The sequence below is a fragment of the Tenebrio molitor genome, chromosome 4, assembly GCF_963966145.1.
Source record: "Tenebrio molitor chromosome 4, icTenMoli1.1, whole genome shotgun sequence".
NCBI lineage: Eukaryota > Metazoa > Arthropoda > Insecta > Coleoptera > Tenebrionidae > Tenebrio > Tenebrio molitor.
The window spans coordinates 21,749,643-22,038,000 of NC_091049.1; the positions used below are offsets into that span (position 1 = coordinate 21,749,643).

At 34.3% G+C, this 288,358-nt stretch overlaps 14 protein-coding genes and 7 long non-coding RNA genes across 25 annotated transcripts in view; 4 read left to right on the plus strand and 17 right to left on the minus strand.

Annotated features, from left to right (window-relative positions):
- Positions 1–730: 730 nt before the first annotated feature.
- On the minus strand, positions 731–9,581 carry LOC138128932 (cytochrome P450 4C1-like). The gene is made up of 7 exons (XM_069045164.1): positions 9,168–9,581; positions 2,889–3,074; positions 2,761–2,827; positions 2,582–2,708; positions 2,140–2,527; positions 1,906–2,085; positions 731–1,851 (listed from the first exon to the last, which is right to left on the minus strand). The coding sequence occupies exons 1-7, from the start codon at positions 9,340–9,342 to the stop codon at positions 1,682–1,684; spliced, it is 1,293 nt and encodes a 430-aa protein (XP_068901265.1). The 5' UTR covers positions 9,343–9,581; the 3' UTR covers positions 731–1,681.
- Positions 9,582–13,068: 3,487 nt separating this feature from the next.
- LOC138129580 (cytochrome P450 4C1-like) lies at positions 13,069–18,661 on the minus strand. Its single transcript, XM_069045885.1, has 5 exons — positions 17,513–18,661; positions 15,216–15,347; positions 15,088–15,154; positions 14,463–15,033; positions 13,069–14,404 (listed from the first exon to the last, which is right to left on the minus strand). The coding sequence occupies exons 4-5, from the start codon at positions 14,773–14,775 to the stop codon at positions 14,217–14,219; spliced, it is 501 nt and encodes a 166-aa protein (XP_068901986.1). The 5' UTR covers positions 14,776–15,033; positions 15,088–15,154; positions 15,216–15,347; positions 17,513–18,661; the 3' UTR covers positions 13,069–14,216.
- LOC138129581 (uncharacterized) lies at positions 18,649–19,978 on the plus strand. The gene is made up of 3 exons (XR_011159263.1): positions 18,649–18,922; positions 18,972–19,065; positions 19,115–19,978. It is a non-coding gene; the product is annotated as an uncharacterized lncRNA (long non-coding RNA).
- Positions 19,979–29,738: 9,760 nt separating this feature from the next.
- Positions 29,739–34,427, minus strand: LOC138128652 (cytochrome P450 3A19-like). 2 transcript variants are annotated; one of them, XM_069044863.1, is made up of 6 exons: positions 32,226–34,427; positions 32,102–32,168; positions 31,923–32,049; positions 31,481–31,871; positions 31,247–31,426; positions 29,739–31,192 (listed from the first exon to the last, which is right to left on the minus strand). In XM_069044863.1, the coding sequence occupies exons 1-6, from the start codon at positions 32,467–32,469 to the stop codon at positions 31,023–31,025; spliced, it is 1,179 nt and encodes a 392-aa protein (XP_068900964.1). In that variant the 5' UTR covers positions 32,470–34,427; the 3' UTR covers positions 29,739–31,022. The 2 variants fall into 2 exon arrangements, with proteins under 2 accessions (XP_068900964.1, XP_068900965.1); XM_069044864.1 differs by lacking the exon at positions 32,226–34,427 and having other exon boundaries at positions 32,102–32,203.
- Positions 34,428–43,457: 9,030 nt separating this feature from the next.
- On the minus strand, positions 43,458–45,956 carry LOC138129989 (uncharacterized). The gene is made up of 3 exons (XR_011159450.1): positions 45,631–45,956; positions 43,819–44,104; positions 43,458–43,768 (listed from the first exon to the last, which is right to left on the minus strand). It is a non-coding gene; the product is annotated as an uncharacterized lncRNA (long non-coding RNA).
- A 1,680-nt stretch (positions 45,957–47,636) lies between these two features.
- Positions 47,637–66,507, minus strand: LOC138129982 (ATP-binding cassette sub-family A member 17-like). Its single transcript, XM_069046336.1, has 27 exons — positions 66,370–66,507; positions 66,253–66,321; positions 64,013–64,089; positions 63,866–63,956; positions 61,819–62,135; positions 61,574–61,765; positions 61,254–61,522; positions 60,966–61,206; positions 60,612–60,785; positions 60,362–60,558; positions 60,079–60,307; positions 59,870–60,024; positions 59,668–59,817; positions 58,393–58,603; positions 58,087–58,336; positions 57,975–58,030; positions 56,358–56,476; positions 55,911–56,148; positions 55,558–55,857; positions 55,278–55,505; positions 52,024–52,368; positions 49,867–50,363; positions 49,664–49,811; positions 48,666–48,909; positions 48,413–48,605; positions 48,170–48,352; positions 47,637–47,790 (listed from the first exon to the last, which is right to left on the minus strand). Exons 5-27 carry the CDS (start codon positions 62,126–62,128, stop codon positions 47,761–47,763), a joined length of 4,959 nt encoding a protein of 1,652 aa, XP_068902437.1. The 5' UTR covers positions 62,129–62,135; positions 63,866–63,956; positions 64,013–64,089; positions 66,253–66,321; positions 66,370–66,507; the 3' UTR covers positions 47,637–47,760.
- On the plus strand, positions 53,194–55,109 carry LOC138129991 (uncharacterized). The gene is made up of 2 exons (XR_011159452.1): positions 53,194–54,266; positions 54,317–55,109. It is a non-coding gene; the product is annotated as an uncharacterized lncRNA (long non-coding RNA).
- Positions 66,508–72,168: 5,661 nt separating the features above from the next.
- LOC138129987 (uncharacterized) lies at positions 72,169–72,978 on the minus strand. Its single transcript, XR_011159448.1, has 2 exons — positions 72,747–72,978; positions 72,169–72,701 (listed from the first exon to the last, which is right to left on the minus strand). It is a non-coding gene; the product is annotated as an uncharacterized lncRNA (long non-coding RNA).
- Positions 72,979–81,746: 8,768 nt separating this feature from the next.
- Positions 81,747–96,950, minus strand: LOC138129986 (cytochrome P450 4C1-like). Its single transcript, XM_069046340.1, has 6 exons — positions 91,165–96,950; positions 84,910–85,095; positions 84,782–84,848; positions 84,603–84,729; positions 83,927–84,548; positions 81,747–83,872 (listed from the first exon to the last, which is right to left on the minus strand). Exons 1-6 carry the CDS (start codon positions 91,337–91,339, stop codon positions 83,703–83,705), a joined length of 1,347 nt encoding a protein of 448 aa, XP_068902441.1. The 5' UTR covers positions 91,340–96,950; the 3' UTR covers positions 81,747–83,702.
- A 120-nt stretch (positions 96,951–97,070) lies between these two features.
- LOC138129983 (cytochrome P450 4C1-like) lies at positions 97,071–128,637 on the minus strand. Of its 2 annotated transcripts, XM_069046337.1 has the most exons (12): positions 128,388–128,637; positions 128,137–128,328; positions 122,286–122,471; positions 122,162–122,228; positions 121,983–122,109; positions 121,541–121,931; positions 99,600–99,785; positions 99,476–99,542; positions 99,297–99,423; positions 98,855–99,245; positions 98,621–98,800; positions 97,071–98,566 (listed from the first exon to the last, which is right to left on the minus strand). In XM_069046337.1, exons 1-12 carry the CDS (start codon positions 128,581–128,583, stop codon positions 98,397–98,399), a joined length of 2,280 nt encoding a protein of 759 aa, XP_068902438.1. In that variant the 5' UTR covers positions 128,584–128,637; the 3' UTR covers positions 97,071–98,396. The 2 variants fall into 2 exon arrangements, with proteins under 2 accessions (XP_068902438.1, XP_068902439.1); XM_069046338.1 differs by lacking the exon at positions 99,600–99,785.
- LOC138129990 (uncharacterized) lies at positions 123,765–125,628 on the plus strand. Its single transcript, XR_011159451.1, has 2 exons — positions 123,765–124,880; positions 125,170–125,628. It is a non-coding gene; the product is annotated as an uncharacterized lncRNA (long non-coding RNA).
- Positions 128,638–133,641: 5,004 nt separating the features above from the next.
- Positions 133,642–139,888, minus strand: LOC138129769 (cytochrome P450 4C1-like). Its single transcript, XM_069046061.1, has 8 exons — positions 139,661–139,888; positions 139,414–139,605; positions 136,745–136,930; positions 136,615–136,681; positions 136,433–136,559; positions 135,393–135,780; positions 135,163–135,342; positions 133,642–135,109 (listed from the first exon to the last, which is right to left on the minus strand). The coding sequence occupies exons 1-8, from the start codon at positions 139,854–139,856 to the stop codon at positions 134,940–134,942; spliced, it is 1,506 nt and encodes a 501-aa protein (XP_068902162.1). The 5' UTR covers positions 139,857–139,888; the 3' UTR covers positions 133,642–134,939.
- A 5,651-nt stretch (positions 139,889–145,539) lies between these two features.
- LOC138129988 (uncharacterized) lies at positions 145,540–150,423 on the minus strand. The gene is made up of 5 exons (XR_011159449.1): positions 147,265–150,423; positions 147,137–147,217; positions 146,566–147,084; positions 146,336–146,515; positions 145,540–146,282 (listed from the first exon to the last, which is right to left on the minus strand). It is a non-coding gene; the product is annotated as an uncharacterized lncRNA (long non-coding RNA).
- A 4,265-nt stretch (positions 150,424–154,688) lies between these two features.
- On the minus strand, positions 154,689–157,216 carry LOC138129540 (uncharacterized). Its single transcript, XM_069045852.1, has 5 exons — positions 156,328–157,216; positions 155,973–156,257; positions 155,713–155,920; positions 155,300–155,658; positions 154,689–155,239 (listed from the first exon to the last, which is right to left on the minus strand). Exons 1-5 carry the CDS (start codon positions 156,439–156,441, stop codon positions 154,751–154,753), a joined length of 1,455 nt encoding a protein of 484 aa, XP_068901953.1. The 5' UTR covers positions 156,442–157,216; the 3' UTR covers positions 154,689–154,750.
- A 9,160-nt stretch (positions 157,217–166,376) lies between these two features.
- LOC138129721 (cytochrome P450 4C1-like) lies at positions 166,377–168,187 on the minus strand. The gene is made up of 3 exons (XM_069046000.1): positions 167,808–168,187; positions 167,574–167,753; positions 166,377–167,520 (listed from the first exon to the last, which is right to left on the minus strand). Exons 1-3 carry the CDS (start codon positions 168,178–168,180, stop codon positions 167,351–167,353), a joined length of 723 nt encoding a protein of 240 aa, XP_068902101.1. The 5' UTR covers positions 168,181–168,187; the 3' UTR covers positions 166,377–167,350.
- A 4,361-nt stretch (positions 168,188–172,548) lies between these two features.
- LOC138129405 (uncharacterized) lies at positions 172,549–173,355 on the plus strand. The gene is made up of 2 exons (XM_069045696.1): positions 172,549–173,241; positions 173,311–173,355. Exons 1-2 carry the CDS (start codon positions 172,549–172,551, stop codon positions 173,353–173,355), a joined length of 738 nt encoding a protein of 245 aa, XP_068901797.1.
- Positions 173,356–183,033: 9,678 nt separating this feature from the next.
- LOC138129984 (cytochrome P450 4C1-like) lies at positions 183,034–195,620 on the minus strand. Its single transcript, XM_069046339.1, has 8 exons — positions 195,350–195,620; positions 195,099–195,290; positions 186,457–186,642; positions 186,333–186,399; positions 186,154–186,280; positions 185,706–186,096; positions 185,476–185,655; positions 183,034–185,422 (listed from the first exon to the last, which is right to left on the minus strand). The coding sequence occupies exons 1-8, from the start codon at positions 195,543–195,545 to the stop codon at positions 185,256–185,258; spliced, it is 1,506 nt and encodes a 501-aa protein (XP_068902440.1). The 5' UTR covers positions 195,546–195,620; the 3' UTR covers positions 183,034–185,255.
- A 17,003-nt stretch (positions 195,621–212,623) lies between these two features.
- Positions 212,624–236,251, minus strand: LOC138129406 (cytochrome P450 4C1-like). Its single transcript, XM_069045698.1, has 14 exons — positions 232,048–236,251; positions 231,801–231,992; positions 230,876–231,061; positions 230,741–230,807; positions 230,562–230,688; positions 230,115–230,509; positions 216,003–216,199; positions 215,756–215,947; positions 214,767–214,952; positions 214,639–214,705; positions 214,460–214,586; positions 214,021–214,408; positions 213,792–213,971; positions 212,624–213,737 (listed from the first exon to the last, which is right to left on the minus strand). Exons 1-14 carry the CDS (start codon positions 232,241–232,243, stop codon positions 213,568–213,570), a joined length of 2,670 nt encoding a protein of 889 aa, XP_068901799.1. The 5' UTR covers positions 232,244–236,251; the 3' UTR covers positions 212,624–213,567.
- A 2,858-nt stretch (positions 236,252–239,109) lies between these two features.
- Positions 239,110–249,806, minus strand: LOC138128055 (cytochrome P450 4C1-like). 3 transcript variants are annotated; one of them, XR_011158509.1, is made up of 9 exons: positions 249,531–249,806; positions 249,284–249,475; positions 245,671–245,856; positions 245,543–245,609; positions 245,364–245,490; positions 244,921–245,311; positions 244,688–244,867; positions 240,500–244,634; positions 239,110–240,445 (listed from the first exon to the last, which is right to left on the minus strand). XR_011158509.1 is itself a non-coding variant. In XM_069044256.1 (8 exons), exons 1-8 carry the CDS (start codon positions 249,724–249,726, stop codon positions 244,468–244,470), a joined length of 1,506 nt encoding a protein of 501 aa, XP_068900357.1. In that variant the 5' UTR covers positions 249,727–249,806; the 3' UTR covers positions 239,110–244,467. The 3 variants fall into 3 exon arrangements, 2 of the variants coding, with proteins under 2 accessions (XP_068900357.1, XP_068900358.1); XM_069044256.1 differs by having other exon boundaries at positions 239,110–244,634; XM_069044257.1 differs by lacking the exons at positions 239,110–240,445; positions 240,500–244,634 and having other exon boundaries at positions 244,730–244,867; positions 244,917–245,311.
- Positions 249,807–278,395: 28,589 nt separating this feature from the next.
- Positions 278,396–282,991, minus strand: LOC138129727 (uncharacterized). The gene is made up of 3 exons (XR_011159361.1): positions 282,744–282,991; positions 282,500–282,691; positions 278,396–278,496 (listed from the first exon to the last, which is right to left on the minus strand). It is a non-coding gene; the product is annotated as an uncharacterized lncRNA (long non-coding RNA).
- Positions 282,992–285,709: 2,718 nt separating this feature from the next.
- The window catches only part of LOC138129582 (cytochrome P450 4C1-like), a 7,996-nt gene continuing 5,347 nt past the window's right edge, over positions 285,710–288,358 (minus strand). The window contains exon 8 of the mRNA XM_069045887.1: positions 285,710–288,358. This exon is cut by the window's right edge and continues 1,697 nt beyond it. The gene's annotated coding sequence lies outside the window, so the exon portion shown is untranslated.

Genomic DNA, 288,358 nt, shown 5'->3' on the forward strand with positions numbered 1-288,358 from the left:
AGTACCGCGCAGAGCCTGCAGAGCTCATTCCGATTCCGATTCGGATTCTCACTCCGCTTCCAGTCCATCTCCCGAACCAACCTCCGACTCCGACTCCGCTTCCGACCTTGCTGACATCCCGCTCTTTTTCTTCCTGGCCCGTTCCTTCCCATTGCGAGGGAACCCCGGCCTTCCCGCTTTCTCCCTCCGTCCTGGCCCGTTCCTTCTCGCTGTGAGGGAACCCCGGCCATCCCGCTTTCCTTCCACCCGTCTCTCTTTCGCCCCGAACAGGAAGAGCCAGCGGCGTCCAGGTCCGACCGGAACAACAGTAAGTACGAGCCGCGCTCCCCTCCGACACCTGCCTGGAACACTCCTCCAGGTCACGGACACCGTCTCCGAAGGGTTCCGGCGCCACCAGGTACCAACACCCCCTTTTTGTACATATTGTAAATAAAGGCCCGCCTGTTGCGACACCTGCTTGTTTTGCTACCCCCTTTCCGCGCCCTGACAGCCGACCCCCGGACACCGTACGCTCCGCGAAGCTACCTCGGCCGTGTGGCGTCCCACCACAGCCGCAAAAAGGGAATGGCGCTCGAGGCATACCGCGACCGACCCGCCCTGCGTCAAATCCCGTGACGTCACTACCGTAAGTGATCGTCACAATATTTGGGGCTAAGCTCTCAAAACCAAAAAAATTCGCATACATTGACTTTGCATTCTATATACGATAGTACGGGGTGATCAAGAAAAACTGTTTAAGTTGGTAACACTGGATCGTATTTGAAATCGTACAACCTATATCAGATATTTGTCAAATAAACCAAAAAAACATATCCAGTTGCAGTGTTATAAATAACCGAATTAAAAAATGTTCTTAATTGTACTGCCAACTTAAACAATCCTTCTTGACCACCCGGTATATTATTATATTATCTGTGGAGTACCTTCAAGGTTGGTAGAACTGACTAATTTGTATAATGGGTTGCCTCGTTGAAAATTGCGGGGCGGGGGGGAAGTAACTCGTGACGTAAAATCAACCCAAAAATTTAGGGTGTTCGAATAGAACCCAAGGTTTATAAGCTCCGTGGGGTTTATTGGGGGGCTTTTTGGGCTTTATTCTAGCGAGGTAATACCTAATGCATGATCGACAGACAGACGTAAAAGTTTAGTATTCTGTGACGTCACGAGTAACTTTTGCGGAGGGAAAAAATTCAAAACTATTGCTTTAAACCTATTATACAAATTAGTCAGTTCTACCAACCTTGAGTACCTTCACATGTGGCGCGATCTCGTGGCGGTACTGGAAATTAAAATTTTAAATTTTAAACTGGGTCACTACAACAGTTGTATTATACTCACGGGACGCATCGCTCGTTAAACATTCATTTAGCCCGCTCGTATAATAAATAACTTTTAAATTTTACAATCGATAAATATGACTTAACTTAAAAATATTGCTGATACGGTTGGCTTCAAAAAAAAAACGGGAACTGTCAGAAAAAGTTCTGTCAGATTTTATTAAATTTTTATAGTTTGAAACGGCCTTTTAGAATTTAGGTTAAAAAACTGCACTTTTGTGTCAGAAATACTACTCTCAAACAAGCACAAATTGACATAAACTGACAAATTAAATTTCCAATTCACATTAGGTCAAATTTCATTTCCCGTTTTTTTTGAAGCCAACTGTACAAAAATCTTCAAATTATTTTTTTCTAGGTTTAAGAGTTACTCCGTAACCATCCTTACTAGCAAGTACTAAATTGATGCGAAGTTTAATACTTTCAACAGATTTGTGTTGAGTTGAAATAATTCGAAAATTTCTTATTATAATTGATAAAGATACTTTCATTGACATCATGGCAAATGACATCCCTGAAAAGATGAAAAAATTTAAAACATGAAAAATTATAATGGAAAATATATTACCAATACAATTTCTCGAAGGAATACTAAAGGGCATAAACGAATAACGAGGTCTTTTTTCAATTTCTTCTGGCAGAAATCTGTCAGGATCAAATTTTAGTGGATCAGGCCAATGTAAGGGATTCCTGTGTATAAAATGTACAGGAATTAATAATTCGCTACCTTGGGGGATGACAATGTCACCTACAACATATTCATTCATTACAGTTCCACAGTTAAAGGCGTTGAAAAACTTACATATTTTAATATCTTTCTGAACCTGTCTCAATAGAATAGGTGTTACTGGAAATAATCTCATGGTTTCTTTGATAACACGTTCCAAATAGTCCATTCGAGTTAAATCATCCAACGTAGGATCTCTGTCGGTATTTTCAAAGATGTCGCACATCTCTTTGTAAAGTTTTTCTTGAATATCTTGGTGCATGGCTAACATTATAGTGGCAAAACTTAATGTGATAGCTGTTGTGTCGCTTCCTGTCATAATCATCGTTTGTATTTCTTTCATCATTTCTTCGTCGGTCCATTTACCCTCTTCTTCAGTAATGTTCATTAAGTTACTTAAATAATTTTTATTATTGCTACTATCGGCGACTTCATCCTTATTACACTTTTTTCTTTCAAGAATCTAAAAGTAATTCATTTACAAATGAATTATCATTGAAGCGTCATTTGTACTCGCCTTTCTGACGTAAGCATAACCCATTGTACAAAGCTGGTCCAATCTTTTCTCATATCCAAACAACCTCCACACAAGATTAATTTGTAATATTGGATTAAAGAAACGTTTCGCTATGTAAGACGCACCTCTAAAAGAATTAAGTTAAAACTCCGTGGACAATTATGGACTCTTTACTTTACTCAATAATCCACGACAAATATTCGTTTTGGTGATTTAGATCGGCCGAATCTACCCCCATACATGTGTCTACAATAATAACACTTTAGAACAAATTCTCTTCTGATATAATTGCACAATGCTAACTAACCACAAATAATTTTAAAAGTAGATTCGTAATATCGTAGAAAGATGTTTGTTTCAGAATTAATGTAGTTCTCTTTTAGGTTAACGATTAATTCATTTGAACGTCCCACAAAAATGTCAAAATATGAATTCAAAATGTTTTGATTAAATGTTTGATTAATTATTTTTCTATGGGTTCTCCATGTTGAAACTGAAACAGAATTAACATTTTGACAAAAATATTAAAATATACATAATGATATACTCGTATTTACCTATATACAGGGTGTATCTGAAATACGTGTTTTGATTTTGAACAGAACTAATCAATTTATGAAACTTTTCTCTATAACGTTCTTACTTAAAATAATTACAAATTGAGTTAAAATTTTGGAATAATTTAGCCATCAAAGAGTAACGGGTGATTTTTTAAATTTGTCGTCGAAGTAGGCGTTGAACTGTCGATTGTGAACACACTATACTTCGACGCCAAATTTAAAAAAAAACATCCTTTATATCCGCCTATGGGTAAGGGCGAAAATTTTCTGTTGCGCGATAGAAATGTAGCCTTGTTAAAAAAGCTACATTGTTATAAAAAAAAATGAAATAATAAAATTAAAATTCTCATGGTTTCAAAAAAAAATAAGACTACTTAATAACACAAGACGACTCGAGTGGTAAAATTTGGGGGACAAAAAAATCTTGTAAAGCTTTTGGGAATTCTGCGAAGTGTAATAGAAGAAAGTCTCATAAATTGGGGAGTTCTTCCACTGGTTAAAAGTAACACACGTATTTCAGATACACCCTGTATACAACCTAATTTTGAAAAGTTCTTGAAAAGTTTGACCCAATAGATCAACTAATTAGGTAAGTATAACTGTTTATTTAAAATCCAAAATTTCTGCAATTATTTTTATATTTTTTTTCTAACACTAATATCTTATAATGTTTCCATGGTGTATTTGAGCTCACTTGTTATTTTCTTTAAAATACGCTTTTCTCTATAAAATACATCGTCAATAGCTACGTATTTTCTATAGCTATTAAGATAACAAGTGTTTTATAGACGATTTAAAAATCGAGGTCGTAGTTTAAATCAGAGCGACCGCAGGGAGCGAGGATTTAATACACCGAGATTTTTAAACTATAAAACACACGTTGTCTTCAAGATTGTTTCTAACACTAACGTTTTATCAGAAATCTTTTTAAATTCAGAAATTATTCGAGGCGCCTCACAATACACAAAATGCGAAGGTGGCCGAGGGCACTAAAGTAATAATATCAACAAATTTGGAAAAAACAATTTTCATTGTTGAAATGTGCCAAATCGTTCCAGAAGAAATAAGAAAAAAGGGGCCATTTGTTACCAATGAAGTCTAAAAGTGCATACGAAAAGGTGTATATTTCGTTTCGAGGCCGAACAATAAAAAAAGTATCACGGAGGTAACGGAAGATGTCATTTTGGCTTTTCTTGATATGGGGTAAGTGTGCATTGGATGAAAAAGCAGAAGTTAAAGAAGAAGATGTTACGAACAAGAGCACGAAGCTAATGTGGCAGTTCCAATTCGATAATTGTACTTTTCACTTTTGTGATAATTACTGTAAAAATGTTACTTGAATAATATGTGTGAGCGTATTTTATGACTCTATAAGATACGTTGCTATTGACGACGTGTCTTATAGAGAAAAGCGTATTTTATGGGAAACATAAGGTGTGAGCTCAAATGCACCGTGGAAACAGTATAAGATATTAGCGTTAGAAAAACATAATAAAATACTGTAACGGTCCGAATACCATTCTCAAATTTGTGGCATATTTGTAATTAAAGGACGAGAATTGCAAATTAGAAACAGAGCGCCTTATCGTGGAAAATAACTAGAATCGTTTGCACTTTTAGTAAGAAAAGTAACAAAGCAACGTAGAAAGGGAGTCGGCAGAAAACAGAGGACCGGGTAACGGTAAAGCCAGGTGGTCGTAGAAATCAGAAGTGTGAGTGAGAGAGAGAGAATGAAAATTACCAATTCATTATTAATTAGAACAATTTTGGGGAATCAAACCAATGTAGAACAATTTTGAGAAGTAGCAGGTCAATGGAATTTAGTTGCATGATATGACACTTACGTAACAGCGTTTCAAGCCCAATTTAGGTTTCAAAATAAGGTTAGTTTGTTTCATTTTAATTCTGTTTGTTCCATTTTAATTCTGTTTGTTTCATTTAAATTCTGTCTAATTCTTGGTGCTGATTTTTATTATTGTATAGAGTCAGTAATTTAGTGTCCTTTTTCAGGCTTCTAATTCAACAACAAATTTGTACATTCGGTCTGGTCCTAACAAAAGTCTAAATTTAAACCACAGACAATTAAACTATAGTAAGACGTCGCATTGCTACCCAATTTTTGGAAACACAATTCCAGCGCTGCTCGAGCACTTGGCCGAACTAATTTTATAAAGCATGCTTGATGGAGCTGTTTAACTTAATAATTTTGTCCTCATTTAATATTAATTTCAACTGTAAAATGTCTTTAAAATGCACAACGTTTTATTAATTATAAGAAAAAATAACAATAAATGAATTAAATTAAAAACTAGACCCAAAACTAAAATTAAATATTCTGAAAATCCCCATTTTCTTCGTAAGTAACATGTCTTGACGATTTTTTTTTAATTCTCTTCTTACGTCCTGCAGTTTTTTTTTTAATAAATGATCAAATTGATTGATGCATCGGACAATTTTGTTTTAATTTCCAGAAAATGGCTTTTACATATAAACTAAGGTCCCAAAAAGTAGAAAATATGATTTTTTTCCTTTCTTTATTGTTTTCTTATTGACAATTTCTCAATACTGAAAACCTTGTCTATTGTAATTACTTTCATTTAATAAATGGCACTAATTCCTACCTTTTTAATTCCTACCTTTTTATTCACAGAAAGTCTGATATCTTTAATAGGTACATTTTTATTTTTTTCAGAAAAATGTTACATTTGACAAATATTTTTTGACTGTTTTAAATACAACGGTAATAATCAAAATTTTACGAATAAATACGAGTGTTTCGGCCAAATGCGTGCGGAGCAGCACCGTCGAAGGTATTCCAACATTATTATATGGGATTGAAGTGTCTTACTATAGTTTAATTGTCTGTGATTTAAACATTTAAAATAATGGTGGAAAAACGGAAACTGTAATTTCAAAAGTTCTAGAAATTTCGAAAGGGTGTCGCGATCGGCTTAAAGTAGAACCGAGCTGATTGGTCACTTTGGTCAAGTAGGGGTTGCGAAATTGGGGTGCGCCAGAAATGATAAAACCGAACGCGGAACGGGAAAAGGGGCTTTTTTGATTCACTCGGGGTTTGATCTCCAAAGTAGCCGGAGGTACGTTCAGTACTTCCAGTAGCCATTTTGTGACCACGTGCTTTACATTTGCAAGGTACATTATTTCTCTAATTCTTGTACATTATTTGTAGTCGTGATTTAATTAGTCGAACAGCATTTAGTTCTTTATCGTTCTAAAGTAAAGAGTATATTATTTTCTTTGATTATCTGATGACCACGTGACTCTTTAGAATCTTGTGTTAATTATAAAATATTTTCATTCATTATGTATGTTTTGGAGTCTCCAGGTCGGGAAGCTACCGCCAGTGTCCGTCGCACTCAATTAGCTGTGGTCCGGCGTAAGAGCACAAAATTAGCCGCGTCACCCCCAAGGGGGCCAGCGACGAAACTAGGCCAGCTGACACGTGAAGAGAGGTACCCTTTGGCCCTATTACAACCTTTTTTCCTTGTATTTTCAACCACCGGAGTAGACCAGGGTGATCTATGAGATTCCAAGGCATCGCGTCGGGTTCAATTTAATTGGGGAAACAAACAAATCTAAATCGGATAGTTCGCATCTCAAACTCGCATACCTAATGCTATTCGCGCCAGAAACTTCTGTATCTGCCCAGCTTAGTCATTTATTCATGAGTCAGATCTCAATTCGTGGGCCGCGAGTCAAATTTCATTGGGTCAAATTTCCACCAACTTCTGTTATTAAATTCACTTATTTATTTCTATAATTTGTTGGGACCAAACACCACCACACTCGATTATTTGTTAAATAAAATTTAAGTGAAGTGTGCTCAATCGTTTTAATTCCATTATTTGGAAAGCCTTCCGAAGGTACGGCCTCTCGTTAGAACCTAATTAAACAAAATGAATATAAAACACAACGTAAATATTTCTTTTCTCATTAAAAATTTCATCCGAGGGAATGCGGCAACCAACTATACACCAAATGAGGGAAGAAAGTTTCATCGAGGAAAAATCAAGGAAGTCGAAATGTTTCAATACGATGATGCATATTATTCAAGTAAAATTTGTTGATAATATTACTATAGTACCCACGAATTGTACCTATGTGTTGATGCGCCTGGAATAATTTATTAAGTACATTTTCTTCTCAATTCATTAAAATTTCTGATGTTAGATGTTAGCGTTAGAAAAACAAGGGTCAGTTTATAAAAAGAGAATTAAATATTCAATTCGAATTAAATTTTAATGCGCGATTAACCCATGAATCCGAAACTTCAATTGGTTCAATCTGATCACGTGTTCAGTTAATCTCGTATTTGATTCCGATTGACTTAATTTCGCTTCTGCAAACTGGTCTATTAAACACTTGTTTGAATGGTTAAATAGTATATTATGCAACAAGATTTATAAACGGCACTTTAGACACGAGTTTTATGTTAGACACGAGCGAAGCGTAGCGGAGAGAGTGTTTAATAAACAAGTGTCTAGAGAAGTTTATAAACGAGTTGAATACTATACTTTTTCTACGACCAAATTAACAAATGGACGAAACAAGCAACTTTTTTATTAAACGTTAATTTAAACATACAAACTAAATGAACATACCAAATAGGACTAGGTACGAGTATATATATTTCTCAGACTACAAATTGTTGGTGGCTTCAGGTCCATATTTGAAAAATACAATGAATTATTCCACTGCAACGACGTTGTTTTCTTTCACGCCGGATGTGAAACTGATAAACGTCAAAATATCAACTTGATCTAGAGCTAAATATGTCCAAAAAATTCAAACCGTGTTTAAAGAAACTTCGAGCGCAGGTATTTAATATGCCGAAAATGCCCGAATGGACATCAATTTGTGACTAATGAGCAATCGTTTTTAAAATGACGTTTTATACACTATTTGTCAGTGAAAATGTGACACTTTAGAGAAGGAAGTAGAAAAAAGATTTTTGTCGAGTTGGAATTAAATATTTTTAAAACATTAGAAATATAAATTTTACTTATGACTGCCGTTATCGTTCATTTTACTAAGTTACATTAGTTTCAAAAACATTATTTAAATAGTATATTATGATACAAGTTTATAAGGAAGCCTTTAAAGCACGCGCGACGAGTTTAAGAGCACGACGCGTAGCGGAGTGCTTTTAACGTCGCAACTGCTTTAAAGGCCCTTATAAACGTGTGTCATACGCTATTTTTTATTATACCTGCACTAAAATCTGAAAATTATAACAAAAAAAGTAATTTGAAATACCTTTTCCGAAGTAATCTATATCGTTGATATAGAAATGGTCAATTGTTGTTGTTTCGTTGCTATCATAAATTGTGTATAAATGTCTATTTATCATTGTTCAAAATGTAGGTGAATTTGTTGTTACCTAAGCAACCCTTAAAGCTTTAGTGTTTTAAAGGCCCTTTTTCGCACGCATTTTAGTGTCAAAAACAGGGATTATGATTCAGGTATAATAAAAAAGTATTTAATAACATTAAAAACTATTTTAAAAGTAAGATCTAGATTGTTCATCATTAAAGAATGAAATAATAAAGTAAATTACATTTACTCATTTTCAAATTCTTTTACAGTAACTTTATACAGGACATTTCAGGACGAAATTGAAAACGCAACCCACAATAGATTTTCAAAATTATTGTGGATCTTTGTTTTTTGATTTAAAAAACATAAAACATAGTTAGCTGTGCACTTTCGTGAATTTTGACACAAACGTCATTCGCTTGGTTAAATGAAATTGTGAAAAAACGAAGAGTTTTTGGCAAAATGTTTATTGTCTGCATTAACGCACAACGGCAGAAGCGTTGTAATTACATTCGCCATAAATCAGGATCATGTCTGTTTTCTCATCGTTCATAATTTCACTTTAAAACAATGTGGTATTTAAAATAGCCACGTTAACTTTGGAAATGTGATGTGGTTTGCATTTTCAATTCCGCCGCCGCCGGGCTCTTTATCACTCGCGAAATACCATGTATTACTAATAAATTACATACTTGGTGCAGTTAGTATTCCATTACCAAATGCCGGTTCAAGAAATCTGTACAATGACCCTTTGGCAAGACAATGCTTCAAAACATATTCTACAACATCTGAATCTGAAACTAAAATGAATAAATAGGGACCCAGCCACATTTTCCCAATTGGTCCATATTTCTCGGCCACTTCCATTGTTTTAGGGTAAAATTCTTACAAGAGAAGTTAGTTAGGTATATATTTTCTAATACTCTCACATTGTTTTACCATCTGGACCTTTGGCGAATAGATGAATGCTTCCCAAAAATGGTAAAGCAAACGGCCCTTTTATCTTTGCAGCATGATAGTACAACTTTCTTCTTTTCCAACAATAATTAATAATAAACAACACTAACACCACTGATGATAAATGAAACAGAACACTACTGACGTTCAAATTATTTTCCTTCATGACGATATTCATTTATTTAAATCAAAGTAAGTGTAGAATCTGTTTTACGTCTGATGTCACTGTTAAATGAAATATTTCTTGAGAAGTAACCACCAATTTATATATTCGTAAAAAGAACAAGAATTAAGTATTTAGTTAGACGACAACAGCGTCCTTGATTCGAATAAATTTTCGGCGTAAACATGCAAAGGAGAAATAGAACAAATCATTAAAAATAATAATAATATAAATTATTCTAGACGGTAATAATAACATACATGATGGCTCAAGGAAATGTATCCACCTGGATTATTTTCAAAACTACAGACTTCGGGGGAAATTTCGAAACAGATTAATTTTGACATGGAAAGGACACATAATAGTGAAAAACTCACCGGCCGCGGCCCAACGTCATCTCCCAGTTAAGCTTTATGACCCTCTTGCAGGATGAAAGCATTTTAAATTCTCTTTACAATAGTATTATAATTTTATTGTTGTTTATGTAGCGTCAGTAAATAGACTGCTGATGATTGAAATATAAATGGTTTTCATCTTTTTCTATTTTTACTGTAAGTAATACACATTGTTAGAAGCGCATCTGAACAAGGATTTTCCTATTGTATGCAGGCAAATGCTTCAGTTTGAAAATTTAATAATGTTACCTAAACATAATATAGAGAAAAACCCAAAATTTTTGGTATTATTGTAAAGAGAGTTTAAATCGCTTTAAAATGATATGTCATTCCATCCCAGTTCTCTATAATACCGGGTGACTTATAATTTTTTTTTAATGATTGAGACAAATTTAGTGAGCTGGCACTCCCGAATAATTGATAAGCCTAGTTCTTTGTCAAAGAGTTGTCTGTTGATTCGCATTCTAAAAATAAATACTGACAATTTGAATTATCTTAATTTTTGAACTGTCATATTTGAATGTGTCAGTCAAGTGTACCAACATAAAATCTTAAATGTGTTGGCAAACTAACAAAAATAATTCAAGTCATTAAAAGTCACCCGGTAGTCAGCGAAATAATGGCCACCTTGCCAAAAGGATGAAGTTGCACTGCTGAATTTATCACTGTCGTGTGTGCCTTAGGATATCAAAATTGACGTATTTCGGTGTTTGTCATGTAAATCTGTAATTTACAAAATAATGCGGCTGGATAATTTTTGTTGGCTCACTCAGTATAACGATTTCAGCAGATTCTTAAAACAAAAATATATGTTTTGAAAGCAATTATAAAAAAAAAAATTAAATTAATTATGTGTTCCAGTTTCTTGCATATTTAATTTTTTTCTTATTCTACCAGTCCTCCAACCAGTAAATAAATATAACTATGCTAAATACGAAATAATTTTGCAACAAACAATTATGGGAGTCCTTCTTGCATACTGCTTTATGAAGAAATTTAATGAACCAATGCGCAATCTCTATTACTCTTATTTCACTGAATTTATGTTATCTGCATCAACAGACAACTAAGGCTTAAAATTTGTTTTAGCAGCGTGGCACGGTACATTTTATAATGCTATGTAGCATAAATCATGGATGTAGTACCAAAGCGCCCCGTACTAACCCTTTCGAAGCGCTACCGTCACAAGCGAGAATCTAATCGCTGGGCCTCTACCATCACATCAGCTGTGGGTTGAATTTATTATTGTGTCAGGCTCATCGTCACTCGTGAAATACCCTGTATAGTTTTATATAATATAAACGATAAAGACACGACAAATATTGTAAGTTTACAGATGAATGTAGGATTTAATACGTATAGGTAAGTACTCCATTCTTTATCTTGGTGAGCGGTCGATGAGATCAAGCAAGCCATGGGTAGCTTTGTAAGTTCTACTCTTTCCACCAAACTTTGTGTGGTGTAAATCAAATACTAACTGTCATCGCTATCATTCAGATTCAGAATCTTCATCAAGCATTCATGTCCAAATCTCGCGATCTTTTGTCGCGAAATGTAATGTATGATTTTCTTTAATCAAATAATGTTTGATATCATTGTTTAATAATTAAACCAACCGTTGCTTGGCAGATTTTTGACAGATCTGTGCCATAAAGGACAATTTATGCCCTCATTTGGGGGGCGTATAAAGACGATTATTGACCAAAATAGAATAAATATTGAAACGGTTCGACTTCCTTCGATGATTTTTTCCTCATTTGGTGTATTGTTGGTTGCCGCATTCCCTCGGATGAAATTTTGCGGAAAAATACGAAACACAAATAATGAGAAAAGAAATATTTATGGATCCTACGTTGTGTTTTATTTTTTCATTTTGTTTAATTAGGATCTAACGAGAGGCCGTACCTTCGGAAGGTTTTTCAAAATTAGAATTAAAACGATTGAGCACACTTCACTTAAATTTTATTTAACAAATAATCGAGTGTGGTGGAGTTTGGTCCCAACAAATGGTAGAAATAAATAAATGAATTGAATGACAGAAATTGGTGGAAATTTGACCCAATGAGATTAGACTCGCGTCCTGCGAATTGAGATCTGACTCATACTGATTAATAACACAATTTTCAGTGGTTCTCAACGAGTTGAGGACTTTTTGATCAGATCAGCATTTTGATACTCTCTTTAAAGTTTGGCAGGACATTTACCTAACACCCTGTATACTGCATATTTTATAATTTAATGATTTCTTTATTTACATTAGAATATAAATCAGCTACACATTTTACAAAGCGCAATCTTGTAATTTCACTTAAATTAAAACGGTATAATGTTGATACGTAACAGTTCTGTACGTTAGTTAAACTTTGAAGTTTTACAGGAGTTTCTTCCCAAGTCTAATACGAAATCTTAGAAAAATCTACTTATCATTATGAAAAAAAAGAAAAATAAAATTATGTTAATCTCCTGTGCGGCGTCCAGTTTAAGGGTAGGATTAAACAGAGTCAGGTAGCCAGCGTCCAATTTATGCCCGTCGTATAAAATATAGAAAACCCTCTTGCACTACCTGTTGCAGTATTGGTAAGTGCAAACAATCCATGTTCGAGGTTGTTTATACATCAAAATATCATCAAAACGTCAAAATCACAAAAATCGTTGATTAATGAAAAATAGTGTATTAATGAGGTCCATTAGTACACTATATTTTAGACAAAATAATTCATTAATATTGAAATTAACAAGTGGTCAACGGAAAAATAAATTAAGTACGAGTTGAATTAGTAAAATGAATTATTTATAATGCAAAAGAAAATTATCCACCTAATTACACGGTGCGATCAACAATTACTTAGATAAAGGCCGGATATGACTTTGACAGTGTCGTATCTTTTCTAACTTTAGCTAATAAACGTCAAACAACTGTCATTATTAATCAAATTTTAACGCAAAATGGTTTTTACTTGAGAACATAAAAGATTCATCATTGAATCGTAATGATGTTTTTGTAATATCTAGTTGTTAAAGGTGGCTTTCCGGACTGTTTGTCACCATGTAAAGAACCTCATAACGGCCGGAGTCCGTTAAGGATGTCCGTTATGAATGACTAAATAACTATAGCAACGTAGATCTAAACTTTATTTTTCTACTTTTTTACAATTGGTACAATAATTAATGTTTAATGTTATGGGACACACCTTGAATTAATTGAAAACCGTATGCCACTAGTAGATGTAGACGAGATCGAAGATGATGCTTCAGAATTTTAACACCAACACAAGCTCTGCGGCCATCCGGACAACGGGAATACCTTGATCGCGATTTTTTATTGATTTCAGTCGTTTATTTTCAGCAGAAAGTAAAGTGTTGAACAAATCTGACAAACAGCAGCAAATGTAGACAAGATCAAAGATGATGCTTCACAATTTTAACACAAGCGCGATTTTGCAGGCAATAACGATGACCTCACTTCCGGGCATCGGGAATATCTTGATTGCGATTTTTTATTGATTTCATTCATTTATTTTCAACGGAAAGTTAAGCGTTGAACAAATCTGACAAACAACATTGAAACATTTTTTTTTTCACAAACAACGATTGACATGACGACGTCCTCCGCACACTTATTCATTCGGTTAATCATTCGGTTTTTTCAATGGCGTTGGAAAAAATGTATTTCAAAAAGATAATTGTGAACGAATCGTAGAGATATTACAAAAACTATTGTACAATACACGTCCGTTAGGGCCTTTACTGCCTCGCCAGTAGAATACTACTCGCTCTGCGAGCTCGTCTCACAAAATCTCTGGCTCGGCCGTAAAGGCTATCCTAACGGACTTCTACTGTAAAATATTATTTTAATAATGAATAGGGGACATACAGCGCTGTTGCCTGTTTGGCCGAGTTTTGACAAAAATTTTCAAATTTAAATTGAAAGAGTTAAATGCAACCATGCATTCCAGAGCATCTGTAGAAGTAAGTCCAAAATCTCAAACCCTTCTTCGATCTAAAGAATTGCTGATTGGACGGTATAAATGTAATAAATTTAAAATTTTACAATCGATTAATATGACTAAACTTAAAAATATTGCTGATACAAAAATCTTCAAATTATTTTTTTCTAGGTTTAATAGTTACTCCGTAACCATCCTTACTAGCAAGTAGTACATTGATACGAAGTTTAATACTTTCAACAGATTTGTGTTGAGTTGAAATAATTCGAAAATTTCTTATTATAGTTGATGTTGATTTCTCGGAGGAATGCTAAAGGGCATAAACGAATAAGGAGGTCTTTTTTCAATTTCTTCTGGCAGAAATCTGTCAGGATCAAATTTTAGTGGATCTGGCCAATGTTTTGGATTCCTATGTATAAAATGTACAGGAATGAATAATTCGCTACCTTGGGGGATAACAATGTCACCTACAACATACTTACATATTCATTACAGTTCCGCAGTTCAAGCCCTTGAAAAACTTACGTATTTTTATATCTTCCTGAACCTGCCTAAGTAAAAGAGGTCCAACTGGAAATAATCTCATGGTTTCTTTAATAACACGTTCCAAATAGTCCATTCGAGTTAAATCATCTAACGTAGGATCTCTGTCGGTATTTCCAAAGATGTCGCACATCTCTTTGTAAAGTTTTTCTTGAATACCTTGGTGCAAGGCTAACATTATAGTGGCAAAACTTAATGTGACAGGTGTTGTGTCGCTGCCTGCTGTGGTCATCGTTTGTATTTCTTCTATAATTTCCTCGTCGGTCCATTTACCCTCTTCTTCAGTAATTTTCATTAAGTTACTTAAATAATTTTTATTATTGCTACTATCGACGATTTCATCCTTATTACACCTTTTTCTTTCAAGAATCTAAAAGTAATTCATTTACAAATAAATTATTATTGAAACGTCATTTTTGTACTCGCCTTTCTGACGTAAGCATAAATCATTACACAAAGGTGATCCACTCTTTTCTTATATCCAAACAACCTCCACACAAGATTAATTTGTAATATAGGATTAAAGAAACGTTTAGTTACGTAAAATCCCCCTCTAGAATGATTAAGTTAAAACTTTGTAGAAAATTATTGTATATATTTAATATACTCGGCAATCCACGACAAATATTCGTTTTGTTGGTTGAGATCGGCCGAATCTACGCCCATACATGTATCTATAATGATAAGACTTTAGAACACAATTTTTTGTAATGTAATTTTAAAATGCTAACTAACCACAAATAATTTTAAATGTAGATTCGCAATATCGTGTAAAGATATTTCCCACAAAAATGTCAAAATATGAATTCAAAATGGTTTGACTAAATGTTTGATTAATTATTTTTCTATGCGTTCTCCATGTTGAAACTGAAACAGAATTAACATTTTGGCAAAAATATTATAATATACATAAAGTCCATTCACGTTGGATTTTCCTCTCAAGGTCAAATAATTTAATTTTGTGGCTCTGTAATTATGTTTTGTAAATAGTGACATGCAGCTAACCAACATAATGCGATTTAGCAATGCTCAATCCAACCTGTACGGTGTTTACCTGCATGTCACTATTTACAAAACATAATTACAGAGCCAAAAAATTTAATTATTTGACCTTGAGAGGAAAATCCAACGTGAATGGACTTTATATGCGTATGTATCTATATACAGGGTGTATCTGAAATACGTGTTTTGATTTTAAACAGTGGAAGAACTCGTCAATTTATGAAACTTTTCCCTGTAACGTTTTTACTTAAAATAATTACAAATTGATTTAAAATTTGGAATAAATTAGCCATCAAAGTGTACACCCGCCAATTGGTAAGGGCGAAAATTTTCTATTGTGATAGAAATGGAGCCTTGTTAAAAAAGTTACATGTTATAGAAAAAATTAAAATTCTCATGGTTTCAAAAAAAATTAAGAATAGTTAATAACACAAAACGACTCGTTTGGTAAAAATTGGGGGACAAAAAATCTTGGAAAACTTTTGGGAATTTTGCAAAGTGTAATAGAGGAATGTTTCATAAATTGGGGAGTTCTTCCACTGGTTAAAAGTAACACACGTATTTGAAACGTTTGAACCAATAAATCAACTAATTAGATATGATATAACTGTTTATATAAAATCCAAAATTTCAGCAATTATTTTTTTTTGTTCGACACTGTCAGAATTTCAGAATTTGCTCCTATGTGAACGGATTTTGATAAATGTCTCCACTTGTCAAAATGAAACGTCAAGCTAATTTTAAAGATTTTAAGCGATTTGGAGCCTTTAAAGGGCTCGTCGAACAAAAAAACGTTGTATTCAACTCGTTCGTGTGTCAATTGGGGTTTTTTTTTTCAAAAAACCCCAATTTACACAAGAACTCGTCAAATAAACTACTATTATATTTTTTTCTAACACTAGTATCTTATACTGTTTCTATGGTGTATTTGAGCTCACTTGGTATTTCCTTAAAATACGCTTTTCTCTATAAAATACATTGTCAATAACTACGTATTTTTTAAAATCATAAAATACGCTGATGCATATTATTCAAATAAAATTTGTTGACAATTTTACTATAGTACCCACGTACGAGTATGTTTTGATGCGCCTTGAATAATTTATTAAGTACATTTTCATTCTCAATTTATTAAAATTTCTGATGCTAGATGTTAGTGTTAGAAAACCAAGTGTTTTAAACCGTTTTCGCGCATCAAGGTTTGTACAATTTTTTTGAAACGAACATTAGGATTTATTTTTACCCAATAGTTTCTAATTTAGTGAATAGATGGCGCTTGCCCAAGTGGCAATCGAATTAATAACGATTTATTTTCATTCTTTCGAAATTTTCAACATCCAAATTGGAGAAATGACGTTTTGCAAACCAAATGTTATTATTATCAAGTGAAATTATTATTTTCAGAATGCGCAAAAAGGCCAATGCTTTTTGGACAATTTTGAAGCACTAGTGCGCGAAATCTACGTTCGCGTTGCAAAATGTCATTTTGAAGTTAGTGAGTTCAAAAAGATTTTTGTCTAGTTAGAATTAAATATTTTAAAAATATGTATTTGAAATATAAATGTTACTACTTATGACTGCCGTTATCATTACATTAATTTCAAAAACACTATTTAAAAAGTATTTCATAACATTAAAAACTATTTTAAAAGTAACATCTAGATTGTTCATTAAAGAATGAAATAATAAAGTAAATTACATTTACTCATTTTCAAATTCTTTTACAGTAGGCATTAAATTTATGTTATGTTTATTGTCGGCATAAACGCGCAACGGGAAAAACGTTTTTATTACATCCGCCATAAATCAGAATCATGTCTGTTTTCTCATCGTTCGAATTTTAATCATCGTATTTGTGACAAATAAAAAATTATTGGAAGCAAAGCCATCATAGATTCATAATTTCACTTTAAATCAATACATTTAAAATAGTCACTTTAATTTTGAAAATGTATTGCGGGTTGCATTTTCAATTCCGCCCGGCTCTTTATCACTCGCGAAATGTCCTGTATTACTAATAAATTACATACTTGGTGCCGTTAGTAATCCACTACCAAATGCCGGTTCAAGAAACCTGAGGAACGACCCTTTGGCAAGACAATGCTTCGTAACATATTCTACAACATCTGAATCGGAAACTATAATGAATAAATAGCAAATAGGGACCCAGCCACATTTTTCCAATTGGTCCATATTTCTCGGCCACTGCCATTGTTTTAGGAAAAAATTCTTACAATAAAAGTTGGTTAGGTACATATATTTTGTAGCATGTCAAAATGCCACTATTCGTTTTGGCCGGGGTAGGAGGCCAAGAGGTCCTACTTCTGCTCGCGGGACTATAAGATCGCTGTTCGAAAATCAGGAACTAGCAAGACAACGCACGGCACATGACGTCGCGACGCGCCCACCCTGCCGTAACCTTTTTCGGGACGCTCATTTCAAGATCGTTCAGTTTTGTTTGTGTCGTCAGTCAATTCATTTTTAGTTTATCGGTTCAGGGTTCATTTTTTGTTTATCGGTTCACTTTCAGTTTTCTTTCAGTTTCACTTTCGGGTTTCGTTTGTTTCTTTCGCGTTTCATTTAGAGTTTTCTTTGTAGAGTCTTTGTGCCAGCCAATTTTGGGGCGGCTGGAACCACACATGTTAGCTCCTAAATTTTAGGCTGAGGTGGCCTCACGCCTCTAGGCTGTCTAGCTGCGGCCTATCTGTTTATCGTTCTCTTTTTTCTTCTTTCTCCTTTCCTTTTCCTTCAATCCCCCTTTTTCTTCTTCTCAGCTCGGGTAACCGTACGGCAAAGTTAGTTCCGATTCCCTTTTGTTCCCGTGACTTGCCGGAAAGTTATCTTCTTCTCTTCTTCTCCCCACTTTCTTCCTTCATCATTGTGTGTTCAAACCCTTTCGAGATCCTGCGGGAAATAGCCGTCAACATCTTTCGTGAATTACGCGCGGACTCACCGACACATTACCGCTTCAACATCTGAATTTTCCGATCGGTGATTTCCAACGTAAACAAACCGGCGCCATGATCGACCATCTGTCATTAAGCGCGCAAGTGTAGTACCGCCGGAAGTAGTCATCAAGATGCGCGGTTCGTACAATTACCGGGACGCCTTATCGCACAACGGAATAAGGTACAGATCTGTCGTGTTGCTATCCTAGATACGAGGGTAACCAAAAAAACCCATCGCGAGCGGAAATTAGAGGACTCGGTCGGCGACCGCCGAGCGGGCGGCTGTGCCGCAAGTCGCGAGCTGCGAATCACGTGCGTGGCGTTCGGGATCCGCAATCATCCCTGAGGGCGGATTGCCGAACGCCATGGCGCTTATCGTCCGGCGCTGCCAGCCTTCGGGGCCGTCGAAGAGCCCGAAAATTACCGTAACCGTACCGCTACCGTTACCGTTTACCGTGGTCGAGAAACCTCTCGTCGTCTAGCGAGATAGAGGTAATTATCCTTCATTAGCGAATTCACTTCACTAATTTTCGTCTATTAGGGGTAGTTCGAGCCAATTACCGTTACCGTACCGTGAAGGAGTACCGGAAAGTCCTCCTTTAATTTACCGCAGAGCAGCCCCTTTCAGCGGAAAGGTAATTACCGAATCGATTGAGTTTCGCAACACTAACGTCAATTCGTTAGGGGTCGTTCTTGAGGGTGGTCGAGAGCCACATCGTTCTTTAGGGTGGTCATCGCCAGACCACACATCATTTTGGAGGGTGGCCGTTTGCCACATCATTCTTTTGGGTCATCGCCAGACCAGTTATCGTTACATAAGGAACATCATTTCGTTTCCGGCCAAGCATTTTTGAAAACGTCAGGTCACGCCGTGACGCTCCCGTTTAAGGAACCGTATCGCAAGCCGAAAGGACGCTCTTCGAGGACGCACAACCAGCCGGCATAAGATAAGTCCCCACACACATTTATTGCGGATAATTTCAAGTTTATGAACGCCTCGAATTTCCCGCTTCTCACGTTAACAAATTCTGCTTTTTCATGAATTTTTTTGTACTTTGCTAATAGTATGAATTTTTTGTCAACACTTTTGCATTCACTTTCATAATGTCAATTTAGAAAATTTAAAAATCAAAATTCAACATTTCGGAACTTTACCGGCTTCACACCTTCCTGTCGGAATCAATTTTAATTTATAGTCCAGGTGACACCCAAGCCTTGACCTTGTGCTTACTTCATTTTCATTTCATTGTTCATACCAGACCAGGAGGAAGTTGAAGGTTCGGAAGGTTTCCTTTCAAGGGTTTAAAATCATTTTATCTCGTCTTAGAATACTATGTTAATTTAAGTTTCGGTCAATTGTAAGAGAAAAGCTTTTCTGGTTGAGACCACATAATTTTAAGACCATCTAAAAGTACTGGTTCCGCATCTTTTTTCATTATTTGGTTACATGCGAACCGTTATCACATTCGTGTGAACCAGTGCTAAAGCTACACAACTGTTTTGTGCGAGATTTCCAAATTGAACCGAATAAACCAACTTTAATTTTAACATTAGAGAGCATTTGTTCAAACTCCCTAGACGGGTAAAATCTGAGCACTTGTCCCGGCAGCTGGACAAGTTCAACCAAGCTCAAAAGCAAGTTGCCTGGCGCCCTTTTTCATTTTTTGAACCCACACCCTATGCCCCGAAAACCCCCTGAGAGCCTGGTGCAGTCACTGGCCACTTTTTGGTCATAATTTTCTAATACTCTCACATTGTTTTACCATCTGGACCTTTGGCGAATAGATGAATGCTTCCCAAAAATGGTAACGCAAAAGGTCCCTTCAACTTTGCAGCATGATAGTACAATTTTCTTCTTTTCCAACAATAATTAATAATAAACAACACTAACACCACTGATGATAAATGAAACAGAACACTACTGACGTTAAAATTATTTTCTTTCATGACGATATTCATTAATTTAAATCAAAGTGCAGAATCTGTTTTATGTCTGATATCACTATCAAATAAAATATTTCTTGAAAAGTAACCACCAATTTATATATTCGTAAAAAGAACAAAAATCAATTATTTAGTTAGAGGACAACAGCGTCCTTGATTCGGAGTGTTTTTCGGTGTAAACATGCCACGGAGAAATAAAACAATATTAAAAATAATAATAATAAAATTTTCTCTAGATGAGTGAGCGGCAAAAGTATGGAATAAATTCATTAAAAATTTAACAAATTTTTTTTCAAAAAAATCTTTGGACAGGTCAATTTTAATTTATAAAAATACATATTTTAATACAAAATAAAATTTCAAGCAGTCATCTGTTTTCGAGTTATGACGTCATCGATAGTTTTTTTAAATGGAAACCTACAATTTTTTTTCTTGATTCTGATAGCCCTTTTAATTGTCTAAACGCTAGTATAAAAATTTTGTTACATTACATAAGGAAATTTTTGAGAAAAAAAATAATAAAGTTGGAAAAAATAAATTTTATAACTAACAAAAACAAGTCAAAAACTGTGTTACTATAGTTATTTGTATCACAAGGCCAGAAACTGCACGTTTGCGAGCATGAGTACGGTTTGCAAATACGAGTCGACAGACGAGTATTGTAAGTACGAATGCTCGCAAAACAGTTTCTGGACGTGTGATACACAAAATTTTTCGTGCCGACTTCTGCGGATTTTTGTTAAATGGAAGTTAAAGCACGTGTTTTAATAATTGGTATTAGGGACTTTTTTTGTGTTGGCAACACTTACATTTAAACATTTAAATTTTAAAATCAACATCGCTTTAGTTAAATATTGCTTCTTTGTAGTTTGTACGTTGTTATAAATAGAAAAACATTTTTAACGAGCCATCCACAGAACAAACATTGACGTTTGATAGAATTCTGATAACAAATGTCAACCGAAACCGATGACAACTCGAAATCCCTACTTTTAGCCGGACTAGGCCGGCAATGCATGTGTTTCTGGACGATTTCGAGATCTGTAATTTACCAAATTCCGGCCGGCGGCACGAAAAATACTTAACATTATGGAATTAAATGTTCGAATTGCCCTCCTTCCGGTTGTTGATAATCAGCAAGTTTATGAAGAAATTCCCCCTGTTTTAGTTTTATCTAGTTTTATCCGCGCACCCAGTCAAATTTAAAATTTCTATACCTTGTGTTTCTGTTAAATGAGTCATTTTCGAAAACGTTTTGTAAAACAAATAACACATACGAATGAAATTCACAGTAACATTTGACTGTTTGATTTACCTACTTGATTTTTTGACTTGTTTTGTTCGTTATAAAATTTATTTTTTCCAACTTTATTTTTTTTTCTCAAAAATATCTTTATGTAAGATAACAAAATTTTTATACTGTCATTTAGACAATTAAAAGGGCTATCAGAATCAAGAAAAAAATAGGGGGTTTCCATTTAAAAAAAGTATCGATGACGTCATCACTCGAAAACAAATGACTGCTTGGAATTTTCTTTGGTACTAAAACATGTATTTTTATAAACTAAAATTGACCTGTCCAAAGATTTTTTTGAAAAAAAATTTGTTTAATTTTTAAGGAATTTATTCCATACTTTTGCCGCTCACTGTATAACTAATATACAGGGTGGCCCAAGGAAAACTATCTACTTGGATTACCTTGAAAACTACAGACTTTGGGGAAAAATTTCGTAACAGGTTAATTTTGATATCGAAATGGACACATAATAGTGATGAACTCAGCGGCCCAACGTCATCTCCTGGTCAAACTTATGACCCTCTTGCAGGATGAACCCGTTTTAAGTTTTCTTAATAGGGATATCAACATTTTTGAGTTTTACCTAATATTACTGGAGAAAATACTATTGGGGACAAAATACTTTGGTCGTCATTCTGCTGTCACTTCAAAACAAATTAATGTAAACCAAGCATTAACGTCAAGTCGATAGTGATGACTAGGGCTCGGATTTTAGGCAATTAAAAAGTCGGAAATAGGTGCCTAAAATAGTCCCTTAAATTACTGCAAATAGTCCCTTAAAAACTGAAAATAAGCCACAATAGGTCCTTAAAATTGTGGTTAATTACATTTAAAAATGGGTTTTTAAAGTTTTAAGTACACCCAACAAGATATTTACTAATTATTGGGTAATTGTTTACTTTAACTACTTCTGGGGAATTTTCGCCTTTTTTCTGGCTAGAGAGCCTCAGGGCGTCCTCCTAGATCATGTCCTACCATTCAAACCTTGTGCAAATGCCTTTTTTTTCTCTCTTGTTGTGTGTCAAGGTCGTGTCAAGGTCGCGCCAAGTCTTAGTATAACTAAAGTGTAAGGAAAATTTTCATTTGCACAAGGTTTGACTGGTGGGAAACGATGTAGGAGGACGTCCTGAGGCTGTCTAGACAGAAAAAACGCGAAGTAGTTAAAGTGAACAATTACCAATTATTCTTTATTACGAGTAATTTAATTAATATATCTACCTACAAGTTTGTTAGTTATATACTCGTATTTACATGGCATACAATATATTGCTCTGAATTTTCTATTTTAAAACATTGTCTGTTATCCACCAAAGTGGACTTAATTTTGAGAAACTTCGTTTTTATAGTAGGGACCAGTGTATAAACGTTAAAGTTTCTAACAATACCTAAGTGTCACAAACCATTAGACTGTGTATACCTGCACCCCTTCGAACAGGGGCAAACAGATAAACTCTGAAATTTATGCCAGACCAGTCTAATGGTTCCTGGTACTTAGGTATTGTCGGAGTATTTACCGCTGACACCATGGTCCCAACCGTAAAAGCGAAAAAGTAATTCCTGTATTGTACTGCACTTTGTACATTTCAATAATTACATCTCCTTAAATTTCAAAATCATAAAGAATTGTAAATTTTATTGAGGTACCACTTTTACATTTTTAATACCGTAAACTTCCCAGAATTCGAATATTGAGAAAAAATCGCGAAAATGAAATTTATTTTTGCTCATTTTAGGCATGTTCAGGCAGTTATAAAGTAAAATAGGTATTTAAAGGGCATTTTAGGCCGAATAGGCAGAATCAAATATAGCTCTAATTACTCAAATTAAGCCAGAAATCATTTATAGACAAGTTTCATACACGTGCCTTAATAAATAAAAATAGTCCATTTTGCCTAAAATCCGGGCCCTAGTGATGACAATTTCAAATTATTGACTTTTCTCTTGTCAAAAATATGGCACCTTCCACCGTTCAAAAATTTAGAATCATCTCCCTTGTTTTTGGGGGATTGTCCATGGGCCAAATTGCCTTGTGGAAACCTTTTCAATTTTTCCTCCTAGGAATATCTCCTTCAGTTGTCCATTTTTCGGTATTTAAGATTTTGCAATGATAAGTTTGACAGTGACAGTGGTTGACAGTAGTAAAAAATAAGGTTAACCGTCCTAATGCTTGCTTTACAACTTTCTGTCAGTCAACTGACTTTGACGACCAAAGTAATTTGTCCCCAATAGTACACTGTGAAGTGTAGTCAAGTGATATATCATTTTAAGTAATTTTAATTCTCTTTACAATACTATCATAAATTTCATTGCTGTTTATGTAGCATCAGTAAATAGAATGCTGATGATTGAAATGCAAATGGTTCAGTTTGAAAATTTAATAATGTTACCTAAACAGTAAATAAATTGTGATATTGTTTTATTTATAGACAATTTAAAATCCCTGAAATTGTTGTATCAGTTCACAATTGTTCCCTGGGCAATTTTTCTAATAATATTAAGATAAACTTAGGTCCGGTTGTATAAAGCTTAGTTAACATCGTGTCAATTAACAACGCGTCAAGTCGGTAATCCGCCCATTTGATTGGCTGATTCAAATAAAATGTTAAATATCCTGCAATCAGATCGCTTCACATTATGTTAACTTTAACAACGACTCGACATCGCTTTATAGAACCGGGCCCCAAAATTTTTAGTATTGTTCTAAAGAGAGTTTAAATCGCTTTAAAATGATATGTCATTCAATCCCTGTTCTCTATAATACCGGGTGACTTTTAATGATTTCGGCGTTTGTCATGTAAATCTGTAGTTTTCAAAATAATGCGGGTGAATAATTTACGTTGGGTCACTCGGTATAATGATTTGAGCAGATTATTAAAATAATTAAAATTAAAAATTTAAAAAAAATTAAAATAATTAATTAAAAAGTAAAAATTTTAATCGAAATAATTATTCCAGTTTCTTGCATATCTAATTTTTTCTTACATTTGTCCTACATCCTCCAACAAGTAAATATAATTATGCTAAATACGAAATAATGTTGCAACAAACAATTAAAAAATGGAAATCCTTGAATACTGTTTTATGAAGGAATTTAATGAACCAGTCTGCAATCCCTATTACTCTTATTTCACTGAATTTATATTATTTGCATCAACAGAGAACTAAGGCTTAATAGTTATTTATGATATAAGTGTTAAAAGTAAGATTTTATTTTGAGAGAAGGGAAGATTTCGGAACGAGCGCAGCGAGTGGAGAAACCCTTCGAACAATTGAAGAGTTTAATCTACAGTTCATTTCAAAATTATAGAGTACACCTAATTTTCTACAGTGTAAAATGCACTTACATTTTTGTCAAAAATAAATGTCAATTTTGACAAACAAAATGCCTAATTTAACCGAATACGCGAAAGTGGTCATTCTTTTCAAATCGGTTGTAAGGAATCACGTAGTGAATATTTATTTAATGCAAAGTTCCAATCAAAATCTACCTTTATCAAAATAATTGGGCATTTGGCAACGAAAAATAGGAGTATAATAGTTATTTATTGTATAAGTGTTTTAGATAGCATTTTATCCACGCAAGAATTTTTAACCGCGAGTGCGAACGCACGAGCGTTTAATATTCTTAAGTGGATAAAATGCGACTAAAACACGAATGCAATATAACGTTTTATCTACAATTACAGTGATTTAAAATCAGAATCGCCAAAATTTCATCTCATGTCATCAAAAAATGATTTGACATTACACTCTGACAGCGGATGTCACCTCAAAAATCATTGAAATTAACTAAAAAACATGGGAGGTGTTGAATAGTCGCTATTTATTTTTGATTGTTTATCGACTCCATTTGTACAAAACGCTGTGCAAGTTGGTGAAAATGGAAGAAAGTGATCCTGTTCCTGAGACAATTCTTGAGGAAGCTGCAGAAGCGACTCGCCAGTTATTGATTTAAGATTGTATTTTTTCATTATTCCACTAGTGGAATAAAGTGATTTCATTATTCCACTAGTAGATAAAGTGTTACTTTATACGGTTCATAAGTGTGGATAAAACTTCAATTATAAGGTAATTGTGGATAAAATAAATTTTTTCCACTACTAGTCTCAGAAGGCTTCGTTATTGACTCTCCAACCGACCCCAGAAGTAGAATTTCTCTCCCAAGGTTAATAATAATTTTCATTATTAACCTAGGTGAAGCTGTCACCTAGCAACGAAAGATTTTCGTTGATTTCATTGGTTAACGTAGACGATTTTTATAGCAACAAATAATTTAATTAATAATTATTATTCGAAAGGGTTTTAACGTATTGTAACGGTCCGAATAGGTTCGATAAATTAAGAATTTTAATTTTAAAATAATTTCAACGAAATATTTTAAATACCGTTCACTTGCGACGGAAATGCTGGTCCGTTGTAAATTTTATTGAAGCCGTGACGGCACCACATTCCTCAAGTGAAATCTGCCAACCTTTCTTTGAAAATGCAGGTACGCGTCCTGTCCGAACACAACACAAAGATAACAGTTTTCATGGGAAAAGAAACATTGCAAAATTTACTCGTTCGACAATTTGGGGAGTCCAGTTAAAATCAGGGGATAATTGAATAAATGAATTTGATGTTAGCAGGTTTCAAATTGAGAGAACCACCAAACCAATGTTCATAAGGTTAATTTACTTTTTTTAGCATTCTCAAATTTGTGGCATATTTGTAATTAAAGGGCGAGAATTGCAAATTAAAAAACAGAGCGCTTTATCGTAGAAAATAACTAGAATCGTTTGCACTTTTACTTTTAGTAACGGTAAAGCCAGGTAGCCGTAGAAATCAGACGTGTGAGTGAGAGAGAGAGGATGAAATTTACGAAGTAATTATTATTAATTAGAACGGTTTTGGGGAATCAAACCAATGTAGAACAATGTTTAGAAGTAGCAGTTCAACGGAATTTAGTTGCATGACATGACAATTACGTAACAGCGTTTCAAGCCCAATTTAAGTTTCAAAATAAGGTTAATTTGTTCTATTTTAATTCTGTTGGTTTCATGTTTATTATGTTTGTTTCATTTTTATTCTGTTTGTTTCATTTTAATTCTGTTTGTTTCATTTTAATTCTGTTTTTATTACTGTATAGAGTCGGTAATTCAGTGTTCCTGTTTAATTCTATTTGTTCCATTTTTAGTTGTGTTTGTTTCTTGATGTTGAGGTTTATTATTGTATAGAGTCAGTAATTTAGTGTTCTTTTTCAGAGTTCTAATTCAACAACAAATTATGCACATTCGGTCTGGTCCTAACAAAAGTCTAAATTTAAACATTTAAATTAATGGTGGAAAACGGAGACTTTAATTTAAAAAGTTCTAGAGATATCGAAAGGGTGTCGCGGTCGGCGTAAAGTAGAACCGAGCTGATTGGTCACGTTGGTCAAGTAGGTGTTGCGAAAGTGGGGTGCGCCAGAAATGATAAAACCGATTGCGGGACGGGAAACAAGGCTTTTTTGATTCACTCGGGGTTTGATCTCAAAAGTAGCCGGAGGTACGTTCAGTACTTCCAGCAGCCATTTTGTGAGCACGTTCTTTACACTCACAAGGTAAATTATTTCTCTAATTCTTGTACATTATTTGTAGTCGCGATTTAATTAGTCAAACAGCATTTAGTTCTTTATCGTTCTAAAGTAAAGATTATATTATTTTCTTTGAGCTTTTGATGACCACGTGACTCTTTAGAATCTTATATTAATTTCTTTATCGCGAAGTATGTGATCTTCTTGCATTTACCGATTGGGGAAACGTGCTCTTGTCAAGGGGAACCAGTATGCAATTATTATAAAACATTTCCATTCGTTATTTATGTCTTGGATTCTCGAGTTCGGGAAGCTACCGCCAGTGTCCGTCGCACTCAATAAGCTGTGGTCCGGCGTAAGAGCACAAAATTAGCCGCGTCACCCCCAAGGGGGCCAGCGACCAAACTAGGCCAGCTGACACGTGAAGAGAGGTACCCCTTGGCCCTGTTAGAACCTTTTTTCCCTTTTATTTTCGACCACCGGAGTAGACCGGGGTGATCTATGAGATTCCAGGGCATCGCGTCGGGTTCAATTTAATTGGGGTAATTTAAATCTACACCGGATCACATAGTTCCCATCTCAAACTTCCATAATGCTGTTCGCGCCAGAAACTTCTGTATTTGCTCAGCTTAGGCATTTATCCATGAGTCAGATCTCAATTCGTGGGCCGCGAGTCAAATTTCATTGGGTCAAATTTCCACCAACTGCTGTTATTAAATTCAGTTATTTATTTCCATAATTTGTTGGGACCAAACACCACCACAATCGATTATTTGTTAAATAAAATTTAAGTGAAGTGGGCTCAATCGTTTTAATTTCATCTTTGAGAACCTTCCAAAGGTACGGCCTCTCGTTAGAGCTTAATTAAACAAAATGAAAAATAAAACACAACGTAGGATCCATAAATATTTCTTTTCTCATTATTTTTGTTTCGTATTTTTCCGCAAAATTTCATCCGAGGGAATGCGGCAACCAACAATACATCAAATGAGGGAGAAAAAAAAATCATCGACGGAAAGTCAAGGAAGTCGAAAAGTTACAGTATCCAGTAGTGGAAAAATAGTATATAAACCACGGTGAAGAAGTCCTTTATAGCCTTCACGCCTTAGAACCCTCGGCACACCTCGGGCTCTAATCTTGGCGCTCTGGCTATAATCATGAACTTCTTCACCTTGGTGTATAATATACTATTTAAACTGTTAGTTGGAATAGTGTAAAAAAAATGAAAATAAAGCAATAAAGTAATAGTACATTCAAAATCACTCAAAAAAATGGAACACCTACAGAAAAGCGATTGTAACCTGATGTTGAATTTTCATTAAGAATTATGATCCCATTTTTAATATAAAAAATAAAATGTGGTTAAAAACATATGTAGTTTTTCTATTTTTTTTAAGAAACTGTTCGGAAGATTTTTTTAAAATTAATTTTATATTAAGCTGGAATTATTTGTAAGCGCTGGTAATTTTTTCAGATTTTTTGAATGTAAGGTAATTTTTTTCTTGACCAACCTTAATAGTTATTTATGATATAAGTGTTAAAAGTAAGATTTTATGAGAGATTTGAGAGAAGGGAAGATTTCGGAACTAGCGCAGCGAGTGGAGAAACCCTTCGAACAAAATAAAATCACTTTTAACACGAACATCATACACAATTTTTTTTACAAACAGTACAAACACCATTAAACACACTTAAAAAATGAGGTTATGTTAAAAATATAATTGAAAGCAGGACGCAGAAGAGCACTGAGTCATGGAGTGTTGCCTATTTTCAACACCGTCCCTCGATTGTAGGTAGCTAGAGCTTATTATTCTGGTATTCATTGGTCTTTCTGTGCTGCTCTCATCATAATCATGTACTTGTACATAATGATGTACTTTTCCCCAAAAATATTTATCACTTCCTCCTACTGCTACTACGAGCCTGCTCTAAAGTAAAGTAAAGATTTTTCTTTACTACTTTTAGTATATTTCTTACCATGCGTTCAAGTAAAAACCTGGGCTGAGTAAGCGTTGAAAAAAGTAAAGCATTTGGAATTGTGAAAAATTTGAATTTCCCGTCGTTTGACACGAATGACATTTGTTTATATTTAATCGGCACACACAAAGGGTGCCCTTAGATATTTGCTTCGAGAATAGGAATCGTTATTTATTCTATCTTTAATGTATTATAAAACATTGCAAAGAAAGAAAAAAACAAAAATATTTTTTTAAATAAATTTTAGGTCTAATTACAATTGTCAATTTACACTTTAAAAAAGCAAAACAAGTGACGGTTTTCAACGCCTTCCCAACCCTGAATTTCATTTGAACGCCCTATATACAACCTGTCTCAGAAATAAGTACATTAATTTTAACCAGTGACAGATCTCGTCAAGAACAACAAAATTGTTAAAATGTACCATTTTTTCGAAATATAATTTTCATTTCAGTATTTTACCTCCCCATAAATTAACGAGCTGTCTATTTTCTAGTTATTTGACCCAATGACAGGAAAGCTAATATGCACATATTTGACAAGTTTAGTCACTGCTCTGAAATGTTAATGATCGTAAAAGGTAGGTAGGACGTACTAATAACTATGATTGCAAAGACTATATACAATACGTTCCAAAAATAAGCACAAAACCTAGAAGGAGTACTTTTTTATTTTACATGTCTTTTATATTACGATTACAATACAGTAAAAATTTGATAAAATAAACTAGGCAAAAATGAATAGGGAATTCCACAATTTTTTTTTGAAAGGAAATGAATTGCCCCAATCCTCCCACGTATTCTTAAATACTCTGTAAATAAATTTGAAATGTTACAGGTACTTGAAACATTACATTTAATGTGCATAATACATATATTTCTAACACATTTCATTACAAATTTTAAACTGTAGATATATACAGGTGTCCCAAAATACTAACTACTTACTACCTTATCGCGGATGTTTAAATATACATGAAAAAAATATGGGAAAAATTTGCAGACAAAAAAATCAATTATTGTTATTAACAGTAATACAATGTATTCATTTTTTCGATTTCCAAAGCTTCCAAATTCTCTATTATGCAGAATTAGATATTGGTAGTGAGTGATCTTGTACTTTGTGAAAATATGTACGATTAGAGGTAGCTGTCAAGACAATTTAATACATATATTTTGAAATTATTGACCTGTTAAGTGCCACTTTCCCCCAAATCAGCAAATAAGTCCAATAGAATTTTTTAAACATTTTTCTGACGTTTTTGAGAATCTCTTCTACGCAGTAGTGCACCCTTAGTACGCCATTTTTGGGACAGCCTGTATAGATTATTTAAACTTTCCCATTTTTTGAAAAGACAGTAAGAAACCGGACAGGCTTCAATGGGCCACCGAGAGGCAGCAGTGCCTAGAAAAATGGTGCAATGTTATTTTCAGTAACGAGCGTAACTTCTGGCAGTGGTAATCTGATGGCGATGGCCATAGGAAGGTAAGAAGGTGAACGTGTCAAAGGCTCCATTCAGGGTTTTTCCAGAGATGACACGTCAGATTAACACAATAGTTGGCGAAATAGGAGTGATTATGTGCAATGATAGCCGATCACATTTGGTATTCATCTATGGTATGGAAACCACGACAAAAACATATTAGCAAATTTAGCTTACTTTTACTTTAACAGCATACACAGATTTTTCTCTATAGCTAAAAACTACTGTACGAGTATGTAGTTGTCATGTTGACACTTTATAAGAAATTCAAGAGAAACTTTACAATCGATTAATATGATTTTATCTTAAAAATTTTGCAGGCGAGATAATCATAAAATTATTTTTTTCTAGGTTTAAGAGTTACTCCGTAGCCATCCACACTACCAAGTACTACATTAATACGAAGTTTAATACTTTCAACAGATTTGTGCTGAGTTGAAATAACTCGGAAATTTCTTATTATATTTGATAAAGATACTTTCATTGACGTCATGGCAAATGACATCCCTGAAAAGATGAAAACATTTAAAACATGAAAAATCATGATGGAAAATATTTTACCAATACAATTTCTCGGAGGAATGCTAAAGGGCATAAACGAATAACGAGGTCTTTTATTAATTTCCTCTGGCAGAAATCTGTCAGGATCAAATTTTAGTGGATCTGGCCAATGTATGGGATTCCTGTGTATAAAATGTACAGGAATGAATAATTCGCTACCTTGGGGTATGACAATGTCACCTGCAACATATTCATACATTAAAGTTCCGCAGTTTAAGCCGTTGAAAAACTTACGTATTTTTATATCTTCCTGAACCTGTCTAAGTAAAAGAGGTCCAACTGGAAATAATCTCATGGTTTCTTTAATAACACGTTCCAAATAGTCCATTCGAGTTAAATAATCTAACGTAGGATCTCTGTCGGTATTTCCAAAGATGTCGCACATCTCTTTGTAAAGTTTTTCTTGGACAACTTGGTGCATGGCTAACATTATAGTGGCAAAACTTAACGTGATAGCTGTTGTGTCGCTGCCTGTTGCAACCATCGTTTGTATTTCTTCCATCATTTCCTTGTCGGTCCATTTACCCTCTTCTTCAGTAAGTTTTATTAAATTACTTAAATAATTTTTATTATTACTACTATCGGCGACTTCATCCTTATTAGACATTTTTTTTCTTTCAAGAATCTAAAACTAATTTATTTAACAAAAAATGATTAGAACATCATTTGTATTTGCCTTTCTGACGTAATCATGACCCATCGCACAAAGCTGCTCTATTCTTTTCTGATATCCCAACAACTTCCACACAAGATTAATTTGTAATATAGGATTACCAAAACGTTTCCCTACATAACACCCCCCTCTAAAACGATTAAATTAAAACTCTGTGGAAATGTATGGTTTATTTAATTTACTCATTCATCCACGACAAACATTCGTTTTGGTGATTGAGATCGGTAGAATCTACCCCCATACATGTGTCTGCAATAATAACATGTTAGAACAAAAATTGTTTGCCATTGTAAAATGTTAATTAACCACAAATAATTTTAAATGTAGATTCGCCATATCGTGTAAAGATGTTTGTTTCACAATGCATGTAGTTCTTTTTTAGGTTAACGATTAATTCATTTGAACGTCTCACAAAAATGTCAAAATACGAATTCAAAATGGTTTGATTAAATGTTTGATTAATAATTTTTCTGTGGGTTCTCCATGTTAAAACTGAAACAGAATTAACATTTTCACAAACATATGAAAATACATATACAGGGTGGACCATCTTATAGCATATTCTCAATAAACCATATTTCTAATCATCCTAGAAATTTGAATTTTGCGGTCCATAATCTAGACTGAAAGTACTACAACATGAATTTTTTATTTTTTCAAACAGACGCTCCAAATGGCGTCAGGACGCTAAAAAATGAAAAAATTAAATTACTTAATTTTTTTTATCGACTCCCTGGATTGAAAATACCACAGAGAACTCATTTCTGATATTAAAAATTAGGAAAGAGTCATTGATTTCAAATTAATTGACATAATAATTTTTGGTACCAAAATGTGAGTAATTTATGACGACGACCCTCGATGGGTCCATTTGACAATGCACCGCAAACAACCAGCTGTAAATCATAACTGGGGGTACGGTCGTGGATTTGTATGGTATTGGAGACCCTTGTAAATCAAACTTTACCACCGTTTGATGATTTCCGTCATTTTAAAATACTACCATAAATATGCTACCAGTTTGTTCGTAGATGTTAAATGTCGATTTATTCAGTTATTATCCTGATTTAAATACCAACTTTTATACAGGGTGATTTACGAGGAATAATGAGCCCGACGGAATAGAAAATGCAACCCACAATACATTGCAACAAAAAGCCGGACATCGAAGCGGTAAATGTCCGGGTTTTTCTCCTGATGAATTGCGGGTTGCATTTTCTATTCCGTCGGGCACATTATTCCTCGTAAATCACCCTGTACATATAATTAAAATCGACATTGTCCTGTGGGTGAGATCGTAAGAAAAAAGTCCGGATTGGTTTATAACTTTGATAATAAAACGCTATGAAAATCAAATTTTACATTTATTTCATATTATAAAAAATGATTCGGCCATTTGGTACATCGCAAATTGAAGATTTTGACAATTAGAAAAGGGTTTTACCGCAGATATGCTACACGATGGTCCACCCTGTATACAGGGTGTATCTAAAATACATGTGTTAATTTTAACCAGTGGAAGAACCCACCAATTTATAGAACTTTTCTCTATATCATTTTAAAATTTGCTAAAGATTTTTTGCCCTCCAATTTTGACCAAACGAGTCGTTTTGTGTGATTAACTAGTCTCAATTTTTTGTAACCATGAGAATTTTAATGTTGACTAATTTATTTAACTTTTTCTATAACAATGTACCTTTGTTGACAAAGCTACGTTTCTATCACAATAAAAAAAATTCGCCCTTACCCATAGGCGGGTATACATTTTGATGGCTAATTTATTTCAACTATTGAATAGGTTATGATGTTTATGACCGTTTTACAATGGAGCATTTTCCATAGCGTCAATGTCATTTCAAAATTTGATTAGATTATCACAAATTAAAAAAATTTCCTGCCTGACTATGTCCCTGTTAACCAAGTGTCAAAAAATGAGAAATAAATGCCAATTAATGTCACAAAACATGATGAGAGGTTATAATATTTACGACCGTTTTACAATGGAGCATTTTTCATTGCGTCAAAGAATGATATGTATTTCAGCCGTCACCTCTTGAAACAATTGAAGAAAAATTGCCAAGCAACATTTTTTACACCCCTTAAAATCTGTCAAAAGTCAAACATTACGTGCAAATCCTAAGTGTTTGTAAGGTTAGAAAGATAAATGTCAAATATGTCACCTGCGTTTGTGCGAAAAGGGGTGACCAAAATTCGGCGATGATGCGCGTTTGTTTCATACGCGTCTACGTTTTTGCATCTGCAGCCACGTTTAACAAAGTTTTTTTCTTTTTTCTTGCAAACCAGACGTCATTCAAAGACGGATTTTGCTAGCGATGTTACCATATTGTTTAATAACAATTTATTTTAAATATTGAAAGTACCTAAAAACAGACAATGCTTCATGCTGGACCCGTATATATTGAGCCCAGTTTTAAATTCACTAAGTTTTGGAATTTTGGAGTTCCATTTGCGCATGCGTCAGATTTGTCGACCTAAACTGTATAATTACCCATATTTCATAGTTTGGTGTTCTAAAAAACCAGTATTTACTGTTTACCTGTGGTGTTTAAATATTCGACGGCTGTATTATTATATTAATACGTACATTTCCCCAATAATGGATGATGGGGCGTTAATTGATTTAGTTAGAGGGTTTACACTACTCTATGACAAAAGAAATTCCGACTACAAAAATAAACTGAAAAAACAGAATGCCTGCAGGATGTTTCGCCAAATGTTGCTCAACAATTGCCAGTAGCGCATTAAATAACGCCGGAGACAACCTTGTATACTTGAAAAACTGTTCCTTATCATTTTGTTTAATAAACTGTACCAAACTGTGATAATGTCCAAAGGTAATTCGTTCACGATTAAGGGGGCGTACGGCCCATCGACGAGGACGTCTTGGTCCCGTAGACTGCACCGCTACCACTGATGCTGCGGATAAAAGCAACATCATTGCAATAGCAGTTATTATTTTTCTTCTTCTTTGTCTTGAAATCTTCATTATTACACGAACTGATTCTGGATAAATAATAACACTCGCGAGTCGAAACTTCGAAGCACGCCCGGTCAAATCGCGCCAAATTTTTTAATGATAAACATGTTCTGCGCAAACGCAGGACGAATTTATTTTCACATTTGGCAGCCTGCATGAACGGCTCTTTTTAGTTTAGTGTAAAAGTAGATTACGTTAAATTAAATTAAATTCATGCTACTGTTAATTCCTTGTGCATGAACCCACCATATAAATCACACAAATTAACAGAGTTAACAACAAACATTTGCGTTCAAAGAATTCAAACGAGGAAACGAGGTTAAACGATCTGACAGAAGAGTCAGAAGACACTACGCAAGCTTACGCGCATGCGATGATAATGGGCGCCGGAAAATGCAATTCAAACATTAAAATAACTACTTACCTAATTCTAGCTGATAGCAACCCTTTGCAAAGTAACGCAACGTGATCAGTACTTGTAATAAAGGGGAAATATCACTATCCCTTGACGAATTCGCTTTGATGTCGTCCTCCACTAACTCCACCACAAATTCCACCGCTTCTTTCGTAAGCCGGTATCTCTTTCGAAATTCACGTGGTGAATATTTTTCGAAAGGATTTTCACGTGTGCGAACAACCCTTTCGGCTATTTCAACCCCATTAATTTCACTTACGGCCGCGATATCTTGTAAATCTCTCACAAAGTCCGCCATGACACCGTGATTAAAAAATTTAAAGACGCTCCTCCCCGTGTTTAAATCTCATCATTAAAAATTGCGGGAATGAGTCGTGATTAGCGCTAAAAATGGGTGTCATGATAGGGTTATGATTAAAGTTGTCTTTAAAATTTTAATCATGCGTGATTAAATTTAATAAAGGTGTCGTGATACGGCCCAAATGTCTTTATTATTTACACCGCCCAAACTAGCACGTATTCTACCCCTTTCTATACTATCTCGTTCAATTTCAGATCTATTTTTTTTTCACATTCTGAACTGTCACTTCACTCGTACGTTTTCTCTCATGCCACGCTCTTGTTCTTTCTGCGCCTGACTTAGGCATATTCACAACAAAATTGTATATTTTAATGAAGAAAATAAATTATAAACAACGATAACACTAAACAATATCGAAATGCGTAACTGATTGTTCATTTTTAAGCCTCCAAATATAAAGAGAGGACATTTTCGATAAATGCCGTGAGTGTGACAAAGACAAAAGTACACACAATTTTAAGGGATGTTTGTATCGTGTCAAACAGATTAACTTACATTTAAGTGAGATGGAAATATTGGCGCAACTGTTGTGCGTGACAGTGTTTACCCCCACGACTTTTCGTCACACAAAAAGGTTGCCGATCAGAATTTCAAAATCCTCCCATAAAAAGTTTCACTTCAAAAACTTTTACTCGGCGCATCCAAATATCTTTAATTTTGTAAATGTTCTTATTACATTTCAGACTAACGTCTAAATAAAAATTAGAAGGGCCAATGTTGAGAAAAAACTCCGATATATTTATTTCGGAGTGTTAAAGCGCAAGTGGTTAAAATAAGATCATTATTTAGTCCTGAACGAGAATTATTATGACCGAGCCCCCGTCGTCACCAACTCACCACTGGTGCACAGTTTACCTGCATTTTAAAGGGCTCTTCAGGTTCCAGACTGTTAAATTGGACAAGTGTGCGCAATTTAAAAAAAAAAAAAGCTAATGCATTATCTCTTGACACGCGAGGTGCGCGTTGGGAGGAGTTTAGCAGGGAGGAGGAGAACTATCGGCAAAGATCGGTTCAGCAAGAATTCAACAACGGCGATTTTTTAGAACGGGTGGGAGCCGTTCGTGACTAGTCGTCTGAATTTGGCCTTCTGCGTAACTTTAACTCGCGTGTCAAGAGATAACGCACCAGCTCTACCATATCCCGATACAACTTACTGTTAACTCGCCGTTTCATAATTTCTATTGAATTTTGAAGTGTCAATTTGACAATTCAAATCAAAGTGTCAGTGGTGTTGCCAATATAATTTTAAAGTCATAGCCTGCTCTAATTATAAATTTAAATGATAATACTCATAATCTCATCTACTCTTAATAAATTTGTGAATTTTTACTTTCAGCATTTCTTGTATATTTTTACCCGTCACAATGTAATGATCATTTGAAGAGTTCTCATGGCAAAGTCAGATATATAATTTCAAAAAGTATTGTCAGAATAGTTTATTTCACCTTTTTAACCACCAAAATAAATGCAAATCAAGTTTTCGGATTTTTTGTTTTGTTTTTTGTTTTCGAGTGTCCCGTTATGAGCGTCAATTTTTAACCTATAAAGGTTTTAGTATATTGTAGGTATTCATTTCATTAAAAAAAAAAATTATGACAATCGGACCTCTTGTTACCGGTTCCGAAATAACGGCGTATTTTTGTCTATCGTTACCATGGCCAACTGTATCAAAACGCTAAGCGCTTATTATGGCCGTCCCACTTGGTTTGAAAAAGTGTTCCCGTCGAGTAGGCCCTGCAGCGTACGTACAGTGGCGCCCCCTAAATTAACATTAGGAACTGATTTGAAAACGAAATTCGTAACAATTCGCTACTGTATTGACAGTAGCTGCGCCTGTCACAATAGTAGGGTTATATCTGGATATGTTTATGTGGTATGTGGAACAAGAGAGAAAAACGGGCATTTGCACAAGGTTTGAGTGGTGGGAAACGATGTAGGAGGACGCCCTAAGGATGTCTGGCCAGAAAAAACGCGAAAATTCGACCGGGAGCTAAAGTGAACAAGTACCTACCTTATTTTCGTTCGTTTATTTCAAATTGATCTCCAATCAGCTGTTCAAGTCTATTAAATTTGTGCTTGCATCTCCGAGGTAGTATCCGAACGCACCTAGTACCTAATCAAAATTTAGAAATAGTGGAAAAAAAAGGTCAACGTTCCGCTGCAAAGATTTTTAAATTAAGCTACATTTGATGCAGATTGTCAGTAACAAGCTAAAGAACAATGAAACCATAATCTGTGAAAATTGTGCCGTTGTTAATGTTGAATGGAAAAAGTACCCTGCAGCAATTGTGTATCTAGTTGATAACCCGTGGATAACATAGCAGAGCATTTTGTTGGCTGTGCAAGGTCTTTCACCAATGGTTTCAGATTTGGTATTATCCAAACCATATACAGTATATATCGTTTATAACGACGTGGAAGGGACCGGCGAAATTCGTATGTCGCTATTTCCAAACACCATTTTAATACTGAAAAATCTTTTTATTTTCATAGAAAAGTGTACATTTAAAGGTAAATAAACGTGTCGATACATTTTTAAAGCTTTTATTACAAATTTAGGATCTCATCCTGTGTGTTCCTCCCGTATGCATTTTCCTTTAAACAGAATGTTTCTTTTTGGTAAACGACTTGTTGGCTCTTGGTAACTTATTTGCTAGCTGGGTCGGCCAATCTTTGTATTTATTAAGTCCATTTGGGTTATCCTCTGCAACCATGAAAATTTTGTTCCATTCTAGGAAATTTAGGTACCATTGTCTTGTTGAATTTTTTTCATAGGTGACAATCTTTTTGATGTGCTCACTTATTCTAATGCTGACACGAGTCACATTATCCAACAACACACAGAAAAATACTAAATTCAAATTAAAACAATTTGAGGTTATGTCTGATATTTTGAAGCAATTGGAGTTCGTTTTTTTATGGTTTTTAAGCTATTGACACAACACCTTACCTATTATATCTTTCTTATTTTACACTTTTACTATTTTTATTATTTTGTTACTGCATGCAATTAACACTTGCAGTTAATTTATTTACTTATAAATATTTAACATGGACATAACCAAGAATAGGACATAACCAGTTACAGAAAAAAAAGACGTTTCTGTCATCCGTTGTCTTTTAATTAAAATAATCGTCACTTGAAGTCTCTACTGTACGTACGATTTTTTTAAATGTCAAGAACAATTTTTCTTACGGAGAAATCATCGAGTGGGACGGCCATAATAAGCGCTTAGCGTTTTTATACAGTTGGCCATGTCGTTACTTCACTATCTCTAGAACGTTTGAAATTACAGTTTCCGTTTTCCACCATTATTTTAAATGTTTTAAATTTAGACTTGTTAGGACCAGACCGAATGTACATAATTTGTTGTTGAATTAGAAATCTGAAAAAGAACATTAAATTACTGACTCTATACAATAATAAACCTCAACATCAAGAAACAAACACAATTAAAAATGGAACAAACAGAATTAAACAGGAACACTGAATTACCGACTCTATACAGGGTTATTCACGAGAGGGGTATTTCTAAATTTTTATTTTGCCGCAACCAACAATACAATGGCAGTGACTACTAAATCAAATGTGTTATTTCTTTTAAATTAGAAATCAAAGTAAGTTGAATAGATTTGTCAGAAATGTCAGATTGGCAGATAACCTGTATTTAATCAAAATTCAACAAAATAAATTAACAAATTAAGTTAATGTAAAAGGTGTTCGAAGTGTCTACCATCGGCTTCGAAACATCCGCAGCGGCGACAGAATTCCTTCCACGCTCTCCATGAATGAGGATCATATCAGTCTTTTCGTCGTTATCGTAAAAACAATTTTTTCGAATTGACAAAGATTTTTTGCTTTAACGTCAAAGAGACAGAGCCGTTGTGGATTCAGTTATAATTATTTTCAAAATTTGAAATCAAGATATTGTTGCAATGTGTATAATGGGTTGCGGCAAAAAGAAATTCAGAAATACCCCTCTCGTGAATAACCCTGTACAATAATAAAAATCAGCACCAAGAATTAAAATGAAACAAATTAACATTATTTTGAAACCTAAATTGGGCTTGAAACGCTGTTACGTAAGTGTCATATCATGCAACTAAATTCCATTGACTTGCTACTTCTAAAAATTGTTCTACATTGGCTTGATTCCCCAAAACTGTTCTAATTAATAATTAATTCGTAATTTTCATTCTCTCTCACTCACACCTCTGCTTTCTACAACTACCTGGCTTTACCGTTACCGTGTTGTCCGTGTTTTCTATAGTGCTTGTTGTCATATTGTGCCTGTCACTCACTAGAGGGTCTCCGACAAATATTTTGAGTACTACGCCAGGTAATTTTTTTTCTCCGAGGCCGGCTAGTGATTGACAGGTACAATATCACAATAAATTTCTTTAAGTAGGGTTTTTGTTCGGTTTATTTATGACTTAAGCCAAAATTCCTTAGGAAGATAACAATACTATACCGACTCCCTTTCTACTTTGCTTTGTTACTTTTCTAACTAAAAGTGCAAAGGATTCTAGTTATTTTGTACGATAAAGCGCTCTGTTTCTAATTTGCAATTCTCGCTCTTTAATTACAAATATGCCACAAATTTGAGAAGGCTAAAAAAAGTAAATTAACCTAATGAACATTAATTTTGTGGTTCTTTCAATTTGAAACCTGCTAACATCAAATTCATTAATTCAATTATCCCCTGATTTTAACTGAACTCCCCAAACTGTCGAACGAGTAAATTTTGCAATGTTTCTTTTCCCATGAAAACTGTTATCTTTTTGTTGTGTTCGGACCGAGCGCGTACCTGCATTTTCAATAAAAGGTTGGCAGATTTCACTTGAGGAATGCCAACAAGATCAATAAAATTTACAACTGACCAGCATTTCCCTCGCAAATGAACGGTATTTAAAACATTTCGTTAAAATTATTTTAAAAACAAATTCTTAATTTATCGAACCTATTCGTACCGTTGCAGCACCTAAATGGAGGTCAATGACATTTTATTTTTTTAAATAAATAATTAATTTGTAATTAAGTAAAAATGATATCATTTTTTTTCGGATTTTTCTGTAGTGGAACGTTTTTTCGAGGCAAGTAAATACTCATTTGATAGATAATTAAAATACGGAAGTCAGTAACATTTTCTTTTTTCGTTTACTGTCGTAGTTTTTTTGATATTTACGAAAAATAAATCCGCAAATAACTAGGCAACCAAACGTACTTACCTCCCTTTGCCGCTCGAACATACACTGACCTCCAAAATTAACGCATCACTTGTATTTTTACGGTTTTTTTGAAAAGTTTTACTTTAAAGCAAAAAATTGTTGTACACACTGAAAATAGAGGAAAACATAGATCATTCTACAAGAGTAAATAAAATTTCCAGCCACTGTGTACAAAAATGAGCAAAAATATCGTTTTTGCTCAATTTTTAAATTTACTCGAAAATAATTTTTTAGTAACAGTTGAAAAATTTAATCAGTATTGACATCAATCTTCATTTACTTTTAACATGGGTGATATTAGGAACAACTTCGCATTTAAAAAGTCCGTGCCAGTGGTTTTGTTAGCCCAAAATTAAGGGAGTCGGAGGACTATAGCATATCACTTTGGTATGAACCAATCTACCGTATCTAAAGTTCTAAGAAGACATCGGGAGACTGGACGGCACACAAGGAGGCGGAAACAAGGCCGAAAACGGATCACAACACGTCACCAGGACCAATACTTATGGTTAATAAGCATTAGAGAAGGGTTTCTCACTGCTCTCCGACTTCAAGATCGCATGTTAGACAATATGTACTCCGCCTGGGTGAAAATACTGTTAGAAAATGACTAAAGGAGGATCAGATACATCCGAGAAGACCAGCCACTGGATCCAAGTTAACTGCAGATCTTCGGAGGGCCCGTTTAAACTTTGCATTAGAACAGAGTTTTGGCCTTCGATAAATCCAGGTTCTGTCTATACAAGTCTGACGGACAGGTAATAGTGTATAGACGACCTGGTGAGTGATATGCGCAGTGTAATTTCGTTACTAAAGAGAGTTTTGGAGGAGGGTCAATAATGGTATGGATAGGAATATCTTTAGACGTAGATACAGAGCTCGTGGTTTTAGTTAGACGCAATTTGAATGCACATCGATATAGCACGAACATCTTGGAACCTGTTGTTGTACCTTATGCCCCATTCGTAGGGCAAGACTTCATTTATATGCACGATAATAGACAGCCACATATTGCAATGGTAATTTCCGACTAATTTAGGACTATTGAAATATCAGTTATGAAGTGGCCAGCACGTAACCCTGACCTCAACTCAATCGAACACTTATGGGATAATATGGAAAAACTGTTACAGGCAATGTAAGGACGTCCAAATGACTTCAGTCAGCTAACAAGAGCACTTCCTGGATATTTGGCAAAATATAGGCTAAATCATAACAGAAACCTCATTTTTAACATGCCACTACGTTACTGAGCTACAATTAACGCCAGAGGGGACAATACAAGATTTCAGGAAAATAATCTTTAAATTTCGATGGTTTTTTTGATTTCTCATTTTTACTCGTGATGTTACCTTTTCGAATTTTTGTATTTTTTTTTAACATTTATGTGCTCTTTTTTGTAAGAAAATGTGTTGAAAATATTTCCCATACTTCAGCTGTTATTGTTGTTGACATATTTTTTTTAATATTTCAAAACTTGCTTTTCTAATTAAAAAAAATCAAAGTGATGCGTTAATTTTGGAGTTCAGTGTATTTTTCCACATGCTGTAGAAAACACCCTTTCGTCGCCCATAGGGAGCTCGTTTATATCTTTGATCCACACCGTAACCAAATTGTTTTTCACTTTCGGCAGCTTAACGTTAGAAAAACTTCAAAACTAGACTTCTTGTTCAGATTATTGTTTTCGAATGAAAGCTTAAATTTTGTAGAAGAACATTTTGTTCATGAATTACGAAATTTTTTCAAAAAATGCCGATACATAAATTGTTTATTGCAGGGTTTGTGTCATTTGCGTGTGGCCGCCAGATGTTGGGGTCCTAAACAGGGTTTTACTTATGATTCAGATTTGCAGCAAGGTGAAAAACACACGTTTGCTTTTTACTAAAACAGATCCCGTGGAAAAAATTTGAAATGTACTAAAATATGCTAGAATATGCATAAAAAATCAACATATGCATTATTTCATCAAATATGCAAAATATGCAAAAATTTATTAACACCAAATGATCACTTTTGGTGCCATTCGTCTGAAACATGAAGGAAAATGCTTAATTATTGAAAATAAGCGATATGCATTTTGCATAAAATCCGTCTCTACTCATACTTTATGGAGAGTGCGGGCGCAATGCACGTGAGGATGCAAGAGAATATGCAATTACGTTTTCCACGACGTTTGCCACATCCAAATTATAACGTATTTCTACGGTTGGTGGATCGTGCTCGAGACACTTGGTCCTTGGTGCCTACGTGACAAGAAATTGGTGGTCCCCCGCGGGAAGTTAGAACGCCAGAGACTGAAGATGCTGTTCTTCAGTCCTTTGATGACGATGGTAGAAGAAGTATATTTGAAGAACTATATTTACCGCGAACCTATCAATATTTTAGAAGAACTGAATGATCAAATTCACGAAGCACTGGCTACTGTTATTCCTAATATGCTTAAACTGGCAAGGGAAAATTTAATAAAACGAGCTCGCCTATTCCTTCAGATGAAAGGTGGTCATTTTGAACACTTGTTATAAATTATTCTTTTTATTTTGCATTTTTCTTATTTCATTTGTTGCATTCTACATCGTTTGGTTATAAAATTTGATCTTAAATTTTTACTAATAATTATGCTAAAATAAATAGGTTAGTTCAATCCAGTTTTGTCTTTTTTCTTTCAGAACTGCCACCTACGTGTAACTCCAGCTTTTTGCAATGCCAAGAATGTTCCTAAAAGTCTTTTATTTCAATTCGACGATGACGCGTCTCCCTCGTGTAGCTGCTCTAATGCGTTGCAGATGTAGAGTGTATGCACAAGAGTCAGGATAAATTTCTTGTGATTCCGATTCACTTCACAGGCCCTGCATATTACACTTTTTACTAAGATTTTTAAGGTAGTGATATTACTCACTTGACGCTACGTCGCCATTTTACCTTCCATCAACAAAGGTTCGATTCATCATATCCTTTCCATGAATTTCCCATAGGTACCCCTCAAAGTTACAATTGTTCTGACAATTTTCACTCATAACAAACCATATTTCATTCATTGCCGGAAGAATAAACTTCTTGCGTTCCCTGATGAAGATTCTATACATTTGTTTGCCTGCCTTTGGCGAAATTATCCTATTTTTGGTTATTTCAAAAGCTGTCACTTTTGACGTCCCTATTATAAGGTTTTTCCAGTGGCGTATTTACTGAAAGTCGAAAAACAGTGGAAATGAAACTGCATCAAATTAATTGTTTATTTGCTAAAATGTAATGATTCCGAATAAAATAGTACAAAAACCTCGGTGGGAATGTGTTTCATTCCTGTCTCGAGCTACGCCTTGGTAAACTATCTTAGCTCTCGACAGGAATGAAACACTTCCCACCTCGGTATGTAATCTACTATTATTATTCATACGAATTACACGTTGCTTGGCAGTTGAGGGAAGGTACTCAATTTTCTCGTAAAGGCTAAATTAGATCGACCTGTATTGGTCAATTTGATTAATTCATAACTAAAAAGCTGTTGCACCCTGAATATTTTTCTAAACATTTTTTACCTTCATTACCATCAACGAAAACGCACTCTAAGTTTGATCCGCGAGTTCTGGGACACCCAGTATGAAAGTTTAATAACTCGTGAGGAGATATATCTTTTTTATAAAACACTTTATTCTATTTTGGTCAATAATCGTCTTTATACGCCCCCAAATGAGGGCATAAATTGGCCTTTATGGCCCAGATTTGTCAAAAATCTGCCAAGCAACGGTTGGTTTAATTATTCAAACAATGGTATCAAACAGTATTTGATTAAAGAAAATCATACATTAAGACCGCCTTGATTATATACATAGTAACCCTAACAATATCAAAATAGCTAACTACATTTGCATGGACACAACTTTTTGGTGATTTCCTTTAAGGAATACTAAATATTTGTTTGAATCTTTTGGAAATTATAAAATAGAATAAAACGTTGTATGTACCACGGGCATAATTGTCGATTATGGCCCTCGGGAATTTATAAACCCTCGTTCCTCGGGCTTTAAACATTCCCTCGTGCCATAATCTCCTGATTATGCCCTTAATACATAAATAACTATTAAAATTTTAAGTTCCTCGAACGGGTCAACACCATCGATATCTTGATAATTTGTATTGCCACAGTTCAATCTGGCCAGAGGGCACAATATTCGGCTAGCAGATTAGCTAGCTCGATCCCAGGGCGCCACTTGCGGCGAAGTCGAGGGTTCTTTTGGCAGCAGGCCCCGCAAGCAGCCTACTGACCTGGTCAGGAAAGATGTTCGAGGTTCGCGAGAAGGTATCATCGAAAGTACGCACAAAGCGGACGTGACTGGGCCTAGGCTTTATTCAGGCGACCGAAAAAAAGGAATGCCAACTAGCGAGCTGAGTGGGTGGTATTGATACGCAATTGAATGTGAAATTTGAATATAATGAATATAATGAAGCAATGATTACAAATATTTGAATTAATGAATGATAAATTATTGAATGTAATGTATGTAACAGATATATTATAAAAAAGAAGGGCGAAATAGCTATTTCCGCGGAGCTTTACAATAAGCGAACCTCGCCGATGTTTACGCGGAAATATTGAAAATGTTAAAACGGAAAATGTAAAACGAATAAGTGGGCTATTCCACTAGCTAGTTATAAATGATGTGATTTTGTTAGGTGGAATAAAAAAAATGTGAAGAATAAATGGTTGGCTTACCGGTCTCCGGTAGCAGTCCGCTCTCAGGGGTCGTTGAGGATCTTGTCCTTGTCCAGTCGTTCGGGGATGAGGTGACGAAGTCCCTTAAGCAGAGCCGATGGCTTTAGAGGCGAGACTGCAGCCACAGAAGACTCGGGTGATCAGCTTGGAAGGCCTCCGGAAGGCACTTCGACAGAGCAAATCATCGAGATGGTTTGAAAGTCGTCGTCGATGATGAACATGACGTAAGGTTCGATCTCGACGTAAGAAAAGATGGTGGTTGAGGTCCAGGTCGAGGTCGATGAGGACTCCCTAAAGGAGTACCACGTGTAGCTAGTTGTCTACATAGCGACTCATCTACCCTCGGGCAACGGAAATGCCTCGGAAATTTCGAAGTGGATCACGTCACGGGCCTTAAGCGTCGGGGCCAAAAGCCATCCTAAGCGGAGTTGGTAGGGTGTGCCCAATTCCACCCGTAGACGATACAGCACACTATCCACTGGATTTCGTCGAATAAAAATCCCAGACACCAGGTAACGAATTGGGTTCACTCGAACGAAACGGTCAGCAAAGGCACGTGGACCGAAAGATTCGAAAAACGCGAGTGAAGATTTTTCTGATAAGATCGAATGTTCAAGAAAGACCCGCGCGCGCAATCATCTTCGCTCCAGCAAAAGAGGGAATTTTGGAGGCCACCAACGTGTGTAGGGCGAGAAACCAAAGGTGACAGTATCTTTATCATTATTCAATTTTAAATTCAAACCTTTACAGTGCTTTAAGATGTTTTCCTCTAACCATTGTTTTAATGCGTTGACATTATGGAAAATTTTAAATATTTCACTGTACTCCTTTAACAAAATTGATCCTTTAATGAGAAATTACAGAGTAGGGTCTGAAACAACAAAAAAAGTTAATTTTAAAATTATCTTTTGTGTTATTAATTGGTTCATCATTCGCCTCATTATCATGATTTGTTTTTTCTTGTTGGAATTTCTGAAAAAACTGGATCTAGTATGTTTGCAATTTCCTTTGCGGAATTAATTACACTTTCAAAATTTTCATCTGACCCATTATCTTTTAATTCTTTTGTAACTTCTTCAACGCATTCTACGAGTATATCTGTTTGAATATTAAATGTGGGATTTTACATCATTTTATCATGCCACTCGTAATGAAATAAGGGGACAAAGAAATTGAAATACATAAACTAATTTTTAAAATACTTTTATTATTATTTAAAATTAGCCTGTGACTATAGTATTGCCGTTATAACTTTTTATCTGCTCCGCTCACTAAAATTGACCAATCAGAATCAAAGCCAGATTCAATCTGTACAACTTTTCATCACATCTGCCACGTAAAAAAGTTAAGGTTAGAATTTTGCTGTCAAGTCCACAATTATTGTTTTAGGTTCTAAAAAATAAAATGTCATTAAGACAATTCGAATCTCAGAAATTTTTACTGTGTAAATCAGATCGTCTTAACAACCTATTTAATTGGTAACTAAGAAAATGAAATGGGCGGGGCAGATAAAATGTTACGTTGTCCTTAGTATAGTATGCGATTTTTTTGCATTTAATGATTGGGGAAATGCGTTTTCGCCAAGGCAACCTTTTCTAAAATAGTTTTCCAAAGATTTTTAATTAATTATTCGTTCCTTGGAGTCCTCGTAGTCAGGGAGGATCTTCCAGTGTCCGTCGTACTCAAATTGCTGTGGTCCGGCGCAGAGCACGAAATGAGGCAACGTCATTCATTAATTGGGAAATTGACCGTTCACAGACATCTGATACGTGGAAAAGCGTTTCTCATAAGTCTGATGGCACTTCCCCTTTTCATTATTCCTGATATTATCCCAAGCTTCACGCCAATTCCCCTGAATATTCGTGAGGAATGAAACTTAACAGGGGATCATAATTGGTATATCAAACTTTTTAAATCCTCTTTCATTTTCATAAATTTATTTATTTAGCATACTCACTCATCTAGTAGTTAAATTTCATTCAGTCAGTAATTAAACTTCCACCAAAACCAAGAAATAATTTATTAAATTCACTCATTTATTAAACATTTTAACATTAGTTGGGACCAAACACCACGAGACACGATTACTTGTTAAATAAAATTTAAATGAACTGTTTTCGGTCATTGCACTTAAATAACTCCTCCAACAGTACGGCCTCTCTGAAACAAAAATAAGAAATACAACACAAGGTAAGAAAATAAATAATCTTTTATCACAATTTTAGTTTCGTATTGTTTCGCTCAAATACAAAGAAAAATGACCAGAATTACATTCGTGCCATGACCAGAATAGCTAAGTCAAAAAGTTATAGTACTGAGGGTCCAATAAATCTCGATCGAGCGAGGCCGTTCAAGATCTAGCCGTGTTTTAGACTTGGAACCTGAAATTCTGCAAGGTGTTGAGCAAACTGCCAGCCAGCCTCAGCACATAAAACTGAATTTTTGCTCCTTATAATTAACTATTACTCTAATTTATTACAACTTTATTTTACCATCGTGTTACTCAGTTATGATCAAATGCAGTTGCATTTTTCTATACCTGCACATGGTTTTCTTCTTCTTTTTCTTCTGCAACAGATAAGAATATTTCCTTTAAGGACATTTCACTTATTATGTAATCTTCAATATTTGTATGATAACTCTTCTTTAGTTCTTCCAATACACCAAATGTCTCACTCAAAGGTTTCTCATCATTATTCTTCAATTGGAATTCTAGAGACTCCTAAAAAATAATTACGTATAAGCAAATTCGCTTTATTTACAACATAAAAGTTTCATTTACTGCATATTCTTGTCGAAGAACGGCATCTAACTTGGATTTTAAGGCATTTTTTATTGGATCTGTACCATCAATACCGTTCTTCAACCGAGTCTTCAACTTAATTATCAGATTATAACCATTTTGATACATGGTTTTTTTTAAGGCGACTATATGTCCCTGATTTTTTATTTCACCATTTTTCATAATTGCAACTCTGTAAATGCGAAATAATTTCATCATGATCAGTTAAGAGTATTTAAAAACAGCCACTTACTTGTCGCACAAACGTTCACATTCTTCCATACTTTGTGAACAAAGCAAAAATGATGTTTGCCGCTTATTCTTAAAATATGAAAATATGTTCCAAAAATTGCTGCGACTGGCTGGATCAACCCCACTGGTCGGTTCATCCAATAAAATAACACTCGGTGATCCCAAAAATGCTAAACAACAGTTAAGTTTTCTCTTGTTGCCGCCGCTGTATTCCAAGCACGGTTTGTCTGCGTACTTGTTTAAATCTAAAATATTTTTTCATAAAATTGTTACATGGTGCTCGTTTAAAATTATAATTTAATATAGTACAAAGTCTCTATGAAAGAACGCATATCAAGAGTCTTGTGAAATAATTTTATTGTGTCGAACTATGGTCAAGCCGTTAAACCCATCAAATCAGTTGTGAGTTCGACGTCTTAGTTGTTTTGCTTGTGATTTTCTTCAGTTTTTCTATATTCTAATTACTTTTCATCTCACAACAGTTTTTATGTAATTAAGTGACTCACAAAAACTCTGTTTTTCTATTTGGTACCACAATATGCTACTGAGCGGGAAACATATATACATATATTCGAATTCCAGAGGACACTTGATATACGTTCCTTTATACATACTTTGTAGAATATGATAAAAAACGGTAAGGAGTGGCTATGAAAAACAAAACTTTTGAAAATGTGTGGATTATTTTCAACGATAGTAACAGCTACGAGTATGATGGAAGAGATTTTGCTGAAACTCCAACACGTAAGATTGTGTATGATAAATTCAGTTATTATTTTCTTGGTTCCGATTTCAAAAGTAAGTTTCTGTTTCTACTTTATGTTCTCGCATGAAAATAATTTTTTATATAAAATTCACGTAAATGTCAAAATTGAAAGTTGACAGCTTATTAAGTTACGCCGCACGTTTGCAGAAATTTTATTTTTCATAAGAACTCCTACTCCTTTTTTTCGTTGGTCATACAAATGTTTTCTATACATTGTTTCTAGAAATATTTACCAAATATGATCAATAAATCTTTAGTGATTTCATCAGCATCTTCGCTAGAATACCCTTTTATGCGTGCGAAGACGTACAACAATTCTCTTCCTGTTAGATAATAATTCAAACAATCCTCTTGGGGACAATAACCGATTTTTTCCGAATACTTAAAAAAAGAATTCTTATTCTGCTCTCAAAGTCATATTTCACGTTTCTCTTACCTGGGCTTTCGAAATCGAGGTTGATTGCGAACCGTCGGATATGGTGATTTGCCCTTTATCAAAAAATAAATATTTCGTTAGCATCCGAAATATTGTCGATTTTCCTGCACCATTTACTCCTAAGAGCCCCAAGCATTTATTTTTCTCCAAGTGGAACTTTAAGTTTTTTACGATTTGTTTTCTTCCAAAAGATTTCGTTAAATTTTGGACGCGTAGTGTTATACTCGTAGGTTCTTCTGAAGTTGTTTGTTTATCCTCTTCAGCACTCGATGTAGAGTTTCCAGCATTTGATGTACGATCGCAACGGGACCTTATAGTTTCTATTCTGTACTTCAGATAATGTAACATTTTTTGGTACGGTTCTGAGTTTAAAAATAGCAACATTATAAAATATAGTGCAAAAGGTGATATCGTCATTTCCAAAAGATCCTCTCTTATTCCAAACTTTTCGTTAGAAAAATAATCTTTATAATTCTCACATTGCTCCGATGGTTCTCCTACAAAAACAACAAATACTGGCATGTATGTATTAACCGTGTCTACCTACTAATATCACAAATTATATCTTAATTTCACGTTTTACGTTGCTTGTTCCTGAAAAACCTTACTTGCTCTGGTCAGCGAGATCAGAACTGTTTTACAGAAAAGAAAAAGGAAAGAGCTGCATGGGGAATAATAACAGGGGTGAAATTAGAGATTGAAGAAAAGCCACAAGAAAAGGAAGAAGAAGAAGGATGCATGGAAAGAAACGTTCATATAGGCAGTGAGTGGTGGAAGATAATAACAATATATAGCAAAGTGATGACGATAACAACAAGACGGGCCGAGGAAACAATGAAGAAGGACAGGGAGGAGAGCGAGGAGAAAGAAATTGATAAGAGGAGAGGGGGAATAGAAAAAGAAAATCCAAAGACAAGGTGGAAAATGCAGAGGGGAAGAAACTGATGGAATGGATCGACGAAAATGGATGGGAAGCATTGACCGGGAACAAACAAGGGGACGAAGAAAGGGAATGGACCTACGTAGGTAGCAGGGGGGAAACAGTTATAGAATACACAATAGTGAACGAAGAAGGATGGGAAAGAGTGGAAAAATTCACAATAGGAGAGAGAGTAGAGACTGACCATCTCCCGCTGGAAATAATTATAGAAGGAACTAATCACGAAGAAATGGGAGGAGCAGAAGAAGCTGACAATAAAAGTGTGTGATGAACGAGGAGTGGAAGAGTACAGGAGGAGAATGGGAAGAGTATTTCAGGAAACTGCTGGGAGAAATGAAGAAGGAAAGGCAGGAACACAATTGAAGGAGAAGTATACGACGCCAGAGGAAACAGAAATCACAGTGGAAGAGGTGGAAAGACACATAAGGAAGCTGAAAAAGAGAAAGGCACCAGAGAGGGAAGGAGTGCAGAATGAAGCGTGGATATATGGGATCGAAAGAATTGTAGAGAGAATGGTAGACTAGAGATAGGGCGTAATCTGCCACATCTATAAAAAAAGAGCGGAAAACTACCAAGGAATAACTCTCCTGAACACGGGGTATAAGTTGTATGCGTCAGTCTTGAGCAAAAGGATGAAGAGAGAGATAGAGGAAAAGGGAATGTTGCCCGATAGCCAACCCGGATTCAGAAAGGGAAGGGGCCATTTGGCAAAAAGCGAACTGAAAAAGAAAGAGGGGAGGATGTGCGCACTACAGGCGCACTACAGGGCGGCCTTCGACAAGGTGGACAAAGAGAAAATACTTGAGTGTAGAGAGAGAGAGAGAGGAATAAGCGAATGACTGGTGCGGAAGATCGAGGAGATATACGTGAGAACAAGAAAGTGCAGGATGTGCCGCGAGGAAAGTGAGACGATCGAGCACATGTGAAGCGGATGCAACGAAATGAGAGAGAGGGACGAAAGGGGCGAGGAGAAATATTGAGCGCAGACGGAACGGAGATAAGATGGATGAAGAGGAGAGAAAGGATCGTGAAACAGAGGGGTGGGGAATAGAAAGAAAAATGTTATTTTTAGATGTGTTTAGTTTTTTGGAATTATAATTTTGTTTAGATAAAGCTGTATGCAGAAATCTGAAAGCCCGTAGGGTGAATAAAGCATTACAACTTTGACATTTTTTGTGCTCGATCGTAGTTTTATAAAAAAATATTGAACTACTCACCACAGCATGGATTTGGATCAGTTTCACAAATATACTTCCTCTTATTTGGATCCATATACTCCCAATTAACGTTTTCAACGTATTTTTGAGAAAACCTGATGCAGATATGACTCAGTCCAAACTGAGGTGATAACGGTAATAAACAATGTTTTAGGACATTTGCAAGTTTCACGTAGTAGTCATCATTAGACAGTTCCATCGTATTAATAATAATAGTTGGTATTAATCCAATAGACATTCCGTACATCAGGAAGGATGTGAATCCACCACTTTTTCTGTAGCTAAATATGTAAACAAGAGGCAACGAACCAATCGCGTAACACAAAAATATTGTGAAAAATGTCCCTGCAATAGTCGCAATTAATTTTCGTTGGCTTACAGTCATTCAGCTAAAGCGCCGAGTAGTAGTTATTTGGATCACTAGTCCAGAAAATGATATTTTGCGAGTGTGAGTGGTATTGCGTAGCCAAGGCGCCTAGCCGAGGCGGAACACGAGCACTCGCCAAACATTTTCTGGACGTGTAATCCACAAAATTTTTCATGCCGACAAATTTAAATCATTTTTAAAAAGTAAAAAATTATTATTAATTAATTCAACCAAAGTAACTTCTATGTCAAACTTTGTTGATATTTAATAATCAATGCTGCCAGCCCATTCTCTAGCGAATTTTTAACCAAGGTCACTTTTGTAAGTACTAGGCCGGAAATTTAACGTTCCCGTCGATAACGGCTGGCGGCATGAAATAGTTATTTTTGTTACAAGGACCTAAAACATTGTTTTTGCGGACGAATCGTTGCTGTTTCCGGACGAGGCGACAGCCGAGCAAAAACGTTTTAGGTACGTGTGACAAACAACATTTTTTGGTAATAGCTCTCCAAACCTTTCACATGACTTTTCATTACGAAATTTCTATTGCGATCGCGGTAAAGTTGTTCAAAAAAGTGCAACCGTAAATAAAAACTTGTAGCTTAGCCATAGCAACAAGTTTGTTTTGTTTATTTATTAATTCTGTCATTAAAAAAATACCAGAAAAGTTTTTAAAATGCTTCAAAATCCTGAAGATATTTCTAAAAAGGCAAATAAAATTGAACTGGGTTTACTTCCAGAAAAATTGCGTGCCAGGTATTATAAAGAATATGATACATTTAACCGCTGGAAAGAAAATAACGGGGTAGTGCTTGTAAACGAAGATGCGTTACTATATTATCTCCATGAAAAAGTAAATAATTTTTAAATACTTTGAGACTAAAACCTTCTTTTCTTGCTCATGTAATAATACAGGGTTATTTACGAGTAATAATGGGCCCGACAGAATTAAAAATCCAACCCACACTACATTTTCGAAAAAAGCTGGCTACTGAAATTAAAATGTCCGGCTTTTTTCAAAAATTTAGCTATTGTAGGTTGCATTTTTTATTCTGTGGGGCTCATTATCACTCGTGAATACCCCTGTATACATACTATTTTATTACAGCCACAAACACTAAAACCATCGACAGTCATGGTCATCGATTGTCATGGCAATTTTTCGGGAATAAATTCGGAAAAGACTCATTTTACGGATTCAAATGAATTCGTAAAATGGCAATTTTGGAGCGCGTGTACCAAAATAGTTATTTGTATAGCAAGGCTGCGAAATCCTACTTTGACGAACCGAGAGAAAAATTGTCGTCAAGGCCGTTTTGCGGCCGAGACAAGACAATCTCGAGGTCGTCAAAGGATTTCGTAGCCAAGGTGTACACAACATTTTGTGTGCAACCCGAAAATTTGTAATTATAAATTGAACAAGTAAAATTTCCTTCACTGTCAATAAAAATAAAGTCGGCTTACATGTCGCTATGGAAACGACATAAATAAAACAATTCATTTTGAGAAAAATTGGAAAAATGTCGCAAGAAAATTACAACGTTTTTGTTCCGTCTACTTCCCCGGAGTTAAAAAATATTTCAGATTGTGCAGTGTCCAATTTAATACCAGAAAAGTCCAAACGGCAGTACGATAAGTGTTACAATGACTTTAAAGAGCGGTGTAATAAAAATAATGTGAAAACGGTGTCGGAGAATGTTGTTTTGGCTTATTTAATGGAAAAATCAAAAACTGTGAAAAGTTCAACTTTATGGAGCACATATTCAATGTTGAAGCTCACGCTGAACATACGGGATGGCATTGGTGTTACGAAGTTGCTGAAATTGGTACCTTTTTTGAATAAAAGTCAGTTGGTTATCAGGCGAAAAAGTCTAAGGTATTGACACGAGACCAGATCAATTTGCTGTATAATATGCCCTTTTTTAGGTCATTTTAATCATGGGAATATTAGGAGTCATGCGAAGAGACGAACTAACCAAAATGTCTATCGATGACATCAATGATGAACATTTTGTATTAATAGTGGCCGTTCCTGACACAAAAACTGGCATAAAATGAACTTTTACTGTGACCAATCCAGAATTTGTAAGATTATACCGCAAATATGCAGCTCTTGTTCCATGTACTCATCCAGAGTTAAAAAAATATTATAAATTGTGCAGTGTCGCATTTGAAACCTGAAAAATCGAAACAGCAATATAAAAAATGTTACAGTGACTTTGAGACTGATGTAACAAGAAGAATGTGAAAACCGTGTCGGATAATGCTGCATTGGCTTATCTATTTACTGGAATTTATTTATTGTGGCACGTAAATGTTAAATTTCCTTTTAGGTTATTTTAATCGTGGAAATATCAGATGCCGTGCGAAGAGACAAATAAACCAAAATGTCTGTTGATGCCATTCAGGATTCAGGATATATTATTAGTTAGTTACTAGATATTTCTCTTTTTGAACGGTGAAAAATTAACCTAATTCATACGTGTCTGTTCTAGATCGATCTTTTTTACCGACTCGTCATTCATGCGGCGACCACTCTATTTGAAATTGGCGGGAACTTCAAACCGGATGAAAATTCTGTACTAATAGCGGCCGTTCCTGACACAAAAACTGGCATAAATCAAACTTTAACTGTACCCAATCCAGATTTTGTAAGATCACACCGCAAATATAGAGATAGATATGTTGTAATTGTGATAATAAATAAATATTGAAATGACTTTTACTTGTACGGCCGTGGTCAAGGCAACGGCTGCGAAATTCAATTTTGCGGCCTGCTCTAGGCACGCGAAGTGCTCATTTCGCGTACGGTTGCACACAAACATATTTACCAACAACTTTCGGCACATTAGTTGGATAACTGCAAATTCTAAATAAATTAACGTACAAATTTCGTCCCTCTTGAAAACCACGGATTCATAAGCTAACACGTCCATTAAACTTATCGATGCAAGCAGTAGTAAAATTATTACAATTGCGAAAGCATAATCATAGATTAAATTAGCCAACCAATAGACATATATTCTTACTCCCGCGAAAATCTGAATATGTATAAAATGGGTTGACGTCTCCAAATTCGGGAATGTAATGAAATTAGTCATGAACAAAAGCATACCTGAAAATTAACATAACATAACCCAGAAATAAACAGTAACGTGTATGTTTACTTAGAGGAATCAGAATAAACCAGGTGCTTGTAACAATTATCACAGACAACTCTGAATGTGAAAATTCTGTATAAAGTGGCTTTAGCGGGGTATTGCTAATAGTAATTGAAAAACTTTCGTTAAATAAAGCCTTTACGATCGCGTTCATTGCGAGGTTGATAGAAATCGGTACCCCATGAAGGGCATTTTGAGAATACATGGAATTAACTAAAATTGTACCACCGCTATCATTAAATTCTGCAGCAGCGATTAAATGTTGCTTATAAAAAGCTATATCATCCGTGCCCGCCCCTATTATCCCTGCAAAACAAAAGCTGAGCGTCCAGCGTGGACATTAAAAATCCTAAACCTACCTTGAGCCACATCCTCCTCAAGAACGGGGTTTCCCCCTTCGCGAAGTACAGCTTCACTGTAAAATTGTCTCATTTTAAGGACCGTCGAATCTGAAGATTCTTTTCCACCATAATACACTATTGGTTTGCCGTAAACGTGCAAACTTAGGTTTAATTGCGGATTTTTTTTCTTGTTGTGAACCTTACTTGCCATGCTTAACCAAATGGCCAACAAGAAAATGGAAATTGTAACAAATATCTGAAATCATATTCATCTATATTAACAGTGTTGTCCCTAATTATTTTTAACAATTTATTTGAATTTCTGGTATATTTGACACACTTTGACAGAGTTTAACCTGAATTACAAAATAAATAAAACCTGCAAAATGTTGCAAATTTTGGACTATGAAGTAGAACACGTGGTCAAGAAAATTATTTTAAAAATTTTAGTGGTAAAATACTGACCGCCGGAATGTACCAGTAAAATTTCCTTTTCATGAAATAAAATCGTTTTTTCATAAGCGACGTAAAAATATTACACCTCGGATGGGAACTTTGAGACTGCGAATTCATTTTCTTCAAGCCTAAAATAGTATATTAAGTATAATGAACTGTAATGACAATGTACCGAACGAAGACAATAGGTCAGTTCCCTATCCCCACCCCTTTTATGACAGAATCAGCTATTAGGATAAACAAACCGGCAAGGTTATGTTGTAAACCTGTGTTCTGAACAATACCGGCCTGATAACAGACGAGATTTCTGAACTTACAGTTATAAAATAGTCAGAACTAATTTTAAGACACAGCCAACAACTCCACAAAACGAAGGCATTACACATGAGAACAAGTGCACAACTCCATATCTCTGGTGTACACACACTAATTACAATTTTTTCGAATATACTTGCTTTTTATTCAGCGAAGCCCGATAGAAACATTAAAACTTTGGCACTTCCCTATTACAACTCACTACAAAACCGGTTTGTTTATCCTAATAGCTGAGAACTGTCATTAATGTGGTGGGGATATGGAAGTCAGCTATTGTTTAGAGGAGGAACGCAGCGACGACTCCAAATATTGTCTGAGATCGGTACATGTCATTAACGTTCGTGATGCTTATGAGATTTTTTGCGCGATTTAATATTTATTACAAATCATTCCTAACTAGAATGCAATGCGATACGACGCCCTTCACATCGTATTGCCACAAGGTCGATTTTTGTATCGCGTTTTTAAGGCAATCTGTAAACAGTTACCGCCATTGCAGTTTTTGTGTGCAAATATCGTCAGTCGTGTTGAAAAAGAAGCAGTAAAATGAGTGATCTTAGTGAGTGCGAAAACTGTAGAAGAAACTTGGAATGTGGGGTGCGTTCAGCCCTGATTTCTGAAAAATCCAGAGAACGTTAGGACTAGGAGTCACTCGTTTCCTCGAAGTTCAGCTACATTGAAGATTCTGTCGAAAACAAGATTCAATTTACAAGAAAAATTCCTCATGGTGTCACAACTAAAGAAATTCTGAAACGGACGACCTCAATGTGTAATCAAGAAGACAAGGAAAATGCGGGGTATGAAAATTTTGACAATGCCAATGTCGCGGCAAGTTTGCTAATGCTATTTCATTGAAGCGGCAAGGAAAGCCGACTACGAGAGCTTTATGAGTTTCCAGAAAGTGCCCTCACAACTTGTCTTCAACTTCTGTCTACATAAAAATTATTATAATAATCGATTAATTTTGAATAAACTTTACTTACCATTCTAGAACACCATAAATTACTTACCGTCGAGTTTATCATTAGGAACGAGTAAACAGAGCTTACCGTCTTGAAAACAGACGTGGTAAACAAGCAAATAGAGTACAATCGCGCAAAAAAATAAAACATTTCTATATTACCAATTCATTCATACAGTTTTCAGAATCTGGATTTATTAATTTAAAAATAAGTACGTCTACGCAACTAAAGGCCTTTCTGCACAATTAGGTATATTTGAATGTTTCATATTTTGTCAGGACTGTTAAGACTAAAAATTTCCGATAACACATACTGACGCGAAATTGCTAATACTATGAAACAGGCTTACCATTTTTGATCATCTCATCTACTGTCTCGTCCTTCTCATGGATTTTATCGTTAGCTCTAAAAATATATATACGATTATAAACATTTGTTTCTAAAGCACTTACTTATTTTACTTTAAAAACACGTCATTAAGAGTTGCTACGTTTAGACGTATCGAAACAATGTTCCATTGGTCCTTACTTTTTTCTAACAATTCAAACACGGCTCTGTACTTTGACTTCTCGCTCAGTGGCAATACATAAACAACGGTATCAATATTTTCTCGCAACACGTGTGCTTCCGGCACTTGTTTCACAATTTCTCTTAATATTTCGTCAACATACTTCTTAGAAGTAAGCATTAATGACAAGTGGTAGCCAGTATCTTAAAATAAATTCATGTATTTTGTTTATACAACAAAAAACCACAAAATCAATCACCATATTTAATTTTTAAGCGCATGGGAGTGTCGTAGCATAGCAAGGAACCGTCAGCCATAATAGCTATGCGATCTCCTAATATATCCGCTTCTTCCATAAAGTGGCTGCTTATTACAATTGTTTTGGTCTTTCTACCTTCTAAAAGCAAGTTCCAAATCTTTCTACGCAATTCAGGATCCATACCCGAAGTAGGTTCATCCAAAATTAGTACCTTAAAATAATTAGCTAAACCTCAAACAACTCGGATCAAAAACTTTTAAAAACATTAAAATAAGACGCTTTTACAAACTACATTACGAAACATATGTACCAATAAAATCTGTTGTATACGAGGGCAACACTGAAAATTTCTAGAATGTCATGTATCTAAAAACGAATGAAATTTGATTTTCTTTGACAGTTACTCTTTAATGTTTTGTAAGTTGATTGCCGTTTAGTTTGTGTGATTTGCTCAAATATTTTTTTTATTATCATAATTTAAAGATTTTGTGTTCACCCAAAAATGAATTTGACTAGAGAACATTTCCGGGCCATGATTTTTTACGATTTCAAATCGTCATTAATGCTTGTGAAGATCGGCTTAGAAATGCATTTTGCGAAAAAGCCCCATCTAAGGTAACAATCTATAATTGGTACAGCGAATTCAAAAGAGATCGGTTTTTTCTTAGAGATGAATTTCGTGAAGGGGGCCCAAGAACTGCAGTTACTGATGAGAATATTGCTGCTGTTAGAGCAATGCTTGAGGAAGTTCGACGGACATCTTATGAATTTATTCGGGCGACATTGGGTATGAGTCAAATCCAAAATATTTTACTTCAACAGTTAGACGTGAAAAAAATTTGTTATCGATGGATTCCACATAAAGTAACCCCGATGAAAAAGAACAACGCATTGAATGGTGCAGCAAAACTCTGAAAAAATTCAAAGCCACACTTCAAATTTGATTTCGAATACCTAGCACCTTGTGATTTCTTTTTCTTTCCAAAAATTAAAAATAAAATGCGTGGAATCACTTTTTCGTCATCAAGTAAAGCAGCGGAACATTATAAAAACCTGGTTTCTGAAGTATCTCAGGAAGAGTGGTATCATTGCTATACGGAGTGGTTTCATGGATTACAAAAATGTATTGATGTTAAAAGGGAACATTTTGACAAACATTAAAATCATTTAACATTTTTTTTAAATTAATGCTTGTTTGATTTTCTAAAAATTTTCAGTGTCGCCCCCGTATTCTTGCAAAGTAAACCACCAAAAACATTCGTTGAGGACACTCACTTTAGAGTCACCGATCAACGCCATTCCCAGACACAACTTCCGCTTCATTTCTCCCGATAAACTACAAGCCATACTATTTGCTTTTTCATTAAGATCTAGCTTTTGCAACATGTCTTTTACTTCACAATCAATGTTGTCTAATCCTTTTAACTGAAAAAATTGAAAATAAGTTCACAAATTTCCTAGTAAAAAGATTTCGTACCATTGCTAAAAACTTCAAATGTTCGCGAACTGTCAAATCCAGAAATAGCAAATTGTGTTGAGGACACAGTCCCGTGTTTTTCCTGACTTCCTCAGTTTCCTTTTTAATGTCTTTCCCATTTATTATGACATTACCTTCAGTGGCGTTAATCATTCCTTTACAATTGAAACATGATTATTTACACGTTTTACACAATATTTATTACGTACCTGTTAAAATTGACATTGTCGTCGTTTTCCCAGCTCCATTATGGCCTAGTAATACCGTTATTTCATTTTCATAAATGTTCATAGTCAAATTGTCGACAGCAACAGTAGTATTATATTTTTTACACAATTTATTAATTTGTATACAAATATTCTTCTCGTTTTCAGTTTCATCATCCATAATCAAATTTATTGATGTCGCATCTGACTCTCCATATATTTTATTGAACCACTGAAATACAAAGTTAACTGTTTCCACGTGGATTTAAATAAAAATGTAACTTACTCTCTCAACATTCGGTAAAAAGAAATTGTAAGGTTTCGCAATTCCGTATTCCCCTGGTTTGACGTTTTCGATGTACAAAGTAAGCAACATGAATATTATAGTATCAAAAGTTAATATTAGAAGTACGTATCCCATTGGTATATCATCTTCTCCACCACTTCTCGATTGAAACATATTGTTCCATTGGATACCACTTTCTAAGCGTTATCAAATAGTTATCACATTATAGAAATTAGAAGAAAAAAATTACCTCTCATCTCGTACACTGATACTGCGGAATACCCATATTGAAGAGCCATATTAGGGAATATTGCAAACATAATTTTATATTTCCATTGTAAGTTATCATATGAGGTTACTAATGCTTGTGGTATAAAGTAAGAAAAAATCCAAAATAACATTCCGACCACAGTTGCTGTTGAGGCTACAGTTAAAATATTATTGGCCTTTATAATGAATGAGACAATTAGACAATTACACAGAACAATCAGTTTGTTACAAAATTTTGAAAACAAATAAACTAATAGGTACTGTTTTAACTCATCTGTTGAAAGGGAGCTATTGAATATTTTAGATTTTTTTTTTTGGGAATGCTTGTACTTACGTTTATTCATAATGGTGGCTATCAAAAAACAGAACGTTATGGCTGCCATACAGTAGAAGAAGAGAAACAAAAATAAGATGACCCCATTAGAAAATTCGATTGGTGGATAAGCGGCACCCCAAAAAGATACCTTCATCAAAATTATTATCACCACAATTGAGAATAAATTCGTTAGCAGAGCATGGATTGACCATCCCACCCATAACATCCACGATTTCATTCCAACCATTTTTAAAAATTCCTTAAATGACAACATAATTAAGGATCAATCCATAAACTAATAATAACCTTTGTTCCCGAACATTTATCTTCTCCTACACATTGAAGTACAGCGGGAAATAAAAATATGAAACTAACGATGGTGCTTAATGGTAGAAAATATATGAATAATTGGTTCAATCCTGAGTCCAACGTATGTGGTGGATCTGGAAATTGTTGAATGGAAAAAATCATATTTTTGTATTTGTTGTCGTTCTCTGATAGATGTATTTCTATAAATGCCTGATCTATGGCAATCTGAAGTGCGGCAAAACCCTTAACAATGTACGTAGACGCTTCTAGAATAAAGATATTTTAATTTATGTAAGACTAACATAAAAAAGACATACTAGCATCATCTTCATTGATCGTGGGCATAAAAAGTTTGTCTGTATTCCATGTGAAGTATTTATCGTACATTCCGATTTCATAATTCAGTTTTGTCGAATCATTTCCGATAAAATTAACTACAGCAATGGTAGCGGTATTATTTTTTCCAAATTCTTTCAAGAGATCCTCCTTTGAAATAAACTCTTTGGTTGCTGTTGGTAAAATTTTTAGTTAGTTAAAACCATAAAGTATTCAATAAAAATACCTTCGCCTGGTATTTGAAACTTCTCTTGAACTGTTTTTATTATGCCCTCGGTGAAGTCGGTGAATGGAGAGTACCACAAACTTATTTCCCCAACCCCCAAACGAGCATAAATCTCGTCGATTTCACTTTTTTTGTGATAAGTAGGGTCTTTCATTTCTATTTTATTCAGTCCACTTGTTCGAGATCTGCCGTAAGCAATTAATGTAAACAATAAAATCGGTATTAAAATTTCTGTCATCGTTAACAGCCAGTGTCTTTTCCGGATAAGTAAATTTTTCCATAATATTAACTTCAACTTTCGCCACATCATGAATCACCTAAAATTAATAAATTCAGAGAACTCGCGCATTTGACGTTCTTTTAACAAGATATGTAAAGTCCATTCAAAAATCAAAAAACCACCAACGTCGCATTTTCCTCGATAATTACTATCGGCAACGCTGTCTGGTGTAAAATTTGGTGAGAATTGTATTTTTGAGGTTAAGTGTTTATTAAGTGTCTTGTTTTTCTGGGCATGTTTAAGTAAAAATAATAACAATTAATACATAATGCTGAGCAATAATTAATCAATTTGAACGAAATTCAAAGCGATTGAATTTTATTTTAAATCAAATAAATGTCATAATTTACATTTACCAACATAGTATGAAAAAATAACTACCCAGGGTTTTTTAAATTTTACCAACCTAAAGCAACAGGTGGTGGTTTTTTGATTTTTGAATGGAGTTTAGTATGTTTTAAGTATTATTCTACACACCAAAAAAAAAAAATTGATTAATTATTATCAAAAATCTAATTTTATATAAGCCAAATGTAAGCTATAAAAGTTTTAGAATTCATGCAAATAAATAAATTACTCATACTTGTCATAACAAAGTATTGTATACTATGTCTAATTACATTAACTGTTACAGTAGGCTTTCAAAATTTTCAAAATTTGAACTTGCGGTCTTTCATTCGTCATTGTTCACGTGAATAGTAACGTTGTTATTATAGCAATGGGACCTTCAGCCATAATGACTACTTTTTTTGAGTGTCGATAACTGGTATGCTGGAAGGTATAGGTAAAAAAAATGAAGTCGGGCAGATACCAAGGAGACTAATGCAATGCATGTACTATCGGCGCCATCGAAATGTGAACGCCAAATTTTCCTAGTGTGTGTTGAAGCATCAATCATAGGCGTGCGTTAATGTGACAGATTTGTGACAATTTTCACAAACATAATTAGTCAACAGATTTAATTTATTTTTTAACAATATACCTGCCACGACACTTGACCGATATGGGAAAAGCGAGGGCTGTTGCCAAACTCGACGAAAATTGTAAAAATTGTAATAGAAAGTTATAGGTAATAGAAATCTTTTCTTAACTTCCATACATATAGTACGCCAGTGAACAAAGTTTTATTTAATGTAGAACAAAACTGAAGACGTTTCTATGGCACCACAAATTCGTTCACATTTCGTTGGCGCCGATAGTACGAATAATATCTGTTGTAAATTCCATAACAAAGAAGTTTGACAGTGACACCACGAAAAATTAAGGCTGCATTTTTTTTATAATTTCAAGAGATTCTTGTTAAAATTACTTTGTTTTGTTTTTTGGGATTCACTATGAATTTGGTTAGAGTTAAATCTAGTTCTACGAATCGAACTTCGATTTTTATATTCTGACTCAATGTATGCACCTATATCAATTACGTGTTCATCATTGGTACATTTCGTACTTTATTATCCCAAATAGTTGAGTTTAATCAAAAAGATCAACGTTATCAATTTGTAATAAATTTTGTCAATATTCTGAGAGTTTAAAAGTAGCTACAGTTCTTCCCACGAAAGAATTTCGTTAAGTCATTGCCTATATTTGGGTTAGTCGACATGGATTTTCAAAAATTTCTTCTTCTAACATTAGGTGATATTAGCGTGGCGCTAGACGTAGCTTAGCAATAAATTTGTGAAGTAACTAACGGAATATTCTTGTGAAATAAATTTACGACGTAATCAGTAGATTAGAAATACTTAAAAGACAAGATATCATTTCAGTTACCTTATCTAGCATCAACGTTTTATTATAAAGTTTCCCTTAATATCTTTAAATCCTGTAACCAGTTGTAAATATCTTTAACGGATTTCCTTGACTGGAAAAAAAAGAGAAAGTAAATACAGTAATAAAAAATGTTGTTATCAGAATTACCACACATTATACAGACATTCTAGTCGGCTTGATGGGAAATTCAAAAAATCATCCGATACTTAATCGTTCAGAACCAGCTACAACATGTTCTTACGTTACACAAAGCAAGTTGATAAATTAGTGGAAAATCTAAACAACAACAGCAAAACTACCCATTCCACCCAAACGTGCTGTTCATTAATTATGTTGTTAAGAATCTTTGACTGGGGGGTAATTTTTAGCACAGATAAGCCGCAAGACAGTAAGACTTGGCAACTGGAACCGAACGTTGCTGTTCGAGATGCACGTGAGGGAGGGCCAGGATAATAATTTATGGCTCCGGAAGTGGTACAAGTCGAAAAACGTAGCCATAAATAAATCGAACAAACACCCTACTTAAAAATAGTATATTATGATACAAGTTTATAAGAAAGCCTTTAAAGTACGCGCGACGAGTTTAAGAGCACGACGCGTAGCGGAGTATCATAGGCTATTTTTTATTATACCTGCACTACAATCTGAAAATTATAACAAAAAAAGTAAATTGAAATACCGAGCGATCATTTAAAAAATAAATCGAGTTTGCTTTGGAGCCTATGCTATAGCATGGGTTGCCATAGGTAACACGCCGACTCGATTTATTTTTTAATTGATCGCATCGTACCTTTTCCCAAGTAATCTGTGTCATTAATCGTTGATATAGAAATGGTCAATTGTTGTTGTTTCGTTGCTATCATAAATTGTGTATAAATGTCTATTTATCATTGTTCAAAATGTAGGTGAATTTGTTGTTATCTTAGTTATTTTAGTGTCAAAAACAAGGATTATAATTCAGGTGTAATAAAAAAATTATTGCAATATTGTGCCTGTCATTCACTAGACGATCTGAGTAATACCCCAGGTAATTTTTTTGTGCGAGACCGCCTAGTGATTGACAGGCACAATATCATTTAATCACCATTTAAGTAGAGTCTTTGTTCGGTTTATTTATGGCTTAAGTCAAAATTCCTTACTATACCTACTTGGGAAACGAATGCCCAGTGAAACTGTGGGAAGTATTGGGGAGAGACCCACTGTAAACGAAGCCGTCGGAGGATTTTTGGTCTTTCTTGCAAGTCGGGTTTCTCATTCTATCTGCACATCTCAAGTATCAAGCTACGTTTTGCAACTTGTACATTGAATAGAGATACAGTTACCGAGTGTAGGTATAGGTAACTGGGCGATAGCAAATTTGGGCAACATGGACTATGAAATCGCTGCCATCAATCCCTAAAACCTCTGGCAGATACCGTGGTATATACCTGAGCACTGCACTAGGTTCGGGTGGGACACCTTTGGCTCACGACACACCGACTACGTCTTTCGGGTTGGTCGGTGGACATGCAACGCAACACCAGAATGTAGCACTCTGAAGACGACGCCCGTGATTTGAGCTCCGCGTTATGATGGATTTAGGGGGGTAAGAAACCTCCTGGTGAGTGATTGTCTTACCCTTGATTCGTGAGTTCGTGACAGATGTGTCACATGTTATCATTTACATATTTGTACCGCCCCAACTGAGAAAACCCTGATACCCGTCTCCGGACCTGTGCTGTCCTGGTTCTGACACAATGAGACGGAGCTGACCCTATTGTAAATTCGTACAACTGTAGCTGAAGTTGTTTAATTTGACGTATACTAGGTGGATAAGGTCCTTGAGTAAAAACGCAAATGCAAAACTTTTTATTTGGTTTCAACAATTTTTGAATTTGTCACTAAACTGTATTTTACGCGTTCCATAATTTGAAATGTAAAAGAAATCGACAAACAAAAGCTGTTATCATTATTCAGCTTTATTGAGGAAATCTAAAGACAGAACGAAAATAATAATGACTATTCAATTCACCTGTCATTTTTCAAATATTAACCAATAAAATAGCAGATATTTACTTTCGTAGCTTAGCAACAGCAAATTCCAGCGAATATTTCACTAGTGAAAATATTAATGCGTATTCCACTAATCGTTGAATATTTTAAATTTTGTTCATTAAATAGTCCCTCGAACACTACTCTTAATCAAAGTTAAGTAGACTATTTTTGTGGTGCCTTCACGAATGTCACCCACGCTTTAATTTGAATATCACGGAGTGCGCAGCACGAGTGGTATTCTCAAGCGTTGCGACATGACATAACTTTGTCTACTCGTGGTATTAAATGTGAAAATTCTTCTACCAGTCAATTTAAAAAAATATTTGTCTTTAAATAAATTCAATTTCACTTACCTCAGTGAACATAATATGCTTCAACAGAACAACTATCTGATGATGATAATAATGAAAATATTATTCGCCCTAAAAAAAGTTATATTAAATTTATATGTATTTATATTAAATAAATACCATAAGACCACATTTAATGTTTTACAGTCACTAATTATTATTTATATCGGATATAATAATCTAGAGCAACAAAGTCAACGCAGGAGAGAAATGACAACCGTTCTGGATTCAGCGTTGATTCACTTTAAAACAAAAAAAAAACAAGGTATTCATGTCTCGGAGAAAATATAATCTTATCAGAACAATAATTATTATTGAAGATATACTTTATAGGAGGGAATTAATAGAAAATAATTTCAGTTCTCCCTCTACAGAAGTTACAAGAATATTTTTATAACTCTATAAGTTTAAGATCAAGAGGTACGTTTGTCATTCCATTCAATAGAACATCCTATGGAGGGAAATCGCCAGTGTTCAGGTTTTCAAAAGGAGGAAACTCCAGGACTTTGGAAAATCTGATGCTTCCACAATCTTAGTTCAAAGTGCTAGCGAGAAATATGTACCTTAAAGACTTTAAGTAAGTGTAAATTAGGAGTTTGTAGTTTAAGCATTTAGAATTTAAGCGGAAAGTGGGTACGGCTACCATATTAATTTTTTTATATCTAATAGGTTTAAGCTGTAGTATCTTCTTTTTTTACATATTCGCGGAAAATAATATTCCCGTCCAACACATGTTCACTGACCACTTCAGGGCCATGACGTTATTTGGCAAACTAAAATACGTAGCTAATCGAGAGGATCTTGCAAAAATGTAACGGAAGACCTAAATTTATAGGAAACTCATTTCAAAAAGTGAAACTTCTTTGACATGATTAGAGTTCCTGAGATGAGCATATGTGAGCTGGTAATCATTAATAAAGTACTAAAATACAAGAAAGCTACCCGGTTCATTTAGATTTAGAAACCAACAATGAAGTTGGTTTCTTTGCAAACGACGAAACAATAGTTATTTACGAAATGAGTGTGAGAAGAAATTTTTCGCGCGTGAGCGCATTATTTGAGGCACGAGCGACGGAGAAGCGAGTGCTTCATTTGAGCGAATGTGCCCTGCATCGAAGTTTGTACAATATTTTTTGAAACGAACATTATGTCTGATATGTCATGTACCCTTTATGAATAGATGGCGCTTGCCAAAGTGTCAATCGAATTAATAGCGATTTATTTTCACTCTTTCGAAATTTTCAAGATCCAAATTGGAGAAATGGTGTTTTGTAAACCAAATCTTATTATTATCAAGTCAAATTATTTTAAAATGCTCAAAAAGGCGAATGCTTTTTGGATGATTTTGAAGCACTAGTACGCGAAATCTATGTTCACGCACCACTATGCGGTCGCGAAATGTCATTTTGAAGGTAGCGAGTTCAAAAAGAAAATTTAGGGTTCCAGAGGAAAAACATCCAAAACATTGCTGAATGCCAAAAATGAAAGTGCGAATGCAGTTGTTCATTTAGTCCATTCGTTTATGACAGCATACAAGTCACAAAACGTAGCTTGATACTTGGGAAATGGACGCGCAGTAAAATTGTGGGAAACAGTGGCAAGAGACACTGTAAAGGAAGCCGTCGGACAATGTTCGGTCTTTCTTGCAAGTTGGATTTCTCATTCTTTATATTCTTTATATGTGCCCATCTCAAGTACCAAGCTACGTTTTGCGACTGGTACTGTCGCGAACAATAAATTTTAGTCGTCAATGTCATTTCAAAATTTGGTTAGATTGTCACAAATTTAAAAAAATTCCCTGCCTGATTATGCCCATGTCATATTAATGTCATACAACATGATGTTAGGTTATGACATTTACGACTGTTTTACGATGGAGCATTTTCGATTGCGTCAAAGAATGACCTTGACGATCAAAATTTATTGCTCGCGACTGTAAGTTGCTAACGCTGCACTACATAGCGTTGGTCACAACGTAACCTAATCTATTGTCGATATAAATTGCAGTGTTAATGCATCTTTATTTTTTAGTAACACGATACTCTTTCTTTTCGTCATAGATACACATTATAAAAGATAACTCATAACTCCCTTCGGATATTTAAAAAATTTTCGCTCTCCCCATTATTATAACCTATATGACTTATAACTCATAAGAACGAAACCATAGTAACCATATATTCACGCAATCTTCTCTGCAAGATGTTTTTAAGAAATTTTTAACTATAGACACTAAAAAATAAAATATTGTATGCACCACGGGAGATATTCATGTTTTTCCCATCGGTTGACTGATAAATAATTATGCAAAAATTAAAATTATGTTTGAAATAAAAGTGTCACCAACTGTCAATAAATTCCCAAAATTAACCAAAATTTGTTTTATTTGTAAGAAACATGTATTTAATATGCAAATTAGAAAAAATACTTGGCATAAAAAACCCGTTTTATAAAATTTAAGATCACTCGTCATTTACAGGTAGTCCTGCCTGCGGCAGTCGTGTTGCAAATCTGACTCGTGTCTTAATGTTAAGTTTTATAAAAGTCATGTTTTAATATACTAATTTCGAAATTGTAGAGATTTATAAGAAGGTCAGCAAATTTCAGTTGAGTAGTAAATCTCATTTCTATTTAAGAAACATTGAAACCTACATTTATCAACAATTCCATCACCAATAAATAACTTTTGATGCTATTTTGTTGAAATTAACCAAAAAATAAACACTTGATTTAGCGGCGAACCTATCCGGAGGATTACAATGTTGATATTAAATATGATGTAATGTAGTACATTTGCAGCAAAATACTTGTGTACTTACACTACATTTTATTTATTTAACATCTTATCTTACTAGAGCTTATAAAAGATTAACGTGTGATTATCGTCAGAGCCGCCGGGTGCTTATTATGAGCAAAGCCTCCTAAATATATCTTTATGAGACTTTGTTATGAGCCGCTTTTGTGCAATTTAAAAAAAATAGAAATCACTGACACTGGTAGTGTAGTAAAACAACAGCAACCTTTGAAAATGCGTCATTTATACAGGATGTCCCAGCCAAGACTTTCACCCCTTATATCTCCTTTATTTATGGACACAAAGTGTTGCGATTTGGCACGAACACATTACAATTACAGAGACATTTTTTGATAGTAGTAAAGAAGCGTTACTTTTAAAAATGCATTTTTAAACAGGTATATTATTAAGTAATTTTTTATTGTATTTAATATTTTTATAAATATGCAATTAAAAAACCACACGCAATGGTAGAGAGTAGTAGGTTTTTCGCTAAAAAATTTTAGCATTAGAGTGCGAATAATTTAACATTTTTATTTCCCGAAATTTAATTAAATGGACCATGCGAACATTTGGTGATTTTTTCCAATTTTGTACAACCTTGAATTATTTTGACATAACATCTGACATGCAAAAATACAAATGTCAGTCAAAGTGGTTAATTCTCTTAAATGACAGAATAATGAAATTGTTTCTTTTTTAAACAAAGAAATTATTAGTTTTCTATGTTTTATGTATCACAATGAAAAATGCGAAGTAAAATAAGGTTGCATTAATGTTTAGACGAATAAAATACAAAATAAAAAATATTAAATTAATGATAAACAATAAACAATAAAGGTTAGTTTTTTTTTTTTTTTTGTTTGACACTGTTAGAATTTGAGAATTTTCTCCTGTGTGAACGGATTTTGATAAATGTCACCACTTGTCAAAACGAAACGTCAAGCTAATTTTAAAGATTTTAAGCGATTTGGAGCCTTTAAAGGGCTCGTCGAACAAAAAAACGTTGTGTTAAACTCGTTCTTGTGTAAATTAGGCTTTTTTGGCACTCGTGGGCCTTTAAAACGCTCGTTTCACTCGCGTTTTAAACTGGTTCACTCGTGCCAAAAAAACCCAATTTACACAAGAACTCGTCAAATAAACTACTATTATAAACGATGTTCAAATATTCCACCTTCTTCTTCCAAGCACAGCTCCAGACGTATACGAAAATCATTAATCACATTTGTTAACATTGCCTGATTTATTGTACCAAATGCATCTCGAATTCTTTGCTGCATGTTCTCTACAGTTGTTGGAGGGGTAGCGTATACTTTCGGTTTAATATACCCCCATAAAAAGTAATCACATAGAGTCAAGTCCGGAGATTTCGGGGGCCATGCTATTGGAGCTCCTCTACCGATCCATCTTTGTCTACAGATATTCGTGATCTCAATATCGACGAACATTTACGGCAAAATGTGGGGGAGCCTTATCTTGCATAAAAAACACGCCGTATAATTTCAAGCGGAATATCATCTAACATGTCTCGAAACTCATTCTGTAGAAAATTGAGATACATTTCTCCATTAAATTTCCATTTAAAAAATGGGGCCCAATTACATGATGTCCAATAATGCCTCCCCAAACATTTATTGACCATACACTTTGGCGATCGACATATCTTACCCAGCGTGGATTTTCGGTACTCCAGTAGTGCATATTGTGGTGATTTACTACACTATTACTCTTAAAATGTCTATTCATCAGAAAAGAGTATAATAAATCGAAAATTTGATTGCTGTTCTAATCTTTGCAGCATGTGACGATAAAAATTTATTCGATTTTCTTTATCTACCTGGGACAGTTCTTGATGAAGTGAAATTGTGTAAGGATGGTATTTTTTAGTTTTTAAAATTCTTTGTATGGAACTCTTGGACACTGAAATTTCTAATTGTCTTGCCAAATTTTAATGCTAATTTCAGGATTTTCAGTAACTGAATTAATAACTGCCGCCACAGGTTCCTCATTTTCGGTAACACTTTTTGTACAGATTCGCTTAGTTTCTCGTACGCTTCCGGTATCCTCAAAGAGATTAACTACCCTTTTAACTTTAAATTTTGAAAAATTTTGATCAGGGAATCTTTCCCTTAAGACATCCAATGTTGCAGAAATATTTCTCTGGCATTCTCCATATGTAAGAATAATCTCTTTTTTATGCAAAAGTGAAATTTGATTCATTTTAAACACTATTAAATAATAATGTCACAATGACAATAATGGGAATGACAATTAGGGGTGTACAAAATATAAAACATAGTTAGCTGTGCAGAACGAAGAATTTTTGGGAAAATGTTTAATGTCTGCATTAACGCTGTAATGATCTGAATACATTACTTCTTTTCGCCAAATATTCGAACCTGCGCAAACTGAAACAAATGTCGTCGTGATCGTCATCGAAGCGGAGGGTCCCTACGTTGTGATTTTCTTTTGGCGGAAAAGGTTCGGAATGCAAACGTTGAGGGTTCCAGTTGGATGAGCGCAGCAAAATAAAACACACATGTGAGGGACGCAAAATACCTTTTATTGAAAAATGCCTGTGATAACTTTGATTCTCGGGCGACCAAATGAAACGAATCCAAAATTAACGGGGACCAAGTATAACAGAGTAAAGTAAATTAACTAGCGGAGGCCATTGCCAGAACAAACAACAATATTAATACAGCAACTTTTAAAACAAACAGAACGGGTACATGACAACAAAAATGACAAGTTAAAGGTTGCAAAAAAAACCCTCTCCAAAACCGTATTATTATTATTATTATTATTATTGTTGACGGCTAACAGGCTTGACGCCCAATTAGAAGCCCTGCCAAAAAGAAAATGATACACAAAACACAATCACAACACAACAACCACTACACAGAGAGCATCCCAACACCCAGGGTACAACTACCGAGCACTCATCTGAGTAGGATCGCCCTAATTCACGAGGAGATGGAGAAGAATTTTTTGATTTGCGAAATGCTGCAACAAAAAATATCGATGTGGGCCTCGACACTCTGGTAATTTCGCAGCATTCGAGTGACGGGTGACTTGAGCCTGATGTCCGTGTGGCGCTGACCAATGTAGAAAACACTCCTTACCCTAGATCCCGACCGGCTAACCCTCAAGCTGATCCTCTCCAGAACGTGAGGACATTCCTGCAGCCCTCTGAACAATTTGAACAAAAAGATCACCGAATGCTCCATGCGTCTATCAAGCAGAGACTGCAGACCAACCTCACCGAGCAGAAGACCTTGTGGACACCCACGAGGCGGATATGCACCATTCAACATGAAGACTACATTCTTCAGGAATCTGCGTTGCACTCGCTCCAGAAGAGAAGAGTGAACATCATATATCGGTGACCACACAAGGGAAGCATACTCGAGCCGGGATCTCACATAGGTGATGTACAGAAGCTTCAGGGTCGCGACATCAGAGAATTCCCTGCCAGCACGCAAAACAAAACCCAGTGCCCTGAAGGCAGTCCCCGCAATGGTCCGAATGTGTTCGCCGAAGGATAGTTTGGAATCGAAGATGACACCCAGATCTCTAATAGACTCACGTCTTGTAAGAATGGAGCCGTTGATTTTATAGTCAAATAAGAGAGGCTTGGTCTTCCTTGTGAATGAGACTATGCTACACTTAAGATGGTTGAGAACAAGGTTATTTAACTTACACCTTCTAGAGATCTCCTCAATACAGCCCTGAAGTCGAAGAGCATCATCAATCGAGTCTATCGTAAGGTAAATCTTCATGTCATCGGCAAACAAGAGGTGCGGTACGTCGAGATCGTCCACCAGATGGTTTATGAAGATATTAAAAAACAGCGGACCCAAAACAGAACCCTGCGGAACGCCAGACTCCTGCTTAAAGGGCTTAGACGCATACCCATTCACTCCCACGTACATAAATCGATCGCTTAAATAAGACCTTATTAGCTCCACAAGATTATCTGAAAAACCGAATGACTCCAATTTGATCAACAAAAGACCATGATCAATCCTGTCGAAGGCCTTCGAGAGATCCGTGTAAACTACAATACCTGTATTCCAGGTATTACTCATATTTGACAATGTTATGACAATTCCAAGTTTAATTAGTAACTACACGGTCGAGGTACGCCGGCAGGAGCTTAGAGCTGGAGGTAACAAACTCTCGGCCGCGAGGGGACTGAATCGTCTTGAAAACAAGCGACATTTATAGGTATTCGGGGTATCGCGGGTCGGACTACTGTTTACCGACCAATTCCGAGTGATATAAGCGTTCGGGGTTGTACGATGAGCTTCTCAGAGTCGCGTAGAGCTAGGCCTGTTCCACCTTCCCCAACCAACCGTTTACCGACAAACCCCGAGGTCCTTATAACTGCGACGGGGGCTTCACGTCAACATCCCAGAGCCGCGTACAGCAGGACTTAGGTTCGCCTACGCTAACACCCCTACATAACTGTCGCCCCCACAGAAATTTGACTAAACAACCGGCCGACCTCCTGAATGTCACCTAGCCCCCATGGGATCGTACTTACAACATTTTAACTTTAACTCATCTGAAATCTATCAGTGCTTAGCAACAACACAAAGAAAACCCGAGTTTAATTCAATAGAACAAAGCGTAATATTAAACAATGATCAAATTCAACAAAACAAAGCGCAAAATTAAATAATGATACACAAATATACTCGTAAGTACCTAAGCAACATAAATAACGAATACGATTCGCTGGCAATGCAAAACGAAAAATGGCGGATCAAGTGCCATTAGAAAATGTTAACGAAAGAAAAACAAAACGGGCACACATGATTCGGTCGACGGCTACTAATTTTTGAAATGAACGGATGCCTGAAATTGACCTCTTCCGCGAGAAACTTAAGGGGTAACGCTTAAAACTAACAAATGGGCACTTCTCAAAAGAAACAGCATGCAACAAAATGAAATCTACAACATACCCTTACCACGTGGTCCTGGTCTAAAAAAGAGATAACGAACGTGGGATAAATTACCCGGGTAGATTGAAAAAAAAAACAGGTTCGTCACGGAGACACAAAATATCTACTCGGGACGGTAGTGTAATTGATTCAGGTATAACTTACAAATTTTGAAATATGGATCGCTCTTCGCACGGTGTGTTCATTTCGAAAAACCAAACAGAAGTGAACCACGCGCGCGAGAGACCGCTTCACCGCCGCTATATTTCCGCTCTCCCCAAGATTGCCAACGCTATCCCTTAGTTCCTAGCTTTCCGGTAGTACCTTCACTTTTGGCGCGCTCTGGTGGCGGTAACGGGAACTTAAATTTAAATTTTAAACTTTGTCACTACAACGCACAACGGCAGAAGCATTTTAATTACATTCGCCATAAATCAAGATCATGTCTGTTTTCTCATCGTTCCAATTTTAATCGTCGTTTTTGTGACAAATAAAATTATTGGAAGCAAAGCCATCATAGATTCATAATTTCACTTTAAAATAATACGGTAGTCACGTTAACTTTGTAAATGGGGCTCTTTATCACTCGCGAAATACCTTCTATTACTAATAAATTACATACTTGGTGCAGTTAGTATTCCATTACCAAATGCCGGTTCAAGCAATCTGTACAACGACCCTTTGGCAAGACAAAGCTTCATAACATATTCTACATCTGAATCGGAAACTATAATGAATAAATAGGGACCCAGCCATATTTTTCCAATTGGTCCAGAATTCTCGGCCACTTCCATTGTTTTAGAATAAAATTCTTACAGGAAAAGTTGGTTAGGTAAATATTTTCTAATATTCTCACATTGTTTTACCATCTGGACCTTTGGCGAATAGATGAATGCTTCCCAAAAATGGTAAAGCAAAAGGCCCTTTTATCTTTGCAGCATGTTAGTACAACTTTCTTCTTTTCCAACAATAATTAATAATAAACAACACTAACACCACTGATGATAAATGAAACAGAACACTACTGACGTTCAAATTATTTTCCTTCATGACGATATTCATTTATTTAAATCAAAGTTCAGAATCTGTTTTACGTGTGATGTCACTGTGAAATGAAATATTTCTTCTGAAATTACCACCGATATACATACAGGGTGACTGACGAAAAACCTTTGATGCTATATCTTGCTTATTTTTTATCCGATTTGAATAAATGGCACATCAAATGAAATAATTTTAAAAACAAAAATATATTGCGTCCAGTTTTTGACAGATGAACATCAGCTTCTTTTTTTCAAATAGCACTGTACATTTTTTTTTTATTCAGTATTGTAGAGATTTGTCTTCTGAATATAAAAATGCAAAGAACTATACCATTTATTAAACAAAAGTCAAGAAATTAAAGAGTAAATGTACAAAATTTAAAAATCAAGTGACCAAAATAAACAAGAGAGAAGTTTGTTCTAAATGCTCTAAATGACTAAGTGAGCTCTGAGTATCCATTTGTCAAAACAGTGTTTAGGCAGAATATAGCCTAAGGGAGTGTGTTTCGGCTCAGGGACGCGAGGGTCGCGGGTTCGATTCCGACCCAGTGCGAAATTAAAAATTAAAAAAAAGGCTATATTCTGTCTCGTGATTCGGAAGCCACGTTAAGCCATTGGTCCCGGTCTATTGAGTTGGTCATCATGCCCCTCATAGATTTGTAAACCAGTCCTAGACTGTGTAACAAGTTTTATTTTTTATTTTATACCGAGCGATCATTTAAAAAATAAATCGAGCTTGCTTTGGAGCCTATGCTATAGCATGGGTTGCCGTAACACGCCGACTCGATTTATTTTTTAATTGATCGCACCGTATTATAATGTTGCTGTGGAAGAAAATTTCCAAAGACGATTTAGCGTTAACCTGTGGTGTGGCATTTTTGGAGATAGAATGGACTAGTGGGTCTTTTATTGATAGCAGTCTCAATCAAACAGGATAAACGCATTTTAAATTTTTACATTTTAAATTGTTGTATCAGTTCAGAATTGTTCCCTGGGTAATTCTTCTAATAATATTGAGAAAAACCCAAAACTTTTGGTATTGTTTTAAAGAGAGTTTAAATCGTTTGAAAATGATATGTCATTCAATCCCTGTTCTCCATAATACCGGGTGACTTTTAAGGATTGACATAAATTTAGTGAGTTGGGACTCTCGAATAATTAGTTCACCTAGTCATTTGTGAAAGAGTTGTCTATTGATTCGTTTTCTAGGTTAAGATTTTAGAAATAAATAATGACATATTTGAATTTGTGAGTCAAGTGTACCAACATAAAATCGTAAATGAGTTGCCAACCGAACAAAAATAATTCCAATCATTAAGTCACCCGGTAGTCTGCGAAACAGGGGCCACCTTGCCAAAAAGATGAAGTTGCACTGCTGAATTTATCACTGGCACGTGTGCCTTAGGATATCAAAATTGACCTATTTCGGCGTTTGTCATGTAAATCTGTAGTTTTCAAAATAATGCGGGTAAATAATTTACGTTGGGCCACTCGGTATAATGATTTAAGCAGATTCTTAAAACAAAAATAAATATTAAAATTTAATTGATTATTCCAGTTTCTTGCATATTTAATTTTTTATTATATTTGTCCTACCAGTCCTTCAACTAGTAAATATAATTATGCTAAATACGAAATAATTTTGCAACGAACAGTTATTCCCTTCTTGAATATTACTTTATGAAGAAATTTAATGAAACAATCCTCAATCTCTATTACTCTTATTTAATTGAATTTATATTATTTGCGTCAACAGAGAACTATGGCTTAAAGTTTGTTTTAGCAGAGCAGCACGGTACATTTTATAATGCTAAAATCATTATTATTCTGTTATTAATTTGTTTGTTTTATTGAAGCGACATGTCATTATTTCTCTGAAATTGTAATGAAGCAATTGTAAAATGAATTATTAATAATGCTAAAGAAAATTATACACGTAATTACATGGTGCCATCAACAATTAAAGTGGGTACAGGTTGCAAAGACACACTTGTCATTTGCAACAGCATTTTTTCAATATGTCTGAACCAAATAAAGGCACAAAGGGACCAGAAAAACGTAGTTTGGATTGAATATTTTCCATATAAATACTGTTTTAAAGTAATTTCAAATGACTAATGTCATAAAAGTGCTGTTGCAAATGACAAGTGTGTCTTTGCTTCCCACTTTACTTAGATAAGGGTCGGATATGAATTTGACAGTTTCGTATTTTTGCTAACTTTAGCTAATAAACGTCAAACAATTGTCATTATTAGTCAAATTTTAACGAAAAATAGTTTTTACTTCAGAACATAAAAGATTCATCATTGAATCGTAATGATGTTTTTAATAGTGGATACAGGACATACAGCGCTGTTGCCTGTTTGGTCGAGTTTTGGCAAAAATTTTCAAATTTTAATTGAAAGAGGTAAATGCAACCAAAAATACTTCCATGCATTCCAGAGCATCTGTAGAAGTAAGTCCAAAATCTCAAATCCTTCTTCGATCTAAAGAATTGCTGATCGGACGGTATAAATTTAATAATTCTAAAATTTTACAATCGATTAATATGACAGCTTAAAAATATTGTTGATACAAAAATCTTGAAATTATTTTTTTCTAGGTTTAAGAGTTACTCCGTAACCATCCTTACTAGCAATTACTACATCAATAAGAAGTTTAATACTTTGAACAGATTTGTGTTGAGTTGAAATAATTCGAAAATTTCTTATTATAGTTGATAAAGATACTTTCATTGACATCATGGCAAATGACATCCCTGAAAAAAAGAAATATTTAAAATATGAAAAATTTTAATGAAACATATTTTACCAATACAAGTTTTCGGAGGAATGCTAAAGGGCATGAACGAATAATGAGGTATTTTTTCAATTTCTTCTGGCAGAAATCTGTCAGGATCAAATTTTAGTGGATCTGGCCAATGTATGGGATTCCTATGTATAAAATGTACAGGAATTAATAATTCGCTACCTTGGGGGATGACAATGTCACCTACAACATATTCATTACAGTTCCGCAGTTCAAGCCGTTGAAAAACTTACATATTTTAATATCTTCCTGAACCTGTCTCAATAGAACAGGTGCTATTGGAAATAATCTCATGGTTTCTTTGATAACACGTTCCAAGGTATGAGCCAAACTGTGATTTTCATGATAATACGATTGGTCACATTGAGTGTCAACATTTTTTTATGTAACTGAGCCTGCGCCCTAACGAGCGAGAGTTTATTTCAAATTCGAAAAGGTTTCTCCTGATTTCTCATTAAATTTGTTTTGAAAATGAATTCACGGAAGAAAGGTACCGGAAGTGAAGCGAACATAACCTTAACCATGATTTGGTGTCAAATTGTTATACAGCTGGTCCATATGTCCAAATTTTAGGGTGGTACAGTATGGTTTTTTTCTTCATTTTGACACTGACAATTGTTTATTAAAAAAATTTCACTATATGTACATTTAATTATTACTTGTTTATTAAATTTTACTACAATTTAATAATATTGATAACCCATTGGAAATTTACAGAGGAGAGGAAAGTGATAAATGTTTTATAAAAAGAATAACTGAACATGCCAGAACAATATACAGGGTGACTGACGAAAAACCTTTGACGCTGTATCTTACTTATTCTTTATCCGATTTGAATAAATGACACATCAAATGAAATAGTTCGAAAAACACTTCATTATTATTCTATTCGATATTTTTTTCGACATCTATTTTTTGACAGACGATAGCCAACTTTTTTTTTCAAATTACACTCTATATATTTTTTTACTCGTTCTTATAAAGAATGTTCTTCTGAATATTAGAACATTAAAATAAGAAACAAAAAATGTATTTTAATTGAAAAAAATTGAAAATCGAAAATCAAGTAATCAAATTTGTAAACAATACAAAATCTATTCCAGTTGCTCAAAATTTCCTCAATGCTGTTGCAGACACTGTCGATACTGTAAGAGACGAGTCTCTTATGAATCTAGGAGGCCGTGGCCAAGACGCAAACCAAGGACACAATTAATGCACCCACTTTGCATTGTATAGTATTTTTTTTTATCTATGCTACCGGGTGATCAAGAAGGACTGTTTAAGTTGGCAGTACAATTGAGAAAATTTTTTAAATTCGGTTATTTATAACACTGCAACTGGATATGTTTTGTTGGTTTATTTGACAAATATCTGATATAGGTATAGCATTAACAACGACAAGCCACCAACAACCGGAAGTTACTCCTGTTATACGATTTAAAATACGGTCCAGTGTTACCAACTTAAACAGTCCTTCTTGATCACCCCATAGTACCTATGAGGTACTCCATAGGAGTACCTCATACACAAAATAAAATATATAGAACGCAAACTCGCTATTAAATTTTTGTTTCTTGAAAAATGCGCCATCTGTTGGCTTGTGGACGGTGCTTCCTTGGCCTGCTTGATTTTAGAATGTACTATTGCGGCCATCCAAAAGTGAACGTTTTTTTTTTATATTTTCATTAATACTATCAAAAAAAATTCTTTTCATTAATTTTTTTTTATTTTCAATCTTTTCTTATACATTTCGACTGCATTTACAAATATTTTGTTTTTATACATTAAAGTTCTCGTGTTCTTACCACTTAAAATTAACTTTATTCCCTTAACAAAAGTATGTAAATATGGTTAATGTTACTATTTTGTCGACTATTTGAGGTTCAATTTCAAATTTTTGTTCACATTCGAAAGAAAACTTTTTTATTATCAATATTTACCGTGGTCAGCATCAAGATCGAATATAGTATTGGTAGAAGAGTTGCACATCGCGTTTTCTTCAACAGCATGTCTTATAGATTTGTTCTAAGATTGGGATCGGGAATAAGCATATCGGGTGTAGAAATTTCTGGAATCTTTGAAAGTTTGTAATTTGTTTAATATGTGTGATATTTACAATTAGGTAGGAGCAAACTAAACAAGTACAGCAGTATTTAGAAGTCTGTTAATTGGTGCCATGCCATAGTCGGATTTTTCACAATGTAATTCACAAACCGTGTAGATATTATACACTTTCATTGGACTGAGCTCCATCAGATAATAATTATTGTCTTCAGTCAGCTTCAGCTACTCTTTAAAGCGGTTTCCGTATTTCATATTTTAATGGATTTGGAAATCTATGGCGCGTAGTGCTAACAGACCTGTAACACTTTTTGATGCTGTAACGCCTTATGGTAAATTCACATTCAACTCAAGTCAATTGACAACTAAATTTATTGACATTTATAATTTTTTGTAATGTTGTTTTTTAAAAACCGGGTACTTTGACAACAACAACTACAGCGCCCTCTTCCGGCCTGTGGACGGTACGCACAAGCCAATACGCAAACCAAGGACACAATTAATGCGCCGACTTTGCGTTCTATATATTGTCACCCAAAATGAGTCAGTGACAGCACCGGGCTCTCAGGGGGTTTTTCGGGGCAAGGGTGTGGGTTCGGATTATGGGCGCCAGGCAACTATTCGGGAGCTGGGATACCTTGTCCAGCTGCCGGGACAAGCGCTCTAGTTTTTCAACACGCCGGAAAACAAAAAAATCAAAATTTGTTGGAATTAAATAATGTGGTTTATTCTCACTGCAGTTTCATTGATATAATAAATAAATCAGTAAGATTCCGCTGGTTTTGTGCGCTGGTTCGCTGAAACAAAAGTGGTTTTTCTGATAGGTTTCTTTGAAAAAAATGGGAAATTATTGAACCAGTTCACATGAAAGATCTTATAATTTAAAACTTATTCTGGTCTTTATGGAAAAGCTTTCCTTTACAGGGACCTTGTAACTTATCCTATGTTTCTGAGTTGAATAAACTTAAATTAAATACATTCTGTTTTCCGTACCTAATTAAAAAACAAGGTTTTACATTTACTTTTCCCAACTGAAATGCAGTATTCTAACTAATGAAATGAAAACTTTAAATGAACTTTAATTCAAGGTAATGGGCACAGACAATTAAACTATCACTGTCACTGTCAAGTGGGATTACATTTTCGGGGACGCGCTAAAGTGTCGGTGAGTCCGCGCGTATTTCACGTTAGATGGTAACAGCTATTTTCCGCAGGATCTTAAAGGTTTGGACACACACGAACAAAGGAAGAAGATTGGGGAAAAGAAAAGAAGAAGATAACGTTCCGGCAAGTCACGAGAATGAAAGGGAAGCGGAACTAACTTTGCCGTACGGTTACCCGAGCTGTGAAGAAGAAGAGAGGAATTGAAGGAAAAGGAAAGGAGAAAGAAGAAAAAAGAGAACGATAGAAAGATAGGCCGCAGCTAGACAGCCTAGAGGCGTGAAGCCACCTCAGCCCTAAATTTAGGGGCCAATGCGTGTTGTTCCAGCTGCCCCGAATGGCTGGCACAGTAACTCAAAATGAAACCGCAAAAGAAAACTCGAAAGTGAACCGATAAAAAAAAACTGAAAGCTGAAACGATAAACAGACAAAACTGAAAAATCTCAAAATGAGCGTCCCGAAAAATGTTACAAAAGGAGGGCGCGTCGCGTCGACATGTGACGTCGTGCTTTTTCTGCTAGCTCCAGGTGTTTGAGCAGCGATGTGATTTTACCGCGAGCAATAGTAGGATCACTTGGGCCTCCTACACCGGCCAAAAGAACAGTGGCATTTTGACATGCTACAATATACTTTATTTTATCTATGGAGTACCTTAAGGTCACTAAATCAACACACTATGTGTTAAGGTAGCGCCATTAGTGATTTTATGTCCGATCGAGCGATTTGTGCCTACTTATGGACTAGTTTTTAGGGAGTAATTCAGTATATTATAGCCCGGGGCAGAAAATTAGCGCGGAAGCCAACTGCCTTAACCGCATCCACCGAATCCGCCCCGGAACCCGTGTTTCTTCCGGCCGACAATACCCGGACTCCGCGCTGAGCCGAGCTCCCCCACCGCCCCAGCCGCGAGTCGCCGGCCGCGCGCAGTCCTACCATGGCGCGGCCGAGGCAACAAAAGTACCGCGCAGAGCCTGCAGAGCTCATTCCGATTCCGATTCGGATTCTCACTCCGCTTCCAGTCCATCTCCCGAACCAACCTCCGACTCCGACTCCGCTTCCGACCTTGCTGACATCCCGCTCTTTTTCTTCCTGGCCCGTTCCTTCCCATTGCGAGGGAACCCCGGCCTTCCCGCTTTCTCCCTCCGTCCTGGCCCGTTCCTTCTCGCTGTGAGGGAACCCCGGCCATCCCGCTTTCCTTCCACCCGTCTCTCTTTCGCCCCGAACAGGAAGAGCCAGCGGCGTCCAGGTCCGACCGGAACAACAGTAAGTACGAGCCGCGCTCCCCTCCGACACCTGCCTGGAACACTCCTCCAGGTCACGGACACCGTCTCCGAAGGGTTCCGGCGCCACCAGGTACCAACACCCCCTTTTTGTACATATTGTAAATAAAGGCCCGCCTGTTGCGACACCTGCTTGTTTTGCTACCCCCTTTCCGCGCCCTGACAGCCGACCCCCGGACACCGTACGCTCCGCGAAGCTACCTCGGCCGTGTGGCGTCCCACCACAGCCGCAAAAAGGGAATGGCGCTCGAGGCATACCGCGACCGACCCGCCCTGCGTCAAATCCCGTGACGTCACTACCGTAAGTGATCGTCACAATATTTGGGGCTAAGCTCTCAAAACCAAAAAAATTCGCATACATTGACTTTGCATTCTATATACGATAGTACGGGGTGATCAAGAAAAACTGTTTAAGTTGGTAACACTGGATCGTATTTGAAATCGTACAACCTATATCAGATATTTGTCAAATAAACCAAAAAAACATATCCAGTTGCAGTGTTATAAATAACCGAATTAAAAAATGTTCTTAATTGTACTGCCAACTTAAACAATCCTTCTTGACCACCCGGTATATTATTATATTATCTGTGGAGTACCTTCAAGGTTGGTAGAACTGACTAATTTGTATAATGGGTTGCCTCGTTGAAAATTGCGGGGCGGGGGGGAAGTAACTCGTGACGTAAAATCAACCCAAAAATTTAGGGTGTTCGAATAGAACCCAAGGTTTATAAGCTCCGTGGGGTTTATTGGGGGGCTTTTTGGGCTTTATTCTAGCGAGGTAATACCTAATGCATGATCGACAGACAGACGTAAAAGTTTAGTATTCTGTGACGTCACGAGTAACTTTTGCGGAGGGAAAAAATTCAAAACTATTGCTTTAAACCTATTATACAAATTAGTCAGTTCTACCAACCTTGAGTACCTTCACATGTGGCGCGATCTCGTGGCGGTACTGGAAATTAAAATTTTAAATTTTAAACTGGGTCACTACAACAGTTGTATTATACTCACGGGACGCATCGCTCGTTAAACATTCATTTAGCCCGCTCGTATAATAAATAACTTTTAAATTTTACAATCGATAAATATGACTTAACTTAAAAATATTGCTGATACGGTTGGCTTCAAAAAAAAAACGGGAACTGTCAGAAAAAGTTCTGTCAGATTTTATTAAATTTTTATAGTTTGAAACGGCCTTTTAGAATTTAGGTTAAAAAACTGCACTTTTGTGTCAGAAATACTACTCTCAAACAAGCACAAATTGACATAAACTGACAAATTAAATTTCCAATTCACATTAGGTCAAATTTCATTTCCCGTTTTTTTTGAAGCCAACTGTACAAAAATCTTCAAATTATTTTTTTCTAGGTTTAAGAGTTACTCCGTAACCATCCTTACTAGCAAGTACTAAATTGATGCGAAGTTTAATACTTTCAACAGATTTGTGTTGAGTTGAAATAATTCGAAAATTTCTTATTATAATTGATAAAGATACTTTCATTGACATCATGGCAAATGACATCCCTGAAAAGATGAAAAAATTTAAAACATGAAAAATTATAATGGAAAATATATTACCAATACAATTTCTCGAAGGAATACTAAAGGGCATAAACGAATAACGAGGTCTTTTTTCAATTTCCTCTGGCAGAAATCTGTCAGGATCAAATTTTAGTGGATCAGGCCAATGTAAGGGATTCCTGTGTATAAAATGTACAGGAATTAATAATTCGCTACCTTGGGGGATGACAATGTCACCTACAACATATTCATTCATTACAGTTCCACAGTTAAAGGCGTTGAAAAACTTACATATTTTAATATCTTTCTGAACCTGTCTCAATAGAATAGGTGTTACTGGAAATAATCTCATGGTTTCTTTGATAACACGTTCCAAATAGTCCATTCGAGTTAAATCATCCAACGTAGGATCTCTGTCGGTATTTTCAAAGATGTCGCACATCTCTTTGTAAAGTTTTTCTTGAATATCTTGGTGCATGGCTAACATTATAGTGGCAAAACTTAATGTGATAGCTGTTGTGTCGCTTCCTGTCATAATCATCGTTTGTATTTCTTTCATCATTTCTTCGTCGGTCCATTTACCCTCTTCTTCAGTAATGTTCATTAAGTTACTTAAATAATTTTTATTATTGCTACTATCGGCGACTTCATCCTTATTACACTTTTTTCTTTCAAGAATCTAAAAGTAATTCATTTACAAATGAATTATCATTGAAGCGTCATTTGTACTCGCCTTTCTGACGTAAGCATAACCCATTGTACAAAGCTGGTCCAATCTTTTCTCATATCCAAACAACCTCCACACAAGATTAATTTGTAATATTGGATTAAAGAAACGTTTCGCTATGTAAGACGCACCTCTAAAAGAATTAAGTTAAAACTCCGTGGACAATTATGGACTCTTTACTTTACTCAATAATCCACGACAAATATTCGTTTTGGTGATTTAGATCGGCCGAATCTACCCCCATACATGTGTCTACAATAATAACACTTTAGAACAAATTCTCTTCTGATATAATTGCACAATGCTAACTAACCACAAATAATTTTAAAAGTAGATTCGTAATATCGTAGAAAGATGTTTGTTTCAGAATTAATGTAGTTCTCTTTTAGGTTAACGATTAATTCATTTGAACGTCCCACAAAAATGTCAAAATATGAATTCAAAATGTTTTGATTAAATGTTTGATTAATTATTTTTCTATGGGTTCTCCATGTTGAAACTGAAACAGAATTAACATTTTGACAAAAATATTAAAATATACATAATGATATACTCGTATTTACCTATATACAGGGTGTATCTGAAATACGTGTTTTGATTTTGAACAGAACTAATCAATTTATGAAACTTTTCTCTATAACGTTCTTACTTAAAATAATTACAAATTGAGTTAAAATTTTGGAATAATTTAGCCATCAAAGAGTAACGGGTGATTTTTTAAATTTGTCGTCGAAGTAGGCGTTGAACTGTCGATTGTGAACACACTATACTTCGACGCCAAATTTAAAAAAAAACATCCTTTATATCCGCCTATGGGTAAGGGCGAAAATTTTCTGTTGCGCGATAGAAATGTAGCCTTGTTAAAAAAGCTACATTGTTATAAAAAAAAATGAAATAATAAAATTAAAATTCTCATGGTTTCAAAAAAAAATAAGACTACTTAATAACACAAGACGACTCGAGTGGTAAAATTTGGGGGACAAAAAAATCTTGTAAAGCTTTTGGGAATTCTGCGAAGTGTAATAGAAGAAAGTCTCATAAATTGGGGAGTTCTTCCACTGGTTAAAAGTAACACACGTATTTCAGATACACCCTGTATACAACCTAATTTTGAAAAGTTCTTGAAAAGTTTGACCCAATAGATCAACTAATTAGGTAAGTATAACTGTTTATTTAAAATCCAAAATTTCTGCAATTATTTTTATATTTTTTTTCTAACACTAATATCTTATAATGTTTCCATGGTGTATTTGAGCTCACTTGTTATTTTCTTTAAAATACGCTTTTCTCTATAAAATACATCGTCAATAGCTACGTATTTTCTATAGCTATTAAGATAACAAGTGTTTTATAGACGATTTAAAAATCGAGGTCGTAGTTTAAATCAGAGCGACCGCAGGGAGCGAGGATTTAATACACCGAGATTTTTAAACTATAAAACACACGTTGTCTTCAAGATTGTTTCTAACACTAACGTTTTATCAGAAATCTTTTTAAATTCAGAAATTATTCGAGGCGCCTCACAATACACAAAATGCGAAGGTGGCCGAGGGCACTAAAGTAATAATATCAACAAATTTGGAAAAAACAATTTTCATTGTTGAAATGTGCCAAATCGTTCCAGAAGAAATAAGAAAAAAGGGGCCATTTGTTACCAATGAAGTCTAAAAGTGCATACGAAAAGGTGTATATTTCGTTTCGAGGCCGAACAATAAAAAAAGTATCACGGAGGTAACGGAAGATGTCATTTTGGCTTTTCTTGATATGGGGTAAGTGTGCATTGGATGAAAAAGCAGAAGTTAAAGAAGAAGATGTTACGAACAAGAGCACGAAGCTAATGTGGCAGTTCCAATTCGATAATTGTACTTTTCACTTTTGTGATAATTACTGTAAAAATGTTACTTGAATAATATGTGTGAGCGTATTTTATGACTCTATAAGATACGTTGCTATTGACGACGTGTCTTATAGAGAAAAGCGTATTTTATGGGAAACATAAGGTGTGAGCTCAAATGCACCGTGGAAACAGTATAAGATATTAGCGTTAGAAAAACATAATAAAATACTGTAACGGTCCGAATACCATTCTCAAATTTGTGGCATATTTGTAATTAAAGGACGAGAATTGCAAATTAGAAACAGAGCGCCTTATCGTGGAAAATAACTAGAATCGTTTGCACTTTTAGTAAGAAAAGTAACAAAGCAACGTAGAAAGGGAGTCGGCAGAAAACAGAGGACCGGGTAACGGTAAAGCCAGGTGGTCGTAGAAATCAGAAGTGTGAGTGAGAGAGAGAGAATGAAAATTACCAATTCATTATTAATTAGAACAATTTTGGGGAATCAAACCAATGTAGAACAATTTTGAGAAGTAGCAGGTCAATGGAATTTAGTTGCATGATATGACACTTACGTAACAGCGTTTCAAGCCCAATTTAGGTTTCAAAATAAGGTTAGTTTGTTTCATTTTAATTCTGTTTGTTCCATTTTAATTCTGTTTGTTTCATTTAAATTCTGTCTAATTCTTGGTGCTGATTTTTATTATTGTATAGAGTCAGTAATTTAGTGTCCTTTTTCAGGCTTCTAATTCAACAACAAATTTGTACATTCGGTCTGGTCCTAACAAAAGTCTAAATTTAAACCACAGACAATTAAACTATAGTAAGACGTCGCATTGCTACCCAATTTTTGGAAACACAATTCCAGCGCTGCTCGAGCACTTGGCCGAACTAATTTTATAAAGCATGCTTGATGGAGCTGTTTAACTTAATAATTTTGTCCTCATTTAATATTAATTTCAACTGTAAAATGTCTTTAAAATGCACAACGTTTTATTAATTATAAGAAAAAATAACAATAAATGAATTAAATTAAAAACTAGACCCAAAACTAAAATTAAATATTCTGAAAATCCCCATTTTCTTCGTAAGTAACATGTCTTGACGATTTTTTTTTAATTCTCTTCTTACGTCCTGCAGTTTTTTTTTTAATAAATGATCAAATTGATTGATGCATCGGACAATTTTGTTTTAATTTCCAGAAAATGGCTTTTACATATAAACTAAGGTCCCAAAAAGTAGAAAATATTATTTTTTTCCTTTCTTTATTACAATTACAATTTCTCAATACTGAAAACCTTGTCTATTGTAATTACTTTCATTTAATAAATGGCACTAATTCCTACCTTTTTATTCACAGAAAGTCTGATATCTTTAATAGGTACATTTTTATTTTTTTCAGAAAAATGTCACATTTGACAAATATTTTTTGACTGTTTTAAATACAACGGTAATAATCAAAATTTTACGAATAAATACGAGTGTTTCGGCCAAATGCGTGCGGAGCAGCACCGTCGAAGGTATTCCAACATTATTATATGGGATTGAAGTGTCTTACTATAGTTTAATTGTCTGTGATTTAAACATTTAAAATAATGGTGGAAAAACGGAAACTGTAATTTCAAAAGTTCTAGAGATTTCGAAAGGGTGTCGCGATCGGCTTAAAGTAGAACCGAGCTGATTGGTCACTTTGGTCAAGTAGGGGTTGCGAAATTGGGGTGCGCCAGAAATGATAAAACCGAACGCGGAACGGGAAAAGGGGCTTTTTTGATTCACTCGGGGTTTGATCTCCAAAGTAGCCGGAGGTACGTTCAGTACTTCCAGTAGCCATTTTGTGACCACGTGCTTTACATTTACAAGGTACATTATTTCTCTAATTCTTATACATTATTTGTAGTCGTGATTTAATTAGTCGAACAGCATTTAGTTCTTTATCGTTCTAAAGTAAAGAGTATATTATTTTCTCTGATTATCTGATGACCACGTGACTCTTTAGAATCTTGTGTTAATTATAAAATATTTTCATTCATTATGTATGTTTTGGAGTCTCCAGGTCGGGAAGCTACCGCCAGTGTCCGTCGCACTCAATTAGCTGTGGTCCGGCGTAAGAGCACAAAATTAGCCGCGTCACCCCCAAGGGGGCCAGCGAAGAAACTAGGCCAGCTGACACGTGAAGAGAGGTACCCTTTGGCCCTATTACCTTTTTTCCTTGTATTTTCAACCACCGAAGTAGACCAGGGTGATCTATGAGATTCCAGGGCATCGCGTCGGGTTCAATTTAATTGGGGAAACAAACAAATCTAAATCGGATAGTTCGCATCTCAAACTCGCATACCTAATGCTATTCGCGCCAGAAACTTCTGTATCTGCCCAGCTTAGTCATTTATTCATGAGTCAGATCTCAATTCGTGGGCCGCGAGTCAAATTTCATTGGGTCAAATTTCCACCAACTTCTGTTATTAAATTCACTTATTTATTTCTATAATTTGTTGGGACCAAACACCACCACACTCGATTATTTGTTAAATAAAATTTAAGTGAAGTGTGCTCAATCGTTTTAATTCCATTATTTGGAAAGCCTTTCGAAGGTACGGCCTCTCGTTAGAACCTAATTAAACAAAATGAATATAAAACACAACGTAAATATTTCTTTTCTCATTAAAAATTTCATCCGAGGGAATGCGGCAACCAACTATACACCAAATGAGGGAAGAAAGTTTCATCGAGGAAAAATCAAGGAAGTCGAAATGTTTCAATACGATGATGCATATTATTCAAGTAAAATTTGTTGATAATATTACTATAGTACCCACGAATTGTACCTATGTGTTGATGCGCCTGGAATAATTTATTAAGTACATTTTCTTCTCAATTCATTAAAATTTCTGATGTTAGATGTTAGCGTTAGAAAAACAAGGGTCAGTTTATAAAAAGAGAATTAAATATTCAATTCGAATTAAATTTTAATGCGCGATTAACCCATGAATCCGAAACTTCAATTGGTTCAATCTGATCACGTGTTCAGTTAATCTCGTATTTGATTCCGATTGACTTAATTTCGCTTCTGCAAACTGGTCTATTAAACACTTGTTTGAATGGTTAAATAGTATATTATGCAACAAGATTTATAAACGGCACTTTAGACACGAGTTTTATGTTAGACACGAGCGAAGCGTAGCGGAGAGAGTGTTTAATAAACAAGTGTCTAGAGAAGTTTATAAACGAGTTGAATACTATACTTTTTCTACGACCAAATTAACAAATGGACGAAACAAGCAACTTTTTTATTAAACGTTAATTTAAACATACAAACTAAATGAACATACCAAATAGGACTAGGTACGAGTATATATATTTCTCAGACTACAAATTGTTGGTGGCTTCAGGTCCATATTTGAAAAATACAATGAATTATTCCACTGCAACGACGTTGTTTTCTTTCACGCCGGATGTGAAACTGATAAACGTCAAAATATCAACTTGATCTAGAGCTAAATATGTCCAAAAAATTCAAACCGTGTTTAAAGAAACTTCGAGCGCAGGTATTTAATATGCCGAAAATGCCCGAATGGACATCAATTTGTGACTAATGAACAATCGTTTTTAAAATGACGTTTTATACACTATTTGTCAGTGAAAATGTGACACTTTAGAGAAGGAAGTAGAAAAAAGATTTTTGTCGAGTTGGAATTAAATATTTTTAAAACATTAGAAATATAAATTTTACTTATGACTGCCGTTATCGTTCATTTTACTAAGTTACATTAGTTTCAAAAACATTATTTAAATAGTATATTATGATACAAGTTTATAAGGAAGCCTTTAAAGCACGCGCGACGAGTTTAAGAGCACGACGCGTAGCGGAGTGCTTTTAACGTCGCAAGTGCTTTAAAGGCCCTTATAAACGTGTGTCATACGCTATTTTTTATTATACCTGCACTAAAATCTGAAAATTATAACAAAAAAAGTAAATTGAAATACCTTTTCCGAAGTAATCTATATCGTTGATATAGAAATGGTCAATTGTTGTTGTTTCGTTGCTATCATAAATTGTGTATAAATGTCTATTTATCATTGTTCAAAATGTAGGTGAATTTGTTGTTACCTAAGCAACCCTTAAAGCTTTAGTGTTTTAAAGGCCCTTTTTCGCACGCATTTTAGTGTCAAAAACAGGGATTATGATTCAGGTATAATAAAAAAGTATTTAATAACATTAAAAACTATTTTAAAAGTAAGATCTAGATTGTTCATCATTAAAGAATGAAATAATAAAGTAAATTACATTTACTCATTTTCAAATTCTTTTACAGTAACTTTATACAGGACATTTCAGAACGAAATTGAAAACGCAACCCACAATAGATTTTCAAAATTATTGTGGATCTTTGTTTTTTGATTTAAAAAACATAAAACATAGTTAGCTGTGCACTTTCGTGAATTTTGACACAAACGTCATTCGCTTGGTTAAATGAAATTGTGAAAAAACGAAGAGTTTTTGGCAAAATGTTTATTGTCTGCATTAACGCACAACGGCAGAAGCGTTGTAATTACATTCGCCATAAATCAGGATCATGTCTGCTTTCTCATCGTTCATAATTTCACTTTAAAACAATATGGTATTTAAAATAGCCACGTTAACTTTGGAAATGTGATGTGGTTTGCATTTTCAATTCCGCCGCCGCCGGGCTCTTTATCACTCGCGAAATACCATGTATTACTAATAAATTACATACTTGGTGCAGTTAGTATTCCATTACCAAATGCCGGTTCAAGAAATCTGTACAATGACCCTTTGGCAAGACAATGCTTCAAAACATATTCTACAACATCTGAATCTGAAACTAAAATGAATAAATAGGGACCCAGCCACATTTTTCCAATTGGTCCATATTTCTCGGCCAGTTCCATTGTTTTAGGATAAAATTCTTACAAGAGAAGTTAGTTAGGTATATATTTTCTAATACTCTCACATTGTCTTACCATCTGGACCTTTGACGAATAGATGAATGCTTCCCAAAAATGGTAAAGCAAACGGCCCTTTTATCTGTGCAGCATGATAGTACAACTTTCTTCTTTTCCAACAATAATTAATAATAAACAACACTAACACCACTGATGATAAATGAAACAGAACACTACTGACGTTAAAATTATTTTCTTTCATGACGATATTCATTAATTTAAATCAAAGTGCAGAATCTGTTTTATGTCTGATGTCACTATCAAATGAAATATTTCTTGAGAAGTAACCACCGATTTATATATTCGTGAAAAGAACAAAAATCTATTATTTAGTTAGAGGACAACAGCGTCCTTGATTCGGAGTGTTTTTCGGTGTAAACATGCCACGGAGAAATAAAACAATATTAAAGATAATAATAATAAAAATTTCTCTAGACTGTAATATGTAACTAATATACAGGGTGGCCCAAGGAAAACTATCTACTTGGATTATCTTGAAAACTACAGACTTTGGGGAAAAATTTCGTAACAGGTTAATTTTGATATCGAAATGGACACATAATAGTGATGAACTCAGCGGCCCAACGTCATCTCCTGGTCAAACTTATGACCCTCTTGCAGGATGAACCCATTTTAAGTTTTCTTGGTAGAGATATCAACATTTTTGAGTTTTACCTGATATTACTGGAGAAAGTACACTGTGAAGTGTAGTCAAGTGATATATCATTTTAAGTAATTTGAATTCTTTTTACAATACTATCATAAATTTCATTGCTGTTTATGTAGCATCAGTAAATAGAATGCTGATAATTGAAATGCAAATGTTTCAGTTTGGAAATTTAATAATCTTACCTAAACAGTAAATAAATTGTGATATTGTTTTATTTATATACAATTTAAAATGATTGAAATTATTGAATCAGTTCAGAATTGTTCCCTGGGCAATTTTTCTAATAATAATATTAAGAGCAACTCAAAATTTTTAGTATTATTCTAAAGAGAGTTTAAATCGCTTTAAAATGATATGTCATTCAATCCCTGTTCTCTATAATACCGGGTGACTTTTAATGATTGAGACAAATTTAGTGAGTTGGCACTCCCGAATAATTGATACGCCTAGTCCTTTGTCCAAGAGTTGTCTGTTGATTCACATTCTGTTAAGATTCTAGAAATAAATAATAACAATTTGATTTATTTTGACTTTGAATGTGTCAGTCAAGTGTACCAACATAAAATCGTAAATGTGTTGCCAACCTAACAAAAATAATTTCAATCTTTAAAGTCACCGGGTAGTCCGCGAAACAGTGGCCCTTGCCAAAAGGATGAAGTTGCACTAGCGAATTTATCACTGTCATGTGTTCCGTAGGATTCAAAATTGAGCAATTTCGGCGTTTGTCATGTAAATCTGTAGCTTTCAAAATAATGCGGGTGAATAATTTACGTTGGGTCACTCGGTATAATGATTTGAGCAGATTCTTAAAATAAAAATAAAAATTTTAATTGAAATAATTATTCCAGTTTCTTGCATATATAATTTTTTCTTATATTTGCCCTACATCCTCCAACTAGTAAATATAATTATGCTAAATACGAAATCATTTCGCAACAAACAATTAAAAAATGGGAATCCTTGAATACTGCTTTATGAAGGAATTTAATGAACCAGTCTGCAATCTCTTTACTCTTATTTCACTGAATTTATATTATTTGCATGAACAGAGAAGTAACGCTTAATAGTTATTTATGACATAAGTGTTAAAAGTAAAATTTTATTTTGAGAGAAGGGAACCCGCTGTACTAGCTTAATAACTGACGTGGTCCAGGATGGTGTCTTTCCGGAAATCGCTCTGCGTACTCTGGACGCTGCAGCTGCATTTTGATAACGTGACATCATTGCCCATACATTAGCAACATATCTGTGAGCTCATTATTTTCGTAATGATAAAGCCATTCCGACTAATTAGATGATTAACGTCATTTGCTCATTTGTCAATTCTAATTTCTAACAAATCAGCGCAAAATTTGAGCAGGACCGGTTTCAAAATTTTCAAAAAAAATAATTTATTGTAATGATCTGAATACATTACTTTTTCCGCCAAATATTCAAACCTGCGCAAAACGGTAACAAATGTGGTCGTGAGCGTCATCGAATCGGAGGAGCCCTACGTTGTGTCTTTCTTTTTTTTCACCGTGAATACTGGTGACTGACGAATTCAGCGAAAGTAAAGATGATAATACGAACAGTGAATAAAATGTATAAAATATTAATTAAAACTTTCTAATGTATTTACTTTTCCTAAATATCCCTTTTTATAATGACTAAATTCTTTTTACAAAATTTTTTTTAACCATGGGATTTCAGTGAAGTGCGCACAAGTTACGCCACTGGTAAGATTCTATTTGTCAGATTCGCATGACTCGGTATCGCGACAAAAGCGCGCCGCAAAAAGAGCGCGCGACAAAAGAGCGTGCGACATAAGAGCGCGGCGACATAAGAGCGCGGCGACATAAAAGCGCGGCGACATAAGAGCGCGACGACATAAGAGCGCGGCGACAAAAGAGCGTGACCACAAAAGAAGGTAAATACAGGTTGCCTTTGCCTTTGCCTTTCTTGAGGCAATAATTAATTTCCATATTGAATGAAAATTTTCCTTACCCTTTAGTTATACTAAGACTTGGCGCGACCTTGACGCGACCTTGAAACACAACAAGAGAGAAAAAAAAGGCATTTGCACAAGGTTTGAATGGTGGGACACGATCTAGGAGGACGCCCTGAGGCTGTCTAGCCAGAAAAAACGCGAAAATTCCAGAAGTAGTTAAAGTGAACAATTACCAAATAATCCTGTACATTTTGTATTGGCGCAAATGCCAATGCTGGCAGGTGGCGCAACATGAGTGCAAATTCAGGATTTACAGCATAAGATGCTTGCAGTCCTGCAGATTGGACATGCCGATAAATTGCCTGCGAAAAATGGAAAAAGCAACCTCCTCCGTAAATACATTGACTGCTGCTTTTTCAAAATCCTGTCTTGTCACAGTGTTTATTTGTCTCACGCTATTTTGTCGCGGCGCTCTTTTGTCGCAGCGCTCTTTTGTCGTGGCGCTCTTTTGTCGCTGCGCTCTTTTGTCGCTGCGCTCATATTGCGGCTCTCTTTAGTCGCGCGCTCATTTGTCGCGCGCTCAAATGTCGTAGATTCGCATGACTCAGTGTGCTACTCTTAGAACGGGGGGACTCTAGTAGTGGAAAAAATAGTATATAAACCACGGTGAAGAAGTCCCTTATAGCCTTCACGCCTTAGAACCCTCGGCACACCTCGGGCTCTAATCTTGGCGCTCTGGCTATAATCATGAACTTCTTCACCTTGGTGTATAATAATACTATTTAAACTGTCAGCTGGAATAGTGTAAAAAATGACAATAAAGCTTGAACTACAACGAATTTTTCAAAACTGATAGAAATTTGATGTCCCACTTTTTTTGCCCGCAATAGTACATTCAAAATCACTCAAAAAAATGGAACACCTACAGAAAAGCTATCGTAATCTGATCTTGGATTTTCATTAAGAATTATCATCCCATTTTTAATATAAAAAATAAAATGTGGTTAAAAACATATGTAGTTTTTCTAATTTTTTTAAGAAACTGTTAGGAAGATTTTTTTAAAATTAATTTTATATTAAGCTTGAATTATTTGTAAGCGCTGGTAATTTTTTCAGATTTTTTGAATGTAGGGTAATTTTTTTCTTGATCATAGTAAGTACAACCTTAATAGTCATTTATGATATAAGTGTTAAAAGTAACATTTTATTTTGAGAGAAGGGAAGATTTCGGAACTAGCGCAGCGAGTGGAGAAACCCTTCGAACAAAATAAAATCACTTTTAACACTATTTTTTTTCTACTTCCTTCTCTAAAGTGTCACATTTTGCACTGACAAATAGTGTATAAAACGTCATTTTAAAAACGATTGTTCATTAGTCACAACTTGGTGTCCATTCGGGCGTTTTCGGGATATTAAACACGCTCGAAGTTTCTTTAAACACGGCTTGAATTTTTTGGACATATTTAGCTCTAGATCAAGCTGGTATTTTGACGTTTATCAGTTTCGCATCCGGCGTGAAAGAAAACGTCATTGCAGTGGAATAATTCGTTGTGTTTTTCAAATATGGACCTAAAGCCACCAACAGTTTGTATCCTGAAAAATATATATATATTCCTATTTGGTATGTTCATTTAGTTTGTATGTTTAAATTAACGTTTAATAAAAAAGTTGCTTGTTTCGTTTGTGTGTTCCATTTGTTAATTTGGTCGTAGAAAAAGTATAGTATTCAACTCGTTTATAAACTTCTCTAGACACTTGTTTATTAAATACTCGCTCCGCTACACTTCTCTCGTGCCTAAGATAAAACGCGTGTCTAAAGTGCCGTTTATAAATCTTGTTGCATAATATACTATTACAAACAGTACAAACACCATTAAAAACACTTAAAAAATGAGGTTATGTTAAAAATATAATTGAAAGCAGGACGCAGAAGAGCATTGAGTCTTGGAGTGTTGCCTATTTTCAACACCGTCCCTCGATTGTAGGTAGCTGGAGCTTATTATTCTGGTATTCATGGGTCATTCTGTGATGCTCTGTCAAACGTCATTGTGACATTACTTTAAACACTAGTGGAAAAAAAAAATTCATATACGCCGTGTTAAAAATTGACTTTTTAATGTTTGTAGAAAAGGTCCTTTTTTATAAAAATAAATTTTACAATAATACAATTAACTGTTTTGGTACCTTTGGTACCTTTTGAGCTCTCTTAATATTCATCCTAAGCAATAACTTCGGACTACTTGGTTCCTTCTGAGGTGATGTAAAACCCTTATGAAGTTATTTTATCATAATGATGTACTTTTCCCCAAAAATATTTATCACTTCCTCCAACTGCTACTACGAGCCTGCTCTAAAGTAAAGTAAAGATTTTTCTTTACTATTTTTAGTATATTTCTTACCATGCGTTCAAGTAAAAACCTGGGCTGAGTAAGCGTTGAAAAAAGTAAAGCATTTGTAATAGTGAAAAATTTGAATTTCCCGTCGTTTGACACGAATGACATTTGTTTATATTTAATCGGCACACACAAAGGGTGCCCTTAGATATTTGCTTCGAGAATAGGAATCGTTATTTATTCTATCTTTAATGTATTATAAAACATTGCAAAGAAAGAAAAAAACAAAAATATTTTTTTTATAAATTTTAGGTCAACATGGTCTAATTACAACGGTTAATTTACACTTTAAAAAAGCAAAACAAGTGACAGTTTTCAACGCCTTCCCAACCCAGAATTTCATTTGAACGCCCGATATACAACCTGTCTCAGAAATAAGTACCTACATTAATTTTAACCAGTGACAGATCTCGTCATGAACAACAAAATTGTTAAAATGTACTTTTTTTCGAAATATAATTTTCATTTCAGTATTTTACCTCCCCATAAATTAACGAGCTGTCTATTTTCTAGTTATTTGACCCAATGACAGTAAAGCCGACATTTTATTAGCTAATATGCACATATTTGACAAGTTTAGTCACTGCTCTGAAATGTTAATGATCGTAAAAGGTAGGTAGGATGTACTAATAACTATGATTGCAAAGACTATATACAATACGTTCCAAAAATAAGCACAAAACCTAGAAGGAGTACTTTTTTATTTTACATGTCTTTTATATTACGATTACAATACAGAAAAATTTGATAAAATAAACTAGGCAAAAATAAATAGGGAATTCCACAAATTTTTTTGGAAAGCAAATTAATTGCCCCAATCCTCCCACGTATTCTTAAATACTATGGGGGTCATTCACGAAACTCGGTAAGGCTCGATAAGGCGTTGCAAATTCAAAACCATGACAACCGACATTGTTTTGAAGCATTGTATTTGCCGTTTCGTTAACGATTTGCAAATTTGCAAAGTTTCGTGAATATCCCCCTACGTAAATAAATTTGAAATGTTACAGGTACTTGAAACTTTACATTTAATGTGCATAATACATATATTTCTAACACATTTCATTACAAATTTTAAACTGTAGATATATACAGGTGTCCCAAAATTGGTGTACTAACTACTTACTACCTTATCGCGGATGTTTAAATATACATGAAAAAAAATATGGGAAAAATTTGCAGACAAAAAAATCAATTATTGTTATTAACAGTAATACAATGTAAACATTTTTTCGATTTCCAAAGCTTCTAAATTCTCTATTATGCAGGATTAGATATTGGTAGTGAGTGATCTTGTACTTTGTGATAATATGTACGATTAGAGGTAGCTGTCATGACAATTTAATACATATATTTTGAAATTATTGACCTGTTAAGTGCCACTTTCAAAGACCCCCAAATCAGCAAATAAGTCCAATAGAATTTTTTAAACATTTTTCTAAAGTTTATGGGAATCTCTTCTACGCCGTAGTGCACCGTTAGTACGCCATTTTTGGGACACCCTGTATAGATTATTTAAACTTTCCCATTTTTTGAAAAGACAGTAAGAAACCGGACAGGCTTCAATGGTCCACCGAGAGGCAGCAGTGCCTAGAAAAATGGTGCAATGTTATTTTCAGTAACGAGCGTAACTTCTGGCAGTGGTAATCTGATGGCGATGGCCATAGGAAGGTAAGAAGGTCAAAGTGTCAAAGGCTTCATTCAGAGTTTTTCCAGACATGCCACGTCAGATTAACACAATAGTTGGCGAAATAGGAGTGACAATGTGCAATGATAGCCGATCATATTTGGTATTCATCTATGGTATGGAAACCACGACAAAAACATATTAGCAAATTTAGCTTACTTTTACTTTAACAGCATAGGTACACAGATTTTTCTCTATAGCTAAAAACTACTGTACGAGTATGTAGTTGTCATGTTGACACTTTATAAGAAATTCAAGAGAAACTTTACAATCGATTAATATGATTTTATCTTAAAAATTTTGCAGGCGAGATAATCATAAAATTATTTTTTTCTAGGTTTAAGAGTTACTCCGTAGCCATCCACACTACCAAGTACTACATTAATACGAAGTTTAATACTTTCAACAGATTTGTGCTGAGTTGAAATAACTCGGAAATTTCTTAATATATTTGATAAAGATACTTTCATTGACGTCATGGCAAATGACATCCCTGAAAAGATGAAAACATTTAAAACATGAAAAATCATGATGGAAAATATTTTACCAATACAATTTCTCGGAGGAATGCTAAAAGGCATAAACGAATAACGAGGTCTTTTATTAATTTCCTCTGGCAGAAATCTGTCAGGATCAAATTTTAGTGGATCTGGCCAATGTATGGGATTCCTGTGTATAAAATGTACAGGAATGAATAATTCGCTACCTTGGGGGATGACAATGTCACCTGCAACATATTCATACATTAAAGTTCCGCAGTTTAAGCCGTTGAAAAACTTACGTATTTTTATATCTTCCTGAACCTGTCTAAGTAAAAGAGGTCCAACTGGAAATAATCTCATGGTTTCTTTAATAACACGTTCCAAATAGTCCATTCGAGTTAAATCATCTAACGTAGGATCTCTGTCGGTATTTCCAAAGATGTCGCACATCTCTTTGTAAAGTTTTTCTTGGACAACTTGGTGCATGGCTAACATTATAGTGGCAAAACTTAACGTGATAGCTGTTGTGTCGCTGCCTGTTGCAACCATCGTTTGTATTTCTTCCATCATTTCCTTGTCGGTCCATTTACCCTCTTCTTCAGTAAGTTTTATTAAATTACTTAAATAATTTTTATTATTACTACTATCGGCGACTTCATCCTTATTAGACATTTTTTTTCTTTCAAGAATCTAAAACTAATTTATTTAACAAAAAATGATTAGAACATCATTTGTATTTGCCTTTCTGACGTAATCATGACCCATCGCACAAAGCTGCTCTATTCTTTTCTGATATCCCAACAACTTCCACACAAGATTAATTTGTAATATAGGATTACCAAAACGTTTCCCTACATAACACCCCCCTCTAAAACGATTAAATTAAAACTCTGTGGAAATGTATGGTTTATTTAATTTACTCATTCATCCACGACAAACATTCGTTTTGGTGATTGAGATCGGTCGAATCTACCCCCATACATATGTCTGCAATAATAACATGTTAGAACAAAAATTGTTTGCGATTGTAAAATGTTAATTAACCACAAATAATTTTAAATGTAGATTCGCCATATCGTGTAAAGATGTTTGTTTCACAATTCATGTAGTTCTTTTTTAGGTTAACGATTAATTCATTTGAACGTCTCACAAAAATGTCAAAATACGAATTCAAAATGGTTTGATTAAATGTTTGATTAATAATTTTTCTATGGGTTCTCCATGTTGAAACTGAAACAGAATTAACATTTTCACAAACATATGAAAATAATATATACAGGGTGGACCATCTTATAGCATATTCTCATTAAACCATATTTCTAATCATCCTAGAAATTTGAATTTTGCGGTCGATAATCTAGACTGAAAGTACTACAACATGAATTTTTTATTTTTTCAAACAGACGCTCCAAATGGCGTCAGGACGCTAAAAAATAAAAAAATTAAATTACTTAATTTTTTTATCGACTCCCTGGATTGAAAATACTACAGAGAACTCATTTCTGATATTAAAAATTATGAAAGAGTCATTGATTTCAAATTAATTGACATAATAATTTTTGGTACCAAAATGTGAGTAATTTATGACGACGACCCTCGATGGGTCCATTTGACAATGGTCCGCAAACAACCAGCTGTAAATCATAACTGGGGGTACGGTCCTGGATTTGTATGGTATTGGAGACCCTTGTAAATCAAACTTTACCACCGTTTGATGATTCCCGTCATTTTAAAATACTACCATAAATATGCTACCACTTTGTTCGTAGATGTTAAATGTCGATTTATTCAGTTATTATCCTGATATAAATACCAACTTTTATACATATAATTAAAATCGACATTGTCCTGTGGGTGAGATCGTAAGAAAAAAGTCCGGATTGGTTTATGACTTTGATAATAAAACGCTATCAAAGTCCAATTTTACATTTATTTTATTTTATAAAAAATGATTCTGCCATTTGGTACATCGCAAATTGAAGATTGTGCCTTCTAAATTTCAATTTTTTTTTTGATAATTAAAAAAGGGTTTTACCGCAGATATGCTACACGATGGTCCACCCTGTATACAGGGTGTATCTAAAATACATGTGTTAATTTTAACCAGTGGAAGAACCCACCAATTTATAGAACTTTTCTCTATATCATTTTAAAATTTGCTAAAGATTTTTTGCCCCCCAATTTTGACCAAACAAGTCGTTTTGTGTGATTAACTAGTCTCAATTTTTTGTAACCATGAGAATTTTAATGTTGACTAATTTATTTAACTTTTTCTATAACAATGTACCTTCGTTGACAAAGTTACGTTTCACAATGGAGCATTTTCCATAGCGTCAATGTCATTTCAAAATTTGGTTAGATTATCACAAATTAAAAAAAATTCCTGCCTGACTATGTCCCTGTCAACCAAGTGTCAAAAAATGAGAAATAAATGCCAATTAATGTCACAAAACATAATGAGAGGTTATAATATTTACGACCGTTTTACAATGGAGCATTTTTCATTGCGTCAAAGAATGACATGTATTTCAGCTGTCACCTCTTGAAACAATTGAAGAAAAATTGCCAAGCAACATTTTTTACACCCCTTAAAATCTGTCAAAAGTCAAAAATTACGTGCAAATCCAAAGTGTTTGTAAGGTTAGAAAGATAAATGTCAAATATGTCACCTGCGTTTGTGCGAAAAGGGGTGACCAAAATTCGGCGATGGTGCGCGTTTGTTTCATACGCGTCTACGTTTTTGCATCTACAGCCATGTTTAACAAAGTTTTTTCTTTTTTCTTGCAAACCAGACGTCATTCAAAGACGAGTTTCTCCCTACAGCATTTTTTATTGACGGTCAATTTTTTGATATAAATCTTAAGTGATTCAACATTATAAAAGGCATGTAAAAATTATGTTTTTAAAACATGGGTTATTGCATTCATGGGATTTTACTCTTCACTGTCTAAAATATCTGCATTTTAAATTTCATAAAAATCCGTTGGAAAATAACCGAGATATAAGGCTCGAAAATCTTAGCTAAGACCCCTATACAATATGTCACACCAAAGTTAACCTATTTGTGACACGGCCGTAATTAAACGATGCAAATTTGTAAATTTTGAATTTATGTGATTATCATTTTTGTTACGGTTTAATTTGTCCTTTGACTCTACCACTATATACAGGTGCGTCCTAAAAAACGTAGCAAGCTACATATCTCTGTTATTTATGGCTCGATTTACATAAAACAAAAACTGGAGTAAATAACTTTAAAAACACTATAAGCACAACATAGATCTATTTTTTTTTCAAAAATTCATTGAAGATCAGATGATAGTGATCTTTGTTTTTTAAGTAGCTTGGTAGGTATATTTTTTATTCCGATTTTGAAACAGATTATTCTTCTGAATCCAACGATATGCCAAATGTTAGAATGCATTTAAAAGTAACCGCGAAAACAAATAAAGAAAATAGTATTATTAGAAAATTTTAATTCGAAAAGAATCAGATATAGCTACTATGGAAGACAATCCTGTTCATTGTTTCATTTTTCAAAGAAAAAACGAGCAAAAACAAAAAAATGTTGTCAATGACTTCTTCTCATCATCACCAATTACCGGTTTTTTTTTCCAAACTTATTTCAGAATCTCCGAAAGTTCTTCACCGATTGCTTTGAAATTTTAACACAACGTTGCATTCAAATAGGCGCGTGTTATAATATTGTTATTATATTGATGTTACACCTGTGACAGGTAAAAACATGCTTTTTTAAACAGCGCAGCTATATGTTGAACGTAAAAGCACCACACGCTATACTAAATATCACGACCTGCTGTATTATAATTATAAGTTATAACCAGCCTGTTCATTCCATTAAAAATATGTACATTATGAAAATGTTTCGGAGAAAAAACCAACTGCCCGCTGATGACGGCGCCACAAAACGGGCACGGGCATGGGCACGAAAGAAAAAGGTTTAGACATGATTTTAGATTTAAGATTGAATAAGTACCGGGTGGGGCATCGTATACGCGCACGCGAGAAATCGCGACTTCTAATTAAATAAAATTGTCGAAATTTTTCAGACTTACCTGGCTATTGGTAAGGTACATTTCATAATTTTTTGATAATTTTTCACTTACAAACAAAGCCAAAAAAAATTAAAATGTAAATTTCAACCAAAAAGTCAAATTCTGATTTTTATACTAACCTATACAGATTCACTTCCTATAATTATTTACGAAATCTACGGAAAAAAATACCAATTAGATTTTGAATTAAAGGCAGTTTTACATTTCAACTTTCAAAATAATTTTTATTTATGACCTGCTACTTGTGCTGTCGTAAATTTAGGTGACAATGGAAACTGTCAATTTTATGGCAAAAAGGTTTAAAACGGTCGGCTATACCTTTGTTGGGAAATTATACCATTGTGCCGTAAATCACCCGTCTGGTTTACGTTTAAATAAAAAAGCGAATTATTTAGCTAACCAAGTCAAAATTTGTAATTGTGCCACCAGGGTTTGATGGGCTAGCAGATACAGATTCATTTAGCGTAAAAACTTTATAGGTAAATTAACAGTTAATTTCAGAAAACTAATAAAACTGTTACGGCCTTATTTATTAACAAAAAAATTTTTAAAAATTCTTAAATATACCTTATCAATAATTAGTCAGGTATATAAAATTTCGCCAATTTTATTTAATTAGAAGTCGCGATTTCTCGCGTGTGCGTATACGATGCCCCACCCGGTACAGTAAGTTCATGTTTTCTTTCTGATTTGTCATGATTACACCAAATTTAATTTCAAAGCATCAAAAAACAAGCAGTTTTTTTGACTTCAAATTCAAAACCAGAAAAATTCTCGGTGACAAAAACTTAAGATGAATAATATCCCCAAACAGCGCCTGTTTACTAGGGCTCTGCGGGGATCATTCAAACTACAGTTTCGAACCGGTCGGTGATAATAATAATACAGCAGGTCATACTAAATACTTTACGATGAGCGGAGTAGCGGACAATAAAAAAAAAATTTACCGTGCAATAAAAATATCGTTGGTGTGGTGTTATTGCTCTATGCTAAAGGCTTGCCTGACGGCATTTGAGAATATTGACATTGGATTGGAAGGTAAGTGGGAATATTGTGTATACAGGATTATTCACCTAAGATGACGAGCCTGACCAGGTAAAAATGCAACCCAAAAGGCAATTCACAAAGCAATCTCGATCCCTAATACATTATCCGGCATTATCGTAATGCACATAAAACATAGACAGCTTTTAACCTCAGTTTAATGAATGTTAATTTCTGACAGAAAAATACCTCTCTCAACAAAGTATGATTTGACAACTTGGATTCCTGATTTAATTTTTAAATAGTCAATAGAGACATAAAAATGGCTCCACCTTGCAAAAGGTACAAAAAAGTTTATAGGTATTTTCTATTAGGCATATTATTAATATTGCCGAGTTTGCGACCTTGGAGGGTTGCCGCTCGTCCCGTCATACTGGAGAATAGGGGTGGAAAATCACATTTCTGCGATTATTTCATTATCCGTGCGAGATATGTCTATCTAAATTATTATAGAAAATGTAGAGCGTACAATTCTCTAAATTTTTTGTTCTTTTTTTTTTTTGTCAGATCAATAGTTTCGTAGTTACAGCGTGTAGAAATTGAGAATGTCTTTTATTTTTGTACTTTTTATTCTTTTCCACACCACCACAGAGGTAGAGCAGGTAGTGTCCCCGGTGGGCATAGTCCACGATGCAGTAGAAGTTTACTGTTTTACTCTTTTTGATCTCTTTGTAACGTAGACGGATCTAAATGATCTGGATCGATCGGTATAGATGAGCTGAATTCATCAGAGTTTATGAATTCGGGAATTCCTCTTGAGAATTTTCCTCTTGTTCCTCGGGGTCATCACCATCATCATCAGGATCATTTGGCGTTTACCTGGGCACGGAGAAAGTTTGGAGCCTGGCGTGAAAAAGCTGGAAGTGAATGTGGACCAACAAGACAAAAATGATAGTGTTCAACAAAAGAAAGAGGAAGAGTGAGGAGAGCGAGTGGAAGTGGGAAGAAAGCATGATAGAAAGAGAGAGCAAGTTCAAGTACCTGGGCTACACCTTCAACGAGAGAGCCACGGACAACGCACACTGAGAGGGGTGGTGAAAAAGGCGAACAAGGTAGTTGGATGTGTTTGGGGAATAGGAGAGAGAAAGTGGGGAGGTGACTTCAGGAGAAGAATGATGATGTTTGGCAGCATCGTAGAGAGCGTGCTGATGTACGCGACAGAGATCTGGGGATGGAAGGAACAAGAGGAGGTGGAGAGACTGCATGAAAAATATTTGAGATGGGTGCTAGGAGTGGACAGAGAAACACCGGGGTACATAGTGAGGGAAGAGTGCAAGAGGAACAAGCTGAAATTGAAAGCGGGAAAGAGAGCGGCAAAGTGCGAGGACAGAATGGGCGAAAGGGAAGAGTGCAGGATACTGTCTGAAAAGTTTTGATATTTAAATAAAATATACATTTTTATTATTTAATGTTAAACAACAATCCGATGAAAATTAGGAAGCGGCGGGCACGTGACGCAAAATCAATCCTAAATAAACGAGCCGTTGACTTGTTCATCTACCAATTCGCGTCACACTATCTGGCTACACGACTTGCAGCTCCGAGCCCGTGCAAAACATGCATATAATACTTGACGTTCATTGGTCAACTCAAGGCCAAGTATGATATTCAGGCTCTGAAATGCATTGAAATGACGATTTTGACGCGTGTAGGTCGGCTGCAACGGCTAGCTGACGTCACGAGGCAGGATACGGAATAACGAATGTATTGTGGATTGCCGATATAATACAAAATAGTGAATGTTGATAGATTGCAGCCGAGTCTGACGAGTGAATGAAAAATGCTCGGAAAAATGCAGATATTATTTCCTTTAGGCAAATCTTGAAGAATTAAAAAATACAATAATAACATAAATTATTTTTTCAAATTAAGAGCCGGTGCTGCAGCTCTGCAGCCCTTATTGAAAAACCGCCACTGCCTGAAAGTTGTTTGGAAAATGATAATTACAAATTATATTTTGATCGAACAATTTTAACTGGCATTCATATTAAGCATAACAGACCAGACATTATTATTTTAAATAAACAACAAAAGCAAGCATATCTTTTAGATATAGCTGTTCCAAATTCACACAATATAACAGAGACATATACCTAATACAAAAATTAATAAATATATAGAATAGCTATGAGAAATCTTTGGTGTTTAGAAAAAATTTCGATTTTACCATTTATAATTTCAGCAACAGGAATAGTACCGCAATCTCTTTTTAAAAATTTAAAAATTCTGGATTTAGGTAACACATTGGTAGTTGAAATTCAAAAAGGTGTATTATTATACTCATGTCACATCGTCAGGAAGTTCCTTAACATTGACACAGAACATAATAAAACACAACAAAGTCAAAATGTGGAGGCGAGACGCCGGTAATAATTATGTTGATTAACACTGCACTATTACTTGATAGTAATATCCGTAATAGTGTATGTACTCCGGCAAAATTGCCGTGCCGCCGGGTGGTGGAGAGTTCAATGATAAAAATAGAATATTATACACGACGGTAAAATATAATTATCTTCTTGAGGGTAATTACTAATTAGCGTCTCGACTAAACAAACTCTCTCGAAGATAAAATGCAAGACATTGCTTCAGAACATATTCTAGAACATCTGAATCGGTAACTATAATGAATAAATAGGGACCCATCCAGACTTTTCCAATTGGTCCATATTTCTCCGCCACTTTCATTGATTTAATAAACCATTCTTACAAGAAAAGTTATTTAAGTATATATTTTCAAATACTCTCACATTGGTTTACCATCTGGACCTTCGATGATAAGATGGATGCTTCCCAAAAATGGTAAAGCAAAAGATCCCTTCAACTTTGCAGCATGATAGTACAATTTTCTTCTTTTCCAACAATAATTAATAATAAACAACACTAACACCACTGATGATAAATGAAACAGAACACTACTGACGTTAGAACTATTTTCCTTCATGACGATATTCATTAAAGTTCAGAATCTCTTTTACGTCTGATGTCACTATGAAATTAAATATTTCTTGTGGAGTGTCCACCAATTTATATATTCGTAAAAAGAACAAAAAACAAGTATTTTGTTAGAGGCCAACAGCTTCTTTGCTTCGGATAGTTTTTCGGTGTAAATATACCACGGAGACGCTAATAATTAATATACATGGTGGCTCAAGGAAAAGTATCCACCTAGATTACCTTGAAAACTATAGACTTTGGGGGAAAATTTCGAAACAGGTTAATTTTGATATCGAAAGGGACACATAATAGTGACGAACTCAGCGGTCCAACGTTATCTCCTGGTCAAGCTTATCACCCTCTTGCCGGATGAAAGCATTTTCAATTTTCTTGATAAGGATATCAACATTTTTGAGTTTTACCTGTTATTACTGGAGAAAGTACACTGTGAAGTGTTGTCAAGTGATTATCAAAGATGATTTAATGTTAACGTGTGGTGTGCCATTTTTTGGAGATAGATTGGAGTAGTGGGTCCCTTTTTTGTTGATGGGAGTCTTAATCAAACAAAATATCATATTATTTATTATCAAACGAAGTAAGCAACTTTCTGGATGGGATGTCATTAGCAGAATCGTATTTCATCAGAACGGCGCGGCGCCATACCACATAATGCACGCATGAATGTTGTATTTAAACAAAATCATTTTAGTAATCCATATATTATATTTATTGTTTTTTTTGTAAAATGTTAATTTCCAAGTTCCCATTTAAGAAATCAACTGCACCCAAAATTAAATCTTAATTAATTATTTATTTTTTCCCGAATCAGAACAAGATTTTTTGAAACCGGATATGCAAGTTTTTAGTTATTAAGGTATCAAGGGTGTTTTTTTATATTTGGCGTCGAAGTAGGCGTTGGAGAGTTGATTGAGAGCGCACTACTTGTGTAAAAGCGTAAGATTTAAACAGCTGATCCGTGATCCGTAACCTGTACAGTGCGTTCACAATCGTTTCACTCGCGTTTTAAAGGCCCACGAGTGCCAAAAAAGGCCCAATTTACACACGAACGAGTTGAATACAACGTTTTTTTGTGCGACGAGCCCCTTAAAGGCTCCAAATCGCTTAAAACCTTTAAAATTAGCTTGACATTTCGTTTTGACAAGTTGCGACCTTTATCAAAATCCGTTCACATAGGAGAAAATTCTCAAATTCTAACAGTGTCGAACAAAAAAGTAGTTTTGAATGTTCCTACTTTAATTTTTTTATCGTATCATTAACGATTATGATCACTTTATATTACACATTTATTGATAATTATGAAGTCCATAATATTCGAATAACTCAGCTTCCTTAGTTACTTATAATACATTAGTTACTGTCTAAATGTCAATTAATTCGCTCTGTGATAAAAACGCGCCAAATGTTGTTGCAAGTGCAATCCAATGGTGCTATAGAGGTTAGAAAGCGCCAAAATGGACGATGGAGATGAATATTTTTATTATACGCGAATATTTTCGGATCACCAAACTACAGGATGTTGTGAGTACTTACAGGCTTGATTTATTTAAAGCGTTCTAAAGTAAGTACATACCTACCCCCAGTTTCCTGTTACTATTCAAAATTTAGCTGACCAAAGAAGAGCCATTTTGAAGAAAAACTATATCCCTTCGGCAATTTTAGAAAAGATCAAAAATGATGTTAAGTTAGAATTGTCAATTAATGATTCCGAAAATAATAAAATTTCTAATAATTTACTCCAAAATTCTGTTGAACCGCAAAGTTTACAAAGTTTATCTAATCATAATGACTCTTTCTGTTCAATTCTCGATTCACCAAACAATACCACACAAACCGACATACATAATTTAGACTTGAGTTATAATGATATACATGTTATTAATCAAAATTTTTACCACCATTAAAATTTTAAAGAACAAATTGAAGATGAATTCAATAGAACTCTTAACGAATTTGAACACAGAACCATTTAATAGACCACCATTACCTAAACAACAAAGTTCCAAAAAATTTGCAATGATTGAAATTTTAAATCAATTTATTTTACCTAAATTTGTAAATAAAAAAAATTAAAAAATTACACAGTATTATACTTATACAGTGCGTTCGTAAATTTCGGAATAAATTAGATAAAATTGTAAGTATTAATTTCTGAGAATAATCCTCGAACAGGTCAACTTTGTTTTTAAAAAGTGCATATTGTTCAGTACTTTACTTAAGTTGACAGCTTGTCATTTCCTAATAATGATGTCATCAATCATTTTTTTAAATGCAACCCCCATTTTTTTCTTATTTTTCTGGTACGCCTTCATACTAGCTAAACGATTAATGAAAAAAAATAGGTACCTTACATAAAAAAAAAATTGAGAAAATGACAAATAAAAACTTAACTTAATTTTTAATGTAAAAATTGTAATTGATCTCAAACAAAAACAAATAAACATCTAAGGTTAAAAATAAAATTTAACGGAAATGTTGAAGTTGCCTCCCGCCAACTATTTGACACTCACCGACACTTGGTACACTGCGCTCGATAATGTCAGGGTTTATTTGTTCTATTTCAGCGCGAATTCTCTGTTGCACTTTTTTTACATTGTTTGATCTATTAAAATAAACCTTTGATTGTAACTAAACCCATTGTAAAAAAATTTACGTTAAAAATTAAATTAAATTTTTTGAAGTAAAAATTTGTCATTTTCTTAAAAAAATTGTTATGTAAGGTATCAACTTTTTTCATTGATCATTTAGTTAGTATGAAGGCGCACCAGAAAAATCAGACAGAAAAAAAGGCGGGTTGTTATTTAAAAAAATGATTGATGACGTCATTATTAGTATAAGTAAAGTTCTGTACTGAACAATATGCACTTTTTAAAAACAAAGTTGACCTGTTCGAGGATTTTTCTCAGAAATTAATACTTACAGTTTTATCGAATTTATTCCAAACTTTAAGAACGCACTGTATAGTGGAGCTTTAACAATTATCAGATTAAAGCGAAAGAATTACCAAAATGGGAACAAAGACTAAATAAACGTATTAATAATATCAGACGATATTTAGGTAGAATAACTCACTATTTAAAGGGTATAACTATAACTATAACAACAGAATACATTGTTTAAAATATAACGAATACAATAAAACATTAATAGAAATTAAAGACACTTTATTACAGATGTTAAATATTTATTCTAAACGACTAAAAAGATATAAAAATACTTAATAAACAACGGAAATTTGAAAACAAACTATTTAGAAATAATGAGAAGTTATTTTACAAAAATTTAACAGATAATAAAACTCAAAATAATAATGGTATACCAAATATAAATAAAATTAAAAATTCTGGTCAAATGAAGTTCAATTTAATAACCAGGCAGAATGGATTCCTCATTTAGAAAATAAGACGCCGGTAATTATGTTGATAAGCACTGCACTATTACTTGATAGTAATATCCGTAATAGTGTATGTACTCCGGCAAAATTGCCGTGCCGCCCGGGTGGAGGTGGGATAGTGAAAATCAAGCAAACAGAATTAGAATGAAACGAACAGAATTAAAATGAAACAAACAGAATTAAAATGAAGCAAATTAACATTATTTTGAAACCTAAATTGGGCCTGAAACGCTGTTACGAAAGTGCCATGTCATGCAATTAAATTCCGTTGATCTGCTACTTCTAAAAATTGTTCTACATTGGTTTGATTCCCCAAAACTGTTCTAATTAATTAGTAATTTTCATTGTCTCTCTCTCACTCACACCTCTAATTTCTACGACTACCTGGCTTTACCGTTACCCGGTTCTCTGTGTTTTCTACCGACTCCCTTTCTACTTTGCTTTGTTACTTTTCTAACTAAAAGTGCAAACGATTCTAGTTATTTTCTACGATAAAGCGCTCTGTTTCTAATTTGCAATTCTCGCCCTTTAATTACAAATATGCCACAAATTTGAGAATGCTAAAAGAGTAAATTAACCTAATGAACATTGATTTGGTGGTTCTCTCAATTTGAAACCTCCTCACATCAAATTCATTAACTCAATTATCCCCTGATTTTAACTGGATTCCCCAAATTGTCAAACGAGTAAGTTTTGCAATGTTTTTTTCCCCATGAAAACTGTTATCTTTGTGTTGTGTTCGAACCGGGCGCGTACCTGCATTTTCAAAGAAAGGTTGGCAGATTTCACTTGGGGAATGTGGTACCACTCTTGCCGACATTAATAAAATTTACAACTGACCAGCATTTCCGCAAATGAACGGTATTTAAAATATTTCGTTGGAATTATTTTAAAATTAAAATTCTTAATTTATCGAACCTATTCGGACCGTTACAATATGTTGTTGGTGACATTGTGATCCCCCAAGGTAGCGAATTACTCATTCCTATAAATTTTATACATAGGAATCCCATACATTGGCCAGATCCACTAAAATTTGATCCTGACAGATTTCTACCAGAGGAAATTGAAAAAAGACCTCGTTTTTCGTTTATGCCCTTTAGCATTCCCCCGAGAAATTGTATTGGTAAAACATTGTCCATGAAATTTTTTCATATCTTAAATTTTGTCTTTCAGCGATGTCATTTGCCATGATGTCAATGAAAGTTTCTCTATCAAATATAATAAGAAATTTCCGAATTATTTCAACTCAGCGCAAATCAGTTGAAAGTATTAAACTTCGTATCAATGTAGTAATTGCTAGTAGGGATGGTTACGGAGTAACTCTTAAACCTAGAAAAAAATAATGTCAAGATTTTTGTGTCAGCAATATTTTTAAGCTAGTCAAATTAATCGATTGTAATTTTTTTAATTTATTAAACTTATACCATGCCATCAGCAATTATTTAGATGAAAGAAGGCTTTGAAATTTTGGACGAATTTAAACAATATCTATGTATTTAGTTTTTTTTTTTCATCAATTTCTGTTAGAAATATTTTATATACTGTTGCGGCTCTTTACATTTGTTAAAATAATTGCTTTCTAGTAAAATTCCACCATAATTAAAAGCTTACATCTCTTTTTTTTTATACGTTTATTGTGTTTGTGTTGATATATGTAGACAGAGTGTCCCAGAACTGGCGTGCATCCCGTTAACTGCAAATGTAAATATTTATTCCGAAGTGGATTCTGCAAGAAAAAATTGTTTAAATCCTTTTGTTTTTAAGTTACAATGATTTTAATTTAACTAATCATCGTAGACAAATATGAATTCAATCCATGCGTTTCCTAGAAAACACCAGCTCACGGTTGATTTATCTGTAATCTTTCTGTTGGGATTGGCTAACTTAAAATTGCTGTAGTTTAAAAACTATAAGGTTAAACAAAAAAATTCTAGTGAAATCTTTCTCAGCAGAAAGAGCGGAGCATGTGGTTAACGGCATGTACGCCAGTTCTGGGACAGCCTGTATAATATACCGCATGGGAACATTACTTTGGAAAAAACTTTTTAAAAATGTATATTTTATTCATTTGGTAGACGTTTATTTTCTATTATGGTCAGATCTGTCTTTCACATTCTTTTTCGTGTTAATTTATTTGTATCGGGTGTCCCAGAACTCGCGCGTAAGCCGGAAACCACAAATTCTGTTCTTCCATCTGATATAGGATTTTCAAGATTTTTCTTCTTAAACCATTTAGTTTTTAAACTACCGCAATTTTAAAATAGCCAATCACAGAAGAATGATTAGTAAAGTGTATCAGGTGAATTATTCCGTGTACTGTTGTTACCAGGTGTAACGGGCTAAAGCGCCCCATTTTTGACAAAAAATCCCAAGGTCGTGATTTTTGTGTTGAGGGTTCCTTTGCGCTACGTGCTGAAAAACAGTTTTGACTCTGCCTCAGAAACAATTGTTTAAAATACTCATCTCCGGTAATTCGATGGATACTTGATATAATCACATTATCAACCTCTTTCATTTCCGCATTTTTTTCTTAAAGTTCCTCATCTTCATCGCCCTGTGGCGAAGGGCTGAAGAATATCGCCACCCTTTGTGATTTAGGGGAAGTAGGAGTCTTCCGAAAGTCAGAACAAAATTCCACAGTCACCTACGGAAACAGCTTTACTAGCAGGGTAGTTTAGCCACCTTGTTCCTTTCAACTTTACCCTGGGGGCCCACGCTCGGGCACCGTGAGCCTCAATTTGAGTGCCTTCGTTCCTTCGTGCCGCGAACTAGTCCGTGGGCGAAACTAGTTCAATTTTAATGCCCATTGTCCTCTACGTGTGACTCAACGAGCAAAGGTTTGCTGATTTCTCCATTTTCCATCAATTTCATTTAACTAAACCTCACTTCTTTGTTTATTTTGGTCTGTCAACTGTCTTCTCTCATAAAAATCCAACACCCCACTTTTCCTGCGACCGCAGCATACGGCAGTACACCATTGGCCCACTCAATTTCACGTGGAATTAACAAAAACACCGAGTTAATAAAAGGGAGAGATAAGAGATTTTAGCTCTCTTCCCGTTTTGTGTGTACACCAAGCTTGTTTACGTGGTGAACGTACCGTCTAATTACCGTCAAGTGCCGCAAAAGGGAAGAAGCTGCTACAATCTCGCAGTCGCAGTCGAGAAATCCACGACTGGACATCTCGCAGAACAATTTCCCGAAAGGCCAGAGTAAAAGCTCAGGTGAGACCTCCAATCTTCTTATCGTCGACCTTCCGTCTTTTTTTCTTCAGCTGGGTAATTTTCTATTGTCTTCCCCAGGCTTTTTTTTCTTATCTCGTCATTCCCGCTTATTATCTTCGACCTACCGCAAAATAACGTCTTCGTATCCCAGACTCTCCAGAGGCAAGTCCGTGTTCCTACAGGAGCTACCGCCGGATCCTTGAGGCGAGCTACTCACAACGCTCCGCGCAGGCGCATTCCTCACCGCCAAAAGCCACCCTCACCGGAGTCCCGGAGTCCAGCTTCCGGCAGCGACCAGCGCCGCAGCAACTACGGTCAGAGCTTTTCATTCTTAGCGGAAATTTGCCATCAGGAACGGACGCTTTGTTCCGTTAATCTGCTACCTAGTTGACGCGCTAGTGCGCTGAATTTTAATAAAACAACTTGCGATAAACTTTGTGAAGGGCTAGCTACTACGCGTGATTGTTCGCTCGTATCAGTCAAATATTTTTCAAGTAAATCAACGCCCTCCTGTACGACACGTGGCCACGCGCTCCAATATAGGACAAATTCCCGGGTCAAAAACCGAATTGAAATTTATTTTTACTTTTAAATGGTAGCGGCTTGCTAAATTAATTCAATTTTATTTTTACAACTTCAATTATCAATCCAAATACTTTTTTCATGTTCATTTTTTCCATTTTTTATCAATACACGTTTTTTTTCAATGCGCTTGTATCATTGAGTTGCCGGAATTTTCCTCTGAGGTTTTCGGATTTGGACCCAGAGTCAAATTTTTAAACTTTTTTTTCAACCAAATCCGTGGCGCCCTATTTTTGTCGAAAAGGAACCCCCCAATACAAAAATTGCTCTACGACTGATGCCGAGGCAGTGGACCATCCCTTCAGGTAGGTTACAATAGCACGAACGGGTTTAAAATACTACCAAGGTACGAGAGAGTATTTTAAAAGATGTGAGTGCAATAAAGGAACTTTTTACACGTATGTCTTACAACATTTTATCTACGATCGTGAGATCATCGCACCGGTCTCAACATAAATTTGTATAAAACAATTATTAATGATTCAATATTTTATGAATAACCAAAGTCGTTTGAGGGGATATGGTAAATTGCACACACTGGTCAAATTTAACATACAGGAACCCAAAGGGTCCTTTAAAATACAGGTAAATTGCGCACCAATAGTGATGACGGGCGCTCAGTCATAATAATATCTTCTTTTAACCACTTGGGCTTTAACACTCCGAAATAAATATATCGGACTTAAAGAAAAAAAATGTTTTTGACATTATTCGGTACATCTTAGGGTTCTGTAGGTAAATTGCGGTAACTTACAATTTTTACATAATTGAATCTATGTGATTTAGAAGTAGAATTATTCTTATATAAATTAATGAATTCCTCTAAGAACAACTGCTTCTTTATTATTTTGCCATGTAGTTTTTTTCTCAACATTGGCGCTTTTAATTTTTATTTAGACGGTAGTCTGAAATGTAATAAGAACATTTACAAAATTAAAGATATTTGGATGCGCCGAGTAAAAGTTTTTACTCAAGTGATAGAATAAAATGATTCCCCGTTGCGAAAGGGCTGGCAGCCGAACGTCCCATCCCCTCCTACTGCTACTACGAGCCTGCTCTAAAGTAAAGTAAAGAAAAATAGTATATTACTTACCATGCGCTCAATTAAAAACCTGGGCTGAGTAGGCGTTGAAAAAAGTAAAGCATTTGGAACAGTGTAAAATTTGAATTTCCCGCCGTTTGACACGAATGACATTTGTTTATATTTAATCGGCACACACAAAGGTGCCCTTAGATATTTACTTCAAGAATAGGAATCGTTAGTTATTCTATTTTTAATGTATTATAAAACATTGCAAAGAAAGAAAGAAACAGAATTTTTTTTTTTTAATTTTAGGTCAACATGCTCCAATTACAACTGTCAATTTACACTTTAAAAAAGCAAATCAAGTGACGGTTTCCAACGCCTTCCCAACCCAGGATTTCATTTCAACGCCCGATATACAACGTGTCTCAGAAATAAGTACATTCATTTTAACCAGTGACAGATCTCGTCAAGAAAAAAAAATTAAATTAATGAAGCCGAAGTAGAAAAAAATAGCATGTTACACTCGTTGCACAGGATTTGTTGTCGAACTCGTTCCTTTAGATTTAGAACATTCCTCACTGCGAACGAAACCCTCTCGTTCGACAATAGACTGTCTTGTGCAACTCGTATAACAATATACTATTGTAGTATTGTTTTATTTATAGACAATTTAAATTTCCTGAAATTGTTGTATCAATTCACAATTATTCCCTGGGTAATTCTTCTAATAATATTGAGAAAAACCCAAAATTTTTGGTATTGTTGTAAAGAGAGTTTAAAGCGCTTTAAAATCATATCCCTGTTCTCTATAATACCGGGTGACTTTCAATAATTGAGACAAATTTAGTGAGTTGACACTCCCGAATAATTGGTACGCCTAGTCACTTATCAAAGAGTTATCTGTTGATTCGCTTTCTTGGTTAAGATTCTAGAAATAAATAATGATTTTTGAATTGTCATATTTGAATTTGTCAGTCACTGTTGAATTTACACTGACATTTGTGCTGGAGAATATCAAAATTAACCTATTTCGAGGTTTATCATGTAAATTTGTAGTTTTCAAAATAATGTGGGTGAATAATTTATGTTGGGCCACTCGGTATAATGATTTGAGCAGATTCTTAAAATATAAATAAAAATTGAAATCTTTCTTGTATATTTAACTAGTAAATATAATTATGCTAAATGCGAATTAATTTTGCAATCTCGACTTGGTCTCGATTTTTCAAACTCTTTCTCGATTCTGTTATAATGCACTTACTAACCTTATATCTTAATATACTTTAATAATAGCACTAAAACTGATACTAGTGAGGGCAAATCGTTAATGCACTTTTCCACTTTTCTCAAAGTTTGCGCCCAGTTAATTTACATGTAATGTTTTCCAACTTATTCCGTTTCTAATGTGCATGCAAAATAATGGATGCTTTAAGGTTGCAGCCAACGAGCCTCATAGAACACGTTCACGAGCGAATTGAAACTGTTGTTGAAGGGGTTGATTTTGAGAGTGTCCAGGCCGCAGCACCCAGAGACTAATGGCTATTACCAAGGAGGTCTCAAGTTACAGGCCAGGACACTGGCTGTGTTGCCACATTCCCTGGTAGGCCATTCCATGACCTACGATGTTCCTGAAATTTTGAAACTAATTCGACATTTAAAATAAATTTTGACAAGTCCTTGAACAAATTCGTCACATTGAATTAAAAATGTCATTTAAGTGTTGCGTACCAAATTGCAACTCAAATTACGTACCTACCTGTATTTAAGTTTCCATCAAATGAGGAAACGAAGCAAATAATTTGGAAATAGATTTTGGGAAGAAATAACCAAAACTAGTAATGACGACACAATCACTGGGGAAAATCTTTTGGCTTTAAAAACCAATATTGAAATGAGACTGGGAAACAAGTTACAAGAAATTTGGTGGGATTTAGGCAATGGGGAGAAGAAAATTGTTATATTTAAGTTGGAAATGCCCACCCCGCGTTACTTTATAATCACACAGTTTCAACAGCCCGGAACACAGCAGAGAACCCAAAATATTATCAGTACCTACCTAATGAGCACCGTTACTCTTCAGTCTCCAAGGTGGTTTTAAATTATGTATTACAATGCGATAACGCATTTTTGAACTGTCGTAAAATTAGATTTGACAAATGCAAATACAGTGTGATTTACGAGGAATAATGAGCCCGACGGAATAGAAAATGCAACCCGCAATTCATCAGGAGAAAAACCCGGACATTTACCGCTTCGATGTCCGGCTTTTTGTTGCAATGTATTGTGGGTTGCATTTTCTATTCCGTCGGGCTCTTTATTCCTCGTAAATCACCCTGTATAATGACAGGTTTAGTGGATTTCGAATTTTTTCACTAAATGTTGATAAAGCAACGTTTCCAGACTGTGGTAGGCCATTCCATGGTACACTGTCTCTGGTCAGTGTCATGGCCTGGTAAATGAAGATCGCCTTGCTATTACTCGTTCGGTTGAATTACGTCACTCGCCTTCGGCTCGTGACACAAAATAGTCCTGACGAGTAATAGCCATCATTATCCGCTCATTGAATAATATACTATTATTGTATACAGGCTGTCCCAGAACTCGCGCGTCAGCCGTTAACTGCTAATTTTAACATTTAATCCGGCAAGGATTCTACAACAAAAAACGTACATTTTTAAAGTAAATGTTCAAATTGTGAATTTTCTCCCGACCATACGTGAAGATTGTGACTTTGCGGCAAAAATAGGATTCATCCGTAAGTAGCACATTTGCAAGAAAGCCTGGATTCTCTTCGTGTTCCTGGAGTTCCAATCGAGGTGCATAATCTTCGGATAATGGATGTTGAACTTTGGTGTAATGATTCGAGTGCATGTGGTTATCTTTTAAAATGTTTTGAACAGTATTTTTTGATTGATTCAGAATGTCAGCCACATTTCTAACACTTCCCTTACCATCTTCCGTAAATGATTGAAGTATGACTCCTTTCGTATTAGGAGTGCGAACCGTGCAGTCAACACCACCAACTCGTTTTCTATCGGGAACCAGAAAACCAATGGTTCTTGTTCTGTTCACTAAACCTAAAAATACTTCCGAACTAGGATGTGGAAAGCATTCACGATACAACCTTGCAGCCGCTTTAGAATTCCTGCCAATTTCCCCGTAGATTATCCTCATTTCGGTGTATTCTTCGGTGAATATTTCTTACTGTGTTGCTGTCCAAAAATCAACATTTTTCAAATGTACTAATTCATGTCACTTTGACGTTAGTATAAAACGTTTGCATAGTTGACCAGACAAATATTAATTTTTTAACATTAATTTTGTTACCTGGTAACAACAGTACACGGAATAATTCACCTGATACACTTTACTAATCATTCTTCTGTGATTGGCTATTTTAAAATTGCTGTAGTTTAAAAACTAAATGGCTTAAGAAGAAAAATCTTGAAAATCCAATATCAGATGGAAGAACAGAATTTGTGGTTTCCGGCTTACGCGCGAGTTCTGGGACACCCGATATAAATAAATTAACACGAAGAAGAATGTGAAAGACAGATCTGACCGTAATAGAAAATAAACGTCTACCAAATGAATAAAATATACATTTTTAAAAAGTTTTTTCCAAAGTAATGTTCCCATGCGGTATATTATACAGGCTGTCCCAGAACTGGCGTACATGCTGTTAACCACATGCCCGCTCTTTCTGCTGAGAAAGATTTCACTATTTTTTTTTTGTATAACCTTATAGTTTTTAAACTACAGCTATTTTAAGTTAGCCAATCCCAACAGAAAGATTACAAATAAATCTACCGTGAGCTGTTGTTTCCTAGGAAACGCATGGATTGAATTCATATTTGTCTACGATGATTGGTTAAATTAAAATCATTGTAACTTAAAAACAAAAGGATTTAAACAATTTTTTCTTGCCGAATCCATTTCGGAATAAATATTTACATTTGCAGTTAACGGGATGTACGCCAGTTCTGGGACACTCTGTATACATATATCAACACAATCAAACACAATAAACGCATAAAAAAAAACAGAAATTGATTAAAAAAAAAAATTAAAAACTTATACTAAATATATACATAGATATCCTTTAAATTCGTCCAAAATTTCAAAGCCTTCTTTCATCTAAATGATGGCATGGTATAAGTTTAATAAATAAAAAAAATTACAATCAATTAATTTGGCTAGCTTAAAAATATTGCTGACACAAAAATCTTCACATTATTTTTTTCTAGGTTTAAGAGTTACTCCGTAACCATCCTTACTAGCAAGTACTACATTGATACGAAGTTTAATACTTTCAACAGATTTGTGCTGAGTTGAAATAATTCGGAAATTTCTTATTATATTTGATAGAGAAACTTTCATTGACATCATCGCAAATGACATCCCTGAAAAGACAAAAAATTTAAGATATGAAAAAATTTCATGGACAATGTTTTACCAATACAATTTCTCGGGGGAATGCTAAAGGGCATAAACGAAAAACGAGGTCTTTTTTCAATTTCCTCTGGTAGAAATCTGTCAGGATCAAATTTTAGTGGATCTGGCCAATGTATGGGATTCCTATGTATAAAATTTATAGGAATGAGTAATTCGCTACCTTGGGGGATCACAATGTCACCTACAACATATTGTAACGGTCCGAATAGGTTCGATAAATTAAGAATTTTAATTTTAAAATAATTCCAACGAAATATTTTAAATACCGTTCATTTGCGGAAATGCTGGTCAGTCAGTTGTAAATTTTATTAATGTCGGCAAGAGTGGTACCACATTCCCCAAGTGAAATCTGCCAACCTTTCTTTGAAAACGCAGGTACGCGCCCGGTTCGAACACAACACAAAGATAACAATTTCCATGGGGAAAAAACATTGCAAAACTTACGCGTTCGACAATTTGGGGAGTCCAGTTAAAATCAGGGGATAATTGAGTTAATGAATTTGATGTTAGGAGATTTCAAATTGAGAGAACCACCAAATCAATGTTCATTAGATTAATTTACTCTTTTAGCATTCTCAAATTTGTGGCATATTTGTAATTAAAGGGCGAGAATTGCAAATTAGAAACAGAGCGCTTTATCGTAGAAAATAACTAGAACCGTTTGCACTTTTAGTTAGAAAAGTAACAAAGCAAAGTAGAAAGGGAGTCGGTAGAAAACACAGAGAACCGGGTAACGGTAAAGCCAGGTAGTCGTAGAAATTAGAGGTGTGAGTGAGAGAGAGAATGAAAATTACGAATTAATTAAAACAGTTTTGGGGAATCAAACCAATGTAGAACAATTTTTAGAAGTAGCAGATCAACGGAATTTAATTGCCTGACATGGCACTTTCGTAACAACTTTTCAAGCCCAATTTAGGTTTCAAAATAATGTTAATTTGTTTCATTTTAATTCTGTTTGTTTCATTTTAATTCTGCTTGTTTCATTCTAATTCTGTTTTTTCATTTTAATTCTGTTTAATTCTTGGTGCTGATTTTTATTATTGCGTAGAGTCAGTAATTCAGTGTTCCTGTTTAATTCTGTTTGTTATTATTATTATTATTATTATTATTATTGTATAGAGTCAGTAATTTAATGTTCTTTTTCAGAGTTCTAATTCAACAACACATTATGTACATTCGGTCTGGTCCTAGCAAAAGTCTAAATTTGAACATTTAAAATTATGGTGGAAGACGGAAACTATAATTGATCTCCAAAGTAGCCGGAGGTACGTTGGGTACCTCCAGCAGCCATTTTGTGACTACGTGCTTCACATTTACAAGGTAAATTATTTCTCTAATTCTGGTACATTATTTGTACTCGTGACTCTTTAAAATCTTGAATTAAATTCTTTATCGCGAAGTATGTGATCTTCTTGTATTTACCGAACTAGTATACAATCATTTTAAAATATTTCCATTCATTATTTATGTCTTGGAATCTAGAGTTCGGGAAGCTACCACCAGTGTCCGTCACACTCAATTAGTAGTGGTACGGCCTAAAAGCACAATTAGCCGCGTCACCCCCAAGGGGGCCAGCGACCAAACTACGCCAACTGACACGTGAAGAGAGATACCCTTTGGCCTTATTAGTACCTTTTTCCCTTTTATTTTCGACCACCGGAATAGACCAGGGTGATCTATGAGATTCCAGGGCATCGCGTCGGGTTCAGTTTAATTGGGGAAATAATTCAAATCTAAATCGGATCACATAGTTCGCATCTCAAACTCGTATAATGATGTTCTCTCCAGAAACTTCTGTATTTGCCCAGCTTAGTCATTTATTCGTGGGTTACATCTCAATTCACGGGACGAAAGCCAAATATCATTGAGTCAAATATCCACCAACGTCCTTATTAAATTCACTGTTTTATTCACACTGTTTGTTGGAACCAAACACCACCACACTCGATTATTTGTTAAATAATAAAAAAAACCTTCCGAAGGCACGGCCTCTCGTTAGAACCTAATTAAACAAAATGAAAAATAAAACACAACGTAGGATCCATAAATATTTCTTTTAGCATTATTTTTGTTTCGTATTTTTCCGCAAAAATTTCATCCGAGGGAATGCGACAAACAGCAATACACCAAATGAGGGAGGAAAGTTTCATCGAGGGAAAATCAAGGAAGTGGAAACGTTTCAATATTCATTACAGTTCATCAGTTAAAAGCGTTAAAAAACTTACGTATTTTAATATCGTCCTGAACCTGTCTGAGTATAACAGGTGTTACTGGAAATAATCTCATGGTTTCTTTGATAACACGTTCCAAATAATCCATTCGAGTTAAATCATCTAACGTAGGATCTCTGTCGGTATTTCCAAAGATGTCGCACATCTCTTTGAAAAGTTTTTCTTGAATATCTTGGTGCAAGGCTAACATTATAGTGGCAAAACTTAATGTGATAGCTGTTGTGTCGCTGCCTGTTGCAACCATCGTTTGTATTTCTTCCATCATTTCCTTGTCGGTCCATTTCCCCTCTTCTTCAGTAAGTTTTATTAAATTACTTAAATAATTCTTATTATTGCTACAATCGGCGACTTCATCCTTATTAGAATTTTTTTTTCTTTCAACAATCTAAAACTAATTCATTTAACAATAAATAATTAGAACGTCAACTGTATTTGCCTTTCTAGCGTAATCATGACCCATTGCACAAAGCTGCTCTATTCTTTTCTGATATCCCAACAACTTCCACACAAGATTAATTTGTAATATAGGATTAAATAAACGTTTCCCTACGTAAAACGCCCCTCTAAAACGATTAAATTAAAACTCTGTGGAAAATTATGGTTTATTTAATTTACTCAGCCATCCACGACAAACATTCGTTTTGGTGATTGAAATCGGTCGAATCTACCCCCATACATGTGTCTGCAATAATAACATGTTAAAACAAAAATTTTTTGCTATTGTAAAATGTTAACTAACCACAAATAATTTTAAATGTAGATTCGCCATATCGTGTAAAGATGTTTGTTTCACAATTCATGTAGTTCTTTTTTAGGTTAACGATTAATTCATTTGAACGTCTCACAAAAATGTCAAAATACGAATTCAAAATGGTTTGATTAAATGTTTGATTAATAGTTTTTCTGTGGGTTCTCCATGTTGAAACTGAAACAGAATTAACACTTTTACAAACATATTAAAATACAATGGAGCATTTTCCATAGCGTCAATGTCATTTCAAAATTTGGTTACATTATCACAAATTAAAAAATTTCCTTGCCTGATTATGTCCCTGTCAACGAAGTATCAAAAAATGAGAAATAAATGCCAGTTAATGTCACACAACATGATGAGAAGTTATAATATTTGCGACCGTTTTACAATGGAGCATTTTCCAAGGAATGGTATTGAAAGTGACGTCACATCATTTTTGCAAATTAGATAATTGCGGCATTTCAAAATTTACGCCCGATTCTGACATAATATGTCAAAAACTGACACTGACTTTATAATCCTTGATGAAAATCCAATTTACCCTAATCAAATTTCGGAATTTGACTGTACCTACTCGTATATGACATATTTGTCAGTGTCAGTGTCGCCTAATATCTCGGTTATTTGCCCGGATTTTTATGAAATTTAAAATACAGAGATTTTAGACGGGGTGAAGGTTCAATTAGTGATAATGAAATTACCTCAAGTTAAAAAATGTAATTTAAGACATGTTTCCTTTATTGAAAATTAAGCGCAATTATTATTACATTGTTAAACATTAAAAAATAGGTGTCTACAATCAACTACAATCAACTAAATCACTCGTCTGATTCAACGAAAAGATAAGATTTTGTTGTTACAAATTTGATCTAAATTTCTAAGGTATTTGAGCAGTCACCTTTTGAAACAATTGATGAAAAATTGCCAAGCAACATTTTTTACACCCCTTAAAATCTGTCAAAAGTAAAAAATTACGTCCAAATCTTGTCTATATCTTTGTAAGTGTTTGTAAGTTTAGAAAAATAAATGTCAAAAATGTTACCTGCGTTTGTGCGAAAAGGGATGACCAAAATTCGGCGATAGTGCGCGTTTGTTTCATAAGGGTCTACGTTTTTGCATCTGTAGCCACGTTTAACAGAGTCTTTTCTTTTTTCTTGCAAACCAGACGTCTTTCAAAGACGAGTTTCTTCCTACAGCATTTTTTATTGACGGTCAATTTTTTTATATAAATCTTAAGTGATTCAACATTTTAAAAAGGCATGTAAAAGTTGTGTTTTTAAGACTTGGGTTATTGCATTAATGGGATTTTATTCTTCACCGTCTAAAATATCTGCATTTTAAATTTCATAAAAATCCGTTGGAAAATAACCAAGATATAAGGCTCGAGAATCTTAGCTGAGACACCCTATATAATATGTCACACCAAAGTTAACCAATTTGTGACACAGCCGTAATTAAACAATGCAAATTTGTAAATTTTGAATTTATGTGATTGTCATTTTTGTCCCAATTTAATTTGTCCTTCGACTCTAGCACTCATACAGGGCGTCTCCTAAAAAACCTGGCAAGCCATATCTCCGTTATTTATGGTTCGATTTAAATACAAAGGCAAAAAGACTGATGGAATGAATAGAAGAAAATGGATGGGAAGTATTGAACGGGAACAAACAAGGGGACGAAGAAGGGGAATGGACCTACGTAGGTAGCAGGGGGGAAACAGTTATAGACTACGCAATAGTAAACGAGGAAGCATGGGAAAGAGTGGAAATAATGATAGAAGGAACGAACCACGAAGACAGAGGAGAAGGAGATGCAAGGGAGGAGCAGAAGAAGGTGACAATAAAAGTGTGGGATGGACGAGGAGTGGAAGAGTACAGGAGGAGAGGAGAAAGCAAGATTTGAGGAGCAGGACGTGGAGAAGATGGCGGCAGAGCTGAAAGAATTGATCGAGAAAGCGACGCCGAAAAAGGAGGTGACAGTAAGGGGATCAAAGGGGTCGGAAGGAAAAATTGGTGGTGGGATAGAGAATGTGAACAACTGAAGAAGCAAGCGCTAAGGGCGTTGAGAGAATGGGGGAGGAACAATGTCGACCGAAGCAGAATTCTAGAAGCGAAAAGGTGATACAAAGAGAGATGTAGGGAGAAGAAGAGATACAAGAGGGAGAGGGAGGCGAAATAGATAAAGGAAATAAGAACAGAGAAGGAGGTATGGAAATACATAAACCGAGAGAGCACAGACCAATAACGAATTAAGACTGTTAAAGTCCATATAAAACCTAGGAGACTGGACGATGCTAGCGCAACCCTAGCGTAGGGCCGAACTAAATAACCGTATTTAGTCGATGATGAATCGGCTATTTACGTTGACAGCGGGAAATATGATTTATTCAAAAAATCAAATTCGTTTCCTTTCAAAAATCTTTATTAATCATTGTCAAAAATTTGCTAATCAATTTCGTTATGATAAAAATTATAAAATAATCCAAAACGACTTTCGTACTTGTCCCGAGCCTCTTCTACCTGCGATGTCGAAGCCTGACTAACTTGTTTGAATAGTTTTTGATCAAAAAGTTCGTATTCGGTAAGTACAGCTGGTTGCAAAAAAAACGGGAACTGTCAGAATAAAATTGACACATTTTTGCAATTTTTCCATAGTGTGAAACCTTCTTACGGGAGATAGGTTAGATTTAACGTCAAAATTCAATCACATTTTTAAAAATCACTTGAGAGGTATTGTCAATTAGACAATTAATTGACAAATCGACAAAACCAAATTTACATTAGGAAAATTTTCATTTCCCGATTTTTTTGAAACCAGCTGTACCTAATACTTTCGAAAAAAAAGTTATTACAAAAAATTATATTTTCAGAATTGAAAAAAGGTGGATAAACGTTTTAGATACTTCTGGAATACTTCCTTCAAAATTACAAAATTCACTCATTTGGCAAGACCGCTCTTCAGAAAATTATTTTACAAGTTCCCAAAAAACTAGATTTTATAGGTGTGCCGTGCCATTCCCATCAGTTTTTCGTTCCAAATTCACAGTGTCACAAAATAACAGTTTTCCCAGACAATTCGAAGATTTTAATGACTATGTAAATTACAGAAGTTGTGATTCCTGATCCTGAAGTTGTCCCAGAACGTGCACATTCAACAAACTTCTCAGGCAAAGTGTTATAGGTTTTTCAACGTACCAAAATTTGTGAACTCAATCTCAGAGAAAAGATAATCTATTACATGGATCGTTATAAGCGAAAAACAATTTCAAAATTAAAAACTTTATAAGAAAACTCTAAAAATAATGAAATAAAATGTTTGGATAATTGTTTGTCTTTGTTTTTTTTTATAAATAAAACCATAATATGAAAAATAGGTAAATGAAAACAAAAAAATATGTCGATATGCAACTAATTATACATTCGAATGCAATAATTGAGGAATATGCAACTTATTATACATCTAGTTCGGCCCTACGTTAGCGCGTCGTTAGTATCGCGCGTCATTGAAATTTGAATAGATCTAGACAGTCTTACTATGTTTAATTGTCTGTGCGAGAGAGAAAGAAAAAGGAATCAGTGAGCGAGGAAATAACAATGCAAGAATGGGAAGAGTACTTCATAAAACTGCTGGAAGGGGGAAACAAAAATGAAGGAGAAGCAGACAGCGTCAGAGAAAACAGAAATCACAGTAAAAGAGGTGGAGAGACAAATAAAGAAGCTGAAAAAGAAAAAGGTACCGGGGAGGGACGGGGTGCAGAATGAAGCGTGGATGTATGGGACAGAAAGAATGGTAGAGAGAATGGTTAAACTGATGAATGGTGTGTGGAGAGGAGACGGATCCCCCAGTAGACTGGAGAGAAGGCGTAATCTGCCCAATTTTTAAACAGGGCGAGAAACACAAAGCGGAAAACCACAGAGGAATAACTCTCCTGAACACAGGGTATAAGTTGTATGTGTCAGTCTTGAGTGAAAAGATGAAGAGAGAGATCGAGGAAAAGGGAATGGTGCCGGATAGTCAGGCAGGGTTCAGAAAGGGAAGGGGTACTATGGGCAATGTGTACATCCTGGATCATCTGGCAAAAAGCGAACAGATAAAGAAAGGAGGGGAGGATGTGCGCACTGTTCGTAGACTCCAGGGCGGTGTTCGACAAGGTGGACAGAGAGAAAATGTTTGTGTGTATGAGGGAGAGAGAGAGAGGGAGAGAGAGAGAGAGCGAGACAGAGAGAGAGAGGAGTAAGCGAATGGCTGGTGCGGAAAGTCGAGGAGGTATACGGGAGAACAAGAAGCAAGGTAAGGGTGGGAGAAAGAGAAGGTAAATGGTGGCCACGTAGTTAGAGAGGTGAACAAGATAGTTGGATGTGCTTGGGGAATAGGAGAGAGAAAGTGGGGAGATGAGTTCAGGGGGAGAATGATGATGATTTAGAGCATGGTAGAGAGCGTGCTGATGTATGGGACAGAGATCTGGAGATGTAAGGAACAAGAGGAGATGAAGAGAGTGTGCAAGAAAAATATTTGAGATGAGGGCTAGGAGTGGACAGAGAATCACCGGGGTACATAGTGAGAGAAGAGTGCAAGAGGAGCAAGCTGAAATTGAAAGCGGGAAGGAGAGCGGCAAAGTGCAAGGACAGAATGGGCGAAAGGGAAGAGTGCAGGATACTGTCTGAGTGTTATAGAGCAAAGAAAAAGCACGAGGATGAGAAGGAAAGAGAGAAGTACTGCAGGAGGAACGGGTAGGCCAATGGTGAAGTGGAAAGAATGAGAGCGGAAGGAAGATGGACGAGTGCGGAGCTGAGCGAGAGGGGCACGGATAAGCAAGAGAGAAGGGAGAGAATCAGAGAATTCAGGTACAACAGGGAGTATGAGAGATGCATGACAGAGGATGTTCCGGTGTACCTGGAGAGAGATAAGGCCAGAGAATAATGGCGAGATTCAGATGCGGGAACGAGGAGAGAGGTAATAGGTATTGGACGGAAGAGGAGACGAGAAGGTGCAGGATGTGCAGAGCGGAGAGTGAGACCATTGAGCACATGTGAAGCGGATGCGGCGAAATGAGAGAGAGGGAGGCAAAGAAGCGGGAAGAAATACTGAAAGAAGACGGAAGAGACATAGGATGGATGAAAGAGATATGTTTGTAATGAGAAATCGGAAAGTCCGTAGGGCAAATAAAGCATTTTCACAAAATTAAATTTTAGTTCAGAAAAGTCAAACCAAATTGACATTTACTTAGATTTTTTAAGAAATAAATAATGTGCAATAGTGAAATAGAGTGTACCCCGCTCCCAAAATTGTGGGAATCAGCACAAATCTGTTACCTGAGAAAAGCAAACTACGATACCGAAAAAACTTACAGAGATTTTCGCGATTGGTGCGACAGGATTAGTAATGATTTAAAAAAAAAATGTTTTAATAATAAAAAATAGAATATTATATTGTAGTTTCAATTTGGTTGTAGGTCGTAAAATTTTATGGTACTTTAAGTTAAAGATCTTGCAGGGCTTATAAATCCTAGTTTACCACTAGCAGGTAATATGTTAAGCAGGGTTGCATTGTACATTTGGTATATTTGCATTGTACGGCAAACGGCACGCGCCGCTTCCCAACCTTTTCAAACCCAACCATTGTGCCCGTTAATCGCTCATAATATCCAATAAAATTTTACGACCTACAACCAAATTGAAACTACAGTACAAGACGGTAAAATTTAATTATCTTGTCGAACGTAATTACTAATAAGGGTCTCGACTATAAAAACGCTCTCGAAGATAAAATACAATTTACAAATTTTCAAATTCTTTTACTGTAGGTGTTAAATTTATGTTACTAATAAATTACATACTTGGTGCAGTTAGTATTCCATTACCAAATAGCGGCTCAATGAAACTGTACAACGATCCTTTGGCAAGACATTGCTTCAGAACATATTCTAGAACATCTGAATCGGTAACTATAATGAATAAATAGGGACCCATCCAGATTTTTCCAACTGGTCCATATTTCTCCGCCACTTCCATTGATTTAAGAAACCATTCTTCCAAGAAAAGTTATTTAAGTAAGTATATATTTTCAAACACTCTCACATTGGTTTACCATCTGGACCTTTGACGATAAGATGAATGCTTCCCAAAAATGGTAAAGCAAAAGGTCCCTTCAACTTTGCAGCATGATAGTACAATTTTCTTCTTTTCCAACAGTAATTAATAATAAACAACACTAACACCACTGATGATAAATGAAACAGAACACTACTGACGTTAGAATTATTTTCCTCCATGACGACATCCATTAAAATTCAGAATCTCTTTCACGTCTACTATGAAATTAAATATTTCTTGTGGAGTATCCACCAATTTATATAATCGCGTAAACGGAACAAAAATCAAGTATTTTGTTAGAGGCCAACCGCTTCCTTGCTTCGGACAGTTTTTCGGTATAAACATACCGCGGACACGGTAATAATTAATATACATGGTGGCCCAAGGAAAAGTATCCACCTAGATCCTAGATTATCTTGAAAACTATAGACTTCGGGGGAAAATTTCGAAACAGGTTAATTTTGATATCGAAAGTGACACATAATAGTGACGAATCAGCGGCCCAATATCACCCTCTTGCAAGATGAAAGCATTTTCAATTCTCTTGATTGGGACATCAACATTTTTGAGTTTTACCTGATATCACTGGAGAAAGTACACTGTGAAGTGTGGTCAAGTGATACATCATTTTAAAGCAATTCCAATTATCTTTAAAATAGTATCATAACTTTATTGCTATTTATGTAGCATCAGTAAATAGAACGCTGGTGATTGAAATGTAAATGGTTTTCATCCTATTATTGACTATAAGTTCTGCAAATTGTTAGAAGCGAGCTGGACGAGGATGTTTTTATTGTATGCAGGCAAATGCTTCAGTTTGAAAATTTAATAATATTACGAGTACCTAAATAGTAAATAAATTGTGGTGTTGTTTTATTTATAGACAATTTAAATTGCGTGAAATTGTTGTATGAGTTCACAATTGTTTAAATTATATGTCATTCAATCCCTGTTATCCATAATACCGGGTGTATTTTAATAATTGGGAGAAATTTAGTGAGTTTGCATTCTGGAATAATTGGTACTGCTAGTCATTTGTCAAAAAGTTGTCTGTTGATTCGAACAAAAATAATTTCAGTCATTAAAAGTCACGCGGTAGTTCGCGAGACAGTAGCCACCTTGTCAAAAAATCAAGTTGCACTGCTGAATTTATCGCCGACACGTGTGCCTTGGGATATCAAAATTGACCTACTTCGGCGTTTGTCATGTAAATCTTTAGTTTTCAGAATAATGCAGGTGAATAATTTACGTCGGGTCACCCGGTATAATGATTTGAGCAGATTCTTAAAGTTAAAATTAAAACTTAATTAATTATTCCAGTTTCTTGCATGTTTAATTCTTTATTATACAGGCTGTAACAAAAATAAGTGCATTTATTTTAACTCGTAATAGTACTCATCAATTACAACAACTTTTCTAAATATTTTTTTTCGAAAACAAATTCATGTAGCTACCTACATTTCATAAAGAAATAAAACAAGGAGGTAACAAAAAACAAACGAAAGTGAGACATTTTTATGCATCAAATGCAATACGGGGGAAACAAAAACATTGAGTTTTTACGATTCCTGTTTAAAAAAATTGTTTAGATTTATAAAACTGCATTCAACGTGAACGTCACGTTAAAAAAAATGGGGGGACAAATGGTAATTCAGTTTTGCAAATTCCCAGAAATTTTATTTAGAAAAGTTATTGTAATTGATGAGTACTATTACCAGTTAAAATAAATGCACTTGTTTTTGTTACACCCTGTATTTGTCCTACTAGTCTAGTAAATACAATTATGCTAAAGACGAAATAATTTTGCAACAACGAATGAAAAAAACGGGAATCGTTCTTGAAAACTACTTTTTATAACGCGCTAGTTAAACCCATATTGATGTTTTGATCAACTAGGTATATGGAACCCGTTTTTTGATATTCATATTAATAGAACTCTTTATCGTTTATATTATATAACGTGTAACAGAAATAAGTACATTAATTTTAACCGGTAACAGAACTCATCATGATGAACAATTTTTCTATGTACCACTTTTTCGAAATCGGCAATTTTTTTTAACATTTTCCCCCCCATAAATTAACGAGCCGTTCAGCCGCATTAGTAAACATTCTAAGCACAGCGACCAGGTAGCGTGGTCTCCAGTGGCGGGTGGCGAAATTCGTGAAACATTTTAAACAATTTTAACTCATTAACAAGAACGTTTACAAAAAAATTTTATTTAGAAAACTTGTTGTTCTTGATGAGTTTTATTACCAGTTAAAATGAATGTACTTATTTCTGTTACACGTTGTATAAAATTATACAGGGTATTTCACGAGTGATAGTGAGCCTGACGGAATAATAAATTCAACCCACAATACATTTTCAAAAAAGCCGGACATTTTAATTTCAGTAGCCAGCTTTTTTCGGAAATATAGTGTGAGTTGCATTTTAAATTACGTCAGGCTTATTATCACTCGTGAAATATCCTGTATATATATATATACAGTTACTCCTGCAGCTCTGAACTGATGTCAGTCAGGTCACAACACAACGTACAATGAAAATTTAAAACTGATAAGTGACGCTTGCCACGAACGTGACGCTGCCAGCTGCGAACGTGATGCATGAAACTAATTCACTGCTCAGTAATTAAATGTACGGTGTGATCAACAATGACTGAGTCTGTTGGCAATGAACCAGTTGAAAAGTTCTGGTGTTTTTTGTCTCGTAATTTGCGTTGGCTGAATTTTTTAACTTGAGACGACGTTAAAAACAGTTTTGGTTATGCCGGTTATGTTTATGCTATTAAAAAAATGAATCTTTGATGGTAAATTTAAAATTTGCCAAATTTCATTGTTACCAACAGACTAGGTCATTCTCAAGGGCGTAGCAATGATTTTTTGCTGGGGTGGGCCAGATTTTAAACCACAGACAGACGATAGATAGATATTGCAGATGTATATTGTTTTTAATGTGTTTTACTTTTATTCTGGGGTGGGCCAGAAGGATTCTGGGGTGGGCCGGGCCCACCTGGCCCCCCCCTTTGCTACGCCCATGGTCATTCTTGATCACACCGTATGTGGTGCGCCTAAAGAAGTTTTCACTTCACTAATTTGCCTCCATTTTGACGAATGCGACGTCATCAATTGCGATGTCATTATAGACATCTTACGAAAGTTTATAGGTTGGCAAAACTTAATGTGGAATTATCTTGTCATGCATATCAGTTTAAATTAGAAAATATGCCAAGAACAGGAAGTGTGCAGTGAAAAAATTTGACCATAGTTTTTGCAATTTTTAGGTATTTCAGGGAGCCTGCGTGCAAGATTACCTTGATTATCTGCCATATTCGTATTTCGTGATAAAATTTGGATAAAACAAAAGGCGACTAGATCAAAGTTTAAAATTAGTTTAAAATCAAGACATTACCAACCATTACCATTACCATTACCATTACCAAAAAAAAACTCGTTTCATCAGACCTTGAATGAAACTTGTTTTTAATACACTATTATGAAGGAATTCAATGAACCAGTCTCAATCTTTATTGGTGTTATTTCACTAAATTTTGCAATTTATTTGACAGTGTCAATTTGAACTTGCTGTTAGAACCGATATTGCTGTAAATGCGGCTACAACAAATGCCGTTAGTTGTAAACCTATTTCTGGAATAATATTAAAATTGTTGGATTTGCAGTAGGTACAGTCGTTAACCAAAATAAAATAGGACAAAGTAAATTCCGATTGTGTAATTCGATATTTTTGCGAAATCCATCTCTTAGGAAACAAAAGTGTCAAAAATAAAAAAACAATTCTGATAAATGTCATCATTCGACGATATTTCAAAAACTCACAATCACTCAATTGAACATAGTGATAGTGACGAGATGACAAGTAAAAAACACAACCTAACTTTTTGTAGATCAATCGTCAAGTCAAATCAAGTTGTAATCTGAGACACATACGCCTCAGTTACACTACACAAATCTTTAATTGTGAAACTGTCTAAAGTAACACTTTGTCCTATTTTATTTTGGTCAACGACTGTACATTATTTCCTAAGCGGGTCATTCCAGATAAAGATGCGTTCATAACAAAACAATTATATTAATTAATCCGTGCCATTCTTGGTGGAAATGAGTGGAAAGTATACTTTAAGTTTTGTACAGTTTTGAATATAATTATATAATTTTGGACAAATTATTATTCTATGAATTTGCAGTCGCCACGGAGAAAGATATTTTCAAAAAAGCGGCGCCGAAACTTTGTACCTCCCTCACAACCGAACCAGTGGCCTAACATCTTGCTTCTACCAATTTAGATTATCCGAACTGTAATTATCAGTAATCAATTAATCATTTATCACTGGACAACTACGCATCATGCAGATACATGTGTGTGGACTGCATGTCTAAGTTGTCACGATGAACATGAAGTTGTCACACATTTGATAGCATGACAATTAGTTGCTAACAGCAACCCCCGAAAACAACCCCAAATGTCAGAATCATGAGAACAATAGGATTTTTCGGTCTACGCCCAGGCCGCTATAGACATTCTGACTATCTAGCAAGTCGTGAGCATAAACATACCCGACATAACCTAATTTTTTTTTAATGTCGTGTCAAGTTAAAATATTCAGTCAGTGCCAATTACGAAACAGAAAAACACCAATATTGTATGTGATCCTCTTGCATTTATCGATTGGGGAAACGTGTTCTCGTCAAGGCGATCTATTACAAACTTATTATAAAATAACTTCATTTATTATTCATTACTTGGGAGCCTTCGCCGTCGGGGAAGCTACCGCCAGTGTCCATCGCACTAAATTAGCTGTGGTCCGGCGTAAGTGCACAAGCAGCCGCGTCACCCGTAAACGGGACAGTGACCAAACTAGGCCAGCTGACACGTGAAGAGAGGTACCCTATAAGTCTGTTAGAACCTTTTTCCCTTTTATTTTCGATCACCGGAGTAGAACAGGCTTTGACTGAAGGTTTCCAGGGCATCGCGTCGTGTTCAATTTATATTGTGGGATAATTCAAATCTAAACCGGATCACATAGTTCGCATCTCAAACTCTCATAATGCTGTTCGCGCCATAAACTTCTGTATTTACCTACCCAGTTTAGTCATTGTTCCGGAGTCAGTTCCAAATTCGCAGGCTGCGAGTCAAATATCATGGAGTAAAACCACCAACTTCTGTTATTAAATTCATTTATTTATTTTTACCCTTTGTTGGGACCAAACACCACCATAAACGATTATTTGTTAAGTAAAATTTAAGGAAGTGTGTTTGTTGGACAGTCGTTTTGGTCGTAGTTCATCGTGTTTTTTGTTCTCATTTTATTATTTCACTCAAAAACTATGATATGGTATCTAAAACCTTTTTGTACATAATAATTATTTTGTCTTTCATAAATAAACTCAACAGTTCAATGTCAAATTTTGGCGGGAGGTTGAGCCAACCCAAAAAATTAAACTTTTTCTAGGGATTTCTTTTTTTCTGCCAACATAATTCAACAGGTGGTGGATTTTTGATTTTGAAACAGATTATAAATATCTGTATAATTATGGTATACCCCTTTGATGAGATATTTTAAAATAATCAACTTATCAACTGATTTTTTAAAACCATAATGTCAAATGGATTTTTTTGCAAAAATAAATCTCTACTGGATAACCCGAGATTCACTATTCTCGACGTAACCTTTTACAGTCTACGCACATAGTATTGCACCACTACACATGGTTACTTTATCAGCACATATTGGCGACATACACAGCTCAAATTTATTATTGAACTAAAATTAACTCTGCTAAAAATTAAGTAATTTGACCTTGATGAGGAAAATCCAACGGGAATGAATTTTATTGTGAAATTGTTTTAAGTGTCACAAAATGCTCATTGTGACATAGAAATAGATTTATTTTTATTGAGAGTACCTACATAATACGGTGCGATCAACAATTACTTAGATAAAGGGCGGCTATGACTTTGACAGTCTTAGATTTTTCGTATCTTTGCTAATTCAGCTAATAAACGTCAAACTGTCACTATTAACCAAATTTTAACGCAAAAGTGGTTTTTACTTCAGGACATAAAAGATAAACCTTACTTTGGTAATAGTGTTTTCAATAACGAAAAATTGACATACAGCGTTGTTGCCTATTTGGCCCAATTTCGGCAAAAGTTTCCAAATTTAAATTGAAACGGGTATATGCAACCAGAAATACTTCCTTCCTTGTCGACATAAGGCCAAGATTTCAACGCCTTCTTTGATCGAAATAATTGTTGATCGCACGGTAGGTATATAAAATGTATCTAACGGAAATTGTCGAAAAAAAATGTAAACAATTGTACTAAATATATGTCGTTTAAATTTGTTAAATAGATATAAAATAAATTACGAGTAAATTCAACTCGTAAAATGAATTATTAATAATGCAAAAGTTGTTTGAAAATTATCCACCTAATTATTATACTCGTATAGAATTAAAAAGAAAATGTACAATCGATTAATATGACTAACTTAAAAATATTGCTGATACAAAAATCTTCAAATTATTTTTTTCTAAGTTTAAGAGTTACTCCGTAGCCATTCTTACTAGCAATTACTACATTGATACGAAGCTTAATACTTTCAATAGATTTGTGTTGAGTTGAAATAATTCGGAAATTTCTTATTATATTTGATAAAGATACTTTCATTGACATCATGGCAAATGACATTCCTGTAAAGGCAAAAAATTTAAAATATAAAATTTTTTAATGAAACATATTTTACCAATACAATTTCTCGGAGGAATGCTAAAGGGCATAAATGAATAACGAGGTCTTTTTTCAATTTCTTCTGGCAGGAATCTGTCAGGATCAAATTTTAGTGGATCTGGCCAATGTATGGGATTCCTGTGTATAAAATGTATAGGAATTAATAATTCGCTACCTTGGGGGATGACAATGTCACCTACAACATATTCATTACACTTCAGCAGTTAAAAGCGTTAAAAAACTTACGTATTTTAATATCTTCCTGAACCTGTCTAAACAGAACAGGTCCTATTGGAAATAATCGCATGGTTTCTTTGATAACACGTTCCAAATAGTCCATTCGAGTTAAATCATCCAACGTAGGATCTCTGTCGGTATTTTCAAAGATGTCGCACATCTCTTTGTAAAGTTTTTCTTGAATACCTTGGTGCAAGGCTAACATTATAGTGGCAAAACTTAATGTGAGAGCTGTTGTGTCGCTGCCTGCTGCAATCATCGTTTGTGTTTCTGACACCATTTCCTGGTCAGTCCATTTACCCTCTTCTTGAGTAATTTTCATTAAATTACTTAAATAATTTTTATTATTGCAACTATCGGCGACTTCATCCTTATTACACTTTTTTCTTTCAAGAATCTAAAAGTAATAGGTACAGTCGCGAGCAATAAATTTTGGTCGTCAAGGTCATTCTTTGACGCAATCGAAAATGCTCCATTGTAAAACAGTCGTAAATATCATAACCTATCATCATGTTGTATGACATTAATTGTCATTTTTTTCTTAATTTTTTGACACTTTGTTGAGGTGGGAATAATCCAGCAGGGAAATTTTTAAAATTTGTGACAATCTAACCAAATTTTGAAATGACATTGACGACCAAAATTTATTGCTCGCGACAGTACATTTAGAAATAAATTATTTAATCTACAATCACTATATTATAATTCAATTGCTTGGCAACCTTTAATGTGGTCTATAAAACTTTAGTGTTTTATAAGTCATAAAACACGCCATAAAACACTCAAAATGAAATTTTAGTGATTTTTGAGGTGACAGCCGCTGTCAGAGTGAAATGTCAAATTAATTTTGGATGACATGAGATAAAATTTCGGCGATTCTGATTCGAGTGTGATTGTGGATAAAACGTTGTATTGCATGCGTGTTTTAGATAGCATTTTATTCACTTAAGAAAATTAAACGCTCGAGCAAGCTCTGGTGTTGCGTGAATAAAATGCTATCTAAAACACTTATACAATAAATAACTAATTGAAGCGTCATTTGTACTCGCCTTTCTGACGTAAGCATCAGTCATTGTGTTAAGGTGATCCAATTTTTTCTCATATCCAAACAACCTCCACACAAGATTAATTTGTAACATTGGATTAAAGATACGTTTGCCTAGGTAAGATGCCCCTCTAAAACAATTAAGTTAAAACTCTGTGAACAATTATTATAGTTTATTTAGTTTACTCAGCAATCCACAACAAATACTCGTTTTGATAATTGAAATCGGCCGAATCTACCCCCATACATGTGTCTACAATAATAACACGTTAGAACAAAAATTTTTGCGATATAATATTGTAAAATTCTAACTAACCACAAATAATTTTAAATGTAGATTCGCAATATCGTGTAAAGATGTTTGTTTCACAATTAACGTAGTTTTTTTTTAAGTTGGCGATTAATTCATTTGAACGTCCCACAAAAATGTCAAAATACGAATTCAAAATGCTTTGATTAAATGTTTGATTGATTATCTTTCTATGGGTTCTCCATGTTGAAACTGAAACAGAATTAACATTGTGACAAAAGTATTATATACTATTTTCAAATTAGGAAGTCTGGTCAGTTGTTAAAATGTCAAAACACCAAAAGGACTAATCAGGGTGCAGGGTGGAGATGGGTTCGGTTTTCCGTAAGAACGGTGATAAACGAAAGTCAACCTTATAGCCACTGGTTGTAAAATCTACAATTCAATACGGTCGATCCTTATGGGAAAAGTGTTCATGAATATCTCACAACTTTAAAAGACAGAAGTTTCAAAACAATTTTTTTTTTTTAAATCTAACAGCAGTATTTGTTATTTATGATATGTAGTACAAAAATATTATATCATATCAACAACACATAAGTACCTACAATATTTACAATTAGACGATACTTGTTGTACCTACCTATACTACCGAAACAGTAAGCAGATTGACTTAATCTTTTCCAAATCTTCTAAAAAAAGGTAAATTTCTTTTCGAGACAGTAGGCTTTCAAATCAACTTAATCTTTTCCTAATTATTTAATTTTAAGAAAAGATAAATTTATGGTCATAACGGGGAAAATAGTGTGGGGATGAAAGTGTAAAGTCCATTCGTTATATCGTTGGAAGAAGATGACTCCGACGAGTGTTATTCGGACTCCGAAGATGAAAATTAATTTCATTAATTTTTATAAAATTCAAATAAAGTCTATATTAAAGTTGCTATAAATTTTAATTTTTAAACTTCAATGTGATCTACTTGTTGGGTGCCGCTGAAATAACTCGGGGCGCTTTCTAATGTACCTGGCTTCAACCCCACCCACGATGGCCAAACTCCAACTGCAGTCTCTCCATAAGTTCCGTAGCAATGAAAAGTGGACTCTATTGTTAAAAATATAAGGTATACAATGTTTTCAAAATTCAGCTTATGGGAATTTGCCCCTCCTTGATGGCTTTACAATATATTTTAAAATATATGGGGCTTCCTCGGTTGAAAATACTATAATATACATAATACAAGTGTGTAGCTATACAGGGTGTTATGGAAGTCCACGCAATAAATTTTATCACCAATGGAATTGAACTCTTTAAAATAAAGATTTTTGAAGTGAAAACTTCTTTAGGTGCGCCACATACATTTTGTTCCCGGGCAGTGAATTAGTTTTATGCGACACGGTAAAATTATTCGCAGGACAAACGAAAATCGTTCGCAGCACGACACGGCAAGCTAAAATCAAGGGAGTCGAGTTTTTTTAGCGGAGCGAGCGAAAACAGTCAACTGTGCGTCACTTGTCAATTTTAAATTTTCATTGTACGTTGTGTTGTGACTTGACTGACCTCAGTGCAGAGCTGCAGGAATAACTGTATATATATACAGGCTTTTTCACGAGTGATAATAAGCCTGACGTAATTTAAAATGCAACCCACACTATATTTCCGAAAAAAGCTGGCTACTGAAATTAAAATATCCGGCTTTTTTTGAAAATGTATTGTGGGTTGAATTTATTATTCCGTCAGGCTCATTATCGCTCGTGAAATACCCTGTATTGTTTTATATAATATAAACGATAAAGACACGACAAATATTGTAAGTTTACAGATGAATGTAGGATTTATTACGCAATCCTCAATTATAGGGCTTCAACAATTCATCTATTGGAAAAATTTGTGTAGCAAAATGTGAAGAGGAAAATGGACAAATTATCATAATACAGGGTATTGTTATTGCTATGAAAACTTGTGTTATGCTCAATATCATCGTCAAGAGAATAAAACTTAAACATCCAAACCTAACCTCACAAATTTTGCTAGAGTGTACCTCTAAAAGCGGACGCATTTGCAGTTTCTATTGAAAAATACAGATTTTTGATGTTGATTTAAAAACAGCATTGGATTTAAATAATATTAATTATTATTTATGTCTTGCTCCTTATTCCTCCAAGTCATCCATAATGATATATTTTTTTCATGCCGCCCCGTTATCGACGGTTTTGCATGATTCAAAATTCGCCGGGAACGTTAAATTCCCGGCCTAGTACTTATAAAAGTGACCTTGACTAGAGAATAAGCAGGCAGCATTGAATATAGCCAACGGACTCCGTTTCGGCTCAAGGACGCGAGGGTCGCCGGTTCGATTCCGCTTGTGAAACAAATTTTTTACTTTTAAAAAATGATTTAAATCTGTCGGCATGAAAAATTTTGTGGATTACACGTCCAGAAAATGTTTTGCGAGTGCTCGTGTTGCTTCGCCTCGGCTACGCAATATCACTCACACTCGCAAAATATCATTTTCTGGACTTGTGATCCAAATAACTATTATAGAATAGGAACATATTACTTAAAATCAGTAACGAGCATCATAGAAGTTTTCATTTCTGTCGTGCGGTCACTGTTTTTTACATATTGATCTTTTTATAGTTTTTTTTACATTTTTTTACACTTTTAAAAGTAACATCTAGATTTTTCAAATTCTTTTACAATAGGTATTAAATTTATGTTACTAATAAATTACATACTTGGTGCAGTTAGTATTCCATTACCAAATGTCGGTTCAAGAAATTTGTACAACGACCCTTTAGCAAGACATTGCTTCATAACATATTCTACAACATCTGAATCGGAAACTGTAATGAATAAATAGGAACCCAGCCAAATTTTTCCAATTGGTCCATATTTCTCGGCCACTTCCATTGATTTAAGAAACCATTCTTACAAGAAAAGTTGGTTAGGTATATATTTTCTGACATTCTCATCTTGTTTTACCATCTGAACCTTTGGCGAATAGATGAATGCTTCCCAAAAATGGTAAAGCAAAAGGTCCATTTATCTTTGAGGCATGATAGTACAACTTTCTTCTTTTCCAACAATAATTAATAATAAACAACACTAACACCACTGATGATAAATGTAACAGAACACTACTGACGTTAAAATTATCTTCCTTTATGACCATATTCATTTATTTAAATCAAAGGTCAGAATCTGTTTTACGTCTAATGTTACTATGAAATGAAATATTTTTTGTGAAGTATCCATCTATTTATATTATCGTAAAAAGAACAAAATTTAAGTATTTTGTTAGAAGACAACAGCGTCCTTGATTCGGAGAGTTTTTCGGTGTAAACATGCCACGGAGAAATAAAACAAATATTATAAATAGTAATAATAAAATTTTCTCTAGACCAGACGGTAATAATTAATATACAGGGTGGTCCAAGGTAATGTATCCACCTGGATTATCTTGAAAACTACACACCTCGAGGTGAAATTTCGAAACAGGTTAATTTTGATATCGAAAAGGACACATAATAGTGACGAACTCAGCGGCCCAACGTCATCTTCAGGTCAGGCTTACCACACTCTTGCATTTAAATTCTCTTCGTAAGGATACCAACATTTTAGGGTTTTACCTGATATTACTGGAGAAAATACACCGTGAAGTGTGTGCGGGCAAATGCTTCAGTTTGAAAATTTAATACTGTTACCTAAACAGTAAATAAATTGTGGTATTGTACAATTTAAATTACCTGAAAATGTTCAAAATTGTTCCTTGGGAAATTTTTCTAATAAAATTGAAAAAAAACAAAAATGTTTGGTATTTTTATAAAGAGAATTTAAATAGTGTTAAAATGATACGTTATTCAACCCCTGTTCTCTATAATACTTGGTGAGACAGTGGCCACTTTGTCAAAAAATGAAGTTACACTGATGAATTTGTCACTGAAATGAATTTTAATAAGAATGGCTTGTTTGCGAATGTAATTATATAATAATTGCCGGCTACATTCATATTACAATTTACTCGTACATTCCATCATTGTCCTAGACAACGACTTTTGACTTAGGTATCCATAGGTGATACCTTGGGCCTCCATCACACTATGTAGTCATGATATTTAATTTTTTATTTGTAAATAACATGTTACGATTTTGGATGGCTAATGTATGGAAAGGATGCCCAACTGCAAGGCTTGCCCAGAAAAGATTATAAGGATTACTTGGACTTCAAGTTTACAGTGGCCAAGTAACTATTGTCACAATTTGCACGACCCTCAAGTGATGGAAGTGCTGCTAATGAATCTTATAACGATGACGGTAATGGGCCGCCTGCACTCAAGAAAGCCAGAAAACCTCAACAAAACCTCAGCTCGTACAAGTACAGGTTGATTCACGTAGCCCGTTCATTAGAAACTTTTTCATATTAATATGAAAATTGGTAGTTGACAAAAAAGATGACAGGTCAAAAACGATGACAGATAAGTGTTGATAAAAAGACGTTCTAAACTCAAAATTTAACGTAGAATCGAAACGTGAAGTCAAAATGAGGCCTTTCCATTTAAAAAAATTAAGATGGTGTCGATTTCTGGTATTTTCAGAAGTGCCACCATTTTGAACATATTTCATTTGAACTTAGAGTAGTCGATTGTAGTCAACTACCAATTTTCATATTAATATGATTTGGGGAAATCAGAAAGTTTCTAATGAACGGGCTACGTGAATCAGCCTGTATATCCCTTAAAAGTCCGCTTTATTTAATGTGTAAAAATGCTAATGATTCGTGTGCTGACTGTGACTTATTTGTAACTAAATTATTTCACACGATATCTGGATATTTGCACCGTTTACCGCCTTTACCTGTTTAATTAATGGCCAGTATTACATTTGTTTTGCTATGATTTGTTTTTATTATAAGTTGATAGTTATTTTTCCTGTCTAAGGTATTCAAAAAGGTCGCACAATAATATTTTTTTCCGGAGCTGGCTTGACCCGACAATCATTTATACAGCATGATCACGAACAGTGTCTGATTTGTTTACAAAAATATAATTATTTTGACACAATTGTTTAATTTTTTTGTAATCAGATTACTATGATCACAAAATTTTATTCAAATGAAAAAACAGCGAAGTATTGTATGCGAGAGTAATTTATGTTGCAGGAATAAAGGCGCTAAATCAGACACTATTCGTGAATCACATTATAGATACCCTGTATACCATTCTCCCATCATCAGGTTAATTTAGTTTTTTAGCATTCTCAAATTTGTGGCATATTTGTAATTAAAGGGCGAGAATTGCAAATTAGAAACAGAGCGCTTTATCGTAGAAAACAACTAGAATCGTTTGCACTTCTAGTTAGAAAAGTAACAAAGCAAAGTAGAAAGGGACTGGGTAGAAAACACAGATAACAGGGTAACGGTAAAGCCAGGTAGTCGTAAAAATCAGAGGTGTGAGTGAGAGAGAGAGGGAGAATGAAAATTACGAATTAATTAGAACAGTTTTGGGGAATCAAACCAATGTTGAACAATTTTTAGAAGTAGCAGAACAACGGAATTTAGTTGCATGACATGGCATTTGCGTAACAGCGTTTTTCAAGTCCATGTAAGAACAATTAAACGAGATAGAAAATCTTTATACCGATTTATTTATTATGTCTGGTAGGATACAGTAAACGCACGTGACTTCACGTGATGCTTAGACAATAGCGAAGGGAGAATGTCTCCCTTCTTAACATTTTTAGCTTATATACTACCCCCTTCTCCGATATTTCACCACTGTGGCCACGTACACAAAAATGTTGCCAGGCCAAGGATATGACCATATCAACTATCACACCACCGTGTTTTCCACCACCGGAAGGGGTGAGGGTGATTTCACATCGTCTTCCACGTCGACATCCACGTCGACTTGATGACAACGACGAATTGTGTTGCATTATGTCGCAATTTCATGGAGTCGAAGATTTTCTTACAACCAATTTAGGTTTCACAATAATGTTAATTTGTGTTATTTTAATTCTGTTTGTTTCATTTTAATTCTGTTTAATTCTTGGTGCTGATTTTTATTATTGTATAGAGTCAGTAATTCAGTGTTCCTGTTAATTCTGTTTGTTCCATTTTTAATTGTGTTTGTTTCTTGATGTTGAGGTTTATTATTATATAAAGTCAGTAATTTAGTGTTCTTTTTCAGAGTTCTAATTCAACAACAAATTATGTACATTCGGTCTAGTCCTAACAAAAGTCTAAATTTAAACATGTAAAATAATGGTGGAAAACGGAAACTGTTATTTCAAAAGTTCTAGAGATATCAAAAAGGTGTCGCGATCAGCGTAAAGTAGAACCGAGCTGATTGGTCACTTTGGTCAAGTAGGGGTTGCGAAAGTGGGGTGCGCCAGAAATGATAAAACCTAATGCGGAACAGGAAACAAGGCTTTTTTGATTCACTCGGGGTTTGATCTTCAAAGTAGCCGGAGGTACGTTCGGTACCTCCAGCAGCCATTTTGTGACCACGTGCTTTACATTTACAAGGTAAATTATTTTTCTAATTCTTGTACTTATATTGTAGTCGCGGCTTAATTATTCACACAACATTAGTTCACCATCGTGTTAACGTAAAAATTATATTATTTTCTTTGAGTATTTGATGACCACGTGACTCTTTAGAATCTTGAATTAATTTCTTTATCGCGAAGTATGTGATCTTCTTGCATTTATCGACTGGGGAAACGTGTTCTCGCCAAGGCGATCTATCGCAAACTTAATATAAAATAGCTTCACTAATTATTCATTACTTGGGGACCTTCGACGTCGGGGAAGCTACCGCCAGTGTCCGTCGCACTTAATTAGCTGTGGTCCGGCGTAAGTGCACAAACAACCGCGTCACCCGTAAACGGGACAGTGACCAAACTAGGCCAGCTGACATGTGAAGATGTTAGGTTATTATTTTTACCTGCACTGGTGAAAAATTAAATTTCCCAACTACTCCGGGGAAAATTTAAATAACGCTTTTTTGCGACTGATTGTCTCCTAGTCCGGCACACACACACACACTAACGTCTCGAGAGCAAGACTGTTGAAGAAAACAAATGCTGACTTACGAACACGGTGGTATACCAGGTGTTAGATAAAAACACAGATATTATTTACTAAGTTTAATCCTCGACTGCTAGACTTACAGTGTGACACATTAAATAAAATAAAATAACACCAACCTAGATGCCACTGCGGGCGATACACTGTAGTCTAATAAAAGGAGATAATAGAACTTAAACTCAAAATTATACACTGAATACAAAGTTAAAGTATTGACTCTTACGGTAAAACTTTAACAATTGAAAAGGTTCAAAATGAAATGAAATAAGGTGATGAGCCAAGAAGTAATCCAGAATTGAAACGCTGAAAGCGCTTAAACGACTAGCTAAATTCACAAAAAGTGCCGGTTCTACCAGGCTATACTCAAAGTTTAAACAATTAAATGAAGTTAAAAACGAAACATCCTTTACACCGGGTCTGAGGTTTGGAATTAAATTGGAGAGTCCAGGGAAAGTGAGCTGGAGGAAGGTCCTCCGAGTCCCTCTTCCGCCGCTGGTCTATCACGCCGTTCTTATCCTCGGAAAGTCCTCGGGGTCTTTCCTCCCCTCGACCCTTCCTAGGAATAAACGAAAGTAAGTGAGAGTTAGCCCCGGTGTAAAAAAAAAGATAATGAAATGAAATAAAAACTTTCCGAGTGCCAGCTGGCGCGTCGTTTCTGGCGAGGTCACTTCAGGTCTGATAGCGCGAAACTATGTAAAAGAAATGGCCAAAATGGCGGACAGAAAAAGAAAGACGCTGAAGGACCTTGCCAGAGAAGAGTGCTCTCTGGTGGGATTCTGGGGGATGACGCCGGCCCAACAGGGTGGTGAACATGATCCGCTGACGCGTAGGGTCGTTGACCCTCGTGAAGGAAGCCTAAATCCGCCGCAACGTACGGTTGGAGCTCCTCCTGGACGATTTCCCAGCCGCTTCGGTCTTCCTCCACGGGTTCGCCAGCACCTGTTGCACTGAGAAAACACCCCCTAATCTCCCCCTTTGAGCACAAACACACACACACGGATTCGGTCGTAAACCTCTACCGAGAACTAGTCGAGAACCTCAAAAATGGCGTCCGTTCCACCCTTTATATCTTATCTCCTCCTCTCGCAAAATTGGTCGCGGCCGGCACCGGAAGTCGGGGTCCGAGAGCCCGTTCTGGAACGTTCGCGAACCTTCTAGCATTTACGATTTGCCGCGAAATTTAAATCGTAACAGTACCCTATAAGTCTGTTAGAACCTTTTTCCCTTTTATTTTCAATCACCGGAGTAGACCAGGCTTTGACTGAAGGTTTCCAGGGCATCGCGTCCTGTTCAATTTATTTGAGGAAATAATTCAAATCTAAATCGGATCACATAGTTCGCATCTCAAACTCGTATAATGCAGTTCGCGCCAGAAACTTCTGTATTTGCCAGCTTAGTTATTTATTCATGAGTCAAATCTCAATTCACGAGCCGCGAATCAAATCTACCTGAGTCAAATGTCCACCAACTTCTGTTATTAAATTCATTTATTTATTTCTACCATTTCTACCATTTCTACCACCACACTCAATTATTTGTTAAATAAAATTTAAGTTAAGTGAACCGTGCTCAATCGTTTTAATTCTATTTTTGAAAACCTTCCGAAGGTACAGCCTCTCGTTAGAATCTAATTAAACAACGTAAAATTCATAAATATTTCTTTTCTCATTATTTTTGTTTTGTATTTTTCCGCAAAAATTTCATCCTAGGGAATGCGGCAACCAACAATACACCAAATGAGAGAGGAAAGTTTCATCGAGGAAAACTCGAGGAAGTCGAAACGTTTTAATACTTAAATTACAAGCTGTCGCAAAATCACTGAACATGTTTGTAATAGTCGATTCTAATCTAATGGTAAGACAAAAAGTGTACGACAATTATGTCGCAAAAAATATCCCTTGTGCAATGATAAACCACAGTGTAATGTTTTTGGTCAGACATGGCAATAAACAGTTGTGGCTTATTAAATTTATGGATAGACAATGTAAACAAAATAAATCTCGATAACTGAACTGTTCCTATGGTGTATATTGCTTAGATCAAGACGTATAAAAAAAAGGGACGTAAGCTTTCAATTCTGGTAGAATTTTACTAGAAAACAATTATTTTAACAAATGGAAAGAGCCGCAACAGTATATCAAATATTTCTAACAGAAATTGATGAAAAAAAAATAATTAAAAACTTATACTAAATAGATATCGTTTAAATTCGTCCAAAATCTCAAAGCCTTGTTTGATCTAAATAATTGCTGATGGCACGGTATAAATTTAATAAATCAGAAAATTTACAATCGATTAATACGATTGGCTTAAAAATATTGCTGACACGAAAATTTTCAAATTATTTTTTTCTAGGTTTAAAGGTTCTCCGTAACCATCCCCACTGGCAAGTACTACATTGATACGAAGTTTAATACTTTCAACAGATTTGTGTTGAGTTGAAGTAATTCTGAAATTTCTTATTATACTTATTTGGTAAAGCAACTTTCATTGGCATCATGGCAAATGACATCCCTGAAAAGACAAAAAAATTAAGATATGAAAAAATTTAATGGAAAATATTTTACCAATACAATTTCTCGGGGGAATGCTAAAGGGCATAAACGAATAACGAGGTCTTTTTTCAATTTCTTCTGGCAGAAATCTGTCAGGATCAAATTTTAGTGGATCTGGCCAATGTATGGGATTCCTATGTATAAAATTTATAGGAATAAATAATTCGCTGCCTTGGGGGATCACAATGTCACCTACAACATATTCATTACAGTTCAGCAGTTAAAAGCGTTGAAAAACTTACGTATTTTAATATCTTCGTGAACCTGTCTCAATAGAGCAGGTGCAACTGGAAATAATGTCATGGTTTCTTTAATAACACGTTCCATTCGAGTTAAATCATCCAACGTAGGATCTCTGTCGGTATTTCCAAGGATATGTCGCACATCTCTTTTCTTTTTCTTGAATACCTTGGTGCAAGGCTAACATTATAGTAGCAAAACTTAATGTGATAGCTGTTGTGTCGCTGCCTGTTGAAACCATCGTTTGTATTTCTTCCATCATTTCCTTGTCGGTCCATTTACCCTCTTCTTCAGTAAATTTTATAAAATTACTTATTCCTTATTAGAATTTTGTTTTCTTTCAACAATCTAAAACTAATTCATTTAACAATAAATAATTAGAACGTCATTTGTATTTGCCTTTCTGGCGTAATCATGACCCATTGCATAAAGCTGCTCCATTCTGATATCCCAACAACTTCCACACAAGATTAATTTGTAATATAGGATTAACGATACGTTTTCCTACATAAAACCCCTCTCTAAAACGATTAAATTAAAACTCTGTGGAAAATGATGGTTTATTTAATTTACTCAGCCATCCACGACAAACATTCGTTTTGGTGATTAAGATCGGTCGAATCTACCCCCATACATATGTCTGCAATAATAACACTTCAGAACAAAAAAAATTGCGATTTAATTGTAAAATGTTAACTAACCACAAAGAATTTTAAATGTAAATTCGCCATATCGTGTAAAGATATTTGTTTCACAATTAATGTAGTTCTTTTTTAGGTTAACTATTAATTCATTTGAACGTCTCACAAAAGAGTAAAAATACGAATTCAAAATGGGTTGATTAAATGTTTGATTTATAATTTTCCTATGGGTTCTCCATGTTGAAACTAAAACAGAATTAACACTTTCACAAACATATTAAAATACATATATACAGGGTGTATCTGAAATACATGTGTTAATTTTAACCAGTGGAAGAACCCGCCAATTTATGAAACATTTTGAAATTTGCTAAAGATTTCCAACATTTTTGGCCCCCTAAACGAGTCGTTTTATGTGATCAACTAGTCTCAATTTTTTTGTAACCATGAGAATTTTATTTAATGCTGATTCATTATTTAACTTTTTCTATAACAATGTACCTTTTCTGGCAAAGCCTCGTTTCTATCACAATAAAAAAATTCGCCCTTACCCATTGGCGGGTATACATTTTGATGGCTAACTTATTTCAATTTTTGAATTTTGTAACGCTTTTTCGTAAAAAAAATCATATAGAAAAAAGAGAGTGTGCTTAAGACCGCACGATAGAAGTGAAAACTTCTATGACGCTAGTAATTGATTTTAAGTAATAATATACCGGGTGTATTATGAAAAACCTTTTGTGCTATAACTTCCTTATATTTTATTCGATTTTAATATATGATATGTCAAACAAAATTGTTTTTGTATTTGAAACAATTGATGAAAAATTGCCAAGCAACATTTTCTACACCCTTTAAAATCTGTCAAAAGTCAAAAATTACGTCAAAATCTTGTCTTTATCTTTGTAAGTGTTTGTAAGGTTAGAAAGATAAACGTCAAAAATGTCACCTGCGTTTGTGCGAAAAGGGGTGATCAAAATTGGGGTGACCAAAATTCGGCGATAGTGCGCGTTTGTTCCATATGCGTCTACGTATTTACTTTTTTAGCCACGTTTAACATAGTTTTTTTCTTTTTTCTTGCAAACGAGATGTCTTTCAAGGACGAGTTTCTACCTACAACATTTTTTATTGACGGTCAATTTTTTGATATACATTTTATAAAGGCATGTAAAAATTACGTTGTTAAGACTTAGGTTATTGCATTAATGGGATTTTACTCTTCACCGTCTAAAATATCTGCATTTTAAATTTCATAAAAATCCGTTGGAAAATAACCGAGATATAAGGCTCGAAAATCTTAGTTGAGACACCCTGTATAATATGTCACACCAAAGTTAACCTATTTGTGACACAGCCCTAAATAAACGATGCAAAATTGTAGATTTTGAATTTATGTGATTGTCAGTGGCGGCTCGTCAGGGGTGGCAGGGTGGGCAGTGCCCACCCAAAACCAAATGACATATTTTTTTTAAATTTATGTATTTTAATGTTTAAATTTACCAATTATTTAATTGATGATTTGTTATTAGAAAGTAAATGTTTTTATAGGTACATCAAAACATTTCCAAGGCGAATTTTTGTCAGGGTAGACATGTCTTCCCTGAGAGGTGTTCGTTGAAATATGAAAGCTCTACGAGTATTATGGCTAACCGTGCGAAACTGCGAAAGAAAGAGACCGAAGTAGAAATGTTTGTTTAAGATTGAGTAATTAAGGCAAGACATGTCTGCCCTGAGTGAAAAGCATTCATTTGTACACATTTTATTAAATTTCTCGCAACCTGTTCAATTGATTTATTCCAAATTTTGTGTAATAATATTTAGGGCTAAGATACATTGAAATAACTAGTAATTGTGAGAAATTATTCACTTAATTTTAAATAAAAAAAATATTAAAATAATTTTTCTTTGACCAAGATTTAATTATTGCAAAACGCTGGCGTTATTCTTAAAAATATAAAAAAAAGTTATAAAAGAAAGTTGAATATCAGAGAAAAATCTTCAAAAACCTCCGCGACAGCATATGTCTAAAATAAACCATAAAGCTATTAAAACAATAATAAATAAATTCATTCGTATAATATTCGTAGCAGGCCAGACATGTCTTCCCTGTAACTTCGTCAAGAATCGGTACCTAATCGGTAACGTCCGCACAACTTAGTCGTTGGCAAGATCGTTGGTTTTCGTGCGGTAGTTCGTCAATTCGTCACGAAGAATTTGCGAGATTTAGTAAGAAATAATGGTGATTTGGTTAATTATTTAATGACAAACGCGTTTAATAAATTATCGTACGATGACAAAGTTTTTATTAAACAATTAGACAGGCGAACCCCTTCATTAAATTCATTCTAATCGTAAATTTAATTCATCGTGTCATTGGCTGACGGGTAGTGAAATCAAAAGTAATTTTTTTGCTGGCCCTGTTTTTTGTTCAACAATTCCAAATTAAAAAGCCCATCGTGTACGACAGGAGTCGATAATTTGAAGACGTTGCATCAATCGGTCGAAAAACACGGGAAATCTAAAGATCATACGTACGCGGCCTTAAAATTAAAATTATTTGGAAAGCAAAACATAGAAAATTCTTTGGAAAAGTAATCGGGAAATTAAAACGTCTCATCGATATGACAATTTTTTTGGGTACCCAAGAATTGAGCTTTCCGAGGTCACAATAAAAAAGAAGACTCGTCAAATCGCGGTAATTATAGGGAACTCTCGGAATTCTTGTCTTCTTATGATTCAACACAATAGATCAATTTCGACTAAATAATCTCAGTCAAATTTCGATAGAAAAAGAATTAATAAAATCATTGCGTAAAACGGATACATTTTTTGACCAGGTAATTGATTATTTCGCCGATCGATTTAATTTATAATTACTTATTTATAAAAAAATGCAACATCATTTTTTGTTTATTTAGAATTTATTGTATTTACTTTATTGAGAATTTATTTTTTGTTTTATGTTTATGGAAAATTTGTTATTTTTGTTAACTATATATTAACACTCTCATCACTTCCATAATAACAAATAACACTTCCTATTCCTAATTCCTTTCCCGGCAAGAGATTTTCTGAACCTTCCCGTAGGTTCTTGCTGGACACTGCAATTAGCAGTGACTAACACAGAAATTCCTTTCCAGCAATTACAACAAACATAATAAAAAATGTAATAATAACATTAAAATGTCTGCCCACCCAGCCAAAAATGTTACGAGCCGCCACTGGTGATTGTCATTTTTGTCCCAGTTTAATTTGTCCTTCGACTCTACCTATACAGGGTGTTTGAGGTATAAGGTAACAAACTTCTCCCGTGTAAAGAAATAGACAAAATAAGACTTTTATTCTAGTAACATTTTTTAATGTGTTATACTTTTCTAGTAATCATTTTTTCAATTTGAGGAACCACTGTTTGAGATTCACCGAAATTCTAAATTATAAAGGCGGCAGCTAAGGCATTTTCCTTTATAAATCTGTATTAGCTTGGTATTAATAATTACGTGTTTACAGATACGAACAGTGGCTCTCAAACAGTGGAAACAGAGTTTAGTTCAGCGTAATAAAAAAAGCAAATTGAAAAAAATGTCACTAAGAAAAGTTGTTCATTTAACCTAGCTGTGCATCTCAGAAAAGTTTGTTACCTTAAACACCAAACACCCTGTATACAGGGTGCGTCCTAAAAAACGTCGCAAGCCAGATATCCGTTATTTATGGCTCGATTTAAATAAAACAATAACTGGAGTAAATAACTTTAAAAACACTATAAGTACAACATAGATCTATTTTTTTCAAAAAGTCATTCAAGGTCAGATGATAGTCAACTTTGTTTTTAAAAAACAGCTTGGTATATCCTTTTATTCCGATTTTGAAATAAATTATTCTTCTGAATCCAACGATATGTCACATGTTAGAATGCATTTAACAGTAACCCCGAAAACAAATAAAAAAAATTGCATTATTGGAAAAATTTTCTTCGAGAAAAATCAGGTATACCTACTATGAAAGACAATCCTGTTATTCATTGTTTCATTTTTCGAAGAAAACACGAGCAGAAACAAAAAATAATATGACCGAACGTCAAATAAATATTGCGCTTAGGATATACATACGAGTATAAAAATGTAAATGTCCGTTTATTCAAAATATAAGATCTCCGAAAGTTCTTCACCGATTGCTTTGAAATTTTGACACAGCGTTGCATTCGAATAGGCGCGTGTTGTTATAATATTGTTATTATGTTGATGTTACACCTTGTGACAGGTAAAAACATGCTTTTTTGAACAGGACTATCCGTTGGACGTAAAAGCAACACACGCTATACTAAATATCACAACCTACTGTATTATAATTATAAGTTATAACCGGCTTGTTCATTACATTAAAAATACATTATGAAAATGTTTCGGAGAAAGATCCAGTTTCCGCTGATGAGGGCGCCACATTAAATTACGACCTTGATTTTTAAATCGTCTATAAAACACTTGTTGTCTTAATAGCTGTTAATTCACTGCTTATTATAAAATTTTGATGCGCTGCTTAAATAAACAAAATAAACAATTGCTTCAATAAGTAGTATGATTTGACGTAAATAAACGCGATTTTATAAGGTAGAATTGAATAAAATAAATTATTTATAAAATAAAAATAAAGGAGCTGAGAAAGGAGAACCAGGAAGTCAAGATATAAATAAAACGACTAAGGAAAGAATTTAATAACAATTAAAAGAAATGGGAGAAAGAGAAAAACAATATGTCTGAGGAGTAGCACGGATGGAAAGGAAAATGGAAAATGAAGAGAGGAGAAGAAGAAGAAATAACTTAGTGATAACCGAATGGAGATGTGATAGAAAGAGCAAGCAGCAGATCAGAGCGGACATAGAAAAGTTCATAAAAGAAAATATAGAGGAATAACCATAGCGAAAGAAGAAAAAAGGGAAGGGAAAGAAGTAAAAGTGGAATATATGAAAATAACAATAGAGGGGGTACAGTGGAAATGGAATGAAGAAAGGGGCAGGCTAAAGATTTTTCAGTAGAAGGAGGAAGATGGGATGGAGGAAACGGAGATAACGGAAATGGACAAAGGACAAAGAAAAAGGTAGATGGACGAAGAAAAGGAAAATCGGAAAAGAAGCACAAATGGAAACACAAGAAAGGAGATATGAAAAGGAGGAGAGGAGCAAAAGTACTATATTGGAAGTTATGGGGACTAAGTAAAAAAGGGGAAGAATTTTGGGACTACATACGATAGTTCGAGGTAATGGGTTTGGTGGAAACTTGGGTTGAGGAACGAAGCTGTGAAGTAAAGTGTGGTCAAGTAAAATATCATTTTAAAGCAATTTCAATTGTCTTTAAAATAGTATCATAATATACATATATAAAATATAGCCTAAGGGAGTACGTTTCGGCTCAGGGACGCGAGGGTCGCGGGTTCGATTCCGACCCAGGGCGAAATTAAAAATAAATAAATAAATAAATAAATAAATAAAAAAGGCTATATTCTGTCTCGTGATTCGGAAGTCACGTTAAGCCATTGGTCCCGATCTATTTTTTTTGCTATTTTTTTATTGTATGCAGACAAATGCGTCAAATTTAATAATGTTACCTAAACAGTAAATAAATTGTGGTGTTGTTTTACGAGTATTAATAGACAATTTAAATTGCTTGAAATTGTTGTATGAGTTCACAATTGTTCCCTGGGCAATTTTCTAATAATTCTGACAAAAACCCAAGATGTTTCGTATTGTTGTAAAAAGAGTTAAAATCGCTTTATCTGTCATTCAATCCCTCCATAATACCGGGTGTATTTTAATGATTGAGAGAAACTTAGTGCACTCTGGAATAATCGGTCCTGCTAGTCATTTGTCAAAGAGTCTGTTGATTTGTTTGCAAACCGAACAAAAATAATTTCAGTCATTAAAAGTCACCCGCTGGTGGTCATCTTGTCAAAAAGATGAAGTTGCATTGCTGAATTTATCGCCGACGCGTGTGCCATGGGATATCAAAATTGACCTACTTCGGCGTTTGTCTTGTAAATCTGTATTTTTCAGAATAACGCAGGTGAATAATTTTGTTTGGGTCACTCGGTATAATGATTTGAGCAGATTCTTAAAATGAAAATTCAAATTTAAATAATTATTCCAGTTTCTTGCACTCTTGCATTCTTGCATATAATTCTTTATTATACAGGGTGTAACAAAAATAAGTGCGTTTATTTTAACTGGTAATAGTACTCATCACTTACAACAACTTTTCTAAATAATTTTTTTTCGAAAACAAATTCTGAACGGTTTTAAAAATTAATCTGGTTTTACTAAAACTTTGCTTACCAGCCTATCAAACAATTTTAATCTAACTATGTACCTACATTTAATAAAGAAATAAAACAAGGAGATAACAAAAGACAAATGAAAGTAATATGATTTGATGCATAAATGCAATACGAGGGGAATAAAAACATTCAGTTTTTGCGATTCCTGTTTAAAAAAATGTTCAGAGTTATAAAATTGTACTCAACGTGAAGGTCACGCTAAAATAAAAGGTGGACAAATGGCAAGTCAATTTTGCAAATTCCAAGAAACTTTATTTAGAAAAGTTATTGTACTTGATGAGTACTATTCCCAGTTAAAAGAAATGCACTTATTTTTGTTACACCCTGTATTTGTTCTACTAGTCCTCCAACTAGTAAATTCAATTATGCTAAATACCAGATAATTTTGCAACAACGAATTAAAAATAGGAATCGTTCTTGAAAACTACTTTTTATAACGCGCTGGTTAAACCCATTGAAGTTTGAATCAACTATTTGGAGCCCGTTTTTTGATATTCATATTAATAGAATTGAAACTGTGCAACACAGATTCCTCCAATAAGTAGCTATAAAATTAAAAATAACCAATCCAAGGATCACGCACGATTATTGTCAAATCGCGAACACATCTTAGTTCACTGGAGTCACACAGAATTTATGCGGGCGTAAGTTTTTTGCATGGCATATTGAATAGTCTGGTAGACTGCCCTGAATTAGGAAGTAAAATTAGCCTTTACGAAAATTGTACAAGTTTAAGATCAAGAGGTCCGTTGGTCATTCCATTCAATAGAACATCCAGGTTATCAAAAATAGGGAACTCCTGGACTTTAGGAAATTTGATGCTCCCACAATCACAGTTTAAAGTGCTAGCGAGGAACATGTACCTCAATGACTTTAAGTAAGTGTAAACTGTTATTGTTAGTTAAAATGAAATTATTAGATGTTTGTAATTTAAGTTTTTCTTTTAAGCGGAAAGTGGGTACGGACCATGTTAATTTATTATTAGGGCCCGGATTTTAGGCAATTAAAAAGTCGGAAATAGGTGCCTAAAATAGTCCCTTAAACTACTGCAAATAGTCCCTTAAAAACTGAAAATAAGCCATACTAGGTCCTTAAAGTTGTGGTTAATTAAATTAAAAAATGTGTTTTTAAAGTTTTAAGTAGGTACACACAACAAGATATTTACTAATTATTTTTTATTAATTAATATACAATACTACAAGTTTGTTAGTTATTTACATTGTTACGTATTTACATTGCATACAAGATATTGCTCTAAATTTTCTACTTTAAAACATTGTCGGTTATCCACCAAAATGGACTTATATTTTGAAAAACTTCTTTCTACCTCGCAAGAGGTAATGGGCGCAAATTTGTAATAAATTTCTTCCATTTTGGTGTCATGTTCCGGCACATCTTCACCTCTAAAAATTCTTGCCAATTCTAGAAGAAATTTGTATCCAGGATTTTTTTCAGTAACATCTTCAAGTTTTTTTAATGCTACTGCTGCTACAGGGCCTGGAGATTTTTTTAGGGAGGTAAATACGTTTTCAACAATTTTGATTGAATCGGTTAAAGGTAACCCATTTTTTTCCAATTGAGTAATACTTTCGCAGATTATTTTAAAATTACTGCGAACATAAATTAATTGGTTTTTTATTCCGGGTTTCTTCATTATAGACTGTGCTTTTTGAATAGCAACAGCAGAACTTCCATCAAAGGACATGACAACCTGTGAGTAGTTAAAAACAGTTTAACAATCAATTAATTTGCTTATCTTTTATATACTTACTTCTTTAATGGAATCAAAGTGTTCGCTGTAAAACATAGCAGCCTGAAGCCATGTTCCCCATCGTGTTAAAATTGGCTGTGGAGGCAGTGGCATTTCTTTTAGTTTTTCTTTGTACATTTCAACTCTCAAAGGTGCCTTAACGAAAATTTTTTTCACGTTCGAAATTAAATTATCCACATCTTCATATTGATAGCGAATTTTTTCAGCCACTAGATTTAAAGCATGCGCTAAGCATGTGACATGCACAATTTTTGGATAAAACACCTTAAGGTGTCTACCAGATTTTATCATATATGGTGCTCCATCCGTTACAAACAAAAGAAACTTTTCAGCAACAACTCTGGTACTCCACAAGATTTCTACGCATAGAAATTTTAAATCAAAATAAATTTAAAAAAGTGAAAAACCCTTACCTAAAGATTGATTTACGAATCTAGCTATTGTCTCATGATTTGTTCTTTCTAATTGTTTAGACGCCAAAAGATAAGATTTTCCAGGTTCATCTTCTGAAAGTTTCCCAACCAGACAATTCGCCACATATCGCCCAAGTGCATCTGTTGTTTCGTCAACTGAAACCCATATGTTAAAAGGATCCAGCTCATTCCGAATGCGGTCAATAGTCTAAAAGTGAAAATAATTTTAAATTAAATATTAAAAGATAGTATGTTCATACATCTTTGTAGCATTTTGGTAAATAATTTTTCCGTAAAGTAGACTCATCCGGAATTTTTCTACCACAATATTTTGTCAGAAAATTCTGAAACGCAGGATTTTGTAGTTTGTGCCATGGTATATTGGCAGCTAAAAAGACGTTACAAAGTTCCATATTGAATGTACTATTTGCCGATTCCTCCAAGTTCTGTGTCAGCAACGTTTGCCGAAGCGGTGTCATAATGTTCTCTTTATGGATGGCCGTTTGCTCATGCTGTTGCAAGTGACATTTTTTTTCGCATATAAACTACAAAAAATAAAATTTTCAAATAAGTAAAAAATATAAAATGACATATTTTTAATTATGCTTAACTTACCAGTTTACCACAAGCTTTACAAAACATTTCTCGGGTTGATTTTATTTCATATAAATCTTTCTTGCTTGTCCACTGTAATATTTTTTCGCGTAAACTAATTTTTTGTTTCGGCATTATGTTCACTTTAAACAGGTTCACAAGAAACACGACCACTGCACGGAGATAAAGTAAACGAGAAATGACAAATTTGTAATGCTTATATTTACGTCTCCCACCAAATTTCAGAGGAGATGGTTAATTTTATATTTCTTAAATTTTTAGAAAATGACACCCTTAAGGTTTCTCTTATTGTTTCACTTCGGGATTTTAATTTTCGTTTTTATGGCAAGGACCATTTTATAAACGTTAAAGCTTCTAACAATACCTAAGTATCAGAAAACATTAGACCGCGTATACCTGCACCCCTTCGAACAGAGGCAAACAGATAAACTCTGTAATTTATGCCAGTCCAGTCTAATGGTTTGTGGTACTTAGGTATTGTCGGAGTATTTACCGCTGACATCATGGTCCCAACCGTAAAAGCGAAAAAGTAATTCCTGTATTGTACTGCACTTTGTACATTTCAGTAATTACATCTCCTTAAATTTTAAAATCATAAAGCATTGTAAATTTTATTGAGGTACCACTTTTACATTTTCAATACCGTAAACTTCCCAGAATTCGAAAATTGGGAAAAAACCGCAAAAATGAAATTGATTTTTGGTCATTTTAGGCATGTTCAGGCAGTTAAAAGGTAAAATAGGTATTTAAAGGGCATTTTAGGCCGAATAGGCAGAATCAAATATGGCTCTAATTACTCTAATTAAGCCAGAAATCATTTATAGACAAGTTTCATACATGTGCCTTAAAAAATAAAAATAGTCCATTTTGCCTAAAATCCGGGCCCTATTTATTATATTAAATAGGCTTAAGCTGTAGTTAGCGTAATAAAGAAATAAATAATTTGCCTCCATTTTGACTCTCTAATAGACGTATTAACGAACGCGACGTCATCATTTGCGATGTCATTAACATTATTGACATTTTACGAAAATTTATAGGTTGGCAAAGCTTGAAGCGGAATTATCTTCCATATTCGTGTTTTGTAACAGAATTTGGATAAAACAAAAAGCGACTAGATCAAATTTTTACTTTTAAAATTAAGACATTACCAACCACCACAAAAATCCCTAAATCGACTAAAGTAAAATTGTTTGTGTAAAAACGGCATAAAAAGGGAAAATTACAAAAAATAGTGTAAAAAAACTCGTTTCATAAGACCTTGAATGAAACTTGTTTTTTAAATACACCATTATGAAGGAATTTAATTAACCAGTCTCAATCTCTGTTGCTGTTATTTCACTGAATTTAGGTGAATTATTTGCATCAGCAGAGAACAAAGACTTAAAGTTTGTTTTAGCCGTTTTTTCAATTTCCTCTGGCAGAAATCTGTCAGGATCAAATTTTAATGGATCTGGCCAATGTTTGGGATTCCTATGTATAAAATGTTTTTTTTTGAGCTTTATTTGCCCTACGGGCTTTCTGATTCCTGTTTACAATTTCATACAAACATAAAATACAGGGTCTCTATAAATGATTGTCTGGTCAAGCCAGCCTTGGAAAAAATTTTTACTGTTCCGCTTTTTTGAAACCGATGCCAAATTCTTGTTCGTTTTCACGGTCAGTTCTGACGTTAATGACGTTTTGTTTGCGCTTGTCAGTGGAGTTTTCGTTCCTTATATTCGTTTTATCGCAGTTAATCACAATTAATAAACACCAAAAATCTGTATTTTTCAATAAAAATTGCAAGTACGTCCACTTTTAGAGGTAAACAGACTGGCAAAATTTGTGAGGTTATGTTTTACTGTTTTATGTTTTATTTTAGTTTTATTTTCTTTACAATGGTTTATTCTGTTGAACAGAACACGTTCATTGTTGTTTTTTACTTTCGAAATTGAAGGTTTATTAATCGGGAATTATCTGTTTGTAAAAAAAGATGATTGTTTGTTAACTCACACTGGGCGAATTGTGAACAGATTTTTAACAATCGGAACAATTAGCAAGGGTAAATCATCAGGACGACCACCAGTATCTGATAAAATAGTCAAGGATTTGAAAGGAATGGTGGAAAAGACTCTATACATTGCCCGTTTGTCTCAACAATCTGGTGTACCACTAAGTACTTGTCACAAAATCATTAAAACTAGGCTACAACTGCATCCTTATAAAATAAGTGTTGTACAAGAACTCCAACCTGCAGATTATCAAAGTTGTTTTAATATTGTAATCACCTCCATTTCAGAATTTGGAGTGCTGAAAACCCACACCAATTTGTAGAGACTCCTTTACATGTTTTGAAAATTGGTGTGTGGAACTGTGGATAGCAGTGTTGCTGTACCCTTAACCAAGAAATGCTGCAAAATATTTTTGAAAATAAATGAAGAATTATCAAATGTTTAGAAATTAATAGGGGACATTTTCAATCTATTTTATAAGAAAATACCAATTTGTTATGGTTATTTAGTGTTGTAAATTATGTTGTTGAATACATTTGATTTTATTGAAAAACCAGTAAGACTTATTTGTCATGAAAAACACTGTTATTTATATTGGAAGAAAAAATGGGACTCAATACCGCATTCGACAATTCAGTCTAGGTCGTATTTATCACTAGCATAAAAGAAGAAATGTGAGTGGTCTTTGGGAAATTTTCAGCCGTCAAGTTGAATTTAGGGATTTTTGAAAGTTCCATTGAAAATGTGCGTAGTTGTTGAAAAATATTCAAATATTACAATAATGTACTTACGGAGACGCCGCAAAGTCTTTCTATTTATTATTTTCCAGGTTAAATTGCTCATGATTCATATGCACCGAGACCACCGAGACATAACCTCAAATGTGTCATCTTCATATCGCATCGTTTGCTAAAATTTTAATAACTTGCTTGGGAATTTCAAAATGTTCTAGACCGGCCACACACTTTCCGGTCAAATTTGGTCCGGTTTATGGTTTAAGAATCCGGTTAATTTCTCATACACAAACTTCTTTGCAATATTGCCCTCACGGGACGGGAATAATGTTCGATCGTTCTGTACCTTTCTTATGTTGACAGCTTTTCATCTCCTAATTATGACGTCATGAATATTTTTTTTTAATGACAACCCCCACTTTTTTCTTCTCTTTCTGACAGACCTTCGTACTACCTAAACAATGAGTGAAAAAAATTAGTACTGAAACGTTTCGACTTCCTTGATTTTTCCTGGATGATTTTTTTTCTCCCTCATTTGGTGTATTGTTGGTTGCCGCATTCCCTTGGATGAAATTTTGCGGAAAAATACGAAACAAAAATAATGAGAAAAGAAATATTTATGGATCCTACGTTGTTTTATTTTTTATTTTGTTTAATTAAATTCTAACGAGAGGCCGTACCTTCGGAAGGTTTTTCAAAAATAGAATTAAAACGATTGAGCACACTTCACTTAAATTTTATTTTAGTGTTGTGAGGTCTGGTAATTGACTTAGTCAATGACCCATTTGACCGGTCAATAATTGTCAATGACTTGACGAATTTGACCAGTCATTTTTAAAATTTAAATTTCCCGCTTATAATGTTGAAGATTATAGGATATGATGACTGTTTGACTGATGACATGAGGTTATGTTGGGTTGTCTGATTTCATTTACGTAGCTGCTGACAATGAAGAAATGGATTATGACAATAAATAAGTAAATTATTACAATGAAACATCTAAAAATTTAATAAAGATGTGGAAAACGATTATTACCTAAGCTTTTCATCTGTTAGGAAGAAGTGCTTTTGTTTTTCAATCGTTTTTTGTCTTCTTAACATGACATACAATATATTTTTATTTTCATAAATTACTTACCTACTTTTTTAAATTCTAAACGAATGTTCAAGTATTTTAAAAGAAAAACTGAAAATACACACACACAGTTGTGTTGAAAGTTTTAAAGCGTTTTAAATTAACAAAAAGTTCAAATTCAAGCAAATATGTTAAAGAAAAAACAAAGTATAACTTCAAACAATTTAAACTTAACCTCACTTACACAATTTTAGAACAATAATTTATCGATCAATAAATCTTATAAAAAATGGAATTAAGAACCATTATTTGGTATTAAAATAATCCTTGACATTGAAAGAATCATTTTGTGATGTTTAACTAGTTCCTACTTTTTGACCAATAATGACTGGTAATTGACCGATCAAGGACCGGTCAACTTTGACCAAAAATAAATGACCGTTCATTTATCCATCACTATTTTATTTAACAAATAATCGAGTGTAGTGGCGTTTGGTCCCAACAAATGGTAGCAATAAATAAATGAATTTAATAACAGAAGTTTGTGGAAATTTGACCCAATGAGACTTGACTCACGGCCCTCGAATTGAGATCTGCCTCATGAATAAATGACCAAGCTGTGCAAATACAGAAGTTTCTGGCGCGAACAGTATTATACGAGTTTGAGATCCTATTTAGATTTGAATTATTTCCCCAATTAAATTAAACCCGACGCGATGCCCTAGAATCTCATAGATCACCCTGGTCTAATCCTTTGGTCGAAAATAAAAAGGAAGAGGGTTCTAACAGGGCCAAAGGGTACCTCTCTTCACGTGTCAGCTGGTCTAGTTTGGTCGTTGGCCCCCTCGGGGGTGACGCGGCTAATTTTGTGCTCTTACGCCGGACCACAGCTAATCGAGTGCGACGGACACTGGCAGTAGCTTCCCGAACTCGAGATTCCAAGAGATAAATAATGAAAGAAAATGTTTTATGATAATTGCATACTAGTTCCTCTTGACAAGAGCACGTTTCCCCAATCGGTAAATGCAAGAAGCTCACATACTTCGCGATAAAGAATTTAATTCAATATTCCAAAGAGTCACGTGGTCGTCAAATGCTCAAAGAAAATAATATAATCTTTACTTTAGAAGGATAAGGAACTAAATGCCGTTTGAATAATTAAATCGCGATTACAAATAATGTACAGTTGCGGAATTAAAATTTCGGGCATTATTGTCAATGTCATGATATAAACCTTTACGTTAATAACCTTAGTTTTTACTCTTGTCATGTTTTTGTCTTTTTGGCATTCAAAAACTGTGGTATAATAACGGGTAGGCAACATATCAAAGCGATGATTTAATTGCACCAGTGCAACTAAATGAAATCTCAAAATTAAAAATTGATTGGGTGACTGACACAAAAAAGTTTAATTTTTGAATGTCAGTCATGATGACAGTAGAAGGTGCTTTATAGAAATTTTGTTGAAGTGACAGAAAAATAGTGCCCGAAATTTTAATTCCGAAACTGTACAAGCATTAGAGAAATAATTTACCTTGTTAATGTTAAGCACGTGGTCACAAAATGGCTGCTGGAAGTACTGAACGTACCTCCGGCTACTTGGGAGATCAGATCAAACACCGAGTGAATCAAAAAAGCCTTGTTTCCCGTCCCGCATTCGGTTTTATCCTTTCTGGCGCAACCCCTACTTGACCAAAGTGACCAATCAGCTCGGTTCTACTTTACTCTGATCGCTACACATTTTCGACATCTCTAGAACTTTTGAAATTACAGTTTCCGTTTTCCACCTTTATTTTAATTGTTTAAATTTAGACTTTTGTTAGGATCAGACCGAATGTACATCATCTGTTGTTGAATTAGAACTCTGAAAAAGAACACTAAATTACTGTCTCTATACAATAATAAACCTCAACATCAAGAAACAAACACAATTAAAAATGGAACAAACAGAATTAAACAGGAACACTGAATTACCGTCTCTATACAATAATAAAAATCAGCACCAAGAATTAAACAGAATTAACATGAAACAAACAGAATTAAAATGAAACAAACAGAATTAAAATGAAACAAACAGAATTAAAATGAAGCAAACAGAATTAAAATGAAACAAATTAACCTAATTTGAAACCTAAATTGGGCTTGAAATGCTGTTACGTAAGTGTCATGTCATGCAACTAAATTCCATTGACCTGCTACTTCTAGAAATTGTTCTACATTGGTTTGATTCCCCAAAACTGTTCTAATTAATTCATCATTTTCATTCTCTCTCTCTCACTGGGCAGGGGACGATTGCGCCGATATGACCTGCTATAATCCAGGGTCTCTCAAACTACCTGTAATCCACAGGTACGATTGCGCCGGTACTAAATTTAATCCCTTAACGGAAAGGGTAATTAGGAAGGTAGCTGTACCTGTTTGCAAATAAAGTAGGGGTAGTTGGGAATATTCGGACAGCGTTTTACTAAAATCATTAGTTTCGTCCAACAATATTCAAGTGATCCCTGGAACAAACGCTACAATGGAGAAGATGCTTAGTGAACGTGGCAAGATTCTTGTAATTTTCGAAAATTTTAAATTCCGAAATTGTGGAAGCACGGAAAAAGCTGTAGTTTGTATATATTTTTTTTGTAAATAATTGGTTTGTTGAGAATCTTTTATATTATTTGGTTTTCATAATTGCTTTTAAACATCGTTGGGGCCCACCATTACCTACTACCTGTATTTTATTGAGGGGTTTGGATTGAATATTTTCCATGTAAGTACAGTTTTGAAGTAATTTTAAATGACTAATGCCATAAAAGTGCTGTTGCAAAGACAAAGTGGTTTTTTGCAACTTGAGTCAACTATAGTTTACTTTAACGGCTGTCGTTAGGAACAACGGAAGCGAAATTGGATTTCCAGCTCTGTTTTGTGTATTTACGGGAAATGCGATATTATCTATTAGGTACAAAGTTTCCTCTTGCAGGAAAGTTTACAAAGGGCCGCATGTTATAACACTTTATATGATAATTTATGGTCTTTTAGAAGACATTTTCTTTAATACTTTATTTATTAAAATTGGACAATAAATAAAGGTGCTACAGCGTTTTGGAAATTTTAAAATTCACCCTGTATATGATAATCTGCACCAGTGCAATTCTCGATAATTTGCACTAGAGCAAAACTGTTGTCAATAAAGCACCTTAGACACCAATTCAGTGCAAATGTCATGCTCATAAGTCATGACCGTCAACAACTGCGTAAAAATGTAAAGAAAAACCAATTTTTAAACGCAGAACTACGTTTATTTGTACAGGGTTATTCTAAATGATTGTAGTTGTAGGCGTGAAAACTGAATGTAAAATTTATGGTTGCCGCTCCACATAAAAAAACATCAAAATGATGTGAATAAGTGAGTACAAAGGGGAGTTAAGTTGGGTGCAAAACAACTCAATATTTTTAAAATTGATTGCAAAACAACTCAATATTTCTGGATTCAATCGTTAATTTAACAAAAATAAATAAAAATCTCATCACCGCACTTTTCGCCTAAAAAATGACAGTGACAGCGACAAAACTGACAGTTCACATTAAAGCGGCAAAAATGTAATAACATGGGCATCGCCTACTTCGACCACAATCATTTAGAATAACCCTGTACTTACCATTTAAATTTTTCTCAGGAAAAAGCCTGCCAAAATATCCTCTCGTGCATGTCAAATTGTCTCATAATTTCCTCTCGTGCGCCTCGCGCTCTCCAGAGAATTAAATTATCGACAATTTTACATGCACTGGGGATATTACTATTGATTATTTCATTCATCATCGTTTTCGACCAATCGTAAGGCTTTATTTTTTGGATTACAGTGACAATTCGATAATTCGTCAAGTAGGTTTCTCAGATGTTTTTAATCCTATTGCTAAAGTAATAAAATAAATACTGTTGTCAAATGGTACTATTTAATTCATGAAATAATCAACCGAATTACACTCTAGCTCTTGAAATGATCTGTTTTAACACTCAAGCTCTCAAAAGGGAACCACTCGTATCACTTTGGCATAATTTATACTGTCAAAGTGACGCTCGTTGTTACAATTACAACCGAAAATTTAGAATCGATAATCGGTGCGATTCTGATTTTTTTCGTCTAATTTAAGATTGCTAAGTAACAACATTGCTATCTCTGCAATGTTGTAACAATGTCGATAACCATAACGAAATTTGAGCAATGATTATTATTGCCGCGGCCCATCATGAACATCGTTATTATTTTAATAAGTGTCGCGCATGCGCAGTTTGCTTAGCTAGTGAATATTGCTCAAATCAAACGTCAAACCCGCGTCAACTAATTTAAAAACTGATTCTTGCCGTTCTTCTGCTAACGGTAAAAAAAGGAACAAGAAGACTAATTTCCAGCGAATGGAAATTATGGTCCAAACGTTGGAGAACGAGCAAATTTTAGTAATTTTGAATTTATTTTAATTTCTCATCAATTTATATTCTAATCTCAATCTGGCCTTGAAACCACAATAGAACTTCGTAATAGCAAAAAAGTACATATGTATTATTCAATTATTTGACCTATATATGTAATATCTATAGGCTCTGCCATTTCTATTGAAACACCACCTGTTGGATTTTTCCTAAAATTTAGCAATGTGTAACAGGTTCGGTTGGTTGTAAAAGGGCTTTTAGTGAGAAATTTGAAATTTTGACATTTTCTAGTTCCTAAAACGTCAAAGCAAATCACTGTCAAAATAAGTATGATAAATTGTTAAATCAATGATCTAACTACACATTTAGCAATTATTTATCTCGTCGACGCATCGTGCATTCTTAATATATATAATAATTAATAATTTAATATAAATGTCAATAGAAATCTAAAAATTTTACGCCTGCGAGTCCTACCACTACAAATGTGAGTGAGTGGTTTTTAGCGTGGTTATCTGTCGTGGTTAGTGTTCCTGCTGGAAGGTGGAAGGTAAAGCCCAAGGGAAACTCAAAGAATTTTAATCAATGAATAAGGAAATTACAAAATCAAAGGATTGGCGCCAGTTTTGGAATCTTGAAGGATTTCGCCTCTCAGGTGTGATTGGATAATTCTCTAGACAGTAATATCAGATACCTATCTGGAAAAAGAAATTGGTATTATGGGGGTATATAGACAATGTGGGATAAGATTGTAAGGATTAAAAAATCAGGAGTTTGAGGAACTCATAATTGAATGAATTGGGGAAAAGTTTAAGTTAAAAAATAATTATTTTGGTTTATTTTAATGTACTTATATGTATTAAGTATTTTAATAAACTACACTTGCTGAAATGCTTTTTTTATTGAATATTTCTTATACTGAAACCACAGAGGATCGACGAAACTAACACGTAACCTCACTTTTCTGCTGTTAAAGTTAAATGAGTTATAATAATTAATAACAAATAAAACTGTACTTAAAGTTTAGCTGAAGAGATGAAAATCAAAGTTACAATTAATTCCAATTTAGAACAATAATTTAAGGTGTCCCCTCAAGACGCATGTGCCAAGTGGCGTGTGATAAAAAGTGCGGGATTTAATTTTGATGTTATACCTACCTAAATCAGCATTGTTAGCAAATGGAAATACGTTCTAAGCTGAAGACGCTGACGCTTTTTAGAATGATAGAAAAACACCTTTTTTAACTTACGGAAAAGATTTCTGAAATTTCAACACAAATTTTTTCGACTGACCACATTGGTTGACTTAAATGCAGTGTATCATATAATTTAATAAGAGTTCTCTTCATGTCAGCACCCATAAGGACGTTTTTTTTTTCTATTTTGCTCTATTTTCGCGAAAAAACAATAAATTCTTGATAATTATTGGGTTATAATTGAATGAAAGACGCGTTGAGTCAAATATGACATGACATTCAAGATTGGCAATAATAGTCAAAAAATTACTAAACATATTTGCAGCGTTGCCAAACTGTCAATCAACAGGTGGTGTTTCAATAGAAATGGCAAAGCCTATATTCACTTTGATTGTGACCACAACGAAAAACATAGTAGGCGCTGTTTAGCTGTGTGCTGCATACGTTTTACACTAAATATTTGTGTGGTGTGAACATGATGTGAAAATGTCAGAATTGTCAAAACTTGACCATGGTAGTAAAGCAATGATTTTAATGTATTTATCAATATTAATAACGGAAATCAATATTTGAAGTAGGAGAAACTAAAAACGTCTGTCTGATTCTGTAATCACTTTTGTTGAAAAGTGGGGTAATATACAGGTACAAATTATTTACTTAACGTAAAAACTTCGAAATCACCTCATGCAATTCTCGATATTAATGAAGGACGAAGGAAATGGTCATTTGGCAGTAAGACAAACGCGAAAAATGCCTGGGGATTACCTGCTAAAGGTAATCAGAACTTTCAATTAGCATTGATTAATACAAATATGTATTTTCAGATAAAAACTAATCAGACAGAAAGTTCAAAAAATGATTTGCAGGGGATGAAAAGGCAGAAGGTATCAAACTACAACACTTACTAGCCAAAATGTACAACAAAAAAGCACAAATAGAGTTAACTTTATTGGTGATGTTCGTCTTTGTGAGTTGTTTTCCCGTTGGTTTCAATAAATGTCTCGAAACAAGTCAATATTAACCGTTTAGTCCCAACTTTGGGAAGACGACGTGGCATTTTCTTTTTGAATTCTAGAATTTTGTACCAAAACGCAATTTTATAGATATGCGCACAATGTACGTCTAAAAACGTTTGCGCAAGTCGTTCTCCGATCTGTCTTCTGTGAGCGTGACGTTTCTGTCAAAATGGCGCCCCCGAGAGTTGCCAACTGCAACTGAATTTAGTGTTATCTAAAATTCCCTATCAATAACGTAGCAACTGAAAAGTTGCTAGGGAGTGGTCACAATCAAAATGAATAGATTATATTACACTTACTGATTCTCAGCATTTTCCACGGTATTTTGAAAATGCATAAGAAAATTTGCTCATCTTTCAAATTAGCAAGATGATTTGTCACACGTTTATATAACAATCTTCATAACCATGCTTGTTAGAAAAATGGTTATGATTTGGCAAACTAGAATGGAATTTTGGACAAGACTCTTTATATAACCAGAAAATGTTTACATAACAATTTCTTGTATTGCTAAGGGATAACCATGTTGAATTAGAATCGCACCGAATATGACTTTTAACTTAAAAATATTGTTGATACAAAAATCCTCAAATTATTTTTTTCTAGGTTTAAGAGTTACTCCGTAGCCATCCTTACTAGCAATTACTATGTTGATAAGAAGTTTAATACTTTCTACAGATTTATATTGAGTTGAAATAATTCGGAAATTTCTTATGACATTTGATAAAGAAACTTTCATTGACATCATGGCAAATGACATCCCTAAAAAGATAAAGAATTTAAATCACGAAAAATTTTAATGGAAAATATTTTACCAATACAATTTCTTGGAGGAATGCCAAAGGGCATGAACGAATAACGAGGTCTTTTTTCAATTTCCTCTGGCAGAAATCTGTTAGGATCAAATTTTAGTGGATCTGGCCAATGTATGGGATTCCTATGTATAAAATGTACAGGAATTAATATTTCGCTACCTTCGGGGATGACAATGTCACCTACAACATATTCATTCATTACAGTTCCACAGTTAAAGGCGTTGAAAAACTTACGTATTTTAATATCTTCCTGAACCTGTCTAAATAGAATAGGTCCTATTGGAAATAATCTCATGGTTTCTTTGATAACACGTTCCAAATAGTTCATTCGAGTTAAATCATCCAACGTAGGATCTCTGTCGGTATTTCCAAAGATGTCGCACATCTCTTTGTAAAGTTTTTCTTGAATATCTTGGTGCATGGCTAACATTATAGTGGCAAAACTTAATGTGATAGCCGTTGTGTCGCTTCCTGCCATAATCATCGTTTGTATTTCTTCCATCATTTCCTCGTCGGTCCATTTACCCCCTTCTTCAGTAGCTTTTATTAAGTTACTTAAATAATTTTTATTATTACTACTATCGCCAACTTCATTCTCATTAGACATTTTTTTTCTTTCTAGAATATAAAAGTAATTCATTGAACAAATAAATTATGAAAACTTCATTTGTACTTGCTTTTCTGACGTAAGCATAAATCATTCCACAAATCTGATCCAATCTTTTCTCATATCCAAGCAATCTCCACACAAGATTAATTTGTAGTATGGGATTAAGGAAATTAATTAATTAATATTAAAATATATCTACATATAAACGTTAATTAATTTATTTTTTTGGCTCTGTAATTATGTTTTGTAAATAGTAACATGCAGCTATAGGGCATTCATTTTAAACGTTGGGTAAAGTTGTAAACTCAAAACACCATAAATTACGAAAGTGGCAAATTTTCATTGCATCGGTACCGTAAAATAGGAATCCCTCTGTTCATATAAAACTGGTACCACGTCGTACTTTCACCATCTTATCGACGAGCAAAAGAAAGAGACACAAGTAAAAAAAAATTAAAACACATTTTGTGATCAGTGACCAAAAAAATGTAAAGAGATTGTTGATTTTAAGTAATGTATTAGACAAATAAGATTACTTAATAAAGAAATAAGAGTAATTAGTAAAGTATCCATTACATGTATCTTTTAAAGTAAGTAAAAAATAAATAATAAAATACGTAAACAAATAAAAAATTAATCGTCATCTGAATCAAATTCACTAGATGATTCACCAGTATTGGCAACAAATCTTAATGGTTTCACTTGGTCTTTTAAAGGTTGATCTCGATCCCATTCTTTAATTTTGGACCCGAATATATTGAACACAGTTTTAGATTCACTGAGTTTCGGACAAGTGTCAAAGCAGGCAAGTTTTATTACAAAACCCAACATTTAAAATGAATGCACTATAACTAACATAATGCGATTTAGCAATGCTCAATCCAACGTGTACGGTGTTTACCTGCATGTTACTATTTACAAAACATAATTACAAAGCGAAAAAATTAAATTATTTAACCTTGAAATTGTCAACTCAACGTGAACAACATATACTCGTATGTACTTTAAGCTACGTATACACTGTTAAAATTAGTTTATAATTGGTATCAAAATACTCTGTTTGCGATTTGCTGGCGCTATCTAGCGCACTTGTGTGGACATTGTAGTTGGTACTTGTACCACAGAATAATAGAAAATAAAGCAGTTGAGAAACGTCCGTTGCACGTATTTTATTAGGTTATGGGCCCAGACCAGCCCAGACCCGCAAAATCTAATAATTTCTCAAGTAATTTCTAGAAATCAATTTTCGTGTTGTGTGAAAAATGTCGACATCAAGCTACCTGGTCAACGTTCCGAAGTTAAAAGGACGTGAAAATTACGACGATTGGGCGTTCGCAGCAAGAAATTTTTTGGTGTTGGAAGGTATCGACATTGATGCGTTACCAGCCGATTTGAGTGAAGCTGATCAAAGAAAAGCGAAAGCGAAGCTCGTGATGACAATTGACCCTACGTTATATGTGCACATCAAGAATGAGAACACGGTAAGTGCCTTATGGAACAAGCTAAAACAGTTATTCGATGACTCAGGATACACAAGGAAAATCAGTTTACTTCGAACATTGATATCCATTCGACTCGACAACTGTGACTCCATGACAAGTTATGTGTCTCAAATGGTGGAAACAGCGCAAAGATTAAAAGGAACGGGTTTCGAAATCAACGAGCAGTGGATTGGTTCATTGCTATTGGCTGGACTTCCTGAAAAATTCGCACCAATGATAATGGCCATCGAACATTCGGGAATAGAAATCAGTGCTGACGTCATAAAAACAAAGTTGCTTGACATGAGTTCTGAGGTCGGAAGTACTGAAACAGAATCTGCGTTTTGGTCGAAACAGCGAACAAAAAACACCGATCGTGGTGGAAAACAAAAACAAACGTCAGATAAAACGGGTAAGCAGATAAAATGCTATAACTGTAAGAAAATTGGCCACTACAAAAACCAGTGTCCTGAATTGAAAGAGAGGCAAGCTAATGCTTTTAGTGCGGCTTTTCTAAACGGCAAATTCAGTACAGAAGATTGGTATGTAGACTCGGGAGCAAGTGCTCATATGACGCCAAATCCAGAAAAGTTACAGCGAGTTCGACAAGTGCACGAAATGAAAGAAATTATTATTGCAAATCAGATGTCTATGCCAGTCAAATGTTCCGGGGATACACAAATCACTACAAGAGTGAAGAATTCTCAGTTTGACATCACAGTGAGAAACATTTTATGCATTCCTAACCTCACAACAAATCTGTTATCAGTTAGTCAGTTGGTGGCGAATGGAAATACAGTATCGTTCAAGAAGAATATCTGTCACATCCATAATCAACAGAAAGTGCTAATAGGAGTAGCAGAATTGGAAAATGGGGTGTACAAATTGAACACAGTGAAGTCCGAGAAGGTGTTGGCAGCGACGGTGGTTCAGGCTACAGATGCAAAGACGTGGCATAGAAGACTAGGACACATCAACAGCAATGACCTTGAAAGAATGAAAGGAGGCGCTGTAGAGGGAGTATTCTACAACGAGAAAGCTGACATTCAGAAATCGAATTGTCAAGTGTGCTGTGAAGGAAAACAGACCCGTTTACCTTTTCCGTCGGCAAACCATAGAAGCAAGAAACTACTAGAAGTGGTACACTCAGATTTATGCGGACCGATGGAAACCAAGTCAATTGGTCAAGCTAAATATTTTCTCCTGTTTGTAGATGATGCCAGTCGAATGTCATTTGTGTACTTCTTGAAGGAGAAGAACCAGGCATTACAACGTTTCAAGGAATTTCGAGGTATGGTTGAGAACCAAACTGAATCAAAAATCAAAACATTGAGAACCGACAATGGAGGGGAGTTTTGTTCACAACAGATGGAAAGCTACTTGAAAGCAGCAGGAATTACCCATCAGAAGACCAACCCATATACTCCGGAGCAGAACGGTCTCTGTGAGCGTTTCAACAGGACAATAGTTGAACGTGCAAAATGTCTACTCTTTGAAGCTGAACTAGACAAAAGTTTTTGGGCCGAGGCAGTCAATACGGCAGTATACCTCAAGAATAGGTCGCCGTCTTCAGGTCTAGGACAGATGACACCATTTGAAAGGTGGACAGGTAGGAAACCTGATGTCAGTCATGTTAGAGTATTTGGAAGCCCTGCAATGGTGCATATACCCAAGAACAAAAGACAAAAGTGGGATAAGAAAGCGACCAAATACATTTTTGTAGGTCATCCAGAGAATGTGAAAGGATACAGACTCTACAACCCAAAGACGAGACAAGTCACTACGAGCAGAGATGTGATAATCATGGAAAAGAATGAAATCAACTCGGACAAGTCTCAGATAGAAGTGAAGGAAAACGACAAAGTACCCGAGGTACAACAAGTGGAGGATGAAGACTCGACAGAAGAAGACAACACTGTTTCAGATCCGGATGATCCTACGTATGTCTGTGACACATCGAGCTCATATTCAACGAAAGATGATGCAAACCATACACTTTCTGAAGAAGAAATCCCTGCACGATCCAGCAAGCGTGAAAGACGACCGGTCAACAGGTACGGTTTGACAAACCTATGTGTGTTGGACGAATCGGAATCGTGTGGTGAAGAAATCACTTATGAAGAAGCGATGAACGGGCCAGAAAAGGAGATGTGGAGACAAGCGATGAAGGAAGAGCTGAAGGCTTTCGAAGACAACCAAGCATGGGAATTGGTAGATGTGAAGAAGGCAGACAGAGTGGTACAGTGTAAGTGGGTTTTTAAGAAGAAATTAGAAAGTGACAACAAAGTGAGATTTAGAGCGAGATTAGTAGCCAAGGGGTTCACCCAAAAAAGAAGGTGTGGACTACAAAGAAACCTATTCACCTGTTCTTAGATATTCAACTTTAAGATTGTTATTTGCTTTAAGTGTAAAACTCAAATTTACAATTACTCATTTAGATGTAACAACAGCATTCTTGAATGGTTACCTTGATGAAAATGTTTACATGCAAGTTCCACCAAATTTAGAATGTAAAAGTAATTGTGTACTAAAACTAAAACGTGCAATCTATGGTCTAAAACAATCTGCTAGAGCTTGGAACAAAAGAGTCGATGATTGTTTGTTAGAGTTAGGCTATGTGAAGTCAAAATTAGAACCTTGTTTGTATAGTAAAAAATTTAGGAAGGAGCGGATAATAATAGCAGTTTTCGTAGATGATTTTTTCATTTTTTCTAATAGTGAAACTATGACAGATGAGTTGAAAAAGAGTTTAATGTCAAAATTTAAAATTAAAGATTTAGGGCAACTGAAACAATGTTTAGGTATAAGGGTAAAAATGTATGAAAATGGCAGTATCTCCTTAGATCAAAAGCAATTTGTAGAATATATTTTGAAGAAATTTAACATGTCAGATTGTAAAGGTGCTGATACTCCCATAGATACAAATTTAAGATTAGAAAAGTCAGAAGATGTTTGTAAACAGTATCCTTACCAACAACTTATAGGAAGCCTTATGTACTTATCAGTGTTAACGCGCCCTGATATCTCATATAGTGTTAGTTATTTAAGTCAGTTCAATAATTGCTTTACGTCAGTCCATTGGAAACAAGCAAAAAGAATACTGAAATATTTGCAAAAAACTAAATCATATGGATTGATGTTTACTAATGATAATTGTAACTTGGAAGGTTTTGTCGATGCAGACTGGGCATCAAATGCAATAGATAGGAAATCCTACACCGGGTTTTGCTTCAAATTTTCAGGTGCTGTAATATCCTATGAATGTAAAAAACAGCAGACAGTAGCTTTATCGAGCACTGAAGCAGAATACATGGCGATTGCTGAAGCCTGTAAAGAGGCTATATATCTGAAAAATTTATTGTCAGAAATTGCAAGCTGTGACTATTCAATTGTTCTGTTTAACGATAACCAAGGTGCTCAGAGGTTGACAGAAAATCCTTTGTTCCATAAACGAACTAAGCACATTGATGTGCGACATCATTTTGTTAGAGAATCTGTTGCTAACAACCTAGTAAAGATAGTTTATCTGCCAACTTCTGAAATGCCTGCAGACCTGTTAACCAAAGGTTTACCTAGCGTAAGGCATAATTATTTTTTGAGTAAATTAGGGATTCAGAATATTGTTTAATGGTTGAAGTTCTTTTAGGTTCAGATTATTTTGATAAGTGGAGGTGTTAAAATTAGTTTATAATTGGTATCAAAATACTCTGTTTGCGATTTGCTGGCGCTATCTAGCGCACTTGTGTGGACATTGTAGTTGGTACTTGTACCACAGAATAATAGAAAATAAAGCAGTTGAGAAACGTCCGTTGCACGTATTTTATTATACACGAGTCACTCAAATGTCGACACTCGTGTCTAGAGGTGGTCTATAGAGTGAATGTCGGTGTATGTACAGCACATAGATCGGTGTCGCTAGAGGCGACATTCGGTGTCGCGACACTGCTCTCGCAATGTAATAGACTATGGTGTGAACAGTGTTCTTTCAACGTGTCGAAACACGATCTAGCTCCTAGCTGTACCAGCAAGCTGGAAATTTATTCCTACACACACTACGTATACAGTGCGTTCGTAAAGTTCGGAATAAATTCGATAAAATTGTAAGTATTAATTTCCGAGAAAAATCCTCGAAGAGGTCAACTGTGTTTTTAAAAAGTGCATGTTGTACAGTACGTTATTTAACTTGACAGCTTGTCGTCAACTAATAATGACGTCATCCATAATTTTTTTAAATGACAACTCTCACTTTTTTCATCTTTTTCTAGTAGACCTTCTTAGTACGACTAATGAAAAAAATTGATTCCTTACATAACAATTTTTTTTGAGAAAATCAGAAATTTCACTTTAAAATTTTACTTAATTTTTAATGTAAAAATTTTAATTGACCTCCAACAAAATCAAACAAACATCTCAGGTTAACAATAAAATTTAACGCAAATGTTGAAATTGCCTCCCGCCAACTATTTGGCACTCACCGATACTTTGTACACTGGGCTCAATAATGTCAAGGCTTATTTGTTCCGTTTCAGTGCGAATTCTCTACCGCAAATCGTTCTAAATTGTTTGGTCTATTAAAATAAATCTTCCATTGCAACTAAATCAATCGAAAAAAAAGTTAAAAATTAAATTAAATTTTTTGAAGTAAAATTTTTCATTTTCTCAAAAAAATTGTTATCTAAGGTGTCAATTTTTTTTATTAATCGTTTAGCTAGTACGAAGGCGTACAAGAAAAATAAGAAAAAAATGGGGGTTGTCATTTAAAAAAATATATTGATGATGTCATTATTAGGAGATGACAAGCTGTCAATATAAGCAAAGTACTGAACAATATGCACTTTTTAAAAACAAAGTTGACCTGTTCAAGGATTTTTCTCAGAAATTAATACTTACAGTTTTATCGAATTTATTCCGAACTTTACGAACGCACTGTATAATTACTAAAACGGAATTGCTCAGTCCGTTGTTTGGACCAAAGAAATGACAAAATCATTAATTGAAATGTTGGAAGGAAGTCCTGAATTATAGGATACCTCAAGTCCACTCTACCGGGATCGAACAAAGAAAAATGCTGCGGTTGGAAAATTTGCAGAACATTTCCAAGTACCCCACGTGGAAATTACTAGAAAGTTGCATAACCTGCGAACGCAAATGAATAATGAAGAGCGAAAAATAACAAAAAAATTATATTAAAGTTGCACTCCGCATCGTTGTGTCTTGTTTCTCAATTTTCGACTTTACTTTTGTTGCAAGATATTCGAAGTCCTCCTCAGACATTCTCAAAAAGTTCCGGTAATATTCTGCATCTTGCATTCTCAGTTCTGATAGCAAACGATTATATGCCTCTCTTCGTTTCATGATCCACTCACTCCTTCACCCAGCAACTTCTTGTTTTTTTGGAATTCTTTCGCTTTTTTACAAGGCAATAAATTATCATCGCTGCCGCTAACCGTCTTTTTATTCTTGACATGGTTGAAAATAGCCCACTACATACAAGATACCTACAACCTTTTACTTCATGAAATTGCCGGAGATTTAAGTAGGTATGTGTAAACACTTCGTAGAGCAGTCTATCAACTTTAGTGTACTGAATAACTCTAGAAACTAATCTATGCAACAATTTACTAAGTAGTGTGAAGACATCTTAGACTAAATCTAGACACGAGTGTCGACATTTGAGTGTCTCGAATATACGTAGCTTTACAGTTAATTTCAAAATTATCGAGTACACCTCAAAAATCAAGAAGTCGATTTGCTACAGTTTTTTTCACATGTAAAGATGCCTTTTTGAAATTTGAGCGTCATATTTTTTATATAGGTTAGGTAAGTTTAACAACATAAATGTCGCTGATATTTTAGAACACCAAAATATTGTCTGTTCTATCCTCTGGATGGTGCGCTTTGCGATGTTATTATACTGGGCAACCCTCCTCCGGATCGACCACCCTTCTTGTAATTTGGAAAGAATGAGCACTTTCGCGTTTTCGGTTAGATTAGGCATTTTGTTTGTCAAAATTGACATTGATCATTGACAAAAAATCTAAGTGCATTTGACACTGTAAAAAATTCTATAATTAACTTTACCTATATATACAACCTAATTTTGAAGTTATTTTTATATTTTTAAATTTTATATTTTGAATAGTTGCAATTAAATATTTTTACAATAAATGAAAAATAAATTTTACTTTTGTCTGCCGTTATCGTTCGCTACTAATAATTTGCATTAATTTCTAAAACACTATTTAAAAGAATTTAAAAACTATCTTAAAAGTAACATCAAGTGTTTTAAAAAAGTTACATTTAAGTACCTACTCTCTTACAGTATGTACTAAATTATGTTACTAATAAATTACGTACTTGGTGCAGATATTATTCCATTACCAAACAACTGATCAACAAATTTGTACAACGACCCTTTAGCAAGACAATGCTTCATAACATATTCTAGAATATCCGAATCGGTAACTCCAATGAATAGATAGGGACCCAACCAGATTTTTCCAATTGGTGCATATTTCTCCACAATTTCCAATGATTTAAGAAACCAATCTTACAAGAAAAGTTGGTTAGGTATATATTTTCTAACACTCTCACATTGTTTTACCATCTGGACCTTTGCTAAATAGATAAATGCTTCCCAAAAATGGTAAAGCAAAAGGTCCCTTCAACTTTGCAGCATGATAGTACAATTTTCTTCTTTTCCAACAATAATTAATAATAAACAACACTAACACCACTGATGATAAATGAAACAGAACACTACTGACGTTCAAATTATTTTCCTTCATGACGATATTCATTTATTTAAATCAAAGTTAAAATCTGTTTTACGTTTGAAGTCACTATGAAACGAAATATGTTTTTAGAAGTATCCACCTATTTATACAGGGCAAGTCACATAAGGTTTATTTCTGAATTTATTTTGAACGCAACCAATAATACTGATGACGCTGACTCCTTGATACCCTTTATAATGTGATTTAATTTAGTAATCAACGTAGGTATGTAATTTGACTAAAAATGTCAAAATGACGTTTTCCTGTTCTGAATAATGAAATCAAAAATTAAATTCATCAACTGTCATTTTGACATTTTTAGCCAAATTACATACCCACGTTGATTACTAAATTAAAACACATTATAAACGGTATCAAGTGATCAGCGTAATTAGTATTTTTGGTTGCGTACAAAATAAATTCAGAAATAAACCTTACGTGACTTGCCCTGTATATTCGTAAAAAGAACAAGAATCAAGTATTTAGTTAGAGGACAACAGCGTCCATGATTCGGAGAGTTTTTCGGTGTAAACATGCCAAGGAGAAATAAAACAAAATATTAGAAATAATAATAATAAAAATTACTCTAGACGGTAATAATTAATATACAGAGTGGACCAAGGAAAAGCATCCACCTGGATTATCTTGAAAACTACAGACTTCCGATAAAAATTCGAAACAAGTTAATTTTGACGATGAAAGGGACACATAATAGTGACAAACCGAGCGGCCCAACGTCATCTTCCGATCAGCCTTACCACCCTCTTGCGAACCATTTTAGAGAGCCACGATGAAATTGTATATCATTTTAAATTCTCTTTACAATAGTATCGTAATTTTATTGATGTTGATGTAGCATCAGTTAACAGAATGCTGATGATTGAAATGTAAAATGGTTTTCATCGATTTCTATTATTAACTGTAATTACTGCAAATTGTAAGAAGCGAATCTGGACAAGGATTTTCTTATTGTACGCAAGCAAATGCTTCAGTTTGAAAATTTAATAATGTTACCTAAACAGTAAATAAGTTGTTGTACTGTTTTATTTATAGACAATTTAAATAGCTCCAAAATGATGTATCAGTTTACTATTGTTCCCTGGACATATTTTGATGGTACAGTTTTAACTGACATTCATATTCAGCATATCAGACCAGACATTATTATTTTAAATAAACAACAAAAGCAAGCATATCTTTTGGATATAGCTGTTCCAAATTCACACAATATAACACAAAAATTAATAAATATTTAGAACTCGCCGTTGCTATGAGAAATCTTTGGTGTTTAGAAAAAAATTCGATTTTACCACTTATAATTTCAGCAACGGGAATAGTACCGCAATCTTTTTTTAAAAATTTAAAAATTTTGGACTTAGAGAACACATTGGTGGTTGAAATTCAAAAAAGTATATTATTATACTCATGTCATATCGTGAGGAAATTCCTTAACATTGACACAGAACATAAAACACAAAAAAGTCAAAATGTGGAGGCGAGACGCCGGTAATTATGTTGATTAGCACTGCACTATTACTTGATAGTAATATCCATAATAGTGTATGTACTCCGGCAAAATTGCTTTGCCGCCGGATGGTGGAGGGTTCAGATTGAGTAAATCCCAAAATTTTTGGTATTGTTGTAAAGAGAAATTGCTTTAAAATGATATGTCTTTATAACAGTTCTCTTTGCCAAAAGGAACAAGTTGCACTGCTGAATTTCTCCCTGTCATGTGTGCCCTAGGATATTAAACGTAAATCTGTTGTCACGAATCATTTACGTTGGACCACTAGCTACGTATAATGATTTGAGAAGATTCTTAAAATAAAAATTAAAATTAAATCATTATTCCAGTTTCTTGAATATTTAGTTTTTTATTATCTACATATGGCGTACATCCTCCTACTAGTGAGTATAATTATGATAAATACGAAATAATTTTATAACAAAAAATTAAAAAATAGGAATCCTTCTTGGATACTTTATGAAGAAATTTATTGAAGCTTTGTAAACGTTGTGCAGCATCTTCGCGTTTTCGGGCATTTTGAACTGAATAACCGTGTTGTTCTTGGCCGCTTAGGAATTTCGTCAAAACAGAAGCATTCTGAATCCAGTTCGGCTTTCTTCAACAGGTCGAGATGAAGCTTGCAATGCAAACGATGACAGGCATTTTTAGTAACTTCTTTGATGTTTCATTTTATGCTTTTACTCACAAATACAGTCTTTTTGCTTTGTAGTTTAAGCCTTTGTTGTTTTCTCAACCATATCTTCAAATGATTCGAGGTTATGTTTGATTTTTATCGTTTAAGTATTTTGAGGTTCATCATAAAAATTCTAAAGTGACGATAAAATAGTGCCGAGTAGAGTCCCGTTTTCCTGCGTTAATGAGGGTAATGTCTGAGCGGAGTTCCGGGTCATTAAGGGATTAACTACCCTTGCCCAACCCTTGATTAATAAATATAAGAAGAATAATTAATATTTACAAATTAGAAGAAATTGATCCCCTTTTACAACCATCGAAAGGTACAAGAATCCAGAAAATTCAACCACCCCTTTAGTTTTCATTCTGTTTGCTACCCGGTTAGTTAAATAAGTATGAGTTCATTAAAAGTAGTCGGCCTATTTGAAAACAGAGGGAAACAAATATCGTTGTTAGCGATAACAATAATCATCCACCACATGAAGAAAAAATACTTAATAGGAATGAACTAAGTAATTCCTTAAAAAGAAAAGCTACAGCAGATTCAAACGAGAGGCCTACAAAATTCATTCGCAGGAACTGAGGAAAGGAGATATCGAAATATTGACGAATCGCTATATCAAGCGTCTAAGAAAAAATATCTACCAAGCACGAAGGGGTGTTGTTCCAAACTTACCAGCAACTCAAATTCCTGTAAGTTTTATTATTTTCATGCATGTTCTGACTACCTGAGTTGATAAGCTTCGGCTACCTGAGCTGATGCGCTTCGAAATCTATGCGCCATTTCTGAAACATGATTATGAGGGATTAGAAAATTTGGGATTCTCCGCAAATAAGATATTGCAACATGGTCTTGATTGCTCCTTTTTATTTCCATGGAAACAGATAATTGGGATGAATCGAATGTTTTCAAATATTTCCACACTAAGGCCCGGTTTATTCACCTTCAAGTAAATTTATCTGGCCAGTAGTTGCTATGATTTAGAATCTGCTATTGATAGATCCATGGTAATTACCGTTCAAATAAAGTTACTTGAAGGTGAATAAACCGGGTCTTAGTCTAATAAAATGGTCCATATCTTCTACAAAAACGATAGATTTCTATTAACATTTTTACCTGATAATTATTTTATGACTACAACTTAATAACGTACTGCTAAGACGTTCCCCGGATTTTGGGACACCATAGTCATGTCAAATGGATTTTTTTTGCAAAATAAATCTCTACTCGATAATTTAAGATTTATTATTCGCAATTCAATTCTTTCTATACAGGGTGATTCATATAGTATCTTACAAACTTCAACCAGTGGTAGACTCCAACCCCTAGACACTTTTACAAAAATGTCTAGGTTCTAAGGTTAAAATTGTTGAAGATAAAGAACGTTGAAGAGTCTACTACCACCTTTTAAGAACTACAGATATAGAAAGTATTTTACGCTGAAACAAATTGTCAGGCATTGTTGTCAAAATGAAACTAAAGCGAACTTTATAATACCAATATTTTCTGTATAGCAACAATTGTTTGCTTCTATTATGACATTCATGATTTTTGCTATACATTGGATGTAAAGTGGAATAATTTAGCGAAGAATGGCATTTACTAATCTAGTGAAAAAACCGATGTGGTAATTTTTGCCAATTTTTGATGTAGGTATCAATTTTATTGTCAAGAGCCTTTTGAGACCGGAATCTGCCGCTGGTTAAAATATTTAGCAAACTATATGAATCACCCTGTATATTGCAAAAAAATAGTCTAAAACTACAAATTGCAGTTATTATTAATTAACTAAAATACTGACGCTAGCGACAAGTTTTTTTCATCATAAATATATTTATTATCGAGACATCTGACTTTATTATTTCTATTTGTTCTTTTTTGGGGCTGTTTATTCTTTATTTTTATATTCATATAGTCATGAATTTGTTGTTGTTTGTTCCTTCAGACGAAGGTCATAGTTAAGTAGTTAACTTTCAAAAGTTCAGACGAAAATAATTACTTGTTAGGTTTTCTTATAAATGGAAAATAATCATATCGTATTTTCGAAACAGGCATCTCATTGATGGTGAGCGGCAATTTTCAATTGAAGTCTATTTCGAAGAATTTCGCCAACAATTTCCCGATGCCGTGTTAACTTATACAGTGAGGATTTTATTTCGCTGAACATGGGTTTCCATATGTTCAGTTTTTGAATATTCGTGTCAATAATTGTGCCAGCGCGGCGCATACAATGTCGCTGGGTAGGCAACCAAACTTGCAACTTTTATTTTATTATTTTGACGGAATTGAAATTTTAGTTTTTTGGTTAAGTATTATTACATCCAAAAAACAAGTTTAAAGAGAAACTTTTAATTAAATTATTTTCACAAATATTCAAAGTGACCACCTACTGTTCGAAGCAATATGCCAAATGATTGTATAATCTTTTTTAATTAATGGCAATTGTTTTATCAGAGGTTGCTTGGATATGTTGTAATTGCTGTATGCATTGACATGTTTTTTTTTATTTGAACACATGGTTAATGTGTTGATGTTCAGCGAAATAAAATCCTCAGTATAACAGTTTTCGTCATAATTTACCGCAATGTATTCAAGTCTTTCGGGAAACTGGATCGGTTGATCGGAAAAAGGATAGTGGTCGCCCTACAAAACGAACAGAATTGCGAACATGAGTTATGGAAGAAATCCTACCAACTTCTGTTCGTCAGCTCTCACAACAAGTTCAATTGTATCTCTATCGTCTGCAGGCGATACAGCAACTTCTTCAAGCTGATTATCCTGTACATGTTGAATACTGCCATCGATTCTTAACACTCCAAGAGAGAATTTGCTCAACTGGAGTTTCTACACTGACGAATCGTGGTTTTACTTGGACGGTTATATCAACTCACAAAAGATGCGATGGTGGAGTTCAGAAAAACCTAATTTCTTTGAAGAGGTTCCACTTCAACCACAAAAAGTAGGAGTGTGAGCGGCGATTTCAAGACGCAGGATTATTGGACCAATTGGTTTTTGAGGGTACAAATACCATAAAAATTTTCTTCCCAAAAAAGATAACGATACGATTTTTTTCAGGAACATTGACGGCTGTAAGGTATCTGGAAATCATACAGCAATTTCTTGGACAGCATCATGATGATGTGTTTGTGAACGGGTATTTCCAACAAGACGGTGCCCCTACACACACCACATACGAGACCTTGAATATAATACAAGAAATGCACCGTCAATATCATGCGACCTCACTCTGTGCGACTTCTTTTTATTATTTTATTTATTTAAAGAAATCGATTTTCCAGCATCCGTTAAATAACCTCGAGGAGTTGCCTGAGGCAAATGTTGGCGAATGTCAGTACCGCAATTGTTTCCAAGAGTTCCCAAATGCCTTGAAGTTGATGGAGCACATTTTGATCATTTATTATAAACGTTATTTCCCCATTAAAGTTAATTTTTTCGTTCGTTATAACACTCAACTGCTTCCTTTGGAATCTTTCTTGTTCAGATCCAGCTTGGCATTTAATAAAATTTTGAGCACATCATTGTGGTTCCACAGAGCGGCCTCGTGTAAAGTTCTTGACAAATCAACGTCATTTGGGATTAACAATTTCACAGCCTCTTTTTGATCTCTTTCCGAAGCTAAATTAATAATAGATTTGTCGAAATTGTCTAAATTTGACAAATATTTCAGTTTAATTAGCATGGACAAGAGATTTACGAAACCAAGGGACACACAGTACTGACATAAACTCTTCAGATCTTTATAATTCCTCAAATAATCTCGTTCCAGTTTATTACATGTGGACAATTCTTCTAAGGAGCGTGCAGACAATGAAGCATCAGTAGATTCACAACAATTCCACCCAAGTACTGTGTTCTTCTGTAACGAGTAGATTTTTCTGCTCGTAATCTACATACTTTAAAATTTGTCAAATAGGTATAAAATTATATTATGATAAATTTATCCTCTTTACCCAGACTGTCCAAGAACATATGACTAGAGTAAATTATTTTCAAGTTTTTTTGTCGTCAGCACATCTTTTTAGTAGGGTACTTTTGCCTGTTACTCATTCTCATTCTCCATTTCTGAGTTGGATGCCGGTAAGTCATAAAACCGGGTTGTCATAAATCAGCAAAAATCACCGCTTAACGCCGATACAAGCAACTTTCTTTTGTTGGGAAGATATTTGCGCTCCTTGTTCTGAAAACTGTGTGCGGGCGTAAGAGTGAGGAAACATGATACTTAGAAACACTGCACACTAGTTCGCTCCTGCGGTCAGATAACCACGTTAGTCCTATGCTTGTTCGCTTCGGTAGCCGTATACTAGTTCGGTCCTATATTTTAAGAGGAATTAACTAATTCTAGGAAATAACCAACCGGATTTCGAACCAAGCCATGATTATCTTCAGTTTATTAATTAACTGTTACCAAATAGAAACACAATGAAATGTCAAATTATGTACCAATGTGTATTTAATTTTTATATTGCATACAAATTACTGAGTAGCATTTGGCATAAGTAATGAACGACGAGTGAGTGAGAAGTGATAAGCAGAAGGCAGTGAGCAAGAAAGGAAGGGCATGCCGAAATCGCCCAAAGCAAAGAAAGAAAGAAGCAAGAGAGAAAGAGAAGCGAAGGAGAGGAAGAATAATGTTATAATAACTGTAATAAGGGCAATAAGTGGAAGTACTGAGAGGGGGGTGGAAGAATGGTTAGAAAGGAAGATAGGGGTGAAAGTGAACGTAAAGGAAGCATTTGATATAAATAAAGATAATATGTTTCTGGCAAAAATAGAAAGCTGGGAGCAGAAGAAGAAAATTATGCTAAATAAGGGTAAGTTGAAGGAAAAAAAAGATGAGAGGATGTATATAGATGACAAAAAAGGGTGAAAATAGGATACAGGAAGATATAGATAAACGGGGAGTGGTTTAGATAGGATGAGAGAGAGAGGATAAACTGAAGAAACAATTCTAGAAGAAGGAGAGGAAGAGAAAACGACCCGGCGAGAAAAGGTACAAGGAGAAGGTGAATAAAAAGGTAGCGGGACAAAGACACGGATAAGTAAGAGAGAAGAGAAAGAATGAGAGAATCGAAGTACAATAGGGAGGGAAGAGAGTGTGTGTGACAGAGAAAAAATATGGCGAGATTCAGAGGTGGGAACGTGGAGAGAGAGTGAACAGGAATGGGATGGAAGGAGAAGAGAGAAGGTGCAGGAGGTGACGCGAGGACAGTGAGACGATCGAACACATGTAGAACGGATGCGGCGAAATGAGAGAGAGGCAGAGAAAGGAACGGAAAGAAATACTGAATGAAGACGGAAGAGAGATGGAATGGATGAAAGAGAAATGGAAGAGGAGGGAAAGAATAGAGAACGAGAGGAGTGGGGGAGAGTAATCAAAATCTTGTTTTTTGGAATGGATAGATTTTATGTTTGTATGAAAGTGCAAACAGGAATCAGAAAGCCCGTAGGGCAAATAAAGCTCATTAATTACTACAATATCTTTGCGGCATCAGGTTCAGCAATAGTTATAGGCATTTTACCACACTTGGAAAATTAACGGGCTTGAATAAATGGTAAGAACTGTAGAAAATTTTCGTGAGTGGGAATTGTTTCATCGAGGAAAAGTCAAGGAAGTCGAAACGTTTCATTATTGTAACAACATCTGGGAAACCATTTAAAATTTAATTTTCAATGAAATGACATTGCCTCGTCAATACCAACCCAATTCCATTAAAATAAAAGTCACTAGATAATAACTTTATATTTAAAAAAATTAAATTAATGAAGCCGAAGTAGAAAAAATAGCATGTTACACTCGTTGCACAAGACATGTTGTCGAACTCGTTCCTTTAGATCTAGAACATTCCTCACTGCGTTCGTCGTGTTCTAAACCCTCTCGTTCGACAATAGACTGTCTTGTGCAACTCGCATAACAATACAGGGTGATTCTGAAATAAGTTTGGAAAAAAAAACGGTAATTGGTGATGATGAAAAGAAGTCATAAACAAAAAAAAAAATTCTTATAAAAGTTTTTTCGTTTTCGAGATACAAATGATTGAAAATTTGGTCAAAATTGCTAGTACGCTGCTGAGTTAAAGTTGATTACCTGATTATTTTGGTTGTTTAGCAACAAAAATAATCAAATGTGCCCGTCACTCACAAACATAACCTTACTCCTCTCGATCATTTCCATAGAAACATTTACAAAGCAGTGTGCTTGCACCTACGCCTTTATTGTGGAGTTGATGTAACAATGGTTGCTAATGAAGTGAACAAATTTGGACAAATTTTCCTTATTGATAGGCGTTGAAAATACAAGGATATAGGGTAATTTCCTTCCTTTTGATTTCACCTCCAAAAGTCATTAACGCAGAATTATGTTGCGTCAAGGATATTCCACATTTTTTTTCCAAACTTATTTCAGAATCACCCTGTATACTACTGAAGTAATGATTTATAGACAATTTAAATTTCCTGAAATTGTTGTCTCAGTTCACAGTTCATCTAAACAATTGCTGATGGCATGGTAGGTATAAGTTTAATAAATTTAAAAAATTACAATCGATTAATATGACTAGCTTAAAAATATTGCTGACACAAAAATTTTCAAATTATTATTTTCTAGGTTTAAGAGTTACTCCGTAGCCATCCTTACTAGCAAGTACTATATTGATACGAAGTTTAATACTTTCAACAGATTTGTGTTGAGTTGAAATAATTCGGAAATTTCTTATTATATTTGATAGAGAAACTTTCATTGACATCATGGCAAATGACAGCCCTGAAAAGACAAAAAATTTAAAATATGAAAAAATTTCATAAAAGATGTTTTACCAATGCAATTTCTCGGGGGAATGCTGAAGGGCATAAACGAATAACGAGGTCTTTTTTCAATTTCCTCTGGTAGAAATCTGTCAGGATCAAATTTTAGTGGATCTGGCCAATGTATGGGATTCCTATGTATAAAATTTATAGGAATGAATAATTCGCTACCTTGGGGGATCACAATGTCACCTACAACATATTCATTACACTTCAGCAGTTAAAAGCGTTAAGAAACTTACGTATTTTAATATCCTCCTGAACCTGTCTGAGTATAACAGGTGTTATTGGAAATAATCTCATGGTTTCTTTGATAACACGTTCCAAATAGTCCATTCGACTTAAATCATCTAACGTAGGATCTCTGTCGGTATTTCCAAAGATGTCGTACATCTCTTTGAAAAGTTTTTCTTGAATACCTTGGTGCAAGGCTAACATGATAGTGGCAAAACTTAATGTGATAGCTGTTGTGTCGCTGCCTGTTGCAACCATCGTTTGTATTTCTTCCATCATTTCCTTGTTGGTCCATTTACCCTCTTCTTCAGTAAGTTTTATTAAATTACTTAAATAATTCTTATTATTGCTACTATCGGCGACTTCATCCTTATTAGAATTTTTTTTTCTTTCAACAATCTAAAACTTACTCATTTAACAATAAATTATTAGAACGTTATTTGTACTCGTATTTGCCTTTCTGGCGTAATCATGACCCATTGCACAAAGCTGCTCTATTCTTTTCTGATATCCCAACAACTTCCACACAAGATTAATTTGTAATATAGGATTAACGATACGTTTCCCTACATAAAACGCCCCTCTAAAACGATTAAATTAAAACTCTGTGGGAAATTATGGTTTATTTAATTTACTCAGCCATCCACGACAAACATTCGTTTTGGTGATTGAAATCGGTCGAATCTACCCCCATACATGTGTCTGCAATAATAACATTTTAGAACAAAAATTTTTTGCGATTGTAAAATGTTAACTAACCACAAATAATTTTAAATGTGGATTCGCCATATCGTGTAAAGATGTTTGTTTCACAATTCATGTAGTTCTTTTTCAGGTTAACGACTAATTCATTTGAACGTCTCACAAAAATGTCAAAATACGAATTCAAAATGGTTTGATTAAATGTTTGATTAATACTTTTTCTGTGGGTTCTCCATGTTGAAACTGAAACAGAATTAACATTTTTACAAACATATTAAAATACAATGGAGCATTTTCCATAGCGTCAATGTCATTTCAAGATTTGGTTAGATTATCACAAATTAAAAAAAAATTCCTGTCAACGAAATGAGAAATAAATGCCAATTAATGTCACACAACTTGATGAGAGGTTATAATATTTACGACCGTTTTACAATGGAGCATTTTCCATTGCGTCAAAGAATGACATTGACGACCAAAATTTATTGCTAGCGACTGTACGGTCGATGGACAAATAAAACTGGGACACTTAAAATTTTATCTATGTACTCATATATCATCTTATTGAATTGTCAACATATTTGACAGTGTCAGTGTCGCCTAATATTTCGGTTATTTGCCCGGATTTTTATGAAATTTAAAATACAGATATTTTAGACGGGGTGAAGGTTCAATTAATGATAATAAAATTACCTCAAGTTAAAAAATGTAATTTAAGACATATTTCCTTTATTGAAAATTAGCGCAATTATTATTACATCGTTAAACATTAAAAAATAGTTGTCTACACAAACAATTAACTAAATCACTCGTCTGATTCATCGAAAAAATTAGATTTTGTTGTTACAATTGATCTAAATTTCGAAGGTATTAGAGCAGTACCTTTTGAAACAATTGATGAAAAATTGCCAAGCAACATTTTGTACATCCCTTAAAATCTGCCAAAAGTAAAAAATTACGTCAAAATCTTGTCTTAATCTTTGTAAGTGTTTGTGAGGTTAGAAAGATAAATGTCAATTATGTAACCTGCGTTTGTGCGAAAAGGGATGACCAAAATTCGGCAATAGTACGCGTTTGTTTCATACGCGTCTACGTTTTTGCATCTGCAGTCACGTTTAACACAGTTTTTTTCTTTTTTCTTGCAAACCAGACGTCTTTCAAGGACGAGTTTCTCCCTACAGCATTTTTTATTGATGGCCAATTTTTTGATATAAATCTTAAGTGATTCAACATTTTAAAAAGGCATGTAAAAATTATGTTTTTAAAACATGGGTTATTGCATTAATGGGATTTTACTCTTCACTGTCTAAAATATCTGCATTTTAAATTTCATATTAATCCGTTGGAAAATAACCGAGATATAAGCCTCGAAAACCTAGCTGAGACACACTGTATAATATGTCACACCAAAGTTAACCTATTTGTGACACAGGCGTAATTAAACGATGCAAATTTCTAAATTTTGAATCTATGTGATTGTCAATTTTGTCCCAGTTTAATTTGTCCTTCAACTCTACCTACATACAGGGTGCGTCTTAAAAAAACGTGGCAAGCCATATCTCCGTTATTTATGGCTCGATTTAACTAAAACAAAAACGGAAATAAATAACTTTTTCCGTTGACCGCTTGTTAATTTCAATATTAATGAATTATTTTGTCTAAAATATAGGGTAATAATGGACCTCATTGATACACTATTTTTCATTAATCAACGATTTTTGCGATTTTGACAAACAACCTCGAATATTAATTGCTTACACTTACCAAAACTGCAGCAAGATTTTCTATATTTTATAGCTCCATAACTGCACAATTATGAATTCACTTTTTCAAAAGCCGACCTTTTTGGTTATAATTCGCATGTCATATTTTCCAAAGGTAACTAGGTTTTCTTAGCAACCGTGATTTTTACGTGAAATTGAATGTGAATGAAGTTGACGGCTTCTGACACCCTTGTGGAAAAGTGAATAGAAAGTGTTGAAAAATTTAAAAATGCCCTACCCTGAGGACAAAAAAAAGGATGAGGGTATTTTAGAAGGTCTCATCGTTATCGAAACAGATGAAATTGGTTTTGATTTGCCTTTAATTTGAAATTTTGTCACAAAAAAAAAGTTTGCGGTCAACGAAAAATTTTGGTAATCAACTCGTTTGTTAATGGGCGATTAATAAATCTCAACTATTAAAGGCGTTTAGGTTTGTTTTCCATAGTATACTTGATTTTTTCGAAGAAAAAATTTCCAATAATGCTATTTTATGTATTTATTTTCGCGGTTACTATTAACTGCATTCGAACATGAGGCACATTGTTGGACTCAGAAAGATAATCTCTTTCAAAATCGGAATTAAAAATATACCAAGATATTTGAAAAAACAAAGTAGACTATCGAATGACTTTTTGAAAAAAAATTAGTCTATGTTGTGCTTATAGTGTTTTTAAAGTGATTTATTACAGTCTTTGTCTTATTTAAATCGAGCCATAAATAACGGAGATATGGCTTGCGGCATTTTTTAGGAAACAGCCTGTATAAAAATGTAAATGTCCGTTTGTTCAAAATCTAAGATCTCCGAAAATTCTTCACCGATTGCTTTGAAATTTTGACAACACGTTACATTCGAATAGGCGCGTGTTGTTGTAGTATTTTTATTATATTGATGTTACACCTGTGACAGGTAAAAACATGCTTTTTTTGAATAGCGCTATCTGTTGGACGTAAAAGCAACACACTCTATACTAAATATTATAATTATAAGTTACAACCGGCTTGTTCATTCCGTTAAAAATACATTATGAAAATGTTTCGGCGAAAGAGCCAATTTCCGCTGATGAATAGGAGAGAGAAAGTGGGGAGGTAAGTTCAGGAGGAGAATGACGATGTTTGAGAGCATGGTAGAGAGCGTGCTGATGTACGGGACAGAGATCTGGGGATGGAGGAACAAGAGCAGGTGGAGAGAGTGCAAGAGAAAGATTTTGGATGGATGCTAGGAGTGGACAGAGAAACACCGGGGTACATAGTGAGGGAAGAGTGCAAGAGGAGCAAGCTGAAAGTGAAAGCGGGAGAGGAGAGCGGCAAAGTGCGAGGACAGAATGGGCGAAAGGGAAGAGTGCAGGATACTGTCCGAGTGTTATAGAGAAAATAAAAAGAACGAGGAAGAGAAGGAGAGAGAGAAGTACTGCAGGAAGAACGGGTAGGCCAATGAGAAAGTAGAAAGGATGAGATCGGGAGGAAGATGGATGAGTGCGGAGCTGAGCGAGAGGGACACGGATAAGCAAGAGAAGGGAGAGAATCAGAGAATCCAGGTACAACAGGGAGTATGAGAGATGCATGACAGAGGATGTTCCGGTGTACCTGGAGAGAGAGAGCGCGAGAGAATGATGGCGAGATTCAGATGCGTGAACGAGGAGAGAGAGAACAGGTATTGGACGGAAGAGGAGGAGAGAAGGTGCAGGATGTGCAGAGCGGAGAGTGAGACGATCGAGCACATGTGAAGCGGATGCAGCAAAATGAGAGAGAGGGAGGAAAAGGAGCGGGAAGAAATACTGAAAGAAGACGGAAGGGAAATATAATGGATCAAAAAGATATGGAAGACGAGAGAAAGGATAGAAAAAGAAAATGTTAATTTTTTAGAATTGCATGTATTTTTATATTTGTAATCAGGAATCGGAAAGTCCGTAGGGCAAATAAAGCATTTTCATAAAATTAAATGTTAGTAGAGAAAAGTCAAACCAAATTGACATTTGCTTAGATTTTTTAACAAATAAAATAATGTGCAATAGTGAAATAGAGTGTACCCCGCAAACTACGATACCAAAAAAACCTACAGAGATTTTCGCGATTTAAAAAAATAATAAAAAGAAAGTTGTTTGGAAAATGACAATTACAAATTATATTTTGATCGTACAGTTTTAACTGACATTCATATTCAGCATAACAGACCAGACATTATTATTTTAAATAAACAACAAAAGCAAGCATATCTTTTAGATATAGCTGTTCCAAATTCACACAATGCAGGCTGATTCACGTAGCCCGTTCATTAGAAACTTTTTGATTTCCCAAAATCATATTAATATGAAAATTGGTAGTTGACTATAATCGACTACTCCAAGTTTAAATGAAATATTTTCAAAATGGCGACACTTCCGGAAATACCGGAAATCGATGCCATCTTTGTTTTTTTAAATAGAAAGGCCCCATTTTGACTTCACATTTCGATTCTACTTTAACTTTTGAGTTTAGTACGTTTTTTTGTCAATACCTATCTGTCATCGTTTTTGACCTATATCATCTTTTTTGAAAAAAAGTGAGGTTGCAGAGCTTCACTTAAAAATTTATAATTTCTGAACCATCAGAAATAAATAATTTATTTTTACTTTACTGACTTGCCAAAGCTTTGGCCGCTTTTTTACGCTAGCAACGACATTCTTTTATGTTTCATGCGCCTACTGCAGTTTTTTAAAATTGATAATCAAGAAATGTCGAAAACTTCATTTTTTTAAATGGCAACTACCGTTTCTGATACTAGACGTAAGTGTAAAATTAAATTTTAAGGCCACTTTTATTAACATTATGTACGCCTATTTGCAGCCGTTTAGGCGTAATTTCAATTTTTTGAATAAAATATTTTTTTTTATAAGCAATTGTTTTATTTGAATTTTTACTCAAAAATAACATTGCAATAAATATTAGATAACAACAAAACAATAAAAAATAAGCAAATTAACAAAAAAATATTTTAATGAAATGATTTCATTGAAAATATTTTTTTGTTAATTTGCTTATTTTTTATTATTTCGTTGTTATCTATTATTTATTGCATGTGATTTTTGAATAAAAATTCAAATAAAACAATTGTTTGATAAAAAAAGAATATTTTACTGAAAAATTCGAAATTACGCCAAAACGACTGGGAATAGGCATACACAATGTTAATAAAAGTAGGCTTATAACTAAATTTTACATTTATATCTAGTGTCATAAATGGTGGTTGCTATTTAAAAAAATGAAGTTTTTGAAATTTTTTTAATAGTAATTTTGAAAAATTTCAGTAGGCGTATGAAACATTAAAAAAATCACTAATGGCGGAATAGATCGGCCAGGTCTTTAGGAATTCAACTAAAAAAAAATTATTATTTATTTCCGATGGTTCAAGAGTTATAAATTTGTTAATGAAGCCCTGCAACCTCGCTTTTTTGCAAAAAAAGATGACATAGGTAAAAAACGATGACAGATAAGTGTTGACAAAAAGACGTTCTAAACTCAAAATTTAACGTAGAATGTGAAGTCAAAATGAGGCCTTTCCATTAACAAAAATAAAGATGGCGTCGATTTCCGGTATTTCCGGAAGTGCCACCATTTTGAAAATATTTCATTTGAACTTGGAGTAGTCGATTATAGTCAACTACCAATTTTCATATTAATATGATTTGGGGAAATCAGAAACTTTCTAATGAACCGGCTACGAGAATCAGCCTGTATAACACAGACAAATAATACAGGGCAAGTCACATAAGGTTTATTTCTGAATTTATTTTGTACGCAACCAAGAATACTAATTACGCTGACCACTTGATACCATTTATAATGTGATTTTATTTAGTAATCCACGTAGGTATTGTAACGGTCCGAATAGGTTCGATAAATTAAGAATTTTAATTTTAAAATAATTTCAACGAAATATTTTAAATACCGTTCATTTGCGACGGAAATGCTGGTCAGTTGTAAATTTTATTGTTGCTTTGTTCACAAGAGTGGCACCACACTCCTCAAGTGAAATCTGCCAACCTTTCTTTGAAAATGCAGGTACGCGTCCGGGGCAAAACATAGCCCAAGGGGAACAAGTGTTCAGGGGAAAGGGAGCGTTGCAATAAATTTATTGTAATTACATGTTCGACAATTTGGGTGGTCCAGTTAAAATCAGGGGATAATTGAATTAATGAATTTGATGTTAGCAGGTTTCGAATTGAGAGAACAACAAAATTAATGTTCATTAGGTTAATTTACTTTTTTTAGCATTCTCAAATTTGTGGCATATTTGTAATTAAAGGGCGAGAATTGCAAAGTAAAAAAAACAGAGCGCTTTATCGTAGAAAAGAACTAGAATCGTTTGCACTTTTAGTTAGAAAAGTAACAAAGCAAAGTAGAAAGGGAGTCGGTAGAAAACACAGAGGATCGGGTAACGGTAAAGCCAGGTAGTCGTAGAAATCAGACGTGTGAGTGAGAGAGAGAGAATGAAATTTACGAAGTAATTATTAATTAGAACGGTTTTGGGGAATCAAACCAATGTAGAACAATTTTTTAGAAGTAGCAGATCAACGGAATTTAATTGCATGAGATGACAATTACGTAACAGCGTTTCAAGCCCAATTTACGTTTCAAAATAAGGTTAATTTGTTGTATTTTAATTCTGTTTCTTTCATGTTTATTATGTTTGTTTCATTTTAATTCTGTTTAATTCTTGGTGCTGACTTTTATTACTGTATAGAGTCGGTAATTCAGTGTTCCTGTTTAATTCTATTTGTTCCATTTTAATTGTGTTTTTTCTTGATGTTGAGGTTTATTATTGTATAGAGTCAGTAATTTAGTGTTCTTTTTCAGAGTCCTAATTCAACAACAAATTATGTACATTCGGTCTGGTCCTAACAAAAGTCTAAATTTAAACATTTAAATTAATGGTGGAAAACGGAAACTGTAATTTCAAAAGTTCTAGAGATATCGAAAGGGTGTCGCGGTCGGCGTAAAGTAGAACCGAGCTAATTGGTCACTTTGGCCAAGTAGGGGTTGCGAAAGTGGGGTGCGCCAGAAATGATAAAACCGATTGCGGGACGGGAAACAGGGCTTTTTTGATTGACTCGGGGTTTGATCTCCAAAGTAGCCGGAGGTACGTTCAGTACTTCCAGCAGCCATTTTGTGACCACGTTCTTTACATTCACAAGGTAAATTATTTCTCTAATTCTTGTATATTATTTGTAGTCGCGATTTAATTAGTCAAACAGCATTTAGTTCTTTATCGTTCTAAAGTAAAGATTATATTATTTTCTTTGAGCTTTTGATGACCACGTGACTCTTTAGAATCTTATATTAATTTCTCTATCGCGAAATATGTGATCTTCTTGCATTTACCGATTGGGGAAACGTGCTCTTGTCAAGGCTTACCAGTATGCAATTATTATAAAACATTTCCATTCATTATTTATGTCTTGGATTCTCGAGTTCGGGAAGCTACCGCCAGTGTCCGTCGCACTCAATAAGCTGTGGTCCGGCGTAAGAGCACAAAATTAGCCGCGTCACCTCCAAGGGGGCCAGCGACCAAACTAGGCCAGCTGACACGTGAAGAGAGGTACCCTTTGGCCCTGTTAGAACCTTTTTCCCTTTTATTTTCGACCACCGGAATAGACCAGGGTGATCTATGAGATTCCAGGGCATCGCGTCGGGCTCAGTTTAATTGGGGAAATAATTCAAATCTAAATCGGATCACATAGTTCGCATCTCAAACTCATATAATGCTGTTCGTGCCATAAACTCCTTTATTTGCCCAGCTTAGTCATTTATTCATGAGTCAGATCTCAATTCGAGGGGCGCGAGTCAAATCTCATTGGGTCAAATTTCCACCAAATTCTGTTATTAAGTTCATTTATTTATTTCTATCATTTGTTCGGACCAAACTCCACCACACTCGATTATTTGTTAAATAAAATTTAAGTGAAGTGCAATCGTTTTAATTTCATCTTTGAAAACCTTCCAAAGGTACGGCCTCTCGTTAGAGCCTAATTAAACAAAATGAAAAATAAAACACAACGTAGGATCCATAAATATTTCTTTTCTCATTATTTTTGTTTCGTATTTTTCCGCAAAATTTCATCCGAGGGAATGCGGCAACCAACAATACACCAAAAGAGGGAAAAAAAAATCATCGAGGAAAAGTCAAGGAAGTCGAAAAGTTACAGTATGTAATTTGGCTAAAAATGTCAAAATGACAGTTGATGAATTTAATTTTTGATTTCATTAATCAGAACAGGAAAACGTCATTGTGACATTTTTAGCCAAATTACATACCTACGTTGATTACTAAATTAAATCACATTATAAATGGTATCAAGTAGTCAGCGTCATTTGTATTCTTGGTTGCGTACAAAATAAATTCGGGAATAACCCTTATGTGACTTGCCCTGTACAAAAATTAATAAATATTTAGAACTCTTCGTTGCTATGAGAAATCATTGCTGTTTAGAAAAAATTTCGATTTTACCATTTATAATTTCAGCAACAGGAATAGTACCGCAATCTCTTTTGAAAAATTTAAAAATTTTGGACTTAGAGAACACATTGGTGGTTGAAATTCAAAAAGGTATATTATTATACTCATGTCATATCGTGAGGAAATTCCTTAACATTGACACAGAACATAAAACACAAAAAAGTCAAAATGCGGAGGCGAGACGCCGGTAATTATGTTGATAAGCATTGCACCATTACTTGATAGTATTATCCGTAATAGTGTATGTACTCCGGCAAAATTGCCGTGCCGTTGGGTGGAGGTGGGATACGAAAATTATACACGACGGTAAAATTTAATTATCTTCTCGAGCGTAGTTATTAATTAGCGTCTCGACAAAAAAAAAGCTCTCGAAGATTTTAATACAATTTACTCAAATTCTATTACTGTAGGTATTAAATTTATGTTACTAATAAATTACATACTTGGTGCAGTTAGTATTCCATTACCAAATAGCGGCTCCATTAAACTGTACAACGACCCTTTGGCAAGACATTGCTTCAGAACATATTCTAGAACATCTGAATCGGTAACTATAATGAATAAATAGGGACCCATCCAGACTTTTCCAATTGGTCCATATTTCTCCGCCACTTCCATTGATTTAAAAAACCATTCTTACAAGAAAAGTTATTTAAGTAAGTATATATTTTCAAATACTCTCACATTGGTTTACCATCTGGACCTCTGACGATAAGATGAATGCTTCCCAAAAATGGTAAAGCAAAAGGTCCCTTCAATTTTGCAGCATAATAGTACAATTTCCTTCTTTTCCAACAATAATTAATAATAAACAACACTAACACCACTGATGATAAATGAAACAGAACACTACTGACATTAGAATTATTTTCCTTCATGACGATATTCATTAAAGTTCAGAATCTCTTTGACGTTTGATGTCACTATGAAACGAAATATTTTTTGTGAAGTGTCCACCGATTTATATATTCGTAAGAAGAACAACAAACAAGTATTTTGTTAGAGGCCAACAGCTTCCTTGATTCGGATAGTTTGTCGGTGTCAACATACCACAGAAATGGTAATAATTAATATACATGATGGGCCAAGGAAAAGTATCCACATAGATTATGTTGAAAACTATAATAGACTTCGGGTAAAAATTTCGAAACAGGTTAATTTTGATATTAAAGGGACACATAGTAGTGACTCAGCGGCCCAACGTCATCTCCCGGTCAAGCTTATAACCTTCTTGCAGGATGAAAGCATTTTCAATTCTCTTGATAGGGATGACAACATTTTTGAGTTTTACCCGTTATCACTGGAGAAAGTACACTGTGAAGTGTAGTCATGTGATGTATCATTTTAAAGCAATTTCAATTCTCTTTAAAATAGTATCATAATTTTATTGCTATTTATGTAGCATCAGTAAATAGAACACTGATGATTGAAATGTAAATGGTCTTCATCTTTGCCTAAGCGAGCTGGACGAGGAACAGTAAATAAATTGTGGTGTTGTTTTATTTATAGACAATTTAAATTGCCTGAAATAGTTGTATGAGTTCACAATTGTTCCCTGGGCTATTTTCTAATAATACTGACAAAAACCCAAAATGTTTCATATTGTTGTAAAGAGAGTTAAAGTCGCTTTAAATTATATGTCATTCAATCCCTGTTCTCCATAATACCGGGTGTGTTTTAATAATTGGGAGAAATTTAGTGAGTTTGCACTCTGGAATAATTGGTACTGCTAGTTATTTGTCAAAGAGTTGTCTGTTGATTCGCTTTCGAAACGAACAAAAATAATTTCAGTCGTTAAAAGTCACCCGATAGTTCGCGAGACAGTGGTCACCTTGCCAAAAAGATGAAGTTGCACTGCTGAATTCATCGCCGACACGTGTGCCTGGGGATATCAAAATTTACCTATTTCAGCGTTTGTCATGTAAATCGTCACGTTAAAAAAAAGAGGGACAAATGGCAATTCAGTTTTGCAAATTCCAATAAGTTTTATTTAGAAAAGTTATTGTAATTGATGAGTAAGTGCTATTACCAGTTAAAATAAATGCACTTATTTTTGTTACACCCTGTATTTGTTCTACTAGTCCTCCAACTAGTAAATACAATTATGCTAAATACGAAATAATTTTACAACAACGAATAAAAAAATGGGAATCGTTCTTGAAGACTACTTTTTATAACGCGCTGGTTAAACCCATATTGATGTTTGGATCAAATATTTGGAGGCCGTTTTTTTGATATTCATATTAATAGAATAGAAAGAGTGCAACACAGATTTCTCCAATAAGTAGCTATACAATTAAAAATGGCCAATCCAAGGATCACGCACGATTATTTTCAAATCGCGAAAACATTGCATCTTAGTTCAGTGGAGTCACACAGAATTTATGCGGACGTAAGTTTTTTGCATGGGATATTAAATGGTCTGGTAGACTGTCCTGAATTAGGCAGTAAAATTAGCCTTTACGAAAATTGTACAAGTTCAAGATCAAGAGGTCCATTTGTTATTCCATTCAATAGAACATCCCAAGGAGTAAATTCGCCAGTGTCCAGGTTATCAAAATTAGGGAACTCCTGGACTTTAGAAAATTTAATGCTCCCACAATCACAGTTTAAAGTCCTAGCGAGGAACATGTACCTCAATGACTTTAAGTAAGTGTAAACTATTATTGTTAGTTAAAATGAAATTATTCGAAGTTTGTAATTTAAGTTTTTATTTTAAGCGGAAAGTGGATACGGCTACCATGTTAATTTATTATATTAAGGCCCGGTTTATTCACCTTCAAGTAACTTTATTTGAACGGTAATTACCATGGATCTACCAATAGCAGATTCTAAATCATAGCAACTACTGGCCAGATAAATTTACTTGAAGGTGAATAAACCGGGCCTTAAGGATGAACTGGAGTAACATTGAAAAATGGCGAAAATTGCTTAAAATTGGTACAATAGTCCTTTCATCCATTCTAAAGTACTGTGCCAAATTTAAAAAAATTTGATCGAGGAATTTTAAAGTTATTACCTTTTAAAGTTTCGGGATATTTTACACGTGTTCTTATGAGAAATCGAGCAATGGTCGCATAAAAATTGATAAAAAACATATTTCAAAAAGGCCAATTTTTCTTAAATTTTTCACACATAAAGTATCGATATCGTTGAATTTTCTAATGAATTTACAAAAAAAGTTGGTCGAGGATTTTCCATGTAATCGCTAATGTGGAAAAACACGGTTTTTGAGGTTATGAATCTGTTTTAATTTCAATAAAAGTGAACAAAATGCATATAATTGACGTCGGTATGCAACATTACACTCATATCGCACGTTTTACTACAGTTACGTTAAGAACTTTAAAAGAAATCAATGAAAATTGAAATTCAGTGTGCTTCTGTTTACTTTCACGTACAGTCTTAGTCAAAAGATTGTAAAATCACATGTAAGTAATTATCTAAATATCAAGAAAATAAACACAAAATTTGCTTGCAACTCATTACAATTCGTTTCCACAAATTAAAAACTTTTTTTTCAAATATTGATATCTCGTAATAAACGTTTCATAGCATAATTAGAATTCCGCAACTTTTTGCTGAGATTGTTACTCCAGTTCATCCTTAAGCTGTAGTTAGCATAATAAATAAATAAATGAAAAAAAGAGTGTGTGTTTAAGACCGCACGACAAAAGTGAAAACTTCTATGATGCTCGTTACTGAGTTTAAGTAATAATAATATGTACTATCGGTGGACATTAAAACCTGGGACATCCAAAATTTGCTCATTGTATATCAGACTTTTGAATTGTCACTCAAAGTAAAAATTGTCAGTATTTAAAATTAACTCCTTGAACGTAAGAGATGCTAGATCAATTGTGTTATTATATAAAATCATTGTCAATGAAGAGAACGTTAAAGAACTGAACTTTAACTTGGTGTTTCTGACAATATGTCATAATTTTTATAACCTTGTTTGTAAAAAGCCAAATTTACCCAATGTATATTTCTGATTTTTGACTTTACACAATTGTGACGTTTGTCCCAGGTTTTTATGTCCACCGATAGTACCTTATTCTATAAAAAATATATAATTATGGATGATAGTACTTGGAGGAATATGGAGTAACGCATAAATAATTAATATTATGTAAATCCTCTGCTGTTTTTAAATAAACATCAAAAATCTGTATTTTTCAACAGAAACTGCAAATACGTCCTCTTTTAGAGGTACACTCTACACGCAAAATTTGTGAGGTAAGGTTTGGATGTTTAACTTTTATTTTCTTGACGATGGTTTATTATATTGAACAGGACACAAATTTTCATAGCAATACTCTGTGTTGTGATAATTTGTCCATTTTCCTCTTCACATTTTGCTACACAAATTTTTCCAATAGATGAATTGTTGAAGCCATATAATTGAGAATTACGTATTAAATCCTCCATTCATTTGTAAACTTACAATATTTGTCGTGTCTTGATCGTTTATATTATATAAAACTATACAGGGTATTTCACGAGTGATAATGAGCCTGACGGAATAATAAATTCAACCCACAACACATTTTCAAAAAAGCCGGACATTTTAATTTCAGTAGCCAGCTTTTTTCGGAAGTATAGTTTAAATATATTTATTATATTTTAAATTACGTCAGGCTCATTATCACTCGTGAAATATCCTGTATATATATACAGTTATCCTGCAGCTCTGCACTGAGGTCAGTCAGGTCACAACACAACGTACAATGAAAATTTAAAATTGACAAGTGACGCACAGTTGTTTGTTTTTCGCTCGCTCCGCTAAACTCGACTCCCGAGATTTTAGCTTACCACGAATGTGACGCTGCCAGCTGCGAACGTGATGCATGAAACTAATTCACTGCCCAGTAATTAAATGTATGTGGGGCGCCTAAAGAAGTTTTCACTTCAATAATTTGCCTTCATTTTGACGAACGCGACGTCATCAATTGCGATGTCATTATAGACATTTTACGAAAGTTTATAGGTTGGGCTTGAGGCATATCAGTTTAAATTAGAAAATATGTCAAGAATAGGAAGTGTGCAGTGGAAAAATTTGACCGTATTTTTTGCAATTTTACGTATTTCAGGGAGCCTACATGGAAGATTACCTTGATTATCTGCCATATTCGTATTTTGTGACATAATTTTGATAAAACAAAAGGCGACTAGATCAAATTTTTATTTTTAAAATTAAGACATTACCAACCACCACAAAAATCCCTAAAACGACTAAAGTAAAAATGTGTGTTTAAAAACGGCATAAAAAGGGCAAAAAAAAATCGTTTCATAAGACCTTGAAGGAAACTTGTTTTTTAATACACTATTATGAAGGAATTCAATGAACCAGTCTCAATCTTTATTGGTATTATTTCACTAAATTTATACAGGGTGACTGATGAAAAACCTTTGATGCTGTATCTTGCTTATTTTTTATCCAATTTGAATAAGTGACACATCAAATGAAATAATTTTGAAAACACTTTATTAACAACTAATTAAAAAAAAAATCTTCCGTCCAGTTTTTGACAGATGAACATCAGCTTCTTTTTTTCAAATAGCACTGTACATTTTTTTTTATTCAGTATTGTAGAGATTTGTGTTCTGAATATAAAAATGCAAAGAACTATACCCACTCATTAAACAAAAGTCAAGAAATTAAAGAGTAAATGTACAAAATTTAAAAATCAGGTGACCAAAATAAACAAGAGAGAAGTTTGTTCTAAATGCTCGAAATGACTAAGTGAGCTCTGAGTATTCATTTGTCAAAACGGTTTGATGATATAATAATATTATAATGTTGCTGTGGAAGAAAATTTCCAAAGACGATTTAGTGTTAACCTGTGGTGTGGCATTTTTGGAGATAGAATGGACTAGTGGGTCCCTTTTTTGATAGCAGTCTCGATCAAACAAAATATCATATTATTTATTATCAAACGAAATAAGCAACTTTCTGGGTGAGATACCATTAGCAGTGTTGAATAGAGTCGTGTTTCATCAGGACGGCGCCATACTACATAATGCACACATGAATTTTGTATTTTTAAATCATTTAAATTATGTTGGTGAACGATGAATGGGTGCTCATGGAACTATTCGATGGCCCGCTAGATCCCCAGATTTGAATCCATTGGATTTCTTTATATTCATTCGAAACTTTCGAGACGATGTTTATTTGACCTCACCAGGTACCCAAAGAGTTAAAAAAAGGGTAGTGCGAGTATGTCAGGAAAAATCTCGAAATTTTTTACTGAATGCCAAAGTGGGCATTTCCAGAAGGTATCGACAGTGTCTGCAACAGCATTGAGGAAATTTTGAGCAACCAGAATAGATTTTGTATTGTTTACAAATTTGATTACTTGATTTTGATTTTCAATTTTTTTCAGTTAAAATACATTTTTTGTTTTTTCTTTTAACGTACGAATATTCAGAAGAAGATTCTTTATAAGAACGAATAAAAAAATATATAGTGTGATTTGAAAAAAAAAAGTTGGCTATCGTCTGTCAAAAAATAGATGTCGAAAAAAATATCGAATAGGATAATAATGAAGTGTTTTTTGAACTATTTCATTTGATGTGTCATTTATTCAAATCGCATAAAAAATAAGTAAGATACAGCGTCAAAGGTTTTTCGTCAGTCACCCTGTATTATTTACATCAGCAGAGAACAAAGGCTTAAAGTTTGTTTCCTCTGACAGAAATCTGTCGGGATCAAATATTAATGGATTTTTTTTTAGCTTTATTTGTCCTACGGGCTTTCCGATTCCTGTTTACAATTTCACACAAACATAAAATATATCCATTCCAAAAACACAATTTGTATTATTCTCCCCCGCTCCTCTCGTTCTCTATTCTTTCTCTCCTCTTCCATTTCTCTTTCATCTATCTCCCTGTCGTCTTCGCTACATATTTCTCCCCGTTCCCTTCTCTCTCATTTCGCCGCATGTGTTCGATCGTCCCACAGTCCTCGCGTTACCTCCTGCACCTTCTCTCTTCTCCTTCCGTCCTATTCCTGTTCTCTCTCTCCTCGTTCTCACCTCTGAAACTTGTCATCATTCATTTTTCTCTCTCACACACTTTCTCCCCTCCCTATTGTACTTCGATTCTCTTATTCTCTCTCATCTCTCTTACTTATCCGTGTCTTTGTTCCTCTACCTTACTATTCACTTTCTCTTTGTACATTTACTCGCCGGGTCATCTTTTTCTTCTCTCCTTCTTTTAGAAATTTTTCTTCAGTTTCTCCTCTCTCTCATCCCATCTAAACCACTCCCCGTTTATCTATATTTTCCTGTATCCTATTTTCACCCTTTTTCCTCTATCTCTCTCTTCTCTGGCCAACTCTCTTAACTTCTTATGTGTTTCCCTTTCTTCTTTTGTCAAATCATCATCTATATGTATACATACATCCTCTCATCTTTTTGTTCTTCTTCTGCTCCCAGCTTTCTATTTTTGCCAGCGTCGTCTTATCTTTATTTATTTTAAATGCTTCCTTTACATTCACTTTCACCCCTAACTCCCTTTTAAACCATTCTTCCACCCCCTCTCTATATTTCGACTTATTGCCCCCATTCCAGTTATTATAACATTATTCTTCCTCTCCTTCTTTTCCCTTTGTCCTCTATCATTTTCATCCTTTTCATCCAATCCGCCTTCTCCGCCTGTCCTTTTTCTTCTCTTCCTCTCATCTCTTCTCTCACTGTCGCTAATTCGTTCCTTAGCTCCCCATTCTCCTCTCTCACTGCCTCTAATTCCTTTCTTAGTGTTTTGACCTCCTCTCTTATCTCTCTAATCATGGTTGTTTTCATTCCTTATCCATTTCCTTGCTTTGATTTTCTTCTTTGCTTCTATTTGGTGATCTTCTCGTTCTGGAACTATTTCTGAGTGGGTTCTTGTCTTCTTTCGACATCCTACCCTCTTCTCTTTCTCTCTTGCTGCTTTCTTTCTTACTTCTGACGAATTCGGCATGTCCTCTCTTTCTTGCTCTCCCTTCTTCTTTCTCACTGCCGCTAATTCCTTTCTTCGTACTTTGCTCTCCTCTACTATTCCCGCCACATCCTCTTTTATCTCTCTAAGCACGGTTTTTATTTTCTTCTCTATTTCTTGGCTTTGATTTCCTTCTTCGCTTCTACTTAGGGACCTTTCGGTTCTGGAACTCTTTCTGAATGGGTTCAGTCCTTCTTCATTCATATTCATTACAGTTCCGCAGTTAAAAGCGTTGAGAAATTTACGTATCTTAATATCCTTCTGAACCTATCTCGGGATTTTTTACAAAAACCGCCTATGTCCAAGTTGTGAATTGTATTCCAGTTAAAGTTTCCACACTGTATTTTACCATCTGGACCTTTGACGATAAGATGAATTCTTTCCAAAAATGGTAAAGCAAAAGGTCCCTTCAACTGTGGAACTCGAATATATTATTTTTGCCGCTTTGTCGCATATTGTGGTACCAAATAGAAAAATAGAGGATATGTAACTTCATTAATGAAAGATTCTTTGATTTTTGCAATAACAGCAGTTAAACGCTTTCGTGAGGCAGCAATCCATACTCCAACCTTTATAGGATGCAATCGGGTTTTTCTACAAATGCATGTGGATTTTCTGAAGTCCATATTTTATAGTTTTGCGCTTCGTCCAAAAAAAAAAACTGATGTCTAATAATCTGCAGACAAAGTTAAAAAATTTGATTGTTGAATTCAATTCATTATTATTACGAACCTGTCATCATTCAAATTGTTCAAAAACCAGTGTTCTAAGCGCCTCTCAGAATCATCTTTCGAAGTTCTTGAAGTGTTGTGATTTTGTGTGGATAGAAGTTCCGGTTTTTTATAACAATTTTCTGATAAGTTGAGAGTGGTACATCAGCTTGAAGTGATATCTTTCTGAGGGATTTTTTAGAGATTTGTTCCATTCATTGGCGGTCTGCCTTCACTTTTACCTTTTTCAACACTTCCAGTTGCCACAAATATATCCACAATCCTTCTAATATGGAATTAAATTTGCTTCCACGACGTTCTCATTTGGAAATTTTGCGAAAAACTCTTCCTTGCAAGCGTTTATAGAATAAACCCACTCTCCATTCTGCAGGGTACCGTTTCGGTAATACGACATCACAATGAAGGTGTTTTGCTCTAGCGATAAAACCATTGCGGTTTACTGAAAAGATTGTTTATTACGTACTGTAAACGTACGAAAATAAATGTCTTACCTTTGCTACTTCGTAACATGTTTTTGGTATTCACAGTTCACACTTGCGGAAAAACGTTTTACTCTTGTTGAAGAAAATCACAAGCAAATCAACTAAGACGCAGAACTCACAAACTTACGCTAACATTTAATTAATAATTTGACATTTGTCATTTGACATCTAATTTGCCAGCTTCAACGATTCGACATATTTCGGCCAAAAAAAATATAGAGCCGCACAATTCCACAGGACTCTTGATGCATGTTCTTTTATAGACACTTTGTACAATTTTCTTCTTTTCCAACAATAATTAATAATCAACAATAAACATTTCTCTAGACGGTAATAATTAATATACAGGGTGGCCCAAGGAAAAGTATCCACCTGGATTATCTTGAAAACTACAGACTTCGGGGAAAAATTTCGAAACAGGTTGATTTTGACATCGCAAGGGACACATAATATTGACGAACCCAGCGGCCCAACGTCGTCATCTCTCGCTCTAGCTTATGAAGTTATGAACCTCTTGCAGGATGAAATTGTACATCATTTTAAAGCATTTTAAATTCTCTTGATAAAGATATCAATATTTTTTAGTTTTACCTGATATTATTGGATAAAGTACATTGTGATGTGTGGTCAAGTGATATATCATTTTGAAACAATTTGAATTCTCTTTACAATATTTAGTAATAGGCATTCACGATCTTTTTGGGACCGAGTTGGCTATGATTTTTTCTTTTCATGTTGGACTAACTGACTCAGTGATGCAACGGATGCAATTTCTTTTTTCTGTCAGTGCCAGATTTATTATTTAATATTCGTGAGAATCTAAAAATGATTTATTATGTGTGTAAAAATAATTTTCCTACCATCGATGTAGAAAGTAGGTCTTTGCGCTTGCATTTGACAACGCAAAGTTGACGTTTTCCGAGGACTTTGTCGCTCACGCGCGAAAAAATGTACAAAACGCTCGTTCTTCGAATTTTTTCTTAAAATCAGATGTCCAGTGATTATTGTAACTGGTGACAACGAATAAACAGAAAGAATATTAAATAATAATAATAAAAATTAAATGAAATGTTCAAAATGGCCTCCAGAGGCAGTTGTGTGATTGCTTACACAATCAATTACATATATATCAAAATTACAAATGTCAGGTGAAATTTTAGCCTACTGAAAAGTTAAAATTGGAGCAAACGGAATTCAAAAAATGTCTTTTTGCTAACTTATTCCTTGATTCTGGTTATTAAATTGAAATTGTTTGAATACATTATCATATCCCACAACTTTACTACAAAACTGGGTTCAATATTTTCATGAGGACAAAAGTTAACAGGCGGTTGAAAAATGTAGCTTGTAAAACCCTATGGCCAGTCTTAAAAAAACTCACTGTATAACAATTCATCACTTTACATAATTCATCACAACGACAACCACCGAATATGCCCATCATCAGTACAACTTTCTGAAGGATCCACTCTTGGTCCAGTAAAAACTTGCAAACATCGTTTCTTGAAAAAGTTCTAGTTTTTTTCGGCTGATAGTTTCTACATTATGTTTTCAAAAAGGAGGTGAGACTGTTGCACCTGTACCATTTATTACATTAAAACAACTAATAGCTGATTAAAAAACCTCTTACGTGGATACCTGGAGATATCAACGTTTTGACATACAAACAGTGTAGGTACTCTTCAACATTGAATATCACAACCGCGCTGATGCTGCTTTGGTCTTTTCCCTTGATCTCGGTCTGCCATTGTGTAAATATTTCCAATTCTTTCTGGTATCGTAATTTTGATTTCGTAGGCACCATTTGGTACTTCGCGGCACTTGCCTTTTCCAGGACATCATCAGGAACACAGAATTCTTCGTCATCCATTTCCACAACGTGGTGTACACAATCACTTTATTGACTTTGCAAAACTTTGTTTATTTTGTATTTTATTTTTTTCCATAGCAACAGATCTTTCTGAAAATGTGGTTTATTTATTTTATTTTAATATTATTTAAAATTTTGAATATAAAGTTACAAACTCATTTTCTAACGAGTTATGTCAGGTATCGAACAAAATCAAATACAGCACTCGAGAGTAAGGCCGCTTTTTTTCACTTGAATTGCATCGTCCACTCCGCTGCGCGTCGTGGCCGAACATGCAATTCGCGTGAACAAAAGCTTTATCTTCCTCTCTCGTAGTGTAAATAACTATTCATCTTTGCCTATTATTTACTGTAAGTACTTCAAATTGTTAGAAGCGAACTGAAAATGTAATAATGTTACCTAAACAGTAAATAAATTGTGGTATAATGATTAGGGGCCGGTTTCACCAGCGTGAGTTAAATTTAACTACAGATTAAAATATACGAAAACATTGTTATAACAGTAGGTAACTAAAGTAACGAAGCATTTTAACCTACAGTTAACTTTAACTGTCATTGGTGAAACCGGCCCTGAGAGAAATTTGGTGAGTTGGCACTCCTGAATAATTGGTACTTCTAGTCACTTGTCAAAGAGTTGTCTGTTGATTCGTTTGCAAACCGAACAAAAATTACTTTAATCATTAAAAGCCACTCGGTAGTTCGCGAGACAGTGGCCACCTTGCCAAGTTGCACTGCCGAATTTATCACTGACACGTGTGCCTTACGAAATGAAAATTGACCTATTTTTGCGTTTGTCATGTAAATCTGGAATTTTCAGAATTATGCGGGTGAATAATTTACTTTGGGTCACTCGGTATAATGATTTGAGCAGATTCTTAAAATTAAAATTAAAATTTAAATAATTATTCCAGTTTCTTGCATATTTAATTTTTTTCTTATAGGTATTTGTCCTACATCCTCCAACAAGTAAATATAATTATGCTAAATACGAAATAATTTTGCAACAACGAAGTAAAAAATGGGAATCGTTCTTGAAATAGTATATTATGTTATGAGGAGCAAAAATGAAGTTTTATGTGCTGCGGCTGGTAGATTGGCTGCCGAACGCAGTGAGGCAGACAAACCAGCCAAAGCACATAAAACCATTTTTGCTCCGAATAAGATATTGAGATAACCGCTTTTGAATTCAAAACTAACCGCCAATGAAAGCTATAGAATTACCGGCGTTCGGTACCGTCGGCGACCGCTTGGGGGCGTGGGTGAGAGTCGACAGGGGATGAACGGCCATGTTTTTTTTTGGAGGGCACTTTTTTCTTGACCGCAGAGTAGTACAGAAGTACCGTGTATTTTTTTCTGTGTGCTAATTGTGCGATTTTAGTTGTTTTTTATTGAACTGTGCTAAATGTTGCTGTCCAACTTCTGTTTTGAACTAGGTATGTGTTTGGGGTACTAAAATTAATTCTGCTTCGCGCGAAATGTAGTTTAACAATAATAAGACACAAATGGGTCGCACGTGGGTTTCCACCATGTTTTACAAAATCCACATTTATCTCGACCATCCCCATGTATTATGTTTTTAACATTATAAGCTTGCGAAGGAGCGTAAGGCAGCCTGGTTCTAGTTTTGCTAAATTTATAAAATTGACGGATCACGTTTTCCCTTTGTTGTCAAAGCAGGTTTTTACAATTCACTAATTTTCCTAAAAGAAAATGACTCCAAGTTTTAGCGTGGGTCTGTGGCTTTCACTTTTTATCAGCGCACTCCCTCACTTTGATCCCCTTTCTAATTATTCCGAGTGACGCTTTTGGTGTAACAAGTATTTATTTATTGCTTAACATTTTTAATCAAAATTTGAAAGTTTCCACTTTCCATCCCGGTAGCAACCAATTGGGTTTATATTTCAGGTATCTGCGCGGGCTTTTTCCTTATCCAGGGATCTTCTACATTTAGGTATTTTCATCGTTTAGTCCCGGGGCGCCCTCCATATTATCCAAGGGGGGGGGGCCTTGTCGATGATCCGGCTCTAATAGGCTAGGGTCGACTGGACTGTGTTTTTTTGTTTTATTGTTATGTATGTGTTATTGGTTGTTACCACTTTTCCATCCCAAACTGAAAGTGTTCTTAGATTACTCCGTCAACAAAGTTTTGTCGCGGTTTCGTTTACATTTTCCAGTTGCTGTAAATGTCAATTCTTCCTTATCGCGAGGGTCTCTCTCTGTTTGAGGGGTTTAGTTGCTCCGAACATCCAATCGTTGAACACGACCCCGCGGCCCCTCGTTTAACATGTTGTGCCCCAAGAGAGACCCGAAAACCATAACGCTTGGCGGGGCTTGCTGAATGCTGGTCCGCAACGTCGCTCATGGTGTAAGTTGAATCCGAGTTCCTTGGCACAGAACTTCCGGAATGGTAATCTGTTCTCGAAGTTTGTGGTACTTGACAAGCGTCGTTTGTTTTTGCTCTGAAATAGTCATATTCAATTCAACCGATGAACTTAGAGTACCTCAATTTGTTGACTTAACGTAAAGCAGTTAGGATTTTTCCCCTTAGCACTAAATCACGGGTAGGCGGGAAATGATAAAGTCGTAAGGATAGGTACCACAGACCTCCGGACCACCCAAAGCCACTCACTCCTTCTATAGCGTATCTGCCGTATTTTGTAAATTAACTTGGAAAAGAAAAAAAAGAACATCCTGAAGTTCTTGCCTAGTGCCCGCTCTCGCTCGAACGGTCCGAAGTAACTGTTTTGTTTGTAATGTACATGACCCTCCTGTTTTTTTCTGAATTTGAATTGTGTTGTTTATGAAATCAGTTTTGCTCAATTCTCACTAACTGTCCCGTCCACGTTGTCACTTCGGACTTGTTCGTATTTTCAGGAGAGGTTTTAGCGGAGCCTCATTCGGGGGTCTGGGAGAATGGCCAGAGCTCACCATTTTCCTAGAGTTCTAAATGAGTAGTCTTCTCACATTTGAGGAGACTTGGGTGCCCTCTCCCGAGACGTTTTATTATTCATGAATCCCGGCGTTAACGAAAATCATAACTTTGAATAAATAGCTGGTTTAATTATTGTGTTGTTTTATTTGCACTCTTCTGTGTGGTTCACAAACCCTGTTGGAACGAATCTGGTAATGTTTAATTTGTATTAAAAAAAAAAAACACAACGTAGGGAAATTAACGAGGTACGATCACGCGCTCTTGGCCATTTTTTGAATTTCGCGGGTGTTATTTTCATTGCGTATGTTGGTAAAAAAAAAAAAAAATGAGATGGCCGATTGGTGGGAATTTTGAATTACCCACTTGGTTCATCACAATATACTATTTTTTCTTCAAACCTTCACAACAAATTATTTAAGACATGTTAAGAAACCAGGTAGGAATTTCAAATGATTCAGCTAGTTTACTTTACTGCCGCTCATCAGCGGAGATAATAACTTCACGGACGCCCTCAGCGGAGATAATAACTTTATCTGCCGCTCTCAGCGGAGATAATAACTTTATCTGCCGCTCGTCAGCTCGTTAGATGCCATGACAATCAAGTGACACTTTAGCATTATCAATGCAGCAGGATCATGTCATAATTTACGGACGTTTGAAGAAAAACTACTTTACAAAGGAATTTAAAGAACCAGTCTCAATATCTATTGCTCTTATTTCAAAGAATTTATTTTATTTGCATCAGCAGAGAGCTAAGGCTTAAAAACATTGTTTTAGCAGCGCAGGACGATATATTTTATTACGCCAAAGTCATTATTATTCTGTCATTAATTTGTTTGTTTCATTGAACCAACACGTCATAATTTCTGTAAAATTTTAATGAAACAGTTACTATTCCCTTCTTATAATAAATCGTTTATTGTCCAATGGATTAATCCATTATACGACAAAAATATCTAAAATATTTATATTAAATCAGAGAAGTATTCAATAAAATGAATATAAATTACTTATACAATTATAGGCTGTCCCAAATTTCGGGTGTTCATTTAATATTCTGGTAGCATCACCTACGGAAATCTTTTGTTTTGAAAAACGGATGTCGCAGTGTTAAAATACGACATAACCTCACTATAAAATAACAGCATGACACGAATTATGATAAAAAAGTAACACAATTACAATTCACGCAAAATGAAGTGCTGGAAGTGTCCACCTTCTTCTTCGCTACACTTTAATATTCCCATTTTTAATACATTTATTACATTTTCTAACATATTCGGGGCGTTATTAATTTCTTCTTTTCCTCTAATTTTTCCATCCAGTTGGAAGTATTCTTCCTGCAGTTCCTCAAAAAATGGTTGCAAAATTTCCTGTCGATACCTTGCTGCATTCATTTTGCCCAAAATCAACAATTAATTTAAAAAAAATTGATTTTAAAATCATGAAAATTACCTTCAAAAAATATTGGTCCAATTATTCGTCTTGTACTAATGGCTGCCCAAACACCAACACCAACATTTTCGGAATGTAAAGAGCTTTCAATGAAGACATGAGACAATAACTGAAGCAGTGCGTTTTAGCGGTCGATCTGTGGTTTTTCTTCGGGAAATGCCTCCACCTTCAGACCTTCACACCGGCTCAGATTGTCTTAGAACAACAGCAAACAGTAAACCTCTCTGAACGCAAATGTCAAAATATGACAGTTCTACTCCAATTTTACTAATCGGAAGTTCAAACGATGACATGCCTTCACAAAAACAAAATATTTCCATAGGTAATCCTACTAGAATATTAAATGAACACCCGATACATGGTATTGTTGTTTATATAATAATGTACGTTTTGTATTTGCTTTCATTGCTCCAGTCGGTTCAATTTATTTTTCGACTGTACTTACAACAAGAGGTTTCATTTAGTCTGATAAATAATATTTTTTGCAAACGAAAACGTATTGCTTAGCAATTAGACGAGAAAAATTGGCACGATAAAACCACGACGGCCGTAGGCCGGAGTTAATGTTATCGTGGTTTCTATAAGTTCGTCCTCATGGGTGTGTTGTAAACAATGTGGAGGGCGAAAAAATTTGAAATATCCCAAGGGAGTTATGAGTTGTTTTTCATAATGTATATCTATAACGAAAAGAAACAGTATCGTGTTACTAAAAAACAAACAAATTTTTTGTGATCGTTTGCTGACGTAAGTAACGTAAAAAGTGGTATATTACTTAATATACAGGTTTATTGTAAATAGTAACCTCGTAGATGGCGTAAAAAACTACACAAATTTTGGACGTGCCGCTCGCCTCGTAATACGAGACAGACTTGTATCGCAGATAAGTGGCGGTACTGGGTCTCAACGTCATGTGGGAATATACCTCTATAAAGCGGCATACATAAAATACAGTGTCGTCTGAAAAAAATTGTTTCATTTGATGTGCCATTTATTCAAACCAAATACAAAATAAACAAAATACACCATCAAATGTTTTTCGTCAGCCACCTGGTATGTTATTTTTATTTGTTTTTTTTTTGTAAAATGTTAATTTCCAAGTTCCCATCTAAGAAATCAACTGCACCCAAAAGTAAATCTTAATTAATTAGTTATTTTTTGCCGAATCAGAACAAGATTTTGTAAAACCAGATATGCAAGTTTATAGTTTTTAAGGTATCAAAGGTGTTATAAGGTTGATCACCCGTGAGGTCGCCAGAGTGAAACCCGATTATTATAACACCCGTGCTGCCTACAACGTTTAATGTCCGACTGTCATTAAAAAAAATATATTGATGAAGTCTTTTGTTAGGATGAAAAGCTGTCAAGATAAGTAAAGTACTGAAGGATATGCACTTTTTAAAAACAAAGTTGACCTCTTCGAGGATTTTTCTCAGAAATTAATATTTACAGTTTTATCGAATTTTTTCCGAACTTTACGAACGCACTGTATACAATACGTTGCAAAAATAAGCGCAAAACCTAGAAAGGGTACTTTTTTATTTTACATGTCTTTTGTATTACAATTACAACATAGTAAAAATTTGATTATAAAATATTTAAGCTTTCCCATTTTATGAAAAAGCAGTTAGAAACCGGACAGGCAGCAGTGCCTAGAAAAATGGTGCAATGTTATTTTCAGCAACGAGCGTAACTTCTGGCAGTGGTTATCTGATGGCCATAGGAAGGTAATAAGAAGGTCAAAGTGTCAAGGGCCTCATTCAGGGTTTTTCCAGAGATGCCACGTCAGATTAACACAAGACTTGGCGATGTAGGAGGGTCAATGTGTAATGATAGCCGATCACATTTGGTATTCATCTATGGTAGTTTAAACGCTGGGAGAGACGTTGTCTTAGTATTGCAACCTGTCTTGTTGCAAAATTTTCTGGGATGGCAGGGGGCTCTTTTTCCGCAAGATAACGTGCGTCTTCACATGGACGACAAAAAATTTTTAAGACTTACCCCCTTGACCTTCCAGGTCGCCAAATTTATTACGAATACAAAATGTGCCTCTCTTTTAGCAACAATCATACAGTGTAAAATTGTACTGGAAACCACAACAAATAGCTATTTATTGTACAAGTGTCTTATAATAGTAGTTTATTTGACGAGTTCTTGTGTAAATTAGGGTATTTTGGCACGAGTGGGCCAGTTTAAAACGCGAGTGAAACGAGTCCACAAGCCCACGAGTGCCAAAAGAGCCCAATTGACACACGAACGAGTTGAATACAACGTTTTTTTGTTCGACGAGTCCCTTAAAGGCTGCAAATCGCTTAAAATCTTTAAAATTAGCTTGACGTGTCGTTTTGACAAGTGGTGACATTGATCAAAATCCGTTCACATAGGAGAAAATTCTCAAATTCTGACAGTGTCGAACAAAAAAGCAAAGAAGTCATCAAAGAAATGTTTAGCCATGAGAGCTGGATCGAGTGGGCTAATTTTTCTCGAGTGATTTATTTCCTGTTAAGGCACGAGTGTAATACATCGTTTTATCCAACACCTCATTCTGTAACAGTTCTTAAAACATCATCAAAACCCAAAAATTTATTTTATCTTTTAATTAAATGTTAACGTAAGCCTCAACAAATGATTTAATCTGAGATTCCTGTTTCACATAATTCTAATTTTATGTATTACACTTTTTGATGTTCAATAAACTGTTCAATTCTCTCTAAACTGTATAATTATAAAAACGGTTTAATAAGTCCCCTAGTGTTTTATAGACCTCATAATATATTCAAGATCGGCAGTCATAATAAACAGGTGTTACTGTTACTTTAACAGCATAATACACAGATTTTTCTCTTCACTTTAATTAATACAAATCAAATTAATTATAAATATACATATGCTTGTTTTTCACGGAAGACTTGATAATTTTAGAAGATAAGTTAATGTGGAATTTTTTTCTTTTTTACACATTATCGGATCAAAATTAACTTGTGAAACTCTAACAGAATACAATAAAAAAATATGCATTGCTGTTTAAGAAAAAAAAAAGTATCACTGGACAATGAAGTTAATGTTAAAAAAAAAATCTGAATTGGAGTCTTCTCATAGTGCTTGTAGAATCATTAATTTTAATTTCTATTGTAATAACAAAGTTACATCTTGCGGCGTTTTTTAGGAGTCACCCTGTATATCTGGTGTGTCAAAAAGTACGCACAAGCGTTTCAGTAGCATAGCATTACATAATGTATACCCCGATTTTATATCAAAAACTGTTGAGCAGCTTTCAGTTAAAAAAAGAACTCACAGAAACTGAAAATGAAAATGGCAGCAACGCAATAGGTACCTAACTAAAAACTACTGTACGAGTATGTAGTTGTCATGATGACATTTTATAAGAAATTCAAGAGAAACTCTACAATCCACTAATATGATTTTAGCTTAAAAATTTTGCACACGAAATATCATAAAATTATTTTTTTCTAAGTTTAAGAGTTACTCCGTAGCCATCCTTACTAGCAAGTAGTACATTGATACGAAGTTTAATACTTTCAACAGATTTGTGCTGAGTTGAAATAACTTGGAAATTTCTTATTATATTTGATAAAGATACTTTCATTGACATCATGGCAAATGACATCCCTGAAATGATGAAAACAGTTAAAACATGAAAAATCATGACGTAAAATATTTTACCAATACAATTTCTCGGAGGAATGCTAAAGGGCATAAACGAATAACGAGGTCTTTTTTCAATTTCCTCTGGGAGAAATCTGTCAGGATCAAATTTTAGTGGATCTGGCCAATGTTTTGGATTCCTATGTATAAAATGTACAGGAATGAATAATTCGCTACCTTCGGGGATGACAATGTCACCTACAACACATTCAGTACAGTTCGGCAGTTAAAGGCGTCGTAAACTTACATATTTTAATATCTTCTTGAACCTGTCTAAATAGAACAGGTCCTATTGGAAATAATCTCATGGTTTCTTTGATAACACGTTCCAAATAGTCCATTCGAGTTAAATCATCCAACGTAGGATCTCTGTCGCTCTTTCCAAAGATGTCGCACATCTCCTTGTAAAGTTTTTCTTGGACAGCTTGGTGAATGGCTAACATTATAGTAGCAAAACTTAATGTGAGAGCTGTTGTGTCGCTGCCTGCTGTAGTCATCGTTTGTATTTCTTCCATCATTTCCTGGTCGGTCCATTTACCCTCTTCTTCAGTAATTTTTATTAAGTTACTTAAATAATTTTTACTATAGCTGCTATTCGCGACTTCATCCTTATTACACTTTTTTCTTTCAAGAATCTAAATGTAATTCATTTACAAATAAATTATTGAAACGTCATTTGTACTCGCCTTTCTGACGTAAGCATAAATCATTACACAAACGTGATCCAATTTTTTCTCATATCCAAGCAACTTCCACATAAGATTAATTTGTAATATTGGATTAAAAAAACGTTTCCCTATGTAAAACGCACCTCTAAAACAATTAAGTTAAAACTCTGTGGACAATTATGGTTTATTTAGTTTACTCGGCAATCCACGACAAATATTCGTTTTGATGATTGAGATCGGCCGAATCTACCCCCATACATGTGTCTACAATAATAACACTTTAGAACAAACTTCTTTGTAATGTAATTGTAAAATGCTAACTAACCACAAATAATTTTAAATGTAGATTCGCAATATCGAGTAAAAATGTCTGTTTCACAATTGTCGTAGTTCTTTTTTAAGTTGGCAACTAATTCATTTGAACATCTCACAAAAATGTCAAGATATGAATTCAAAATGGTTTGACTAAATGTTTGATTAATTATTTTTCTATGGGTTCTCCATGTTGAAACTGAAATAGAATTAACATTTTGACAAAAATATAAAAATATACAAGACATATACTCGTATGTACTGTTACGTAGTTTTTTTTATTTCCCCGTCCCCACGTACGCTACAAATTTCTATTTTGTTCTTTGGCTTCGCTTCGGCCCCACAATTGTTACCTCGAGAGCGCAGCGACCTATTTGGTGGAGACAATGATACAAAATGGTATCGTAAACCAAATGTTTATTCACTCAAAGAAAAAAAAATGGCGGAAGTAAAATATCGCTAACTGGATCCGAAAAGATCTAACAATTTTAACAAAATTAACAGTATCGTCTGAAGGGTCCTTCTCCGAGTCTGCGATAAAAAAAGTAAGTAAATTATGACTATCAGTAAAGAGAAATGAAAAAAAACCAAGGGAAGGATGTCCGATCCTTGCGACGGGCGCTAATACCGCTACGCTGCCCACACTAGCGGGGAAGCCCTCAGTTTCCTGCCTCTCTGTAGATAAGTAAAATTAAAAAGATCCTAGCGAACAAAAGTTCCACATCACATGAAAAAAGTATGACTTTCATTACTAGTTGTACAAATAACTATTCATTACATTCGCCATAAATCAGGATCATGTCTATTTTCTCATCGTTCGAATTTTAATCGTCGTATTTGTGATAAATAAAATTATTGGAAGCAAAGCCATCATGGATTCATTATTTCAATTTAAAACAATACGGTATTTTAAATAGCCACGTTAACTTTGGAAATGTGTTGTGAGTTGCATTTTCAATTCCGCCGGAGTGAAATACCCTGTATTAATAATAAATTACATACTTGGTGCAGTTAGTATTCCATTACCAAATGGCGGTTCAAGAAATTTGAACAACGACCCTTTGGCAAGACAATGCTTCATAACATATTCTACAACATCTGGATCGGAAACTATAATGAATAAATAGGGACCCAGCCACATTTTTCCAATTGGTCCATATTTCTCGGCCACTTCCATTGTTTTAGGATAAAATTCTTACAAGAAAAATTGGTTAGGTATATATTTTCTAATACTCTCACAATGTTTTACCATCTGGACCTTTGGCGAATAGATGAATGCTTCCCAAATATGGTAAAGCAAAAGGCCCTTTTATCTTTGCAGCATGATAGTACAACTTTCTCCTTTTCCAACAATAATTAATAATAAACAACACTAACACGACTGATGATAAATGAAACAGAACACTACTGACATTAAAATTATTTTCCTTCATGACGATATTCATTTATTTAAATCAAAGTTCAAAATCAGTTTTACGTCTGATGTCACTGTGAAATGAAATATTTCTTGAGAAATAACCACCAATTTATGTATTCGTAAAAAGAACAAGAATCAAGTAATTAGTTAGAGGACAACAGCGTCCTTGATTCGGAGAGTTTTTCGGTGTAAACATGCCACGGAGAAATAAAACAATATTAAAAATAATAATAATAAACATTTCTCGAGACTGTAATAATTAATATACATGGTGGCCCAAGAAAAAGTATCTACCTGGCTTATCTTGAAAACTATAGACTTCCGGGGAAATTTTCCAAACAGGATAATTTTGATATTGAAAGGGACACATAATTGTGGCGAACTCAGCGGCCCAACGTCATCTAGCGGGCAAGCTTATGACCCTTTGCAGGATTCTCTTGATAGGGATACCAACATTTTTTTATTTTACCTGATTTAGTAGAGATCAAGTGATATACCGAGTGATCAAGAAGGACTGTTTAAGTTGGCAGTACAATTGAGAAAAATTTTTAATTCGGTTATTTATAACACTGCAACTGGATATGTTTTGTTAGTTTATTTAACAAATATCTGATATAGGTATAGCATTAACAACGACAAGCCACCAACAACCGGAAGTTACTCCTGTTATACGATTTAAAATACGATCCAGTGTCACCAACTTAAACAGTCCTTCTTGATCACCCCGTATCATTCTAAAACAATTTGAATTTTCTTTACAACAGAATCATAATTTTATTACTGTTTATGTATGTATATGTAGAATCAGTAAGTACGAGTAGAATGCTGATGATTGAAATGTAAATGGTTTTCATCGTTTTCTATTCTTTACTGTAAGTACTGCAAATTGTTAGAAACGAATGCAGGCAAATGCTTAGTTTTGAAAATATAATATTGTCACCTAAACAGTAAATAATTTGTAGTATTTCTTTTATTTATAGACAATTTAAATTTCCTGAAATTGTTGTATCAGTTCACAATTGTTCCCTGAGTAATTCTTCTAATAATATTGAGAAAACCCAAAGTTTTTGGTATTGTTGTAAAAAGAGTTTAAATCGCTTTAAAATGATATGTCATTCAATCCTTGTTCTCCATAATGCCGGGTGACTTTTAATGATTGACACAAATTTAGTGAGTTGGCACTCCCGAATAATTGGTACATCTAGTCATTTGTCAAAGAGTTGTCTATTGATTCGCTTTCTAGGTTAGGATTCTAGAAATAAACAATGACAATTTGATTTATTTTGACTTTTGTACTGTCATATTTGAATTTGTCAGCCAAGTGTACCAACATAAAATCGTAAATGTGTTCCCAACCCAACAAAAATAATAAGTTGCACTGCTGAATTTATCACTGGCATTTGGGATTCAAAATTGAGCAATTTCGGCGTTTGTCATGTAAATCTGTAGTTTTCAAAATAATGCGGGCAAATAATTTACGTTGGGCCACTCGGTATAATGATTTGAGCAGATTCTTAAAATAAAAATAAACATTTAAATAATTATTCCAGCTTCTTGTGTATTTAATTTTTTATCATATTTGTCCCACTAGTCCTCCAACTAAGTAGTAAATATAATTATGCTAAATACGAAATAATTTAGCAACAAAGAATTAAAAAATGGGAATCCTTCTTGAAAACCAATTTATGAAGGAATTTAATGAACCAGTCCCTACAGCCCGGATTTTAGTCAAATGCGTATTCTTCAGTTTTTCAGCCTTTATCAGGAAACTTAAAAATAAAACTTGTTTCCTAATAATTGCGTCTTTTAGCATGCATTTGTTATTGCCTAAAATTCTTTTTTTTTCTAAATAAACGCGTTAATTGGCTAAAGCGCCTAAAACAGTTATTTGCATATCAAGACCGCGAAATCGTTCTTTAACGTACCGAGAGAAAAATGATCCCCGAGGCAAACAATCTCGAGGATGTTAAAGGATTTCGCGGCCAAGGTGTATACAACATTTTGCAACCGAAAATTTGTAACTATAAAATTAACAAATAAAATTTACTTCACTGTCAGTAAATATAAATTCGGCTTACATGCTGCAATAGAAATGACACAAATAAAATACTTTATCTTGAAAAAAAATAGTAAAAATGTCCGAAGAAAACTATGATGTTTTAGTTTCGTGTGCTCCTCCAGAGTTAAAATAGTAATTTCTTTAACCAGTTCGTGGGCTTTTAAAACACTCGTGCCAAAGAAAGCCCAATTTACACAAGAACGAGTTAAATACAAAGTTTTTTTGTTCGACAAGCCCCTTAAATGCTCCAAATCGCTTAAAATTTTTTAAATTCACTTGACGTTTCGTTTTGACAAGTTGTGACATTTATCAAAATCCGTTCACACAGGAGAAAATTTTCAAATTCTGACAGTGTCGAACAAAAAATTATTATAAATTGTGCGGTGTCTAATTTAATACCTGAAAAATCGAAATGGCAGTGTGAAAATTGTTACAGTGACTTTAGAGACTGGTGTAATAACACGAATGTGAAAACGGTATCGGAAAATGTTGTATTGGCTTATTTACTGAAAAAATCTAAAATATTGAAAAGTTCAAGTTTATGGAGCACTTATTCGCTAACATCAGAATTTCTAGTTGTAAGCAAAAATAATTTAGAGTTACTTCGAAGCCCAATTTTTGAAGATGGTTTTGATTTCATTGCCAAAAAGTAAATTGGAAAAGTTTTTCTTCTTTTGAAAAATATAGAACAAGAAAATTGAAACTCACACACGGCTTATTTTTTGGTAAAAAATTGTCTCTTTCTTCCAAGATTAAATTTTTTACTTAGAACATCTCCCTTCTGGAAATTTCCCAATTGTATTAAATCAATGGACAATGCTATTCCTAACAGTTTACAATAGTATATTAAGTATAAAGAACGGTAATGACAATGTACCGATCGAAGGCTATTGTCTGAGATCGGTACATTGTCATTAACGTTCGTCATGCTTATGAGATTTTTTGCGCGATTGAATATTTATTACAAAACATTCACATCTAGAATAGGCCCAATGCGATACGTGTTTATACCCTTCACACCGTGTTGCCACAATGTCGATTTTTGTATCGCGTTTCTAAGGCAATCTGCAAACAACTACCGCCATTGCAGTTTTTGGGCGCAAATATCGCCAGTTGTGTTGAAAACAAGCAGTAAAATGAGTGATATTAGTGATTCCGAAAGCGAAGTGGATGTTATAGAAGAAACTTTGAATGTGGGGTGCGTCACAAATAAAGAATTTTTGAAACTAACGACCTCAACGTGTAATTAAGAAGACAAGGAAAATTTGGGGTATGAAAATTTTGATAATACTAATGTCGCGGCAAGTTCGCTAATATTATTTCATTGCAGCGGCAAGGAATGCCGATCACAAGAGCCGTGTGAGTTTCCAGAAAGTGCTAACATCTTGTCTTCAACTTCCGGCTACATAAATGGAGAATTTTCGAAACCAACGATCTCAATGTGTACCTAATCAAGAAGACAAGGAAAATGAGGGGTATGAAAATTTTGACAATTCCAATGACGCGGCAAGTTTGCTAATGCTACTACAAGAGCTTTATGAGTTTCCAGAAAGTGCCCCCACATCTTGTCTTCAACTTCTGTCTACATAAAAATTATTATACTTAATAATCGATTAATTTTGAATAAACTTTACTTACCGTTATAGAACACCAAAAATTACTTACCGTCGAGTTTATCGTTAACAACGAGTAAACAGAGCTTACCGTCTTGGAAACAGACGTGGTAAACAAGCAAATAGAGTACAATCGCGCAAAAAAATTTTTAAACATCAAGTTTCATGAAAATCAATGGACTCTTGCTTCACTTCCTAATTCAAATGGTGATCTTGGTATTAGGACAATTGAAGATATCTCTCTCCCAGCCTTCCTTGGTTCAAACCATGGTGTTCACGACCTAGTCTTTCAAAAATTACCAAAAATGGACAAAAAGGTTAGTGTTCATTTTGCTCAAGAAGCTATTGGATTATGGATTGAATTAAATGGTAAAACATTTCCAACGGAAACATTTTTACAAAAAGGCTGGGATATAATCAATACAACAAGAATCATCGCCAATGAAATTAATCTTTGTGATAAAATTGATTCAGCTCGTTTTCTTGCCGCACAAAGAAAGGAATCCAATGCTTGGCTTCATGCCTTTCCCTCAAGACACATCGGTACATTTATGGACAACAAGATTTTACAAATACATATGTGTAGCAAATCGTTTTGGTTGTGAAATTTTTGAGAAACATACTTGCCATTGCGGCATTACAGTTTCAAATGATGGCCGTCACGGACTTAGTTGTCTTAAAAATAACGGCAGATTTTCAAGAGATTCGGATCTAAATCAAATTATCCAGCGAGCCTTAAGTTCCATCCACATTTCCTCCTCTCTTGAACCATGTGGCCTCTTGAGAGACGATGGTAAAAGACCTGATGGTGCTACACTCATTCCATGGCGTAAAGGTCCACGCCTAATATGGGATGTAGCATGTGTTGACACTTTGGCTGATTCTTACATAAGAAAAACTTCCATAATTGCAGGATCTACTGCCGAAGAAGCAAGTAAACGAAAACATGACAAATATCAAAATTTAAAGTCTGCAAATTATATTTTTAAAGCATTAGCTTTCGAAACGTTAGGTCCATGGAGTTTGGAATGTAAAACATTTATCGATTTCATTGGTGCAAAACTTATGATTGAATCCGGAGATTCTACAGCAAAATTTTTCTTCTACCAAAGAATCTCATTGGCAATTCAACGTGGAAATGCTGCAAGTATTTTAGGCACTCTGCCTTATGTAACTCCACTTGAAGAAGTGCATTGTTTATGATTTATATGATTGTATACATTTAATTATTACTTGTTTATTAAATTTTACTAGTTTGTATGTTGAAGTTCATGTTGAACATACGGGATGGCATTGATCTAATGAAGTTTCTGAAGTTGGTACCTTTTTTGAAAAAGAAATCAGTTGATTATCAGGCGAAAAAGTATAAGGCAGGGTTTCTCAACCTTTTAGTTTTTGCGACCCAATTTTCAATCACAATTCTGATCGCCCCCTCCCCCCCCCCTGTCCTAAAATCAAGAATCTTTTCTGAACTTTGTAAAGACATGGCTGCAGTACATTCAGCGTCACTGTTTTATTGCAAGGCAAGATGGTTTTCACGTGGGATATTTTTGCAGTGTGTGCAGAAAAGCGAACCGGAAGCCGAGAAGTTTCGAAATGATTTATTTGTGAGTTCCTTGGTCCAAGGTCCAAGGACCAAATACTTACCTACGTTGGACGAGTGATAAAGTTAATGCCTTTTGTAGAAAATTGGAATTGTGGATGAGAAATTTAAAGCATAAAACTTAGCAATGTTTGCAAATATGGATGTATATCTTAAAAGGCCGAAGAACAATATGTGAAAGTTGTTTATGTACCTATTTTCTGTGGCGACTGCTTTGAAGATTTCAGATAAATATAGAAAAAGAACTCAAGAGTGTCAATTTCTAATATTTAACCTTCTTTTGAAAAACTTCGCGTTGCAAGACAGGTCCAAGGGAGTCACTAATATATTATTAAACTTGGTTTAAATTTAGTATTGATATATATTTTTTAATTTTTTTCGATATGTTCGCCCCCCCCCCCCTTATTGTTATTACGCCCTCCTAGGGGGACGCGCCCCGCAGGTTGAGAATCGCTGGTCTAAGGTATTGACACGTAATCAAATCAATTATTATTTTAATTTTATATTTTTAGGAAAAGCTAGAGATTAAAATGTAAATGTTAAGTTCTGTTATGATAACTTGTATCATCTGCCCCTTTTTACGTCATTTTAATCATTTTTATCATTTTTATCAGGGGCCATGCGAAGAGACGAATTAACCAAAATGTCTATTGATGACATTCAGGATGAAAATTCTTTAAGTAAACTAGGCAAAAATGAATAGGAAATTTTTCCATTTTTGATTTTTTATAAATACAGTTTAAAATTTGTATTGAAAAGTGTTAGAAATATATACAGTGTAGAAACTAATTATGGAATAAATTCAGTAATTTCAAAACTAATGACATTTGTCGAAAATGCTGAAACAAGTCAATTTTTATTTCTCATAATGCTTATTTTAAGTTGCTTCACTTGTTTATGACATCATTCATTTTTGAGTTATGACGTCACACTCATTTTTTTTTAAATGACAACCCCCACTTTTTTTGAAGTGAAAACTTCTTTAGGCGCGCCACATACATTTTATTCCCGGCCAGTGAATTAGTTTCATGCGACACGGTAAAATCGTTCGCAGCACAAGCTAAAATCGGAAAATCGTTCGCAGCACGACACGGCAAGCTAAAATCAAGGGAGTCGAGTTTTTTAACGGACCGAGCAAAAAACAATCAACTGTGCGTCACTTGTCAATTTTAAATTTTCATTGTACGTTGTGTTGTGACCTGACTGACCTCAGTGCAGAGCTGCTGGAGTAAATGTATATAGATATACAGGATATTTCATGAGTGAGTCTGACATAATTTAAAAAGCAACCCACACTATATTTCCAAAAAAAGCTGGCTACTGAAATTAAAATGTCCAGCTTTTTTTGAAAATGTATTGTGGGTTGAATTTATTATTCCGTCAGGCTCATTATCACTCGTGAAATATCCTGTATAGTTTTATATAATATAAACGATAAAGACACGACTGTAAGTTTACAGATGAATGTAATACGTAATTCTCGTAGTGTACCTCTAAAAGCGGACGTATTTGCATTAATTATTTATGCCTTGCTCCTTATTCCTCCAAGTACTATCATCCATAGTAATATCATTTACAGAATACATATTACTTAAAATCGGTAACGAGCATCATAGAAGTTTTCACTTCTGTCGTGCGGTCTTAAGCACACACTCTTTTTTTTCTCTTTCTCATAGACCTTCCTACTAGCTAAAGGATGAATGAAAAAAATTGGTACCTTACATAACAATTTTTTTAGAAAATGACAAATTTTCATTCAAAAATTTAATTTAATTTTTAATTTAACTACGTCAGTTATCGCAGCAGACCGATCTTTCTGTAGGAGCGTGCCACAAATTGTTACGAAAAGATGTACTGTATGTAATTGTATCTTTACTGTGTGAGAGTGGTAGAAGATCCGATCGGTGATCCGATTCAGAGACTGCCTTTGCTGCGACATCCGTTTTTCAAAATAAAAGATTTTCATAGGTGATACTACCAGAATATTAAATGAACATTCGATACTATAAAACATCTTCATAAATTATTCGTTACTTGGGGGCCTTTCGCCGTCGGAAGCTACCGCCAGTGTCCATCGCACTCAATTAGCTGTGGTCCGGCGTAAGTACACAAACAGCCGCGTCACCCATAAGTGGGATAGTAACCAAACTAAGCCAGCTGACACTATGAGTCTGTTAGTACCTTTTTCCCTTTTATTTTCAACAACCGGAATAGACCAGGCTTTGACTGAGGGCTTCGAGGGCTATCGCGTAGGGTTCAATTTATTGGGACAGACATTGTAAATCCAAACAGGATCACATGGTTCGCATCTCAAACTCTTATAACGGGTGACTATTAAAATTTTCACTTGGAGTTGGCTTTGAGCGACTTTTTATTTTTTCTGTTACTTTAGACACACGCAAGAACTAATGACAAATGTCAGTCAGTACAATTGAAACATAGTTTTGAAATATCAAACTTGTCAGTGTCTAATGTGCAACGGAAAACAAAGAATGATCCATAGTCAACCCTAAGTGAAAATTTTAATAGTCACCCGTTAATACTGTTCGCGCCAGAATCTTCGGTACTTGCCCAGCTTAGTCACTTATACATGAGTCATAATTCAATTCTTGGGCCGTGAGTCAAATTCCATTTACCCAACCGTCCACCAAAAAACTTTACTAAATTCATTTATTTATTTATACCGTTTGTGTTCTATCGTTTCAATCCCATTTTGAAACCTCCCAAAGATGCAGCCCCTCGTAGAACCTAATTAAATTAATTTATAAACAAAACACAACGTAGGGCAATTAAACATTTCTTTTCTCATTATTTTGTTTCATATGTATTTTTCCGCAAAAATATTATGCGAGGGAATACTGCAACCAACCATACACCAAATAAGGGAGGAAAGTTTCATCGAGGAAGAACCAAGGAAGTCGAAACGTTTCAGTAAAAGAAGAAAAATATGGAGGTTGTTATTTAAAATAATTTGCGTCATAGCTCAAAAATCGATGACGAGTGAAGCATTAAAATCAGCATTTTGAGAAATAAACTTAACCTGTTTCAGCGTTTTCCACAAATGTTACAAGTTTTGAAATTACTGAATTTATTCCATAAATAGTTTCCACACAATATACAGGTGTTTCTGAAATACGTGTGTTAATTTTAACCAGTGAAAGAACTCGCCAATTTATGAAATGTTTTTCTGCAACATTTTGTAAAATTCGTAAAAGTATTCCAAGATTTTTTGCGCCACGATTTTTACCAAACGAGTCGTTTTGTGTGATTAACTAGTTTCTATTTTTTGTAACCATGAGAATCTAAATTTTTATTATTTACTTTTTTATACATATAACAATGGAACTTTTTAACAAAGATCTGTTTCTATCACAACAGAAAATTTTCGCCCTTACCCATAGGCGGATATACACTTTGATGGTTAATTTGTTCCAAATTTTAAATCGATTTGTATTGCTTTTTCGTAAAAATGTTATAGAGAAAAGTTCCATGATTTGGCGCGGTCTTCCCTTGGTTAAAATTAACACACGTATTTCAGAAACACCCTGTATATTCGTATGAAGAAAAATACTATTAAAATTCGAAATTTAGAAAATAATAATAGTAAATTATTTGTTTTTTTTTCTATAAATGACCATTCCTGACAAAAAAACTGGCATAAAGCGAACTTTCACAGTCACCAATCCAGATTTTGTAAAATTATACCGCAAATATGCAGACAATCGTCCAAAACATGTTGCACATCGTCTGGTAAGAATTCTATAGTTGATTCAAGTTGCAAAAAACCACTTGTCATTTGCGACAGCATTTTTTCAATATTTCTGAACCAAATAAAGGCACAAAGGGACCAGAAAATCATAGTTTGGATTCAATACAGGTGGTTGATAATAGTATATTTAAGGGTTTAGTTAGTTTATTTTGATCCAAAATATGGATTCAGGTTCAAATGACATCACATTTAACACTGAAATTTACTTTCAATACCATCCCCAAATTCAATAATCACTAGAAACGATGCTATAAAATTTATCTTTGTGAAACTGTTTTCGATGACACAAAATGCTGATTGTGACACCGAAAGTAAAAAAATTAAATTTTTTAACGTCCGTCAAAAAAAGTGCAAGTTTTTTCATTCGTTTGCGTTCATGAAATAAGTGATTTTTGAATCGGTCAAGAAGCGTTAAAAAAAGTGCCATAGCGGTCATTTTTGCACGCATTTTGCGTTAAAAAAAGTGCCGTAGCGTGTCATTTTTAACGCAATTATAAAATTTTTCATACATAATTAGTAGTTTTTTTAACGAGTTCGTATGTAAATTGGGATTTTTTTGGCATGATTGGGCCAATTTAAAACGCGAGTAAAACGAGCGTTTTAAAGGTCCACGGGTTCACACAGGAGACAATTTTCAAATTTTGAGATTGTTGAAAAAATTGTTATCTAAATTAATTTCCACCTTCTAAGTAAATGACACTTTACAGGTATATATTTGTGGTCACTAAGTAAATGGGTAATTACAGGCAGACCTGTAATAATTAACAGGCACGTAGAAGAGACTTGTAAAGACTTTACAAGGCTCATCAAAAAATAAATAATCAAAACTAATTAAATGATTTTTTTTAAAGTTTATTACAAACACAAACAAATTTAACTATTAATTGTTGCAATTACATACGTTAATAATGCATTTTGAGCCGTTTCACAAGTCATTTTCATATCGCTTTCACAAAACTTCTGACAGTATTTTTGTTGTTTATCTCAACACCATGACGACGTAGGTATAATTGCCCCACCGCCTTTCATTACAAAATTCTTATTAACATAAATAACAATAAAAAACGAAATTTAAAGGCTGAAGGTGGAAATAAAAGTTTGTATGCAACTCGCTTAGCAATTAATCTTTACTAGGCTTACTGGCTTATGGAGACTCGTTCCTTACGTCACTCGTCCAACAAGTGCCAGCGCGCCCGTAAAGATTAATTTACTAAGCTCGTCATATAAATAACTATTACGGGCGCCAAAAAAATTTTGTATGCAACTCGTTAGTAACGTATGTTTCTTTTTTTTTTACTCGACGGATTGCAAATTTTCCTTCTCGTATAAAAAGTATTACTTTACTCACTTGTTGCATAAATAACTATTTATTGTCCAATAGATAGTTGGAAATTTGTAACATCATTAGCTTTTCAAATATTTTAGAAAATATTGGTAATAAGGACACGGGACGGTAATTATTCTTGTCATTTGCATCGCCTTTCTTAAAAAATTGGAATTATTAAAGATTTTTTCAAACAGTCAGGAAAAGAGTTCATAGAGAGATACTTACATAAATTGAACAGCTTTGTCAATGGCATTATTAAAATGTTTTTAACCATCTTTATTAGTTCAGTGTTCAACCCGTAGATTTCCCTGCTTCTTTTGTTTTTTAAGTTGTCGATGCAGTCCCTTACTTCAATAAATGTTACTTGTTTAAAAGAAAAACCCTTTATACAATTGGTATCTGTTAGCGGCATTAGCTTGATGGGGTCTATTGGAGATGGAGCCAAAAATGTTTATTTGTTCCCTACTTGTAAACATCAGTATATCAAGTATCTGTATTCACCTTGAAAATGTCTCTTAACTGGCTAGCATGTAAAATTTTACACCCGTGCTCATATGAGTGATGTGCGTTTCCAAAGCAATACGTATAAAGCGCATAAACTCCGTACGGTGATAGATTGCACGTTTTTTGACAGAAGACAGACACAGAAACTGGTTTGGCGGGAATTAATCTGCAGGGATACAACGGTTTTCTACATAACGTGAAACAATTGAGATGGAGAGTTTAGTATTTTTCACTGTTTTATGTTTTGGAACTAGAATTTAAAAACGTGCAATCTATCACCGTACGGAGTATACCATTTTTTTTCAAATACCGGAATTTTTAATAGTTTGTATAACTATTTACAAGTGAGGAACAAATGAAATATTCAACAATACACGCCTTGGGCTCTCCAGTCATATCCTTCTGTCGCCAGTAAAAACCCTTTTTACCATGCTAGTAATGTTAAATACTATTTCAATTATTGAGAAATATTAGAAAAAAAGTTATTTACTTCATCAGCGCTCGCCTGAGGAATATTTTGCGGTGACTTATGTATATAGTGATTAATTGTTTTCCACATAGCTTTAGAAGTACGGGATCGGTGATCCGTAACCCTTATAGTGCATCCACAATCGACTCTTTAACGCCTACTATGAGGTGAAATTTAAAAAAACAACCGATATTATCTATTAAGTACAAAGTTTCCTCTTGCAGGAATGTTTACAAAGGGCCGCATATTATAACACTTTATATGATAATTTATGGTCTTTTAGGAGACATTTTGTTTAATACTTTATTTATTAAAATTGGACAATAAATAAACGTGCTACAGCGTTTTGGAAATTTTAAAAATCACCCTGTATATGATAGTCTGCACCAGTGCAATTATCGATAATTTGCACTAGAGCAAAACTGTTGTCAATAAAGCAACTTAGGCACCAATTCAGTGCAAATGTCATGCTCATGACCGTCAACAACCGCGTAAAAATGGAAAGAAAAACCAATTTTTAAACGCAGAACTACGTTTATTTGTACAGGGTTATTCTAAATGATTGTAGTCGATGTAGTCGAAGTAGGCGTGAAAACTTAATGTAAAATTTATGGTTGCCGCTCCACTTAAAAAAACATCAAAATGATGTGAATAAGTGAGTACACACCGTTCACACACGGGAGTTAAATTGATTGGAAAACAACTCAATATTTTTAAAATTGATTGCAAAACAACTCAATATCTCTGGATTCAATCGTTAATTTAACAAAAATAAATAAAAATCTCCACACCGCACTTTTCACCTAAAAAATAACAATGACAGCGACAAAACTGACAGTTCACATGAAAGCGGCAAAAATGTAATAACATGGACATCGCCTACTTCGACTACAATCATTTAGAATAACCCTGTACATGTACTGACATTTTTCTCAGGAAATGGCCTGCCAAAATATCCTCTCGTGCATGTCAAATTGTCTCATAATTTCCTCTCGTGCGCCTCGCGCCCTCCAGAGAATTAAATTATCGACAATTTTACATGCACTCGGGACATTACTATTGATTATTTCATTCATCATCGTTTTCGACCAATCGTAAGGCTTTATTTTTTGGATTACAGTGATAATTCGATAAGTCGTCAAGAAGGTTTCTCAGATGTTTTCAACCCTATTGCTAAAGTAATAAAATACATACTGTTGTCAAATGGTACCTACTATTTAATTCATGAAATAATCAATCGAATTACACTCTAGCTCTTGAAATGATCTGTTTTAACACTCAAGCTCTCAAAAGGTAACCGTGTCACTTTAACATGACGCTCGTTGTTACCTAGGAGAACTTCCGTGTTAAAAATCGATCATTTCAGAGCTCTCGTGGAATTACAACCGAAAATTGACAATCAATAATCGGTGCGATTCTGATTTTTTTCGTCTAATTGCTAAGTAACAACATTGCTATCTCTGCAATGTTGTAACAATGTCGATAACCATAACGAAATTTGAGCAATGTTTATTATTATTGCCGCAGTCCATCATGAACATCGTTATTTAATAAGCGTCGCCCATGCGCAGCTTGCTTAGCTAGTGAACATTGCTCAAATCAAACGTCAAAGCTGCGTCAATTAATTTAAAAACTGATTCTTACCATTCTTCTGCTAACGGTAAAAAAAGGAACAAGAAGACTAATTTCCAGCAAATGGAAACGTTGGAGAACGAGCATATTTTAGTAAGTTTTAATTTATTTTAATTTCTTATCAATTTATATACTAATCTCAATCTGGCCTTGAAACCACAATAGAACTTCGTAATAGCAAAAAAGTATTATTCAATGTATTATTCAATTATTTCACGTATAATGTATGTATTACACTTACTGATTCTCAGCATTTTCCACGTTATTTTGAAAATACATAAGAAAATTTGCTCATCTTTCAAATTAGCAAGATGATTTGTCACACGTTTATATAACAATCTTCATAACCTTGATTGTTAGAAAAATGGTTATGATTTGGCAAACTAGAATAGCATTTTTTGACAAGACTCTTTATATAACCAGAAAATGTTTACATAACAATTTCTGGTATTGCTAAGGGATAACCATGTTGAATTAGAATCGCACCGAATATAACTTTCAACTTAAAAATATTGCTGATACAAAAATCCTCAAATTATTTTTTTCTAGGTTTAAGAGTTACTCCGTAACCATCCCTACTAGCAATTATTACGTTGATAAGAAGTTTAATACTTTCTACAGATTTGTATTGAGTTGAAATAATTCGGAAATTTCTTATGACATTTGATAAAGAAACTTTCATTGACATCATGGCAAATGACATCCCTGAAAAGATAAAGAATTTAAATCACGAAAAATTTTAATGGAAAATATTTTACCAATACAATTTCTCGGAGGAATGCTAAAGGGCATAAACGAATAACGAGGTCTTTTTTCAATTTCCTCTGGCAGAAATCTGTCAGGATCAAATTTTAGTGGATTTGGCCAATGTATTAATATGTAATTAATAATTCGCTACCTTCGGGAATGACAATGTCACCTACAACATATTCAGTATAGTTCGGCAGTTAAAGGCGTCGTAAACTTACCTACGTATTTTAATATCTTCCTGAACCTGTCTCAATAGAATAGGTGCTATGGGAAATAATCTCAGGGTTTCTTTGATAACACGTTCCAAATAGTCCATTCGAGTTAAATCATCTAACGTAGGATCTCTGTCGGTATTTCCAAAGATGTCGCACATCTCTTTGTAAAGTTTTTCTTGAATGTCTTGGTGCATGGCTAACATTATAGTGGCAAAACTTAATGTGATAGCTGTTGTGTCGCTGCCTGTTGCAATCATCGTTTGTGTTTCTTCCATCATTTCCTCGTCGGTCCATTTACCCTCTTTTTCGGTAGCTTTTATTAAGTTACTTAAATAATTTTTATCATTACTACTATCGCCAACTTCATTCTTATCAGACATTTTTTTTCTTTCAAGAATCTAAAAGTAATTCCTTGAACAAATAAATTATGAAAACTTCATTTGTACTTGCCTTTCTGACGTAAGCATAAATCATTCCACAAAGCTGATCCAATCTTTTCTCATATCCAAGCAATCTCCACACAAGATTAATTTGTAGTATGGGATTAAGGAAACGTTTCACTATGTCAGAGGCGAATCTAAAACAATTAAGTTAAAACTCTGTGGACAATTATGGTTTATTTAATTTACTCAGCAATCCACGACAAATATTCGTTTTGATGATTGAGATCGGCCGAATCTACCCCCATACATGTGTCTACAATAATAATACTTTAGAACAAATTTTCTTGTGATATTAATAATATTTGCACAATGCTAACAAACCACAAATAATTTTAAAAGAAGATTCGTAATATCGTAGAAAGATGTTTGTTTCACAATTAATATAGTTCGTTTTCAGGTTAACGATTAATTCATTTGAACGTCCCACAAAAATGTCAAAATATGAATTCAAAATGGTTTGATTAAATGTTTGATTAATTATTTTTCTATGGGCTCTCCATGTTGAAACTGAAACAGAATTAACATTTTGACAAAAATATTAAAATGTACATATACTCGTATGTACAGTTAATTTCAAAATTATCGAGTACACCTCAAAAATCAAGAAGTCGATTTGTTACAGTTTTTTTCACACGTAAAGATGCCTCTTTGAAATTTGAGCGTCATATTTTTTATATGGGTTAGGTAAGTTTGACAACATAAAATGTCGCTGATATTTTAGAACACCAAAACATTGTCTGTTCTATCCTCTGCATGGTGCCCTTCGCGATGTTATTATACTGGGCAACCCTCCGGATCGATCACCCTTCTTGTAATTTGGAAAGAATGAGCACTTTCGCGTTTTCGGTTCGACTAGGCATTTTGTTTGTCAAAACTGACATTGATCATTGACAAAAAAAAATGTTAGTGCATTTGACACTGTAAAAAATTAGGAGTACTCTATAATTTTGAAATTAACTGTACCTATACAGAGTGTCTCAAAAATCTAATTTTGAAAAGTTGTTGAAATGTTTGACGCAATAGATATTTATTTAAAATGCATAGGTTCAGAACTTATTTTTATATATTTAAATTTTACGTTTTGAATAGTTGCAATTAAATATTTTTACAATAAATGAAAAATATATTTTACTTTTGTCTGCCGTTATCATTCATTCTCCAAAGTAACATTAAATGTTTTAAAACAGTTACATTTAAGTACTCTCTTACAGTAGGTACTAAATTATGTTACTAATAAATTACGTACTTGGTGCAGTTAGTATTCCATTACCAAATACTGGGCCAAGTAAATTGTACCACGACCCTTTAGCAAGACATTGCTTCAGAACATATTCTACAACATCTGAATCGGAAACTGCAATGAATAAATAGGGACCCAACCAGATTTTTCCAATTGGTGCATATTTCTCCGCCACTTCCAATGATGTAAGAAACCAATCTTACAAGAAAAGTTGGTTAGGTATATATTTTCTAATACTCTCACATTGTTTTACCATCTGGACTTTTGCTGCATAGATGAATGCTTCCCAAAAATGGTAAAGCAAAAGGTCCCTTCAACTTTGCAGCATGAGAGTACAATTTTCTTCTTTTCCAACAATAATTAATAATAAACAACACTAACACAACTGATGATAAATGAAACAGAACGCTACTGACGTTCAAATTATTTTCCTTCATGACGATATTCATTTATTTAAGTCAAAGTTAAAATCTGTTTTACGTCTGAAGTCACTATGAAACGAAATATGTTTTTAGAAGTAACCACCACCAATATTCGTAAAAAGAACAAGAATCAAGTATTTAGTTAGAGGTCAACAGCATCCATGATTCGGAGAGTTTTTCGGTGTAAACATGCCAAGGAGAAATATAACAAAATATTAGAAATTGTAATAATAAACATTTCTCTAGACGGTAATAATTAATGTACAGGGTGGCCCAAGGAAAAGTATCCACCTGGATTATCTTGAAAACTACAGACTTCGGGGAAAAATTTCGAAACAGGTTGATTTTGACATCGCAAGGGACACATAATATTGACGAACCCAGCGACCCAACGTCGTCATCTCTCGCTCTAGCTTATGAAGTTACGACTCTCTTGCAGGATGAAATTGTACATCATTTTAAAGCATTTTAAATTCAACATTTTTTAGTTTGACCTGATATTATTGCATAAAGTACACTCTGTCAAGTGTGGTCAAGTGATATTTCATTTTGTTGAAACAATTTGAATTCTCTTTACAATATTTAGTACCATCATAATTTTGTTGCTGTTTATGTAGCGTCAGTAAATAGAATGCTGATGATTGAAATGTAAATGATTTTCATCTTTGCCTATTATTTACTGTAAGTACTTCAAATTGTTAGAAGCGAACTGAAAATTTAATAATGTTACCTAAAGAGTAAATAAATTGTAAAGTCCATTCAAAAATCAAAAAACCACCAACTTCGCACTTTCCTCTACAATTGCTATCGGCAACGCTGTTTAGTGTAAAATTTGGTGAGAATTGTAATTTTGAGGTTAAGTGTTTATAAAATGTCTTGTTTTTGTGGTCACGTTTAAGTAAAAATACTAAGAATCAATAAATAAATGAAACGTGCTGCTAATAAAACAATATGTATGAACGAAATTCAAAGCAATGAAATTTTATTTTGAATCAAATAAATGTCATAATTTATAGTTACTCGTACCAACATAGTATGAAAAATATCTACCTAGGGGTTTTAAAATTTTACCAACCTAAAGCAACAGGTGGTGGTTTTTTGATTTTTGAATGGACTTTAGTACCGGGTGAGCAGCAATAACTGTTTTAGTTGGCAATAACAAATTTTACATGAAATTTTCAAGACTGTGAATTGTACCTACATATTTCAGTTTGTTTTATTGACATTACTGACAGGTGGCATACATTTAAAATTTAAACGTATTGGTTCTTGTAATCTTTTATTAATAAAATGGTTTTCTCGTTGGAACATGACATAAAATTCACCGGTATTTATTGCCAACTTAAACAGTAATTGTTGCTCACCCGATATAATGATTGAGATAAATTTGTTGAGTTGTCACTCCCGAATAATTGGTACTGCTAGTCACTTGTCAAAGAGTTGTTTGTTGATTCGTTTGCAAACCGAACAAAAATAATTTCAATCATTAAAAGCCACTCGGTAGTTCGCGAGATAGTGGCCACCTTGCCAAGTTGCACTGCTGAATTTATCACTGACACGTGTGCCTTAGGAAATGAAAATTGACCTATTTTTGCGTTTGTCATGTAAATCTGGAATTTTCAGAATAATACGGGTGAATAATTTACTTTGGGTCACTCGGTATAATGATTTGAGCAGATTCTTAAAATTCAAATTTAAATCATAATTATTCCAGTTTCTTGCATATTTAATTTTTTCTTATAGGTATTTGTCCTACATTGTCCAACAACTAAATATAATAATTATGCAATAATTTTGCAACAACGAAGTAAAAAATGGGAATCGTTCTTGAAAACTACTTTACGAAGGAATTTAATGAACTAGTATCAATCTCTATTGCTCTTATTTCAGTGAGTTTGTATTATTTGCATCAGCAGAGAGCTAAGGCTTAAAATAGTATATTAAAGTATAAGTGGATAAAAAGATCTTTAAAACACGCGCGGTTTTTCGGGCACGACGGCGCAAACGGAGTGTTCGAAACAGAGCAAGTGTTTTAAAGACCAGTTATCCACGAATACTTTACGCTATTTTTTTTTATTGGTACACTTTGAAATCGTAAATATTACAAAAAATGGAAATAAGAACGTGAATACATTAGTGATGTGACATGAATATACCTTTCGTCGTCATGGAAAATGAAAAAAACCAAAATTAATTTCCAATCTGTCACTTAATCTCAACTATATTATTCACATTGTTAAGGCACGAGTATAATACTGTAACGGTCCGAATAGGTTCGATAAATTAAGAATTTTAATTTTAAAATAATTTCAACGAAATATTTTAAATACCGTTCATTTGCGACGGAAATGCTGGTCAGTTGTAAATTTTATTGTTGCTTTGTTCACAAGAGTGGCACCACACTCCTCAAGTGAAATCTGCCAACCTTTCTTTGAAAATGCAGGTACGCGTCCGGGGCAAAACATAGCCCAAGGGGAACAAGTGTTCAGGGGAAAAGAAGCGTTGCAATAAATTTACTGTAATTACATGTTCGACAATTTGGGTGGTCCAGTTAAAATCAGGGGAAAATTGAATTAATGAATTTGATGTTAGCAGGTTTCAAATTGAGCGAACAAAATTAATGTTCATTAGGTTAATTTATTTTTTTAGCATTCTCAAATTTGTGGCATATTTGTAATTAAAGGGCGAGAATTGCAAATTAAAAAAAAAAAACAGAGTGCTTTATCGTAGAAATGAACTAGAATTGTTTGCACTTTTAGTTAGAAAAGTAACAAAGCAAAGTAGAAAGGGAGTCGGTAGAAAACACAGAGGACCGGGTAACGGTAAAGCCAGGTAGTCGTAGAAACCAGAGGTGTGAGTGAGAGAGAGAGAATGAAATTTACGAAGTAATTATTAATTAGAACGGTTTTGGGGAATCAAACCAATGTAGAACAATTTTTAGAAGTAGCAGAACAACGGAACTTAGTTGTATGAAATGGCACTTGCGTAACAGCGTTTCAAGCCCAATTTAGGTTTCAAAATAAGGTTAATTTGTTCCATTTTAATTATGTTTGTTTCATTTTAATTATGTTTGTTTCATTTTAATTATGTTTGTTGCATTTTAATTATGTTTGTTTCATTTAAATTCTGTTTAATTCTTGGTGCTGATTTTTATTATTGTATAGAGTCGGTAATTCAGTGTTCCTGTTTAATTCTATTTGTTCCATTTTTAATTGTGTTTGTTTCTTGATGTTGAGGTTTATTATTGTATAGAGTCAGTAATTTAGTGTTCTTTTTCAGAGTTCTAATTCAACAACAAATTATGTACATTCGGTCTGGTCCTAACAAAAGTCTAAATTTAAACATTTAAATTAATGGTGGAAAACGGAGACTGTAATTTCAAAAGTTCTAGAGATATCGAAAGGGTGTCGCGGTCGGCGTAAAGTAGAACCGAGCTGATTGGTCACTTTGGTCAAGTAGGGGTTGCGAAAGTGGGGTGCGCCAGAAATGATAAAACCGATTGCGGGACGGGAAACAGGGCTTTTTTGATTCACTCGGGGTTTGATCTCCAAAGTAGCCGGAGGTACGTTCAGTACTTCCAGCAGCCATTTTGTGACCACGTGCTTTACATTTACAAGGTAAATTATTTATCTAATTCTTGTACACGATTTGTAGTCGCGATTTAATTAGTCAAACAGCATTTAGTTCTTTATCGTTCTAAAGTAAAGATTATATTATTTTCTTTGAGCTTTTGATGACCACGTGACTCTTTAGAATCTTATATTCATTTCTTTATCGCGAAGTATGTGATCTTGCATTTACCGATTGGGGAAACGTGCTCTTGTCAGGGGGAACCAGTATGCAATTATTATAAAACATTTCCATTCATTATTTATGTCTTGGATTCTCGAGTTCGGGAAGCTACCGCCAGTGTCCGTCGCACTCAATAAGCTGTGGTCCGGCGTAAGAGCACAAAATTAGCCGCGTCACCCCCAAGGGGGCCAGCGACCAAACTAGGCCAGCTGACACGTGAAGAGAGGTACCCTTTGGCCCTGTTAGAACCTTTTTTCCCTTTCATTTTCGACCACCGGAGTAGACCGGGGTGATCTATGAGATTCCAGGGCATCGCGTCGGGTTAAATTTAATTGGGGAAATAGTTGAAATCTAAATCGGATCACATAGTTCGCATCTCAAACTCGTATAATGCTGTTCGCGCCATAAACTCATATATTTGCCCAGCGTAGTCATTTATTCATGAGTCAGGTCTCAATTCGAGGGCCGCGAGTTCTATTCTATTTTTTGGAAAACCTCCGAAGGTACGGCCTCTCGTTAGAACCTAATTAAACAAAATAAAAATAAAACACAACGTAGGATCCATAAACATTTCTTTTCTCATTATTTTTGTTTCGTATTTTTCCGCAAAATTTCATCCGAGGGAATGCGGCAACCAACAATACACCAAATGAGGGAGAAAAAAAATCATCGAGGAAAAGTCAAGGAAGTCGAAAGGTTACAATACATACCGGGTGTCCCAGAATTAACGCCCTTCCCATGAAGGAGTGGTAGTTTATTAACAATTAAATCAGAATCTTCAAAAAAATTTGGCCGGGTTATCATAGTTTAGAAACTAGACAGTAGTAAATTTGACCAACAAGAGATCCGATTTAAAAAAGAAAAAATATATGTCCGTATTGCTTTAACAAATGTATTTTTAAGTAAAATAGTAACAATCTATGTTGAATGATTTTTTTTTTACACTGACGTTTGTCATTCAAGTCTAAAATCATGATGCTACAGTTGCCGTTGAAGAATACGCTGCTAGATTTCCAAATCGGCGTCGTCCCAATTCTCACATCATTTTAAGATTGATAAGTAGAGCAAGACATACAAGTTCCTTAAATCTTACATTAAAAGGGGTTGCTGGGGCACTAGGTACAGCAAGAGTCCATGCAATGGAAGAAGCAATAGGCACTGGAGCAACTGAAGGTGAACTGTGTGGTTCTTCAAAATCCACAACCCATCGAATTATCAAAGGCGATCATCAACATCCATACCATTATACCCGAGTTCAACATCTACGTAAGGAAGACTATCCTTGAAGAGTACGATTTTGTCGATGGTTATTAAATAAAAACATTTCGAACAACAATTTTTCTAAACAAATTTTGTTTACCGATGAATGTTCTTTTTGTACTCATAGCCTTGAAAGCAACGCTTCCAACATTCAACGCTCGCTCCGAAACGAGTGCTTCCCGGTCGACTCGAATGTAAAAATTGCAAAAAACACTGGCCCTTTGAGGTATTCAAAAAAAAATCTGTCTTGATAGTAATAAAATTTAGGTCATAAAATACAACTTCCCTGGGTTTTCCTCCATCAAAAAATTACGGTAAGATTTATAATCGTTGAAATTTGTTCCTACAAAATTCACAAATTATTGCAAAAATTGAAATATCAAGTGAAGCAATTGTTTCCAACAACCAAAGATCACTGCCTACTTGGTTTTATGTTCGTTTATGTTTAATGTATTACAACAAAAAAATTTAATTTAATTTTCGTACAAAAAATATTGTACGAACCACTTGCGTGAAGACATCTTCCGTTCATTCGCGCTTTAATTAAAGGCACTCGCTCCTTCGTCGCTCGTGCTTTAAAAAATGCGCTCATGCGGGAACATCGTCTTCCCGCACTTGGTTCGTAAATAACTATTTCCCGTGAAGGAGTGAATTAAACTAGCATTTTTGGGCATACGAAAATTCAAATCTTCTTAGGCAACGTGCAAATCAGGAAAGATTTTGTATTAATTTAAGGCCTGGATCGTTGGAAATACTTTGGTAAATTCAAATACTCAATAAAAATTATAAATTCTAGAATGATAGGAACATTTTTATTCAAGGGGCCCCGTTTAAACTTCCTGCTCGGTTAAATGGTGAAGAATATGCGTTTTTCTTAAGAACTTGACGGTTTATGGAATCATTTCAAAGATTATGTTTACCAGAAATCCATAAACACTCTGGAAGAGTTAGACGATAAAATTCATGAAGCCATTCTCACTATCACACCAGAGATGTTAGAAAATGTCCAACAAAATTTAATTCGAGAGCCACTACTTGCATCGAATCAAATGGGGGGCATTTCGAATATCGAATTTAAAAAATAATGCATAAATAATTGTGAAAAATAAATCTACATTTTTATCTATCTACTCTTAACTTTGAATGTTTCATTGATGATGATGACTCTGATGAGTCTATTAATTTACAAAATTCTTCTTGTACAATTTTGTCAAAGCTCACTCTGGAGATAAAAATGAACCTGTTGCTCTATAGTTTCTAAACTATGATAGCCTGGACAATTTTGTTTGAAGATTCTGATTTGACTTTCAACAGACTATATGCCCTTCACGGAAAGGGCGTTAATTCTGGGACACCCGGTATAGTTTTATCCAACACCTCATTCTCTAAGTCCTTATCCACAATGGAAACATAAGAAATACATAAGAGATACCTAAGAATAATTTGTAAATTTGGGCAATTGGAAAATAATTTGTGTGTCCATATAACTCGAATATGACTCTTCATGCTTTTTTGTACACAACAATTATGTTCACTGAGGTCACTTCTCATAAGTTACGTAAAAATTAATAGTAAATCCACTGCATGTATCATGAATTTCTTATGCCTTATGTCAAGCTAATGTCCATTGTGAATAAGCACTAACAGTTCTTAAAACATCATTAAAACCCAAAAATTTATTTTATCTTTTAATATAAATGTTAACGTAAGCCTCAACAAATGATTTCATCTCAGATTCCTGTTTCATACAGGCTATTTCAAAATTCGCGAATTCCGAATTCAGAGCGTGGTAGGGAAAGACCCAGTGGAGCTCGAAAAATATTTAGAAAAAAAATTCGCTCTTCCTGATGAATATATAAGCACTTTAATTTTGTTCAATACATAGCAGCCTTCATATCCACTGTGACAAAATACTATCCTAGCTACGCTGCCCTTCCATTTTTAAGAAAAATTACAAAAATTTAAGATTTTTGTACTCCAAAGTAAAGGATCTAACAATTCTAACAAAATTAACAGTATCGTCTGAAGGGTTCTTCTCCGGGTCTGCGATAAAAGTAAAGAGAAATAAAAAAAACTAAGGGAAGGATGACCGATCCTTGCGACGGGCGCTAATACCCCTACGCCGCCCACACTAGCGGGGAAGCCCCCAGTTTCCTGCCTCGCTGTAGATAAGTAAAATAAAGAAGATCCTAGCGAACAAAAGTTCCACATCACATTCACATTTTGTGCTGCCAACCTAAAATCTTTCATTAAAAATTCCTGTTTCGATTTTCTTGCTTAGGCAGGGAAATGCTAGTTTCCAGACGATTTAGACGGATCGAAAAAATCAGTGATTCTAGACGGAGGCCGAAAATAGTTATTTGTGTATTAAGACCAAGAAAGTGCATCTTTTCCGTCCGAGCCTGGGTTTTCTAGTCGAGGCCCAGACGAGAAAACCGGAGAGGACAAGAGGCACTTTTTGGCCGAGGTGCACACAACGTTTTTCGTGTTCGTTTAGGCAAAATTTTGAAAAAACATGAATTCATTGTACATTTTGAGGTTATCTTTGACAGATGTCAAATTAGGTAGGTACAGTCGTTGACCAAAATAAAACAGGACAAAGTGTTACTTTGGACAGATACATAATTCAAAGATTTGTGTAGTGTAACACACTTGATTAACTCGCGCTACGTCCTCGTTAATCAATCTGCAAATTCGTGAAAAAAAGTATGACTTTCATAACTAGTTGTACAAATAACTATTCATTACATTCGCCATAAATCAGGGTCATGTCTATTTTCTCATCGTTCGAATTTTAATCGTCGTATTTGTGACAAATAAAATTATTGGAAGCAAAGCCATCATGGATTCATTATTTCAATTTAAAACAATACGGTACTTTAAATAACTACGTTAACTTTGGAAATGTGTTGTGAGTTGCATTTTCAATTCCGCCCGAGCCATTATCACTCGTAAAATACCCTGTATTAATAATAAATTACATACTTGTTGCAATTAGTATTCCATTACCAAATGGAGGTTCAAGAAATCTGAACAACGACCCTTTGGCAAGACAATGCTTCATTACATATTCTACTACATCTGAATCGGAAACTATAATGAATAAATAGGGACCCAGCCACATTTTTCCAATTGGTCCATATTTCTCGGCCACTTCCATTGTTTTAGGATAAAATTCTTAGAAGAAAAGTTGTTAGGTATATATTTTCTAATACTCTCACAATGTTTTACCATCTGGACCTTTGGCGAATAGATGAATGCTTCCCAAATATGGTAAAGCAAAAGGCCCTTTTATCTTTGCAGCATGATAGTACAATTTCCTTCTTTTCCAACAATAATTAATAATAAACTACAATAACACGACTGATGATAAATAAAACAGAACACTACTGACGTTAAAATTATTTTCCTTCATAACGATATTCATTTATTTAAGTCAAAGTTCAGAATCAGTTTTACGTCTGATGTCACTGTGAAATGAAATATTTCTTGAGAAGTAACCACCAATTGATGTAACAAGAATGAAGTATTTAGTTAGAGAACAACAGCGTCCTTGATTCGGAGAGTTTTTCGGTGTAAACATGCCACGGAGAAATAAAACTATTAAAAATAATAATAATAAAAATTTCTCTAGACTGTAATAATTAATATACATGATGACCCAAGGAAACGTATCTACCTGGACTATCTTGAAAACTACAGACTTTGGGACAAATTTTCCTAACAGGCTAATTTTGATATCGAAAGGGACACATAATTGTGGCGAACTCAGCGGCCCAACGTCATCTAGCGGTCAAGCTTATGACCCTTTTGCAGGATGAAAGCATTTTAAATTCTCTTGATAGGGATACCAACATTTTTGTGTTTTACCTGATATTAGTGGAGATCAAGTGATATATCATTTTAAAACAATTTGAATTCACTTTACAACAGTATCATAATTTTATTGCTGTTTATGTAGCATCAGTAAGTAGAATGCTGATGATTGAAATGTAAATGGTTTAAATCTTTTTCTATTATTTACTGTAAGTATTGCAAATTGTTAGAAACGAATCTGGACAAGAATGTTTTTATTGTATGCAGGCAAATGCTTAGTTTTGAAAATTTAGGAATCTTACCTAAACGTAAATAATTTGTAGTATTTCTTTTATTTATGGACAATTAAAATTCCTAATTGTTGTAGCAGTTCACAATTGTTCCCTGGGTAATTCTTCTAATAATATTGAGAAAACCCAAAGTTTTTGGTATTGTTGTAAAAAGAGTTTAAATCGCTTTAAAATGATATCTCATTCAATCCTTGTTCTCCATAATGCCGGGTGACTTTTAATGATTGACACAAATTTAGTGAGTTGGCACTCCCGAATAATTGGTACATCTAGTCATTTGTCAAAGAGTTGTCTATTGATTCGCTTTCTAGGTTAGGATTCTAGAAATAAACAATGACAATTTGATTTATTTTGACTTTTGAACTGTCAGCCAAGTGTACCAACATAAAATCGTAAATGTGTTCCCAACCCAACAAAAATAATAAGTTGCACTGCTGAATTTATCACTGGCATGTATGCCGTAGGATTCAAAATTGAGAAATTTCGGCGTTTGTCATGTAAATCTGTAGTTTTCAAAATAATGCGGGTAAATAATTTACGTTGGGCCACTCGGTATAATGATTTGAGCAGATTCTTAAAATAAAAATAAACATTTAAATAATTATTCCAGATTCTTGTGTATTTAATTTTTTTATCATAATTATTTGTCCTACTAGTCCTCCAACTAAGTAGTAAATATAATTATGCTAAATACGAAATAATTTAGCAACAAAGAATTAAAAAATGGGAATCCTTCTTGAATACTAATTTATGAAGGAATTTAATGAACCAGTCCTTACAGCCCGGATTTTAGTCAAATGCGTATTCTTCAGTTTTTCAGATTTATCAGGAAACTTAAAAATGAATCTTGTTTCCTAAAAATTACGTCTTTTGACATGCATTTGTTATCACCTAAAATGCCTATTTTTATAAATAAACTCGTTAATTGGCTAAAGCGCCTAAAATAGTTATTTGTATATCAAGGCCGCCAAATCGTTCTATAACGTACCGAGAGAAAAATGATCCCCGAGGCAAACAATCTCGAGGATGTTAAAGGATTTCGCGGCCAAGGTGTATACAACATTTTTTGTGCAACCGAAAATTTGTGACTATAAAATGAACAAATAAAATTTACTTCACTGTCAGTAAATATAAATTCGACTTACATGCTGCAATACAAATGACATAAATAAATTAATTCATCTTGAAAAAAAATAGTAAAAATGTCCGAAGGAAACTATAATGTTTTAGCTTCGTGTGCTCCTCCAGAGTTAAGATAGTAATTTGTTTAACCTGTTCGTGGGCCTTTAAAATGCTCGTTTCACTGGCGTTTTAAACTGGCCCACTCGTGCCAAAAAAAGCCCAATTTACACAAGAACGAGTTAAATACAACGTTTTTTTGTTCGACAAGCCCCTTAAATGCTCCAAATCGCTTAAAATCTTTAAAATTCACTTGACGTTTCGTTTTGACAAGTTGTGCATTTATCAAAATCCGTTCACACAGGAGAAAATTTTCGAATTCTGACAGTGTCGAACAAAAATAGCTATTTATGCACCAAGGGCGTTACAACGATGATTATGCCCGGAGAACTCGAGGGCTTTAGCCCGAGAGATGGATATCGTTTGATGAATGTAATCATTCGGTGACGCCGTGGTGCATACAAGATTTTATTTTTCACTACATGTTCTTTAAAAATTGACATCTTTGCAATTATGAATTGATGAGGGCATTATGAATTCATTACGCCCGCTTATTCTTATTACGCCCTGTATTATGCCCCGGTTGTTATGGACATGTTTACGTATTTCGTATCCTAGGAGTTATCATGCAATTATACTAAAGTGAAAAATATAGTTATTTTTATATTAAGTGCGCGAAGAGAGTGTTTTTTGTGCATGAAAAGGTCTTTTACGCCGAGACGAAGGTCGAGGCAGTATAAGCCTTTGGATGCACAAAAACATCTTCGCGCACGAAATATAAACAATATTTTTTCTATAACTGATTCAAAAAATTGAAATTAAAAATTCAAATTTTTGAAGGAACTCTGAAGTTTCAATGCAGTGACCATGTTGCTAGGTAACTAATAAAAAACAGTGCGTGAAATGAAAAACAGAAATAGTCGTATGCGTGAAATTGCATTTCACACACTGTTTTGTATGGTTTCTATGGTTTAGATCTTACTAACAATGCAAAAAAAAAAATACACGTCAGAAAATGACCCACTGCAGGCACAGATAACTATGCGTGAATTTCAATTTTTTGAATCAATTATAGAAAAAAATATTTTATGGCCCACTCGTACCAAAAAACCCCAATTTACAAAAGAACTCGTCAAATAAACTACTATTAATTTCTTATCAATTTATATTCTAATCTCAATCTGGCCTTGAAACCACAATAGAACTTCGTAATAGCAAAAAAATACATATGTATTATTCAATTATTTGACCTATATATGTATTACACTTACTGGTTCTCAGCATTTTCCACGTTATTTTGAAAATGCATAAGAAAATTTGTCCATGTTTCAAATTAGCAAGATGATTTGTCACACGTTTATATAAATTATATAACAATCTTCATAACCATGATTGTTAGAAAAATGGTTATGATTTGGCAAACTAGAATAGCATTTTTTGACAAGACTCTTTATATGACCAGAAAATGTTTACATAACAATTTCTGGTATTGCTAAGGGATAACCCTGTTGAATTAGAAACATAAAAATATTGCTGATACAAAAATCCTCAAATTATTTTTTCATGCCGCCGGCCGTTATCGACGGTTTTGCATGATTCAAAATCCGCCGGAAACGTAAAATTCCCGGCCTAGTACTTACAAAAGTGACCTTGACTAAAAATTCGCAAGCAGCATTGAACGAACTCCGTTTCGGCTCAGAGACGCGAGGGTCGCGGGTTCGATTCCGCTTGTGAAACAAATTTTTTACTTTTTAAAAATGATTTAAATTTGTCGGCATGAAAAATTTTGTGGATTTCACGTCCAGAAAATGTTTTGCGAGTGCTCGTGTTGTTTCGCCTCGGCTAAACCGCCTCGGCTACGCAATATCACTCACACTCGCAAAATATCATTTTCTGGACTTGTGATCCAAATAACTATTTTCTAGGTTTAAGAGTTACTCCGTAGCCATCCTTACTAGCAATTACTACGTTGATAAGAAGTTTAATACTTTCTACAGATTTGTATTGAGTTGAAATAATTCGGAAATTTCTTATGACATTTGATAAAGAAACTTTCATTGACATCATGGCAAATGACATCCCTGAAAAGATAAAGAATTTAAATCACGAAAAATTTTAATGGAAAATATTTTACCAATACAATTTCTCGGAGGAATGCTAAAGGGCATAAAGGAATAACGAGGTCTTTTTTCAATTTCCTCTGGCAGAAATCTGTCAGGATCAAATTTTAGTGGATCGGGCCAATGTATGGGATTCCTATGTATAAAATGTACAGGAATTAATAATTCGCTTCCTTCGGGGATGACAATGTCACCTACAACATATTCAGTACAGTTCCGCAGTTAAAGGCGTCGTAAACTTACCTACGTATTTTAATATCTTCCTGAACATGTCTAAACAGAATAGGTGCTATGGGAAATAATCTCATGGTTTCTTTGATAACACGTTCCAAATAGTCCATTCGAGTTAAATCATCCAACGTAGGATCTCTGTCGGTATTTCCAAAGATGTCGCACATCTCTTTGTAAAGTTTTTCTTGAAAATCTTGGTGCATGGCTAACATTATAGTGGCAAAACTTAATGTGAGAGCTGTTGTGTCGCTGCCTGCTGCAATCATCGTTTGTGTTTCTTCCATCATTTCCTCGTCGGTCCATTTACCCTCTTCTTCGGTAGCTTTTATTAAGTTACTTAAATAATTTTTATTATTACTACTATCGCCAACTTCATCCTTATTAGACATTTTTTTTCTTTCAAGAATCTAAAAGTAATTCATTAAACAAATAAATTATGAAAACTTCATTTGTACTTGCCTTTCTGACGTAAGCATATATCCTTCCACAAAGCTGATCCAATCTTTTCTCATATCCAAGCAACCTCCACACAAGATTAATTTGTAGTATGGGATTAGGGAAACGTTTCACTATGTGAGAGCCGAATCTAAAACAATTAAGTTAAAACTGTGTGGACAATTATGGTTTATTTAGTTTACTCAGCAATCCACGACAAATATTCGTTTTGATGATTGAGATCGGCCGAATCTACCCCCATACATGTGTCTACAATAATAATACTTTAGAACAAATTTTCTTGTGATATAATTGCACAATGCTAACTAACCACAAATAATTTTAAAAGAAGATTCGTAATATCGTAGAAAGATGTTTGTTTCACAATTAATGTAGTTCTTTTTTAGGTTAACGATTAATTCATTTGAACGTCCCACAAAAATGTCAAAATATGAATTCAAAATGGTTTGATTAAATGTTTGATTAATTATTTTTCTATGGGCTCTCCATGTTGAAACTGAAACAAAATTAACATTTTGACAAACATATTAAAATGTACTATTGCGGGCAAAAAAGTGGGCATCAAATTTCTGTCAGTTTTGAAAAATTCGATGTAGTTCAAGCTTTATTGTCATTTTTTTGACACTATTCCAGCTGACAGTTTAAAACTTTATTTTGTGACCTAAAGTTAGCCAGTGACTGCTCCGGGCTCTCAGGGGGTTTTCGGGGCATAGGGCGGGGGTTCACAAAATAAAAAAATGGGCGCCAGGCAGCTATTGTTCTGAGCTGGTTGTTAAGCTTGTCCAGCTGCCGGGACAAGTGCTCAGTTTCTCTGATACTTCGGAGTCAATACGAAAATAAAAAAACTTAATCCTTTGGAATTAAATAAATGAGTTTATTCAATTTTAGGGCCAACAATCCAGGAAATAAGATGTGCTTATTTAGGGTGCACTGGTCCGTGGAATTGGCAAACGTTACTCTACGTAATTCTGTGCAATTGGAAATTTCGAACCAGTTCACCTTGATGATCTTATGTAATACTCTTATTCTGGTCTTATTACTTTCCCTTACAGCTGACCTTGTAACTTATTGTTTTGAATAAACTTAAAATTAATACAACTCCGATGTAAAAAAAGGAGAATTTGTTACATATGTGAAACAAAAACGAAACGCGGTCTTCTGCTTTTAAAAATTTACAACGTTGACTTAGCTGTGATTTTATGCTAACAAATGTCAGATTACTGCGGTCGGACAAGTTCCGAAAATTCTATTTGGCTATTTGAAAATTGCAAATTCTCTGAAAGTAGAAGAACTGCGGTAAATGATTGAAATGCAAAATTGAAAACTTGAACTTGAACTTTGCCGTACGGTTACCCGAGCTGAGAAGAAGAAGAAGAAGGATTGAAGGAAAAGGAAAGGAGAAAGAAGAAAAAAAGCGAACGATAAATAGATAGGCCGCAGCTAGACAGCCTAGAGGCGTGAGGCCACCTCAGCCTAAAATTTAGGGGCTAACATGTGTTATTCCAGCCGCCCCAAAACTGGCTGGCACAAAGACTCTACAAGAAACTCTAAATGAAACGCGAAAGAAACAAAAGAAAACCGAAAGTGAAACTGAAAGCGAAACTGAAAGAAAACTGAAAGTGAACCGATCAACAAAAAATGAACCCTGACCAAATAAACTCAAAATGAATTGACTGACGGCACAAACAAACTGAATTATTTCGAAATGAGCGTCCCGAAAAAGGTTACGGCAGGGTGGGCGCGTCGCGACGTCATGTGCCGTGCGTTGTGTTGCTTGTTCCTGATCTTCGAACAGCGATCTTATTGTCCCGCGAGCATAAGTAGGACCTCTTGGCCTCCTACTCCGGCCAAAACGAATAGTGGCACTTTGACCTGCTACAATTTTATACTCCTATTTTCCTTTTCCAAATGCCCTCTTCTTTTGATAAAGGTAGATTTTGATTGGAACTTTACATTAAATAAATATTCACTACGTGCTTACTTACAATCATTCCCTACAACCTACAATACTTAATGACAACGTCAATCAATTCAAAGTAGGGTTAGAATAAGGTAAGGGTTATTTCACATTAAAAATCAAGGCAATGTCCCACTTTTTTTGCCCGCAATAGTACATATACTCGTAGGTACAGGGTGAGCAACAATAACTGTTTCAGTTGGCAATAAAAAATTTTACATGAAATTTTCAAGACTGAATTGTACCTATTTCGGTTTGTTTTATTAACACAATTGACAGCTGGTATACATTTCATATTTAAACGTCTTGGTTTTTGGTATTCTTTTATTAATAAAACGGTTTTCTCGTTGGAATATGACATAAAAGTCACCAAAAGTCACCAGAATTTATTGCCAACTCAATCAGTAATTGTTGTTCACACGGTACTATGGCGGACAATAAATTTTAAACGATCAAATTTTGGCATATTAAAAAATGTCATTGTAAGCTGCCCTTTACTGTTATTATGACGTTTATAAATTAAATCGAAAAATTGACCGTTTGAAGTAAACGTCTATCAAGTTTATAATAATAATTTAGTGATACAATGCCAACCGTATGTGAATTTACTAAAGCCAAAATAGTAACGCTTCACGAGAGGGGTATGTCGTATGAGCAAATTTCGACGAATTTAGGGTTATTAAAGGGCAATATCCATTCCATTATGCGAAAGTGGAAACACACTGGGACGGTGGTTCGGCGTCCAGGTTCTGGAAGAAAGCGGGTGTCTTCCGTTAGTATTTTGGATTGATCTGTACTTTAATTTTTTGATATTTGCGTACCAAAATGCAACCTGTCGGGTCGTTCTGTCTTGACGTAAATAGGACTAAATTTGGTTTCATCTATACTGAAGACATTCCTGATTCTGTGTTGATGCTAAACCTCTAAGAAATAGATAGGTACCAATCTACACCACTCGATAGCCTAGGGGATGCAGCGACTTTCGCAATTTTGACGGCAAAGAATGTACAGTATCGATTTCGATTACGATTTATCCACCTTCACCATTCGTGAGCCAACATAGGCACACCAAAATTTTTGTGTTAATCTATGATTGACTAATTTGTCACTGGTGACATGACAAGAAAGACAAAAATAAAAAATGGTTAGTTGACCATAAAGCCAGTTTTACATTTATATGTCAAAGGAATAACAAGTCGTGCAAAATTTTTTGTCCGCCATTGTACAATTAATTTCAAAATTATCGAGTACACCTCAAAATTCAAGAAGTCGATTTGTTACAGTTTTTTTTCACGTGTAAAGATGCCTTTTTGAAATTTGAGCGTCATATTTTTTATATAGGTTAGGTAAGTTTGACAACATAAAATGTCGCTGATATTTTAGAACACCAAAACATTGTCTGTTCTATCCTCTGCATGGTGCCCTTCGCGATGTTATTATACTGGGCAACCCTCCGGATCGACCACCCTTCTTGTAATTTGGAAAGAATGAGCACTTTCGCGTTTTCGGTTAGATTAGGCATTTTGTTTGTCAAAATTGACATTGATCATTGACAAAAAATGTAAGTGCATTTGACACTGTAAAAAATTAGGTGTACTCTATAATTTTGAAATTAACTGTACCTATACCTATATACAACCTACTTTTGAAAAGTTGTTGAAATGTTTGACGCAATAGATATTTATTTAAAATGCATATGTTCAGAACTTATTTTTATATTTTTAAATTTTATATTTTGAATAATAGTTGCAATGAAATATTTTTGCAATAAATGAAAAATAAATTTTACTTTTGTCTGCCGTTATCGTTCACTTTACTAATTTACATTAATTTCTAAAACACTATTTAAAGAGAATTTAATAACTTTAAAAACTATCTTAAAAGTAACATCAAATGTTTAAAAAAAGTTACATTTAAGTACTCTCTTACAGTAGGTACTAAATAATGTTACTAATAAATTACGTACTTGGTGCAGTTAGTATTCCATTACCAAACAACTGGTAAAGAAAATTGTACCACGACCCTTTAGCAAGACAATGCTTCATAACATATTCTAGATCATCTGAATCGGTAACTCCAATGAATAAATAGGGACCCAACCAGATTTTTCCAATTGGTGCATATTTCTCCACAATTTCCAATGATGTAAGAAACCAATCTTACAAGAAAAGTTGGTTAGGTATATATTTTCTAATACTCTCACATTGTTTTACCATCTGGACTTTTGCTGCATAGATGAATGCTTCCCAAAAATGGTAAAGCAAAAGGTCCCTTCAACTTTGCAGCATGATAGTACAATTTTCTTCTTTTCCAACAATAATTAATAATAAACAACACTAACACCACTGATGATAAATGAAACAGAACACTACTAACGTTCAAATTATTTTCCTTCATGACGATATTCATTTATTTAAATCAAAGTTAAAATCTGTTTTACGTCTGAAGTCACTATCAAATGAAACATGTTTTGAGAAGTAACCACTAATTTATATATTCGCAAAAAGAACAAGAATCAAGTATTTATTTAGAGGTCAACAGCATTCATGATGCGGAGAGTTTTTCGGTGTAAACATGCCAAGGAGAAATAAAACAAAATATTAGAAATTGTAATTCTCTAGACGGTAATAATTAACGTACAGTGTGGCCCAAGAAAAAGTATCCACCTGGATTATCTTGAAAACTACAGACTTCGGGGAAAAATTTCGAAACAGGTTGATTTTGACATCGCAAGGGACACATAATATTGACGAACCCAGCGGCCCAACGTTGTCTTTCGGTCTAGCTTATGAAGTTATAACCCTCTTGCAGGATGAAATTGTACATCATTTTAAAGCATTTTAAATTCTCTTGAAAAGAATATCAACATTTTTTAGTTTTACCTGATATTATTGCATAAAGTACACTGTGAAGTGTGGTCAAGTGATATATCATTTTGAAACAATTTGAATTCTCTTTACAATATTTGGTACCATCATAATTTTATTGCTGTTTATGTAGCGTCAGTAAATAGAAAGCTGATGATTGAAATGTAAATGATTTTCATCTTTGCCTATTATTTACTGTAAGTACTTCAAATTGTTAGAAGCGAACTGAAAATGTTACCTAAACAGTAAATAAATTGTAAAGTCCATTCAAAAATCAAAAAACCACCAACGTTGCATTTTCCTCTACAATTCCTATCGGCAACGCTGTTTAGTGTAAAATTTGGTGAGAATTGTAATTTTGAGGTTAAGTGTTTATAAAATGTCTTGTTTTTGTGGTCACGTTTAAGTAAAAATACTAAGAATCAATAAATAAATGAAACGTGCTGCTAATAAAACAATATGTATGAACGAAATTCAAAGCAATTAAATTTTATTTTGAATCAAATAAATGTCATAATTTATAGCTACTCGTACCAACATAGTATGAAAAATATCTACCTAGGGGTTTTAAAATGTTACCAACCTAAAGCAACAGGTGGTGGTTTTTTGATTTTTGAATGGACTTTAGTACCGGGTGAGCAGCTATAACTGTTTTAGTTGGCAATAACAAATTTTACATGAAATTTTCAAGACTGTGAATTGTACCTATTTCAGTTTGTTTTATTGACATTACTGACAGGTGGCATACATTTAAAATTTAAACGTCTTGGTTCTTGTAATCTTTTATTAATAAAATGGTTTTCTCGTTGGAACATGACATAAAATTCACCGGAATTTATTGCCAACTTAAACAGTTGCTCACCCGGTATAATGATTGAGATAAATTTGTTGAGTTGTCACTCCCGAATAATTGGTACTGCTAGTCACTTGTCAAAGAGTTGTCTGTTGATTCGTTTGCAAACCGAACAAAAATAATTTCAATCATTAAAAGCCACTCGGTAGTTCGCGAGACAGTGGCCACCTTGCCAAGTTGCACTGCTGAATTTATCACTGACACGTGTGCCTTAGGAAATGAAAATTGACCTATTTTTGCGTTTGTCATGTAAATCTGAAATTTTCAGAATAATACGGGTGAATAATTTACTTTGGGTCACTCGGTATAATGATTTGAGCAGATTCTTAAAATTCAAATTTAAATCATAATTATTCCAGTTTCTTGCATATTTAATTTTTTCTTATAGGTATTTATCCTACATTCTCCAACAACTAAATATAATAATTATGCAATAATTTTGCAACAATGAAGTAAAAAATGGGAATCGTTCTTGAAAACTACTTTACGAAGGAATTTAATGAACTAGTATCAATCTCTATTGCTCTTATTTCAGTGAGTTTGTATTATTTGCATCAGCAGAGAGCTAAGGCTTAAAATAGTATATTAAAGTATAAGTGGATAAAAAGATCTTTAAAACACGCGCGGTTTTTCGGGCACGACGGCGCAACCGGAGTGTTCGAAACAGAGCAAGTGTTTTAAAGACCAGTTATCCACGAATACTTTACGCTATTTTTTTTTATTGGTACACTTTGAAATCGTAAATATTACAAAAAATGGAAATAAGAACGTGAATACATTAGTAATGTGACATGAATATACCTTTCGTTGTCATGGAAAATGAAAAAAAAACAAAATTAATTATTATTATTATTATTCTTTATTAGCCCAACAGTTGTACAAAACAACCCTTTATAGGACATAAATACAAAGAGGAAAAAAAAATACATAACAGCTTAATACATATAACAAAAGAACATGAAACTAACCAAATAATTGATAATTAATAACATTTGAAAGAAAATAAACGAAACTATAGTCTACTAACAAGGTAAATCTATAATCTAAAAATACTACCTACAGAATCAGTCTTTATAATTGAGAATACCAATAACACTATCTCTAAACAACATCGGATTTTTACGGAAAATATCTACCCCATCACATATGCTATTGTATAAACTACACATTAGAACAATTGGACTTCTGGCTAACGCATTTGTTCTAGGAGTGGTGTACGCAAACGTGAGAGGAAATCTCGATTCAATACGAGGAACCAAGAAATCGATTTTGTTGAAAATATCTGATAAGTCAATTTTGTTGTGTATGATTTTGTGTAACACAGTTAAGGCAGTAAGATCTCTTCTGATTCCTAGCGGCAAAACATTGAATTCGGACCAGAGTAACTCGTTACGATAACCAATGGGCGGGTAATATTTATGTTCTTTAAAGAAAAGATACTTGAGGAACTTACGCTGTATGTTTTCAATCGCTGCTATGTAACATTGCTGGATTGGATACCAAATTAGAGACCCATACTCCAGTTTGGATAAAATAAGTGCAGAAAATATCGATTTTAAGCAATCACAGTCTCTAAATAACTGGCAGTTTCGTATGATAAAACCCAGGGTAGACATACACGAGGAGGTCAAATGATGAATGTGGGTGTCGAACCTCAATTCTCTATCAAAATGTACTCCAAGATCCTTAACAGTTTCACAGCGTTCCAAGGAAGTATTACCAATCGAGTAGACAAAGGGTATTTCGGATTTTTTACGACAATAAATCATAACTTTGCACTTTCTGGGATTCAAATTTAATTTGTTACTGGTACACCAGATGTTAAGCCTGTCCAGGTTTCTTTGTAAGTTGTCAGCATCAGAGAGAGAATTGATGGTCTGAAAAATTTTGGCATCATCAGCATACAACAAAACTTCGTAGTCAAGAACAGATGGAAGGTCGTTGATAAATAGAGTAAAAATCAGGGGACCCAGGACCTACCCTTGAGGAACACCAGAGTTTGTAGCGTAAGGATAGGAAGAAACCCCATGATAATGAACATACTGTTGACGGCCAGAAAGATAGGACTCGAAGAATGCAATTAGTTTATTACTGAAGCCGAACATATCCAGTTTTTTGATGATAATATTATGATCGATCTGGTCGAAGGCCTTAGTGAAATCAGTATAAATTGTGTCGACCTGCTGTTGTGTATCCAAGGATTCGGAGACGTATTGCGAGAAGGTTAATAAATTTGACATTGTGGAACGGCGGTCAATAAAGCCATGTTGGCGCGGAGAAAATCTGCTACGGACACTGGAGTAAATATAACTATGCAAGACAATTTCGAATATCTTGGAAAAATTCGACGACAAAGATATAGGTCTATAGTCAGAGATATTGGAGGGTTTTCCAGATTTAAGAACAGGGCACACCTTAGATTTCTTCCATTCTTTTGGGAAGCAACCTGACTCGAGTGAAGCATTAAAGATTATCATCAGAGGTTCAACAAGAACATATCGGCAGTCCCTAACCAAAAAGCCAGGAAGTCCATCCGGACCTGATGTCATTTTATTCGGAATTCTATTTATGGCACTAATAATATCGGTCTCAGAGATCTTGAGTATATTGACTGTGGGAAAACAGCTCGAGGCAGCATCAACATTGTTATGATTGCAATAGGGATCCGATTGTACAAAAGTAGATTTGAAATATGATGCAAATGCATCCACAATATTCTGCGGATCATCTAACAATGTGTTTTCAGAGTACATTCTGCCAGGAATTCTGGTTCCCCCTTTCTTTAGATTGACGTAAGACCAAAAATCCTTCGGCTTGGATTTAATATTGTTCTGAACATTTAACACAAACTGAGAATGAGCTTTGGAGATATCTTTTTTGGAAGTAGTTCTTAATAGCTTAAAATTTGCAAGATGGAGTTGCGAGCCTGATTCCTTGTATTTCTTCCACGCCTTATGTTTTTCACGGAGAGTTGCTATGATATGTGCATTAAACCACGGCGGATAATTCTTCCCACTAGGCTTGTAGGTCGCAACATTCCTGTCTACGATTTCGAACAAAAAATGATAAAACTGGTCCACCATTGCATCAACGGTAGGTAAATCTTTTAACAGGCTCCAGTCAATGGCCTGTATTTCCTTATAGAGAGTTGGGAAATCAGCTTTACTCTATGCTCTATGCTCTATGCTCTATGGCTGTAATCAGAATTGGTGAAATCATTTTGACCACGGGATGCCAATATCACATCTACAGACAATGCGGGGTGATAGCCATCCTCAGAAACAAGAGGATCGAAGTCGCGGATCACTTTGCAGGAAGTATTGGAGAAAAACAAATCAAGCAGTTTGCTGTTGCAGTTACGTATTCCATTACACTGCTGCAGACCCAAAAAACTAACTGCCTGTTTTAACCTCTCAGCTACATTGTCCGGAGGAATCTCATCGACACGAGGTATATTAAAATCGCCAGCAATAACTAAATTGTTACAATGAATATAATTATTTTCAAAAAAGTCACACACACTGTTCAGGTTAACGATAGTCGGAGTACGAGGAAAATAAATGACAAAAATGAATATATCCTCTTGGTTGAATCTGTATTTACAGCCAATTATATCTATGTGCGGAACCACAGTACGCAGATCAGACAAATCAACCTCTTCTACTGCCAGAGTGTTATTATACGCCAATAAAACTCCACCACCCCTACTAGAATCTGTTGCAGTTAAATCACGATCACGGCGGATGACACTATATTTGTTGATATCAATAAACTCCGAGCTGGAGATAGAATCTATCAGCCAAGACTCCGTAATACAGATAAAATCATATGTAGATGAACTGGATGCATTATAAAACGAATCAATCTTATTTTTAAGACTACGCACATTCTGGTAATATAGCTTAAGGACAGGACCACTGTTGGGTTGAGTTAGTTTTTTCCGTCATTCAATTGAACTTAATCTCAACTATATTATTCACATTGTTAAGGCACGAGTATAATACATACCGGGTGTCCCAGAATTAACGCCCTTCCCATGAAGGAGTCGTAGTTTATTAACAATTAAATCAGAATCTTCAAAAAAATTTGGCCGGGTTATCATAGTTTAGAAACTACACAGTAGTAAATTTGACCAATAAGAGATCCGATTTAAAAAAGAAAAAATATATGTCCGTATTGCTTTAACAAATGTATTTTTAAGTAAAATAGTAACAATCTATGTTGAATGATTTTTTTTTACACTGACGTTTGTCATTCAAGTCTAAAATCATGATGCTACAGTTGCCGTTGAAGAATACGCTGCTAGATTTCCAAATCGGCGTCGTCCCAATTCTCACATCATTTTAAGATTGATAAGTAGAGCAAGACATACAAGTTCTTTAAATCTTACATTAAAAGGGATTGCTGGGGCACCAGGTACAGCAAGAGTCCATGCAATGGAAGAAGCAATAGGCACTGGAGCAACTGAAGGTGAACTGTGTGGTTCTTCAAAATCCACAACCCATCGAATTATCAAAGGCGATCATCAACATCCATACCATTATACCCGAGTTCAACATCTACGTAAGGAAGACTATCCTTGAAGAGTACGATTTTGTCGATGGTTATTAAATAAAAACATTTCCAACAACAATTTTTCTAAACAAATTTTGTTTACCGATGAATGTTCTATTTCCCGTGAAGGAGTGAATTAAACTAGCATTTTTGGGCACACGAAAATTCAAATCTTCTTCGGCAACGTGCAAATCAGGAAAGATTTTGTATTAATTTAAGGCCTGGATCGTTAGAAATACTTTGGTAAATTCAAATACTCAATAAAAATTATAAATTCTAATGTGCTGTTTTTTAATCCAAATTTTTTTCCAAAGTAGGTACATCTTGCGTAAGTGTAGGACTGCTTCCTGCCAAAATTTTGTGTGCCCCGGATTTTTCTAAACTCCACAAGCAAGAGGTTTCTCGCAACGTGGGCGAAATGTCCCTCCCTCCAGATTATTATCAAAGGGTTTGTCAAAAAAGTTATTGTTTTTGCAGTTCCCAAGTCTTCATTATTTAGGTTTGTTCTACCTGTTAGTTAAAATATATTATTAACAACAATGTTATTAGAAATTACCACAGTTAACTAATGGCGTGATAGTTGAATTAATCGTGATTATGACGACTCAAAACTTGAGTTGCATCTTTTGGATCTTATCTGTATGTCCGTAATTGTGTGGAGGGCTCTTAATTCGCCCCACGCTGAATCATAAAGATAAACCTTCACTATATGGTCGCTGTCACTATCATTTTTAGGTGAAAAGTGCGGTGATGAAATTTTTATTTATTTTTGTTAAATTAACGATTGAATCCAGAGATATTGAGTTGTGTGAACGGTGTGTACTCACTTATTCACATCATTTTGATGTTTTTTTATGTGGAGCGGCAACCATAAATTTTACGTTCAGTGTTCACGCCTACTTCGACTAAAATCATTTAGAATAACCCTGTAAAAATAAACGTAGTTCTGTCTTTAAAATAGTATACAGGGTGTTTTCGAAGTTGAGGCGTTCCTTTTAACATGTGATAGTATGCGTTGTTCTAAAGAATTTGAGCCAAAATCACCTTAGTAAAATGTGTACGGCAATGAAGATACAATAAGTTAATTTTTTTGAAATTTTTGAAACCGGTCCTGCTCAAATTTGCGCTGATTTGTTAGAAATTGGAATTGACAAAAAAAAAATCAAATAAGCATGGACGTTAATCAAAACTACTGTCAGAGTTGTCATCTAATTAGTCGAAATGGCTTTATTATTAGGAAAATAATGAGCTCACAGATATGTTGCAAATGCATGGGCAATGTTATCACGTTATCAGAATGCATCTGCAGCGTCCAGAGAGTATTGCAAAGCGATTTCCGGAAAGACACCATTCTGGGCCAGGTTAGTTATTAATCTAGTACAGCGGAGAAATGGACAGGACCGGACTTAAAATTTTAGAAAACAATAAAAATATACAATCAATTATCTCCGTTAATACAAACATTTTACTAAGAAGATTTAGGCTAAAATTCTTAAGAATAATGTGTAGTACCTCGTGCTACAAGGAACGTGTCAACTTCGAGAACACCTGTATAGTTCTTTTTTAGGTTAACGATTAATTCATTTGAACGTCTCACATAAATGTCAAAATATGAATTCAAAATGGTTTGATTAAATGTTTGATTAATTATTTTTCTATGGGCTCTCCATGTTGAAACTGAAAGAGAATTAACATTTTGACAAAAATATAAAATATACATATACTCGTACTATAGCGGACAATAAATTTAGGCCGGCCTGTCATTAGCTTGACATCAAAATGTGAAGCTGGCATTATGTTCAACTAACCCCATTTTCGATTTTTGTCATTCTTGTCATCGTGACAGCAATAGTATGTACTATGGCGGACAAACAATTTTGAACGATCAAATTTTGGCATATTAAAAAATGTCATTGTAAGCTGCCCTTTACTGTTATTATGACGTTTATAAATTAAATCGAAAAATTGACCGTTTGAAGTAAACGTCTATCAAGTTTATAATAACAATTTAGTGATACAATGCCAGCCATATGTGGATTTACTAAAGCCAAAATTGTAACCCTTTACCAGAGGGGTATGTCCATTCCATTATGCGGAAGTGGGAACACACTGGGACGGTGGTTCGGCGTCCAGGTTCTGGAAGAAAGCGGGTGTCTTCCGTTAGTATTTTGGATTGATCTGTACTTTAATTTTTTGATATTTGCGTACCAAAACGCAACCTGTCGGGTCGTTCTGTCTTGACGTAAATAGGACTAAATTTGGTTTCATCTATAGTGAAGACATTCCTGATTTTGTGTTGATGCTAAACCTCTAAGAAATAGATAGGTACCAATCTACACCACTCGATAGCCTAGGGGATGCAGCGACTTTCGCAATTTCGACGGCAAAGAATGTACAATATCGATTTCGATTACGATTTATCCCCGTTCACCATTCGTGAGCCAACATAGGCACACCAAAATTTTTGTGTTAATCTATGATTGACTAATTTGTCACTGGCGACATAACAAGAAAGACAAAAATAAAAAATGGTTAGTTGACCATAACGCCAGTTTTACAATATGTCAAAGGAATAACAAGTCGTTCAAAATTTTTTGTCCGTCATTGTACAGTTAATTTCAAAATTATCGAGTACACCTCAAAAATCAAGAAGTGGATTTGTTACAGCAGTTTTTTTCACATGTAAAAATGCCTTTTTGAAATTTAAGCGTCATATTTTTTATATAGGTTAGGTAAGTTTGACAACATAAAATGTCGCTGATATTTTAGAACACCAAAATATTGTCTGTTCTATCCTGTGCATAGTGCCCTTCGCGATGTTATTATACTGGGCAGCCCTCCGGAACGACCACCCTTCTTGTAATTTGGAAAGAATGAGCACTTTGGCGTTTTCGGTTAGATTAGGCATTTTGTTTGTCAAAATTGACATTGATTATTGACAAAAAATGTAAGTGCATTTGACACTGTAAAAAATTAGGTGTACTCTATAATTTTGAAATTAACTGTATCTATATTATATACAACCTAATTTTGAAAAGTTGTTGAAATGTTTGACGCAGTAGATATTTATTTAAAATGCATAGGTTCAGAACTTATTTTTATATATTTAAAATTTTATATTTTGAATAGTTGCAATTAAATATTTTTACAATAAATGAAAAATAAATTTTACTTTTGTCTGCCGTTATCGTTCACTTTACTAATAATTTGCATTAATTTCTAAAACACTATTTAAAGAGAATTTATAGTAGTTTATTTGACGAGTTTGTGTGTAAATTGGGCCTTTTTGGCACGCGTGGGCCATTTTAAAACGTGGATGAAACGAGCGTTTTAAAGGCCCACGAGTGCCAAAAAAGGCCCAATTTACACACGAACGAGTTGAATACAAAATTTTTTTGTTCGACGAGCCCCTTAAAAGCTCCAAATCGCTTAAAACCTTTAAAATTAGCTTGACGTTTCGTTTTGACAAGTTGTGACATTTATCAAAATCCGTTCACATAGGAGAAAATTCTCAACTTCTGACAGTGTCGAACAAAAAATAACTTTAAAAACTATCTCCAAAGTAACATTAAATGTTTTAAAAAAGTCACATTTAAGTACTCTCTTACAGTAGGTACTAAATTATGTTATTAATAAATTCCGTACTTGGTGCAGTTAGTATTTCATTACCAAATACCGGGCCAAGTAAATTGTACCACGACCCTTTAGCAAGACATTGCTTCAGAACATATTCTACAACATCCGATTCGGAAACTCCAATGAATAAATAAGGACCCAACCAGATTTTTCCAATTGGTGCATATTTCTCCACAATTTCCAATGATTTCAGAAACCAATCTTACAAGAAAAGTTGGTTCTATACTCTCACATTGTTCTACCATCTGGACCTTTGCTGAATAGATGAATGCTTCCCAAAAATGGTAAAGCAAAAGGTCCCTTCAACTTTGCAGCATGATAGTACAATTTTCTTCTTTTCTAACAATAATTAATAATAAACAACACTAACACAACTGATGATAAATGAAACAGAACACTACTGACGTTCAAATTATTTTCCTTCATGACGATATTCATTTATTTAAATCAAAGTTAAAATCTGTTTTACGTCTGAAGTCACTATCAAATGAAACATGTTTTGAGAAGTAACCACCAATTTATACAGTGAGCGGCAAAAGTATGGAATAAATTCATTAAAACTCAAAATAAATTTTTTTCAAAAAAATCTTTGAACAGGTCAATTTTAGTTTATAAAAATACATGTTTTAGTATCAAAGAAAATTCCAAGCAGTCATTTGTTTTCGAGTTATCATGTCATCGATAGTTTTTTTAAATGGAAACCCCCTATTTTTTTTTCTTGATTCCGATAGCCCTTTTAATTGTCTAAATGACAGTATAAAAATTTTGTTATCTTACATAAGAAAATTTTTGAGAAAAAAAATACTGAAGTTGGTAAAAATAAATTTTATAACTAACAAAAACAAGTCAAAAAATCAAGTAGGTAGTAAATCAAACAGTCAAATGTTATTGTCAATTTCATTCGTATGTGTTATTTGTTTTACAAAACGTTTTCGAAAATGACTCATTTAACAGAAACACAACGTATAGAAATTTTAATTTTGATTGGGTGCGGGGATAAAACTAGATAAAACTAAAACAGGGGGAATTTCTTCATAAACTTGCTTATTGTCAGCAATCAAACATTTAATTCCATAATTTTAAATACTTACTAACACAGTTTTTGACTTGTTTTTGTTCGTTATAAAATTTATTTTTTCTAAATTTATATTTTTTTTTCTCAAAAATTTCCTTATGTAAGGTAACAAAATTTTTATTTATTTAAAATTGATCCCCTTTTACAACCATCAAAAGGTACAAGAATCCATAAAATTCAATCAGCCCTTTAGTTTTCATTCTGTTTGCTACTCGGTTAGTTAAATAAATAAAATGAAGTATGAGTTCTTTAAAAGTGTCCGGCCTATTTGAAAACAGAGGGAAACAAATATCGTTGTTAGCGATAACAATAATCATCCACCACATGAAGAAAAAATAGTTAATAGGAATGAACTGAGGAATTCCTTAAAAAGAAAAACTATAGCATATTCATGAGAGAGGCCTACAAAATTCATCCGCAGAAACTGAGGAAAGGAGATATCGAGATATTGACGAATTGCGATGTCAAGCGTATAAGAAAAAGTATCTACCAAGCAGGAAGAGGTGTTGTTCCAAACTTACCAGCAACTCAAATTCCTGCTAGTTTTATTATTTTCATGCATGTTCTGAGCTGATGCGCTTCGAAATCTATGCGGCATTTCTGAAACATGATTATAAGGGATTAGAAATTTTGGGATTCTCCCCAAATAAGATATGGCAACATGGCCTTGATTGCTCTTTTTTATTTCCATGGTTCCATGGTTCCATGGTTCCATGGTTTCCATGGTTTTTATTTCCTATCCCACCTCCACCCGGCGGCACGGCAATTTTGCCGGAGTACATACACTATTACGGATATTACTATCAAGTAATAGTGCAGTGCTTATCAACATAATTACCGGCATCTCGCCTCCGCATTTTGACTTTTTTGTGTTTTATGTTCTGTGTCAATGTTAAGGAATTTCCTCACGATGTGACATGAGTATAATAATATACCTTTTTGAATTTCAACCACCAATGTGTTCTCTAAGTCCAAAATTGGGGTACTATTCCTGTTGCTGAAATTATAAATGGTAAAATCGAAAACACCAAAGATTATTAATTTTTGTATTATATGTCTGTGTTATATTGTGTGAATTTGGAACAGCTATATCTAAAAGATATGCTTGCTTTTGTTGTTTATTTAAAATAATAATGTCTGGTCTGTTATGCTGAATGTGAATGTCAGTTAAAACTGTCCGATCAAAATATAATTTGTAATTGTCATTTTCTAAACAACTTTCTGGTTTATAAATGTAATGTGGTTGTGTATCCTTTAATAAATTGAATTTAACTGCTAAATTCATGTGTATAATTTTTGCGAATATATCATGACGTTTTTTATATTCGCTTTGAGCCAAAACGGTGCAAGAAGAAATGATATGTTCAATGGTTTCCCCTTCAGTTCCGCAAATCCTACATTTATCAATGATCGATTGTAAACCGCATATGTGTTTTTTATAATTTCTTGTATTTATAACACGATCTTGTATTGCAAATATAAAACCCTCAGTCTCAGGATGAATATTTGATTTTTTAAGCCATGCATGAGAAGCTTGAATATTAATTTCTGGCTGTTCTAGCTCTTTAAAATATCTCCCATGTAAAGACTTTTGTTTTATATTTGCTATAGTGTCAGGTATATTTGGCTCAACAATATCCGAAATTATATTATCACTTAAATTTAAAGGTGTGTAACCTTTATCCGCTGAAACCAAAGCATTAAAAAAAGTGTTATCACGAGCTCTATTGAGAAAATAATTTTTTAGTGAAGCAATTTGATTATGTTGTAGAATTTCTAGATTTGAAAAACCCCTACCACCATTTTCGCGAGGTAAATTAAATCTTTCAATAGCAGATTTGGGGTGATGTTTACAAAATTTTGTAAAGAGAACTCTAGTTTGAATATTTATATTCTGTAAATTAGTTTTGGACCATTTTATAATACCAAAAGAATAGGTCAACAATGGAACAGCATATGTATTAACTGCTTTAATTAAATTATTACCGTTTAATTTTGATTTTAAAATAGATTTAATTCTTAAATAAAATTGTTTTTCTAAATTTTCTTTTATAATTGAATGTTGAATATGATTTGATTGATTAATACCTAAATATTTATAAAATTCTCCTTTATTTAAATTTTTAATGATTTCTCCTTGTTTAGTTATATATTCTAAATTTTCGTAATGACCGCGACATATTGATTGCGTTTTACACTTATCAATACCAAAACTCATGCTAATATCATTTGAGAAATTTTCAGTTATTGTTAATAAAGATAAAATGTGATTCTTTTTAGATGCATAAAGTTTTATGTCATCCATATAAAGAAGGTGATTTAATTTTGATAGTGTGGTATTATTATGTCTAATATTAAAACCGTATCCAGTGCTATTTAATAGATAGGATTAATGGCTAGACAAAACCATAAAGGACTTAAAGAATCTCCTTGATAAATTCCCCGTTTAATTTGAATAGGCTTGGATTTTGATTTAGTATTGTTTATTGATAAATTTAAAGTAGTTCTCCAAAATGTCATTACATGTGATAAAAAGTTAATCAAATCCAAATTAATTTTATAAATTTTAAGAATTTTAATTAACCATGAATGTGGTACTGAATCATAGGCTTTTTTGTAGTCTATGAATGCGGTATAAATATTTCTATTATTTTTTCTAGCTTGTTCCATTATTACCGTATCTATTATAAGTTGTTCTTTGCAACCAAAACACTCCTTATCCTTAACACAACCTTTTTGTTCTTCATTAAGTATATTTAATTTTTGACAATGGTCGTAAATTATTACTTTAATGCAAGATGTCATAATTTTATAAATTGTAGGTAGACATGTGATTGGCCTATATTTTGATGGATTTTTAGTATCGGAATCTTTTGGTTTCAGATATGTTATACCATGGGCCAAAAACTCTGGAAATGTGTTAGGTTCCCTAATAAATCCGTTAAAGTGATCAAGTAAGCATTTATGAATACAAGTAAATTTTTTTAACCAAAAGTTATGAATTTGGTCACCTCCAGGGGATTTCCAATTATGTGAACTATTAATATTTTTAACTAAAATTTCAAGGCTAATTTGAATATGATGTGGATTATTACTATCTGGTATCTCATTTTCTAAATTAGGAATCCATTCTGCCTGATTATTAAATTGAACTTCATTTGACCATATGTTTGACCAGAATTCTTTAATTTCATTTATATTTGGTATACCATTATTATTTTGAGTTTTATTATCTGCTAAATTTTTGTAAAACAACTTCTCATTATTTCTAAATAGTTTGTTTTCAAATTTCCGTTGTTTATTATTTTTATATCTTTTTAATCGTTTAGAATAAATATTCAATTTTTGTAATAAAGTGTCTTTAATTTCTATTAATGTTTCATTATATTCGTTATATTTTAAACAATGTATTCTGTTTTTATTTAAAATCGATTGAATACAGTTATTTAGATGATTAGAATTTATACCCTTTAAATATTGAGTTATTCTACCTAAATCTCGTCTGATATTGTTAATGCGTTTATTTAGTCTTCGTTCCCATTTTGGTAATTCTTTAGCTTTTATATTATTTGTCTGGTCAATTTCTTTTGAACCATTTAATCTGATAATTGTTAAAGCTCCACTATATATGATACTGTGTAATTTTTTAAAACTTGTCGTGTTATTTACAAATTTAGGTAAAATGAATTGATTTAAAATTTCAATCATTGCAAAGAATTTTTTGGAGCTTTGTTGTTTAGGTAATAGTGGTCTATTAAATGGTTCTATATGTTCAAATTCGTTCAGAGTTCTATTAAATTCATCTTCAATTTGTTCTTTAAAATTTTGATGGTAGTAAAAATTTTGATTAATAACATGTATATCATTATAACTCAAGTCTAAATTATTTATGTCGTTTTGTATCGTGTTGTTTGGTGTTGAATTATTTTGACAACAGAAAGAGTCATTATGATTTGGTAAACTTTGCGGTTCAACAGAATTTTCAACTAAATTATTAGAAACTTCATTATTGTCAGAATAATTAATTGACAATTCTAACTTTACATCATTTTTGATCTTTTCTAAAATTGCCGAAGGGATATAGTTTTTCTTCATAATGGCTCTCCTCTGGTCAGCTAAATTTTGAATAGTAACAGGAAACTGGGGGTACTTACTTTGGAACGCTTTAAATAAATCAAGCCTGTAAGTACTCACAACATCCTGTAGTTTCGTGATCCGAAAATATTCCCGTATAATGAAAATATTCATTTCCATAGTACATTTTTTGCGTTTTCTAACTTCTATAGCACCATTGGATTACAGTGAAGCACTTGCAACAACATTTGGCGCGTTTTTATTAGAGAGCGAATTTATTGACATTTAGACAGTTGTCACGGCACTCTATTTTATGATATTATTATTACTAACAGGCTTGACGCCCAATTAGAAGCCCTGCCAAAAAGAAAATGATACACAAAACACAATCACAGCACAACAACCATTACACAGAGGGCATCCCAACACCCAGGCTACAACTACCGAGCACTCATCTGAGTAGGATCTCCCTGATTCACGAGGAGATGGAGAAGAATTTTTTGATTTGTAATTAACACAATGTTACCGTTTTTCAACCTATGATTAACAAAAAAGTTTATGTTTATTCTTGATTAACTTAATCATACGATGTTCTATGAATTAATCGGAATTTGATGATTAACGTCAGAAGTGACATTGACGATTTATTGAAAATTTTAGATTAAAGCAATCAGCAATGAATAATTATTGATTATCTTTATGGCATTAATACTTATAGTAGCGATGAAGAGCCACGGAGGCCAAAAATTATACGTTTCAGGCCCAATCACTTCGAAGAATGGGACAAAAAAGATTTAGTCGTTTTAGTTTGTCTTCGCGAACAGTAGAAATATTGTTAGAAAAAATAGAAGAAGCTATTTCCTATCCAACTAACCGATGAGTGTTATGGAGTAGCCTGTATCAAATTCAGGTGTTACCAGCAAAATTAGTTGCTTTTAAGTCTCCGATTTTATTCGTCACTGGAGAGTTTTGTGGTGCACACAAATCTATAGCCAGTGAAACTGTTTTGTGCTTTTTATTTTTTTCAATTTTCAACAATATGTTTATTTTGTACCACTAAGCTCACAAGCAATTGCTCTTCTTCTTCAGAGAAATTGCCAGATCGCTTAGTTGAATTACTCACACTTGTACTCGGCATGCTAACTACAAAATGATCTTTCATTTTGATAAATCCTGCACGTTTAATACATTTACTTATCTAAGAAATGGTTTTTAACTAAAATTACCATGAACCAAAATTACAAATTTAAAATTGTCACAAATCACAAACCGCCAAGTTGTCAGATTTAACAGAAAAGCATCAGAAAAGTTAATACCAACGTAACAAACTTTCGATTAATTTTTAGTTAGTTAATCATAATTGAATTTTCGTTTGAAAAACACTATCCATGATTAATTTGAAATTAATCAAGAAGTAACGATTAGCTAATCAAAATGTTACTCATCGATTGAAAAACCGGCCTTTAGTGTAATAAAAAGGTTCATATCTTCTACAAAAAAGATAGATTTCTATTAACATTTTTACCTGATAATTATTTTATGACTACTTAACAACGTATTGCTAAGACGTCCCCCGGATTTTGGGACACCTCTATAATATCTTTTATAATTTGATAAATGTTTTATAAATATCTGTACCTATCGTATACCCTTTTGATGAGATGTTTTTAAATTACCAACTGATTTTTTAATCCATAGTCATGTCAAATGGATATTTTTTGCAAAATAAATCTCTACTCGATAATTTAAGATTAATTATTCGTAATTTAATTCTTTCTATACAGGGTGATTCATATAGTATCATACAAACTTCAACCAGTGGTAGACTCCAATCCCTAGACACTCTTACAAAAATGTCTAGGTTCTAAGGTGAAAATTGTTGAAGATAAAGAATGTTGAAGTGTCTACTACCAGACTACCACCTATTAAGAACTGCAGATAAAGAAAATATTTTACGTTGAAACAAACTGTCAGGCATTGTTGTCAAAATGAAACTAAAGCGAACTTTATAATACCAGTATTTTCTCTATAGCAACAATTGTTTGCTTCTATTATGACATTCATGACATTTGTTATACATTAAACGTAAAGTGGAATAATTTAGCGAAGAATGGCATTTACTAATAGCGAAAAAACCGATGTGGTAATTATTGCCAATTTTTGATGTATGACTCAAAATTTTATTGTCAAGAGCCTTTTGAGTCCGGAATCTGCCGCTGGTTAAAATATTTAAGAAACTATATAAATCACCCTGTATATTCCAAAAAATTAGTCTAAAAATATTGGACATAACTATTTTCTCTTTTACTATTTATTTTTATTTGAATTATTTACAAATTGCAATTATTATTAATTAACTAAAATACAGACGCTAGCGACAAGTTTTTTTCATTATAAATATATTTATTATCGAAACATCTGACTTTATTATCTCTATTTGAGTTTGTTGTTGTTTGTTCCTTCAGATGAAGGTCATAATTAAGTAGTTAACTTTCAAAAGTTCAGACGAAATTAATTACCTGTTAGGTTTTCTTATAAATGGAAAATAATCATATCGTATTTTTGAAACAGGCATCTCATTGATGGTGAGCGGCAATTTTCAACTGAAGTCTGTTTCGAAGAATTTCGCCAACAAATTCCTAATGCCGTGTTAACTTATACAGTGAGGATTTTATTTTTGCTGAAGATGAGTTTCCGAATGTTCAATTTTTGAATATTCTTGTCAATATTGTGCCGGCGCGGCGTATACATTGTCGCTAGGTAGGCCACCAAACTTGCAACTTTTATTTTATTATTTCCTCAAATGTTGGCCAATGTCAGCACGGCAATTGTTTCCAAGAGTTCCCAAATGCCTTGAAGTTGATGGAGCACATTTTGATCATTTATTATAAACGTTATTTCCTCATTAAACTTTATTTTTTCGTTTTTATAACACTCAACTGCTTTTATATGCATTAGCGTGTTGAACTGTTGATTAATTAATTGTTGCCTCGACCTTGATCTAATAAAGATCATAAGATGATAAAACGCTACGTGCAAAATGATAGTTATGTTCACATTTACATTTTCAAACATTTGTAGAATTTTTTTCAAATCACCAATTTTTGCCAACTCATGTCCTGACGATAAAAAAAAATTATAGTCCGGACAAAATCAATCTGAATCCTGACTTGTTTAAGTCAAATTATTTAACATGTTCAAATAAAAATGTAAAGACAACAATAATAAAGATTTCTGATGGGGAACCGATGGTTATCTACCACCAAAGTTCAGGTAGAGAATTTCGAAAACTCGCTCTACCTCCTCCTTTTCCAGAATGACCTACCATAAATCTTTATTATCATTATCACGTTGTTAAATAATTTGACTTAATAAAGTCAGGATTCAGATTTATTTTGTCCGGACTACAGGCTGTCCCAAAAATGGCGTACTAACGGTGCACTACGGTGTAGTGCATAAGTATTGAACTTATTTGCTGATTTGGGGGTCTTTGAAAGTGGCACTTAACAGGTCAATAATTTCAAAATATGTGTATTAAATTGTCATGACAGCTATCTCTAATCGTACATATTATCACAAAGTACAAGATCACTCACTACCAATATCTAATCCTGCATAATAGAGAATTTAGAAGCTTTGGAAATCGAAAAAATTATTTTAAATCCTCTACGGTAACATTGCAAGATAATGATGTACAAATATATCTTTGTTTACACTGTATTATTATTATTATTGTCAGGATTATTATTACTGATCTGATTTATTTTCTGCTATTTTGTAATTTGTAGAATTTGAACAGCAATTATCAAATAAAGACAATATTATTATTAATTTATACCAATCAGTCAGAAAATGTAAACTTCGTCCAGCCAGAGATTGGGAGATTTCAAATTGTAGGCTTGTATCTCAACACTACAAAATGCACTATAATACATTAATTAGAACATAATTTCAGGGCAAAAATGTTACTGCTTGAAGGATATACATATTATTTCAAATTTTACGTGCGCTAGGTACTACTTTCTCTACGTAAAATTTAGTGATTTTTATGTCAACCAATCTCTCGCTGGACAAACTATAATATGCAAATACATTAAAGCTGGTCGTAACTAAGCAACAAAGAACTTATAGTGCCCTAGAGCCTGTTGTTATTTAATGATAATGCCCTAGGGGATTATTTCTGTAGTAACGTATCAGAACACTGGGTCATTATCGTTTGATAACAATAAAGTCGTACCTTAATGTAATAAATGAATTAAAAATGCGATTAAAGTGTAGCGAAGAAGAAGGTACACATTTCCAGCACCTCATTTAATAAATTGATTAATTTGTGCGTGAATTGTAATTGTGTTACTTTTTTATCATAATTCGTATAATGCTGTTATTTTGTAGTGAGTTTAAGTCGTATTTTAACGCTGCGACATCTGTTTTTCAAAATAAAAGATTTCCATAGGCGATGCTACCAGAATATTAAATGAACATTCGATACAAAAGTCCATTCATTTTGGTAAACACCGTAAACGTTGAACTGAGCATTACTAAATCACATTAGGTCACTATTTACAAAACATAATTACAGTGCCAAAATTTAAATTATTGTACCTTGAAAAGTTCAATACAAAATGAATGGACTGTATAATTCTTCATTAATTCTTTGTTACTTGGGAGCTTTTCGCCGTCGGGGAAGCTACCGCCAGTGTCCACCGCACTCAATTAGCTGTGGTCTGGCGTAAGTGCACAAACGGCCGCGTCACCCATAAGTGGATGGTGACCAAACTAGGCCAGCTATAAGTCTGTTAGTACCATTTTCGTTTTTATTTTCAACCACCGGAGTAGACCAGGCTTAGACTGAGGGCTTCCAGGGCTATCGCGTAGGGTTCAATTTAATGGGGATCACATAGTTCGCATCTCAAATTCTTATAATGCTGTTCGCGTCAGAATCTTCGTTACTTGCCCAGCTTAGTCACTTTTGCATGAATCATAATTCAATTCACCCAAACGTCCACCAAAAAACTTTACTAAATTCATTTATTTATTTGTACCATTTGTTGGGACCAAACACCACCAAACTCGATTATTTGTTAAATAAAATTTAAGTGAAATGTGTTCTATCGTTTCAATTCCATTTTTAAACCTACCAAAGGCGTGGCCTCTCGTAGAACCTAATTAAATTAAATTATAAACAAAACACAACGTAGGACAATTAAACATTTCTTTTCTCATTATTTTGTTTCATATGTAGTTTTCCGCAAAAATATTCTCTGGGTGAATGCTGCAACCAACAATACACCAAATAAAGGAGAAAAGTTTCGTCGAGGAAGAACCAAGGAAGTCGAAACGTTTCAGTAAAGGAAGAAAAATGTAGAGGTTGTCATTTTAAAAAATTGGTGATGACGTCATAGCTTAAAAATCGATGACAAGTGAAGCAATAAAATCAGCATTTTGAGAAATAAAAGTTGACCTGTTTCAGCGTTTTCCACAAATGTTATTAGTTTTGAAATTACTGAATTTATTCCATAAATAGTTTCCACACAATATAACGGGTGACTATTAAAATTTTCACTTAGGGTTGGCTATGGAACATTCTTTGTTTTCCATTGCACCTTAGACACTGATAAGTTTGACATTATAGTTTACATTATAGGTTATGTTTTAATGGAACTGACTGACATTTGTCGTTCGTTCTTGCGTGTGTCTAAGGTAACAGAAAAAATAAAAACTCGTTCAAAGCCAACTCCAAGTGAAAATTTTAATAGTGACCCGTTATATTCGTATGAAGAAAATTACAATTAAAATTCGAAATTAAGAAAATAATAATAGCAAATTATTTGTTTTTTTTTTCTATAAATGACCCTCCCTGACAAAAAAAACTGGCATAAAGCGAACTTTCACAGTCACCAATACAGATTTTGTAAAATTATACCGCAAATATGCAGACAATCGTCCAAAACATGTTGCACATCGTCTGGTAAGTATTCTATAGTTGACTCAAGTTGCAAAAAACCACTTGTCATCTGCAACAGCATTTTTTCAATATTTCTGAACCAAATAAAGGCACAAAGAAGAAAATCAGTTTGGATTGAATATTTTCCATATAAGTACAGTTTTGAAGTAATTACAAATGACTAATGCCATAAAAGTGCTGTTGCAAAGACAAAGTGTTTTTTTGCAACTTGAGTCAACTATAGTTCACTTTAACGGCTGTCGTTAGGAACAACGGAAGCGAAATTGGGTTTCGCGCTCTGTTTTACGTATTTATGGGAAATGCGTACGGTTACACAAAAAATGTTTTTCAGTTATTCTGGGCTTTAATTCTGGTAAATCGAGAGTAGGTGTTTGATAATAGTATATTGTTATACGTAAGACAGTCTATTGTCGAACGGGAGGGTTTAGAACACGACGAACGCAGTGAAGACTGTTCTAAAGGAACGAGTTCGACAACATGTTTTGAGCAAAGAGTGTAACATGCTATTTTTACTACTTCAGCTTCTAATTTAATTTTTTTAAATATAAAATTATTATCTAGTGACTTTTATTTTAATGGAATTGGGTTGGTATTGATGAAGCAATGTTATTTTATTGAAAATTATATTTTAAATGGTCTCCCAGATGTTACAATAATAATCTACCCCCTTAATAGTTTATTTTGATCCAAAACATGGATTCAGGTTCAAATGACATCACATTTAATACAGAAATTTACTTTCAATACCAACCCCAAATTCAATAATAACTAGAAACGATGCTATAAAATGTATCTTTGTGAAACTGTTTTCGGTGTCACAAAATGCTCATTGTGACACCGAAGTAGAAAAATTAAATTTTTTAACGTGCCTCAAAAAAAGTGCAAGTTTTTATTCGTTTGCGTTCATAAAATATATGATTTTTGAATCGGTCAAGAAGCGTTAAAAAAAGTGCCATAGCGGTCATTTTTGCACGCATTTTGCGTTAAAAAAAGTGCAGTAGCGTGTCATTTTTTAACGCAATTATAAAATTGTTCATACATAATTAGTAGTTTTTTTAACGATTTCGTATGTAAATTGGGATTTTTCTTGCATGAGTAGGCCAATTTAAAACGCGAGTAAAACGAGCGTTTTAAGGGTCCGCGGGTTCACACAGGAGAAAATTTTCAAATTTTGAGAGTGTTGAAAAAATTGCTATCTAAACTTACGAGCGCCAAAAAAATTTTGTATGCAACTCGTTAGTAAAGTATGTTTCTTTTTTTTACTCGACGGATTGCAAATTTTCCTTCTCGTAAAAAAAGTATTACTTTACTCACTTGTTGCATAAATAACTATTTATTGTCCAATAGATAGTTGGAAATTTGTAACATCATTAGCTTTTCAAATATTTTAGAAAATATTGGTAATAAGGACACGAGACGGTAATTATTGGAATTATTAAAGGTTTTTTCACCATCTTTATTAGTTCAGTGTTCAACCCGTAGATTTCCCTGCTTCTTTTGTTTTTTAAGTTGTCGATGCAGTATATTACTTCAATAAATGTTACTTGTTTAAAAGAAAAACCCTTTATACCATACTGTTATTAGGAGGAATTATCAGTACTCAATGCTTGATTGATATGACACCTATAACAGTCTAGGCCGTTATTCAAAATTATCAGACCGAGGCCGTTATTTTTGTGCCGTCGCTAGGGTTACGGCACAAATGACAACTAAATTTAATTGTTGAAGTAAAGAGAAAAGTCAGTCTTAAAAATAAATCATCGTTAAATGTTAAGTATTATTATTGGTATAAATAAAACTATAAAACAACATACGGCCGATATAGATATAACAGAATCGGTTGATTATAAAATCTCAACCTTGTCTGTTATATAAACCATATCGGCCTAATACCGTTATACAGGGTGTTCTCGAAGTTGACGCGTTCCTTGTAACACGAGGTACTACACATTATTCTTAAGAATTTTAGCCTAAATCTTCTTAGTAAAATGTTTGTATTAACGGAGATAATTGATTGTATATTTTTATTGTTTTCTAAAATTTTAAGTCCGGTCCTGTCCATTTCTCCGCTGTACTAGATTAATAACTAACCTGGCCCAGAATGGTGTCTTTCCGGAAATCGCTTTGCAATACTCTCTGGACGCTGCAGATGCATTCTGATAACGTGATAACATTGCCCATGCATTTGCAACATATCTGTGAGCTCATTATTTTCCTAATAATAAAGCCATTTCGACTAATTAGATGACAACTCTGACAATAGTTTTGATTAACGTCCATGCTTATTTGATTTTTTTTTTGTTCCAATTTCTAACAAATCAGCGCAAATTTGAGCAGGACCGGTTTCAAAAATTTCCAAAAAATTAACTTATTGTATCTTCATTGCCGTACACATTTTACTAAGGTGATTTTGGCTAAAATTCTTTAGAACAACGCATACTATCACATGTTAAAAGGAACGCCTCAACTTCGAAAACACCCTGTATAATATTTTAAAGACAGAACTACGTTTATTTTTACAGGGTTATTCTAAATGATTTTAGTCGAAGTAGGCGTGAACACTGAACGTAAAATTTATGGTTGCCGCTCCACATAAAAAAACATCAAAATGATGTGAATAAGTGAGTACACACCGTTCACACAACTCAATATCTCTGGATTCAATCGTTAATTTAACAAAAATAAATAAAAATTTCATCACCGCACTTTTCACCTAAAAATGATAGTGACAGCGACAAAACTGACAGTTCACATGAAAACGGCAAAAATGTAATAACATGGGCATCGCCTACGTCGACTACAATCATTTAAAATAACCCTGTACTTACCATTTAAATTTTTCTCAGGAAATAGAACGCCAAAATATCCTCTCGTGCATGTCAAATTGTCTCATAATTTCCTCTCGTGCGCCTTGCGCCCTCCAGAGAATTAAATTATCGACAATTTTACATGCACTCGGGATATTACTATTGATTATTTCATTCATCATCGTTTTCGACCAATCGTAAGGCTTTATTTTTTGGATTACAGTGATAATTCGATAATTCGTTAAGTAGGTTTCTCAGATGTTTTCAATACTATTGCTAAAGTGATAAAATAAATACTGTTGTCAAATGGTAGTATTTAACTCATGAAATAATCAACCGAATTACACTCTAGCTCTTGAAATGATCTGTTTTAACACTCAAGCTCTCAAAAGATAACCACTCGTGTCACTTTAACATAATTTAATAATACGAAATTAATACTGTAGTGACCCAGTTTAAAATTTAAACTTAAGTTTCCGGTACCGCCACAACAGCGCGCCAAATGTGAAGGTACTAGCGGCTAGACTAGGAACTACGAGCGGAAATATAGCGGGGGTTGAAGCTCGCTCGCGCGGGTGATTGAGGGGGTAGGTTACTTTTGTTTAGTTTTTCGAAACGAACACACCTTGCGAAGAGCGATCCAAGTTTCTCAAATTTGTAAGTTAAACCTGAACCGATTACACTACCGTTCCGAGTATATATTTTGTGTCCCCGTGAGGAATTCAACGTTTTTAATTCACCTGGGTAATTTATCCCACTTTCGTTGCCTGTTTTTTTGTGTTTTGTTTTTTTTTGGGACCAGGACCACGTGGTAAGGGTATGTTGTAGATTTCATTTTGTTGCATGCTGTTTCTTTAAGAGGCGTTCATTTGTTAATTTTAAGCGTTATCCCTAAATTTCTCCCGGGAGGTCCATTTTTGACAATCTGTTAATTTCGAAAATTAGTAGCCGTCGTCCGGACCGCGTGCGTCCATTTTGTTTTTCTTTCACTAACATTTTCTAACGGCACTCGACCCGCCATATTTTTGTTTAGTATTGCCAGCGAGTATTGTATTCCTTTTTAAAGCGCTTTTATTTTTATCGTTATTTAACTTCGCGTTTTGTTCTCTTTTATTTCCTCATTGTTTAATGTTGCGTTTTGTTTTGCTTATGTTATCCTTGTTTAATGTTGAGTTTTGTTTTGCTTATTTTATCATTGTTTCCTGTTGCGCTTTGTTTTGCTGGATTTTCTCATCGTTTAATGTTACGCTTTGTTCGATAGAATTAAACTCTGGTTATTCCTTCGTGCTGTTGCTAGATTTCGGAAAAGTTAAAGTAAAATGTTGTAAATGCGCCCCTGTGGGAGCTAGGTGACAATCAGGAAGTCGTGGGGTTGTTTAGTAAATTTCTGTGGAAGCTACGGTTATTTAGAGCCGTTAGCGGGGGCGGACCTTAGTCTTTGCGGGAGCGGCGTCGGGATGTTTTCGTGAAGCTTCCGTCGACGGTTATAGAGACTTTGGGGTTTTGTCCGGAAACGGTTGGTTGGGGACGGCGGACCTAGGTCTTTGCGGCTGCGGTCTAGGAATGCTACTCGTACGACCCCGAAACGCTCTGTCACTCTTGCTGGGTCGGTGAAATAGTCTGACGTTCATTAATACCCCGAATATCTATAAACGTCGCTTGATTTCAAGATGATTCAGATTATTCTTCTGAGTCCCCTCGCGGCCGAAAGTTTGTTACCTCCAGCTCTAAGCTCCCGAAGGCGTACCTTGATCGCGTAGTTCCGAGTTAAACATTGTTTTTGTCATTAATAGAATTGTAAAATATGAGTAATACCTGGGATACGGTTTTTGAAGAGGGTTTTTCATCCGTCCCTGTCTGTAATAACTGCACCATAATTTGTTTACTTGTTTTGCAAGCTTTAACTGTCATTTTGTCTGTCATGTGCCCGTTTTTCTGTTATGTTAAATATTGTTGCATTCATCTTGTCGTTTATCTTTGTGATGTACTCAACTAGTTAATTTCTTGTACTTCGTTAAACTTAATTTCTGTCCTTTGTATTCGTTTCAATTTCTTTTTCATCCAAGTTATTACAGACATTTTTAATAACAGGTATTTTGCGTCCCTCACATGTGTGTTTTATTTGCGGCACTCTTCCAACTGGAACCCTCACCGTTTGCATTCCGAACCTTTTCCGCCAAAAGAAAATCACAACGTAGGGCTCCTCCGATTCGATGACGATCACGACCACATTTGTTACCGTTTTGCGCAGGTTCAAATATTTGGCGGAAAAAGTAATGTATTCAAATCATTACAATACTGTCAAAGTGACACTCGTTGTTACCTACGAGAACTTCCGTGTTAAAAATCGATCATTTCAGAGCTCTCGTGGAATTACAACCGAAAATTTACAATCGATAATCGTGTAAGAAATCTTTAAATTATAAAGCAATTATAAAGTTTATTCATACGTCAATACGGTAATTAACAATTCTAATACAAAAATGAGAGGTGATCTCTTGTTAACATGTGTTTCTAAACTAAAAACTAAAATTCCTTTCCACCCCAACACGGTGTAATATAAACAAAGCTAGATGATAATGCGGGGTTAGGCGCGTGCGTCCTATTGGATTCCCACGTTATCATGACGCCAACCACTTCAAGCAGGTGCCCTCCAGAGCCAAGTATCCCGAGGGGTAAGCAGGCGAGTCGTACCTATTGGATTCCTGCAGCTCCTTATCAGCGTTTGGATGTTGTCAGATCCCGATTTTCATTAGTAATACAACGAGAGGGTTCGAAATTGCCGGAAATTTTCGATCTCGTTATGAGTAAAATGAGGAGAAAAATTTCCCGCAATTTCGTACCATCGAGTTGTATTCGGCATGACAATTCCACGAAGGAAAATTTCATTTTCAAATTTTACACAATTTTTTTAAATTTATGCGTATTCTTATGACTCTCAAAGCGTTAGTTAACGTAGTTGAAAACAACAAAAATTTTGCTGTGGATCAAAAATGAGTTTATCAAAATTCGAGGAAGAAGGAGAAAATTACAGTGATAATTTTAGGAAGGTGGAGATGATTACAGCGATAATTTTTCGATAATTTTAGGACCATGCTAAATTATCGTTGTAATTCGTTCCTAATTGGTCCAATGATTCAAAATACTACAAGCTGATTGGTTGAAATTTTCTGAGTGGAATTGTCCTTACAATCAGTGCCATTCCGATTTTTTTCGTCTAATTTAAGATTGCTAAGTAACAACATTGCTATCTCTGCAATGTTGTAACAAATGACGATAACCATAACGAAATTTGAGCAATGATTAAAATTAAAAATTTGTTACACAGTCTAGGACTGGTTTACAAATCTATGAGGGGCATGATGACCAACTCAATAGACCGGGACCAATGGCTTCACGTGACTTCCGAATCACGAGACAGAATATAGCCTTTTTTTTTTTTAATTTCGCCCTGGGTCGGAATCGAACCCGCGACCCTCGCGTCCCTGAGCCGAAACGGACTCCCTTAGGCTATATTCTGCCGCGGTCCGTCATGAACATCGTTATTATTTTAATTAAAGTATTGCGCATGCGCAGTTTGCTCAGCTAGTGGACATTGCTCAAATCAAACGTCAAACCCGCCTCAATTAATTTAAAAACTGATTCTTGACGTTCTTCTGCTAACGGTAAAAAAAGGAACAAGAAGACTAATTTCCAGCAAATGGAAATTATAGTCCAAACGTTGGGAGAACGAGCATATTTTAGTAATTTTTATTTTATTTTAATTTCTTATCAATTTATATTCTAATCTCAATCTGGCCTCGAAACCATAATAGAACTTCGTAATAACAAAAAAGTACATACAATGTATAATTCAACTATTTGACCTATATATGTAAGTATTACACTTACTGATTCTCAACATTTTCCACGTTATTTTGAAAATGCATAAGAAAATTTGCTCATCTTTCAAATTAGCAAGATGATTTGTCACACGTTTATATAACAATCTTCATAACCATGATTGTTAGGAAAATGGTTATGATTTGACAAGACTCTTTATATGACCAGAAAATGTTTACATAACAATTTCTGGTATTGCTAAGGGATAACCATGTTGAATTAGAAACTTAAAAATATTGCTGATACAAAAATCCTCAAATTATTTTTTTCTAGGTTTAAGAGTTACTCCGTAGCCATCCTTACTAGCAATTACTATGTTGATAAGAAGTTTAATACTTTCTACAGATTTATATTGAGTTGAAATAATTCGGAAATTTCTTATGACATTTGATAAAGAAACTTTCATTGACATCATGGCAAATGACATCCCTGAAAAGATAAAGAATTTAAATCACGAAAAATTTTAATGGAAAATATTTTACCAATACAATTTCTCGGAGGAATGCTAAAGGGCATAAACGAATAACGAGGTCTTTTTTCAATTTCTTCTGGCAGAAATCTGTCAGGATCAAATTTTAGTGGATCTGGCCAATGTATGGGATTCCTATGTATAAAATGTATAGGAATAATTAATTCGCTACCTTGGGGGATGACAATGTCACCTACAACATATTCATTCATTACAGTTCCACAGTTAAAGGCGTTGAAAAACTTACGTATTTTAATATCTTCCTGAACCTGTCTAAATAGAATAGGTCCTATTGGAAATAATCTCATGGTTTCTTTGATAACACGTTCCAAATAGTCCATTCGAGTTAAATCATCCAACGTAGGATCTCTGTCGGTATTTCCAAAGATGTCGCACATCTCTTTGTAAAGTTTTTCTTGAAAATCCTGGTGCATGGCTAACATTATAGTGGCAAAACTTAATGTGAGAGCTGTTGTGTCGCTGCCTGCTGCAATCATCGTTTGTGTTTCTTCCATCATTTCCTCGTCGGTCCATTTACCCTGTTCTTCGGTAGCTTTTATTAAGTTACTTAAATAATTTTTATTATTACTACTATCGCGAACTTCATTCTTATTAGACATTTTTTTTCTTTCAAGAATCTAAAAGTAATTCATTGAACAAATAAATTATGAAAACTTCTTTTGTACTTGCCTTTCTGACGTAATCATAAATCATTCCACAAAGCTGATCCAATCTTTTCTCATATCCAAGCAATCTCCACACAATATTAATTTGTAGTATGGGATTAAGGAAACGTTTCACTATGTCAGAGGCGAATCTAAAACAATTAAGTTAAAACTCTGTGGACAATTATGGTTTATTTAGTTTACTCAGCAATCCACGACAAATATTCGTTTTGATGATTGAGAACGCCCAACAAAAATGTCAAAATATGAATTCAAAATGGTTTGATTAAATGTTTGATTAATTATTTTTCTATGGGCTCTCCATGTTGAAACTGAAACAGAATTAACATTTTGACAAAAATATTAAAATATACATATACTCGTACTATGTCATTGGCTTGACATCAAAATGTGAAGTTGGCATTATTTTCAAAACGAAAGGAAACGCTAAACAGCTTGAAAACCTTCAGTTTGACAAACTGACCCATCTGTCATAATGACAATAAATGGTCGCTTGCATTGACTTTTTTGAAATGTCAGAAGTTTGCCGGCCTAAATTTATTAAAAATTTTGAACGATCAAATTTTGGCATATCAAAAAATGTCATTGTAAGCTGCCCTTTACTGCTATTATTACGTTTATAAATTAAATCGAAAAATTGACCGTTTGAAGTAAACGTCTATCAAGTTTATAATAATAATTTAGTGATACAATGCCATATGTGGATTTACTAAAGCCAAAATAGCAACCCTTCACCAAAGGGGTATGTCGTATGGGCAAATTTCGACGAATTTAGGGTTATTAAAGGGCACTATCCATTCCATTATGCGGAAGTGGGAACACACTGGAACGGTGGTTCGGCGTCCAGGTTCTGGAAGAAGGCGGGTGTCTTCCGTTAGTATTGTGGATTGATCTGTACTTCAATTTTTTGATATTTGCGTACCAAAATGCAACCTGTTGGGTCGTTCTGTCTTTTGACGTAGATAGGACTAAATTTGGTTTCATCTGATTTTGTGTTGATGCTAAATTTCTAAGAACTAGATAGGTAGACTACGTCCACTGATAGAATGCATTTTTTTAAATATCCTTAGATAACAAAATTCCTAAACCATAACATTAAAATATTAAGAAAGTATCACAGATTATGTTGGTAATATCTTGAAGCATTCGCGCCACTGATTCTCATTGGTTGTTATGAAACCCACGCGAAAAATAAATTGTATGACATTTCAAATTTGAAATTGTCAGTTCTGTCAAGTGGTTTAAGCATTTAGATTTCCGATTTTTCATCTTTAGAGCTTTGTTTTGCGATTCTCTGGTTTTAAAAGTTATTCGTTTTGATCGTGTTGCTGTTTTGATCTGTTCCGTTGCGATTTTTTGTTGATTTTTTTAAATTTGTGAAGTGAGTGCGTGCCTCAAGAATCTAGCATTATGAACACTTTAAGTGATATTACAAAAATCGAAAATGATACAGAGGTAATTTTTGTTCATGCATTAAATAGGAGTACTATTGGGGACAAATTACTTTGGTCGTCGAAGTCAGTTGATTGACATAAAGTTGTAAAGCAAGCATTAGGACGGTTAACCTTAATTTTTACTACTGTCAACCACTGTCACTGTCAAACTCATCATTGCGAAATGTTAAATACCGAAAAATGGACCACTGAATGAGAAATTCCAAAGAGGAAAAATTGAAAAGGTTTCCACAAGGCAATTTGGCCCATGGACAATCCCTCAGAAGCAAGGGAGACGATTCTAAATTTTTGAATGGTGGAAAGTCCCATATTTTTGACAAGAGAAAAGTCAAAAGTCAATGTTGACTTGACGTTGATGCTTGGTTTACATTAATTTGTTTTGAAGTGACAGAAAAATGACGACCAAAGTATTTTGTCCCCAATAGTACGTATTAAATAATCTCTTGCTTGTGTTTAGCCATTTCCGAAAAAAGCTGGATATTTTAATTTCAATAGCCAGCTTTTTCGGAAATTCGAAAATGTATTGTGGGTTGCATTTTTTATTCCGTCGGGCACATTATTACTCGTGAAATACCCTGTATTAATAAAACCTAATATATTACTCCTACTGTACTGAAGTTTTCTTTCGTCTTTCCTAAGTGCAAACATGCAGAATAATAATAAAACATCACGTGTAAACCTGCTCTTTCCATTTTTTTAAATTTCGCGCCGGATCTATTTGTTATAGCGTAAGTGAACATTTTTAGTAACATTTATGTCAAGCAATCTGTGAGTGGACAGAGTTTACCTAGCCTAGGGGATGCAGCGACTTTCGCAATTTCGACAGCAAAGAATGTACAATATCGATTTCGATTACGATTTATCCGCGTTCACCATTCGTGAGCCAACATAGGCACACCAAAATTTTTGTGTTAATCTATGATTGACTAATTTGTCACTGGTGACATGGCAAGAAAGACAAAAATAAAAAATGAGGTTAGATGACCATAAAGCCAGTTTTACAATATGTCAAAGGAATAACAAGTCGTTCAAAATGTTTTGTCCGCCATTGTACAGTTAATTTCAAAATTATCGAGTACACCTCAAAAATCAAGAAGTCGATTTGTTACAGTTTTTTTCACATGTAAAAATGCCTTTTTGAAATTTGAGCGTCATATTTTTTATATAGGTTAGGTAAGTTTGACAACATAAAATGTCGCTGATATTTTAGAACACCAAAATATTGTCTGTTCTATCCTCTGCATGGTGCCCTTCGCGATGTTATTATACTGGGCAACCCTCCGGATCGACCACCCTTCTTGTAATTTGGAAAGAATGAGCACTTTCGCGTTTTCGGGTAGATTAGGCATTTTGTTTGTCAAAATTGACATTGATCATTGACAAAAAATGTAAGTGCATTTGACACTGTAAAAAATTAGGTGTACTCTATAATTTTGAAATTAACTGTATCTATATTATATACAACCAAGGAGGTTAAAGTAAGAGGAGAGAAAGCCAGTTTGAAAAAGTGATGCCACGCGCCAAATCGTGCAGAGCCATAAAAGGTTGCTAAACAAGGGTGGTTGGCACAGATGCATTTATTGTAATTTGTAACATAAAGTACATGAAAAAAAAATAACAAAAATAAAAGAAGTAAATTTATAATTCAGAAAAAACTATAAGTACATGACGGGGGGCACTGGAGCATTTGTTGTAACATAAAAACGCTTGACACCTTGTAGCAGGTAGTGAACGGTAAGGGATTAGCACTGGTGATAAGAATGATCCGGTAATTAGGAATTACATTGCCTTTCCTAAAATATTAAATTAAATATTTCTTTATAAAAAGACATACTTCTTGCGACCAATGATTAAAACGATCTCTTTTTTGGTGGGATGCAGGGGTAAATCTCACTTAAGTATAAATAAGCCCATTTCAAAGTAAAATTTTTAGTTTAATTATTTCTTTAAAAGCGTCACCATGGAAACTGAGTGAAAAAGGCAAACTTGTAGGGAATGGTGCAAAATTTCGTCAAGCCAGAGAGTTATGTAATAACTGATAATCGCATACGTTGGAGATGTAAAACCCTATGGCCAGTCTTAAAAAAAACTCACTGTATACTCATATCATGTACATAAATAGAGTACAATTTGTAAATGCCGTATGTCATTTTAATTTACCCTTGTGAATAAAATTGTTTCTCCCTCTCATCAGTCTATTTATTGCCAATTTCAAGCAAAATACTCTATAATCTAGTCCGGCTACCATCCGTCGACTACCTATCGCAGTAATCCCCGATAACCTCGGGAGGAACTCGTCCGTTAAAAAGGTTTATGGAGGTAAAGAAGTGACCACCGGAAGGAACTCGGATACGCCCACCTTGTTGCGGGGGTTAAAGGAACGCCATTGGCGCCAAAGCGATGCGATACCCGGTGGGTCGTTCAAGGACATTCGCGGTCATAAAAGGTTGCTGGAGACGGAACGATTGGATCACTTTCAATGCATTACCAACATAGGGCGCTTTCCCTCCTCCTACTTTAACCTCCTTGTATACAACCTAATTTTGAAAAGTTGTGGAAATGTTTGACGCAGTAGATATTTATTTAAAATGCATAGGTTCAGACTAATTTTTATATTTTTAAATTTTATATTTTGAATAGTTGCAATTAAATATTTTTACAATAAATGAAAAATAAATTTTACTTTTGTCTGACGTTATCGTTCACTTTACTCATTTACATTAATTTCTAAAATACTATTTAAAGAGAATTTAATAACTTTAAAAACTATCTTAAAAGTATCATCAAATGTATTAAAAAAGTTACATTTAAGTACTCTCTTATAGTAGGTACTAAATTATGTTACTAATAAATTACGTACTTGGTGCAGTTAGTATTCCATTACCAAACAACTGGTAAAGTAAATTGTACCACGACCCTTTAGCAAGACATTGCTTCAGAACATATTCTAGAACATCTGAATCGGAAACTATAATGAATAAATAGGGACCCAGCCAGATTTTTCCAATTGGTCCATATTTCTCCGCCAATTCCATTGATTTAAGAAAGAAATCTTACAAGAAAAGTTGGTCAGGTATATATTTTCTACTTTCACAATGTTTTACCATCTGGACCTTTGCTGAATAGATGAATGCTTCCCAAAAATGGTAAAGCAAAAGGTCCCTTCAACTTTGCAGCATGATAGTACAATTTTCTTCTTTTCCAACAATAATTTATAACAAACAACACTAACACAACTGATGATAAATGAAACAGAACACTACTGACGTTCAAATTATTTTCCTTCATGACGATATTCATTTATTTAAATCAAACTTAAAATCTGTTTTACGTCTGAAGTCACTATCAAATGAAACATGTTTTCAGAAGTAACCACCAATTTATATATTCGTAAAAAGAACAAGAATCAAGTATTTAGTTAGAGGACAACAGCATCCATGATTCGGAAAGTTTTTCGGTGTAAACATGCCAAGGAGAAATAAAACAAAATATTAGAAATAATAATAATAAAAATTACTCTAGACGGTAATAATTAATATACAGGGTGGACCAAGGAAAAGTATCCACCCGGATTATCTTGAAACAGGTTAATTTTGAGGATGAAAGGGACACATAGGTAATAGTGACAAACCCAGCGGCCCAACGTCATCTTCCCATCAGTCTTACCACCCTCTTGCGAACCATTTTAGAGAGGCATAATAAAATTGTATATCATTTTAAGGCATTTCAAATTCTCTTTACAATAGTATCGTAATTTTATTGATGTTTATCTAGCATCAGTTAATAGAATGCTGATGACTAAAATGTAAAATGGTTTTCATCTATTTCTATTATTAACTGTAATTACTGCAAATTGTTAGAAGCGCATTTGGACAAGAATTTTCTTGTATGTAGGCAAATGCTCTAGTTTGAAAATTTAATAATGTTGTCTACACAGTAAATAAATTGTTGTACTGTATTATTTATAAACAATTTTATTTTTCACTTTAGTATAATTGCATGATTACTCCTAGGATACGAAATACGTAGACATGTCCATAACAACCGGGGAATAATATAGGGCGTAATAAGAATAAGCGGACGTAAAAAGAATAAGCGGGCGTAATGAATTCATAACGCCCTCATCAATTCAAAATTGCAAAGGTGCCAATTTTTTTTTTTTTAAGAACACGTATAGTGAAAAATAAAATCTTGTATGCATCACGGCGTCACCGAATGATTACGCCCATCGAACGATATCCATCTCTGGGGCTAAAGCCCTCGAGCTGGATTCATCGTTCTCCGGGCGTAATCATCGTTGTAACGCCCTTGGTGCATAAATAGCTATAAAATCTCCAAAATGATGTATCAGTTTACTATTGTTCCCTGCACAATTCTATTAATAATATCGATAATTGATAAATGTAGGATTTGCGGAACTGAAGGGGAAACCATTGAACATATCATTTCTTCTTGCACCGTTTTGGCTCAAAGCGAATATAAAAAACGACACGATATATTCGCTAAAATTATACACATGAATTTAGCTGTTAAATTCAATTTATTAAAGAATACACAACCACAATACACCAGAAAGTTGTTTGGAAAATGACAGTTACAAGTTATATTTTGATAGAACAATTTTAACTGACATTCATATTAAGCATGACAGACCAGACATTATAATTTTAAATAAACAACAAAAGCAAGCATATCTTTTAGATATAGCTGTTCCAAATTCACATAATATAACACAGACATATAACACAAAAATTAATAAATATTTAGAGCTGTCCGTTGCTATGAGAAATCTTTGGTGTTTAGAAAAAAATTCGATTTTACCACTTGTAATTTCAGCAACGGGAATAGTACCGCAATCTCTTTTTAAAAATTTAAAAATTCTGGATTTAGATAACACATTGGTAGTTGAAATTCAAAAAGGTATATTATTATACTCATGTCACATCGTGAGGAAGTTCCTTAACATTGACACAGAACATAATACACAACAAAGTCAAAATGCGGAGGCAAGACGCCGGTAATTATGTTGATAAGCACTGCACTATTACTTGATAGTAATATCCGTAATAGTGTATGTACTCCGGCAAAATTGCCGTGCCGCCGGATGGAGGTGGGATAGTGTTGAGTAAATCCCAAAATTTTTGGTATTGTTGTAAAGAGAGTTTAAATTGCTTTAAAATGATATGTCATTATAACAGTTCGCTTTGCCAAAAGGTAGAAGTTGCACTGCTGAATTTGTCACTGTCATGTGTACCCTATGATATTAAAATGAATTTATTTCGGCGTCTGTAACGTAAATCTTTTGCCGCGAATCATTTACGTTGGGCCACTAAGTATAATGATTTGAGAAGATTCTTAAAATAAATCATTATTCCAGTTTCTTGAATATTTAATTTTTTATTATCTACATCCTCCTACTAGTAAGTATAATTATGATAAATACGAAATAATTTTGCAACAAAAAATTAAAAGACAGGAATCCCTCTTGGCTACTTTATGAAGAAATGTATTGAACCTGTGTAAACGTTGTGCAGCATCTTCGCGATTTCGGGCGTCTCGAAATGAATAACCGTGTTCTTGGCCGCCAACGCGAAGATTGCATTTTAGTTGCAGAAGAAGAAATTCCTCACGAAATCCAAGAGCGTCACTTCCAGCAGTCATTTTAATTAATGTGAAAATCACATCGTATCGGTTATTTCCAATTTTTAAACCAAGTCTTGCGCGAACTACTCGAGGAAATTTCTCTAGCAATTTGACAAGAAATGTGGTACCTTCATTACGGTCGGAGATTAGGGAATGGATTGACATCTCTTTTCCAAATCGTTGGATATGTCGTGATGGTCCCTTTTTTTTTGAAATCTCCGGTCGCCAGATTTGAACCCGTGCGATTTTTTCGTATACCTACAGTGTTTTTGCTTTGTTGTTTAAGCCTCCCTCGGATGAAATTTTTGGGAACAATACGAAACAAAAATAATGAGAAAAGAAATATTTATGGATCCTACGTTGTGTTTTTCTAACGAGAGGCCGTACCTTCGGAAGGTTTTTCGAAGATGAAATTAAAACGATTGAGCACAATTCACTTAAACTTTATTTAACAAATAATCGAGTGTGGTTGTGTTTGGTCCCAACAAATGATAGAAATAAATAAATGAATTTAATAACAGAAGTTGGTGGAAATTTGACCCAATGAGATTTGACTCGCGGCATTCGAATTGAGATCGACTCATGAATAAATGACTAAGCTGGGCAAATACAGAAGTTTATGGCGCGAACAGCATTATACGAGTTTGAGATGCGAACTATGTGATCCGATTTAGATTTGAATTGTTTCCCCAATTAAATTGAACCCGACGCGATGCCCTGGAAGCTCTCAGTCTAGCCTGGTCTAATAAAGGATAAAATAAAAAGGGCAAAGGTTCTAACAGACTTACAAGAGTACCTCTCTTCACGTGTCAGCTGTACCTAAAGGGTCACTATCCACCTAAATTTGGCAATGGCTCTTTGTGCTCTACGCCGGACCAACAGCTAATTGAGAACGATGGACACTGACGGCAGCTTCCCCCAAACGAGAAGAAGTCCCAAAGCGACGGATAATGAACTAAGATGTCCCCTTTTTTTTATAATAATTTAAACTTGTCGAGAGCACGTTTCCCCAATCGGTAAACGCAAGAAGATCACATACTTCGCGATAAAGAATTTAATTCAAGATTCTAAAGAGTCACGTGGTCATCAAAAGCTCAAAGAAAATAATATAATCTTTACTTTAGAACGATAAAGAACTAAATGCTGTTTGACTAATTAAATCAGGACTACAAATAATGTACCAGAATTAGAGAAATAATTTACCTTGTAAATGTAAAGAACGTGGTCACAAAATGGCTGCTGGAAGTACTGAACGTACCTCCGGCTACTTTGGAGATCAAACCCCGAGTGAATCAAAAAAGCCCTGTTTCCCGTCCCGCAATCGGTTTTATCATTTCTGGCGCACCCCACTTTCGCAACCCCTACTTGACCAAAGTGACCAATCAGCTCGGTTCTACTTTACGCCGACCGCGACACCCTTTTGATATCTCTAGAACTTTTGAAATTACAGTTTCCGTTTTCCACCATTAATTTAAATGTTTAAATTTAGACTTTTGTTAGGACCAGACTGAATGTACATAATTTGTTGTTGAATTAGAACTCTGAAAAAGAACACTAAATTACTGACTCTATACAATAATAAACCTCAACATCAAGAAGAAACAAGAAACAAACACAATTAAAAATGGAACAAATAGAATTAAACAGGAACACTGAATTACCGACTCTATACAGTAATAAAAATCAGCACCAAGAATTAAACAGAATTAAAATGAAACAAACAGAATTAAAATGAAACAAACAGAATAAAAATGAAACAAACATAATAAACATGAAACAAACAGAATTAAAATAGAACAAATTAACTTTATTTTGAAACCTAAATTGGGCTTGAAACGCTGTTACGTAATTGTCATGTCATGCAACTAAATTCCGTTGATCTGCTACTTCTAAAAATTGTTCTACATTGGTTTGATTCCCCAAAACCGTTCTAATTAATAATTACTTCGTAAATTTCATTCTCTCGCTCTCTCACTCACACGTCTGACATCTACGACTACCTGGCTTTACCGTTACCCGGTCCTCTGGGTTTTCTACCGACTCCCTTTCTACTTTTCTTTGTTACTTTTCTAACTAAAAGTGCAAACGATTCTAGTCCTTTTCTACGATAAAGCGCTGTTTTTAATTTGCAATTCTCGCCCTTTAATTACAAATATGCCACAAATTTGAGAATGCTAAAAAAGTAAATTAACCTAATGAACATTAATTTTGTTGTTCTCTCAATTTGAAACCTGCTAACATCAAATTCATTAATTCAATTATCCCCTGATTTTAACTGGACCACCCAAATTGTCGAACATGTAATTACAGTAAATTTATTGCAACGCTTCTTTTCCCCTGAACACTTGTTCCCCTTGGGCTATGTTTTGCCCCGGACGCGTACCTGCATTTTCAAAGAAAGGTTGGCAGATTTCACTTGAGGAGTGTGGTGCCACTCTTGTGAACAAAGCAACAATAAAATTTACAACTGACCAGCATTTCCGTCGCAAATGAACGGTATTTAAAATATTTCGTTGAAATTATTTTAACATTAAAATTCTTAATTTATCGAACCTATTCGGACCGTTACAATATCGTTTAAATTTGTTAAGTAGATATAAAATAAATTACGAGTTGAATTTGTAAAAGAAGACGTATAATTAATTAATATAATAACATAACATTTTTGATTTGCAATGCAAAAATTTCCGATAATAATGCGGAATCTGGAAAAGTGCCCCAAATGCTTGCAGCGTTTCCACGTTGAATGGAAAGGGAAATCCTCTCAAAAAGGAATTTCTTTGATTTTGAATCGCCTGATTCCGCGATAATTCGGTTTCCGATGACATTAATAAAATCGATGGTTTTTTTGCTCCAAGGGCCTAAGGTTTCAAAGGCTAAACCTTTAAATATGTAGTTTGACGAAATAATTGAACTATATTTGCTATGTTTGCGTTTGCAAGCCAATTCAGCGGCAAAACCTGAGACTTCAGATGTTTTCAATATGTAACTGTCCGCAAGTGTATCTTCAACAGTAACGTCCCAAACCAAAGGTTGACCTTTAATCCACGGTACGAAAGTCATCCGTCATCACGAG

Excerpts from the sequence above, each read along its gene's own strand:
- LOC138128932 (XM_069045164.1), bottom strand. The coding sequence starts at position 9,342 with ATGGAAGTGGCCGAGAAATATGGACCAATTGGGAAAATGTGGCTGGGT. Across the intron at positions 3,075-9,167 it reads TGGAATACTAACTGCACCAA|TTTCAACATGGAGAACCCAT; the intron begins GTATGTAATTTA and ends ATTCTGTTTCAG. Across the intron at positions 2,709-2,760 it reads TATTTGTCGTGGATTATTGA|AGGTGCGTCTTACATAGCGA; the intron begins GTAAAGTAAAGA and ends TAATTCTTTTAG.
- LOC138129580 (XM_069045885.1), bottom strand. The coding sequence starts at position 14,775 with ATGAAAATTACTGAAGAAGAGGGTAAATGGACCGACGAGGAAATTATA. Across the intron at positions 14,405-14,462 it reads TCAGGAAGATATAAAAATAC|GTGACATTGTTATCCCCCAA; the intron begins GTAAGTTTTTCA and ends AGTATGTTGTAG.
- LOC138128652 (XM_069044863.1), bottom strand. The coding sequence starts at position 32,469 with ATGGTCCACCCTGTATATGTATTTTCATATGTTTGTGAAAATGTTAAT. Across the intron at positions 32,169-32,225 it reads TACATTTAAAATTATTTGTG|ACACATGTATGGGGGTAGAT; the intron begins GTTAATTAACAT and ends TTATTATTGCAG. Across the intron at positions 32,050-32,101 it reads TGTTTGTCGTGGATGAATGA|AGGGGGGTGTTATGTAGGGA; the intron begins GTAAATTAAATA and ends TAATCGTTTTAG.
- LOC138129982 (XM_069046336.1), bottom strand. The coding sequence starts at position 62,128 with ATGATGTGGCGAAAGTTGAAGTTAATATTATGGAAAAATTTACTTATC. Across the intron at positions 56,477-57,974 it reads AGATGAGATGATCAAAAATG|GCTTGAAGAAAATGAATTCG; the intron begins GTAAGCCTGTTT and ends ATACTATTTTAG. Across the intron at positions 56,149-56,357 it reads TTTACTGGTACATTCCGGCG|ATATTTGTTACAATTTCCAT; the intron begins GTCAGTATTTTA and ends ATATGATTTCAG.
- LOC138129986 (XM_069046340.1), bottom strand. The coding sequence starts at position 91,339 with ATGGAACTGGCCGAGAAATATGGACCAATTGGAAAAATGTGGCTGGGT. Across the intron at positions 84,730-84,781 it reads TATTTGTCGTGGATTATTGA|AGGTGCGTCTTACATAGCGA; the intron begins GTAAAGTAAAGA and ends TAATTCTTTTAG. Across the intron at positions 84,549-84,602 it reads GTTATGCTTACGTCAGAAAG|ATTCTTGAAAGAAAAAAGTG; the intron begins GCGAGTACAAAT and ends AATTACTTTTAG.
- LOC138129983 (XM_069046337.1), bottom strand. The coding sequence starts at position 128,583 with ATGGATGTCGTCATGGAGGAAAATAATTCTAACGTCAGTAGTGTTCTG. Across the intron at positions 122,472-128,136 it reads TGGAATACTAACTGCACCAA|TTTCAACATGGAGAACCCAC; the intron begins GTATGTAATTTA and ends ATTCTGTTTCAG. Across the intron at positions 99,786-121,540 it reads TCAGGACGATATTAAAATAC|TTTCAACATGGAGAACCCAT; the intron begins GTAAGTTTTTTA and ends ATTCTGTTTCAG.
- LOC138129769 (XM_069046061.1), bottom strand. The coding sequence starts at position 139,856 with ATGAATATGGTCATAAAGGAAGATAATTTTAACGTCAGTAGTGTTCTG. Across the intron at positions 136,931-139,413 it reads TGGAATACTAACTGCACCAA|TTTCAACATGGAGAACCCAT; the intron begins GTATGTAATTTA and ends ATTCTGTTTCAG. Across the intron at positions 135,110-135,162 it reads TCCTCCGAGAAATTGTATTG|GAATGTCATTTGCCATGATG; the intron begins GTAAAATATGTT and ends TTGCCTTTACAG.
- LOC138129540 (XM_069045852.1), bottom strand. The coding sequence starts at position 156,441 with ATGCCGAAACAAAAAATTAGTTTACGCGAAAAAATATTACAGTGGACA. Across the intron at positions 155,921-155,972 it reads TACCAAAATGCTACAAAGAT|ACTATTGACCGCATTCGGAA; the intron begins GTATGAACATAC and ends TTTCACTTTTAG. Across the intron at positions 155,240-155,299 it reads ACTTTGATTCCATTAAAGAA|GTTGTCATGTCCTTTGATGG; the intron begins GTAAGTATATAA and ends AACTACTCACAG.
- LOC138129721 (XM_069046000.1), bottom strand. The coding sequence starts at position 168,180 with ATGTCTAATGAGAATGAAGTTGGCGATAGTAGTAATAATAAAAATTAT. Across the intron at positions 167,754-167,807 it reads TCAGGAAGATATTAAAATAC|GTGACATTGTCATCCCCGAA; the intron begins GTAAGTTTTTCA and ends AATATGTTGTAG. Across the intron at positions 167,521-167,573 it reads TCCTCCAAGAAATTGTATTG|GGATGTCATTTGCCATGATG; the intron begins GTAAAATATTTT and ends TTATCTTTTTAG.
- LOC138129405 (XM_069045696.1), top strand. The coding sequence starts at position 172,549 with ATGTCAGATTGTAAAGGTGCTGATACTCCCATAGATACAAATTTAAGA. Across the intron at positions 173,242-173,310 it reads TAACCAAAGGTTTACCTAGC|GTTCAGATTATTTTGATAAG; the intron begins GTAAGGCATAAT and ends AAGTTCTTTTAG.
- LOC138129984 (XM_069046339.1), bottom strand. The coding sequence starts at position 195,545 with ATGAATATCGTCATGAAGGAAAATAATTCTAATGTCAGTAGTGTTCTG. Across the intron at positions 195,291-195,349 it reads TATCGTCAGAGGTCCAGATG|AATGGTTTTTTAAATCAATG; the intron begins GTAAACCAATGT and ends TTTTCTTGTAAG. Across the intron at positions 186,281-186,332 it reads TGTTTGTCGTGGATGGCTGA|AGGGGCGTTTTATGTAGGGA; the intron begins GTAAATTAAATA and ends TAATCGTTTTAG.
- LOC138129406 (XM_069045698.1), bottom strand. The coding sequence starts at position 232,243 with ATGAATATCGTCATGAAGGAAAATAATTTGAACGTCAGTAGCGTTCTG. Across the intron at positions 230,689-230,740 it reads TATTTGTCGTGGATTGCTGA|ATTCGCCTCTGACATAGTGA; the intron begins GTAAATTAAATA and ends TAATTGTTTTAG. Across the intron at positions 230,510-230,561 it reads TTTATGCTTACGTCAGAAAG|ATTCTTGAAAGAAAAAAAAT; the intron begins GCAAGTACAAAT and ends AATTACTTTTAG.
- LOC138128055 (XM_069044256.1), bottom strand. The coding sequence starts at position 249,726 with ATGAATATCGTCATGAAGGAAAATAATTTGAACGTTAGTAGTGTTCTG. Across the intron at positions 249,476-249,530 it reads ATGCAGCAAAAGTCCAGATG|ATTGGTTTCTTACATCATTG; the intron begins GTAAAACAATGT and ends TTTTCTTGTAAG. Across the intron at positions 245,491-245,542 it reads TATTTGTCGTGGATTGCTGA|ATTCGGCTCTCACATAGTGA; the intron begins GTAAACTAAATA and ends TAATTGTTTTAG.